Source organism: Rhodamnia argentea, chromosome 5 (genome assembly GCF_020921035.1).
Source record: "Rhodamnia argentea isolate NSW1041297 chromosome 5, ASM2092103v1, whole genome shotgun sequence".
Taxonomy (NCBI): Eukaryota; Viridiplantae; Streptophyta; class Magnoliopsida; order Myrtales; family Myrtaceae; genus Rhodamnia; species Rhodamnia argentea.
Genome location: NC_063154.1, coordinates 29,851,312 through 30,139,669, shown reverse-complemented (window position 1 = coordinate 30,139,669; position 288,358 = coordinate 29,851,312). Strand labels below are relative to the sequence as shown.

At 40.1% G+C, this 288,358-nt stretch overlaps 9 protein-coding genes, 3 long non-coding RNA genes and 2 pseudogenes across 14 annotated transcripts; 6 read left to right on the top strand and 8 right to left on the bottom strand.

Moving 5' to 3' along the window:
• Positions 1–9,666: 9,666 nt before the first annotated feature.
• On the bottom strand, positions 9,667–18,137 carry LOC115730331 (conserved oligomeric Golgi complex subunit 1). Of its 2 annotated transcripts, XR_007198327.1 has the most exons (7): positions 15,762–18,137; positions 14,695–14,889; positions 12,978–13,255; positions 12,072–12,251; positions 11,789–11,963; positions 10,197–10,423; positions 9,667–9,895 (listed from the first exon to the last, which is right to left on the bottom strand). XR_007198327.1 is itself a non-coding variant. In XM_048278605.1 (6 exons), the coding sequence occupies exons 1-6, from the start codon at positions 17,949–17,951 to the stop codon at positions 10,250–10,252; spliced, it is 3,192 nt and encodes a 1,063-aa protein (XP_048134562.1). In that variant the 5' UTR covers positions 17,952–18,137; the 3' UTR covers positions 9,667–10,249. The 2 variants fall into 2 exon arrangements, 1 of the variants encoding a protein (XP_048134562.1); XM_048278605.1 differs by having other exon boundaries at positions 9,667–10,423.
• Positions 18,138–21,945: 3,808 nt separating this feature from the next.
• On the top strand, positions 21,946–26,393 carry LOC115730087 (cyclin-dependent kinase C-2 C-like). 2 transcript variants are annotated; one of them, XM_030660671.2, is made up of 8 exons: positions 21,946–22,698; positions 22,997–23,281; positions 23,463–23,780; positions 24,153–24,380; positions 24,626–24,723; positions 25,123–25,231; positions 25,596–25,985; positions 26,023–26,393. In XM_030660671.2, exons 1-8 carry the CDS (start codon positions 22,351–22,353, stop codon positions 26,035–26,037), a joined length of 1,791 nt encoding a protein of 596 aa, XP_030516531.2. In that variant the 5' UTR covers positions 21,946–22,350; the 3' UTR covers positions 26,038–26,393. The 2 variants fall into 2 exon arrangements, with proteins under 2 accessions (XP_030516531.2, XP_030516530.2); XM_030660670.2 differs by having other exon boundaries at positions 25,596–26,393.
• Positions 26,394–26,905: 512 nt separating this feature from the next.
• LOC115730088 (dicarboxylate transporter 2.1, chloroplastic-like) lies at positions 26,906–36,500 on the bottom strand. Its single transcript, XM_030660672.2, is given in 8 exon segments — positions 26,906–27,119; positions 27,122–27,193; positions 27,322–27,565; positions 27,567–27,771; positions 28,694–29,007; positions 30,488–31,406; positions 34,779–35,171; positions 36,412–36,500. Coding segments are annotated over 8 exon segments (2,277 nt in total). The 3' UTR covers positions 26,906–27,078.
• Positions 36,501–38,825: 2,325 nt separating this feature from the next.
• Positions 38,826–43,752, top strand: LOC125315126 (bifunctional riboflavin biosynthesis protein RIBA 1, chloroplastic-like). Its single transcript, XM_048279303.1, has 7 exons — positions 38,826–39,052; positions 39,974–40,364; positions 40,452–40,673; positions 41,115–41,437; positions 42,128–42,257; positions 42,788–43,084; positions 43,421–43,752. Exons 1-7 carry the CDS (start codon positions 39,003–39,005, stop codon positions 43,691–43,693), a joined length of 1,686 nt encoding a protein of 561 aa, XP_048135260.1. The 5' UTR covers positions 38,826–39,002; the 3' UTR covers positions 43,694–43,752.
• Positions 43,753–44,435: 683 nt separating this feature from the next.
• Positions 44,436–49,865, bottom strand: LOC125315329 (B3 domain-containing transcription factor VRN1-like). Its single transcript, XM_048279781.1, has 4 exons — positions 49,797–49,865; positions 45,155–45,698; positions 44,913–45,085; positions 44,436–44,696 (listed from the first exon to the last, which is right to left on the bottom strand). Exons 1-4 carry the CDS (start codon positions 49,863–49,865, stop codon positions 44,436–44,438), a joined length of 1,047 nt encoding a protein of 348 aa, XP_048135738.1.
• A 9,845-nt stretch (positions 49,866–59,710) lies between these two features.
• On the bottom strand, positions 59,711–72,836 carry LOC125315328. Its single transcript, XM_048279779.1, has 6 exons — positions 72,374–72,836; positions 64,269–64,361; positions 63,614–64,165; positions 62,790–63,506; positions 61,161–61,583; positions 59,711–60,538 (listed from the first exon to the last, which is right to left on the bottom strand). The coding sequence occupies exons 1-6, from the start codon at positions 72,824–72,826 to the stop codon at positions 59,711–59,713; spliced, it is 3,066 nt and encodes a 1,021-aa protein (XP_048135736.1). The 5' UTR covers positions 72,827–72,836.
• A 26,589-nt stretch (positions 72,837–99,425) lies between these two features.
• Positions 99,426–100,211, top strand: LOC125315327. Its single transcript, XM_048279778.1, has one exon. The coding sequence runs from the start codon at positions 99,426–99,428 to the stop codon at positions 100,209–100,211; it is 786 nt and encodes a 261-aa protein (XP_048135735.1).
• Positions 100,212–115,634: 15,423 nt separating this feature from the next.
• On the top strand, positions 115,635–117,276 carry LOC115731504 (annotated as a pseudogene).
• Positions 117,277–136,665: 19,389 nt separating this feature from the next.
• LOC125315326 lies at positions 136,666–287,262 on the bottom strand. The gene is made up of 10 exons (XM_048279777.1): positions 285,647–287,262; positions 284,406–285,490; positions 282,196–282,784; positions 220,772–220,836; positions 141,113–141,814; positions 139,724–140,437; positions 138,898–139,614; positions 137,286–137,708; positions 136,800–136,819; positions 136,666–136,681 (listed from the first exon to the last, which is right to left on the bottom strand). The coding sequence occupies exons 1-10, from the start codon at positions 287,250–287,252 to the stop codon at positions 136,666–136,668; spliced, it is 5,937 nt and encodes a 1,978-aa protein (XP_048135734.1). The 5' UTR covers positions 287,253–287,262.
• Positions 147,953–165,412, top strand: LOC125315147. The gene is made up of 3 exons (XR_007198501.1): positions 147,953–148,118; positions 161,968–161,973; positions 165,401–165,412. It is a non-coding gene; the product is annotated as an uncharacterized LOC125315147 (long non-coding RNA).
• Positions 184,223–208,565, bottom strand: LOC125315145. The gene is made up of 4 exons (XR_007198498.1): positions 208,373–208,565; positions 199,380–199,383; positions 184,842–184,845; positions 184,223–184,389 (listed from the first exon to the last, which is right to left on the bottom strand). It is a non-coding gene; the product is annotated as an uncharacterized LOC125315145 (long non-coding RNA).
• On the bottom strand, positions 244,246–247,450 carry LOC125315132 (B3 domain-containing transcription factor VRN1-like). The gene is made up of 6 exons (XM_048279307.1): positions 247,303–247,450; positions 246,391–246,814; positions 245,901–246,067; positions 245,352–245,589; positions 245,049–245,209; positions 244,246–244,515 (listed from the first exon to the last, which is right to left on the bottom strand). Exons 1-6 carry the CDS (start codon positions 247,429–247,431, stop codon positions 244,246–244,248), a joined length of 1,389 nt encoding a protein of 462 aa, XP_048135264.1. The 5' UTR covers positions 247,432–247,450.
• On the bottom strand, positions 249,948–253,355 carry LOC115732289 (annotated as a pseudogene).
• LOC125315153 lies at positions 258,322–279,198 on the top strand. The gene is made up of 3 exons (XR_007198507.1): positions 258,322–258,334; positions 273,621–273,627; positions 279,067–279,198. It is a non-coding gene; the product is annotated as an uncharacterized LOC125315153 (long non-coding RNA).
• Positions 287,263–288,358: the final 1,096 nt, after the last annotated feature.

Genomic DNA, 288,358 nt, shown 5'->3' with positions numbered 1-288,358 from the left:
GGAGATTTCTTTAAATTCGACCATTAATAGCTCTTAACAACTACTTCCCCTCATGCTGGATCTCAACTACTCCATTCAACTCAATTCTCACCCAGCACTCGGTCTCTGTCTCTTAACATTTTTCTACAACTAGAGCATGTTGACAAACATTCGTGCTGAATGCTAAATAACATTACCTACTTAAATCAAACATCAACTAACACCATTCATCCAAACGAAATAAAAAAATAATACACAGAAAAATATCTTTATTGTGTTGATCGGCGATAGTGCATATGATTTCTGCTCGTCTTCCGAGGTTAACATTTATTCGCGATGGTTGGTTGTCTGCTGAGATTTTTATCGCCCATTCTCTGTGCTGATCCTATTTATACTCTTCCTTCATGTGGATTGATTCACTAGCTGCAACTTTCGGTTTTTATTGAGTTCCACCTCGGTCTCGGTCATCCAGAAAATAAATATGTTATCATCCGCCTTGTACATTGCCATATCAATCACGCACAAATTAGCAAATCAAAATAGAATATACGTAATTTAACAAATCTATTTCCACATAAATTCAATGATTGGGTTCAACAAATTTATTAGAGCAAAACTGAGAGAAAAGTAATTATCAGCTTCGATAAATTCGAATGGAAACATAATGAACCTGAAACTATGACGCATAGCCCGACAACACCATGGGTTGGGTTTAAGAAATTCTCTGAAACCAAGCCAAGGCTTCTTGCTCATGGGCGGGTGGCCGATCTGAATCCGACTACCACTTCGTCGTTTGGGCAGAAGTGAAAACCTAATACATCACCCCTTGCCTTCTCTTCCTCGCACTCTTTACAAGAACACTTGGCCCACCTCCGTAACATGATAGCAAACCGATGGCTTCACCTTTAAACCGCCGCGTTGACAATCGACAGCTTCAGCTTATCCGGCCGTGTTTCGAGATCTTCATGAGTCCTTCACATCCTTTGATCTCTTACCAACTGTTTCCACATCAACATCCTCGTCCTCGATGGCCAGTTCGAGATCGTCATGAATCCTTCGCATCAAACTTCCACATCAACGTCCTCATCCTCGATAGCTAGTTCGAGATCGTCATGAGTCCTTCGCGTCCTCTGAACTGTTTCCGACTGCTTCCTCACCATGGCGCAGTGCATATTCTTGCCGCGAGTTGAAACCTCTTGGATGGTGAGGCCAACTTCATGACTGTGAATTTGGATTGGACTGCACGTGTAGAATTCAGAGAGTTTTTTTTTTTTTTTTCTGTCAAAAAATTCAAAGAGTTGAGCGAGGGCATTATCACTGTACTTATATTTTCACTTATGGTGTTGTGCTTTTGAGTGCATGTGGGCTGTTGACGAAATTATTGTGGGGTGTACCTCTAAGTGAGGCTAATGTGGTCGACGCTGGAAATAGTTTGGTCTGAATCATGATAAAGTAGTTGTATAGGATTGCAAGGTAATAGATAAGTATAATGAAACGGGATAGGGTAACTATAGTTTCTAATTTGAACTGAAAATAGCAATAAATCAACGAAAACTCCTACATTCTCCCCCCATAGTATACTAAACTAATGGTAATGTAATAATTCCAGTTTTACTTTTTTATATATATTGTGAATTCTAATAGCTTCATTGATTGTGTAACTAAATAAAAGCATAATAATTCCACTGGTTTTTCCTATGATGTTTTTGTCATGTGATAATGTTATTGTCGGCGTTATGAATTCTGATAACTGTTGATTATTTAGCGAAACCAAAGCTTGTATTGGCTACAGCACTATCCATTTATGATAGCCCTAGTCATGATTACTCTGATTTCTATAGTCATTGTTGTTTATGGACTTGTAGTTATCTTTTACTAGTATAGTAGTATGATATTCATTTTTGTATATTAGGATTACATCAATTGTCGTGCAAGCATTATTAGGGATTACACAGAATTATAGCTATAATTTGAAATAAACAGAGGAATATGAATAAACTCCCAATGTTTGTGCATTGAAAGGGAAAAAAAACTATAAACTATGCCCAGTAACCTTAATATCCACAGTACTTGTACCAATGTGACAAAAATACTCTCTGTTTACCACAAAAATGTATCCTAAATTTTTTCATTATGACATCTTTACCCAAATTTTTATTTTCGGTAGAACCAATGCTTCCAAATTTGTTCAATGACCCAATAATATCTTTAGTTGGATTTCCATCCATAATAGCCCTTAAAAATCCGCCGTGGGTTTGTCCACATATTCTGCCAGATTGGGTATTTCAAGTACTGTTAAGTGCGAATATTGTCCAAATAATCCAAAATGTATTACACTTTTGTCAATTCAATTTTAGACCTTTTTAATTTTATCAATTAAGTAATGTACATTTTTATTAGCTAAATGCACAGGTTCAAAAAACGTTACCCCATGTTGCCTTATCACCTTATTAGAACCAAAAGGTACGTAAGACAAGGGGCAGACAAATTTAAAATATATACGTTATAATTTTGGAGTTTTTGTCAGGTCTAAATAGCAATGTTGACAAGATCGGGTGTTACCCATGTCTCAAAACGTAAACATCAAAAGATCGACATTTTAAACAACACGACATAATTTTGCTTTCCCTTTAGCGGTGATGCATGTAATTAAAGTCCAGTAATGTTTCCTACAACGAAAATCATGATATAGATGATATATGTATATATGCCCCCAAAAAAAAGGAGAAATCAATTGAGAAACTCAAATCCAACAACTAAAAACTAGCGACCAGAAGGGGCCGGATGTGTCCGACAAAAATCGGATGTCCAGCCTATACATCGATATATCTCGAACTATGAGCAATCCTGGACATCTTAAGAAATCTCATACCTTAGCCTATACAAAAATCAGTGACGTGGCTGCCGTCTTGTTGAATATTCAATGCATGGCTCACGCTTTCTTTTTTTTTTTTTTGGGTCAATTGTCACACTTGCTTCAACATCCAATAAAAGACCGTCACAGCATTTAGTGAGAGTTTTCAGTAAACTTTCTTCGTTTGCTCGAACTATTATAGCAATCACACGCTGGCATACCAAGACGAGCATAGGCACAAAGGCATGACCACCACCGGAATCGCACGGACAGCAATGAAAGACCGATGGTCCCTCGCCCGGCCCTTTCCCTCTCCTCTGCACACCCTTCGCCAACAATGCATCTGCTCTTCAACGGCAATGACCTTTCCGACGGTGCTGATGAATCCATCCCGACAGTCGCAACCCACGTAGTCAGATCCCCTTGCGGTTGCCACGGCACTACAGCCACCGTTTTCCGTCTCATCATGCATCGTTGTTGCAAAATCCATCTTGATGTAGGTGACTGTATCCACATGCTTAGGTATTCGATGTAGAGTCTCTTTAGGTGTTCGACTACGAGTCTAATTCTAGGTTTCGCAAGTAAAATAAAAAAATATTCTTTCTATTTATTTACTTAATTCTTTTGAATTTTAAACTGGCGCAATAAAATGTTTGTAATTTGTATATGATTGTTAAGTTTCATCAACAATAAAATCTCGAGAGTCAAGCAATGATCTTGAGCCTGAATATATTTGATGTCGAGTGTTGATTCATATTTAGGAAAGAGAATATGAATTCGATGTTCATCCAAGACGTGGACTCAAAATTCAATCAAGTAATGAAATTTATCCACCCAAAAACAATAAGCAAAATAGAACAATATCTAAATTATTTAGATTTTCACAAGCAACAACAGTTGAGAAAGGAAATATTCATCTTTCAGATTGCGGGTTAGTTCAGAAAAGAAAAATTCATCTTCCCGAGGTTACGGGTAAAGCAAAAAGCTAAATGTGTAGATTTTCATATCATTAACGCACAAATTTAATGACAATTAGATTTTTTCACGCGGAATTTGACGATTGACATATTTGATGTAACGATGCATTGGAGAATATGAACAATAGGAACAATTTGAAAAAGCAAACAAGATGGAAGAATGTGAACAACAGGAACAATTTGAAAAAGCAAACAATATCTCCGAAAAAGATTTGGGTTCAACAAATCTATCTCCACAATCGAATCTCATTGAGATTCGTTGAATCTTCGTGAGAGCCTTTGATAAACTCGAATTGAAACAGAATGTAACCAAAAACATGAACCCAAAAACATTGAAAGGATCGAGTTTTGAGTTTTGAGCTTTTCAAAAGATACGTTATATGAGCATGGATGCATCGCTGCCCCGCCAATACCACCGGATTTGACGAGTTCTTCCTGCCGCAACTGGATCCGGCCCAAAGCTTCTTGCTGATGAGCTGCCGATCGAACCCACCTTAGTCATGAATCCAATTATCACCTCGTCGTTTGGGCAAAAGTGAAACCCTAATCCATCACCTCTTGCCTTCTCTTTCTCACACTCTTTGCAAGGCACGTGATCCGCCTTAGTAACATACTGTTGCAAACCCGACGGCTCCGGCAGCATTGACGTGGACAGCAGCCTCGCCTTCTCCGCCTTCTCCTGACGCGTCTCCATGACGTCAACGTACTTGTCCTCGATAACTAGTTCGAGATCTTCATGAATTCTTCGCATCCTTTGATCTCTTTCCGACTGCTTCCGCACCATGGCGCGGTGCATCTTCTTGCCACGAGTTGAAACCCTTGAGGCCGACTTCATGACTGAGAACCTGGATTGAATTGCTTCAGAGAGTTGTGCGAGACATTATCACCGTACTTATATTTATGTATGATGCGGTACTTTTGAAGTTGTTGTTGATATAATCCTTTCGAAATTCAAATTTGGCGCTATTGAGAAAGTGTTGCCTACCATATAGATCATGTAGACCAACATTATCTCGACCATTAATTATGTGAATCTCACAATGAGACTTATGTAATCGACGGTGGAGATGAGTTTGGTCTGTATGAACTTGATATAAAGTAGTTGTATAAGATTGCAACATAATAAATAAGTATGATGGAATAGGATAACTACTGTAATCCTTGATTTTTTTTTTTTTTTTATTTTTTTGTCTTACCTTGATTTAATTTAGAGGTAACTATTTTATATTATTTTAACTGAAAATAGAGATAAATCATTCAAAATTCAGACATTGTCTCTCAAATAAGATCACGTATATAAGTTATATTATACTAATAGAACTGTAATAATTTTCTTTTTACTTATTTTATATTGCGAATTCTAAGAGCTGCATTCGCATAACTCAAGCAAAAAATAATAATATCAGCGTCTCGCAATTTCTCATTAGTTTACATTTCAAAGATTGAAAAATCAAGGAAGCCGAGAAAAAAGGAATTCTTGGTGGGCGAAGCGGCCAGAAAATATATGAAAAAAGGGAAGAGCCAGAGGAAACAAAAGGTGAAGATTTCAGTAAAATTGGCCGAGACATTCAATAAAATTGGCCGGCGAATGCGGTCTTTTCGTGGTTGAAGTAAGAACCTTTTTCCATTATCCGATTAATTTGATTGCAAGGGAAATTATTCACAAAGTTCTAAACCTATTAAATTTCCATCCATTTAGTCCTACACCTTTTGATTTTATCAATTGAGTTCTAAACTTTTCGATAATTTTCCAATTGAGTCCTATTAGCTGAAAATCGTTGTTGGTCGACCTACATGACACAATCGGTGCTAATGTGGATAAATTTTTGTAACTTTATTTCAAAATTTTTGAATTATTAGTTTTTTTTTTAAATTTGTTTTAATTTTCCCTTTTTCGATTTTTTTATTATGCCGGTGATGGTCACTAGAGACCCTCACCGCCTGCAAAGACCCTTGCCGGCCGTGAAGGCCTTGGGCGATGGCCCCCTCACCCATTGCCAGCGGGGCTGCAAAGGCCCTTGGTGAGGCCATCACGGCGAGGGTCACTGATGACCCACACCAGCACAATGGAAAAAAAAGGAAAAATAAAAATAAATAAATAAATTCAAAAAATTGTTCAAGTCATTGTCGTCTATGCCACGTAAGACAATTGACATTCACGTTAACGATTTCTAGCCAATGGACTCAATTGGAAAATTACCAAAAGGTTTAGAACTCAATTAATAAAATTGAAAGTTTTAAGATTGAATTGGCAAAAGTATAATAGATGTAAGACTTTTTGGACAATTTTCCATTTGATTGTGTGAGATTATTAATGCTATAATTTGGTTTTGTCCAAGAATTGATCCCAAAGCACGTTCACAATCCAAATCTAAAACACAGAGCGACTCGTCTTCAACATGGTTTAATCCGAACCGATTCCCTTTGCATTTAGTTTTGTTTTAGCATTTTCTGGTGAATATGTTACAATTGATAGTTTATTTTGAGGCCGACAGTTAGTTCATAAATTGTGATTTTAATTAAATTAGATTGATGCTTTTTGTTGATACTCGCATTCATAGTTTTCATAGAGAGATAATCTAGGATCGTTTGTTTATGGTTGTTTTTGGAACTCGGAGTTAAGGGCGAGCAAGATAGGCTGACTAAACCGGCCGGTTGGGTCCTGTTCTAGGAAGCGCTGATCCGGTTCCCGATTCCTTAAAATTGGAACCGGTGTTCGGGCGATCTGGTTCTCGGTTCCAAGAGGGAACCGCACCGGACAGAATTTTTTTTTTTTTTTTTTTTTTGGATTTCTTAAACCTAAACCTAAACCTTATATTTATTCATGCACGGCCTCTTCTTTCAGTTGTTTGCTGTTTTATTTGCTTAATGGGGTAAGTGCCGTACTTAGGAGTGTGAGGGTTTTGTGTACCCGAGCTTGGATCCTGTATTGAGTCTAAGCTTTGGCTCCTTTTTCCCTTGCTCGATCTGTCAAAGCTTGCTTTCAGTTAGTTTTTGCAATTAAATTCTTGATGTTTGCTGCGTTTTGTGGATGTGAGCAAGAGTATTCACATGCACGAGCTAATGAAATGCTAATTTGTGAGGGTATGTTGCCGCTTAGCAGAAGCATAACAACCTTATTAGACACCTGATACGTTGCTTCTTTTGTTGTTGTCCTCGTCTTGGTTTGGGTAGGATGTGCACCTCGACTGGCTCCACTAGACCGTCTGGGAATTAGATTGGATTGAAAACCGATCACTCCTTCTCGAAGTTAGTGCTCCCGAGTCCGCCATCATCGGTCTTTTCGTCCCGTAGCTGCTCCAAGATGGTCTACACCCACTCCGAGGCTCGGTATTTGGTCAGAGCTGGCATCTAGCCTACTGTCGAGTGTCGAGTAACCTTACTATCCAAAATTTGTTTTGTCACCAATACCCTGAAAGTTATACCAAAGTGACAAAAATACTCTTCATTTACAACAAAAGGAAAACTTGAATTTATTAATACCGAAAGTTCTTTCATTTGTGTCACCAATACCCTAAACACGGGTACAAGTTCGGGAATTTTTTTGTGACAAAAAAAAAATAATGTGGAGTATGTCCATCACCATATACATTGTTTAGTATTTCTAGTGACGTAATTAAAAATATGGGACATCGATGTCGCATTGGGCATAATTTGAAGTTTTTTTAATGCCATTAACCCTTATTAAAAGTACACTTAGGCTCTGTTTGTTTCACGAAAAATGAAACGTTTCTGAAAAAAATTTTTCAAGAAGTCGTTTTCTGAAAAAATGGTGATATTTTTCGGTATTTGGCAAAAACATGAAAACGAATTAAAAAATATTTTTCGCAGTTTGGTAAGAAAAATCAATTTCTATTGCACAGAATTTTTTATTTTTTAGTAATTTTTAATTATGTTTTACTTTTTTTGAATTTTTTTTGTTAAATTTGTTAATTTTTAATTTTCTTTTCTTTTTTCTCTTTTGTTCTTTCTTGCTTCCTCCTCCTTCCTTCATGCGCTGCTTGCACCTTCCTCTGCTGCTGCTCCTTCCTCCGCCGCTCTTTCCTCCTTCCTCAGCCCGGCCATCGACGCAGGCCGGCGAGCTCGAGGCTCGGCCGGTCCCAGCGAGTCCCGAGCTCGAGCGAGCGGCCACGGCTGGTGAGCGAGGAAGTTGAAAGCGAAGGCAGCCTGGTGTCGAGGAATGGCTCCCCCGGCAGACACTCGTGCAGGCGGGCGAGGCCGCGAGGGTCAGCCGAGCTCAAGAACGGCGAGGCGAGCCTCGCCATGGAGGCGAAGATCCCAGGATCGCAACTCTTCAAGTTATGTGATATATCACAGTCAATATAAAACCAACTGATAACATCACAGTTCTTTCTCTGCCTCTGTATCTTTTTAGTGGCAAACAAACACGGGGATTACGTCGAGAACGGGCATGCCACTCCCTTCTGCCATTCCAACGAGCTCGTCCCAGTAGCGAGGGAACTTGTTCCGGTTATTTTGGCAGAGAGATTCGAGGAGAGGCCATGATTCTAGAGCTCTTGCCCATGGCAGGAGCTGGTTTTGAAGGATGAGGTCTCTAGACAACCTGCTCTGTATTAGACGAGAGGGATGGAGCAGAGAGAACGAGGAGAGAGAACAGAGACGGAGGAGAGAGAACGTGGACTGAGGAGAGAGAATAGGGATGAGGAAAGAGAAAAGAAATTTTTTTAATTTCCAGAAACTTACTTGCTAAAGAGATGCCTGAGATAGAAGGGAAAAATGATTTTCATTTTTCTCAGTTTTAGAAGGTTTTTTCTGTTGATCGGAAAATATTTTCCCCTAACCACTCATTTTCCGTTCCCAAACATCGAAAATTGAGAAAACGTTTTTCGTGGAAAATATTTTCCATGAAACAAACAAAGCATTAGTATTGTAAAGACTTGTTTGATTCGGCTATTAAGCTTAAAAACAAAGAGCCCTATCTGTCTGTATATCTACATCAATATCAATGTGTTATTTCATTTAGAATTCTTAATTTCTTCTATTCCCTTCAAGTGGAGTTTCCTAATATTAAAAGAAAAATTAGAGTTTACGTCAAACAAAAAAAAATTGAGAATTTTGGCCGGTGGTTCGATCCGATCTAGGTGATCCGGTCAATCCGGTTCCTTATGTGGAATCGAGGACTAGATCGGTACACCTAGGAACCACCTAAAACTAGCCCGTTCGGTTCAATCTTGTTCCCGAGTTGGACAGAGAATGATGCATATCCATAAAAGCCACAACCCCACAAGCAGTAACTTTCATGTGTTCTCTCTCTCTTTTCGATTTAAGCCCTCTAAATCCATCCGTCGGGAGTGGGTAAGCGCATCCGACGGAGCACAGCACGTAATTCTCCCTCTTTTGAATCACAAATCGTCCGCATTCCTCTCTTAGGATAGTTTCATTTTCCTTCCCTCCATATCGATAGATGATGCACACCTTGTTTAACAACTCATTACCGTAGTAAGCTGAAATTGGAGAATCGAGCGGATATCAAAAGCGTTCTTTGAATGGGTCCAGGACTGAGATCCGGGAAAGAAGACTCATCAAACAGCAGTATCCAATTTGGAACATGGCCCCCTGAACCACCCCAAGGTTGGTCAACCACGCCCGTGTTGGTTCGAACGCTTTCCGACGATGGGGGATGATGCCATCAGTAGGTGTTGAAAGTCATTTGAAATGGGTCCACCCAGAGCTATTTTCACAACTAAAGCCCCAGCTAACAAAACAAGCGTGTGTGTGTATATATATATATATATATACAGAGAGAGAGAGGGAGAGAGGGAAGTCCAGTCTACTCAATTTACAGCAATGGATGGCTTAGGTTGAGTTCAAGAGGCGTTACATCCAAAGAGGTAGTAAGAAAAAAGATCCATCCATCCAGGGAGCCAAAAATTCACATTGTTGAAACTTAAATTTTGTCCATGGAATAGAAAAAATTGCACGAGAGAAACAAAATTTGAATGATAAAAACAAGTTATCTTGTTCTGCATATGATGGGGCATCTCATGCTTTCTGTCCAAGCATATGCCTCACATGGATGTCTTCTTTTTACAAAACGAACTTCCCTCGACACTCTCGACATCTCCTATCATAGTATAACCACCATTTTGTGCTTTACAAATGTCTGCGCCTAAAAAAGGTAGGTAATCAAAAATGCTGAACCAGCTCACTTATTCCTTCGGGCACGCCACAACAAATACGAAGCCTTTCTCATCTCACTTCACCAACACAAGCTCTTGCCCCTCTCACACCCAATCCAAAAGGTATTCCCTATTTCATTGCTGTTATCCTATAGATATAGCTTTTGGGCTGCACCACTCATCTGGAAGTACCCCAGAGTCTCAGGAAAGCCGGAAGCAAAAGCGTGAAAAAGCGTTATGTTCTACCTGTTGTGGCTTCCAGTGTAAATATCCATTGGCATATCGTAAGGCATTCTCATTCAAGCATCTGGTCGAGTTGCTGTGAAGGATGAAAGAAGACCCGCAGCCTGCACAGGTAAAACATCGCTGAATGTCGACAAGGCAGCGGCTGACCTGTCCTTGAATATGCCCACTTGACCATCAGTCAAGATGGATCCCAGTTTCAATGTGCTCTCTCCAAATCTGCTGCCAACCTGGCCAATTGTGAGAGGAAAAAATATCAGATCCATGTCATAGAACATGGAAAAAGACTCTTTCCGAAACACTTAGCCAAAAATATAACATCTCTGAAACTAAAATCATCTCACAATTACAATGTTCGGCAAAAAAGCCAACGTCTACTCCCAATGGACCAAAACAGCATGTATGGAATTATCTCGGTGCACAGCCACGCAAACAAGCTCAAAAAAGGAAGTCCAAAATTATCGACTTCTATTGCCACTTTCAGAAAGTTACACCACTAAGTTTTCGTGCACTGTGTCCCAGCCTTTTGGTAGTTATCACATTACATATCATAAATGACTTGATTAACTCAAACAGTAATGCATGCATTAAAACAGAAAAACCCCAATAAACACCCCCACAACCAAAGATTAATCAAGTTTAAAATTTCAAGATTCTCCAAGTAAGAAAATATGAAAGTTGAAAGGTTAATGGTGCATTTGGTTTGGCTTTGGAAAGGAGCCTTGGAGAAATGCAAAGGGGCTTTATGAAAATGCAAATTGTGTTTACTAAAACATCCATTGTAAAGCAACTATGGGCTAAAGTAGCATTTCGAAAAAAAAAAAAAATTGCAAACGGCTTTGGCTTTAATTTTCTTTTTTTAAAAATAAAAATAAAGACTCTCCGATGAAGGGCTCGAGCCACCGGATCTGGCACCAGCAGCCGTCAGCTAGCACGACCTTGGACGAACCCCGGCAAGGGTCGCCCGGGGTCGCACAACACGGGTCAACCCCCGGCGTAGCGCAACCCAAGCTATCTTCGCCCGGGCGATCGCACGAACTCAGGCAACGGTCGCCCGGGCGGTCGCATGACCTTAGGCAACGGTCGCCCGAGGTGGCAACCTCACAAAACGTCGCTTGGGCGGTTGCACAACATCAGGCGACGGTCACCTGGGCAATAATGCGACCGTCGCCCGGGCTTTCGCGCGACCTTAGGTGACCGTTGCCTAGGCTATTGCGAAACCTCAAGCAAGGTGGCCTTGGTCAAGCAATATCACCGGCCCTTTGCCAATCCTTCGCCAACCACCCTGAAGAAGAAGATGAATAGCAACAATCTAGGGTTTCACTTTTAAAAAGAGGTAAAAATAAATTTTTAGTAAGGTTTTGAGAGCAAAATAGGTAACTGACTAATTTTCATTAATGAGGCTTTCAGCCTTCGCAAGGTGGCATTTGGAGGCCAAAAGCCCTTTGGAAAAGCTAAACAAAACGCACCCTAAGTCCAAATAAAGCTTAGGAAGTTAGACATATAACAACGTGGTAGATGACTATCCAGGGACACGACAAAAAGTTATACAACAAGGTACAGAAAAAGAAGCAAAAGAAAGAAAGCACACTCACCTGCATAAAAGATTTCAACAATGGAGCTGCTACTCCAGAAGACGATCTGTCGTCCAAATCAATTGTTCGAGATATTTCTCCATTACTATAAGATCTCTGACTCTTCGATGAAAAACCATCCATAGGAACACCAGTAGTTGCTTGAGATGTCCTCCTTGAAGACAATGCGGGTACACTGCATACAAAATTCAGTAATAAGATATGCTTTTTTTTAGATAATCTGGTCACGCAAGCCCAAATTTTTATCCAGCAAACACAAACACATGAAAAAGGTATATCTAACCTGATTGGAAGATACTTAAACCGGGGAACTGTGGAGCATCTCATAATATTTGATTCAGAATTCGTGGGCAGTTTCTGCACCGTATCCACATACAACCGATTAAGTTGTACAAAGAACCCGAAGAGGACAGCATGCCGTAAATATGACTGTCTCTCATTCTCCCACAAATATGGCTCAAACCTTTAATGAATGAACAATAAAACACTATCAGGTAATTGCAACAAAATGAAGACTTATGATCACAAAAACCATGCACTAGGATGTAAACATAACTCAGCTAACACTAGATAGATGGTCCAAGGGTGTCAATTAGCTATGTCTTCTTACATGTTATCATAGCAAGTAGACCTCCAAAAGAAGGTAAAGATCTTTACTAATTTCGATCAATTCATTTGAATTCATCAATAATAAACCTAGGGAATTTTAATTTGTGTCCCACCTTCTTCCCTCGCCTCTCATTTTCCTTCATTTCCACCTTTTCCGAAAGAAGCATTAAGTACACAATCATCTCTGGACAGTATGTCTAGACATCAAACAAAGCTGTAACCAAATGCACAGAATTGAGCATCATTCACGTGCGAAAGAGCAGTTCAGGTATCAGAATTCTCTCACATGCCGATAGCTTCTACCCCGGTTTAACAATAGGACAACCACTTGATCGTTAAAGAAATTTTTTTCTTTACCCCCTATTGTCATTTACCCTCAAACATAAAAAAAGATCATTTTTTGTCTTTCGCTTAGCTTAAAACATGTTCTTGGAAAAAAATTCAAACAAAAAAACAGAATAAAAATACAGAACTCTCGCATGCGAATCTTCGTGAAGATCGAGATTGGATTTTGTATACACATCTTGGAGTACTGGCTGCTTGTAGAATATAAACAGAAAAAACAGATCCGCTAACTTACGTGAGCCAGTCTATGGGATCCAATCTCTGTGAAAGACGATGTACCAATCCATCTATGCGTGCTCTGATGGCAGACTTTTTCTGTCTTTGATCCTTTTGCCTAAACGAATACTTCGGCTTTGAACTTCTAGACAACTCCTCATCCATAGTGGAATCACCTCCGGAAAGAATATCATATACAAATTTCAAATCTAACATAACTTGCAAAGCTCCTTTATCTGACACTTTAGATCCATGAGCGTCTTCAATAGAAAGGTAGTTTCCATATATATCAGTCACCTATATAAGCAAAAACAGTCAGTAAACAAATACCAGATTGAAAAAGCTATCCACGTGCCAACACAAAAACCACATTGAGCTGACTAAATGACAAAAGCCAAAAGGCACAGCTTGTAGGACATTCACCATTATGGGAAAGTAAGTGGAATTTATGATATTGTAGGACGTAAACCACTATAAATCTGAAAAAGCTCTTTACAGATTCACAAAGAGATAGTAATCGTAATATTCTGACAAAAACACTGCAGTTAAAATGCAGCTGTCATTGGAGAAATAAAAAGAATTGCAATTTCATTATAAAAGCTAACATCAGACAACAAGTTTATGCACATGACTATAACAGAGTGTCTGGAAAAGAAGGAAAACACATATCAAACAAACCCTCAGCAGATGGTAAGATGGACTCCTCATATGTAAATTGTTTTTCCTTCACCCCATCTAAAAGATATGCAAGCATCCTTTTCTTTACACATTTTTAAGCAGTTAAAGGCATTATCTTCCTCGCTACCAATATGGAGTATTAGTAAACAAAGTTTCATTGACAGAGCATAAAGGGTGGTTATTACAAGAGAGGGATAAAAGCAGCTCTAGACATCATATGAGTCTAAGAACTACCAAAGAAAAAAAAGGGCAAGCGGCGAAAAATTTATAAGCTCCTTTACATCAGAGATTCTCCTAACTCACCCCCTCCAATTCATCCAAAAATTTGCAAGAGGGATAGTAAAAACAAATTTTCACATTCTTGGAAGATTACCAAAGGTCAAAATGCTCTCAAGAAGCTTCCAAAGAAAAAAAGTTGGTCAAACCCTATTGCAATGTGACAACACGTGATTCACTGTTGACTTCGGCAGACACATCCAATGAACAAGACTTCCCCTCCACTCAACAAGCAGTTGAGAGTCAAACAAACTTGCTTTAAGAGTGTCTCAAACAAGAAGGCGACTCCAGGGGGAACTCTTGATTTTCATATTAATATCGAATGATTTTAGAATAATAATTAGGTGACATTAAGTAGTCATTTGAACATTCTACCAAAGGATAAAATCATCAGAAGCAGAGACTGGAAGCATGCGTCTAACCAAGACACACATTCATATACCACTTTGTGTCAGGACAATTGTTAAGCACAATTTCATTGCTTGTTATTTGTCATGGCCAATTTATCCAAAGTAAGGGCAAATGAAAAAATTATCGAGCCACCCAAGCATTCAAAATGTGCTCATGCACATCGTTTGCTTGGTAGAATGCTCGAGATGGGGTTGGGTAAGGTAATAGCAAGGCATTTGAAAGGATAAAGATGAAGACAATAGTAGCAGAAGCAAAACAGTAATAGGATACTACTGATTTCATAATGAAAAAAGGGCCACCTTCATATGTAGTAGATTCGAAATTACTCTAAATTATGAAAATCCAAATGCTGTGGCAGTCTAAGTAAATACCTTTTCCAAAAGCTGCAGGGCAAACTTTTGCAGAATTAACTTGTCAAGCACATGACCTCCAATTCTATGAATTTCTTCACACGCTCGAAATGAAAAAGAGATAACATAGAGAGAAGGCATGAAGGGGAGGGACATCCTCAACTCAGACTGGCCATCATCAGACTGCTCTTGCTTGATTACTGTGTCCTCCCAACCCTACTTAATGGACAAAGAAGGACTGAGTACAAAAATATATTCATGATGCAAATTAAGAAGAGAAAAAGTAAGAAGTTAAAGATCAGTTGGCATATTAAAATTAACCAAGATAGAGCAAGTTTCCTAGTATAAACCAGGTTAAGATTTTAGTGCAGCTAGAACCATTGATTTTTCACAGGCTAATGGTGATGTCATGCCTCTCAGTAGAAAGCTCTTTATGCGTGATCATCCAAAATAAGTCAGGGAAGATGAGTCAGAGACTATCTAAACTGCCAACAAAAGTGATGTAGTGTGTCCTTCATCTGGCCATTGTAAGCATCATCATCACCATAACATGAAAAAATCCCTTAACTAAAATTCAATTACTTGCACTGCCTGCTAGTCCCTATTGAGTAGTGAGTTCCCGATTATGGTATGCCGCCTACCAGGAGAAGCTCTACCAGGTTTTGACCCAAATAAGATGTTTAGCGAAAATTACAAAAAGTGCACCAACCATGCATGAGAAGGATATACACCTCTTCCATTGGTACTAACCCAAAATCTAGTGTGGAACGTCAGCTTTTTAAGTCCTAACAACCCAGTATAAGGGAACTGTCAGTCTTCCCTAATAGTAATTGTATCCCGAGTCCTCAGAGGTTAGCCTTAGAGTTTCCGTTTCTTTTCCCATACTCATAGTTCTATGACGACTTAACGGTGGAAGTTGCAGCAGTTGTAACTTGCAGTGGCACTTATCTTTATTTCTCAGCACTCTAAGCTCATTACTACCAGTGGTTGCATCAACAGGAAGTTGAGACAATAAAGGGAAACAGAGACTTTCTTGTATGATGAAGGCTTTAAAAACAAGAATAGATTGCGATGAAAGCAACACTAACCCTCAAAGGAGTTATTGACGATAATCCATCATCCTGTTCAAGATCCCGAGATAAGATTGTTGACAACTCCATTGATAACCACGTTATCCACAAGCTATGAGCTCTTACACACAAATCTCGGGTAGTAATAGAAAAATCTTTGAATTTCGGACTTGGTATATCATCAGCACCAAGTATTGCAGCTGTGGCCAACGAGGTATGTCTTCTAGAGCCCAAGGATGATTGCCGAACTGAGCTGTCACTGACGGGAGAATCAGTTACTCCACGGGATTGCCCCAAAAGGCCTGGTAATCTGTCAAAAACTGCTGAAATTGATTCATTTACCCAGAACCTCGGTGATCCCAAAATTCTTGGGATGTGTCTACAGTGATTCTGGAGTGCAAACAACAGTCGCCCAATGAAGAGAGATCTTTCCACAATTATGGCAGCAGATGGGGTATGGCTCTCTCTCTTTTCATTCTCAAGTGCAGTGCAGAGGCTGTCAAGCTCACCCTTAAGTTGCATTAATATGCTAGACAAATACTCATAGCACCTATCTTGCAGATATTTTGCCAGATTCTTTAGTCGTATTGCTGCTTTGGGAGATTCTAAGAAGTGCAGAAGGTCCTCAAGAACTCTCTGGCAGTAATTGTCTACTGCATCTCTTATCCGATTAACTTCGGGACCAAAATAGGCACTAAGACAGGTCTGGAAGCTACTCTCTTCTGCCTGTGCTTTTGATGAAGTAAGGGCAAGAGTCTTCCGATCATTAGGCTCTATGAACCAAACTCCACCACCAGTAGAAGGTCTGCTCAGATATGCACGGAAATCTATCTGTTCACCTGGTGTTCCCTCAATGGTACGAATAGATTCGGCTATATTTACATCCCTGGTCAAATTTCCAAATCCTGAGGCAATGATTGATTTCATCCTCTGAACAAAAGCATCTTCAAATATCTCATCCCAGAGATCCAGATCAGCTTCCAAAACAAGTTCTCGAATTCTGCTCCAAGGTAATTCAATCTCCGACCCAAAAACGCTCTTTAGCCAATCCAAACTGCCTTCTAGAACCTCCTTGCTGTCCATGGTTTCTCTAATCAATTTTTCCGCCAAAGCTATCTCCTCACCACTACTTATGGCATCAGTCAGGTACCTGCCACTCATTTTATTAACAATTTCCCGTCCACAATCCTTAAGCCAATTCAAACAAGTACTGGCAATATACGGCTTTTCAAGCAGTGTCATCACCGACTCCAGTTTATCCCGAAATGACTTCCACAACCTGACTTCCTCATCGGGGTTTGGAATCCCACCAAACAACTGAGATGCAGGTGGAGAACTCAGCGTGACTTTGTAAAACAGGGGCATGTCGTTCAGCACTTGCAAGAACAACTCACCTACTTGGCCCATAGTAACCTGAATAGCCTTCAGCACTTCACAGAACATGGCAACCACATCCGAACAAGTAGGATTAGCAAAAGAAGTAGCCAATTTTTGCAGAATCCACGACTTCCTGCTATCAAGGAACAATCCCAGAATCTGCCTCGGCTCTAAATCATCAATAACCGCCACGGCGGCCAAGGCATCCGCATAAGCTCCAATCTTGAGCCCACCACCATCCAGCAACCTCTCGCGACTCCGCTGCGAGATCTGGGCCTTGAAGCTCTCGACAATCTGCCACTGATGCTGCAAAAGAGGGAAGTTGGCCAAGATCTTGGGATCGCCGCCCCCGTTATCCTGCACCAGCCCATGCTGCACGTGCTTCGCGCGCAAGTACCGCGCCGCGGCTTCGAGGAACATAGACTCGTCGAGGCACCCCCATATGTTCTCCGGCGTGTCAACGAGGTACTTAACGCGACAAGCAATGCCATACACGTTGAACCGCGCGGGATTATGGTGCCTAGGGCTCTGCAATTTTGGGGTCTCGGAGAGGGACAGGATGGAGGCCTGAATCGAGGACACGTTCTCGGAAATCGACTCGCAGGAGGACTTCATGAGCACAATCGAGTCGGCGGAATCGATGAGATCGCGGTACCTGTTGCCCACCAGCTGCCGGAGCTCCTCCTTCTTGTCCTCGATCTGCCTCCTCGTCGCGGCCTCCACATTGCGGATTTCCGCGATGGGCTTCGCCCGGAACAGGGACTCGGCGTCCTGGTGACCGCCCTTCACGCCGGCGGCGGGGGCGGGGGCGGACGGCGGCTGAGCCCGCATCGCCGCTGATCCTCCACCGGGGAGACACCGAATCGCGTCAAACGAAGCTCAGAGGATCAGCGGGCATTGGAGATCCGCGAAGGTGGGGGGAAAAACGATCCGGATCGTGAGCGACAGGGGTAGAGATAGAGAGAGAAAGATTGGGTTGCGCACAGTGAATTCGGGAGATGAAATTGAGTTGAAGAAGAAGAGTGGGATTCAAGTTAAATCGCACATGAGGAAGAAGGACAAGCCTTGACTCGCCGACGCTCACGAGGAATGGCAGAATTATTTCGGGGAAAAATATACACGGCGACCTGAGAAAATGTTGCTTTTTAGGTTTTTATTTTGGGTGAAAATATTAAAAACAAAAATTAATTAAAAACCACGATACAATCTTATTTTCATTTTATAATTGTGTCATGATTTTTCAATCGTTTCAAAAAAAAAAAAAGCATAATATTTAACGTGCGAGGCGGGATTAACATCCTTAAATATTCCCGCGAAATCGGCAATCGAGTATTCTAAATTTTTCCGCTTCTTTTTTTTTCCGGCTCTTCCTCTTCTTCGTCCATGGCGGCCACCACCATCCCGTCGCTTGCTATTCGGTCCAGCACCCCGCCCCCGAAGAGATGGCAATGGGGCGGGGTGGTAATCCGGACTTTGTATTTGCACTCGCAGCTTTCTTAAGTTATGGTGCTTGAGTATACTTATGATCATTATTTAAGCAATATCTAATTTTGATCGCTTGATTGATATTTTTTCTTTTTGGGTGAAATTTCAGAATTTGATTGCATCGATTCAAAAGTATTTTAACTTAATTGCATGGCGTACGAAAGGTTAAGATTTTTTGGGCGATTTGTTTTTTTGTTTTTTTCCTAGGAAAAGTCTTAAGAACCACTTCAAACACTAATCCCCGTCAAAGTCAACCACTTTGTTTCCTCCAATTTTGTAGCCAATGTTTTGTATTTGTCATTTTTTAATCTTTGTACTTGTATTTTATAATCTCCGTCTTGTAAGTTAAGATTATCAAGCTCAAATCTGACTTCCCGATTGTTGTCTAGGATTTTTAACTTTAGTATAAGCCTGAATTTATCAAATCAAATGACTGGTGATTGCTCCGGTGTGGATTTCACAGAAGTTTGATCATTTTGGTAGATCACGGTAACCTATGGAATGTGCTGTTTCTAATGATTCGAGTTGAGGAAAAAGTAATTGCCACAAGAGTTTTAGAAATTATGTTTGAAATGCAATTGAATCCTAAAAAAAAATTATAGTGTTTTTAGTTGGAAAATTCTTGAACTTATTCATAAAAATCAGATTGAGCTTTCAATGTTTCAAGCTTCATTGACATGATGAAATTGCAAAGTCCGTTAGAGCTGATCAATCTTCTTATGATCTGCATCTTCTTCTTTGACAACTGTGGAAATAATTGGCGACAATGCTATGTCATCTCCTTTCAGAGGGTCCTCGAATTTGGAAGTTTGTGACGGACAAGAGCTGGATCTGCACCACCCCGGATCGGGCGATGGATACAAAGCAAGGCATTGAGAAGTTAGTCGGAATCGCATCCGACAGTGCTGCTGAAGAAGGAAACATTGCTTGCCCGTGTACAGCTGCAAAAAAAAATGGCGCCATCCAAAAGCATCTGCTTGCTCAGGGATTCGACACTGATCGTGATCTTCGGGTCTGCCATGAGGCAAATGAGCCAATCTTCCAGCTAACCGGTTTGAAAAACACCTGGAACTGGAAGTTCTGTTGAACTTGGAGAGACTAGCATTCATGACAAATCTGGGGAGATCACTGGAGGTTTGCTAAGGAAGATGATGTTACACCAGTTGGGGACATCGAGGTTGGGAAAGTACGTGGATGAGCGAGACTTCCTTCGCGTGTATCAGCTAATACAACAGTAAGAAATACAATGGATGGTGTGATGACTCCTCTAATGATCTGGTGAAAGCTTTTCGAAAGATTTGATTCCGCCGGTACAGACACTTCCAGATACCTTCACTGAGGTCCGAGATGTAACAGGGCTGCTTAAATCTCGAAAATGACAAAACCGATGCAGCCTGCAGTAATTCCTAACTTGCAATGTTGTGAGCCTTAGGTTATGCAGTATTGTCTCTCCTCTTGTACGGTAGCATCGCCTGTAATTCAGTTACTTGCGAGCGCTTTGAGTTTGAGCTGATGTTTGATTTCCACCTTATTCTGCTTGGCGACCGTGTCGACTTGTTTGTACACCAGCATGTCGGGCCTGTGCAGGAGTCATGATAGAAACTAGTGTTCTGCTTTCCGGATATGGCGACAACATGGTGCCATCATTTTCAAGTGAACGATGCTTCATTCAAACGGTGGCATTTTCTGATGCGACATTAGACTCTCAATTCAAGAATCGCGACCTTCCGGTAGCTTCAGAGGTAGCCTCTCCCCGGCATGCTGAGCAAGAGGCTTACCAGCTGAAGAGCCATCTGAGCTTAAGATGGGGCAACTATGGCAGAAGGAAAGCACGATTTTCTAGTCATTTTAGCACCTCCTGTGAAGCTATCCATTTGCGATCCACAGCACCATATGGTTTCTGATGGATCACCGAGTCTTAAAAGGAAAACAAAGAATATTCCTCCTTTGCTTCTTCTTGCAAATTCCATAATTCATCGGTGGTGGTCCGATGTCAATCTCCGCTCTCGACGAGAAAACTCCGTAAGGAAAACGGAAACGACGGGGATCCGATCTACTGCCCGATACATGGCTAGGACTTTTGGCAGATTCATCTCATGATGCCTTTTCAATCATCTTGAATCTGAGTCATAGTTAAGAATTTAACGGCTATGCGTACTTTCACCGTACTGGTTTTCTGTTGGCTCTTTCTTTCGAGGAATTTTACCATGTTCGGTCGATGCAGGCGGCTTTCGCAATCAGATATGACCCGTTCCCCAACTCCCGTTCCGAGCATGCCGGAGAATCGATGGAATACCATAAAAACGCGAGTGGCATATTCTTTGTTGCCTATTGCCTTGGTGACTGGGTTTAACATTCAGTTCACACGCCAAAAGAACATGAGCTCTTTGAGCAGTCAACAAAGAGGGGTATTATCCGACAGATTTTCAAAAGATCAAAAGCAAAACTATCATAGCATAGGAATCGAGTCACCCCAAGTAAGGAAACTTTAGGAAAAGATGTAAAGTTGGAGCCCCAAAGCAAGAATGATGAGTAAATCATGTGTATTTCGATACCTTGGCGCGTTGATTTTACTAAGCATTTCATGATAAAGGAAAGTATTTTCGATGAAAATCTTCTCCCAAGAAAATTGTTAGTTTTCGTTTGTTTGGTAGTTTGGGGAGAGTGATTTCCTTCTTGCCAAGAAGGAAAGTCGATTTTCCTTGATCTAAATTTTTGTTGTTTTCAATCCGTAAAAAACATTTTTCGCAAATTAGCTGGTTTTCCGTCGTCCAAACATCGAAAAATCGGAAAACAATATTCAAAAAGCAGTTTTCCTTCGAACAAATGTAGATGTAGATTAAAATGCAACTATAGCATAAGGGTTTTTTTTTTTTTCATGGGCAGCAAAAGATAAACACAATTATTCTCCTATGATCCAAATAAGAGCAGCTCGTGTAGCCAACTCGGCTCTCGAACTTGATGGGCCTTCTTCTCCCCGTGAAAAGAGGATCCTTCCTTCCTAATCTAATCATGTTGAACTTGATTTAGCCTATACATATAGCACGACAATCGAGTCGAATGAACGAACGACGCTAGAAACACGAGATTTTTCGAAGAAATTAGTAGATGATTGAGTCCAGATTAAAGATCCCTTGTTTGAAACTTTTGAGTACAGGGTTACAATAATGGACATCCTTCAGCAAAGATTAGTTTGGTGTCCACAGCATTGAGCTAATCCCGAACTCCTCAGCTCATGGTGAAGTCGTTGGGCAGTTGGCCTTCGACAACCAACCGTACAAACTGTTCTGGACTCTCTCTCTCTCTCTTTGAAAGCAACCAACTTTGGGACAAGACAACAACAGGAAACTCCGAACGGCTACATTTCACCTTTCCCTCCCTTTTTGCAAGCGTAAGAAACGATGAAAGCGCCCACTTCTTCGGATTGGCCCCATCTCTCTGTCTGTCTCTATCTCTATCTCTTCTCTCCCTCTCTCCACGGTCCAATCCGTTCACATATTTCCACGATCCCGCAGATCTCGCTGCCCCAACAGATACGCAGAGACAGAGACTCGACGAAGAAGAAAAGCTTTCATTTTGGGTGGGTTTAAGCTGAATTTCTTGACTTTTCTCACTTCCTCCCGAACGGAATGCAAGTTTCTTCCTGCAAAAAGGTGGGGTTTTTCCCACCATACAACCGTTTCCAGATGCGGGTCGATCGCCGTTTCGCGTAATTCGATCCGATGCGGTCGGGGCATCGCGGCTGATGGGCTGCATATGCGCGAAACAGGGTGGCCGGAGGCCTGCATCGCCGGGTTCAGGGTTCTTGACTGGTGCGGGTACCAGTATCGGGTCGTCGAAGATCCCATCCGGTTTGTTCGAATTTGAGAAGAGCAATGCGAAGGAACCTGAGTGTCGTAGTGGGGAATTGAGAAAGTTTGAGGAAAAGGGTTCATTGAGCAAAAGATTGAGATTGGAGTCCGGATTTTCGCATAGGTATGAGGAAGCCGAACAGGCGGCTGCTGGATGGCCTTCTTGGCTCATTGCCGTTGCTGGTGAAGCAATTCAAGGATTGGTTCCTCTTAAAACAGATTCTTTCGAGAAATTGGAGAAGGTATGATATCGAACAACTTAGAGTTTAAAAAATGTTTCAGTTTTGTTGATTGGATTAGGCCTAGTTCCTTATATGTATGTGTTGGAAGCATTTGCTTGTGATAAGAATCTGTATAGATGTGTTGGAAATGGAAAGCCATGTCATTGAGCATCATTTCCAGCATGTATGTTCATGATTGTTAGATATTTAGTTTTGAACACGGTACAATTTTTCGCATCGGTCGCATGGTATATTAAACTGCTTGTCAAATACTATTTGGCAGAGAATAGAACTTCTAATACTTCTAAATTTGCATTAGATAGGACAAGGCACATACAGCTGTGTTTTCCGAGCGAGAGAGTTGGCAAATGGGAGGATGGTTGCTCTTAAAAAAGTCCGGTTAGACAATTTTCAACCCGAGAGCATTCAATTTATGGCACGAGAAATATCGATCCTCCGCAGGCTGGATCATCCGAATATTATGAAACTGGAGGGCATAATCACTTCTCGGTTGTCGAACAGCATTTATCTTGTGTTCGAATACATGGAGCATGACCTTTCTGGACTAATATCTGCTCCTCAGATCATGTTCAGCGACGCCCAGGTATGCAGGCTTTCTTCTTTGCCGACTTCTTTTCTATAGGACACATTAAACAGCAATCGGAAAGAAATAGAAAAGGAAAGGAGAGTGGCATTTTCCGAGATGGATACATGTACTGTAGCTTTATCCTTGCAGTAACTTCTCTTGTGTCTGTTAATTTGGAAGTTGAGCTCTTGTCCTGTAGGTCAAATGCTATATGAAGCAGCTTTTATCGGGAATAGAGCACTGCCACCTACATGGAGTGATTCATCGAGACATAAAAGCTTCAAACATTTTGGTGAACAACGAGGGGATTCTGCGAATAGGAGATTTCGGATTGGCTAATGTTCTCAATCCAAAGAACAGGCAGCACCTCACCAGTCACGTCGTTACTTTGTGGTACCGTCCTCCTGAGCTTCTCATGGGTTCCACAAGCTACGGGGTGTCTGTGGATCTGTGGAGCGTTGGCTGTGTATTTGCAGAACTTCTGTTACGAAGACCGATTCTCAAAGGTAGAACAGAGGTAATCACCCTTCTCTTTGCTAAAAGTTGATACCGATATAGGGTCTCGATGATTCTTTCTTTCCTTTATAATGACAAGGAAGCCAGACTTAGATAGATTCTCAATATTTGTCAATCGAAAGGAGAGAAATGACATGAGAAAACGTGTCTAGTCCCAGGACTCCTAAATTTATTGTTGATGGTATTCCTCAGTACTGACTTGAATCCTAAAGAGGAAAGTCAAGTTCTTACTTTGTACGAGTTTGAAGAAGAGAGAAGCTGCTATTTATTGGACAACCGAAACCGAGAACTGAACTTCTTGTCCTAGAAGCTGACTTTGTTATGTTTCTGTGTTTCTGTACACTTTCACTCTCACCTTTGATCAACATTGCAGGTCGAGCAATTGCACAAAATTTTTAAACTTTGTGGTTCCCCACCCGATGGCTACTGGAAAATGTCTAAGATACCCCATGCGACCACCTTTAGACCCCGCCATTCTTATGAATGCACTCTGCGAGAGAGATGCAAAGATATCACAGCCAGTGCATTGAACCTGATGGAGACTTTTCTTTCCATAGAACCGCACAAGCGTGGAACTGCTTCAAGTGCACTCATATCCGCGGTAATGTTATTGGAATTCAGTCATCTTGAAGTACTTGATTCTCTAAATCAAGACGATTTTACTACGACTGAAAAAACGGCTTTCCTTTCTTCCCTTCTTTCTGGCTCAGCAAGTGAAACGCTTTTCATACAGATACGGCCACATTACATTTTCAGTCTCCGAGTTTTGATTAACATGAGACGATAAATCACAACAGACATACAATTCACTTTGACTTGCTAATTTTCTTTCATTTTCTGGTCCAGTATTTCAAGACAGTACCATATGCATGTGATCCATCAAGCTTGCCAAAGTATCCTCCTAACAAAGAAATTGATGCTAAACATCGAGAGGAGGCATGGAGGTGAGTTTCTTTTCGCGCTCAAATTAACATGGGCTACCAAGATGGAAATTCCATCATCTATCAGCTTGTCTAGAGGAATCTTGAAATCCTTGTTTACTTGTAATGCCCGATCTCGGCTTTCAACTACTCCCTCTGAGCCTAGAAGGACCACTAGCATATTAACAAAGAAAGCAGACCTGGTGTTAAAGTCCATGTAAACCGTCTCTAGCTTTCTATCTGAAGTCTCTGTGTGAATTTTCCTATTCTTGTTGCTAAGTTACTGTTTTAGTTCTCTATGCTGGCAAATTTGAGTACACTGCAATGATGATTGAAGCTTGTCCTAAGTATGCTGAGAGTAAGATGGCTACTTGCAATCTGTTTCCGGCAAACTCATGCATGTACTGATGATTTGGCTTCCAGGAAAAGGGCTCGTTCTAGAGTACGAGAAACCGAAGTAGGGAAAAAGCCAACAAGAATCCATAGAGCTTCACAAGAGCAGGATGTCTCCAGTAAGATAGCTCCAAAAGAGGTCGGTCCTCTCAATTCACCGCTTTTACTTCCTGCTTGCATGTAACGGACATGTTACTGCTTTAGCTGGTTCGACCAGTGGGACCAAAACCTGAGCTGAGGCAGTCTGACTTGCTCATTTAGCCCCATGTTCAATCCCAAACTTAAAGAGTACTTGACTTGAGTCCAGTTCAATCAGTATAACCACAGACCCCCGCTGCTTAACCGAGTCTTTGTTCCTGTAAGAAGATAAGCTGAGGGCTTAGATTCAAAAACACTTCCATGATACAGATTCTCGCAGATACCTCCCTTCTTTGCCATTAGGATGTCTCAGTTTTTCAGTTGAATGCTCTTGTAATTCAACACTTTCAATGTTGATTGCGCAGGAGTTGCAAGGCCAGAGTCCAATTGTTCGGAGAAATCATATCAGAAGTAGCCTGAAGGGAGAAGCTGATGTCGCATGTAGAGAGCCTCTGAAGTCATCTCTCGATGCCTCGACAGTTTCAGAAGCAACGGACCCATCTCAAGGACGGAGTATCCTATCAGTTCCAATACAAATCAGTGCATCAAATGGATTCGCATGGGCGAGAAGGCGAAAAGATGATCCTGCTCTGATTAGGTCATATAGTAGGTCCGGCTCCAGAAGTCAAGTTAGCTCACTCGATTCATCAAGCATCGTGTTTGAACCCCACGCCGCGGGCACGAACGGGGCCGCTATGCATGAACTGCGGCAACTTGGGATCGAGCTTGATCAGCTTGATACTTTTGAAGTACGTGTATCGACGGCTAAAACATCCCAATCTGAAGTTGAAGCAACAAAATGAGTAAAGGAAAGTGATACATGAAGTTATGCATTGACAAAGTGGTTACGAACATTGACAAGGTAGTACTAGTCATCATTGGCTTCGAGGTGTTACAACCATCGATTAGATGCCGATGGATTGTCGTCAAAATGTTCAGCCAACCTGCGGTCGGACAGAAACCGATTTCCGGTTGGCTATGAGTTGTTGATATGGCGATATCGATGGGGCAGATTCAGTGAGAGAGCTAGATTTCTTCATATGTTTCTAAATCTGAGGAAAATTACCTTCAATATTCAAGAGGGGGTGTTTGTAACGCACTTAATTTTCAATTTCTTCAATTTCAATGCCTCTTAATATGAACGTAACCAATTTTCTTTTGTATTTCTCTGTGGATTGAGATGTAACCTAGCCTCCCCTGAATGAGAGCATCTATAGTTGCCCCTTTTTCAGTCTGCCAGCCTTTGGTTTTGGTTTTTTATTTTCTTGTGAGTCCACGTTAAAGGACACGTGTCACATTTTGAGTAGAGCTAACTAGGCTCACGTACGCCACATAGGCTGCTGACGTGATGGTTCGAAACCACCGAATATTTTCCCAAACGCTATATGCTTTACCTTTCTCTTTAGAACGGATTAGGATGTAAATCTTTCCCCAGTTGCCCAATGGACCATCAGAAACTCATTGAATTTTGGTTCTTTTCTTGGCCACCGCTTAAACCCAATATCCAGTTCACACATAAAAAGAACCAAAACTCGTTCAAACTGTGGCCACAGTCGATTTCAACAAAGTTCTTTGGGGGCAACTCCAATCTTGCTTTTCAAAACAAGACATGAACAGATCACACCATCAAAGCAAACATAAGTTTGTCACCGCATCGATGTCAAGAGACGATATAACTCAATTTCTGAACTTTAAGGCTTGCACCAAAAAATAGCAGTACATTATTCAAACAATCTCATGTAGAGCTCCTAAAAATTGGAACTTCCCAAGGACGGAAAGTAAGCTCAATGGTAAGGACATAATGGGATGATGTATAAAAATCGTGTACCAGCGTCTTGTTTAATTTGGTCAGTAGAGACCCAAGAATTTCCACCAAAAGGTTCCAACTACCCCCATATGAGGGCGTTGATAAGGGCCATCACAAATCCCATTTTGAACACGTCGGGAAGATCTATGTAACCAGCTGCAACAATGCGAACGGAAAATGTCAGAGAGCGCTCAATAAAAGTGAAAACCAGCTCTACCTTCCTAAGATAAGAAATCAAAACAGGATGAGTCCATGCATATGGCAGAGGACAGAGTCACACATACCTCCGTAGTAGACAGCAGCTTGTCCACTGCTATAGTGTGTCAAAGCGCCAAATAGGTTCGTATTATAGGCCAATGCTAGTGCTGCTAACACACCAGGCACTCCAGCTGCTAAATGCATGGCGAGAAATGCAGAATATAAAGCGCCCACATGACCCGTTTGGCTAGCAAACAGGTAGTGGCTGAAGAAATAAGATGCCTGCAAAACACCGAATGCAGCGGGCCAGCTCAAGGAGAAGGATTGCAAGGGACTTAGCCACACAACCAGACATCCATGTCACAATGCCAAGATTCGTCAATTGCCCCGCCATACCAACTAAAACAGCAAACCAGGCTAATGTGTCCCACGCTGATTTTTCACTCAAGCAGTCGTCCCAGTCAAGGACTCCCAAGAACAATAGTATTGATAAGCCAATCATAGCAGCTACAACACTAGGTATCCCCAGGGCGTCTCTGCAAAGCACAATCACTGTTCAAAATGCATACCCAATAAGATGCATTCATATGAAGGCAACAAAGCATGGATCCAGAATCAAAACTTTTGGCAAAGGCAAACAAGAATCACTCAAAAGGTACTTCGTCAAAGCATTAAGTTCCACCATTCCATTAAAGTAATCTGAGCAAACCAACATGATGTGGCCTACCACAACAGGCGTCATTTACAAGCCATAATGAACTTGTAAAGGGGGAAAATTATTGTCAATGGGTACGTGGGGGCATATCACTTTCAAAAAGTCTCTTCCCAGTCAGGTCTCTTTATGCCGAGATTGGAAGAGCACATTGTACTTAGAACTATCAGAATGCCTCTATGTCTTTCAGTGCATTACTCATTAATAAAACAAACTGGACAACTAAGAACCAGACAACAAGAGAAGCATTAATGAGCCATTAATTCCACTAAGCATTAACTGCATCAGCACCCAGCCAGCTAAATCTGTTTCAAACATTACCTGAATTATGTAAGTTCTAAGACTCAGCAGACATGTCCTATCCGCTGTCTAAGGCAGATAATCCATCCCTGGATATTTTACTGCAGAGTGATTTTTCAACAAAAAGATCTCACATTCAGTAGGAAAGCAAATTTGAGAGTCCTAAATCATGTAATTCCCCTAACGCTGGCATGCATTAATAATCTCGTCGCTTGTCATGACTCCATTCAGAAAATGATTCAAATATAATAAGGAGAACATGTCATGCAGTTGGAACCTTACACACATACACAAGACTTGTCATATTAGGGAACAGAGTAACATTTAAACATTCTCCTTTCACTCATAGAAAGTCTTTGAAGTTTGAAGGTAATCCATTCATGCCATTGCCTCCCAGTTTTTGAATGTCTCATAATACTTGATCAGAAGGAAGTTAAGTTACTCACCCAGTCACCCAAAGTGATACTGCAAGTAGCATTGTGCCAACCATGGCCCACTCATTCTTCGTGACAGGACCCATATTCTCCAGCTTTTTGGCAGCCATAGCAGGGGCATCTGGGGTGTCTTTGGTTTCAGGAGGATATAGCTTGTACAATATGAATGGCGTAGCTAGAAGAGAGACAATGGCCGGTAAACTAGCAGCCTTGAACCAAGAAACCCAAGGATTTTGTATGATAACTCCTAGTGCTTCCGCCAGTTTGAGGCAGAGGAGGTTTTGAGCTGCAGCAGTCAGGAAAAGAGCACTAGAGTTACCAGCAGACTGTCAGGCATCACACAAAAAACATTCATAAGTCATATAGGATTCATATCAAACCAAAATTGACAGAAAACGTAAGGCCACATTTATTATGCTGCTCCTGTGTCCAATGATTAATTAAGAGAAAATCATTCAATAAACACGTAAAACTCTAAAAGACTTCCTTTCTTTTCCATATTCAATCCTAAACTAATTCAACAAATAACAACCACCTACAGAAAAATAACCAAACCAAAGATCATCAGAAATCATTAAAAATGTAGAATTTCAATAGTGAAATTAATTCAACCGATTCAATTTAACTAAGTGACTAAATAATCCGGACCTATTGGAATTTTCTATAGACAATTTAATGTACTAGAATCTATCAAATTCGCAACCGACTCTTCCAAAATCATGCAAATTAAGCCATTACACTTTTTCATAACTTAATTATGTGGGATTAAATATAAAGTACTCTACTCTAGTTACGCTGAGTATGAAGAAATACATAGCTTTTTCTTGGCCATAGTGAAACCTTCTAGTATTCTGGACTCCATTGAAGCAACAATTGCGAAATACTGTCTGTCCAAATTTTCAAACAAGAATAACATTACTGGAAGAATAAAAGTATGCAAATGTGCGAAATGCAGCAGATACGCTTCCAGAAAATGAAATAAGAAACAATAGATAGCAGTAACAGGAAGGCTACACATCATGAGCTTCTTATTCCTCATTACTGAACTTTTAAGGATATACAAGTATGAGGCGACAAAGTGCAAGATATATATTCAAGGACATACAAGTACAGAAACATTTTGATAGTAAGTGTAAGCAAAAGAGAATTTCTTTTGCCATTTAAAGATAAAGATTAATTATCGCTCAATTCATGAAACAATTACTAGTGATCTATGCCCCTCTCACTAAAGTGCCCATCCATGGATATGTCAATACATTACTCACGCCACTGTTACCTGGCAACACGGCGATTCAAATCAAAAAAGAAACTTCCTTTATATCTAATCTTAGAGACAATTCCCCTTTCCATAAACCGCATCAACCTTTAGTCCCATTTCTTTTTGGTACACACAGATATTAACAACAGAAGTGCAACACACTAAGAGATGACATGATTAACAGAATAACCACCCGTTCCAAGTTTTGAAACTTTCGGTACAGTGGAAGCAGTACATGGATTTTGGGTTGTTATGCTAAACTACTGTCGATAATCTTAAATTCACATTCCACACAAGTTATTCAACTAATAAACTTCGCGACAAGCCATAGTTCTACTGATCAATTGGCATAAACAAGGTTTCAGAGTTCATGGGGCTGGAAAATGATTGCCCTGAAGTCAAGAAACCCTTCGTCCAAACAGCAAGCACCATACTCAAAACACAATGACTCACACTGTGAATCAATTCAAATATTTTAGTGCAATAAGCAACTTATAGGACAAGAATTCATTCTACTTAATAGTGTGCCATCAATTCAAGTAGCCAACCTGAAATTGAGATTGGATGAGATAAGACCCGAGCTTCCTGGCAGAGGGATCGCCGGGCCGGCTCCCTGCAGAGAGCGACAGCGAATTAATGATCGGCAAGAATACCCCGCCGGCCCTTGCGGTGGTGCTCGGCATGGCGGGCGCAATGAGCGCCTCACTCAGAGTCAGCCCGTACGACAGCCCCAGCGTGCTCTTTCCCAGCCACTTCACGAAGTAGGTCGCAATCCGATCCCCGAGTCCGGTCTTCACGAACCCGCGGGCGAAGAAGAAGGAGATCACGATCAGCCAGATCACCTCGTTGGTGAACGCGGAGAAGGCCGCGGAGAACGACAGCGTGCGGGTGACGATGGAGGCAGTGAGGCCAAGGAAGGCCCAGGCGCCGACGGGGAGGGGGCTGAGGACGAGGCCGGCGATGGTGGAGACGAAGATGGCCAGGAGCTGCCAGGCCTGCGGGGAGACGTCGAGGGGCTTCGGGACGAGGAAGCGGACGGCAAGGCCGACGGCGACGGAGACGATGAAGGGCAGGGGCTTGGCGCCTTGGGGAGGGGGGGACCGCAGCGGCGGAGGAGGAGAGGCGGAGGAGGCGCGGATTGGGAAGTGGGTCTTGGGGTTGGGGTCGAAGGCGAATTGGGAGTGAAGAGAAAGGAGTGACCTTTGAGGGGACGAAGAGGAAGGTTTTGATCGGAGGGTGGGGAGGGAAATGGGCGGTGGCGATTTCAGGAAGGGCCGCCGGCGGTGGAGGAGGGAGGAGGAGAAGGATGAGCGGGTGGCGGCGGCGGTGGCCGTGGCCGTGCAGCGGCGGTGGAGAGAGAGTGGAGCGCGAAGAGGCTCTCCATGTTCTAGAGAGAGAGATTGAATCTGTGAAGGAGTGTGTCTCTGTTTGTATCCGATCTTTGCGCTGGGGAGGAGGACCAACGGACTTTCCAAAGTTTAGAGAGAGAGAAATGGGCGTGTGTCTTGACGTGAGGAGGGAAAATGATGTGTCTTGTGCATGTGTTTTCCTTACCACATCATTAGTTTTAATATGTGTAAACGAGACAAATGGCCTTTCAACTCTAGTCTAGAGTGCAACGTGCCTTCGAACTTTCAATTTATTGAAACAAATTTCTAAATTTTTTTGGTACATGTTTGAATTTAGTTCGTGAACTGTATGAAAATTGAATTAATGAGAGGACAATATTGAACGTCTACTTATATACCATCGACTACATTGAATATGTACCAAAAGTTCATACATCACGTTAAATAAATTGAAAGTTCGGTAATAGACATTGCAAATCAGGCTAAAAGATCGGAGATAACATTAAACAAATTTAAAGTTTAGAAAGTACATTGCATATTTGATCAAAATTTATGAATTCTTATTTCATTATCCGATTTAATTATATAATATTTTTAATTTTCTGTAATTACATCGTTGCTAAGTTATTTTTATTATGAGTATTTATTTTTATTTTTTTTAAAGTGATGAACATAGGCTGAAGCGAATTTATCAAACAAAGAAACTCAATCGACGAAAGAGACTTGGGCCTAATACCCAAAAAACCCTCTAACGTTAGCATTTGTGACAATTATATCCAAAATTTCTTTTTATCTTGTAAAAAACCCCCAACATTCACTTTTGTCCCAATTATATCGGTTTAATATCCAAAAAAACCTCAACTTTAGCATTTGTCCCAATTATATCCAAAACTTTTTTTTGTCTCATAAAAAATCCTCTACTTTTACTTTTTTTCCCAATTCTACCATCGTCGCCCTTCCGTTCATAATCACCGTTAGTTAATCCTACGTGGCTCGAGTTTTTCTCGCTAAACTTACTAACGAATCTTCGAAATTTAGAAATAGTAGGTTTCAGGAACGATGAGATTTTAGATCGTTAGTCCAAATATCTCCATGTCTAGCCGTTTTTTGAGTCGCTGAGTACCGAAGAGAATACGAAACGTGCCGTCATGAATGACTTTGTATATCCCGATAATATGAAGAGGAAGCAAATAACATAAGTTCATGGATTTTTTCATGTCGGCTTTGTTGAGGTGTAATTCATTAACAACGTAAAAATGCCACATAGAATTAACTAATGGTGATTATAGACGGAAGGCTAACGGTGGTAGAATTGAGACAAAAGTAACAATTGAGAGGTTTTTTATAAGACAAAAAAAAAAAGAGTTTTGAATATAATTGAGACATATATTAAAGTTAAGATTTTTTTGGTACTAGGCTGGTAAAATTGGAACAAAAACAAAAGTTTTTAATAGAATTGAGATAAATGTAAAAGTTTGAGGTTTTTTATGAGGCAAAAAAAAAAGTTTTGGATATAATTATCATAAATGCTAAAGTTGTAGGATTTTTTCGGTATTAGGCCAAGAGACTTGTTAAGAGGAGTAATAGAGCTCAACTCCGTTAGATAAAAAGAAAAAAAATCGATTTATAAATCGCTCAGACATTCGAGACAGTGAAACTCGCTCTTCTAATTAGGTTCAGATAGTCCTCCATAAAATGCACAATTTTTTATAAGCTTAGCTACAGCGTGGATTTTGGGAGGATTTTACTATGTTTGCTCGTCTTGTAGTTGGTCTTCGGTTTGGTTTAGCTGTCCGTGCATGCTCAATTCGCATGCCCATTTTACAATCGACCACATAATTTTACTTCTTCCTCCTTTGACAAAATTAAATCCAGAGTGATGATACATGTAGAATTTATCTATAAAATTCATATTTTAAGCGGGAATTATAAATTCTTATGGGATATACCTTTTTTCGAGAAGGTATCCTAATCAGCGGGATGCCGAACGAATGTGGTAGCGAATGAAATTGACTTGAAGATTCGACTTTTCATAAAGTGATAGTCACAATGATCGAATTGTTGGGCTTTGGATGATATTTTCGGGTGTCACGATGGATCGGCCGGATCCAGCTTTTTGAATCAAAAAGCTAATTGGATAAAATGATTGTTATTAAAGTTCGAATCCGAATTAATAATGGAATCAGGGGAAATATAAAATCCCATTTCGTCTTAAAGTCGTTCCGGACATTCCCAATAAACATACCTCTTTCTTAAATATCATGGCTGTTGAGAGTGCATACAATAAAATAGATATTCACATCGAAAATCGTGTCGTTTCCATCTTTTCTATGCAAAAACACAAGACTTTTAGGTTGTGATAGGTGGATATAGCCTATTTTATGCGATTGCACTTTGCCCATGGGTGCAAAAATGAGGTAGCCGATCGTGGATCAGCCGTGTCCGGGCCGGCTTGTGAAATTTATTTGAGAATGAAAGAAGCGCCCGGCAAACTCATGATATTATGAACATGAATCAGGTACGCGCTTCCGTTACAAATCATAAGAGGCAAAAGTATTTTTATGTTATCATGTTGTGCTTGTCTAAAATTTCCGTCGCAGCCCTCGCAGTGATATGGTGCATCGGTCCAAGGACACACAAAATGCAATCTCAAGTCAAGTTGCAATGAGCAACTACCCAACATGGCCATCTTTCATCCTCGCAGTATCAAGTCACGGGTCCACGTCCTGATCGATTTCCTACTTATTCCTTCTTTGAACAACGGCAATCGAGAAGAAATTCCTTCCGAAACCGTCTCGAACCGCCGCTCTATCGCTTGGAATGACTTCATTCTATGCACGAAGCATCCATTGATCTATAAGTAATAACAAGATACGCTTCTTTTAGAGAAATTCTTGCACGGACAAGGTCCCACGGATTGGGCTTTTTCTAATCAGATCGGGCTTGGGACGATTTGGTTATTCAATTGAATTGGATCCTCCGGCCCTTCACTGGTAAAAGGAAGTGTCAAAGCCCAGGTTTCTTCCTGGGCCCAAAAGATAAAGTAATAGGTCAAGTGGACTTTTACTTATGGACGAGGCCCAACGTGTCCATTTCTGTTGACTAATCAGTGTATTTCGGTCTTCATCGCAAACAAAAAGAAGGGAACATCAATAAATTTTGTTCAAGTGGACATGTAAAAGGGGTCATGATACTCTAGCAATATAATGTACTAAAGTTCAACCAAAATCTATTAGACAATTGCAATTTGCAAACATAGTAAATATGGAAAGATCTTGATAGTCACCGATCCGTGGGTTAGTTCCTCTAGAGGCTCACTTGTGCGTGGTAGGGGTGATTCAGCATGTCGCTCGCGTGGTGAACATAAAAGTAGCTTCGACTGAGGTAGGTGCTGTTTTGGGGCTCACGCAATTACCAAACTCAACTTTCACGTCGCCCATAGGGAAATCAGCCGATTCGATCGTGATTTTGGTGAAATCCGGTGAATTACTTTGATGCTTTGATAATGTAGGAAAGATAATTGCATAAATTGGCTCTTCGAGCCCGACAAAACTCGATGGCCATGGCAACGAGCTCGAAGAAGCTATAGCTGCCATGGCCGAATGGCTGAGCTTGACCAAAGCTCAAGCAACCTTGGCCACGAGCTTCGGCCACCATGGCCGAGCTTGACGAAGCTCCAGCTATCATGACCGTGAGCTCCAAATCTCCCTTTGCTATGCCCAAGCCCAGGCCCAGGCCCAGGCCCAATTCTGTCTCCCGAACTGCAAATTCGTTTTGGACACTGTCCAGAAGCTCTTCATCCCCTGGATAGTCAACAGCGAGGATAGTCAGCTCAAGCTCAAGTTGCACCCTCCCGTTCGTCTCATCCACGCTCCTGCCAATGCTAAGACCAGGGAGATAGAAGGTGAAAAAGAAGAATAATTCAAACAAGGCTGTGGTTTAGTGGGAAAACAATGTCATTTTGGGCACTGTCACTCGATTTAGTCAATGTCGACTGCCACGTAGGAGATAGAGAATAATACGTAAATTTATGTCGGCTTTTTCGATTAGCTAAATTAGACGGAGTTAATAACATGACATGATTGCACAAATAATTTCAGTACTTTTATTGCAATTATCTTTAGACAATCTAGGAGTGCTGGTGAGGAGACCTAGCTACCTGAAAACCCATGAAACTCTCTGTAAACCTCGTGACCCGATCACAAACCTTCCATCAGAGTAGGTGGTTCTAACTCAAAGCAAACAAACGTGATTGGTGAGATATTTTTTTTATATATATTTTTTCTCACTTATTTATTGACTTTACCTACTCATTGAGTCTACTAATTTTGTAAATATCCAAAAATCATCTTTAAAGTAATCTCATAAGAAGAGTTAAATGAAAGTTTTTTTCATTGATAAATGATGGAAAGCTTTTTTTTTTTTGTTCGATTCTACCAATCCTATTCTACTATACATGTCACATTATATGTATTATTTGCCGTGTGCGGGTTGCGAAACTCTACTCTCTCCTCACACGTCCTCACCCACTCCCGGAAGGTGGAGATTCGAACCTCCCACCTCCCTCTTCCCAAATGAGAAGAGTGAGCACCATGGCAATCGCCCAATGGTTAATGATGGAGTTTTTTTTTTTTTTTTTTTTTAGAATGATGGAGAGTTTGCCAAGTGCAAGATAGTTGTTTTTTTTACAGTAAAATCACGTTTCTCGTGCAATCTAAACCTATCATAATCAGCTACAGGCAGTGATCAATTAACATCCTTCCTAGATATTGTTGCCATAATTAGCATCCTAGATATTGCTCCCATATACATGCCAATTGCCTTTTATTTGACCAGAAGCTTATCCTTCCCCTTTTCAAAAAATAGAAGGCAATTGACTCCAAATTGCCAACTGCAAGCAATTTGACAATATTAACTTTTTTGGGGGGTCATCATGTAAAAATGGCAATGTTGAAAAAGGACACCAGAGTGCCCAATATGAGATTTCCATATTTGCAAGGATGCCCTTGAAATCATATCATTGCCAAAACAAGACCATCTCTTTCTATGCATATAAGCCCTCTTGGAAGGCCTTTTTGCCTTACCAAACCCCAGAAACTTCCTTTTGCAAGTGAAGAGTTTACCCCATAGACCAGACCAAGTCAATTTTGCTTGCTGCATTTGCTGACATGGACTCCCAGCAAGATAACCAGTAAGCACTCCCATACTCCATGCTTTACATTATATGTGTGGCATAGTTTCTTTTTTTTTTCTCCAATTTCCATCATTTCGAGATGTTAAGTGAAATCGTTTAAGCGTTTTTCGGATCTCTCTCTCTTGTTATCGGTAGCTCTTATTTCGTCCGAAAACGCGAGCTTTCCCTCTCTCTTTTTCTCGGTTATTAATTGACTCGGTATGACCTCTCGAATCCGTGTTTCTCAAGAATTCGTGGACCAGCTAACTTCATCCCGATACAGATCCCGCCCCTGCTGCTTTGCCCCATACCTAGGGGCCGATAAGGAGACAGCAACCTTATCTCCGAACAGATAATGCTATTATGTATTGACGACAATTGTTGCTTGGCCTCGTATGGACCATACTTTTCGTGCACCTAGTGCTGCTATTAGACATTACGACGTAACATGGTATCGCAAAATCCTTAAAATTTACTTTTTCTTTTTGGGGGGCCAACCTTAAAAATTTTACTTTAGGACAAGACCATTGTGACCGATGTCGCTCCCGAGCAAAAAGGTTCAAAGTGGAGTCAAAGTCAGCGAAAGGGTGCGGCAAGGACAAACTGGGCTATTTTTCTTCGTTATGTCCTTCGGTGGAAGTTAGGATGGTGATGAGGTGGTCAAGCCGTGCCTATACTTCCATCTTCATTCGTCGAAATTTCCACGCGTACAACTACGAACAGAACATCTACTTTTTTTTTATTTACGACGAACCGCCGTAAAATCATTTTATTATGAGAATTATTGAGGTGCGATTTATATTCCTTTACGACAGAAAAGTACAAGGGTCCAGCTCTATCTCGAGCGAGGTCTGTGAGCCTTCCCTCCGAGGGTCTCAAGAGGGCAGCGCGATTTAATCCAATAATTTTTCATTAGGCTAATTATAGTAAAATTTTTTACTGGACGTAACCCTTGCCTAGTACTAAGCATGGAAATATTTTATTGAGGGGTCAAATACAAGAATATGTGGGACTACTATCAATTATTCTATAAGATTAAACTTTTAAATAAAGACGTGATTTAATATTTAATTACTTTAACATTTATGGTGTATTAAACATAATTTTTTTACTTATGATGACACATCGTAACGCTATACAATATGCTCGGCACGCCGTGAACAGACCCCTTCAGCCATTTCATCGCCCGTGAGGACGTTGTCTTCGTCACCTTCCTTCAGCCATTGGACATCACATGGTCATAAGATGCGATGGCATTGACTATTAATATTACGTCTAGAAATTGGACATTTCTTGCATATAGATAATAAAAAGCATCTCCTTTAACGATCTTAATCGCGCGTGTATGTGATGACCGCCTTTTTAATTAAAGGATTAATACTATGCAAAACCCCAAATTAATACATCCGTGACAAATTTACCTCCAAATTATTTTTTTTGGTGGTCAAAAAAATATTTTGGAGGTAAATTTGTCACAGGCGTACCAGCTTGAAATTTTTTGTGGCATTAACCCTTAATTAAAATAGTTACACACTCTTTTTCAAAACGGGGTGATGATTTAAGACGTTATGTCCAGATAACTTTTCTTCACCATAATTGAATTTTGCAAATAAGATATCGCTAACTCTTTATTTGGTCACCTCTTTCCATCTTCATTCCTTTGCTCTTCCTCCTCTTACGGATTAATTCATCTTATCCCGTGCTCGGTAATCGAACTAGGAATGCGCGGATTAAAGCGAGATTCGACGGGTCGATACCGAATTTGGACACACCGACTAAACTGCAATGTTTGGCAAGACAATCAAACGAATGCCGTTAGCGCACCAAAACCTTATTTTCCTCCTAGTTAGTTAGCTTCGCTAGCTTGCCATCTGCTTTTCTTTGCTCTAGATCGGCCGCTCGCTACTTGATACCATTTGGACTATTCTTAAGTAAGTCACACCGTTAATCCTACTTCTCTTGAGCTGAACAAAGATGGTTCATGCCGCTATGAAGATGAGGAATATCTTAGACAATTCAGTTTGGTCGACGTAACTTAACATTTTAAATATGAATATTTTCATTTTTATGATTGGATATTTTCTCATACATTTCTTAATTTTGGTACTCTTTTTGGGTAAATGCCAATTTAAGAATCAGCATATCCTCTTTTTATGTCCATTTTATTACACAGAAAGTTTTGGTATTACTAAAGCAATAATTTTTTTTGCAAAAAATTAACACTGTATAAGCTTTTCTTTTTTGCCGTCTGAAATTATTAAGCACGTTTTGCAAATGCACCGGCACCAGTCGACCCACGGAAATTTCACCCGCGGGTGATGTTCCTCTGGCCTGGTTCCTTCCACGCCTCTCTCTCTCTCTCTCTCTCTCTCTCTCGGTCCTTCCTCCGAGCTTCCCACTTGACAATTTTGCATCTTCTTCCTCCCCCAATTTGAATATTCCGGGTAATCTTGGCGGTGCATAAAAGCAGCGGCCACCCCCTCAGAGACCCATTCAAGAACCGCCTCGCGAATTGGTTTGTTCAGTTCGAATTCGACCGCAATGGCTTCCGTCAACATCGTCTCTCTCCCCACGGCTCTCGCTCGCTTGCAGTACGTTTGTTCAACTCCGGTTCCGGGACATCGTGATCTTAATAACGAGCGGCTTCGTTTGGTTTGATGTTTGTGTCGTTGTTCTGGGATCTTTACGTTCCGCCGATTCTTGTAGTTGTCGTGGCCAATTGTGGCCGAGTGTCTCTGGTGCTTTTGGTGTTTACTTTGGCTTCGAACTTGTGTTTGGTCTGTTGCTTTTGAAGGTTTTGTGAGTTGGGTGATGGGTTGGTGGCGTTCCTTGGTTCTATTTGTCTGTTTGCAGTAGATTCTCAAATTGGGCACATCCAATATTTTCTTATCAGTTTCTCAATTCATTAGAATTCGAAGTGAACTCGGAAATGGTGGATGAGATTTTCTGTTTGTCACTAGCTTTGTGGTTAGCCATCTTTGGGAGCTTAGAAGTGAGTGCACAATCGAAACCACTAAGCTGGCTTAATTTTGTCATCTTCCTCTGCTTGACTTGATAAAAAGGCTTTTTTTTTTCCTTGTCACACAAGGGATGAGTTGGTCTTTGTCTTTCAAAAGAACATTGTCTGGAAATTGGAGATTTGGCTTTGTCCATAAGTAAACAAAGCATGATGTGCTTTTTGAAGTGATTGGTGAAGTTGATGGCCTGTGTTCACTCTGCAAAATCTTCCTGCCTTTTTCCTTGTTAATTCCCACGACTGATTTGTACATCAGCACTCATATAAGAAGGTGGGAGATCTCTGGTAGGCATCTATATTGGGTACTTCTCCAGGCATCGAATGCTCCTAACTAGTTGTTTGAAATGATCGACCTTTGGTTCCTTCATTTAGAGTTCTGACTTTTAGAGAGTGGATGCTGCGCCGAGTTTAAGTAGCTTTGAGGATGTACCGAGATTGATGTTTTCGTCGAAGCTAATCCTCATGGTTAAAATCTAAGTGGCCATGTTTCATGCAGAGTTTCCAGGAACTCGAAATCATCCAATTTGCTGCTCCAGGCAAACCATTCTTCGCAAATTGGTTTTCCATCTGATATAACCGCGGTTTCATTGGGTGGTAAATTATCTTCCAGTGGGAGGGGTGTTGTTGCAGCAAAAGCTGCAGTGATACCTGGCGGAGGTGAAACTTTGTCTTATCCTGGTGATTTTGTGGTGAGCGAGACTCTGATTGGTGAGGAATCAGTTGGCATTCAATTGCAGCCTGATGCAGTAGTGTTTGGAGCGCTTGCAGCTGATACTGCGCCTATAAGCACTTCTTTCCCCATTGAAGATGATGAATTTGACTTGGACCAACCCACAACAGGCTTTGCATCTATTCCAGAAGCAATTGAGGACATCCGCCAAGGAAAGGTTGGTATGCTTTTTGTATCACATTGTCGAGTGCATTTTAATTGTTCATCCATAAATGTCTATGTCATGGTTGGAACTGAATTCCAGATTGTAGTGGCGGTAGACGACGAGGACAGGGAGAATGAGGGTGATCTTATAATGGCAGCAGAAATGGCAACACCAGAGGCTATGGCATTTATTGTGAAGCATGGCACTGGGATTGTTTGTGTGAGCATGAAAGAGGAAGATTTGGAGCGCTTGCAACTTCCTTTGATGGTGAATCAGAGGCAGAATGAAGAGAAGCTTCGGACTGCATTCACTGTGACTGTGGTATGTGCTTTTATTACACCATATCCTTTTTCAATACATGAGGTTTTTCTCAAAACTTAGTGTTGAGTTTTTGATTGGAAAATAACAGATGGGGATAATTTGAACTTTTTGTTTTTCATCAAAGTGTATTTATTGTTATTCTGTTTTGCTTTCTCAGAGGTTCATGTACTTAAGAAACGGCCCTCTGGAGAGCAAGACACTTCGAATTGTTTCTTGTCCGCAGTCCGTAGAGATCTTGATTTGTGAAGTATTCTTGGAAATGAATGTTAGAAAAAAAATAACAGATAACTTGCACTTTCTTTCTTAGTTTAGCAGAACGATATTAGTTTCTTAAATTCTCGATGTCCAAAAAGCCTTCAATCAGCTTCGTTTTGCGTCACTACATCTGATTGGCTCTTCTCTTACCTTGTAATGGATGGTAACTAAGAAATATTTTTATAGGATGCAAAGCATGGGACAACTACAGGCGTATCAGCGCATGACAGGGCAACGACAGTTTTGGCTCTTGCATCTGGAGATTCAAAACCTGAAGATTTCAACAGGCCGGGGCACATTTTCCCATTGAAGTACAGGGAGGGTGGTGTCCTGAAAAGAGCTGGGCATACAGAGGCTTCTGTTGACCTTGCTATGTTAGCTGGATTGGAACCGGTGGCAGTTCTTTGTGAGGTAGTGGATGATGATGGCTCCATGGCAAGATTGCCTAAGCTTCGTGAGTTTGCACTACGGGAGAACTTAAAAATTGTATCCATTGCTGATCTAATCAGGTAAGATTCTCTTCCGAGCAATCCAATGCAAATATTTCTTAGGACAGGTAGTTCCCAATCAAATCCAAATTTCGGCTGCAATTTTCACTTATTATTGTTATTTTTTTGGTCTGAACAACTTTCACTTCTTAAGTATTGGTTTTTTGGGCTAAGATGTTGTCCAAGAGGCATCTGCCCTTTTTGGGAGTGGATAAATTAAGAGTCGAAGCCTTCAAACCCTGGGTGGGGTGGGTTAAAGAGTCTCTTCTGGGAGGCTGTTGGGCTGTCGTTTTACATAGCAAAAAAAAAAAAAAAAAAAAAGAGAAGCATAAGCCAATTTGGTCTATTCATAAAGCTTGTGGTTGTTATCCTGCTCGTCGATACCATGCAGATCGATGGTTTTGGGTTCTGAAGAGTTGTTTCTCACAAATTTTAATGTGCATGGCATTGTTAGATTAGTATATGGGTTCCTCTCTTACTCGATGTCTTAGAATAGCATTTAATTATAACCAGCCAGGATTTGCCAGTTGACTGTTAACTGAGGCAGAGTTTGAGGTGCATTCTCGGCATTATCATCAGGAAATAAGGATAGGACATCTAGATTGACAAAAAAGTTCTTATTTGTTGTATCCTGACTTGTGTATTGAGAAGCTTCTTATACTGTGTGAGTGAGAAATGATTTCACTGCTCATTAGATGCATAAATCTACAGGTACCGCCGGAAAAGAGATAAACTAGTTGAACTTGCTGGTGCTGCAAGATTACCAACAATGTGGGGTCCATTCACGGCCCATTGCTATAGATCAATATTAGATGGAATTGAGCACATTGCAATGGTCAAGGTAAGATGAATTTTGAGTTAATTGCTAAAACTGTTTGAAGAATCCAGAAACTGCTAAATAGAGAGTTTCAAATGGATTAATTGTAAACTTTGAGAATCTTGTTTGTTGCAGTGCGTTTTCAACACAACTTCAATTTGTGCTTCATCTTATGTACTTACGGTGCATGATTTTGTGTGACAGTGTTTTTACTAGAACTGGCTGTACTGAGAAATTGATGGTATCTTTGAGGTTGAGTGCCATTAAATTAAAATTGAAGTTAGTAAAAATTTGTCTAATCATAGTTTGGGGTGCCATATTTATCTTGGATAACAACGTTGTCTGGACAGGAATGTTTGACATCAGGAGAAATGATTGTTAGGATATTAGTGAACTGATGGGAACGATAATTCTTTTTTGAAGTTTATGAAAAGGGGGCCTGTATGTGTCCGGCAATTGATATAGGAATGCCGTAATCATGTTTTTTGTCCTTCCTTCAGACAGCAATATTTCCCATCATGTGATTCACACTTTGTAGTTTATCGTCTGAACAGGGTGACATTGGAGATGGCCAAGATGTCCTTGTGAGGGTACACTCGGAATGCCTCACAGGAGACATATTTGGATCTGCTAGATGTGACTGCGGCAACCAGCTTGCACAGGCGATGCAGCAGATAGAAGCTGCTGGTAGGGGCGTGCTGGTATACCTCAGAGGGCATGAAGGAAGAGGTATAGGTTTGGGGCACAAACTACGTGCCTATAACCTGCAGGATGATGGGCGCGACACCGTGGAAGCAAATGTCGAACTCGGGTTGCCCGTTGACTCTAGAGAGTATGGAATTGGTGCTCAGGTATTTCTTACTTAAGTCAGAAACTATAACGATGCGAGAGGTCCTAAATAATTTAGCTTCTGAATGAGGTTGGTTCATGGTCCTTGTCATTATATGCTTTGTGGAATAGAGAAGATCAATAAACTAACATTGTCATCCTAAATTTAAAGGTAGATGAATTTCAGTGACCGTTTCAGAAATTGTACATGATGTGTAGGACTATTAGAGGAAGCTGGTGACTAAAGCAGAGCTTCAAATTCTCATCTTAAAAAGACGAGATTTGATTAGTAGAAAGAATCACTCCATCATCAAACTTTTCATAGCATATGGTGCTTAACATATTGACTAATACTGCAGATGTTGCGTGACCTTGGAGTCAGGACAATGAAGCTGATGACGAACAACCCGTCAAAGTATGTGGGGCTTAAAGGTTACGGCTTGGCTATTGCTGGGAGAGTCCCTTTAGTAACTCCAATAACAGAGGAGAACAAGAGATACTTGGAGACAAAACGCTCCAAGATGGGGCACATCTATGGTGCAGAAGTCAATGGCCGCTTCAGCAATCTCATAAGCAAAAACGGCAAGCCAAGTAGTACTGTTTCTTCTGATCTGGCCGTGTTAGACTCATAGGAGCCGCTGGATAGTTCGACTGCTGATGATTTCTTTGGGGGGATTCAAGCAAGTTAACTGACAGATGGTATTATTACTTTATTTTTTAAGCCCTAAGGTTAAGAACATAGGGATGCCTGCCGACCATGAGTTCTGAAAATTTTAGGGCGATTCAGGTTTATAATTATTATAATATTCATAATTGTTCTCTTGATGTCATTCATCCATTTTGTAAGGCGAAATGGGGAAAGACTAGCCTCTTATTGGAATTTCCTTTTGTGTTATTGATGGATGGCAGGATTCATGTTTATTCACCTTTCCTTGAATCTGGATGTATTGATCTCTAGAGACCATTGAATATTTCATGAAAACAGAGTTGGTGCAGGATTTATCCCTTATTCACCTTTCCTCAAATCTTTTGTATCGATCTCCAGAGACCATTGCAATTTTCATGAAAACAGAGTTGGTGCAAGACAATATTTCTTTCCTTTTCTGTGACCACCTCAATGGTGACAGATATTACTTGTAGGAATATACTAAAGTCTCTGTTAGATCAACTCTCCACACTACGAATGAGTTCGGTTTATACTTCGCGAATTAAGACACGTACTCGGAATTTTCGAAGATGCAATTTCCATGTAATGTTCACTAGTCTCCCAAAAACATTAGGAAATACATCACCATTCAATTTCTTGCTTTCTTTGATCAGATTAACTAAACAAAACTTGGCGAAGCAGAGATTTTTCTGCAGGGATACCAAAGTTCACACCGAAGTTTCGACATTCCTTCTCAAAATGGAGACTTTGAGTTCAGTATTATCAATCCTAACAAGCTCGAAGACGCAGGCATCTCCTTCCTTCAGGGAAGTTCCTTTCTGAAATGCGCGCCAATCGGAGGAGAGCTTTCCCGAGCCATGTTGTGCGTAGTACATGAGCTTCACTGGCCATGATCCGTCCATATATTTAAGAGTTGCAGTTTGCATTCTTCCATTGATGCGTCCCTTAAAAAAACTGCCTGGGACGGTCTGCGAGTTGATTTTTGATCAACAAATGTTCTATAAGTAAGAACATAAAAGGCATGATGACAAACTCAAGAAATGTTATCCAGACTACATTTTTATAATCTCATTGGCAAACCGGGACCATGTAGGAAAACGATGGTCCATTCGAGAAGATAATTGATTTCATTCCTGTCCAAATTTTGCACATATGAACGACATTATCTTGGGATGTTTTCTTACCACACCATTCTTCAATTGATGATGTGCCCGGATAACTACTGTGAAGGAAGGAAACTGCAGCTCGTACTTGCCGGCTGCTTTGAGAGCCGTAGTTACCCGCGAAGGTTCAGAAGCAGAGCTAAGAGAAGCCAGCATGGCGGGGCTCACCTTGCCTTTGGAATTTTCCATCCTACCTGAATTAGTCAGGCGGGCAGCATAAGAAAAAATGACACAAAACATATGCATTACTAAGATGCACACACCTTCCGAATCTTGTGGCAAAAGCGTCGCTCCTCGATCAGCTCGGAAGCCTTTTGTTTCGGAGCCCAATCCGAGCACAATTGCATGTGAAGTAGTAGCATCATCGACCAAATTAACGGAATCCGATTTCATCGCTTTGGAGGGCTTGTGATGATATGATTTTAGATGCAATTCATCCTTCTCTTTTCTCTTCAGTGAGAAACCATCTAGACTTCGAAGTATAACCGAGAGATTACAGTGATCATCAACGTTTTCTGTTTTAGGCGGGACAAATTCGGCAGTGTCGATTAGCGGATAATCTATTTCCGTTGCGCTTTTGTCAAATATGAGCACGTGAAAACCCAAGTCCCCTACGTATTTGAAGACTAAGAAGTGGCCCTCACAGATGGAGTAATGCTCCGCAAATTCCTTCCATCCCTTTGCCAACCAAACAATATCATCCCATTTTTCCAATTCCACTCTCCAACTTCCACCGTCCGGAACCCTCAAACGCACCGTTTCGGGAAGATTCTTATCATACTTTCTCACAAACCTCCTCGGAATGCCCTAGTTTTTAACATATTAAGTCATCATAAGTACGTAAACAAGCCATAAGAAAAGAATTCTTAAAGAAAAGAACTTACAAGCCTTCCAGTTTGAAGTGTGTGAGAGAGTACGATCTTGAAGAAATGAGGTGTCTCCTATGCAAAACTTCGCCCGCCCTGTTCACCGTCTCTCCGGAGACGGGAAGTCATCCCTCGAGCACAAGTTGTGCAATAGGTAGAAACGTCTGAATCTAACCTAGTTCTGTGGCTTTACATGAGCCAACTTAATTCAATGTAGCATTTAATTGGAGAAGACATTCGTTTCTGGGATGACAGCTACCTTTCGGGAAGCTGTTCGCCTTCTCTAATGACGTTAAGGATGGAGAAGAGCTAGCTTATCTCATCATTGCGATGAAGAAAAGTCAATAAACAACTGAACGCTTTTGGAAGCTCGTTAAGGAGAACACATTGGGAATCAAACGCATTAAAAGTGGGACGATTTGGTAGTTGGTAGAAATTATATTACGAATAATGCCAAAGAAGCTAAGATTTGTATGTCGCATTAGAAATACAAAAACCGATTTTACTTCGATATAGTACTAAAAAGAGCAAAAAAAAAATAAAAATAAAAAATTATGACAATCAAAGGAGTGTTGTATGAAAGTTACGACATTCAAAAAGGTAATTGTTTTTCTTGACGAATCTTGGCAAACTATCCCATGAGGCCAAAGAAAAGATAATCCACTCAAACTCTACTAGTATCCATCACGTTTAAGGTAGTCAACCTATCATATCCTCTGCGGACTAAATATTATTGCTGGGAGAGTCTTACTAGTAATTCCTATAACAAGAATTGGAAATTACAAATTGTATACCTGCTATCAACAGAAGAACTTTAGCCTTTGAAAATTCCTTAGCCGTGAATCCGCATTTTTACGGTGATCATACTTAATTTTTTTTCCCAGCTAATATTTAGGTAACATTCACAATTATTTTGTTCAATTTCATTCTTCGTTAGGTAAGTTGAAAAGGTGAAAGACTAGTCCTCTTATGGAACTTCCTCCTTCAATACCAATGCTGGCTTTGAAAATTCATTCTGATTATTTCAAATAGTGATTACTAGACTTCAATCTGAATCTACTTGTGTATTGATCACTAGAGAGCATCATTGTTTAACAAAGATTGATAAAACATCATTCGAGAATATAAATGAATCAATAGATGTTGTAAAGGGTCTTTTATTAATTTTAGACAGGAAAGTAAATGTCAAGAAATTTGAAGGTACACAGATTGGAAGTAATAGGGGCCACCCATGTAAATTTAGGTAAAGATAAATTGCAGAAAAGTAAAGATAAATATAGAAAAAAATTTGCACTTCCTGATTAATTGTGGAGATTTTACAATGAATACACTTTTTGTATTTATAAACTATTTAGAGACGGTTACATACGACGGTCACATACAATGGCTATTGAATTTGAAAGAACAAGTAGCTTCCTAATTCTATCTGTGGCTACAGGAAATTATTCTACAATCTCCCACTATTAAGTAACACTTATAATAAGAAGATGTGAAATAACCATCCAGTAGTTATGTTCCAATGTCAATTCATCATTATTGCCTTCGAGTTCCAACACTATGTAAAATCTGCAATGGCTATCGAGGACTTCGTCGACTGGTGAAGGTTCTCATAGATAAATGATGTTTGGTGTCAATGACTCCATAAGAACGTTGCCGATTTTTTTGACAAAATTATTTATCAACTCGATTTGTTACTTGTAGATAATAATCAAAAGTTGATCATTTTTTTACATTAACGTATGCCCCTTTTCAAAATTAACTAAATGATTCATCAATCATTCGATTCTTTTTAAATTAGATAATCAAGAGTCATTATATGCACCATTGTCATCACCAAATTTGTGTTTTCCTTATCAAATTATTCTTGACTTTATTTCTCAAAAAGAATACAATTAATTGTGCTATAACTTCATGAATGGTGTCATTTGCAATATTTTTTGGCTTAGTGAATCTTCTTTACTCATAATAACTTGGCTTTCTGTTTAATTATATTGGGCCATGTTTTAAGGGTAAGTAAAAAATTTCAATGACCTTATTAATGTCGAACGAGTAAATTTCAAGATCCCTAGCCCTATCTATTCTCGTTTTCTTTTATTTTGGTAGGCTTGAAGTATAAGCAAACATAAGGCTTGCCGAGCACAAAATTCGCAACATCTAGTTCAATATTTTCCTCTTGGTCAATTCATCATCTGACTTTCGACCAAAAAACAAAAAAAATAATCATCATCTAACTTATATTACTACAGTCACGTGTTATGTAAAGCCTTCATGTGACCTTTTATCTCTCTCTTTAATCATTTGCCCATGTTTAGATACTCTCATTGTCAATTGAAATAAATCAGCAAAGCATTGGCCCACAAACTTTTCTCTAAGAATGAATTTGAATCCATCAAAAGCCAAATTCATAAGTACTTTTGTTGAGAATGACATGAGACATCTATTTCTAACCTTTCTTAAATCGAGCAATAAACTAATTGATTGACTAACTATTATTTTATGAGATTGAGAATGCAATTGTTGCTTCATCTCTGCCCAATTACACACAAATTAGGTGGTAAATATATATACCAAGTGAAATTAGGTTTTGGAAAAGACAGAAAATAACCTAAGTCTTAAAAACTATTTGTCCATGCTTCCCACACCTTGGACCAAAGATCGAACAATGTGTTCGATGGTTGATTGCTCGTTTTTGCTTGTAAAAATGGCAAAGTCATGCATTTTGAAACCTTTTGAAAATATCTTGTTATCAACCTATTCAAGATGCAATTTCCTGCAAACATGTATGACAACACTCATGTCTAGTCCAAATTATTGTCGTACTATTTTGACAAACCATGCGGGGTTTAACTATGGATTTGGTTGGCCATTTTGCCCCGCTAAGTGGTGATGCTGGTTTTGTAGGATTTTTTCTTATGTCAATTGGCGTGTTAGGATGAATAGAAATTTTCACATTGGGTCATATATCAATGGCGCCCCTGCCGTTACATTTTCCAAAGCCACTCATTTTACATTTTTAGTATTCAATAATTGACCAATCTGTCGACTAGTTTGATTTACGAAATTGTTGTCACCAAGTTGGTTTCTTTGACCAACACTAGCCTGACTGTTTCAATTATTTTGACTTTGATTAGAAGATTCAGGCCTTTGCATAACTTTTATAGGGGTTGACTACTCAGACCAGCATTATAAATATCAATAAATGGAGAAGACTAGGAATGTGCCCGTTGATCTTGGCATCGAGAGGGCGACGTTGATGATGGTCGACTTGATTACACCAGTGATATGACTCACAATGTAGTTGGCCGTATCATTTTGTTGCTCTTCAAATATTCTTCTCATGGTTAATTCCATGTTGACATCAGGTGCAGCCTCCCTCAATTACTCATCATTGAGATGCAATTGGAAGATCAACTTCCTCACATTGATTACCTTCTGCCGCTCTCCTAGCGATTGAAGTGTCGGAACTCGCAATCGTCTCATTACGAGTTTGTGGTAATGGGTTGCTGTTGCCAGCAGCATTGTCGGACTCTTGTTGATTTATGATTCTTGCATTGTAGTCTCCTTGAATCAACAAAATGTGTCTCACCAAGCATGCCAAAAAGATGTTTCGCCAAGAATGATGAAATATTCTTCAAGAATGTGGAAGAATCCATATGAATCAACAAAGGTTGCGAAGGGTCCTTTGTTGATTTGGGAGAAACTATATAATCTAAAAGATCAAACCAGAGTTTGATTCAATGGAATTACTTAACAAGCACAACTCCTACCCAAAAATAGCGAACCAAACGCACCTAAAACTATGTTGGAGTTTGACTCGATGATAGAATTTGAATACTCCTCGATGATACATCAGAGTTTGACTCGATAGTGCAAAATCTAAGATAAAGATCAACGCCGGAGTTTGACTTGACGGCGAGAATCTGAAAGCTACAACTAAGGAAAGTAAAATGCACTGCGATAAGTAAAGATAAATTTTGTTGATTTGTTCGGAGGGCTTTCTATAAATTTTTTATGGTACTTATAATGATTGAGTAGTTACCTGCTCTTTGACTAATGCAGCTTTTGGCATGTTGATAACTTCCACGTTCAACATATCCCATGAATCCATTTAACCAAGTCCTTATGTAACTGCCGACTTTCTTTGTATCAGTTTGTTCCTTTTCTTTTACTAGTCGGATAAATCGTGCCCACGTTCTTCCTTTTGAGCCGAGTCTCTGGGGAATTGTTCCAATGCCCAAGTGACTGCCATGCCTTAGGATTGCTTGTATCTGTTCAATCCTCTTCTTCCTTTATTCATGTGGGCTATACTCACATTTTTCGTATCTTCGAAAAGCAGTTTTATCACTCAGATAACTGTCAATAACTGTTCTCCCACCATGTATTCCAAGGCAAATATCCACCTTTTCTAGTGCGCCCTTGGAAAACATTCAGATGCTTAGCGGAATCATTCCATGTTGGCACCAGTTTTATAGTTATTTCGTCCATCTTCAATAAGTCTTGGTACGTGTCATTATTCGTCCCTAGTATTAATAGTCCATTTGATGTTTACTCACGGACGATTCTTATAGGAATCCTCACGTGTGGGAACATGGTTACGAGATGTTATTCTACCATATCCTATTATTAAACAACACGTATCAATAAGAAGTTGTAAAATAACCACCCAAGAGTTATGTTTCATCGTCGATTCATCATTATTGCCTTCGAGTTCCAACATTTCATAGAATCTACAGTGGCTGTCGATGGTGAAGGTTCTCATTGGTAACTGACGTTTTGTGTCAATAACTTTATCGAAGAGTTGTCGATTGTTCTGACCAAACTGTTTATCGACTCGGCTTGTCGATTATCTCTAATAACCAAAAGCTGACCATTTTTTAGTGTCCACAATGACCTGTATGATGAACACAAGACCGCTATTTGATGTTTGCAATATGCAATGGAGAGATCCCAGTAATGAGTAGCGATTTGTATGGAATCCATACATGGAGCATGACTATGTGGTGTTCACATAGTCACATCAGTCCACCGAAGGAAAAGGCATCAAGAAAGACAAGATTGTCCCATCTATCACTGCAAAAACTATGCTTAGTCTCAGAAAAAACTAAAGCTGTGATGCCCTAGGATTGATGAACTAAAAGATAAGCGCATTGATGAAGGTGGGATCCAATCTATCCCTAAGACTCCAAGTCAAATATGTTGGCTCTCTCTCTCTCTCTCTCTCTCTCTCCTCTGCCGCCTCTTCTTTTTCTTCTTCTTTTTCTTCTTTTCTTCTGCTGCCTTCACTTCGTGCGAGCACAGCCACCGCCATCACCTCCAGCCATCAGCCACCATTCCATCCGCCGCTCAAGACCATCACCACCACCGCCGTCGTTGCCGCAACAGCCCAGAACAGCCGCGAGACAGCCCCACAGCCGGAGTCCCCTGTTTTGCGTCTGCTGCTGCTCTGCTCGGATTTCTGCTGCTGCAGTGGCTCCCGACCACAAACACCACCTCAGCCAGCACCTCAGCCATCCATCGACCTCCAGCTACCACCCTCGACCGCCGAAAGCCGCCGCGAAACCGCCGGAGAACTTGAATAGCTCAAACCCGAGACACTGCTCTGTCTGCCCTGTTTCACGCCGGTTCTGCCTCTGCCGCTGTTGCTTGCTGTCCGGCCCCTACCGGCCAGCTCAACCCAACTCCGAAGACCCTCGGGTCTCCACAAACCTCCACCAACAACCCCACGAAGCCCCGATACCAGTGGAGTCCCGAGCAGCAGCCCAAAACCTCGACTGGCCTCTGCTCTGTTTTCTGCTCTGCTTCCCTGCTCTGGCCGCGCCTATTTCACCCTTGCCGCGATAACTCCAGCCACCGTGAACCTCCGACCACCTCCCCCGGCATCCTTTAAGGTCCCCCAACCCTCCCACGACCCGCCACCAGCTCGTAGGCCGCTGGAAGAGCCAAGAACAGCCCATGTTTGCAGCCTCTGCCCTGTTCTCGGTTCAGCCCGTGCCCTGTTTCATGGGCCGCGTCCCGTTTTGGTCCAGGGCCGTGCCCAGTTGAGTTGGGCAATGTGCCGGGCAAATTGGCCGAGAGCCTGGGTTGTGTGCCAGGTCCGCGGGCCAATAAATTGTGCCCGTGTATCCAGGCAAGTGTGCTGATTGGCCGAGCCCGTGAGCCCAAATGTCCTAGTCCGTGGTTGAGGATTTGGGACGAGTGTCCGAGGATCCACGTGAGCCGTGCCCAAGCTCGAGAATTTCATGGACCGAGTCGTACTCGCCTCGTGTATTTAATTGTGAGTCGATCTCTAATCCCTGGTTAGGTTATTAATTACGTTCGGATTAGTTTATTTAGATTATTAAATGTTTAGGTAGCTCGATTATGGCTTATTTAGGTTAGAAACTTGATTTAAGTTCAATGGCCCTAATTGGTTAAGTTAGTCTAATTAGCTAAGATTCTATGGCTAATTGGATGGGTTTGATCGATTGCATGATTGTTATTGCTTAATCGAGAGCGAGTAATAGATTAGAGACGAACGTACGATCGATTGACTAATCAAATCGGCTAATATTAAATTGTCTCTTGAATTGAACTTAAGTGCACATAATTCGATCAAGTATTCGTTATTGAATTGATTGGCTTGCTTGAATCGATAGTCTAAATCGATTGTCCGAATGAATATTTTGATTGACCATTGGTGGATTGGACGTCTAGTTTGGGGGTAAATAGCACCGTTATGTGTGCAAAGCTTAATGGACAATTTCATACATTCGTATGACTATATTTGGCACCAATTACATGTATTGGCATGGAAACGGCCTTAGGCCGAGTGTTTGTACATGTATGTGCGTGTATCCGCCTATAAGGAATATGATAAATTGACTGGATTGGTTGACATCGATTGGCGTACTTGTGTGGTCATGTGATGGTTATCGTCGATCCGGGGGTTCCAGGGGACGATACTTAATATGCCTAATGTATCCGTCCCGGGGATACTAGGGGATCATTATCGTTGGCCAGGAGGTACCAAGGAACGATATCCAATATGCTTATTACATCGATCCCGGGGGTACTAGAGGGATTATGATCGTCGGCTTGAGAGTACTAGGGGACGATATCGCACATGTCCGTTCCGGGGATACCAGGAAGACTATCGGTTGTCATGACCGACAGAAATGGAACGATGCATCGTTTTACCAAAAAGAGCATCGATTGGCGAGAGCACCGGCACCCACCGACTAGTGTGCCCGATTGAATGGCATTAATCATGTCGATCGAACTGTGCGGGGTGTTCTATGGATTGATATCTATATGATATTCTACTAGTGAGTTAAATTGGGGTGACGTTGACTGTCGTATCAAGTTGTCCTTATGTTTTGTGTGGCTTCTTAGCGGGTAAGTTGCATGTGGTTAAGATATCTGTACTGTGAGATATGATTGATTGATAGGACATTACGGACGAATCAACGCCCTAGCCGGGCGTAGACGTTGACCCACTAGGATTTATTTCTCATCCCGTCGTTAAACCATTTCAGGTTCAAGATAAAGAAGCTAGCAATTCTTTAGAGTTGATGTTGAAAGGCGAGGGTGACGTAAACTCTTATTTGGAGTAGAGACGAGGTTGACCCTACCTTACTCCAAAGTATGGGGCTGATTAGTGTAGTATCTCTGTTAGGTTAAGCCATGTCAGTAATTAAAATGATGTTTTTTTTTTTTGTGATGTGTTTTTCCTGCTTTACTATCCTTATCTTATATTGTTGTCTGGTAGTATTATACGTTTTTGCATGCTTAATAAAGTATCGTGGGTTGGTAGCGTGCCCGGGACGCTATCCTCTATGACCTAAGGAATGAATTGATAGGGATGCCGCATGCTCAAGAATCGGGGTGTGACAAAAGCAGAGATTCACATTGGAAATTCTCAGCTTCTTCAGCACTAAAAATGTACTTGGGATGCTTTCTCTGCTGTTAGAAGAGTAAAATCATTCTGTGCAAGGGTTCTTGAAGATGAAGACATTAAACAAGACCGTGCTCAAACACACAGAGGTCTCCTGCCTTAGAGAAGCTTCCTCTACAAAACTACACTGGCAAAGGCGAGCATCTGGGGACAATTGCTTGGAAGAAGAGAAGTGGGTGAAAGCAATTCGATACATAGGTGGACTCAAACTTTTGTAGAGACCCCGCATTGTTCTCTTTCTTCGATTTATAGTTTGTCGAATAAATACACATGTAACCGGAATTTCACTGATCTCCAGAAAACGTCAGAATGCATCACCATTCAATTGCGTGCAGGTTTCGACCCAAAACAAAAAATAAAATTACATGCAGCAGAAAGGTTTGCTTTCTTTGATCTGATTATCTAAACAGAACATAGTTTAAGCAGACATTTTTCTGATGGCATACCAAAGTTTACACCTAAGTCTCGACATTCCTTCTGAAAATGGAGACTTTGAATTCAATATCATCATTTCTAACAAGCTCGAACACACAGACATCTCCTTCCTTTAGAGAAGTTCCTTTCTGAAACGCGCCCCAACCGGCAGAGAGCTTACCCGAGCCATGTTGTGGGTAGTACAGGAGCTTCACTGGCCATGATCCGTCCAAATGCTTAAGAGTTGCGGTTTGCATGCTTCCATTGATGCGTCCCTTAAAAAAAGCACCTCGGATATTCTGCTTAGTTCATTTTTTTATCAACAAATGAACTATGAATAAGAACATAAAAGGTATGATGACTAACACAAGAAATGTCAATATGATGACACCTTACGAGAACCATTATCTCAGGTTCTTCTCTTACCACATTATGCCCCAATAGATTATGTGATCGGATAACTACTTTGAAGGAAGGATACTGCGGCTTGTAATTGTTGGCTGCTTTGAGAGCCGACGATGCCTGAGATCGTTTAGAAGTAGAGGTACGAGAAGCCAGCATGGCGGGGCTCACCTTGCGTTTGGAATTTTCCATCCTACCTGAATGAGCCAGGCAGAGAGCATAAGAAAAAATGACACAAAGCCTATGCATTACTGATAGGCTAAGGTTCACACACTTCCTGAATCTTGTGGCAAAATCTTGGCTCCTTGATCAGTTCGGAAGCCTTTCAATTTGGAACCGGATCCAAGATTACAGTGACCATCAGCATCTTCCATCTTAGGCGGGACAAATTCGACAGTGCCGGGGTTCAATTTCTTGCTGTCAGCATACGTTAGCGAATAATCAATTTCCGTTGCGCTTTTGTCGAAAATGAGCACGTGAAAATCCAAGTCCCCCACATATTTGAAGACTAAAAAGTGGCCCTCACGGATAGAGTAATGCTCCGCAAATTCCTTCCATCCCTTTGACAACCAAACCATTTCATCCCATTTTTCCAACTCCACTCTCCAACTTCCACCGTTCGGAACCCTCAAACGCATCGTTTCGGGAAGATTCTGGCCATACTTTCTCACAAACATCTTCGGAATACGCTAGTTTCATAACGTATAAAGTCATCATAAGTGCGTAAACAAGCGGTGCCAGATTATATTTTGGCACGAGCTGACTCGAAAGAAAAGGCTAGTGCGTACAAGGCTTCGACCTTCCAAGCCTCGGTACGTCCAAAAGAATTCTTAAAGAAAAGGACTTACAAGCCTTCCAGTGTGAAGTGTGTGAGAGAGCATGATCTTGAAGAAATGAGGTGTCTCCGGTGCAAAACTTCGCCGGTGCTGTTCATCGTCTCTCCGGACACGGGAAGTCATCCCTCGAGCACAAGTTGTGTAATAGGTAGTAACGTCTGAATCTAACCTAGTTCTGTGGCTTTACATGAGCCAACTTAATTGAATGCAGGATTTAATTGGAGAAGACATTCATTTCTGGGATGACAGCAACCTTTTGGGAAGCTGTTCATCTTCTCTAAGGACGTTAAGGACGGAGAAGAGCTAGCTTGTCTCATCACTGCGATGAAGAAAAGTCAATAAGAAACTGAATGCTTTCGGAAGCACATTAAGAAGAACACATTGGGAATAGAACGCATTAAAAAAGGGACGATTTGGTAGTTGGCAGAAATTACATTAAGAATGATGCCAAAGAAGCCAAGATTTGTATGTCGCGTTAGAAATACAAAAACCGATTTTATTCCGATGTAAAACTAAAAAGAGTAAAAAAGAAAAATGTTATGACAGTCAAAACGAGTATTGCATGAAAGTTATGACACCCATACTGTTCGTAGGGCCTAAGGAGGTTTAGCGTTGGATGCCGAACTAAAGCAGGGAATTGTTTTTCTTGGTGGATCTCGGCAGGCTATCCTGTGAGGCCAAAGAAAAGATAATCCACTCAAACTCGACTGGTATTCATCACGTTTAAGGTAGTTAAACTATCATATCCTCTGCGGACTAAATATTACTTCTGGAAGAGTCTTATTGGTAATTCCTACAACCAAGAATTGGAAATTACAAATTGTATACCTGCTATCAACCGAAGAACTTTAGCCTTTGAAAATTCCTTAGCTGTGAGTCCGCAGCGATCATACTCAATTTTTTTTTTTCAGCTAATATTTAGGTAACATTCATGACTATTTTGTTCAATTTCACTCTTCGTTAGGTAAGTTGAAAAGGTGGAAGACTGTCCTCTTATGGAACTTCGTCATTCAACGTCAATGCTGGCTTTTAAAATTCGGTCTTATTATTTCAGTTAAGTGATTACTAGACTTCAATCTGAATCTACTTGTGTATTGATCACTAGAGAGCATCATTGTTTTAGGAAAAAAAAAAAAGTGACGGAAAATCCTACGAGAGCACAGATTAATTGGCAAAGGTTGTAAATGGTCATCAATTGATTTTGGACAAGAAAATAAATGGCGAGAAATTTAAAGGGAGGCAATCGGGACCAGCCATGTAAATCCAGGAAAAAGATAAAAAGCAGGAAAATAAAGACAACAATTAAAAAAAAAGAAAAAAAAATGGAGTTCTTTAATTAATTGAAGGGATTCTAGAATGAATATGCTTGTGATATTTATAGCTATCTACAAACAGTTCAAGCTTATATTGTTGTGTCTCTGCCTTCTTACGATGAGTTTGGCCCATCGAGAATATCAAGTTTAGCTCATGACAAATTAGTAAAACTAATTACTCGAGATCATGCTTTTAGTCATATTAGTACAGCAATGCTCTGAATCTTCCATCAGATTCTAATATTTAGTAGAGTAATTTAGATAGGGAATTGCACAAATTGTCTTATTTGTCAATGGTTTTTTCAAATCTAACTTGAAATCATTAGATTTTCTCTTTCCTTACCAAATGAAGGAAGTCGTAAGATTTTGAATCGTATTGGCCTTGCAAGCTGCCTAAAGCGGCACATCCAAGGTTCATCTCAATCAATGAACTCTGGTACTCAACTGCAGCTGAAAAATTGAGACTTTTAACACAAGATCGTCTCCATGCTCGCGACAGGCAGAGCAGAGCACCGCATGCTCGTTCGGATATCTCCTCGTCTTCACTTCACCGGTTGCAACTTGTTTGTTTTCCTGAATATGTATCTTGATGAATCCATATGGAGTACTCTGCCCAATGCATATTTTCAAACAGCCAGTACGAATTTCAGTGATTGCTTCGGAGACTGTATAGAGATTGTAGGACTACCAGAGGAAGCTGGTGACTAGAGCAGAGCATGAAATTATCATCTTAAAGAGATGAGATCTAATCAGTATAAAGAATCACTCCATCACCGAACTTTCCCAGATAACAGAGTTGGTGCAGGACATTCTTTCTTTCCTTTTCTAACCACCTCAAAGGGCGAGAGAAATTACTTGAAGTATTATACTAAAACCTCTGTTACTGACCAACTCAGCATATTGGCGTGAGATAAGGATTGCTTATGACCTTCTGTTTTATCGAACCCATGCTGCGGATGAGTTCGATTTATACATAGTCGAACAAAGACGCAAATATGCAAAGAGATTTGAAATTAGGCACACATGTACCCGAATTATGCAATGTGCCCTGTGTAATGTTCGCTGCTCGCCAGAGAGCATCAGGAAATGCATCACCATTCAATTAGTTGCAGCAGAAAGGTTTGCTTTCTTTGATCTGATTAACTAAACAAAACGTAGCAAACCATAACTTTTTTTTTGTATAGGCATGCCAAAGTTTACGCCTAATTCTTAACATTCCTTCTGAAAAGGGAGACTCTGAGGTCATGACCCGTCCGAACATTTAAGAGTTGCGGCTTGCATGCTTCCATTGATGCGCCCCTCAAGAAAACAGACTGGGATGGTCTGCGGAGTTGATTTTCGATCAGCAAATGATCTACGAGTAAGAACACCAAAGGTATGATAACTAAAGTAATGTTGACCAGACCAAATTTTGCACATGAGTACTATTATGTCATGATCTTTTCTTACCACATTTTGCTTCAATAGATTATGTGACCGATTGACTTCTGAGAAGAAAGGATTCTGCAGCTTGGACTTCTTGGCTGGTTCGAGAGCGTAGTTGCCCGCGAACATTGAGAAGTAGAAGTACCAGGAGCCACCATGCCGGGGCTGACCTCGCGTTTGGAATTTTCCATACTGCCTAAATTAGTCAGGCAGAGAGCATAAGAAAAAGCGATACGAAAGTGTATGCATTACTTATGGGATAAGATTCACAGACCTTCCCAATCTTGTCACTGAAGATTTGCTCCTTCATCAGTTTGGACAGTCTGTTAGTTGATCGAAATTGCATCAAGAATAACGTTGGAGGTACGGAGACTGAAATCGATAGAATTAATTCACAAAGTGATGTGCAAAGTAGCTAATGAACTTTTCTCAACAAAATGATGGGTTTTGGGCAGACGATGCCGTCAGGCCAAACACCCCCTCTAGTCGTTATAGACAGTTAGGGCAAAAGAAAAGATTATTCGCTCAAACTCAACAGGTCCAATCCATCATGTTTAAGCTAGTCAATCTTTATTTCCTTTGTCGAGTCCAGATTAGTATTTAACTTAAATTCCTGTAACTAAGAATTGAAAGTTAAACATTGGGTACCTGCTACAAACTAAACATCTTTAGCCTTTAAAAATTCCTTAGTCGTGATCCTTCATTTTTAAGGCGATTGAATATAAGTTTTTGCAGCTAATATTTAGGTAAAATGATAATTGCGTCCTTGATTATTTCCGTAAATGATCATTCTGTTTACGGACCTTCCACCGTCATTGTCGATGCTGGCTTTTAATTTTCACCCTTGATTATTTCCGTAAATGATCAATAGAGTTTAATAATCTAAATCTACTTGTCTATCGGTCACTAGAGACCAACACCTATTAGAAAATTGAAGCTTGCGGTGTCAGTATCTCTCGTTGAGTTGTCATCGAGCAGGACTTGGCTACATTTGATTCAAATCGTTCATGACTTAATCGCACTTTTTCAAATTTTAGAGCTTGATTGTACATTAAGCTATCGCTAAGAATTTTTTTACGCAATTTCCTAAAATAAAAAAGAAAAGAAAAGAAAAGAAAATAAGAGACTGGATATCGAACAATAAGAGAGTTCAAGGAAAAAGAAACCAAATGAGATGCTCAGGGTGGGCTCTAAGTAGTTATGCTGACGTGGCAAATGATAGAGGATTTGCTTATTTGGCACATTAATGGTCAATCAATTAGAAATCGGTTATCATTTTAAAAGTCGTTTATGCCTAATTTCATTAAATTATTAGCTAATGCGCACTACCATTTTCTGGGAAGGTCTATTGTCAATGAGAAAGAGGGAAATTGGAAATAGAATCACTTACCTCTGACCGTGCCTTAGTAACTTCTAGATCTCTGCGCCACTTGTAGTATCTCGCCCTTCCCTTCATCGTGACTGGACAAGTTTAAAAAGATTCAAAAAAGAAAAAAAAATAGAAATGGTGCTTCAGGCGTCGGGCAATTTGAAAGCAAAGGCAAGCGACCATAATAATAATAATAATAATAATAATAATAATATTGAGAATATCATTAATTGGATCTCACCAATTTTATGTGCATTTTTTTTATGCTGATAACTTTTGTATGGCTGTATTGAGATCACCATCCCGGTTCTCATCCAATTCGTATCCGAGCAGTCCCCTATACCGTAGTTGTGGCGTGCTCAGCGTACCATTGGAAAAGATCTTCATTTTTGGGCACTCTTCCACTACAATCCCTATCAAGGATGGAAACCTCAAGATGCAACTTGTGGTGGAGCAGAAGCATTCCAGGCTTTGCGGATCTTGGAGTGTCAACCACTTTAGCATCCCAAAAGAAATCACTTTTCCTTCTCCGTTTTCATCATTTGCCACTACTTCTCTCATTCTTTCACATTCTATTATAGTCATGTCTGTGAGATGCACCAAATTTGCGACCGCTGAAACTGTCAAGAGATGTACCAATCCGGAAGAACTCTTCACCACTAACTCCGTCAAATTCCGAAAGGATGTCACAACTGGAAATAATGTTGTCAAACCAGGACAATCGCAAACCTCAAATTTGTCGATGCTTTGAAGCACTTTTGTGATTAAATAGTCTTCTTTCCGGACTCGCTTAAGGTTGTGTAGCTTGTTCAACTTAAGTTCTTTTAAGTTTTCAAGCACCGGATGTTTTCCCTCATCCACAAGTCCTCCATCAGGGAATATATCTTCAAAGGAACTACGGAAGACCTCAAGGCTTTTTAAATTGGGAAATATCTGGAGGAGGATGTTAGAAGGGAAACCCGCCCTTTCATCATGAAAGCATGCCAATGTTAGTGCTTCTCGCTTGTCAATGTCATCAAAAAAAATTTCATTTTGTATCCTCTGAATATCTTTATCGACTAATAAATGCCTCTCTAAGGTGGGAATGTCCTGCAAGTTGTAAATATAATGAGAGCAAGTAAGTTCAACAATGTTTGACAAAATAAATCATTGCACTGTAAGGTATATTAAGTCGGTTTATTCCCATGGAACGTGGCCTTTTCCTTACAATTCATTAATTTCTAGAGCTTGCATAAAAGTATCAAGCTTCTAAAGTCGTCATACATATACAAACTACAACCAAATGCTCGTATAATTAAATAGAAAGGGAAACAACATCAAAATCCATTTCACCCAGAAAAGATCAAAAGAAAGATGGTCATCCTGTTGTGATTTGAAAAGAAATTGCTAAATGTGTGTGCCCGCTTCGCGATTTAGTCCGTTGGAAATTCACATCTATTCCATATAAAAACCTTTAAGGTCGGTACGGTTAGTTCAAGAACCATCCCGACCAAATTCATCCTTTATGAGGAATGTCTTATCTTGTCAACTGTCTTATCTTGTCAACAAGAATCTGCAGTTCCTTTGAATTTCAGGTGAGCGAGATGCGCTGCTCGTGCCACTAAAACATTTTGGGTGCCCACGAATGAAAAGTGTGTATGAGAGCACATAAGACATAGTGGGTGAATTAAAGAATAAAGAAGAAACAGAGGAAAAGCAGTTTTAATAATACCTTCTGAACCGGAAAGGACAACATATTCATTTTTTCACAATGGGTCACTCGCAATTCCTTCAAGAATGGCCGATGCAAAGTGAGCAAGTTAGGGCAGAAGCTCTTGAGTTGTGGCATATCATGTAATACCGGAGAAGTCAATACTGGGAAAAGAAATTGAGCAGCAATAGAGTGTGGACTGTCATCTCCACTCGCGCTCGAGACTATTTCCTCAGGTCCACAAGACTCCACTCGAAGTTCCTCAAGTTGGGTTAGACTTGTAGCCACCCAATGTGGAAACAAAATTTCAAGGTTCTTACAGTTCTGAGCCTCCACTTTCTGCAAGTATTTAAAAGTGAAAGTTCCTTGAGGGCCGCAGGTCCATATTTTGCTCAATTTGTCCATGTGGGAGAGAACTATCGATTTAAGCATGGGAAATTGTACCTGCCATATTGAGAAAAATGGCGCAGTGAATATGATTACACCGACTTATGATCTCAAAGACGAAATTTCCAAACTACCCTAGCTCTCACAAACCATGAGACTTCTACAGCTTGTTAGTTACACATAGAGGGAGGGTCGTAGATGCTTTCTATTTACAAATAACAGAAAAAACAATAATTAGGCAAAAGAATCTGTAAGAAAAAAGGCTCCAAAAAAGGGAAAAAGTGTAGTGACCTGATCAGCTGGTACGTGTTAATGGCCTTTTGAAGCAATGATGCGTATCATAACAAACTCCGTAAAGAAATTAGCATGTTCATTAATTCAATGAAAACAAATTTGAAAATTGCTTTCAGTTCTGCAAGACGGCAATCTCTCTTAAATTCTATCGAATGAATTTTGCAATTCTTTGAAATTTAGAAATGTATCTTGTTTCAATTTATAGTCAATAGTACATGGAACATTGACTTTTAATTGGCAATCCCGAAATTTATTACTGGCAATGCTTTCTCCATCCAAAATTTTGAAAGTTCCTATGACAACTTCTCGGACTCTCCAATTCGCCGATCACACATAAATGCACTGTTTTAGTTCAGTGAGCGCACATATACATATATATATATATATATATATATATATCCCCTATTTTTGATAACGCAACAAAGTATACGGTAAGAATTCTTGGATTTATTTGCTTCAAGTTGAAGATGCAATTCATTTTCAGTTGACCTTCTTGGAGAAAACTAATTCTTCATTTGTGATTCATTGATTTATAATTGGTAACCAATTACTGAAGTCGGTATACAATTATGAAGTTTTAGTTGGTGCTGACCCTTTCTTGTTTTTTTTTTTTTTGGTTTGTTTTGTGTGTGTGTGTGGGGGGGGAGAGGAGGAAGGGAAGCCAAGAGTTGGTGTTGACACTTAAACTACAATATTCTAAAGCCTACAATACGTAACCAACTTCTTATCCTTGACTGTGCCATGTGTCGAGGATTTTGGAGTTTTATTTGGGTGTGTGGAGGCAAAAATAAAACGAAAACAAAGTGGATGTTGCATTTGCACTGGAACTGAAATTGTTTGTTTCATGTGACGAGTGCAACGCGCGCCATTCCATTTCCAAATTCCAATTACTGGTTCCATCCATACTTCGATTTGACAAGATAATTAATCATAACACCAAAGCATTGGGTTAAGACAAAGAACGCTAACCTGTGGAGTGAAGAGGGAAGGGGTATCCTGATCAACCTGCATCCAAGAATGCCAAGTCAAACTTCTCATCTCGGGGCAGTGGGCAATGGTCAACACTGTTAAGCTAGGACAATCCAGCGTATGATTCTTTCCTGAGAGGAAACTAGTTAAATTGGGCAAGCATTCCAGCGTCATCATATAGAGCATCGGGAATGTGATCTTCTCCACCACGCTTACATGCCCTTCTTCCTCTGCGATCACTTCTTCCATTTCACCACACTCCTTTATTTCAATCTCGCGTAGATTTGCAAGGCATTGAGCCATCGATGGAGTGAAAGCATATATCAAGTTGCTGCAATTATAAAGGGTCAGAGAAAATAGAGAACTGAAGCGCATCGTTCCTTGAAGATCTTTGTTCCATAGTTGCCTCAACTTCGGTAGATTGACCAAGCCCAAATCTTGTAGCTGAGGCAGCACCCGACTGATTTCCACAAGCTCAAGCCCTTCAAGATCGAATATTTCTTCCAAAGACTCGCAATTGCACACTTGCAACGTTGTCATTTTCTCTAAAACAAGCATCAATTTGGATGGAATAGCGTTAACAAATGATGGACAATTATCCACCGCCAGTCTTTCTAATTGCCAAGATGACTTGATAGGATTGAGTTCACTATGCCACTTTCCAATCAGCTTAGGGAACTCAGACAGCCACATAAACTTTACTCTAGCAATCGTAGCCTGTTAGAAATGCATCATTAAAGGTAAACTTATAGTTAGCAAAAAATAATTACTCTATAGGTAATTAAGACTATCCAATTGCACAAAATTTGATAACTGATGCATACCATTTCTTCAAACATATTTTGGATAGTGGTGTTGAGGTTTTCCTTCCAAAACCACACTTCATGTTGAGGCTTTGGATCTGCTTGTGTTTCTACTTGTATTCTCTCCAGCTTTGGCGCAACTATTGGTCCTTTGGAGAAGGACTGCATGTTGGGACATCCACTCACCATGACATCTTCCAAGAGAGGGAACACCAAAGTGTATTCGCTTGAGCTAAAACAACTCAACCTTGTCAACCCATCAAGTTGTATGTGCTTCAACTGATTGAAAGTCACTGCATACCCCTCCTTGCCCCCATCGTCACTAATAACTTCTTTCAACATTTTACAATTTCGTATCCTCAACTCTATGAGTTCCGCCAGGTTTTTAGCCATGGTCGGTGTGAACATACTTGATAGACCATCACAATGTGACACATCTAGAGTCTTTAGATGTTGAAAGTATCTTGACGAGGGTAATAGCTCATGACTTGGGTCTTCTACGGCTTCCACATTTCTGCTCAGCTTCTCTAGATGAGATTCGCATAGAACGAGCTTTTCCAAGTTGGTTAAACTCTGAATAAAAAGACACATGGATATTGCATATTCCTCCGAGAGATGACGAAGCTCTAGAACCCTAAGCGTGCAGAAGAATTCTTCACCACGAAAATCCCCATGCCATATCTCCATCTGTCCGGATAAATCCAATCTTAGCTCTCGTAGATTTGGGAATGCACCCTGAGAAGATAGTCAAATCAGAGTCCGAAGTCGGCTTAGTTAAATGAGTACTCGTGTCATGGTATAAGTCCTGCACATCTCACATAATATCTACATTTTTTAATATGTTGAGTCGGTGATTCAACGAAAGAAAATGTGCCCTCATGCAATAGACACTATCATTGATCTTTTATATTTGACTTGTATCCGTATTTGAACTTAATTAGATCTGTACATTCCCGTTTCTATAAGAAACATCCGTTGTGAAAATAACGTCTCGATCAATTATAATCACAATTCCAATAAATTCATATATCAATGCAAACAAAAATGTCACGTCTTCCCTTTTTAGCATAACATCAGTCATCTTAATAGGGCTCAAATTAGAAAACACTCGTGCCTGGTAAGATCAAACCGCATGCCACGTGTTTTCAATCTTTATGGTACTTAAGAGACTAAACTATCGGAATTAGCCAAAACCATTTTTTCAAGGGGGATAATGGCTATGCATTCTGTCAATACTTGAAGAACATATGATGTTTCCATGTTATACTATTTCTGTGGATTCAAAGAGAGTCGTATAGTTTACATCTCCGTATGTGGAATTATTTGTATGATATGCTTGGCTGTGACCATAATCTTCACTTCAAATAATCACAATCGAAGCAAAACAAATAATCCTAAGTCGTACCTTTTCCAACAAGAAGAGAGGCTGTTTCTGTAGTGGCATCTCATTCTCAATTTGGGAAGCGAGTATCTCCACTTTGTTACAGCCATGCACCGCCAAAGTCTTCAATGCTGGCCAATCTAAAGCATGTGTTCCCGTGTAGATGCACTTTAACTCTGTCATATGCTCGAGCTTGAGGGAGGTTAACTTTGGGAAGACAACCCCAAGAACTGGTCCTTCCGTCCCGATGAGTTCTTTAATGCCACATGCACTGATCTCCAACTCCTCCAGTTGGATAAGATCTATCGCTACTGAGGTTGGAAATAGAGAGGTGAGACCCTTGCAATTGGAAACAGTAACAGAATGGAGACACTGGAATTTGACTTGATGGTGGAGCTCCTTATCCCATACACACTTCAACTGTGGCAATTCATGTAACACCAGCTTTTTTAATTGGGAACGAACACCAGGATTCCCATCTAGAGGATTCAGAGACTGAAGTTCAAAAACAGCTTCAAGCGAACCACAATAAGATACATCCAAACTTTCCAGGCTCCAAAGCCGTCCAACAATGCAAGAAGGAACAATGTTCACTAGCTTATTGCATTCCGACACCTCAAGTGATTTTACATTGTGGAAAGAATCCGCAGCAGTTTGATTGTCCCATATCATTTCGATATTATCCATGCCCCAGATCTCTAATGTCTCCAAGCGAGGAAACGCAACCTATGGTGTTCACTCACAAAATTGGTGATCCATTTAAATTACAAATTCATGTACTTCCAAGATGTTAATATAAATGAGTTGCCAGGGGGAGAGGGGGAATTATTAGGTTGCATAAAAGAAAAGAAAAAAAGAGAAAAAAAAATTAAGCACATGGAGAAGTCAAACTACATGTAATAAAACAAATGCTATTAATGTGAGCTAAGCATATATTTTTTACAGTGGGCAAGATGGTAATTTGGATATGCCCATATTTTGTATTGGACAGACACCACACGAAAACGAAAAGAGAGGCCTTTCTGTATGTGTTTTGACATATAAATGCAGTAAGAAATATTTGAAAACAAAAAGGACGATATTCCTCAACCTTGGCATATACTTGAATCAAATTATCGAAGATAGTCATAAATCTCTCATCATAGGTGGTTAAAAATATCTAAGAAAATCGACGTATTAATCCAATTTTACAGCCTATTTGGCTGAATAACAATGTTATTTGTGAACGTTAATTCAGAGTGAACCCACTTGTTCATGCTTGCAGTGCCAAGCCAGCCGTACATGCCAAATCGCTGAGACATTTACATTCTTTGTCAAAATCAGAAAGCCGTTCATCTAGCGTGATTTATCAGTTATTTAGATTAACAACAATACTTAATTTAAGATATTTTCTTTTGGATGTTGCTAACTGATAACGAACGCAGATCATTAATTAACTGATTATTCTTTCTCTCATTATTAGGTAATTAGCAGCATCCTCATGCATTGTGCGGGTGTGGATTTTTTGTTTTCTGAAATATAGGTATTTGTATTTTAGTATAAATGATTAGAATCGTATGAATCTCCCTCTTTTTTTAAAAAAAATTAAAAAGATGTTAAATTCTTAGTTACTATTACGTAAAACGTAGAGACTAGATAATGGTATAAAATCCTTATTGTCGTAGTTATATTTCAAAGGGACATCGTATCCATAACTGATAATATTATGCTAATGTTGAGTATGGGGCCCAAAAATAGTTTTCCTTGCAAGGAGGATGATCAACATCTTGTAATTGGAAGTTTACAGTGATATTAATTAAGGACTTTTTGGGGAGCGCTTCATAACAATATAATTATATAAGTTTTTCAATGACATTCTCATTCGATGACGACCTGACAACAGTATAACGTTCAGAAAATTGGCCATACTGTTTGTCACAACAATAGCTGGCCAGAAAATTTTGAATATTTGGTCAAAGTGCATAACTTATAAAGAAATGAAATTTATTACCTGGGTGATTAAAAATTGTAGTTTAAGTTACAAAATCCATTACTATTTAGTTACACTGACTGAATTCAACCCCGTAATTTGAGAATTAACAACTGAACTCCTTGAAGATTAGGTATCCGACTTTTATATCTGTAGTGATTTTCTTTAAATTCTCTCAATTCAACTTCGAAGGCAATTTGGATTGTAACTTTACTTTGACTTATCCAGAATGCAATCAATTTTAACCAAACTTGACTTCGTAAGTAATTTAGTAAGTTTTTGCTCTTGTTATGCTTTGCCTGCTGTATAACTATTTATTTGCTTAGCGTAATTAGTAATTACGTGGGCCTGACAATGATTTATACGCCTATATCTTTCTTCGTAATTTTTTTTCAATAGTTCGTGTGATTGATCCAACTCTTGCTTTCTTGGGATTGGCGTGAATTGAAACTTGCTAATTGTTTGTAGTGGCATATGGGAACTTGCAATGCTCAGCATGCAAACTTCCGCAATACAATTAGCACATACAAGTGATGCCAAGTATTTTACTCCGACAGTTCTTGTCATATTTAATATTTTGACCTAACTAGAATTACGTACCTCATGATTGAAGAGGGCAGTGGCGTGTGATTTAACATGATCCTGATTCCTAGCGTCTCGTGAACCTGCCATCAATTTTTTATACGATGGAAAGAATGTCATTATTTGTATTTCAAAAGATGCCAAGAAGATCTTCATTGATGAAAATAACAAATCAATCTTACACTTTTTTGCAGAGAAGCACGTCAAACTTTCCAACAAAATTAATTCCAAATCAGTCAACATTGGGAATACTAGAATTTCTGATGTTTCCGTTTCCAACCCTTCTTCCTCCAAAATGATCGCCTCCATCTTCTTGCAATTGAGCACGCATAGTTCTCTCAATTGTGCTAGAGATTTTACCATTGATGCCAAAAACAGAAACCTGAGGCTGTCACAGCCCACCACCTTTAGCTTTGTTAAACGATGGAATCCCACTATTCCACAAGGATTCTTGTTCCATAGGCACCTCAAGCTCGGCAAGTCCCATAACTCCAAGGTGGTTAGCTCGGAAGGAGTCTCAATATTTCCGCTCGCACTTGGTCCGTCAAGGTCAAAAACTTCTTGCACCGAAACGCAATTTTTGATAGTTAAAGTGTGCAGCTTATGTGAATTTACCAGCGACCTGAAGTTGAAAACCTTCGAGAGAGATTTGCACCCCAACAGCTCAAGAGATTGAAGATTGCTCAGTTCCACTGCAGATTCTTCGCTCCATATAGTTTCCAGATTGGGAAGTCCAGACATAGTCAAGGTCTGCAAGGATGGGATTGAAACCTGGCGGACAAACCCATCAACGGTAGCATTAGAAAAGACAAGCTGGATTTTATACGTACTATTAGCAGGTTGTTCATGACTTTCGCATTTACAAAAATATTTGATAAACAAAAGCTACTTTACGATCCTGAAAGACAACCCCTCGGTTTTACTTTTTATTTACAGTATAAGAAGGGATGTTGTTACAGTTAGATTTTGTTTGCGATTTACTAATGACAACGGGAATTAATGAACCATAAAGCAAAAAGTAGTTTCAAGATAAATTACTTCTTAAAAGTTGCACTAGTCCTGCTAGGAACTAATTTACTGTCTCACAGGGAAAGATTACTACCAAGAAGTAATTTAGCGGTTTCAAAGAGTAATTTAATGCTTCACAAGGAAAAATAACTATCATAATAGTCTAATTACTCAAGTAACTTCCTCCTGTCACCCCTGGACCCTCCAAACTAATTTATGCATGAAATATCATATTTTTATCCAACGATGTCCAATAAGGTATTGTATCTTATCCAATGACACGACGATGTTCTCATTACTTATTATATATGGTCATATCTTCTCACAATGGTAATAATCAGTATTTCTTTATGGCTATGTATTTCCTCCTGTCATCAGTATTAACTTTTTCGGGGCATGGATCGTCTCCCACGATCCTTACAACAACATGAAATGTTGCTCGAAATCCCCATCTGTGCAACACATTTAACTTCTCTGTGGTTCGTTCATTGGACTACTAGAAAATGCAAAACAAGATAACTAGTTCTAAGATTAAAGGAAACTAATTATAATCAACGAAAAGATGTAAAACAAAAGATATATGACTATCGTTATCATCGCCATCGTCCTTGTAATCTTTTCATTGCTATTTTTTTTTTCATCGTATTGTTCTTTTCCTAGCATCAAAAGGAGGTAATGATCTAACAAAAATTAATGCTGACATGTAATAGAAACGTTAAGAAGAACAACAACAACAGTTTTGTGAAAGACTGCTTATGAAACATTGTTTAGTACACTTTATTCAGAATATTTCATTTTTCAAGGTACATATTGCGTATGACATGAAGATAATCAATGTATTAGAAGCTATAGAGTTTCCTTAATTAGTTTCTCAACAACTGCTCCCGGGGGCCCTGAGGCACTCTTTAACAGAATTCTAATATTAATTGTATTAATAACAATAGTAACAATGCCTTTACTCAACTTTGCTATATTCATTTAGCAACTTTTACTAATTTAATCTGCCGGAAAAAGAGTAATTTGAATTTTTAAAAAAAATCTCAGGTTGGCGTGCTTATCTTTCATATAATAACAAAGTTTTAGCTAACTGAATCTAGTGGAATCCATTTAACAAATCTATGAAATTGCTTTATCATTGAATACTTTATTGCCAAAATTCCTTTCAGTTTTGCTTCATGAACCCTATTAACATAAGTATACTTGCAGGATGTAAGTAAAAAGTAACTCATGACCCATCCCAAACTAAGTTTATGTGGAATTCACACAATCAGTTGGATTTCTACAAAATGAAGAGAAACAGAAGATTGGTTTATCTAATGGACAACGAAGGCACCAATGGATAAGGTAAATTGGAACCGAATGAACTGAAAATAACAATATGAATATGCATTATGATCTATGTTACATCTAATTGGCAATTAATAAATACTATTTTCTTTTGATAGAAAGTTACCTGTTGCCCGTTGAAAAATACGGCTTGAGTGGCAGCTTGGTTTTCTGATGAACTACTCAAAGGAGCACTCCCGGTGGATAAAAAGTTTTTTATACCCGGCAAGTCACGAAACTCCAATGCACGCAAATTACGCAACTCAACTTTGCCACCTTCATCAGCTTCTCCAATCTCCCGCATCAAGTCGCACTCGATAACTCCGATCTTTTCAAGCTGTGGAAGTTCTCTCAGTAATGAACAAGGAAACAAAACTTCCATTTTGAAACAACGCTTGACTCGTACTTTTTTCAATGTACGGAAGGACGTGGACGAGAGATGGCTGTGGCATATCTTCTCCATGTTGATCAGATCTTCGAGAACTAATGACTCCAACCTCTTAAAAGCAGTGGAGGAAGGCCATTGGAGGATGTAATGGACGGAGGGACCATTCTCGACATGTAGATGCTTCAATTTTGGAAAACCTTCTAGGGATAACTCGCAAATACTTTTAGGTTTGTTCAATCCATCCAAATACAGATCATCAGTTTTGTCCAAGATAGTTCGTACACATCCTTTGTGGAGAATATCATTCGCTGGATTCAACTTGAGCTTCAATGCCGTTGATGTTTTGTATTCGCTTGACGAGTGCCATGTACTGCCTATCTGGATTCTGTATTTGGTTAATTTTTGTAGGTTTAAATCCTCGGGCAGGACATTCGGATCAGGAATTGATACGTGTAGAGAGTAGAGATTCTTCATGTTATTCAACTCAATAAGGCAGGCATTACTTGGTGGAGTTTGCTCCATGGCATTCCATTGATGAAAGCTATTCTCCACATATAACTCCTCCAATTTGATCAAGCTTCCTAGCACACCTGGTTCGATTACCTGAAGCCTCAAGCAATGGTTCAAGTCTAATAGCCTCAGCTCTACCAATTGCCCGATTTCTTTCGGCAATCGATGAATTTTGGAGTTCGCAAAGCTGAGAATTTGTAGCCCTTTTAGGTTGCCAAGACTGGCTACATCCTCTATCGAACAGCCATCCGGACATAAGGTGTGTAAGTTCTCCAAGAGTTGAAACGACAATGGCGAATGAATGAGATGTATCCCCGTGAGATTTAGGACCGCGAGTTTCCTCATAGAATTGAAATATGAATCCGGAACATCAAGAGGTTTATTGTTCGTGAACAACAAAAACATCTGCATTTCGGGGCAATCTATTTCTTCAGGAAGCTCCTCCATGTCAACGTAGGGAAAGCATGTTGCCCTACAACTTTTGAGCTTGTCCTTCGACCACTCTGTTATCAACCTATCTTTCTCTTTCAACACAAGAAAAGGGTTATCTCTGGAAGCAACCGAGGCGACAAACTCACGAACCAAGTCATGTATTTTGAAACCATGAACATCTCCATCCTCTAACAAGAGGGAGGAGTCTTGAAGAGTACGGATGGATGATGCCAAACTTTCTCTAGCTTCTTCCATGCTCTTGTCTTCTCGAAATAACCCCAAACCCACGCCATACCTCACCAAGTTTTCAAGAGATGGCTTAGAGACGCCACACACAACACAGAGCCGTAATAGTGACTTCACATCCTCGCCTTTTAAATGGTCATAACTCAATTGCAACATCTTATTTACTTTCTCACCAATTCCCTCGTTTTTAGACAGCTTGAGTTGTTTTAAAACATTCTTCCATCCGGATAAATTAGCGTGTTTAAGAAGTTTGGCCATTTGGACAATTAGGAAAGGCAAACCTGCACATTTATGGAGTGCTTTCTCCACCAAGGGTTTGAACTCTTCGTCGCAAACTTTGTCTCCAACATAACTCTGAAACAATCTTCTTGCCTCTTCCTCCTGCAGCTCCCCAAGAAGTAAGGGGTCGTCGCAGCCCATTTCCGCTTGCAAGACATCTCGATCTCTTGACGTCAACAGCAACTTGCATCCTATGACTCTGTTATCATGACCGCAAGGAATGCCGACTGATTTCAAGTCCAGCGGCTCCCACAAGTTGTCCAGTATTATGAGCACCTTCTTCTTCTTCTTCTTCCTCTCCTCATCATTTTCTTCTTTCGTCCTCTCCTCATCTTCCAACCTCTCGCGCAGAAGCTTCGCTCGCAAGCTGACATTCTCTTCCTTCTTTATGTCACTAAGGCCCAACCCGTGCGCGATCTCTCCTTGAATCCTCTTGATGTCTGGATTTTCCGACACGTCGGCCTTAGCGACCAGATGGAACGACCTCTCTTCCCTTATTTTTCTTTCAACCTCTTCCAAAAGGGTGGACTTGCCGATCCCGCCCATCCCATAAACCCCAACCACGCTGTTGCGGTTATCAGCAAGAGCGGCCATGATTTTACGTTTGATCGAAGCTCTGGATTCGAAGACGCCATCGTCCTTGGCAGAAGGAGCGGAGACTGCAGTGACATTCCCCGGAGCAGGATCAATGGAGGAGATGTCCCTGAATTCACTGCATTCTCGAGCGAGTCGCTGAAGGAGCTCGATCTTATCCTTGGCCTTTCTGCTGAACTGATAGCGACAATTGGGGTCGGGAAGAGTCCCGTAGCAGCAACTCTTACTCGCTTTTTCGAACTCTTCCAACAGCTCTCTCGCCTCCTTCAAGGCCTTCTCTGCACTCTCGTGCCAATCGGTGACTAGACTGTAGACCGTCCGAATATTGTTTCTGGCCACTTCGACGGCATTGTGGATCCTCTCAGCCTCGTACGTCAGCTTCCCGACTTCCTTCCAAAGATCCTGGGCGTAGCTCTTGGAGGAGATCACGTATCCGAATTGGCGCTTGACAGGAACAACTACCCACTTCAAGACATCCCATGCAAAAGATGCAACAGGAATGGCAGGATCGATCGACATTTTGCTTTGATTTTTTCTTATCGAGAAAGAAAGAGCGATAAAACGGGGAGACAGTGAAGAAGAATAAGAAGGATGGTTTGGCCGAGGAGAAGAAAGAGCGAAACAGAGCAAGAATGATTGAGAGAAGGAGAGGGGAATAAGATTTGAGCGTAGAAATGGATGACGAATCAACGGGTGAGCTTCAGTTCTGGAGATCCAACGATTTAAAATAAAAGAAAGACCGCAGTGGGTCCCATCTGTCAAGCCACCAACGTGGACTTGCAAACCATATGTTAAACGTTGCCGTGAGTGCTGTAATTTTCAAATCACAGCTGAAGGGCCAAACTGTTTTAGGAACATTCATTCAAGAATCTCGGAAATTCGACATGGCATGGCACTTGTTATTTCAAAATCTTATGGCGCTCAAATGGTCTTTGAAAAAGTTATATACTAATTATGATTCTCAAGTGAGTATCATACATAAATCATGACACTTAGTGATTCAAAAAAGATTATAATACTTAAGTAATCGCCGCATAAAAATTATGATATTTGTATCTCCCATTTGATTATTTCTCTGCTTGACCGATCACAAACACCAATATCTAAGTCTCTTCCCTTTGCTCCACTGTTAAATGGTCACGTACTAATATCTAATTAATCTTGACCGTTAGGTGACAATGTGTCTTGACTTTTCATTTATCATATTCCGAATTTTGAGAGGTTTATTGACAGAAAGCACCTCAAATCAATCCTTTAAGTGGAAAAAAAAAAAACTCAGTTCATAAGGAAATATTGAAGTTGTTTAATTATTTTGCCAACCATAAGTGTTAGATTAGAATATGTGAAATTACTCCTTAATCTGTATATCCATTATGACAATTCGAAAAGGTTACGCCTAATTTTTAAAAATAATGTTTTGACTAATTAAAGTCATCGGGGACGTTCACTTTGTAATTAAGGTGATAAGGACCTTTTGCATAGTAACTACCTAATATATGGAGAATAAGTGCACATACTAGGAAAAAAAATTACCATATGAAGTTAGCATTCTCCTAAAGTACGCAATTGTTTTCGCTACAATCCAGGGCCATAGGTGTGGAGGTTAAGCCAATGAAATATCCTGCAAAATCAGTTAAGCTTAGGCCCCTGCGTAGCCGACTCTAACTCAAATAGCATGCACGCAATTTGTGGGATTCAAACGAATGATTCCCCAGTTTCGAGCTGAAACTTTCGCTATGCCTCAACCAACTGCACCAATCCTGGAGTTAAGTAAGCATGACATTTTTTTAGTAACGAGCAATTTTACTTTACATTCCGTAACACTTCTTAAGAAAATGATTATGTCAACGTAAAAATTACGGTACTACATATATTCAATAATTGTATGAGAGAGATGCTCAGTAAGTATAATGTTAAAGTAATAGTAGCATATGATGGGTATTCATCATATTGGCCTCGGATATAGTTGAATGTTAGCTGGCCAAATTTCTATGCGCCTATTAGTCTCGCATGACAAACATGCCCATCAAAATTGTTATTTTTTTTTTTTGGTCCAAATAAAATTGTTAGGTTGGAAAGGTCAATTTACCCCCAATTGGGTAGATGCATTATCACCGTTCGAAAGTATTTTGACTAAGTCAAAACAATAAAAGTCATGAGGCACATATTTCTTTGTAATTAGCTTGATAAGCATAACCTAGTTAGTAGTGCATAAAATTCAATTTTCTCGTCGTATCGAGGAAAACCAAAAACCCCTTTGTGGTTGGTCAGTACATCCTCAAGTACTTTTTTATATTTTAAGAGGGGCTTCCATCATCAACTAATCTAACCATAAAATTAGATGTTTGACGTTGAAAAGCAATTCATACCGATCAATTTCTAATACGTTGATAAGATTGTGTATTACTCTAAATGTGTGCTACTTGTAATTGGTAAATGTATCTATTATAGGGGTAAATGACTTTCATATATGGTAAAACTTTCATATGTTGTAAAGACATTCGTTAATGGCAAAAACATGTTATTTTTAGTGCTATTTCTGTTTTATCATAGCAATATCAACAAAAACCAATCAATCCAACCAAATAAAGATTAACCAAAAGAAAAGCAAAAAAGATAATAAAATATATTAATTTGGATTGTTTTTATTTCACGAAAAATCAATGATTTGACAAATATTTTCCTAAAGATGAACACTTATATCGTTTATAAGAATGAATGAATAAAGAATACATTTTATCTTTCACGAAAATATCCATATATAAATTGTCATCCACAATAAGAATATTTTTATTTAACTAATTATTTCAAACCATACAAACAATTATATTTTAAAAAATATTTTTCGAAATTTTTATTTTCTGCGAAATAAAAGGAACCTCATGTTGAAAAACATATTTTGGGGCGCTTTAATGGTCAAACCAATGAAGGCAAGTAGGTCGGCTTAGATTCCTGCCCGGACTATTAAAATTCAAGAGAAGAATACGATCGATGTTCAAAAAGGTTTACTGAAGTGTGTCCAAGCTGGGGCGAGTCACTCATTCATGTACAGTGCAACAAGGCGAAACTTACATATGGTGACTCTCTTTGATAGACGTCATTTTTACAGGACAAAAAGTATATTTCATTTGAGAATTGATTATGTAGTAATTTTTGGATGATTGTAAAATTAATAGTCTGTTTTGGACCATAAAAAAATAATGATTAATTAAGTGTTATTATGAAGTTTACTCTTTTAAGAATTTGTATCTTACGTGTACGGTTATTCTCACAAATACTCAAAAATTATTATGCTAACGTAACCCATTTCGTTTATGTTGACAGCATTTCTCTCTATACCAGAAGCAAAGAGCGAGAAAACAGAGAGAGAGAGAGAATGGTGACCCAGTCACCCAGACTATGGAGAAGAAGAGGAGGAGGAAGAATAGTTGTGCCCAGGAAAGGATGAGAAATCAACGGCTAAGATTTAGTACCAGCGATCCAACGATCTAGAACCTTGAGAACGACTCAAATGCCACGCCGAGGTAGAAAGAGGAAGTTGAATGGTAGCATACTACTCCACGTCGCCACTGGACCTAAATAAAATTTAAAGAAATATGGTTGTCACTGTTAGTCGGTAGATGATTATAGTTTGACTATGAGGTGAAAATAAGTCTTTGATTTTTCTTGTATTATCGTTCCGAACTTTTTTTTTTATTTCAGAAAAAACCCTTAATTTTAGATTCAGTCTTAAATTTATTCCAAATCTTTTTTATCTTAAAAAATACATTAAACTTTAGTATCAATTCCGAATTTATCCCGAACTTTTTTATCTAAGAAAAAATCACCGATTTTTACTCTAGTCTCAATCTTGCCTCATTAGCCCTTTGTCCTAAAATCGCCATTAGTATGTAATTTTCTTATTATAGAACGGCTTAATTTTGGAGGACTTCTTTACTAGGGTAGAATTATTTTCCACATGAAAATGTCATGTTTGTTCGTACTTATCGTCCTATTACTTTGTCAATGCAAGTTTTTTTGTCGATGTAAAAATGTCACGTCAAGTTGGGACAGGATCACAAGATATACATTGTAAACTTGTGTTTTTTTAGGCAAAATAAAATTCAACATAAATTTGAGGCTGCACTTAAAGTTTAGGTTTTTTTTTCTTCCAGAAAAAGATTAAGTTCGAGGCAATGGTAAGTGAAGATGGACGTACGCGTAGTGATACAAAGTATAACATGGCCCTTGGTGTCGGATGCCGGTTGTATCAGCGGTGACTTCAAGTGTTTTTCACACTCTTCCTCTGCAGTGCATAGTAATGGTGGGACAGAATCATGACTTTTCTCTAAACCCCAAGCCTTCACTGTAAGGGTCTAACTCCTGATTTCTTGGGAAAAAGGGGCTCCAATAACGTGTGCTATTTTTAATAAAGGGTGATAGAAAGACATATATGACGAGCCTTTATACCTAAACATTATTTTTTTTCTTTTCCCAGTGAGTCAAATTTTGTTTATCAAAATATCGATTTTCAGATTTTTTGGTGATAGAAACACAACTTTTTTTTTTTTAATTGATGGCTAGTATCGGACATCCAACAATTTAGAGCCTTAGTAAAGAGCCAAACCACGATAAAGAAAAAAGGAAATTGGTGCAGACTATGGAGCTTAGTTTAAGGCCTAATTATACACTAGTCAATTTCTCGAGTATAGGAATGGATGATTTTTGGTATTATTGTCCCTTTAATGGACCGTCACCATCATCAATATCTATGTCTCCGTCCTTTCTCCCATTATTAATGGATAGGCATTGATGAGATATATATCCTTTCATCTTTTCCCATCGCTAATGTACTAATCCTAATCCATCCTTTCTTCTACGGTTAATAGAAAAATATTGATTAGGTACCAATTCTAGACCCGCTCATTGTGCAGGTCAATGAGATCATATTAAAAATATAGAAGCAACGTCATAATTAAGAAATTTGTTAGATTATAATGTCAATTGTAACTGTTACATTAGGTGTAACTTCAATTAGAATTGATAGATCATAATTTTATCAAAGATTGCTACTCCGTACTTGATAAAGTTAATAAAGAAATCGATTGTGAACCATGACATTGCTTCATGGTCCCTCATTCTAATTCTAGTTATCACAAATGCTTGGGTCCGTTTGGAGTCTTTACTTCTAACATTCATGTTCCAAATGTTGCAGTTTTTTATGCTTTCAAAACCATACAATTATTCACAAGTAGATTTATATGTTTTTTTTTTTTTTGGTAAAGGTAGATTTATATGTTTTTTCATAATCTATAAAACCTAATTATTGTAATTTTCAAGTTTTTTTGGGGAAAGCAAAACGCAGAAAAATGTACCTAAAAAGTCTAAACAATAGAACAAGTTAACTGTCGAAGTCCGAGAAAAATGATGATGGAATCTTTTCAGAATCAATCTTGCATATTCCGAGTTCATGACAATCATTCTAAACAACATTGTCAATATGAATATGAATATAAATCTTAAAGGAAAAAAAAATGAATCTCGTGGAAATGGATGATTTTTTGCAGTATTACTCCTTTGCTTGACCAATCACCATCGACAATGTCTAGTCTCCATCAATTTCTTCATCACTGATAGACAAACATTAATTGTCTTCTAGTATTTTCATCCTTTCTCCTCCGTTGAAGGATAAACATTGCTTAGATACCAGTCCAAAACCCGCTTATTGTGTGGATCAATGGAATCATGTTAACACAGTAAAAGTAGCATTATAATTAAGCTACTTGAACAGGAAAAAAATAAAGTTTAATTTTCAAAATGATATCAAGATGGAAATAGCTTTAAAATGTAACATAGTCATGTTATTTATTTATATCGAATAGCTTACTGACATATTAGATGCACACCACGAGGAAGAAAGGTGAGACCAGTACGGACTACGGAACTGGGTTGCCTAATCTTAGTTTAGGTAAACACCAATTGATTCATTATATAGAAATGGATGATTTTCTATATTATTGCTCCTTTATTGAACTAGTCACCATCACCTTTGTCCACGTCTTCATCCTTCTCCTCCTCTGGTGGATAGACATTGATAAAGTATTCATCCTTTCATCCTTTTCCACAGCTAATGTAATAGTCATAGTCCATCCTTTTAATGGATTTTTCCACCATCATACAAGCATTGAGGCACTAGTCCTACTTGCACAGGTCAACAAAACCATATTTGAAATATGGAAGTAACATTACAATTAAGCTAAGATATTATATTAGAATGTCAATTGTGATTGTCACATTAGACAAAATTTCAATTGGAATTGTTAGAGCATAACTTCTAATGAAATGAAACTTTTTCCGCTCTTTATTAACATTTTAAACTAGTTTGCTTTCTTAAATATTGATACTTTGTACACGACAAAATTAATATGGGAAATGATAACGAGCCACAACCGACATTGCTTCGTGACCCCTCATTTTGATTCTAGTTATCGCAAATGCTTCGGTTGGTTTGGGTCTTTTACTCATTTTCTCAATCTCAGCCATGATTTTTAGACTAGAATGTCAAATTACTCCAAAATTCCTATATTTGTTGTCTTTTTTAAAATGTTATGACTAATTTCTAATAAGGAAATGGTATGACTCATTAATGTTATGAGGGATGTTCTCTTTCTAATTAAGTTGAAGGATCTTTGGCATAATAACTACCTAGTTTATCAGGAACAAGTGCATATGAACAAACTACCATTTAAAATTATCATTATGTTAAAGTAAGTACATTTCGTCTGCATTCTGTATCATTTCTCAAGAAAATGATAACGTCAGCATAAAATCATCAAATTGACAAAAAAATAAAATAAAATAAAATCATCAGTCAATCCCTTGGTATAGAAATGGATAATTCAATAATTGCATAATAGAGATGCTAACCTAACCTTAGTTAATGCATTAACCGAACACCAGTCAATCCCTTGGCATAGAAATGGATAATTGTCGCATTTTTGGTCATTTACTGACCAATTACCATCACTACTGTCCATGTCTCCTACTCTTTCCTGCACCCTTGACGGACAAATGTTGATGAGTTGTCTGTCCTTTCATCTTTCCCCAGCGAAAACGGTCCTTTCATCCTTATGTACTATTCCCAATCCATCCTTTCCATTCTTTCCCGCATGTTAATGGACAAACATTGATTATGTACTAGTCCTAAACCTACCCATTTCGCGGTCAATTAAATCATATCAACAATACAGAAGTAACATTACAATTAAGATATAGGGAAAAAATGAAGCTTAATGTTACTATTTCATGTACTGAACAGCAAATTTTTTCATAATTTTCTATCTAATGATGTAGTAGACTTGGGTTAACTTCGATGCATATATCCAATCAACATTTTGGCCGGTAATTGAAAATAAGTATTATCTTTCAAATTCTCATAGATCCGTTGACAAAAATCCCCTCAAATCATTCTTTTTAAGTGAAGAACTCGGTTTGAATTTGTTTACATTTTTTTGCCAACTATAATTCTTAGATTAGAATGTCAAATTACTCCTAATTCCATGTGTCTATATAAACATTTTGACTAATTAAAAAGGCTATCATAAAATTCTAAAGAAAAGATGTTATGACTAATTAAATTCATGAGGTACTTTCTCTTTGTAATTAAGTTGATAAGGAATAATGCAGCCAAAGAGGAGCGAGAAAATGGAGAGAGAGAATGATGACACAGACACTGGAGAAGAAAGAAGAGAGGAGGAGGAGGAAGAATGGTTGTGCCCAGGAAAGGACGAGGGATCAACGGCGAAGATTTAGTACCAGCAATCCAACGATCTAGAACCTTAAGAACGACCCAAATGCCACGCCGAGGAAGAAAGAGGAAAGATGGGCATGGAATGTAATGCTGAGGAGGAGATAGACTAAAGAAGTTGAATGGTAGCAGACTACTCCACGTCGTCTCCGGGCCAAAATAAAATTTAAAGAAAGATGGCTGTCACTATCAGTCGCTCATGATTATAGCTCGACCATTAGTTGAAAATAAGTCTTTGTTTTTTAGTGTATTGTCTTCAAAGACTGCAATGAAGGGCGGCTGCAATAGTCGTGACTTTGACGTGCTGTGACTTTAGTCTAGACCCCACATGTCCCCATATCACATATGCTGATATGCATCTGCCCTGTACTATGGTTTAAATTAGCAATATTTATTCACTCTTTCAAGCCCCGCACGAGGTCTCTTCTTCGAAATTTGGATGTCGCGATTTTCTTTGACAACTGCCCTTTTTTGTGTGACAAAAAGTAGCCTCATTCTCTTAAAAAAACTCTTAATTTTAGATTAAATCTTAAATTTATTCCAAACTTTTTTTTATCTAAAAAAATCTCTAACTTTAGATTCAATCTCAAATCTATTCCGAACTTTTTTTTATCTCGAAAAATACCTTAAACTTTAGTATCGATCCCGAATCTCATTTATATTCCATTGACGCTTTGTCCAAAAATCGCCGTTAGTCATCTCTAATTTTCATATTCTAAAACGGCTTCATTTTCAAGGACTTCTTTATTGTGGTAGAATTGTTATCCACATGAAAATGCAATGTCGGTCTGTACCATCGTCTTATTATTTTGCTAATGCGAGTTCTTTTATTGATGTGAAAATATTGTTGGAGTTGGCGAATACTTCGGGGACTCTTGTTTCTCACACCGGGTACGCCCACGTGAGCTTAGGGAAACTGAAGTGTTACCCAACAACATGTGACCCCTACGCGCGGGATGCGGGGGTTCGAGGGCAGCGCCCCCGACACGGGTGTCCCGCTGCCCAATCAGCGGGCGGGGGTTCGGAGGCAGCGCCTCTCGACGGGGGTTCCGCTGCAAGGGGTCGCACCTATTTTTCCTGTTTGTGCCTTGTACCAAGGCAAAAAAGCACATGTGGACCCTTAAAATTTCCAGAGTACTTAAGAAAAATACATAATTTTGATAAGTATAGATAAACGATTGTGATAAATAACATCTTTAATTTCTTTCGTACTATTAGTACTTCCATCGATATTTGTATGTGGGCACTTGTCTAAATCAAAACCGGGCAACGATTAAAGCTCGAAATGCATATACAACCTTCAATGACTGATTGCAATACCTAGTTGATAAGACAATGCTAGCATTCAGCAAGAGCGTGGTGAATTAGGACTTCTCGCGCTACTGAATGTTGCATATCAAAACACTTGTATTTTATTCGATCTCACGTGGGACTCATGACATTCAAAATTTGCGATTAACCGAGACAAACTAAAATTTATCAGCTGAGCACGATCATTCATACTAGCAATCCAACGGTTCAGAACCTTAACAAAGAATATAAATCACAAGAAAGAAAGAGGAGATGAGTATGAATTATCCAGCTCGATCATCTCACCTTAGTTAATTCCTTGGGAAGCTGAAAACTTGGCAGCACACTGCTCCAAGTCATCACCAGCCAAGCGTGAAATTAAAAAAATGACCGCTCTCGGTCTTCTCAATTAGGACAACAATTGCGGACTTAAACTGAATTCTTTGCTTGATTTCTTCCCATAATAATATTTCAATTGAAATCCCATCAACCGGGTCAAAGAATATAATAAAAAATGACTACCAGCTGTTAAAGTAAGAAAATGATTTGACTTGGATTATCGCTTGTTTAATAAGTAATTTTTATTTTATTTTATTTTATTTTTTTTTGGTAAGGAATAAGTAATTTTTATTGTCTATCATTATTCATAAAACGAAATGTAATTAAGAGAACAAATGGAAAAGGACAGGCCACACCCACCCACGCACGTTATACAGTCTGTCATCATCGATACAACAAATGTAATCAATAAAGAGACCAAACGGGCAAGACCAGGCCACATTGACGTGACATGTATATCACTAGAATTCTAAAAACCATTCGAAGTGAATTTAAGACGTCAAAACTCAACTCTATGTGGGTCTTTATGGATTTGGGTCATATCCATATTCAACCCATTTTGAGTTTAATAAAACGAGCAAAAAAAAGTACATTGCCACTATAATGGCGAAGATTCCTTTTGGTGCCTCCCAATACTGTCGAATTTAAAGTTGAAGATGGTAATGGGAATATGATTCGCTAGGTTATGCAGTAATTGTCTTATTGTTCATTTAATTGACAGTCACCATTCCCATTGTCCGAGTCTCCGGATCCTTTCCTTCATCCCTAATGGACAAACATTGGTAGCTACTAGTTCGAAATCCCCTCATTGTGCAGGGAGATCATAATAAAACGATAAATCAAAACAGCTCTAAAAGATAAAATGGCCGTATTTGTTTCTATATATTGGATATCAACTTTTGTTAATATTCTCCTGAATGATACAAATAGTCCCCGAACTTTGACTCAATGTACAATGTAGTCTCTAAACTTTTAATTTGATCAATATGGTCTCTAAACTTTAATCTAATGTGCAACGCAGTCCCTAAACTTTTAATTTGAATAAGATGGTCCCCGAACTTTTGAAATATGTTCAACTTAGTCCTGAAATTAAAGGAAGATGTTTAATGCAGTCCTTCTATTTATTCAAGTCCAGGGACGATGTTGAAAATGTTTCAAAAGTTTAAAGACCATATTGGTCAAATTAAAAGTTCAAGGATCATATTGCATATTGGGTTAAAGTTCGGGGACCATATTGGGTTCAAAGTTCGGGGATTATTTGTGTCATTTTGCCTATTGACATGTTAAGACTTGGGCTAACTTACACCTAATATCCAATTAATGTTGTCCAATAGTCGAAAATAAGTCCTGACCTTTCATGTATTGTCTTTCAAACTTTCACAAGTTATTTTACGTACGGCTACTCGAATCATCCCTTTAAGTTTTTTTTTTTTAAAGATCGGTTTGCAAGAGAAAAATGTCAAATTATTCCTGTGACATCCTGTAATCCGGCTCGTTTTGAAGCCTTGAATAAATGAAAAGTATCATCGATGTACTTCAGTCGAATCTCACTCGGAACCGATCCCTCTCGAGTAGACTAACCAAATGGGAATGGCTAACTAGGAAAATCAAGTACGTGGACCTAAGAACTTGGTCATGGACTGACTCTTTGGCCATGAAAATTGTCGAGGGAATATTTTGGACCAATATAGGCCGATCCTAGAATAATTAAGGAACGATTTGGATAATACCCAACGCTTAGATCACGGGTGATTCCGTTCGACCTCGTGTGGGTTCCAAACGTCCCTGAATTATTTTCTAACGATTGTGTCTATCGGGACTAGTGATTGACCCTCGCAATTGATTGACAACCAAGGTCGCCATGGCTCGAGTAATTCTTAAACGTGATTTTAATCACGGGTCGATACGCGTAACTCCTAAAAGCCGCCCATTAGTTTGAGATACGCTGAAAATTCTATTGATAGAGATTGATCGCGAATCGAGCTTCAGAATTTGACGTCGGACCTTCAGGGGTTTCAATAGATAAAAATTTTGGACGTTTCCTCATCCTGTGTGAAATTCCTTCGCGGTTCGCCCTAAAGAGGTTCAGGAAAAGTAGATTTGGATTGGGTATGGGAAAGGACCCATTTACTCTCGAAAAATACCCCATTTTTCACTTGGAACGAAGGGTATTTTGGTCATTTCCCCTTTTGGCCGAGATTGACTAGTCAATGCGGGGAGAGTTTTTTTTTTCTCTTGACTTTGGGAGTATAATTAATTATTATTAACCTATATTAATTATTATATTGGCCTCTTCTTCTTCATTGTCCAAGAACCCACTCCCTCTCTAGCTCACTTTCTCTCTACCTCACTCTTTCTCCCTCACTTGGCCGAACACCCTCTCTCTCACCCTCCATTGCCGAAAATTCTTCGAGCTCTCACCGGAGTCGCTTTGGACCACTTGAAGTTGCTAGATCGTCGACGAGTCACCGGCCGTTCAAGGATCGCCGGAACCGCCGCTTGGTTCAATCTTTTCTCAACCGTTCAACGGACGTTTTGCGAGTTTTTGAGGTAGGGTTGTTTCTAAACCTAAATTAGGTGACTAGGTTGCTAAAAGACCATGGATTTGTGAAATTTTGATGAAGAAATTGGTGGATTTGGGGTTGAATATGTGCTGGCCGAAAATTTGCAGAAATGAAGGAGAGAGAAAGCTTGTTCTTGCATGAATAGTAAGTCAAGAAGATAATAGTGGTCAAAGTTTAACTATGGTTACTTTATGCCCTAGCTAGAGTTACTTTATGCTATAGTTTAATCATGGTTATGTTAGTATTTGACTCTAGTTAATTTTTGAACCATGGTTAGTTAATATATTAACTAGGGTTACTTTTATGTATTATAAAGTTGTTATGCCATGGTACCCATTTAAATGTGGCATGATTACTATAGTTTAGTACTATAGTAGAATTATTTTATATGTTAGAAAATTATTATTGTTCGGCCGTGATAAATTTCCACGTTAGTATAATTATAATGGCACGTGATTTATAAATTGCTACGTTAGTATAATATGATCGCATGGCGTGGATTGGATACTATGGTAGTATTAATTGTTCGGGTAGTCTGGATTAATCTTTGGATTAGTGTGAATTAATCAGGTGATCCCGAATTATTAATTCTCTAATGTGAGTGAATCACGTGGTCCCGAACTATTCCGAGAAAACGTGAGGGTCGTATTCAATCAAGTCGTGCGAGGCCAAAGTGAGCCGTATTCGTTTGATTGTCCGAGACCAAGAAAGTATGAAAGTCGTGTTCAATTAAGTCGTCCAAGACCAAAGTGAGTCGTGTTCGACTAGTTGTCCGAGACTTAATCCGGTCGTGTTCCTATGTGTCCGAGACCGAGATTTGTGGGTCGTATTCCTATGTGTCCGAGACCCTGTTATATATATAGAACCGTGTTCCACAAAGGTCCGAGGCTCAGTGTTATGAACTTATTTGATGGCGGTGGAGTGACGGGGAATATTTCTGGAGTAACGTGGAATATTCTGGAGTAGTGTGGAATATTTTTGGAGTAACGTGGAATATTCTGGAGTAACGTGGAATATTCTGTAGTGACGTGTAATATTTTTGGAGTAACGTGAAATATTTCTAGAGTAACGTGGAATATTCCGGAGTAGCGTGGAAATTTTTGGAGTAATGTGGATAGTTATATTATGGCCTAATGTGTTAAAAACGGGCCCTGGAGCACGTAGAATATTTTATTGTCAAACTGAGGCATGGAACGCCGAGACGGGAGTAACGTAAAATATTTGAGAAAGTGTGAGAATTTTCGGAGAAAGAATGGAATTTTCTAGAATTTAATGGTGGAATTTTTGGGGTAAGAAAGAGGGATTGTCGGAAATTTTTCAATGAAAATGTGTCCGGAGGCACTAACGACCTGATTTAGGGTTAGAGATTTTCCTACTGAGATTTTATCTCATGTCGTCGTGGGTTCGTTATTTTTCAGACCCTCCGCCTCGGCCATGAGCGTTCCGCCCTCGAAGTTCGGGATTCCCCGGGACATGGATACGCAAGTGACAGAGTATCCTGTCGGGGAAAATCAAGTTTATTATAGATATGCAACTACAGTTTGGGTAGATACCGGAGAGCTATATTGGAAGCCTTAAACCTACGTGGCATGGACTTATCGCCACGGGGACCCGACCACGGGACCATTGAGAGGTTTTGATGTTCCCTTTAATGGAGTGCGGGAGTACGATCCTGCGAATGCTGCACCCCCAGATGGAGAGGTGGTGAACCCCGATGCTGCACTTGAAGTTTTGGCGCCCGACCCCGTAGCTGTGGTACCGGCAGAAGCAGATGGTGAAGTTATGGAGCCTTCGGATGCCGATCGGTCTCTAGAGTTAGATGAGGCCGAGCTGGCAGCCCGATATGGGTTTGTGCTTGGTAGCGAGGACGAGGACGAGGATTAGATGGTTGGCCTCATAGTTTTTGTGGCGTGTTGTATTTTGGTTGTATAGCGGGCTTCGACCACGTGTCTTTTGTTATAGATGGTCACGGGCTTGTACAGTAGCCCATGAAGCCTTAGGTTTGACAGTTTGTAACAACTATATATATATATGTAAATATGTGTGTTTTTACCATCCCAAGTTATCGTAGTTTTGTTGGTTTTTTGTATGGAGGTTGTTGTTGCTTCCGCATGTGTTATTTAATTTTGTTGGCCTGAGGATCCTGGAGAACTATACGCAAGCGAGGTCGGGTGGGATGTCGACGGTTCGTAAGGTTCGGGTCGTGACATCCCCGTTTGGAGTGGTATCAGAGCAAGGTCAGCTCGATCCAAGTTTGGAAAAGTTATGGAGTGATAAGGAGCGATGACTTTGGGATGGTTAGGAAGAGAGACCTTAGGTGTTCAAGTGAGCTAATCGCATTATGCGGGGCATTTGAAAATGCGCCCGTGATTTGCCCGATTGATTGTTTTCGTGCTGAATTTTGGTATTGTTTGTTGAATCGTTTACCAGAAACGATTATTAGCTTTGAGCTAATTGTTGTGTTAAGCAGTGTGAGACCGCTAGACCGAGTAGATGGTTTAGGTCTCCAATTCCTTGGCGGAATTATTTTGGTTCAAGTGTTGCGAAGAGAGTTGATAGAAATGGAAAATCAAGGTAGAGGTTCCAGAGGAAGTTCTAGAGGAGCATCTAGAGGAGGTTCTAGGGGAGCCTCTAGTTCAAGAACAACCGTTAGGGAAGATCCGAGAGTGGACGGAGTTCTTAGAGCACTAGAGGAGATTGGAAATCTCATGGGTAGGCAGACTCAAGAACGAGCTGCCGCTATAGCCCAAGCCGTTGATGTTGCTGTTGTTGCTGCTACCCATGGGGGCAATGTTAATTAGGGGAATGATAATGGGAATAGACAGATGCATCGGTTGGTAGAGCAGTTCTTGAAGTTGAAACCGGCAAGGTTTACCGGGAAAGGTGACCCGGAAGCCGCACCTCGTTGGATAGAGGATCCGGAGAAAGCATTCGAGGTATTGGGTTGCACCGAAGAGGAGAAAGTAACCCCGGCAGTGTATCGCCTTCAAGACACGGCCGGTGATTGGTAGAAGGCCACCAAGGGAAGAGTTTTTCCAGAGGGTGTAGCGTTGAATTGGACCGTATTCACGGAAGTCTTTAATGGGAAATATTTTTCGGAGACTGCTCAGGAGCAAAAGATGTTAGAATTTCAGCAGCTTCGCGGGAACCGGATGACGATAGATCGGTATGAGGCTGAGTTCTCGAGACTGTCAAAGTATGCACCGAGGATGGTAGAGAATCCGCTGAATAGAGCGAGAAGGTTCCGGGATGGATTGAGGCCGGAACTTCGCAATCGGTTGATCCCGCTGAACCCGAGAGATTATGATGAGTTGTATGAGCGGGGTCGAGTGGTGGAGCGAGACATGAAAGAGAGGGCTGCCGCATCTGGATCGCGGTTTATGCTAGTCGGGGACAACTGCCGGTTTGGCAAGAGGCCAATGATGGGAAACCGACGCTTTGTCCCTCCAGTCAAGAGAAATAATGGGAAGCCGATGTATCAGTCCAACCAGAATCGCCGATTTTGTGGCAGAAGGCATGGGAACAGGCCTTGCCCGAGCAGGAAGGGGGCATGCTTCAAATGTGGAAAATTTGATCATCATATAAGGAATTGCCCGGAGCTAGCCCCGCAACAGCGATTTCAGCCCCAAAGACCTCAAGTGAGACCTCGGATTAGAGCCGCTCCACGGAATAACCCGGAAAGGACCGCCGCCGCAAGGGAGAATGTATGCGGTGGCGCGTAATGAGGCGAGAGAATACGCTGGCATGATCACAGTACGGTCTCCTTATGTGATCATGCTTGCATATGCTTTATTTGATTCCGGGAGCATCCCATTCATTTGTATCTCGCTCAATTTGTGGAGTTAGTCGGGATTGAGTTAAAACTGCTAGAAGCAATGTTGCACGTAATTACACCCTTAAAGGATAAAGTATTGGTTACACTAGGGTGTATTGGATGTAAGATAGTCATTGGCGGTAGAGAAGAATTAATAGATCTAGCAGTTTTGACTATGCATGATTATGATGTGATAATTGGGATGGATTGGCTGGGAAAGTAAAGAGCTGTTTTTGATCGTGGTAGCAAGGTGATCCAATTCAACTCGATTGGTCATCCTAGATTTGAGTTTGTGGGAAGTCGAGGAGGATTCTCGATTCCCCGATCTCATCCACTGGAAGTGATTAAGTTGTTAAATGAAGGATGCCAAGGATATTTGGCTGCGGTAGTGGATTCGTCGATTGAAGGACCGAGGCTAGAGGATATAGCTGTGGTGCGCGATTATCCCGATGTTTTTTCTCAAGAATTGCTGGGATTGCCACCTGAAAGAGAAGTAGAATTTGTGATCGAGTTAGCACCAGGGACAGAACCAATTTCCAAGGCGCCCTACAGAATGTCCCTCTCAGAGTTGAAGGAATTGAAGGTTCGGATGTAAGAATTGCTGGATAAAGAGTTTATCCGCCCCAGCGCATCGCCTTGGGGAGCGCCAATGTTGTTTGTAAGGAAAAAGGATGGGTCATTGCGATTATGCATTGACTACCGGCGATTGAATCAAGTGACCATTAAGAACAAGTATCCATTGCCAAGGATAGATGACTTGTTCGATCAACTGCAAGGCGCTTCAGTATTTTCTAAGATCGATTTGAGGACGGGCTACCACCAGTTGAGGATCAAGAAAGAGGACATACCGAAAACCGCTTTCCGTACCAAATATGGGCATTATGAATTCACGGTCATGCCTTTTGGATTGACCAATGCCCCGGCTGCTTTTATGGATATGATGCATCGGGTGTTCAGAGAATTCTTGGATCGGTTTGTCATCGTGTTTATCGATGATATTCCGGTGTACTCAAGGAGTTTGGAGGAACATGAACATCATCCGAGCATCATTCTGCGGACCTTAAGAGAACATGCTCTTTATGCCAAATTTAGCAAGTGTGAATTTTGACTCGACCAGGTAGCGTTCCTTGGACATATTGTCTCGGGTAATGGAATCTCGGTAGATCCGGCGAAAATTGAGATCGTGGTGAATTGGCCAAGACCGACGTCTGTCACGGAGGTTCGGAGTTTTCTAGGCTTGGCAGGGTATTACCGCCGATTTGTGGAAAAGTTTTCGTCGATAGCTATTCCGCTAATGCAGCTAACAAAGAAGGAAACTCGTTTCGAATGGACAGATAAGTGTGAGAGGAGTTTTCAAGAACTGAAGCATAGGTTGACGACGGCACCGGTTCTGACGATACCATCGGGTCCAGGAGGATTTGAAATTTATAGCGATGCTTCGCTAAAGGGACTCGGATGCGTATTAATGCAACATGGCGGGGTGGTCGCATATGTGTCGCGACAGTTGAGGCCTCATGAGCAGAATTATCCAACGCATGATCCGGAACTTGCGGCAATTGTTTTTGCGTTGAAGATTTGGAGGCATTATTTGTGGGGAGTAAAGTTTCAGATTTATACGGATCATCAGAGTTTAAAATATTTGTTCTCCCAGAAAGAGCTGAATATGAGGCAGCGCCATTGGATGGAGTTATTGAAGGACTATGATTGTGATATTTTATATCACCCCGGAAAAGCGAATAAAGTAGCGTATGCTCTGAGTCGGAAGTCGAGCATGGCGCATTTGATGGTGAAAGAATGGACTTTATTGGAAGAGTTGAGAGATTCGGAGTTTAAGTTGGAAGTTTGCAATCTCTCAAGTCTACCGGCAACTCTGAGGATTGAGCCAAAGATTCAGGCGAGGATTAAAGCGTTGCGATCGATGGATCCCGACATTCAAAAAATTTTGGAGATGGATGCCACCAAGAGGAAACCCGAGTTTCAAGTGGCCGAGGATGGAATCTTGAAATTCCGTGGACGTCTGTGTGTCCCTAACGATGAGGAACTCAAGGAAAAGATTTTGTCAGAAGCACATCGGAGTAGTTATAGTGTGCATCCAGGCAGCACTAAAATGTATCAGAATCTGCGCCAACATTACTGGTGGAATGGAATGAAGGTGGACGTGGCCAAGCATGTGGCTAAGTGTTTGACGTGCCAGCAAGTAAAGGCACAACATTGCAAGCCTGGAGGTTTGCTTCGACCACTGGAGATTCCCGAGTGGAAATGGGAACACGTTACCATGGACTTTGTCATGGGATTACCGAGGAGCCAGAGAGGGCACGATTCAATTTGGGTAGTTGTGGGCAGATTAACTAAGTCCGCACATTTTCCGGGAGTGCGAAAGGATTTCCCAATGGAAAAGTATGCTGAGTTGTATATGCACCAGATAGTTCGGTTGCATGGAGTGCCGGTGACAATTACGTCGGATAGAGATCCTAAGTTTACCGCGACTTTCCGGAAAAGTCTTCAGAATGCAATGGGAACACAAGTGCGGTTTAGCACCGCCTATCACCCCCAGACAGACGGACAATCAGAAAGAACAATTCAGACTCTTAAAGATATGTTGAGAGCATGCGTGATAGATTTTAAAGGGGGTTGGGAAGAACAGCTGCATTTAGTAGAGTTTGCCTACAACAATAGCTTCCAACAGAGTATTGGAATGGCACCATTTGAAGCGTTGTACGGCGGAGCTTGTAGAACTCCAGTATGTTGGGATGAAGTTGGCGAGAGAAGCATAACGGGACCAGAGCTGGTTCAGCAATCCGTTGAGGCAGTGAAAGTGATCAAAGACAGGCTAAAGACTGCCCAAAGTCGTCGGAAGAGTTATGCAGATAGACGACGTAGACCGTTGGAATTCCAGGTGGGAGATCATGTCTTCCTTAAGGTGTCGCCAATGCGTGGCTTATCTTGGTTTGGGAAGAAGGGAAAATTAAGTCCGAGGTACGTAGGTCCATTTGAAATCCTGGAACGGATTGGGACGTTGGCTTATCAACTTGCCTTGCCGCCGAACTTGTCCCAAGTCCATAACGTTTTCCACGTGTCTATGTTGAGGAAGTATGAGCCGGACCCAACCCATATACTGGATCATGAAGTCGTGGAAGTGGATGAAAGAGTATCCTACGTGGAGAGGCCGGTGCGAATAGAAGACAGAAAGGAACAAGTTCCGAGGAACAAGACAATTCCACTGGTGAAGGTCGTATGGGAACATCATGGAACGGAAGGGGCAACCTGGGAAAATGAAGAAACGATGAAGCAACCGCACCCCCATTTGTTTGAATAGATAAGTTTTGTTGTAAATTTCGAGGATGAAATTTTTGTAAGGGGGGAAGAATTGTGACATCCCGTAACCCAGCTCGTTTTAAAGCCTTGAATAAATGAAAAGTTTCATCGATGTACTTCAGTTGAATCTCACTCGGAATTGCTCCCTCTCGAGTAGACTAACCAAATGGGAATGGCTAGCTAGGAAAATCAAGTACGTGGACCTAAGAACTTGGTCATGGACTGACTCTTTGGCCATGAAAATTGTCGAGAGAATATTTTGGACCAATATAGGCCGATCCTAGAATAATTTAGGAACGATTTGGCTAATACCCTATGCTGGGATCACGGGTGATTCCATTTCACCTCATGTGGGTTCCAAACGTCCCTAAATTATTTTCTAACGATTGTGTCCATCGGGACTAGTGATTGACCCTCGCAATTGATTGACAACCAAGGTCGCCATGGCTCGAGTAATTCTTAAACGTGATTTTAATCACGGGTCGATACGCGTAACTCCTAAAAGCCGCCCGTTAGTTTGAGATACGCTGAAAATTCTATTGATTGAGATTGATCGCGAATCAAGCTTCCGAATTTGACGTCGGACCTTCAGGGGTTTCAATAGATAAAAATTTTGGACGTTTCCTCATCCTGTGTGAAATTCCTTCGCGGTTCGCCCCAAAGAGGTTCAGGAAAAGTAGATTTGGATTGGGTATGGGAAAGGACCCATTTACCCTCGAAAAATACCCCATTTTTCACTTGGAACGAAGGGTATTTTGGTCATTTCCCCTTTTGGCCGAAATTGACTAGTCAATGTGACGAGAAAGTTTTTTTTTTCTCTCTTGACTTTGGGAGCATAATTAATTATTATTAACCTATATTAATTATTATATTGGCCTCTTCTTCTTCATTGTCCAAGAACCCACTCCCTCTCTAGCTCACTTTCTCTCTACCTCACTCTCTCTCCCCTCACTTGGCCGAACACCCTCTCTCTCACCCTCCATTGCCGAAAATTCTTCGAGCTCTCACCGGAGTCGCTTTGGACCACTTGAAGTTGCTAGATCGTCGACGAGTCGCCGGCCGTGCAAGGATCGCCGGAACCGCCGCTTGGTTCGATCTTTTCCTCAACCGCTCAACGGACGTTTTTCGCGAGTTTTGAGGTAGGGTTGTTTCTAAACCTAAATTAGGTGACTAGGTTGCTAAAAGACCATGGATTTGTGAAATTTTGATGAAGAAATTGGTGGATTTGGGGTTGAATATGTGCTGGCCGAAAATTTGCAGAAATGAAGGAGAGAGAAAGCTTGTTCTTGCATGAATAGTAAGTCAAGAAGATAATAGTGGTCAAAGTTTAACTATGGTTACTTTATGCCCTAACTAGAGTTACTTTATGCTATAGTTTAATCATGGCTAGGTTAGTATTTGACTCTAGTTAATTTTTGAACCATGGTTAGTTAATATATTAACTAGGGTTACTTTTATGTATTATAAAGTTGTTATGCCATGGTACCCATTTAAATGTGGCATGATTACTATAGTTTAGTACTATAGTAGAATTATTTTATATGTTAGAAAATTATTATTGTTCGGCCGTGATAAATTTCCACGTTAGTATAATTATAATGGCACGTGATTTATAAATTGCTACGTTAGTATAATATGGTTGCATGGCGTGGATTGGATACTATGGTAGTATTAATTGTTCGGGTAGTCTGGATTAATCTTTGGATTAGTGTGAATTAATCGGGTGATCCCGAATTATTAATTCTCTAACGTGAGTGAATCACGTGGTCCCGAACTATTTTGAGAAAAAGTGAGGGTCGTATTTAATCAAGTCATCTGAGGCCAAAGTGAGCCGTATTCGTCTGATTGTTTGAGACCAAGAAAGTATGAAAGTCGTGTTCAATTAAGTCGTCCAAGACCAAAGTGAGTCGTGTTCGACTAATTGTCCGAGACTTAATCCGATCGTGTTCCTATGTGTCCGAGACCGAGATTTGTGGGTCGTATTCCTATGTGTCCGAGACCCTATTATATATATAGAGCTGTGTTCCACAAAGGTCCGAGGCTCAGTGTTATGAACTTATTTGATGGCGTTGGAGTGACGTGGAATATTTCCGGAGTAACGTGGAATATTCTAGAGTAGTGTGGAATATTTTTGGAGTAACGTGGAATATTCTGGAGTAACGTGGAATATTCTGTAGTGACGTGTAATATTTTTGGAGTAACGTGAAATATTTCTAGAGTAACGTGGAATATTCCGGAGTAGCGTGGAAATTTTTGGAGTAATCCGGATAGTTATATTATGGCACGATGTGTTAAAAACGGGCCCTGGAGCACGTAGAATATTTTATTGTCGGGCGGAGGCGTGGAACGCTGAGACGGGAGTAATGTAGAATATTTGAGAAGGTGTGAGAATTTTCGGAGAAAGAATGGAGTTTTCTAGAATTTAATGGTGGAATTTTTGGGGTAAGAAAGAGGGATTGTCGGAAATTTTTCAATGAAAATGTGTCCGGAGGCACTAGCGACCTGATTTAGGGTTAGAGATTTTCCTACTGAGATTTTATCTCACGCCGTCGTGGGTTCGTTATTTTTCAGACCCTTCGCCTCAGCCATGAGCGTTCCGCCCCCGAAGTTCGGGATTCCCCGGGACACGGATACGCAAGTGACAGAGTATCCTGTCGGGGAAAATCAACTTTATTATAGATATGCAACTACGGTTTGGGTCGATACCGGAGAGCTATATTGGAAGCCTCAAACCTACGTGGCATGGACTTATCGCCACGGGGACCCGACCACGGGACCATTGAGAGGTTTCGATGTTCCCTTTAATGGAGTGCGGGAGTACGATCCTGCGAATGCTGCACCCCCAGATGGAGAGGTGGTGAACCCCGATGCTGCACCTGAAGTTTTGGCGCCCGACCCCGTAGCCGTGGTACCTGCAGAAGCGGATGGTGAAGTTATGGAGCCTTCGGATGCCGATCGGTCTCTAGAGTTAGATGAGGCCGAGCTGGCAGCCCGATATGGGTTTGTGCTGGGTAGCGAGGACGAGGACGAGGATTAGATGGTTGGCCTCATAGTTTTTGTGGCGTGTTGTATTTTGGTTGTATAGCGGGCTTCGACCACGTGTCTTTTGTTATAGGTGATCACGGGTTTGTACAGTGGCCCCCGAAGCCTTACGTTTGACAGTTTGTAACAACTATGTATATATGTAAATATGTGTGTTTTTACCATCCCAAGTTATCGTAGTTTTGTTGGTTTTCTGTATGGGGGTTGTTGTTGCTTCCGCATGTGTTGTTTAATTTTGTTGGCTTGAGGATCGTGGAGAAGCGTACGCAAGAGACGCCAGGTGGGATGTCGACGGTTCGTAAGGTTTGGGTCGTGACAATTCCTAAACCTGTATGTTTATTATGACTATTTGAAAAAGTTTCTTTTGCATAATTACTACCTAGTTTATGAGGAATAAGCGCATAATATCTAAGTCCCATATATAGGTGTTGTAACCAATTTGCACGTAGTTTGTGTGATTCAAACAAGCAACCTCTAACTCTTGAGTTGGAAATTTTGCAATGTCCCAATCATGGGATTAAGTAAGCATAATTTTATTATCATGAAGAATAAGTTAATTTTGCATTGTATATCCTTTCTTCAGAAAATGACATCATTAACTTACGATTATCATATTGTCTTTTATAGTAATTTCTTCCAATTTTTGTCACAAGAATGTTAAAGTATGAGACCGTCAATATTTCTCTATTTCAACATGAATGCCTATATAGTTTGTGCGTAATAAAAAGAAGTGTTGACAAATAATCATGATATAACAAACTTAAGAACTTAAAAAGTTAAGAATAACTTGAAGAGGGAACAAAGGCAAAATATATTAGACTAACATTTAGAATAATACATGAAAATATAGTCTTCGTGAAAGAAACGGACATCTTGGTATCCATGTGAGCGAGTGTGTGGTATCCAATGACTTTGCTCTTCACTTGATTTTTTTTTGTTTAGTATCTCATCGCAATTTTTTCAGACCGTGGAATGCGGATCTTCTTACTAGGTAGGACATTTACTTTGCTTAAAATTTTTGTTGTTTGTCGAGTCAGCTTGGGTCTTTGTTTCTTTGTGCCTTTCAAGGCCCTTTTTTTTTTTCCTTAACTCGGATTTAAAGTTCATAATATTTATAATCAAATGAAAGATTCCCTTTTGCATCTTAGTTTCCCCGATTCCAAAGATTAGTTTTTGGTGGGAACACTACTGCCTAGTGCAAAATGCACGAATGCCAATACCTTTTCGTCTTGGGTGCATGCCTTGCACGAGATTTGATTCACTTATTGTGAGGTGACCATGTGCACCAAGCTGGATTATGATGTAAAAAAAAAAAGGGTTCTTCGTCCTTTGGTCCCTAATAAAATAAAGATAAATCAGGCATGAAGACAAGAGGACATACTTTTCCACAGAAATCTAAGTGGGCCAGAAACATCAATAAAAGCAAAAGAGGTTGCATAAAAATACCTTAAAGCTAAAGTTGGACCATTATCTCAGTTAAGTTTCCATGATAAGCCCAATTTATTTTAAGACCTCTGAAATGTTCGTCAGCCCAATTCATTTTAGATCATCACTAGCACCATAAGGCGTCCCTAATTTGTTGTTATGGTTGATAACCAAACAAATGAACCATGGATGACTAATCTTTAGAGGAATTCAGTTACAAAATTTAACTCCAAATACTCACGCCACTGCCACTTGTCCAAGCATAATGAAATTCCCTAACCACATGAAATTTACTAGAAAAATTTACTACCGATATTGAAAAATATCTAATGTTCAACTCAATCAATGGTGATCGGGTCCTTATCAGATTCTTCCATCACGGAGACTATGAGCTCGATATCATCCCAATCAAAGAGCTCAAAAACACAAATGTCTCTCGCATGCAGATGTGTTTCTCTCACAAATGCGGACTAATCGACAGAGAAGAAAACCGTTAGGGCATGTGGATTGCTACTGGACGACACTAGCCACAATTTGTCCGAATACATGAGAGTCATAATTCTCTTTGTGACGAAGTGGAAGTGATTACAGAAAAAGCTTTCCAAAGAAAAATACTAAAATTGATAGAATAATTCGTGTCGATTATATAGAATGGACGTCCTTTATATAGATAGGACTCATTTGAGAACTAGGATAACATAAAACGAGATAATATTAATCAAATCTAATAAAATCAAAACGGAATTCAAATCGAATATTGCGATTATCTATATCCCAAAGTTTCCTAAAATAGAAAAATTGCTCGAAAACATATCTAAACAATTCTGAAACACGAAAATACAATCTACATCACAGCATAGGATTGAGTATTGATCGGAAGGCCGTTTGCTTCAACCGACCAAATTTGAACGAAATCCGAGCTCGCCATAACCGATCAGTGAATTAGCTGCGGAATCGCCCTGATTTCTGCCGATCACACTTTTCCAAGAAATCACGCGTCAGATGTTCTACATCACTTTGTTAGAATATGTGTCAAGTTTGAGCCCGACAAAAAATATCTGAAATTTAGGTAACTTGCGGATAAGAGTTATCCGCAAGATCGAAGAGGAATTTGGAATTTTTGCGGACGATCGAAATCGACTCAAACAGACTATGGTTACTTCCTTCAAGAGTTCAAGTCCACGCAGAAAATAAACATAAAAGGACAGTGCAGTTGGATTCGGCGAAGGAATTTTATTGGATGCACTTTGATATACGGTTTTGATCTTGACTTTCAATTGGAAAGTCCAAGTGGACTTTGTTTTCTTTGGAGTTTGACTTGATCAATAAAAGATGAGAAGAAAAGCAAGATACGGATTAATCCTGCAGAAGTCGGTCTTGTTTTTCCTTTTGGGCAGAGTACATATATTCTATAATATGTACATGTGGGTTTAAGTTAGACACGAAAAAACCGTGAAGTCTTAAAGAAGCGCCGGTGACGAGTGCTTTGCATTGCGTTAACTTCGTCCCTGATTTTGTCTGTGGAATTACATCAATAATTCAAGTGTCAAAACCAATTAAAATCTTGTGAGTTTAAGATTTGTGTAATTCTTTTGTAAGATTGAGAGATTATTTCGCGATGAATTGTGATGCTAAACATCGCGTGAGTTCTTGAATGTAATTGCCAATTGGGGTTAGGAAACACCGAGAGTGTTTGAGTGACTCGAGTGTGGTTTGTAATCTCCGTGTATTGCTTATTCTGTAGTGGAATTCGTTGCTGCTCTACCCGTGGACGTAGGTCTCTACGATCGAACTACGTACATCCGGTATTCGATTTATTTTCTTATTCTGTATATGTATTGTTCGATCGCTTGTTCCACACTATGCTCTTGTTTTCCTGCATATGTTTCTTGATGAATCGGTCGTATTTAACCAAGTCGTCCGAGGCCAAAGTGAGCCGTATTAGTCCGATTGTCCGAGACCGAGAAAATGTGAGGGTCGTATTCAATCAAGTCGTCCGAGGCCAAAGTAAGCCGTATTCATCTGATTATCCGAGACCGAGAAAGTATGAAAGTCGTGTTCAATTAAGTCGTCCGAGACCAAAGTGAGTCGTGTTCAACTAATTGTCCGAGACTTAATCCGGTCGTGTTCCTATGTGTCCGAGACCGAGATTTATGGGTCGTATTCCTTTGTGTTTGAGACCCTGGTATATATATATATATATAGAGCCGTGTCCCATAAAGGTCCAAGGCTCAATGTTATGAACTTATATGATGGCGGTGGAGTAACGTGGAATATTTCTGGAGTAACGTGGAAATTTTCGGAGTAATGAGGATATTTATATTATGGTCCGGTGTGTTAAACGCGAGTCCCGGAGCACGTAGAATATGTTATTGTCAGAATGAGGCGTGGAACGCCGAAACGGGAGTAACGTAGAATATTTGAGAAGGTGTGAGAATTTTTAGAGGAAGAATGGAATTTTCTGGAATTTAATTGTGGAATTTTTGGTAAAAAGGAAAGAGTTGTTGGAAATTGTTGTTCGCCTAGGTTGTGTCCGGAGGCACTAGCGACCTGATCTAGGGTTAGAGATTTTCCTACTGAGATTTTATGTCACCCCGTTGTGGGTTCGTTGTTTTTTCAGACCCTCCGCCGCAATGATCCGCCCCAAAGATCGAGACGCCAGGAGAAGTTGTGGAGCCTTTGGATGATGAGTAGCCGCTTGAGATAGCGAGGTCGAGGCTTAGGATAGTTGGCCTCTCGACTTGTGTAGAGTACTTTATTTTGGTTGTGTAGAGAGCTTCGACCACGTGCCTTTTTGTTATAGGTGGTCACGGGCTTGTACAATGGCCCCTGAAGCCCTAGGTTTGACAGTTTGGAATAATTATGTATATATGTACATATGTGTTTTTACCATCCCAAGTTATCGTAGTTTTGTTGGTTTTCTGTACGGGGGTTGTTGCTTCCATATGTGTTGTTTAATTTTGTTGGCCTGAGGATCCTGGAGAACCAGATGCAAGCGTGGCCAGGTGGGATGTCGACGGATCGAAGGGTTCGGGTCGTGACATCCCCATTCGGAGTGGTATCAGAGCAAGGTCAGCTCGATCCAAATTTGGATGAGATATGGAGTGATAAGGAGCGATGACTTTGGGATGGTTAGGCAGAGAGACATTAGGTGTTTACGCGAGCTAATCGCATTATGCGGGGCATTTGAACATGTGCCTGTGATTTGCTTGATTGATTGTTGTCGTGCTGAGTTTTGGTGTTGTTTGTTGAATCGTTCTACTAGAAACGATTATTAGTTTTGAGCTAATTGCCGTGTTAAGCAATGTGAGACTACTAGACCGAGTAGATAGCTTAGGTCTCTAATTCCTTGGCGGAATTATTTTGGTTTAGGTGTTGTGAAGAAAGTTGATGGAAATGGAAAATCAAGGGAGAGGTTCCAGAGGAAGTTTTAGAGGAGCATCTAGAGGAGGTTCTAGGGGAGCCTCTAGTTCGAGAACTACAGTTAGAGAAGATCTGAGAGTGGATGGAGTCCTTAGGGCTCTTGAGGAGATAGGAAATCTCATGGGTAGGCAGACTCGGGAACGAGCTGTCGCTATTGCCCAAGCCGCTGAGGCTGCTATTGCTGCACAATGGGTAAATGTGAATCAGGGAAATGACAATGGGAATAGACAGATGCATCAGTTGGTAGAGCAGTTCTTAAAGTTGAAACCGGCAAAGTTCACTAGGAAAGGTGACCCGGAAGCCGCACCTCGTTGGATAGAAGATCCGGAAAAAGCGTTTGAGGTATTGGGTTGCACCGAGGAGGAGAAAGTGACCCCGGCAGTGTATCGACTTCAAGATACGGCCGATGATTGGTGGAAGGCCGCCAAGGGAAGAGTTTTCCCGGAGGGTACAACACCGAATTGGACTATCTTCACCAAAGTCTTTAATGGGAAATATTTTTCAGAGACTGCTCAGGGGCAGAAGATGTTAGAATTTCAGCAGCTCCGCCAGAACCATATGACGATAGATCAGTATGAGGCTGAATTCTCGAGATTGTCGAGGTATGCACCGAGGATGGTAGAGAATCCGTTGGATAGAGCAAGGAGGTTTCGGGACGGACCGAGGCCGGAGCTTCGTAGTCGCTTGATCTCGCTGAACCCGAGAGACTATGACAAGTTGTATGAGCGGGGTCAAATGGTGGAGCGAGACATGAAAGAGAGGCCTGCCACATCTGGATCACGGTTCATGCCAGCCCGGGACAACCGCCGGTTTGGCAAGAGGCCAATGATGGGAAATAGGCGCTTTGTCCCTCTAGTTAGAAGAAATAATGGGAAACCGGTGTATCAGTCCAATCAAAACTGCTGATTTTGTGGCGGGAGGCACGAGAATGGACCTTGCCCGAGTAGGATGGGGGCGTGCTTCAAATGTGGAAAATTTGATCTTCATATAAGGAGTTGCCCGGAGTTAGCCCTAGAACAGCAATTTCAGCCCCAAAGACCCCAAGCGAGACCTCAGATTAGAGTTGCTCCACTGAATAACCAGAATAGGCCGCCGGCGCAAGGGAAAGCATATGCGGTGGCGCGCAATGAGGCGGAGAATGCGCCTGGCATGATCACAGGTACAGTCTCCTTATGTGATCATGCTGCATATGCTTTATTTGATTCTGGAGCGTCCCATTCATTTGTATCTGCTCAATTTGTGGAATTAGCTGAGATTGAGTTAAAACTGTTAGAAGTAATGTTGCACGTAACTACACCCCTAAAGGATAAAGTATTGGTTACATTGGGATGTACTGGATGTAAGATAGTCATTGGCGGTAGAGAAGAATTAATAGACCTAGCAGTTTTGACTATACATGACTATGATGTGATAATTGGGATGGATTGGCTAGGAAAGCAAAAAGTTGTTTTTGATTGTGGTAGCAGGGTGATCCAATTCAATCCGATTGGACATCCTAGATTTGAGTTTGTGGGAAGTCGAGGAGGAATCTCGATTCCCATGATCTCGTCATTGGAAGTGACTAAGTTGTTAAATGAAGGATGCTAAGGATATTTGGTCATAATGGTGGATTCGTCGATTGAAGGACCGAGGCTAGAGGATATAGTCGTGGTGCGCGATTATTCCGATGTCTTTCCTCAAGAATTGCCAGGATTGCCACCTGAAAAAGAAGTGGAATTTGTGATTAAGTTACCACCAGGGACAGAACCGATTTCCAAGGCACCCTACAGAATGTCCCTCTCAGAGTTGAAGGAATTGAAGGTTCAGATGCAAGAATTGCTGGATAAAGGATTTATCTGCCCTTGCGCATCGCCTTGGGGAGCGCCAATGTTGTTTGTAAGGAAAAAGGACGGGTCATTGCGATTATACATTGACTACCGGCAATTGAATCAAATGACCATTAAGAACAAGTATCCATTGCTAAGAATAGTTGACTTGTTCGATCAACCGCAAGGCGCTTCAGTATTTTCTAAGATCGATTTGAGGACGGGCTACCACCAGTTGAAGATCAAGAAAAAGGACATAACGAAGACCGCTTTCCGTACCGTATATGGGCATTATGAATTCACGGTCATGCCTTTTGGATTGACCAATGCCCCGGCTGCCTTTATGGATATGATGCATCGGGTGTTCAGAGAATTCTTGGATCGGTTTGTCATCGTGTTTATCGATGATATTCTGGTGTACTCGAGGAGTTTGGAGGAACATGAACATCATCCGAACATCATTCTACGGACCTTAAAAGAACACGCTCTTTATGCCAAATTTAGCAAGTGTGAATTTTGGCTCGATTAGGTAGCATTCTTGGACATATCGTCTCGGGTAATGGAATCTCAGTAGACCCGGCGAAAATTGAAACCGTGGTGAATTGGCCAAGACCGACGTCGATCACGGAGGTTCGAAGTTTTCTAGGTCCGGCGAGATATTATAGACGGTTCGTAGAAAAGTTCTCTTCGATAGCTATACCGTTGACGCAGCTAATGAAGAAGGAAACTCGCTTTGAATGAACGGATAAGTGCGAGAGGAGTTTCTAAGAACTGAAACATAGGTTGACGACGGCACCGGTTTTGACGATACCATCGGGTCCGGGAGGATTTGAGATTTATAGCGATGCTTCGCTAAAGGGACTCGGATGTGTATTAATGCAACATAGCAGGGTGGTCGCGTATGCGTCGCGACAATTGAGGCCTTATGAGCAGTACTATCCAACACATGATTTGGAACTTGCGGCAATTGTTTTTGCGCTGAAGATTTTGGAGGCATTATCCGTGGGGAGAAAAGTTTCAGATTTATACGGATCATCAGAGTTTAAAGTATTTATTCTCCCAGAAAGAATTGAATATGAGGCAGCGCCGTTGGATGGAGTTATTGAAGGACTATGATTGTGATATTTTATATCACCCCGGAAAAGTGAATAAAGTAGCGGATGCTCTGAAGTGGAAGTCGAGCACAGCACATTTATTGGTTAAAGAGTGGACTTTATTGGAAGAGTTGAGAGATTCAGAGTTTAAGTTGGAAGTTTGCAATCTCTTAAGTCTACTGGCAACTCTGAGGATTGAGCCAGAGATTCAGGCGAGGATTAAGGCGTTGCGATCGGTGGATCCCGACATTCAAAAATTTTTGGAGATGGATGCCACCAAGAGGACACCCGAGTTTCAAGTGGCCGAGGACGAAATCTTGAAATTCCATGGACGTCTGCGTGTCCCTAACGATTTGGAGCTCAAGGAAAAGATTTTGTCAGAAGCTCATCGGAGTAGTTATAGTGTGCATCCAGGCGGTACTAAAATGTATCAGAATCTGCGCCAACATTACTGGTGGAACGGAATGAAAGTGGACGTGGCCAAGCATGTAGCTAAGTGTTTGACGTGCCAACAAGTGAAGGCACAACATTGTAAGCCTGGAGGGCTACTTCGACCGTTAGAGATTCCCGAGTGGAAATGGGAACATGTTACCATGGATTTCGTCATGGGACTACCGAGGAGCCAGAGAGGGCACGATTCAATTTGGGTAGTTGTGGACAGATTGACTAAGTCGACACATTTTCCGGCAGTGCGAAAGGATTTCGCAATGGAAAAGTATGCTGACTTGTATATGCGCCAGATAGTTCGGTTGCATGGAATGCCAGTAACAATTACATCGGATAGAGATCCTAAGTTTACTGCGACTTTTTGGAAAAGTCTTCAGAATGCGATGGGAACCCAAGTGCGGTTTAGCATTGCCTATCATCCCCGGACAGATGGACAATTGGAGAGAACAATTTAGACTCTTGAGGATATGTTGAGGGCGTGCGTGATAGATTTTAAAGGGGGTTGGGAAGAACAACTGCATCTAGTGGAGTTTGCCTACAACAATAGCTTCCAGCAGAGTATCGGAATGGCACCATTTGAGGGGTTGTACGGCGAGCTTGCGAGAACTCCGGTTTGTTGGGATGAAGTTGGCGAGAGAAGTATAACGGGACCCGAGCTAGTTTAGCAATCTGTTGAGGCAAGAAAGTGATCGAGAGAAAGGCTAAAGATTGCCCAAAGTCATCAAAAGAGTTATGCGGATAAACGACGTAGACCGTTGGAATTTCAGGTGGGAGATCACGTTTTCTTGAAAGTGTCACCGATGAGAGGCTTATCTCGGTTTGGGAAGAAAGGGAAATTGAGTCCGAGGTATGTAGGTCCATTTGAGATCCCGGAACGGATTGGGACGTTAGCTTATCGACTTGCCTTGCCGCCGAACTTGTCCCAAGTTCATAACGTTTTCCACGTGTCTATGTTGAGGAAGTATGAGCCGGACCCAACTCATATCTTGGATCATGAAGTTGTAGAAGTTGATGAAAGAGTATCCTATGTGAAGAGGCCAGTACGAATAAAAGACAGAAGGAACAAGTGCTGAGGAATAAGACAATTCCACCGGTGAAGGTCGTATGGGAACACCATGGAACAGAAGGGGCAACTTGGGAAAACGAAGAAACGATGAAGCAATTGCACCCCCGTTTGTTTGAATAGGCAAGTTTTGTTGTAAATTTCGAGAACGAAATTTTTGTAAGGGGGGAAGAATTGTGACATCCTGTAATCCGGCTCGTTTTGAAGCCTTGAATAAAAGAAAAGTCTCATCGATGTATTTCAGTCGAATCTCACTCGGAATTGATCCCTCTCGAGCAGACTAACCAAATGGGAATGACTAACTAGGAAAATCAAGTACGTTGACCTAAAAACTTGGTCATAGACCGACTCTTTGGCCATGAAAATTGTCGAGGTAATATTTTGGACCAATATAGGCCGATCCTAGAATAATTTAGGAACGATTTGGCTAATACCCTATGCTGAGATCACGGGTGATTCCGTTTGACCTCGTGTGGGTTTTAAACGTCCCTAAATTATTTTCTAACGATCGTGACCATCGGGACTAGTGATTGATCCTCGCAATTAAATGACAACCAAGGTCGCCATGGCTCGAGTAATTCTTAAACGTGATTTTAATCACGGGTCGATCTGCGTAACTCCTAAAAGTCGTCCGTTAGTTTGAGATACGCTGAAAATTCTATTGATCGAGATTGATCGCGAATCAAGCTTCGTAATTTGACATCGGACCTTGAGGGGTGTCAATAAATAAAAATTTTGGACATTTCCTCATCCTGTGTGCAATTCCTTCGCGGTTCGCCCCAAAAAGGTTCAAGAAAAGTAGATTTGGACTGGATATGGGAAAGGGCCCATTTGCCCTCGAAAAATACCCCATTTTTCACTTGGACCGAAGGGTATTTTGGTCATTTTTCCCTTTGGCGGAGTTTGACTAGTCATTGTGAGGAGAAAATTATTTTTTTTCCCCTCTTGACTTTGTGGACCCAATTAATTATTCTTAACTATTATTAATTATTATTTGGCCTTCTTCTTCTTCATTTTTCAAGAGCACATTCTCTCTCTTGCTCACTTTCTCTCTCTCTACCTCATACTCCCTCACTTGGCTGAATTCTCTCTCTCTCACCCTCCATTGTCGAAAATTCTTCAAGCTTTCACCGGCATCGCTTTGGATCGCTTGAAGTTGCTAGATCGTCGTCGAGTCGCCGGCCATGCAAGAACCGCCAGAATTGCCGCTTGATTCGAGCTTTTCGCAACCGTTCAACCGAGGTTTTTGCGAGTTTTTGAGGTAGGATAATTTCTAGACCTAAATTAGGTAGTTAGGATGCTAATAGACCTTGTATTTACAAAATTTTTGATGAAGAAATTGTTGGGATTGAGCTTGAATGGAGGTGGCCGAAAATTTCCATGGAGGAGAGAGAGAAAACCATGTTCTTGCCATGAATAGTGAAGTCAAGAAGATAATTGTTTGGTCAAAGTTTGACCATAGTTACTTTATGTCTAACTATGGTTACTTTATGCTATTATTTTAATCATGGTTAGGTTAGTATTTGACTCTAGTTAATTTTGAACCATGGTTAATTTATATTTTAACTAGGATTACTTTTATGTGTCAAAATGTTGTTATGCCATGGTGCTAATTAAATATGGCATTACTATTGTTTAGTACTATAGTCGTAAATTAATTATACGTTAGAAAATTATTCTTGTTCGGCCCTGATAATTCCCACGTTAGTATACTTTTAATTGCACGTTATTCATATATTGCTACGTTAGCATAATGTGGACGCTTGGCGTGGATTGGATACTATGGTAGCATTAATTGATCGGGTAGTCTGGATTAATCTTTGGATTAGTGTGAATTAATCGGATGATCCCGAATTATTAATTCTCTAACGTGAGTGAATCACGTGGTCCCGAACTATTCTAAAAAAATGTGAGGGTCGTATTTAATCAAGTCGTCCGAGGCCAAAGTGAGCCGTATTCGTTTGATTGTCTCAAACCGAGAAAATATGACAGTCGTATTCAATCAAGTCGTCTGAGGCCAAAGTAAGCCGTATTCATCCGATTGTCTGAGACCGAGAAAGTATGAAAGCCGTGTTCAATTAAGTCGTCCGAGACCAAAGTGAGTCGTGTTCGACTAATTGTCCGAGACTTAATCCGGTCGTGTTCCTATGTGTCCGAGACCGAGATTTATGGGTCGTACTCCTTTGTGTCCGAGACCCTGGTATATATATATATATATATAAAGAGCCGTGTCCCATAAAGGTCCGAGGCTCAATATTATGAACTTATATGATGACGGTGGAGTAACGTGGAATATTCTGGAGTGAAGTGGAATATTTCTGGAGTAACGTGGAAATTTTCGGAGTAATGAAGATATTTATATTATGGCCTAGTGTGTTAAATGCGAGTCCCGGAGCACGTAGAATATGTTATTGTCGGACCGAGGCATGGAACGCCGAAACGGGAGTAACGTAGAATATTTGAGAAGGTGTGAGAATTTTTGGAGGAAGAATGGAATTTTCTGGAATTTAATTGTGGAATTTTTGGTAAAAAGGAAAGAGTTGTTGGAAATTGTTGTTCGCCTAGGTTGTGTCTGGAGGCACTAGCGACCTGATCTAGGGTTAGAGATTTTCCTACTGAGATTTTATTTCACCCTGTCGTGGGTTCGTTGTTTTTTCAAACCCTCCGCCGCAATGATCCGCCCCAGAGATCGAGACGCCGGGAGAAGTTGTGGAGCCTTCGGATAATGAGTAGCCGCTTGAGATAGCGAGATTGAGGCTCAAGATAGTTGGCCTCTCGACTTGTGTAGAGTACTTTATTTTGGTTGTGTAGAGGGCTTCGACCACATGCATTTTTGTTATAGGTGGTCACGGGCTTGTACAGTGGCCCCTAAAGCCCTAGGTTTGACAGTTTGGAACAATTATGTATGTATGTACATATGTGTTTTTACCATCCCAAGTTATCGTAGTTTTGTTGGTTTTCTGTATGGGGGTTGTTTTTGCTTCCGCATGTGTTGTTTAATTTTGTTGGCCTGAGGATCCTGGAGAACCGTACGCAAGCGTGGCCAGGTGGGATGTCGACGGCTCGTAGGGTTCGGGTCGTGACAGGAATTCAAGCAAGTTAACCGACAGATGGTATTATTACTTTATTTTTTAAGCCCTAAGGTCAAGAACATTGGGATGCCTGCCGACCATGAGTTCTGAAAATTTTAGGGCGATTCAGGTTTATAATTGTTATAATATTCATAATTGTTCTCTTGATGTCATTCGTCCATTTTGTAAGGCGAAATGGGGAAAGACTAGCCTCTTATTGGAATTTCCTTTCGTGTTATTGATGGATGGCAGGATTCATGTTTATTCACCACCTGTCCTTGAATCTGGATGTACTGATCTCTAGAGACCATTGAATATTTCATGAAAACAGAGTTGGTGCAAGAAATTATTTCTTTCCTTTTCTGTGACCACCTCAATGGTGACAGATATTACTTGTAGGAATATACTGAAGTCTCTGTTAGATCAACTCTCCACGCTACGAACGAGTTCGGTTTATACTTTGCGAATTAAGACACGTACTCTGAATTTTCGAAGATGCAATTTCCCCATGTAATGTTCACTAGTCTCCCAAAAACATTAGGAAACACATCACCATTCAATTTCTTGCTTTCTTTGATCAGATTAACTAAACAAAACTTGGCGAAGCAGAGATTTTTCTGCAGGGATACCAAAGTTCACACCCAAGTCTCGACATTCCTTCTCAAAATGGAGACTTTGAGTTCAATATTATCAATCCTAACAAGCTCGAACACGCAGGCATCTCCTTCCTTCAGGGAAGTTCCTTTCTGAAATGCGCGCCAACCGGCGGAGAGCTTTCCCGAGCCATGTTGTGGGTAGTACATAAGCTTCACTGGCCATGATCCGTCCGTATATTTAAGAGTTGCAGTTTGTATTCTTCTATTGATGCGTCCCTTAAAAAAACTGCCTGGGACGGTCTGCAAGTTGATTTTTGATCAACAAATGTTCTATAAGTAAGAACATAAAAGGCATGATGACAAACTCAAGAAATGTTATCCAGACTACATTTTTATAATCTCACAGGCAAACCGGGGACCATGTAGGAAAATGATGGTCCATTACGAGAAGGTAATTGATTTCATTCCCGTCCAAATTTTGCACATAAGAACAACATTATCTTGGGATGTTTTCTTACCACACCATTCTTCAATTGATGATGTGCCCGGATAACTACTGTGAAGGAAGGATACTGCAGCTCGTACTTGCCGGCTGCTTCGAGAGCCGTAGTTACCCACGAAGGTTCAGAAGCAGAGCTAAGAGAAGCCAGCATGGCGGGGCTCACCTTGCATTTGGAATTTTCCGTCCTACCTGAATTAGTCAGGCGGGCAGCATAAGAAAAAATGACACAAAACATATGCATTACTAAGATGCACACACCTTCCGAATCTTGTGGCAAAAGCGTCGCTCCTCGATCAGCTCGGAAGCCTTTTGTTTCGGAGCCCAATCCGAGCACAATTGCATGTGTAGTAGTAGCATCATCGACCAAATTAACGGAATCCGATTTCATCGCTTTGGAGGGCTTGTGATGATATGATTTTAGATGCAATTCATCCTTCTCTTTTCTCTTCAGTGAGAACCCATCTAGACTTCGAAGTCTAACCGAGAGATTACAGTGATCATCAACGTTTTCCGTTTTAGGCGGGACAAATTCGACAGTGTCGATTAGCGGATAATCTATTTCCGTTACGCTTTTGTCAAATATGAGCACGTGAAAACCCGAGTCCCCTACGTATTTGAAGACTAAGAAGTGGCCCTCACAGATGGAGTAATGCTCCGCAAATTCCTTCCATCCCTTTGCCAACCAAACAATATCATCCCATTTTTCCAATTCCACTCTCCAACTTCCACCGTCCGGAACCCTCAAACGCACCGTTTCGGGAAGATTCTTACCATACTTTCTCACAAACCTCTTCGGAATACCCTAGTTTTGTAACATATTAAGTCATCATAAGTACGTAAACAAGCCATAAGAAAAGAATTCTTAAAGAAAAGAACTTACAAGCCTTCCAGTTTGAAGTGTGTGAGAGAGTACGATCTTGAAGAAATGAGGTGTCTCCTGTGCAAAACTTCGCCCGCCCTGTTCACCGTCTCTCCGGAGACGGGAAGTCATCCCTCGAGCACAAGTTGTGCAATAGGTAGTAACGTCTGAATCTAACCTAGTTCTGTGGCTTTAAATGAGCCAACTTAATTCAATGTAGCATTTAATTGGAGAAGACATTCGTTTCTGGGATGACAGCTACCTTTCCGGAAGCTGTTCGCCTTCTCTAATGACGTTAAGGATGGAGAAGAGCTAGCTTATCTCATCATTGCGATGAAGAAAAGTCAATAAACAACTGAACGCTTTTGGAAGCTCATTAAGGAGAACACATTGGGAATCAAACGCATTAAAAGTGGGACGATTTGGTCGTTGGTAGAAATTACATTACGAATAATGCCAAAGAAGCATTTGTACGTCGCAATAGAAATCCACAGACCGATTTTATTTTGATGTAGCATTAAAAAGAGCTAAAAAAAAATTTTGACAATCAAACGAGTATTGTATAAAAGTTATGGCACTCAAAAAAGTAATTGTTTTACCTGACGAATTTGGGCAGGCTATCCCATGAGGCCAAAGAAAGGATGACCCACTCAAACTCGACTAGTATCCGTCACGTTTAAGGTAGTCAACCTATCATATCCTCTGCGGACTAAATATTATTGCTGGAAGAGTCTTACTAGTAATTCCTATAACAAGAATTGGAAATTACAAATTGTATATCTACTATCAACGTAAGAACTTTAGCCTCTGAAAATTCCTTAGCCGTGAGTCCGCATTTTTACGGCGATCATACTTAATTTTTTTTCCAGCTAATATTTAGGTAACATTCACAATAGGTAAGTTGAAAAGGTGAAAGACTAGTCCTCTCATGGAACTTCCTCCTTCAATGCCAATGCTGGCTTTGAAAATTCATTCTGATTGTTTCAAGTAGTGATTACTAGACTTCAATTTGAATCTACTTGTGTATTGATCACTAGAGAGCATCATTGCTTCACAAAGATTGATAAAATATCATTCGAGAATATAAATGAATCAATAGATGTTGTAAAGGGTCTTTTATTAATTTTAGACAGGAAAGTAAATATCAAGAAATTTGAAGGTACGCAGATTGGAAGTAATCGGGGCCACCCATGTAAATGCAGGTAAAGATAAATTGTAGAAAAGTAAAGATAAATATAGAAAAAAAAATTTGAGCTTCCTGATTAATTGTGGAGATTTTACAATGAATACACTTTTTGTATTTATAAACTATTTAGAGACGGTTACATACGATGGTCACATACAATGGCTATTGAATTTGAAAGAACAAATAGCTTCCTAATCCTATATGTGGCTACAGGAAATTATTCTGCAATCTCCCACTATTAAGCAACACTTCTAATAAGAAGATGTGAAATAACCATCCAGCAGTTATGTTCCAGTGTCAATTCATCATTACTGCCTTCGAGTTCCAACACTAAGTAAAATCTGCAATGGCTATCGATTACTTCGTCGACCGGTGAAGGTTCTCATAGATAAATGATGTTTGGTGTTGATGACTCCATAAGAGCGTTGCCGATTTTTTTGACAAAATTATTTATCAACTCGATTTGTTACTTGTAGATAATAATCAAAAGTTGATCATTTTTTTTATGTTAACGTATGCCCCTTTTCAAAATTAACCGAATGATTAATCAATCATTCGATTCTTTTTAAATTAGATAATCAAGAGTCATTATATGCACCATTGTCATCACCAAATTTGTGTTTTCCTTATCAAATTATTCTTGAATTTATTTCTCGAAAAGAATACAATTAATTGTGCTATTACTCCATGAATGGTGTCATTTGCAATATTTTTTTGCTTATTGAATCTTGTTTACTCATAATAACTTGGCTTTTGTTTGATTATATTGGGCCATGTTTTAAGGGTAAGTAAAAAATTTCAATGAACTTATTAATGTCAAACGAGTAAATTTCAAGATCCGTAGCCCTATCTATTCTCGTTTTCTTTTATTTTGGAAGGCTTTAAGTTTAAGCAAACATAAGGCTTGCCGAGCACAAAATTTGCAACATATAGTTCAATATTTTCCTCTTGGTCAATTCAACATCTGACTTTCGACCAAAAAAAAAATATATCATCATCTGACTCATAATTTTTTACTAAAGTCACGTGCTATGTAAAGCCTTCGTGGGACCTTTTATCTTTGTCTTTAATCATTTGCCCATGTTTAGATACTCTCGTTGTCAATTGAAATAAATCAGCAAAGCATTGGCCCTCGAACTTTTCTCTAAGAATGAATTTGAATCCATCAAAAGCAAAATTCGTAAGTACTTTTGTTGAGAACGACATGAGACATCTATTTACAACCTTTCTTAAATCAATCAATAAACTGACTGATTGATTAACTATTATATTAATAAAGTCTAGCCACATCAACAATCGATATTTGGGGTATCATTTTATGAGATTGAGAATGCAATTGTTGTTTCATCTCTGCCCAATTACACACAAATTAGGTGGTAAATATATATACCAAGTGAAATTAGCTTTTGGAAAAGACAAAGAAAATAACCTAAGTATTAAAAACTATTTGTCCATGCTTCCCCACACTGGACTATAAATCGAACAATGTGTTCGATAATCGATTGTTCATTTTCGCTCATAAAAATGGCAAAGTCATGCATTTTGAAACCTTTTAAAAACAGCTTGTTATTGACCCATTCAAAATGCAATTTCCTCCATACATGTATGATAACACCCATGTCTAGTCCCAATTATTGTCGTACTATTTCGAAAAACCGTGCAGAGTTTAACTGTGGATTTGGAGGGCCATTTTGCCCGCTAAGGGATGATGCTGTTTTTGTAGGATTTTTTCTTACGTCAATTGGTGTGACGCCCTGGAAATTAGGCCCTCGGTACAGAGACCGAGTTCAATAAAAATGATTATTATTGAACTTTAGTTGGTATTAAATTTCGGATCGAAAGGACGTACGTGACGAATTTTGAACAATTTCCGAAATGTCGTTCGATTTCGATTGGGTCTCGAAATCGATCGTGGTCGCCGCGAATTAGGATTTTTATTCGTCGCGCCTAAACTTTTCCGGACCCAAATTAGCCCGTGAAAATCCCAATTTTATTCCCAACCGGTTGAGCCAAAAATCTGATCAGTCCCGATTTATCAAAAGACCGTTTCGCCCTTGGATATTATACGTATAAGACGAAAACATTTATTTTGAAGAGATGGCTGGGCCCCACCTTTGGTCAATTCAGCCCCCACCAGTCAAAGCCACGTGACTTCTCTCTCTCTCTCTCTCTCTTTCCTGCTGCTCCCTCATCCTCCTGTTGCTCGCGCAAGAACAGCCCCCCCTCACCGAACATCCATTCTCTTCTCCTCCGGCCATTTTCGTGCGACCAACACCCCAACCACCACCACAGACCCCCAGCCACCTCCGTCCACCGTTCCACCTCCCTCCGGAGCCGTCGCCAGTCGCCGGACGGCCGTGAAAACCGCCGCAGAAGCTCTGCTCTGTTTTGGCGCCCCTGAAACCGAGACTTCCAGCTCCTCCTCCGGTCGTTCACGACACCGTCGAAGCCAACCACCACCTCAGCAACGTCCACCAGCCTCCTCACCACCATCCCGACCCAACCCCGCTGCTTGTCGTCCACCGGAACCGCCGCAAACAGCCCTGGAAACCGACAACCCTCTGTTTTCGGGTTTTGCTGTTTTTGCTTCTGTTCCAGCTCAAACCGCCCCCTTCCGCCGCTCACCACCGCCACCGACGACCTCCTTAGAGTCCTATCTTGTCCCTCGGAACTTGTGGTGGTCGGCCGCCGCCTGTAGAGCCCGATTTGAGCCTCATCGGACCTCCCCTGCTCTGCCCGCTTTTCCTCTGTTTTCTGCGCGATCTGTACAGCTGCTGTTCCGCTGCTTCCGGCCACCGTCCGCCGCCCCCAGCTGGTCCCGAAGGTCGTCCTCGACCTGTAGGTGAGTCCCCCAGCCTTCCCCAGCCTCGCCTCAGCCCGTGAGATCGATTTTCCCCCCAAATTCAGCCCGGTTTCCCCTGTTTTACCTCTGTTAATTCTGTTTTTCAGCTTCCGTCGCTCGCCGGACCTCCAATCGCTGAGCTGCTGCCGTTTGCAGCGATTTCACCGCCGAACTCGTCACTGTTTTCGGCCGTGAATAGTGTCGCCGGTGAACAGTGTTTCCGGCGTGAACACATTTTTTCCGCGTGAATAGTGAATTTCGGCCCCGACCTCGAAATTCGTGCCCGACCCGACCTCGACCGACATTGTTGGTGAGTTGACCCTAATCCTTGGTTAGGGCGCTAATTGCGCCTAAAATTAGTTAGCTAGTCGGTAGAGAATTTAGTTAGATCCGATTATGGTCGGAATAGTTAGAAACCCGGTTTAGGGTAAATGACCATAATCAATTAAATTAGAATTGTCTGTGGCTAATTGTTGTTAAATGAATTTGACTGTATGTTGTGATTTGATCGCGAGCGAGCGATAGGTTAAGGACGAGCGATCGATTGGCGATTTTAAATCAAACTGGCTAATTAATGACTCTGGCACGAAATTGAGCCTTTATGTGGCCTAATCGAATTGGTTTATTCGTGTTGAATTGATGACTTTGTTTGGGCGGATCGCCACGTTGAAATGTTGATTTGAGTATCCCGGATGCTCGTTGAGTGAGTTGGCGTCCGCTTGGGAATTAATTGTTCTGTGTACCTTTGCGGTGTCTATTCGGTAGTCTGCATATGCATATGACCGTGTGCAAGATCAAAGACATATTTTAGCATGAAAATGGCCTTGGGGCCGAGTTTTTGAGCACGTTTGTGTGAGCATCCGGCCTAAATCAAAGAGAATAAATTGATTGATGTGTCGGGTGTGCTGTATGGTCATATGAAGGAACGATGATGGGTTTTCCTGGCAAGTTCGTACTGTACACATAGTACACACCGTACCATTTTTATGGAACCACACGACTTGCTAGAAGCACGATAATTCATGCCCCGTATGGTACGTACGATTTTAAGGGATTATCGGATGCCGGTCGCAGCTTGTGATGGACCGAAGCCCCGTATAGGGATGCCTACTTGCCGTGCCGTGCAGGGTGCACTGGATACACCGCTTGTAGTAGCCGTTGCCGAGAGGGAAAAGGAACGTAGCCCGGTCCTACCGGAAGAATGCGGGATCGCATTAATTGTGAGAGTCGATCACGCCGGTCGAGTGGATCCTCATCACTGTGGCGCCAAGAGCGCGATCATCGTTAATAAATGGACTCGTGTGGTGTCCAGTGCATACTTGTGAGTGTGATGCGTGTTCGCTTGGTCGTCTGAAGTGGCTGTTGAGTGGAGTCAAGCATTGCATTATGTGTGGCTCAAGGCTGGTAAGTATGCATGTGGGTGATTATTGTCATGTGATATGATGGCTGGATATATGTCTATATCGTGATTGTTTTTATAATCCTCGTGTTTAGGAGGTTACAGGTGAATCGGTGTCCTAACCGAGCTTAGGCTCGATTCACCGAGATTTATATCTCACCCCGTTGTGGGAACCACTTTCAGGTCCCAAGTGATGGAGCTTTGCGGATACCAAGGCTAGGTTATGAGGGTAGTCTTTTGGAGTAGATGAGAAGTTAACCTTATCCGACCTAGTAACCTTTTGAGGTCTTAGTGAGCCGCCCCGAAGTATGGGGTTGTATGTATTTTTGTAGCTCAAGAGGGTTAAGACTCATCCGCCGTCTTGTAACCGTACATGTTACCTTTTGATTATTTGCCTTGGTATGTATCTCCTACTATGCTATCCCTATTTGTTTATATGTTGTCCGGGAGTAAACCGTTTCCGCATGCGTATATAGTTGAAAGGTCGATAACGCGCCTGGGACGTTATCCTTCGTGACCTCGTGGCGATTTGGTAGGGATGTCGCGGGCTCGAGAGTCGGGGCGTGACATCCCCGCTCAAGGTGGTATCAGAGCAAGGTCGGCCTGATCCATTTGGTCATTGGCCCGGAGTAATAAGGAGCGATGGGATATGAGATAGTTAGTAGGACTTTTATCGCTATGCATGTGATTGTTATTGCGTGTTAAGTTTTGGGGTCGCCTTCTGACCGCGTTTTGCTTTGGGGGTAGCGGGACTCCGCATCATTTCTGCATAATGAGCGGACGCGGTAGAAGAGCACCTCGAGCACCTCGAAGGAGGCCTGTGAGGCCGATAGATGAGATCGCCGATGTTGGAGCGGCACCTCCCGTCACACCTCCCGTAGCTGGTCCCGCTCGGCATGAGCCGACTATGGCAGAAGTTATGCAAGCTTTAGGAGCTATGGGGGAGTTGATAGGGCAGCGTATAAGGACTCAAAACACTGCTGCCGCTGCTGCTGTTGGAGCCCCACCTGTAGTTCCACCTGCAGTTCCGCCAATGGATGTGCCACCTGTGGCGGTAGTTGAGGATCGTAAGGCTCAAAAGATGGTGGAACAGTTTCTCAAGTTGAAGCCACCGCAGTTCACTGGAAGCGGAGACCACGAAGCGGCCACCCAATGGATTGAAGGATTGGAGAAAGTGTTCAACTTGCTTAGATGCTCGAATGAGGATAAGGTGGTCCTGGCTGTTTATCAACTAGAGGGTGTTGACACCTAAATTTTGATTTTTAGCAAATCATTTATTTAAGCATAAAATGAGAATTAGTTATAGTTCTCACAAAAATTAATTTTTCATGCATTGCATATTTATTTTCTGTCAGTCATTGCATATTTATTTACGGTCACAAGGAATGATCTCTGTATTGTTACGTGTCCAAGAGGGATTACCATGAAAAGAAAATGTAGCGCAAAAGGCAAATCGTCTGTGCCAATGAAGACTGCTGTAGTGTTGCTTGGCGAAGAAGAAATACACTTGGTGGCAATGCCTAGTAAGCAGAAGAAGTCCCCGTGTTTTTGGTGCTTCTCGGTTCCTTTGGGTCTCTATGAATCCTCTCTGGGATTGCTCAATCTACGGTGTCTCGCGATTGTGTTTGATCTTGATGAGACGCTCATTGTTGCCAACACAAGGAAGTCGTTTAAGGACAGAATTGAGGCTCTTCGAGGCAGGATTGCGAGGGAGACTGATTCGGTGAGGATATCAGGAATGTCAGCTGAACTGAAGCGGTACGAAGATGATAGAGCTCTATTGAAGCAGTATGTAGACAGTGATTGTGTCATTGATAATGGAAAGACGTATAAGGTTCAGGATGAAGAAGTCCCTCAGCTCTCAGATAGCCACGAGAAAGTTGTTAGACCTGTTATTAGATTGCAGGAAAAGAATATCATACTCACCCGCGTCAATCCTGAGATCCGCGACACTAGTGTGTTAGTAAGATTACGACCTGCATGGGACCACTTGAGGAGTTACTTAACAGCTAAAGAACGTAAGAGGTTTGAAGTTTATGTGTACACGATGTCTGAAAGAGACTATGCTTTGGAGATATGGAGACTTCTTGACCCTAAAGCACACCTAATTCATAAAGAACAAGTCTTGAACCGTGTTTTTTGTGTCAAACCAGGTTCAAGGAAATCATTGCTAAGTGTGTTTCAGGATGGTAATTGCCATCCCAAGATGACAATGGTGATTGACGACCACTCGAAGGTTTGGGAAGATAGGGATCAACCACGTGTGCATGTAGTTCCTCCATTTGCTCCATATTATGCTCCTCAGGCGGAGACTGCAAAAGCTATTCCAGTCCTTTGTTTGGCAAGAAATGTAGCATGCAATGTCAGGGGTTACTTTTTCAAGGAGTTTGACAAAAACCTATTAAGCAAAACCTTTGAAGTACTTTACGAAGACGAGGTTGTTAGTTTACCCCATGCCCCCGAAGTGAGCAATTACTTGATGTCAGAGGACTCTGGTTTTGTACCAAATGGCTCTGCAAATGCTCCACTTGTCGACGTAATGCATGGTGCAGAAATTGATAAAAGACTTGATTTTTCGGGTGAGAAGCATGCTATTGATGTGGCTGATATCCCCGTAAAAGAAACACCTGATGTAAAATCTGGAACATCCCAGCCATCCGTTATAATAATTTCAGCAACTGTTGGTCCCAATGCTTCAAGAACACTCATGCCTTCTCAGAGAATGTGACATGAAAAGGAGGATTCTTACTATGGAGCATGGTCGTGACTTGAAGAATCAGGGCTCTAGTGAGCCCCTTCTCCTGTCTAGAACACCAGTGCAGTTACCTACTGCCAATATCCAACCACAAAGAAGATGTCCTATGGAAGAAGACTCAAACGAAGGACATATAAATTCTGGAAGTTCTGGCTTGGCTAAAGAATCTGATTCACCGAAGTTCGATATGCAAAGAGCTCACCAAAATCAGCTCGGTCAGAAACTTCCAAGTTTTAGTACCTCTTGTTCCCTAACTCATCTCAAGTGAAGGCGGAAGAGGTGTGGTTCGGACATGATCAAAAAGAAGAAAAATTTTCTCCTGGAAGCCAGCAATCTGGTACAAGGCGGAGTTCCGACATTGAAATCATCCTCGCTTCCAATAGCATACTCTTGAAATGGCGGAAGAGATTAGATCAGAGTGGTCGCAATTACATCGATTCAAAAGTTGGAAAACTTGTGTCTTTGCTTCACGTTGTGACCCACATAAATCTAGCCCATTTTTGGTCATTAAAGCCTTTAGTTTATTACTTGTTGAATTAATTAAGGCCCAAAAACCTTGAAATTATGTGAGGTAGCCCATAAAATGAGAAGAAATTTTGCCAACCCATGATGACATCACTTTGGCCGAAATTGATAGGTGTTTAGTTAGATTAGGACTCTTTTAAGGTCAAAATTCAAATTTATTAGAGTCTTATCTTAACTAAAATTTTATCTCTATTTGGCTGCAAATAACAGAAAGTTTTAGTGGATGCGGACTCTTAAAATCTAAGGCTTACATTCGATCCCGTTCTAACTAGAACTCTCTATCCAACGATCCAAATTGACTCCTACTCCTACTAGGATTGCCGAGACAAGTTTTATAAATATAAGGCTTCGCTCACGTTGAAAAGGGAGGCTCACATTCTGAGATTTGCGGTACTTCTAAGAGCTAAACAGAAGGTTCTCAAGAGCAATAACGAGGATTTGATTGTCCCTCTTGTCGTCAAGCCAAAGCCTCCTCGTCTATTGCCAAAAATCAATCGGCGCTCCACACCAGCTTTGTCATCCACCACACAACCTTGGTGTTCTTTGCTGTCCAGCTACAATTCAGCCACGTTCAGTCTTGGTTTTCTCTCAAGCGCACTCACCACAAGAAGCCAAGATACAACCATCACCTAGTCCAACTCGCAACACTGTCCAGCTTCGGATTAGGTTTTCTTGGTCCTTGTTTTGACATTATTTGAAGATTTAATCCCAGTGCTACGTGTGATAGTGCAACCAAAACAATATCCAGTAATTCGTGCTTCAGAAAGTGCAAATTTCGGGTGGATATCGTCAAGTGCGCGCCGCAGAAAATTTGTTTCGGAAAAGGTAAAAATTCTTGATTTTTGATTACTAATCTATCAGTTAATCTATACTTGTTAGTTTAGTAACAATATGCACGTGTGTTTGCGAGCATGCTTCGATTTGCAATTAAAGTCGGAAAACTATTTTTTACCAAAGAACGGATGAGTTTTTGCCGATTGTCAAAAAGTACTCTTGAAATCTGGTTTCGCGGAATAAAAATTCTGACCATGGGAGGGACCAAAAATCAGATTTTAGTAGAGTGAAAATTCTGATATCGTTCTCGATAAGCATGATGGAGAAGGTGAGGGAGGTATTCGGCACTTAGATTTTCATGGCTGAATTACTCTCTACGGTTGATCCTAAAGCATTATCTTTGAGTGGTTTTGTCTTGTGATGACTTGGTCCTATCTCTCCATGTCATGAATGATCTGAATTGTCTCTATAAAAAAAATCAGAACTTTATGGCATGAGCATGGAATTTTTAGCACTAGGCAATTCGTTTGATCGAACAGTTGAATGTGAGTGGAGGATTAATCTTTTTCGCTACGTTGGTTGACTAGAACTTATCCATTGGGTGTTCGATCATGTCCTTGTGTTATTGATAGGAATTTGTGATTGTTCGATATTATCTCCTGGTGTGAATAAAGATTCGACTAAATTGAAATTTTATCTGATTAGGCTAAGTTAGATAATTTTTTTACTCATGGATACATTTTTTTTTGAGCTAGTCGTTATCTTTAATACATACGGAACGATTTGGATGTTATCTTATCTTATCTTTGGTGAATTTTCTGAACACACTCGATTAGAGATAAGGTTTGGTTGGATTGAATCTCTATCTATTTTTTTATGAGGATTATCTAAAATTAAATTTTCAAATCTCAAAGATAATTTCTCAAATTAAAATGGATTGAATTTTTGGATGAGGAAAGGTGGATCCCCAATCTCATAATTTCGGCCACCCCTCTAATTTTTGAAATTTCAAAGCTCAATTGACTCATTTTTATTTTATTTTTGTCGTGCTTGTTTGTTTTTGATTTGTTTTAAAATTTGCACATCTTTAAACAAACATGCCCATAATATATGCTCCCCTTTGTGCCTAGACCCGTCGGAAAAATAAATCACACGCCTTAGCCACGATCTCGTGGAATGGGATGGTGATTTAGTATAGAAATTCGTGTTACGCCCTTCGGTAAAAGGGATGTTGTTTTTCTATACGCATATCCGCATACCGGCTCGAATCCTCGAGGATGTAGCGGATAAAATCTCGCTCTAGCCCAGATCTTTGGGAATGAGAGGATTTTCGGAAAAATCGGAAATTAAAGGTATATTATGGGCATTTTTGTTTAATTTTGTTCAGATTTTTGATTGCTTTTGAATGTTTTCTTTTATTGCCGAAAATACCAAAAAATCATCCTCCGGGCGCTTAATATATGGTCTTCATGTCACATTTTTCCAATTAATCAAATTCACATCGATCAATCGGAAAGGCTTTTTCATGAAATTGGTACCGAAAGGGCGTTAATTTTTTCAATTAGCGTAACCAAGTCCCCGGACTCATTATCTCCAGTTCGTAGAGATAAAATAGTTCTCCTGCTATTTTATATAGGTTTCTAATCAACCTACCGTAAATGATTAGTGGCGGCTCCGATTAAATATTTCCTCATGAATAAACCTAAGTTGCGATTCGGTAGGACTTGGGAGGGTCCGAATTAGGTTAGTTGATTTAATTAACCCGATAATCCGTTAACCCGATTTTTAGGTCGCGACAGAGGGTAACGCCAGCACTTGGTGGAGAGCTGTCAAGGATAGAATTTTTCCGGAAGGTACGATCCCGGTGTGGGATACCTTTGTGGAGGCCTTTAATAACAAGTATTTCTCGAGAACAACTAGAGAGCAGAAGATGGCCGAGTTCGTCCGCCTCCGCCGAAATCAGATGACCGTCGATCAATATGAAGCTAAGTTCTCGGAATTAGCTAAGTATGCCCCGAGATTGATTGAGGACCTTGAGGATAGGGCTAGAAGATTCGGGGACGGGCTGAAGCCCGAGATTAAGAGTGTACTAGCGCCGTTCAATCTTCAGGACTATGATGACCTTTATGAGAGGGCGCTGATAGTGGAGCAGGACTTGGCTGAGAGGACTGCCGCATCCGGGTCGCGGTTTACGTCCTCAAGTAGATTTGAGAAGAGGCAAGGGAAGAAGCCTATGTATGGGGGCAAACAACACATCCCACCCAATCGCAGAGGAGCGATTAATAAGCCTGTGTTCCACCAAAGTGAGGTGTGTAATTTATGTCACCAGAGACATGGACCTGGTCCGTGCCCGTATAGGAGTGGAGCTCGCTTTGGATGTGGCCGGTTGGGCCATCAGGTGAAGGACTGCCCGCAGAGGCAGCAAGGAAGACAGGCGCCACAACTAAGAGGACCACTAAGGGGAGCCGCGCCACAAAACTTCCGGAATCGTCCACAGGCTCAAGGAAGGGTGTTTGCTGTCACCCGTGAGGAGGCGAAGGATTCGCCGACCGTTGCTGGTACGGTCCTCTTGCATAATCAAGTCGCCTATGCTTTGTTTGATCCGGGTGCTACGCATTCCTTTGTTGCTGATGGATTTGTTAAACTGGTTGATTTGAGTGTAGTACCATTAGATGTTGTTTTTAAGGTTTCTACGCCTTTAAAGGATAGCGTAGTGGCTGCAAATGGATGTCCTAATCGTAGGCTGATTATAGATGGACATGAGGGTAGAATAGACTTGATTGTGCTGGAAATGTATGACTTTGATGTGATTGTGGGGATGGATTGGTTGATGAAACAAAAGGCTGTAGTGGATTGTTATCGTAAGGCCATCCAGTTTAACCCGTTGGATGGAGTAGGTTTTGAATTTGTTGGAAGTCGAGGTGGAACCTCAACCTTGTTGATTTCGTCGTTGGAAGCGACGCGTCTGTTGGAAAGTGGATGCCAAGGGTATTTGGCGACCGTATTGGATGTATCGGTGGAGGAACCGAAGATTGAGGACATCGCAGTAGTTTGCGAGTTTCCGGATGTCTTTCCTCGAGAACTGCCTGGTTTACCGCCAGAAAGGGCGATAGAATTTGTAATAGAGTTAGCTCCTGGGATGGAGCCGATCTCTAAAGCACCATATAGAATGGCGTTGTCGGAACTCAAGGAATTGAAGGTGCAGATGCAAGAACTGTTGGATAAAGGATTTATCCGCCCCGGTGCGTCGCCATGGGGAGCACCGGTATTGTTTGTCAAGAAGAAAGATGGATCGATGAGGTTGTGTATAGACTACCGACGGTTGAATCAAGTGACGATAAAGAATAAATACCCATCGCCTAGGATTGATGATCCGTTCGATCGGTTGCGGGGAGCATCGGTGTTTTCTAAGATTGATCTACGGACGGGCTACCATCGCTTGAGAATAAGGAAAGAAGATATACCGAAGACGGCATTCAGGACGCGCTATGGACACTATGAGTTCACAGTGATGCCGTTTGCTCTTACGAATGCTCCCGCTGCTTTTATGGATCTGATGAACAGGGTGTTCAAAGAGTTCTTGGATCTCTTTGTGATTGTATTTATAGACGACATTCTGGTGTACTTGAAGAGCCTAGAGGAGCATGAGCAACATCCGAGAGTTGTTTTGGAAACACCGAGGGTACATCGGCTTTATGCGAAGTTTAGCAAGTGCGAGTTTTGGTTAACTCGTGTGGCGTTCCTAGGCCACGTGGTTTTCGGAGAAGGAATTGAAGTAGATCCATCGAAGATCGAGGCGATTATGGATTGGCCAAGACCGAAGACGGTGACGGAGATCAGAAGCTTCTTGGGTTTGGCAGGCTATTATAGACGTTTCGTGGAAAGATTTTCAGCTATAGCCTCACCTTTAACTAAGCTATTGAAGAAGGATATGAAGTTTGAATGGACAGACAAGTGTGAGCGTAGTTTTCAAGAGCTTAAGCATAAGCTAACTACGGCTCCAGTGTTAACGATTCCGTCCGGCTCTGGAGGTTTCGAGATCTACAAAGACACGTCTCTCGGAGGTCTGGGTTGCGTGCTGATGCAACATGGAAGGGTAGTAGCGTATGCGTCTCGACAATTGAGACCCCATGAGTTGAACTATCCAACGCACGACTTAGAATTGGCTGCGGTCGTGTTCGCCTTGAAGATCTAGAGGCATTATTTGATCGGAGAAAGTTTTCAAGTGTATACCGATCATCGAAGCTTGAAGTACCTGTTCTCTCAGAAAGAGTTGAACATGAGGCAGCGTCGATGGATGGAGCTGCTCAAGGATTATGATTGCGAGATCTTGTATCATCCGGGTAAGGCGAATAAGGTTGCGGATGCCCTAAGTAGAAAATCAGTGATTGCTCAATTATGTGTGCATGAATGGCGTTTGCTTGAGCAAGTAAGAGACTCGGACTTCAAATTGGAAGTGAGTCGCCTGTCGAGTCCGGTAGCTACATTGAGAATTGAGCCGGAAGTGCGGACTAGAATAAAGACCCTGCAGTCGACGGACCCTACTATTCAGAAGATCCTTCAAGAAGATGCAGCTAAGCGAAGGGTCGATTTTCAAGTGGCCGAGGATGGGATACTCAAGTTTAGAGGACGTTTAGTTGTGCCGATCGATGAAAGTTTAAGGGAGGATATCTTATCGGAGGCACATCGTAGCGGTTATAGTATCCATCCTGGAAGTACGAAAATGTATCGAGAATCGAAGCAACACTACTGGTGGAATGGCATGAAAGCGGACATAGCCAAGCATGTGGCTAAGTGTTTGACCTGTCAGAAAGTTAAGGCGCAGACTTGTAAACTTGGAGGTTTGCTGCAGCCTTTGGAGATTCCAGAGTGGAAATGGGAGCATATCACGATGGACTTCGTGATGGGATTGCCAAGAAGTCAAAGAGGACATGATTCAATCCGGGTTGTGGTAGACAGATTGACGAAGTCGGTACACTTTATCCCGATAAGAAAAGACTTCGCTTTAGATAGATATGCAGAACTTTATGTGAGGCATATTGTGAGACCGCATGGAGTGCCGGTGACGATCATCTTGGATCGTGACCCTAAGTTTACTGCCACGTTTTGGAAGAGTCTGCAAACCGCTTTAGGAACGAAACTGCGATTCAAGACGGCCTACCATCCGCAGACGGATGGTCAGTCCTGAAAGAACGATCTGACTCTAGAGGATATGTTGAGAGCGTGTGTTTTGGATTTTAAAGGCAATTGGGAAGAGCAGTTGCATTTGGTTGAGTTCGCCTACAACAACAGTTTCCAGCAGAGTATCAAGATGGCACCATTTGAAGCGTTGTATGGTAGAGCGTGCCGAACGCCACTCTGTTGGGACGAAGTAGGTGAAAGGAAAATCACCGGTCCCGAGTTGGTGGAACAATCTATGGAAGCGGTCAAAGTTATCAGAGACAGATTGAGAACCGCTCAGAGCCGTCAGAAGAGTTATGCAGATAGGAGGCGTAGACCTCTAGAATTCCAAGTGGGCGATCATGTTTTTCCCAAGGTGTCGCCTATGAGAGGGACGTCTCGTTTTGGCAAAAAAGGAAAGTTGAGCCCCGGATATGTCGGGCCTTTTGAGATTTTGGAGCGGATAGGAAATCTAGCATATCGTCTTGCGTTGCCGCCAAGACTGGCTCAAGTGCATAATTTATTCCACGTGTCGATGCTAAGAAAGTACGAACCAGACCCCGCTCATGTCTTGAGTTATGAAGAAATTGAGCTAGATGAGCGAGCTGCGTACGTGGAACGTCCAGTCGGAATCGTGGACGGGAAGGAGCAAGTGCTCCGGAGCAAGACGATTAAGTTAGTCAAAGTGGTTTGGCAACACCATGGAACCGAAGGAGCTACATGGGAGAGCGAAGAAATTATGAAGAGTAGCTACCCATATCTTTTTGAAGAATCGTGATCGTACTGTAATTTCGTGGACGAAATTTCCTAAGGTGGGGAGAGTTGTGACGCCCTGGAAATTAGGCCCTCGGTACGGAGACCGAGTTCAATAAAAAGGATTATTATTGAACTTTAGTTGTTATTAAATTTCGGATCGAAAGGACGTACGTGACGAATTTTGAACAATTTCCGAAATGTCGTTCGATTTCGATTGGGTCTCGAAATCGATCGTGGTCGCCGCGAATTAGGATTTTTATTCGTCGCGCCTAAACTTTTCCGGACCGAAATTAGCCCGTGAAAATCCCAATTTTATTCCCAACCGGTTGAGCCAAAAATCTGATCAGTCCCGATTTATCAAAAGACCGTTTCGCCCTTGGATATTATACGTATAAGACGAAAACATTTATTTTGAAGAGATGGCTGGGCCCCACCTTTGGTCAATTCAGCCCCCACCAGTCAAAGCCACGTGACTTCTCTCTCTCTCTCTCTCTTTCCTGCTGCTCCCTCATCCTCCCGTTGCTCGCGCAAGAACAAGCACCCCTCACCGAACATCCATTCTCTTCTCCTCCGGCCATTTTCGTGCGACCAACACCCCAACCACCACCACAAACCCCCAGCCACCTCCGTCCACCGTTCCACCTCCCTCCGGAGCCGTCGCCAGTAGCCGGACGGCCGTGAAAACCGCCGCAGAAGCTCTGCTCTGTTTTGGCGCCCCTGAAACCGAGACTTCCAGCTCCTCCTCCGGTCGTTCACAACACCGTCGAAGCCAACCACCACCTCAGCAACGTCCACCAGCCTCCTCACCACCATCCCGACCCAACCCCGCTGCTCGTCGTCCACCGGAACCGCCGCAAACAGCCCTGGAAACCGACAACCCTCTGTTTTCGGGTTTTGCTGTTTTTGCTTCTGTTCCAGCTCAAACCGCCCCCTTCCGCCGCTCACCACCGCCACCGACGACCTCCTTAGAGTCCTATCTTGTCCCTCGGAAATTGTGGTGGTCGGCCGCCGCCCGTAGAGCCCGATTTGAGCCTCGATCGGACCTCCCCTGCTCTGCCCGCTTTTCCTCTGTTTTCTGCGCGATCTGTACAGCTGCTGTTCCGCTGCTTCCGGCCACCGTCCGCCGCCCCCAGCTGGTCCCGAATGTCGTCCTCGACCTGTAGGTGAGTCCCCCAGCCTTCCCCAGCCTCGCCTCAGCCCGTGAGATCGATTTTCCCCCCAAATTCAGCCCGGTTTCCCCTGTTTTACCTCTGTTAATTCTGTTTTTCAGCTTCCGTCGCTCGCCGGACCTCCAATCGCTGAGCTGCTGCCGTTTGCAGCGATTTCACCGCCGAACTCGTCACTGTTTTCGGCCGTGAACAGTGTCGCCGGAACAGTGTCGCCGGTGAACAGTGTTTCCGGCGTGAACACATTTTTTCTGCGTGAATAGTGAATTTCGGCCCCGACCTCGAAATTCGTGCCCGACCCGACCTCGACCGCCATTGTTGGTGAGTTGACCCTAATCCTTGGTTAGGGCGCTAATTGCGCCTAAAATTAGTTAGCTAGTCGGTAGAGAATTTAGTTAGATCCGATTATGGTCGGAATAGTTAGAAACCCGGTTTAGGATAAATGACCATAATCAATTAAATTAGAATTGTCTGTGGCTAATTGTTGTTAAATGAATTTGACTGTATGTTGTGATTTGATCGCGAGCGAGCGATAGGTTAAGGACGAGCGATCGATTGGCGATTTTAAATCAAACCGGCTAATTAATGACTCTGGCACGAAATTGAGCCTTTATGTGGCCTAATCGAATTGGTTTATTCGTGTTGAATTGATGACTTTGTTTGGGCGGATCGCCACGTTGAAATGTTGATTTGAGTATCCCGGATGCTCGTTGAGTGAGTTGGCGTCCGCTTGGGAATTAATTGTTCGTGTACCTTTGCGGTGTCTATTCGGTAGTCTGCATATGCATATGACCGTGTGCAAGATCAAAGACATATTTTAGCATGAAAATGGCCTTGGGGCCGAGTCTTTGAGCACGTTTGTGTGAGCATCCGGCCTAAATTAAAGAGAATAAATTGATTGATGTGTTGGGTGTGCTGTATGGTCATATGAAGGAACGATGATGGGTTTTCCTAGCAAGTTCGTGCTGTACACATAGTACACAGCGTACCATTTTTATGGAACCACACGACTTGCTAGAAGCACGACAATTCATGCCCCGTATGGTACGTACGATTTTAAGGGATTATCGGATGCCGGTCGCAGCTTGTGATGGACCGAAGCCCCATATAGGGATGCCTACTTGCTGTGCCGTGCGGGTGCACTTGGATACACTGCTTGTAGTAGCCGTTGCCGAGAGGGAAAACGAACGTAGCCCGGTCCCGCCGGAAGAATGCGGGATCGCATTAATTGTGAGAGTCGATCACGCCGGTCGCGTGGATCCTCATCACCGTGGCGCCAAGAGCGCGATTATCGTTAATAAATGGACTCGTGTGGTGTCCAGTGCATACTTGTGAGTGTGATGCGTGTTCGGTTGGTCGTCCGATGTGGCTGTTGAGTGGAGTCAAGCATTGCATTATGTGTGGCTGAAGGCTGGTAAGTATGCATGTGGGTGATTATTGTCATGTGATATGATGGCTAGATATATGTCTATATCGTGATTGTTTTTATAATCCTCGTGTTTAGGAGGTTACAAGTGAATCGGTGTCCTAACCGAGCTTAGGCTCGATTCACCGAGATTTATATCTCACCCGGTTGTGGGAACCACTTTCGGGTCCCAAGTGATGGAGCTTTGCGGATACCAAGGCTAGGTTATGAGGGTAGTCTTTTGGAGTAGATGAGAAGTTAACCTTATCCGACCTAGTAACCTTTTGAGGTCTTAGTGAGCCGCCCCGAAGTATGGGGTTGTATGTATTTCTGTAGCTCGGTAGGGTTAAGACTCATCTGCCGTCTTGTAACTGTACATGTTACCTTTTGATTATTTGCCTTGGTATGTATCTCCTATTGTGCTATCCCTATTTGTTTATATGTTGTCCGGGAGTAAACCGTTTCCGCATGCGTATATAGTTGAAAGGTCGATAACGCGCCTGGGACGTTATCCTTCGTGACCTCGTGGCGATTTGGTAGGGATGTCGCGGGCTCGAGAGTCGGGGCGTGACAATTGGCATGTTAGGCTGAATAGAAATATTCACATTGGGTGATATATCAATGGGGCCCCTGCCGTTACATTTTCCAGAGCCACTCACTTTACATTTTTACTATTCAATAATTGACCAACCTGTCGACTAGTTTGATTTACCAAATTGTTGTGACCAATTTGGTTTCTTTGACCAACACTAGCCTGACTATTTGAATTATTTTGACTTTGATTAGAAGATTCAAGCCCTTGCATAATTTTTATAGGGGTTGACTACTCAAACCAACATTATAAATATCAATAAATGGAGAAGACTAGGAATCTACCCGTTGATCTTGGCATCGAGAGGGCATCATTTATGACATTGATGATGGTCGACTTGATTACATCGGTTATATGACTCACAATGTAGTCGGCCATATCATTTGGTTGCTTTCCAAATATTCTTCTCATGGTTAATACCACGTTGACATCTGGTGCAGCCTCTCTCAATTACTCATCATTGAGATGCAATTGGAAGATCAACTTCCTCACATTGATTACCTTCTGCCGCTCTCTTAGTGATTGAAGTGTTGGAATGCGCGGTCGTCTCATTAGCAGTTGTGGTAATGGATTGTTGTTGCCAGCAGCATTGTCGGACTCTTGTTGATTTATGATTCTTGCATTGTAGCCTCCTCGAATCAACAAAATGTGTCTCACCAAGCGTGCCAAAAAGATATTTCACCATAAATGATGAAATATTCTTCAAGAATGTGGAAGAATCCATATGAACCAACAAAGGTTGCGAAGGGTCCTTTGTTGATTTTGGACAGAAAAGTTAATGACAAAAAATTTAAAGGTATGGAGATTTGATGCAATCATGGCCAGCCATGTAAATGTAGGAAAGTAAAAACATATTTAGAACATTGAAATCCGTGATTGATTGTGGGGATTTTATGATATATGGGGTATCTATAACTCTCTATGACAGTTATGTATGATGTTGCATACAAGAGTTACTGAATTTGAAAGAACAAATAACTTTATAATCCTATTTCTGGTTTGTTTCATCGGAATTTCTCCGCGACAAAATATCTTTCATCCAAATTTGTTTTTCGACTTTTAAATGTGATAAAGGGTCTTGTGGCGATCTTAAACATGAGAGATCTAGATAATTAGAAAATCAACACACAAAATATGCAAAGATTCCAATAAAATTATACAAACGTGGTCCCAACTAGAGTTTGACTCAACGGAGAGATTCGATAAGCACAATTCAAAGGAAGTCGATACACATGAATTTGGGAGAAACTATACAATCTATAAGATCAATCCGGAGTTTGATTCAATGGATTACTTAACAAGCACAACTCCTACCCAAAAATAGCGAACCAAATGCATCCAAAACTATGCCAAAGTTTGACTCAACGATAGAGTTTGAATACGCCTCGATGATACATCAGAGTTTGACTCAATGGTGCAAAATCTAAGATAAAGATCAATGTCGGATTTTGACTCGACGGTGAGAATCTGAAAGTTACAACTAAGGAAAGTAAAGTGCATTGTGATAAGTAAAAATAAATTTTGTTGATTTGTTTGGGGGGGCTTTCTATAAACGCTTGATGGTACTTATATTGGTTGAGCAATTACCTGCTCTTCGACTAATGTAGCTTTTGGCATGTCGATAACTTCCACGTTCACCATATCCCATGAATCTATTTGACCAAGCCCTTATGTAACTACTGACTTCCTTTGTATCGGTTTGTTCCTTTTCTTTTACTGGTCCGATAAATCGTGCCCACGTTCTTCCTTTTGAGCCGAGTCTCTGGGGAATTGTTCCAACGCCCAAGTAACTGCCATGCCTTAGGATTGCTTGTATAGGTTCAATCCTCTTCTTCCTTTGTTCATGTGGGCTATACTCACGTTCTTCGTATCTTCAGAAAGTTGTTTTATCACTCAGATAATTATCAATAACTGTTCTTCCACCATGTATTCCAAGGCAAATATCCACCTTTTCTAGCGCGCTCTTGGAAAATATTCAGATGCTTGGCGTGATCATTCCTTGTTGGCACCAATTTTATAGTTGTTTCGTCCATCTTTAATAAATCTTGGTACGTGTCATTATCCTTCCCTGGTATTAATAGTCCATTTGATGTTTACTCACTGACAATACTTATAGGAATCCTCACGTGTCCTACACATGACTTCTTCATGTCTTGATGCTGTCAGGACACTTGCTCTTCATGTGTCTAGCACATGTATCAATCCCTCATGCGCGTAGCATGTGTATCAATGGACAGATTATTTTGAGTGTGAGTACTTTTACGTGATTTTATTCTACAATCTCCTATTATTAAGCAGCACGTATCAATAAGAAGTTGTAAAATAACCACTTAGTTGCTATGTTTCGTCGTCGATTCATCATTATTGCCTTCGAGTTCCACCTTTTGGTCATTGTTAATTGACGTTTTGTGTCAATAACTTTGTTGGAGAGTTGTCGATTGTTCAGACCAAACTGTTTATCGACTTGGCTTGTCACTTATCTCTAATAACCAAAAGTTGACCATTTTTTAGTGTCCACTATGACCTGTATGATGAACACAAGACTGCTATTTGATGTTTGCAATATGCAATGGAGAGATCCCAGTAATGAGCAGCGACTTGCATGGAATCCATATATGGAGCGTCCTAATGTGGTGCTCACAGTCACATTAGTCTCACCGAAGGAAAAAGCATCGAGAAACACAAGATTGTCCCGTCTATCACTGCAAAAACTGTGCTTAGTCTCAGAAAAAACTAAAGCAGAGATTCACAATGGAAATTCTGAACTTCTTCAGCACTAAAAATGTACTTGTGATGCTTTCTCTGCTGTTAGAAGAGTAAAATCATTTTGTGCAAGGGTTCTTGAAGATGATGAAATTAAACACGATAATGCTCAAACACACAGAGGTCTCCTTCCTTAGAGAAGCTTCCTTCACAAAGCTACTCCAGCAACGGCGAGCATCTGGGGACAATTGGTTGGAAGAAGAGAAGTGGGTGAAAGCAATTAGATACATAGGTGGACTCAAACTTTTGTAGAGACCCTGCATTGTTCTCTTTCTTCGATTTATAGTTTGTCGAATAAATACATATGTAACCGGAATTTCACTGGTCTCCAGAAAACGTCAGAATGCATCACCATTCAATTGCTTGCAGCTTTCGACCCCCAAAAAAAAAAAAAAATTACATGCAGTAGAAAGGTTTGCTTTCTTTGATCTGATTATCTAAACAGAACATAGTTTAAGCAGACATTTTTCTGATGGCATACCAAAGTTTACGCCTAAGTCTCGACATTCCTTCTGAAAATGGAGACTTTGAATTCAATATCATCATTTCTAACAAGCTTGAACACACAGACATCTCCTTCCTTTAGAGAAGTTCCTTTCTGAAACGCGCCCCAACCGGCAGAGAGCTTACCTGAGCCATGTTGTGGGTAGTACAGGAGCTTCACTGGCCATGATCCTTCCAAATGCTTAAGAGTTGCGGTTTGCATGCTTCCATTGATGCGTCCCTTAAAAAAAGCACCTCGGATAATCTGCTTAGTTCATTTTTTATCAACAAATGAACTATGAATAAGAACATAAAAGGTATGATGACTAACACAAGAAATGTCAATAGGATGACACCTTACGAGAACCATTATCTCAGGTTCTTCTCTTACCACATTAAATAGATTGTGTGACCGGATAACTACTTTGAAGGAAGGATACTGCGGCTTGTACTTGTTGGCTGCTTTGAGAGCTGACGATGCCTGAGATCGTTTAGAAGTAGAGGTACGAGACGCCAGCATGGCGGGGCTCACATTGCGTTTGGAATTTTCCATCCTACCTGAATGAGCCAGGCAGAGAGCATAAGAAAAAATGACACAAAGCCTATGCATTACTGATAGGCTAAGGTTCACACACTTCCTGAATCTTGTGGCAAAATCTTGGCTCCTTGATCAGTTCGGCAGCCTTTCAATTTGGAACCGGATCCAAGATTACAGTGACCATCAGCATCTTCCATCTTAGGCGGGACAAATTCGACAGTGCCGGGGTTCAATTTCTTGCTGTCAGCATACGTTAGCGAATAATCTATTTCCGTTGCGCTTTTGTCGAAAATGAGCACGTGAAAATCCAAGTCCCCCCCATATTTGAAGACTAAAAAGTGGCCCTCACGGATAGAGTAATGCTCCGCAAATTCCTTCCATCCCTTTGATAACCAAACCATTTCATCCCATTTTTCCAACTCCACTCTCCAACTTTCACCGTTCGGAACCCTCAAACGCACCGTTTCGGGAAGATTCTCGCCATACTTTCTCACAAACATCTTCGGAATACCCTAGTTTCATAACGTATTAAGTCATCATAAGTACGTAAACAAGCGGTGCCAGATTATATTTTATCACGAACTGACTCGAAAGAAAAGGCTAGTGCGTACAAGGCTTCGACCTTCCAAGCCTCGGTACGTCCAAAAGAATTCTTAAAGAAAAGAACTTACAACCCTTCTAGTGTGAAGTGTGTGAGAGAGTATGATCTTGAAGAAATGAGGTGTCTCCGGTGCAAAACTTCGCCGGCGCTGTTCATCGTCTCTCCGGAGACGGGAAGTCATCCCTCGAGCACAAGTTGTGCAATAGGCAGTAACGTCTGAATCTCACCTAGTTCTGTGGCTTTACATGAGCCAACTTAATTGAATGTAGGATTTAATTGGAGAAGACATTCATTTCTGGTATGACAGCTACGTTTTGGGAAGCTGTTCGTCTTCTCTAATGACGTTAACGAGGGAGAAGAGCTAGCTTGTCTCATCACTGCGATGAAGAAAAGTCAATAAAAAACTGAATGCTTTCGGAAGCACATTAAGAAGAACACATTGGGAATCGAACGCATTAAAAAAGAGACGATTTGGTAGTTGGCCGAAATTACATTAAGAATGATGCCAAAGAAGCTAAGATTTGTATGTCGAGTTAGAAATACAAAAACCGATTTTATTCCGATGTAAAACTAAAAAGAGCAAAAAAGAAAAACATTATGACAGTCAAAACGAGTATTTGCATGAAAGTTATGACATCCATACTATTCTTAGGGCCTAAAGAGGTTTAGCTTTGGATGCCGAACTAAAGGAGGGAATTGTTTTTCTTGGTGGATCTCGACAGATTAACCTGTGAGGCCAAAGAAAAGATAATCCACTCAAACTCGACTGGTATTCGTCACGTTTAAGGTAGTCAACTTATCATATCCTCTGCGGACTAAATATTATTGCTGGGAGAGTCTTACTAGTAATTCCTACAACCAAGAATTGGAAATTACAAATTGCATACCTGCTATCAACAGAAGAACTTTAGCCTTTCAAAATTCCTTAGCTGTGAGTCCACAGCGATCATGCTTAATTTTTTTTCCCAGCTAATATTTAGGTAACAATCATGATTATTTTGTTCAATTTCACTCTTCGTTAGGTAAGTTGAAAAGGTGGAAGACTGTCCTCTTATGGAGCTTCGTCATTCAACGTCGATGCTGGCTTTTAAAATTCGGTCTTATTATTTCAGTTAAGTGATTACTAGGCTTCAATCTGAATCTACTTGCGTATTGATCACTAGAGATCATCATTGTTTTAGGAAAAAAAAAGTGACGGAAAATCCTACGAGAGCACAGATTAATTGACAAAGGTTGTAAATGGTCGTCAATTGATTTTGGACAACAAAGTAAATGACGAGAAATTTAAAGGGAGGCAATCGGGACCAGCCATGTAAATGCAGAAAATGAAAAAAAGCGGGAAAATAAAGACAACCATTAAAAAAAAAGAAAAAAACATTGAGTTCTGTAATTAATTGAAGGGATTCTACAATGAATATGCTTGTGATATTTATAGCTATCTATAAATAGTTCAAGCTTATATTTTTGTGTCTCTGCCTTCTTACGATGGGTTTGGCCCATCGAGAACATCGAGTCTAGCTCATGATGAATTAGTAAAACTAGTTACTCAAGATCATGGTTTTAGTCATATTAGTACAACAATGCTCTTAATCTTCCATCATATTCTAATATTTAGTAGAGTAATTTAGCTAGGGAATTACACGAGTTGCCTTATTTGTCAATGATTTTTTTCAAATCTAACTTGAAATCATTAGGTTTTCTTTTTCCTTACCAAATAAAGGAAGTCGTAAGATTTTGAATAGTATTGGCCTTGCAAGCTGCCTAAAGCGGCACATCCAAGGTTCATCTCAATCGATGAACTCTGGTACTCAACTCCAGCTGAAAAATTGAGACTTTTAACACAAGATCGTCTCCATGCTCACGACAGGCAGAGCAGAGCACCACATGCTCGTTCAGATATCTCCTCGTGTTCGCTTCACCGGCCGCAACTTGTTTGTTTTCCTGAATATGTATCTTGACGAATCCATAAGGAGTACTCTGCCCAATGCATATTTTCAAACAGCCAGTACGAATTTCAGTGATTGCTTCGGAGACTGTATAGAGGTTGTAGGACTACCAGAGGAAGCTGGCGACCAGAGCAGAGCATGAAATTATCATCTTAAAGAGATGAGATCTAATCAGTATAAAGAATCACTCCATCACCGAACTTTCCCAGATAACAGAGTTGGTGCAGGACATTCTTTCTTTCCTTTTCTAACCACCTCAAGGGCGAAAGAAATTACTTGAAGTATCATACTAAAATCTCTGTTACTGACCAACTCTGCATATTGGCGTGAGACAAGGATTGCTTATGACCTTTTGTTTTATCGAACCCATGCTGCGGATGAGTTCGATTTATACATTGTCGAACAAAGACGCAAATATGCAAAGAGATTTGAAATTAGGCACACATGTACCCGAAATATGCAATGTGTCCTGTGTAATGTTCGCTGCTCGCCAGAGAGCATCAGGAAATGCATCACCATTCAATTAGTTGCAGCAGAAAGGTTTGCTTTCTTTGATCTGATTAACTAAACAAAACGTAGCAAACCATAAAATTTTTTTTTGTTTAGGCATACCAAAGTTTACGCCTAATTCTTAACTTTCCTTCTGAAAAGGGAGACTCTGAGGTCATGACCCGTCCGAACATTTAAGAGTTGCGGCTTGCATGCTTCCATTGATGCGCCCCTCAAGAAAACAGCCTGGGATAGTCTGCGGAGTTGATTTTCGATCAGCAAATGATCTACAAGTAAGAACACAAAAGGTATGATAACTAAAGTAATGTTGACCAGACCAAATTTTGCACATGAGTACTATTATGTCATGATCTTTTCTTACCACATTGATGCACATGAGTGTATGCATTACTTATAGGATAAGATTCACAGACCTTCCGAATCTTGTCACTGAAGATTTGCTCCTTCATCAGTTTGGACAGTCTGTTAGTTGATCGAAATTGCATCAAGAATAACGTCAGAGGTACTGAGACTGAAATCGATAGAATTAATTCACAAAGTGATGTGCAAAGTAGCTAATGAACTTTTCTCAACAAAATGGTGGGTTCTGGGCAGACTATGCCGTCAGGCCAAACACCACCTCTAGTCGTTATAGACAGTTACGGCAAAAGAAAAGATTATTCACTCAAACTCAACAGGTCCAATCCATCATGTTTAAGCTAGTCAATCTTTATTTCCTTTGGCGAGTCCAGATTAGTATTTAACTTAAATTCCTGTAACTAAGAATTGAAAGTTAAACATTGGGTACCTACTGCAAACTAAACATCTTTAGCCTTTAAAAATTCCTTAGTCGTGAGCCCTGCATTTTTAAGGCGATTGAATATAAGTTTTTACAGCTAATATTTAGGTAAAATGATTATTTCGTCCTTGATTATTTCCGTAAATGATCATTCTGTTTATGGATCTTCCACCGTCATTGTCAATGCTGGCCTTTAATTTTCATCCTTGATTATTTCCGTAAATGATCAATAGAGTTTGATCATCTAAATCTACTTGTGTATCGGTCACTAGAGACCAACACCTATTAGAAAATTGAAGCTTGCGGTGTCAGCATATCTCGTTGAGTTGTAATCGCACTTTTTCAAATTTTAGAGCTTGATTGTACTGTAAGCTATCGCTAAGAATTTTTTTATGCAATTTCCTAAAATAAAAAAGAAAATGAAAGAAGAGAGTGGATATCGAACGATAAGAGAGTTCAAGGAAAAAGAAACCAAATGAGATGCTTAGGGTGGGTTCTAAGTAGTTATGCTGACATGGCAAATGATAGAGGATTTGCTTAGTTGGCACATTAATGGTCAATCAATTAGAAATCGGTTGTCATTTTAAAAGTCATTTATGTCTAATTTCATTAAATTATTAGCTAATATGCAAACTACCATTTTCCTTGGAAGGTCTATTGTCAATGAGACAGAGAGAAATTGGAAATAGAATCACTTACCTCTGACTATGCCTCAAGAACTTCCGGATCTCCGCACCACTTGTAGCATCTGCCCTTCCCTTCATCGGTGACTAGACAAGTTTAAAAAGATTCAAAAAAGAAAAAAAAAATAAGAAATCGTGCTTCAGAAGTCGGGCAATTCGAAGCGAGAGGCAAACGACCAAAATAATAATAATAATAATAGTATTGAGAATATCATTAATTGGATCTCACCAATTTTATGTGCATTTTTTTTATGCTGATAACTTTTGTATGGCTGTATTGAGATCACCACCGCAGTTCTCATCCAATATGGATCCGAACAGTCTCGCAAATTGTGGTTGTGGCGTGCTCAGCGTACCATTGGAAAAGATCTTCATTTTCGGGCACCCTTCCACTACAATTCTCAACAGGGATGGAAACCTCAAGATGCAACTTGTGGTGGAGGAGAAGCATTCTAGGCTTTGCGGATCTTGGAGTGTCAACCAAGTTAGCATCCCAAAAGAAATCACTTTTCCTTCTCCTTTTTCATCGTTTGCCACTACTTCTCTCATTCTTTCACATCCTGTTATAGTCATGTACGTGAGATGCACCAAATTTGCGACCGCTGAAACCATCACTAGGTGTACCAATCCGCAGGAATTTTTCACCACCAACTCCGTCAAATTATGGAAGGTTGTCACGGCTGGAAATAATGTTGTCAAACCAGGACAATCGCAAACCTCAAATTTGTCGATGCTTTGAAGCACTTTTGTGATTAAATAGTCTTCTTTCCGGACTCGCTTTAGGTTGTGTAGCTTGCTCAACTTAAGTTCTTTTAAGTTTTCAAGCACTGGATGATTTCCCTCATCCACAAGTCCTTCATCGGGGAATATATCTTCAAAAGAACTACGAAAAACCTCAAGGCTTTTTAAATTGGGAAATATCTGGAGGAGGAAGTTGGAGGGAAAACCCGCCCTTTCATCATGAAAGCATGCCAATGTTAGTGCTTCTCGCTTGCCAATGTCATAAAAAAGATTTTCATTTTGTATCCTCTGAATATCTTTATCGACTAATAAATGTCTCTCTAAGGTGGGAATGTCCTGCAAATTGTAAATATAATGAGAGCAAGTAAGTTCAACAATGTTCGACAAAATAAATCATTGCAATGTAAGGCATATTAAGTCGGTTTATTCCCATGGCAGGTGGCCTTTTCCTTACAATTCATTAATCTCTAGAGCCTGCATAAAAGTATCAAGCTCCTAAAGTCGTCATACATATACAAACTGCAACCAAATGCTCATATAATTAGATAGAAAGGGAAACAACATCAAAATCCATTTCACCCGGAAAACATCAATAGAAAGATGGTCATCCTGCCGTGATTTGAAAAGAAATTGCTAAATGTGTGTGCCCGCTTCACGATTTAGTCCGTAGGAAATTCACATCTAATCCATATGAAACCTTTGAGGTCGATACGGTTAGTTCAAGAACCATCCCGACCAAATTCATCCTTTACGAGGAATGTCTTATCTTGTCAACAAGGATCTGCAGTTCCTTTGAATTTCAAGTGACCGAGATGCGCCGATAGCGCCACTAAAACATTTTGGGTGCCCACGAATGAAAAGTGTGTATGAGAGCACATAAGACATAGGGGGTGAATTAAAGAATAAAGAAAAAACAGAGGAAGAGCAGTTTTAATAATACCTTCCGAGCCGGAAAGGACAACATATTCATTTTTTCACAATGGGTCACTCGCAATTCCTTCAAGAATGGCCGGTTCAAAGTGAGCAAGTTAGGGCGTAAGCTCTTTAGTTGTGGCATATCATGTAATACCAGAGAAGTCAATACTGGGAAAAGAAATTGAGCAGCAATAGAGTGTGGACTGTCGTCTCCACTCGCGGTCGAGACTATTTCCTCGAGCCCACAAGACTCCACTCGAAGTTCCTCAAGTTGGGTTAGACTTGTAGCCACCCAATGTGGAAACAAAATTTCAAGGTTCTTACAGTTCCGAGCCTCCACTTTATGCAAGTATTTAAAAGTGAAAGTTCCTTGAGGGCCGCATGTCCATATTTTGCTTAATTTGTCCATGTGGGAGAGAACTATCGATTTAAGCTTAGGAAATTGTACCTGCCATATTGAGAAAAATGGCGCAGTGAATATGATTACACCGACTAATGATCTCAAAGACGAAATTTCCAAACTATCCGAGCTCTCACAAATCATGAGAATTCTACAGCTTGTTACTTACACAAAGAGGGAGGGTCGTAGATGCTTTCTATTTACAAATAACAGAAAAAACAATAATTAGGCAAAAGAATCAGTAAGAAAAAAGGCCCCAAAAAAGGGAAAAAGTGTAGTGACTCGATCGGCTGGTACGTGTTAATTGCCTTTTGAAGGAATGATGCATATCACAACAAACTCCGTAAAGAAATTAGCTTGTTAATTAATTCAATGAAAACAAATTTGAAAATTGCTTCAGTTCTGCATGACGGCAACCTCTCTTAAATTCTATCGAATGAATTTTGCAATTCTTTGAAATTTAGAAACGTATCTTGTTTCAATTTATAGTCAATAGTACATGGAACATTGACTTTTAATTGGCTTACCCGAAATTTATTATTGGCAACGCTTTCTCTGTCCAAATTTTTGAAAGTTCCTATGACAACTTCTCGGACTCTCCAATTCGCCGATTACACATAAATGCACTGTTTTACTTCAGTGTGCGTGCATATACAAATGTATATATATATCCCCTATTTTTGATAATGCAACAAAGTATATGGTAAGAATTCTTGGATTTATTGCTTCAAGTTGAAGATGCAATTCATTTTCAGTTGACCTTCTTGGAGAAAACTAATTCTTCATTTGTGATTCATTGATTTATAATTGGTAACCAATTACTGAAGTCGGTATACAATTATGAAGTTTTAGTTGGTGCTGACACACTTTCTTGTTTTTTTCTTTTCTTTTCTTTTTTTTTTTTGGTTTGTTAAGGAGGGGGGTTGGGGTTGGAAGTTGGTGTTGACACTTAACTACAATATCTTAAAGCCTGCAATACGTAACCAACTTCTTATCCTTGACTGTGCCATGTGTCGAGGATTTTGGAGTTTTATTTGGGTGTGTGGAGGCAAAACTAAAACGAAAACAAAGTGGATGTTGCATTTGCACTGGAAGTGAAATTGTTTGTTTCATGTGACGAGTGCAACGCGCGCCATTCTATTTCCAAATTCCACTTAACAGTTCCATCCACACTTCGATTTGACAAGATAATTAATCAAAACACCAAAAGCATTGGGTTAAGAAAAAGAAGGCTAACCTGTGGAGTGAAGAGGGAAGGGGTATTCTGATCAATCTGCATCCAAGAATGCCAAGTCAAACTTCTCATCTTGGGGCAGTGGGCAATGTTCAACCATGTTAAGCTAGGACAATCCAGCGTATGATTCTTTCCCGAGAGGAAACTAGTTAAATTGGGCAAGCATTCCAGCGTCATCATATGGAGCATCGAGAATGTGATCTTCTCCACCACGCTTACCTGCCCTTCTTCCTCTGCGATCACTTCTTCCATTTCACCACACTGCTTTATTTCAATCTTGCGTAGATTTGCAAGGCATCGAGCCATCGATGGAGTGAAAGCATATCTCAAGTTGCTGCAATTATAAAGGGTCAGAGAAAATAGAGAATTGAAGCGCATCGTTCCTTGAAGATCTTTGTTCCATAGTTGCCTCAACTTCGGCAGATTGACCAGGCCCAAATCTCGTAGCTCGGGCAGCACCCGAGTGATTTCCACAGGCTCAAGCCCTTCAAGATTGAATATTTCTTCCAAAGACTCGCAATTGCACACTTGCAACCTTGTCATTTTCTCTAAAACAAGCATCAATTTGGATGGAATAGCGTTAACAAATGATGGACAATTATCCACCGCCAGTCTTTCTAATTGCCAAGATGACTTGATGGGATTGAGTTCACTATGCCACTTTCCAATCAGCTCAGGGAACTCAGACAGCCACATAAACTTTACTCTAGCAATCGTAGCCTGTGTAGAAATGCATCATTTAAAGGTAAACTTATAGTTAGCAAAAAGTAATTACTCTATAGGTTATTAAGACTATCCAATTGCACAAAATTTGATAATTGATGCATACCATATCTTCAAACATATTTTGGATAGTGGTGTTGAGGTTTTCCTTCCAAAACCACACTTCATGTTGAGGCTTTGGATCTGCTTGTGTTTCTACTTGTATTCTCTCTAGCTTTGGCGCAACTATTGGTCCCTTAGAGAAGGACTGCATGTTGGGACATCCACTCACTATGACATCTTCCAAGAGAGGGAACACCAAAGTGTATTCACTTGAGCTAAAACAACTCAACCTCGTCAACCCATCAAGTTGTATGTGCTTCAACTGATTGAAAGTCACTGCATACCCCTCCTTACCCCCATCGTCACTAATAACTTCTTTCAACATTTTACAATTTCGTATCCTCAACTCTGTGAGTTCCGCCAAGTTTTTAGCCATGGTCGGTGTGAACATACTTGATAGACCATCACAATGTGACACATCTAGAGTCTTCAGATGTTGAAAGTAACTTGACGAGGGTAATAGCTCATGACTTGGGTCTTCTATGGCTTCCACATTTCTGCTCAGCTTCTCTAGATGAGATTCACATAGAACGAGCTTTTCCAAGTTGGTTAAACTCTGAATAAAAAGACACATGGATATTGCATGTTCCTCCGAGAGATGACGAAGCTCAAGAACCCTAAGCGTGCAAAAGAATTCTTCACCATGAAAATCCCCATGCCATATCTCCATCTGTCCAGATAAATCCAATCTTAGCTCTCGTAGATTTGGGAATGCACCCTGAGAAGATAGTCAAATCAGAGTCTGAAGTCAGCTTAGTTAAATGAGTACTCATGTGTCATGGTACAAGTCCTGCACATCTCGCATAATATCTACAGTTTTTAATATGTTAAGTCGGCGATTCAACGAAAGAAAATGTGCCCTCATGCAATAAACACTATCGTTGATTTTTCATATTTGACTTGTATCCATATTTGAACTTAATTATATCTGTACATTCCCGTTTCTATAAGAAACATCCGTTGTGAAAATAACGTCTCGATCAATTATAATCACAATTCCAATAAATTCATATATCAATGCAAACAAAAATGTCACGTCTTCCCTTTTTAGCATAACATCAGTCATCTTAATAAGGCTCAAATTAGAAAACACTCTTGTGCCTGGTAAGATCAAACCGCATGCCACGTGTTTTCGATCTTTATGGTACTTAAGAGACTAAACTATCGGAATTAGCCAAAACCATTTTTTTTAAGGGGGATAATGGCTATGCATTCTGTCACTACTAGAAGAACATATGATGTTTCCGTGTTATACTATTTCTGCAGATTCAAAGAGAGTTGTATAGTTTACATCTCCGTATGTGGAATTATTTGTATGATATGCTTGGCTGTGACCATAATCTTCACTTCAAATATTCACAATCGAAGCAAAACAAATAATCCTAAGTCATACCTTTTCGAACAAGAAGAGAGGCTGTTTCTGTAGTGGCATCTCATTCTCAATTTGGGAAGCGAGTATCTCCACTTTGTTACAGCCATGCACCTCCAAAGTCTTCAATGCTGGCCAACCTAAAGCATTTGTTCCTGTGTAGATGCACTTCAACTCTGTCAGATGCTCGAGCTTGAGGGAGGTTAACTTTGGGAAGACAACCCCAAGAACTGGTCCTTCCATCTTGATGAGTTCTATAATGCCACATGCACTGATCTTCAACTCTTCAAGTTGGATAAGATCTGTCGCTACTGAGGCTGGAAATAGAGAGGTGAGGCTCTTGCAATTGGAAACAGTAACAGAATGGAGACACTGGAATTTGACTTGATGGTGGAGTTCCTTATCCCATACACTCTTCAACTGTGGCAATTCATGTAACATCAGCTTTTTTAATTGGGAACGAACACCAGGATTCCCATCTAGAGGATTCAGTGACTGAAGTTCAAAAACGACTTCAAGCGAACCACAATAATATATACCCAAACTTTCCAGGCTCCAAAGCCGTCCAACAATGCAAGAAGGAACAATGTTCACTAGCTTATTGCATCCCAACACCACAAGTGATTTTACATTGTGGAAAGAATCCGCAGCAGCTTGATTGTCCCATATCGTTTTGATATTATCCATGCCATAGATCTCTAATGTCTCCAAGCGAGGAAACGCAACCTATGGTATTCACTCACAAAATTGGTGATCCATTTAAATTACAAATTCATGAACTTCCAAGATGTTAATATAAATGAGTTGCCAAGGGGAGAGGGGGAATTATTAAGTTGCATAAAAGGAAAAAAAAAAGTGAAAAAAAATTAAGCACATGGAGAAGTCAAACCACATGTAATAAAGCAAACACTATTAATGTGAGCTAAGCATATTCTTTTTACAGTGGGCAAGATGGTCATTTGGTTATGCCCATATTTTGTACTGGACATACACCACACGAAAACGAAAAAGAGAGGCTTTACCGTACATGTTTTGACATATAAATGCAGTAAGAAATATTTGAAAACAAAAAGGAGGATATTCCTCAACCTTGGCATATACTTGAATCAAATTATCGAAGATAGTCATAAATACCTCATCATAGGTGGTTAAAAATATCTAAGAAAATTGACGTATCAATCCAATTTTACAGCCTGTTGGGCTGCATAACAATGTTATTTGTGGATGTTAATTCAGAGTGAAACCACTTGTTCACGCTTGCAGTGCCAAGCCAGCCGTACATTCAAAATCGCTGAGACATTTACATTCTTTGTCAAAATCAGAAAGCCGTTCATCTAGCGTGATTTATCAGTTATTTAGATTAACAACAATACTTAATTTAGGATATTTTCTTTTGGATGTTGCTAACTGATAACAGACGCAGATCATTAATTAACTGATTATTCTTTCTCTCATTACTAGGTAATTAGCAGCATCCTCATGCATTGTGCGGGTGTGGATTTTTTGTTTTCTGAAATATAGGTATTTGTACTTTAGTATAAATGATTAGAATCGTATGAATCTCCCTCTCTTTTTTTTAAAAAAAATTAAAAAGAGGTTAAATTCTTAGTTACTGTTATGTAAAACGTAGAGACTCGATAATAGTATAAAATCCTTATTGTCGTAGTTAAGGGACATTGTATACATAACTGATAATATTATGCTAATGTTGAGTATGGGGCCCAAAAATAGTTTTCCTTGCAAGGAGGATGATCAACATCTTGTAATTGAAAGTCTACAGTGATATTCATTAAGGACTTTTCGGGGAGCACTTCATAACAATATAATTAATTAAGCTTTTCAATGACATTCTCATTCGATGACGACCGACAACAGTATAACGTTCAGAAAATTGGCCATACTGTTTGTCACAACAATAGTTGGCCAGAAAATTTTGAATGTTTGGTCAAAGTTCATAACTTATAAAAAATGAAATTTATTACCTGGGTGATTAAAAATTGTAGTTTAAGTTACAAAATCCATTACTATTTAGTTACAATGACTGAATTCAACCCCGTAATTTGAGAATTAACAACTGAACTCCTTGAAGATTGGGTATCCGACTTTTATATCTGTAGTGATTTTCTTTAAATTCTCTCAATTCAACTTACAAGGCAATTTGGATTGTAACTTTACTTTGACTTATCCAGAATGCAATCAATTTTAACCAAACTTGACTTCGTAAGTAATTTAGTAAGTTTTTGCTTTTGTTATGCTTTGCCTGCTGTATAAGTATTTATTTGCTTAGCGTAATTAGTAATTACGTGGGCCTGACAATGATTTATACGCCTATATCTTTCTTTGTAATTTTTTTCAATAGTTCGTGTGATTGATCCAACTCTTGCTTTCTTGGGATTGGCGTGAATTGAAACTTGCTAATTGTTTGTAGTGGCATATGGGAACTTGCAATGCTCAGCATGCAAACTTCCGCAATACAATTAGCACATACAAGTGATGCCAAGTATTTTACTCCGACAGTTCTTGTCATATTTAATATTTTGACCTAACTAGAATTACGTACCTCATGATTGAAGAGGGCAGTGGCGCGTGATTTAACATAATCCTGATTCCTAGCTTCTCGTGAACCTGCCATCAATTTTTTATACGATGGAAAGAATGTCATTATTTGTATTTCAAAAGATGCCAAGAAGATCTTCATTGATGAAAATAACAAATCAATCTTACATTTTTTGTGAGAGAAGCACGTCAAACTTTTCAACGAAATTAATTGCAAATAAGTCAACATCGGGAATGCTAGAATTCCTGATGTTTCCGTTTCCAACCCTTCTTCCTCCATAATGATCGCCTCCATCTTCTCACAACACACCACTTCTAGTTCTCTCAATTGTGCTAGAGGTGTTACCATTGATGCCAAAAACAGAAACCTGAGGCTGTGACAGCGAATCACCTTTAGCTTTGTTAAACAATGGAATCTCACTATCCCACAAGGATTCTTGTTCCATAGGCACATCAAGCTCGGCAAGTCCCGTAAATCCAAGGTGGTTAGCTCGGAGGGAGTCTCAACATTTCCGCTGGCGCTTGGTCCATCGAGGTCAAAAACTTCTTGCACCGAAACGCAATCTGCGATAGTCAAAGTGTGTAGCTTTTGTGAATTTACCAGCGACCTGAAGTTGAAAACCTTCGAGAGAGATTTGCACCCCAACAGCTCAAGAGATTGAAGATTACTCAGTTCCACTGCAGATTCTTCGCTCCATATAGTTTCCAGATTGGGAAGTCCAGACATAGTTAAGGTCTGCAAGGATGGGATTGAAACCTGGCGGACAAACCCATCAACGATAGCATTAGGAAAGACAAGCTGGATTTTATACATGCTATTAGCAGGTTGTTCATGACTTTCGCATTTACAAAAATATTTGATAAACAAAAGCTACTTTACGATCCTGAAAGACAACCACTCGGTTTTACTTTTTATTTACAGCATAAGAAGGGATGTTGTTACAGTTAGATTTTGTTTGCGATTTACTAATGACAATGGAAATTAATGAACCATAAAGCAAAAAGTAGTTTCAAGGTAAATTACTTCTTACAAGTTGCACTAGTCCTGCTAGGAAATAATTTACTGTCTCACAGGGGAAGATTACTACCAAGAAGTAATTTAGCGGTTTCAAAGAGTAATTTAATGCTTCACAAGGAAAAATAACTATCATAATAGTCTAATTACTCAAGTGACTTCCTCCTGTCATCCCTGGACCCTCCCAACTAATTTATGCACGAAATATCATATTTTTATCCAACGATGTCCACTAAGATATTGTATCTTATCCAATGACACGACGATGTTCTCATTACTTATTATATATGGTCATATCTTCTCACGATGGGAATAATCAGTATTTCTTTATGACTATGTATTTCCTCCTGTCATCAATATTAACTTTTTCGGGGCATGGATCGTCTCCCACGATCCTTACAGCAACATGTAATGTTGCTCGAAATCCCCATCTGTGCAACACATTTTACTTCTCTGTGGTTCGTTCATTGGACAACTAGAAAATGCAAAACAAGATAACTAGTTCTAAGATTAAAGGAAACTAATTATAATCAACGAAAAGATGTAAAACAAAAGATATATGACTATCGTTATCATCGCCATCGTCCTTGTAATCTTTTCATTGCTATTTTTTTTTTTCATTGTATTGTTCTTTTCCTAGCATCAAAAGGAGGTAATGATCTAACAAAAATTAATGCTGACATGTAATAGAAACGTTAAGAAGAACAACAATAACAGTTTTGTGAAAGACTGCTTATGAAACATTGTTTAGTACACTTTATTCAGAATATTTCAATTTTCAAGGTACATATTGCGTATGACATGAAGATAATCAATGTATTAGAAGCTATAGAGTTTCCTTAATTAGTTTCTCAACAACTGCTCCCGGGGCCCTGAGGCACTCTTTAACAGAATTCTAATATTAATTGTATTAATAACAATAGTAACAATGCCTTTACTCAACTTTGCTATATTCATTTAGCAACTTTTACTAATTTTAATCTGCGGGCAAAAGAGTAATTTGAATTTAAAGAAAATCTCATGTTGGCGTGCTTATCTTTTAGACAATAACAAAGTTTTAGCTAACTGAATCTAGTGGAATCCATTTCACAAGTCTATGAAATTACTTTATCATTGAATAATCTATTGCCAAAAGTCCTTTCAGTTTTGCTTCATGAACCCTATTTACATAAGTGCACTTGCAGAAGGTAAGTAAAAAGTAACTCATTACCTATCCCAAACTAAGTTTATGTGGATTTCATACAATCAGTTGGATTTCTACAAAATGAAGAGAAACAGAAGATCGGTTTATCTAATGGACAACGAAGGCACGAATGGATAAGGTAAATTGGAACCGAATGAACTGAAAATAACAATATGAATATATATTATGATCTATGTTACATCTAATTAGCAATTAATAAACACTACATTCTTTTGATAGAAAGTTACCTGTTGCCCGTTGAAAAATACAGCTTGAGTGGCAACTTGGTTTTCTGACGAACTACTCAAAGGAGCACTCCCGGCGGAAAAAAAGTTTTTTATACCTGGCAAGTCACGCAACTCCAATGCACGCAAATTACGCAACTCAACTTTGCCACCTTCATCAGCTTCTCCAATCTCCCGCATCAAGTCGCACTCGATAACTCCGATCTCTTCAAGCTGTGGAAGTTCTCTCAGTAATGAACAAGGAAACAAAACTTCCATTTTGAAACAACGCTTGACTCGTACTTTTTTCAATGTACGGAAGGACGTGGACGAGATATGGCTGTGGCATATCTTCTCCATGTTGATCAGATCTTCGAGAACTAATGACTCCAACATCTTAAAAGCAGTGGAGGAAGGCCATTGGAGGATGTAATGGACGGAGGGACCATTCTCGACATGTAGATGCTTCAATTTTGGAAAACCTTCTAGGGATAACTCGCAAATACTTTTAGGTTTGTTCAATCCATCCAAATACAGATCATCAGTTTTGTCCAAGATAGTTCGTACACATCCTTTGTGGAGAATATCATTCGCTGGATTCAACTTGAGCTTCAATGCCGTTGATGTTTTGTATTCGCTTGACGAGTGCCATGTACTGCCTATCTGGATTCCGTATTTGGTTAATTTTTGTAGGTTTAAATCCTCGGGCAGGACATTCGGATGAGGAATTGATACGTGTAGAGAGTAGAGATTCTTCATGTTATTCAACTCAATAAGGCAGGCATTACTTGGTGGAGTTTGCTCCATGGCATTCCATTGATCAAAGCTATTCTCCACATATAACTCCTCCAATTTGATCAAGCTTCCTAGCACACCTGGTTCGATTACCTGAAGCCTTGAGCAATGGTTCAAGTCTAATAGCCTCAGCTCTACCAATTGCCCGATTTCTTTCGGCAATCGATGAATTTTGGAGTTCGCAAAACTGAGAATTTGTAGCCCTTTTAAGTTGCCAAGACTGGCTACATCCTCTACCGAACAGCCATCCAAACATAAGGTGTGTAAGTTCTCCAAAAGTTGAAACGACAATGGCGAATGAATGAGATGTATCCCCGTGAGATTTAGGACCGCGAGTTTCCTCATAGAATTGAAATATGAATCCGGAACATCAAGAGGTTTATTGTTCGTGAACAACAAAAACATCTGCATTTCGGGGCACTCTATTTCTTCAGGAAGCTCCTCCATGTCAACGTAGGGAAAGCATGTTGCCCTACAACTTTTGAGCTTGTCCTTCGACCACTCTGGTATCAACCTATCTTTCTCTTTCAACACAAGAAAAGGGTTATCTCTGGAAGCAACCGAGGCAACAAACTCACGAACCAAGTCATGTATTTTGAAACCATGAACATCTCTATCCTCTAACAAGAGGGAGGAGTCTTGAAGAGTGCGGATGGATGATGCCAAACTTTCTCTAGCTTCTTCCATGCTCTTGTCTTCTCGAAATAACCCCAAACCCACGCCATATCTCACCAAGTTTTCAAGAGATGGCTTAGAGACGCCACACACAACACAGAGCCGTAACAGTGACTTCACATCCTCGCCTTTTAAATGGTCGTAACTCAATTGCAACATCTTATTTACTTTCTCACCAATTCCCTCGTTTTTAGACAGCTTGAGTTGTTTTAAAACATTCTTCCATCCGGATAAATTAGCGTGTTTAAGAAGTTTGGCCATTTGGACAATTAGGAAAGGCAAACCTGCACATTTATGGAGTGCTTCCTCCACCAAGGGTTTGAACTCTTCATCGCGAACTTTGTCTCCGACATAACTCTCAAACAATCTTCTTGCCTCTTCCTCCTGCAGCACCCCAAGAAGTAAGGGGTCGTCGCAGCCCATTTCCGCTTGCAAGACATCTCGATCTCTCGACGTCAACAGCAGCTTGCATCCTATGACTTTGTTATCATGACCGCAAGGAATGCCGACTGATTTCAAGTCCAGCGGCTCCCACAAGTTGTCCAGTATTATGAGCACCTTCTTCTTCTTCTTCTTCCTCTCGTCATCATTTTCTTGTTTCGTCCTCTCCTCATCTTCCAACCTCTCGCGCAGAAGCTTCGCTCGCAAGCTGACATTCTCTTCCTTCTTTATGTCACTAAGGCCCAACCCGTGCGCGATCTCTCCTTGAATCCTCTTGATGTCTGGATTTTCCGACACATCGGCCTTAGCGACCAGATCGAACGACCTCTCTTCCCTTATTCTTCTTTCAACCTCTTCCAAAAGGGTGGACTTGCCGGTCCCGCCCATCCCATGAACCCCAACCACGCTGTTGCGGTTATCAGCAAGAGCGGCCATGATTTTACGTTGGATCGAAGCTCTGGATTCGAAGACGCCATCGTCCTTGGCAGAAGGAGCGGAGGCCGCAGTGACATTCCCTGGAGCAGGATCAATGAAGGAGATGTCCCTGAATTCACTGCATTCTCGAGCGAGTCGCTGAAGGAGCTCGATCTTATCCTTGGCCTTCCTGCTGAACTGATAGCGACAATTGGGGTCGGGAAGAGTCCCGTAGCAGCAACTCTTACTTGCTTTTTCGAACTCTCCCAACAGCTCTCCCGCCTCCTTCAAGGCCTTCTCTGCAGTCTCGTGCCAATCGGTGACTAGACTGTAGACCATCCGAATATTGTTTCTGGCCACTTCGACGGCATTGTGGATCCTCTCAGCCTCGTACGCCAGCTTCCCGACTTCCTTCTGAAGATCCTGGGCGTAGCTCTTGGAGGAGATCACGTATCCGAATTGGCGCTTGACGGGAACAACTACCCGCTTCAAGATATCCCATGCAAAAGATGCAACAGGAAGGGCAGGATCGATCGACATTTTGCTTTGATTTTTTCTTTTCGAGAAAGAAAGAGCGATAAAACGGGGAGACAGTGAAGAAGAATAAGAAGGATGGTTTGGCCGAGGAGAAGAAAGAGCGAAACAGAACAAGAACGATTGAGTGAAGAAGAGGGGAATAAGATTTGAGCGCAGAGAAGGATGACGAATCAACGGGTGAGCTTCAGTTCTGGAGATCCAACGATTTAAAATAAAAGAAAGACCGCAGTGGGTCCCATCTGTCAAGCCACCAACGTGGACTTGCAAACCATATGTTAAACGTTGCCGTGAGTGCTGTAATTTTCAAATCACAGCTGAAGGGCCAAACTGTTTTAGGAACATTCATTCAAGAATCTCGGAAATTCGACGTGGCATGGCACTTGTTATTTCAAAATCTTATGGCGCTCAAATGGTCTTTGAAAAAGTTATATATTAATTATGATTCTCAAGTAAGTATCATTTATAAATCATGACACTTAGTGATCCAAAAAAGATTATAATGCTTAAGTGATCGCCGTATAAAAATTATGATGTTTGTATCTCTCATTTGATTATTTCTATGCTTGACCGATCACGAGCACCCATATCTAAGTCTCTTTCCTTTGCTCCACTGTTAAGTGGTCACGTACTAATATCTAATTAATGTTTTCCTTTGCTCCACTGTTAAGTGGTCACGTACTAATATCTAATTAATGTTGACTGTTAGGTGACAATATGTCTTGACTTTTCATTTATCATATTCCGAATTTTGAGAGGTTTATTGATAGAAAGCACCTCAAATCAATCCTTTAAGTGGAAAAAGAAAACTCAGTTCATGAGGAAATATTGAAGTTGTTTAATTATTTTGCCAACCATAAGTGTTAGATTAGAATATGTGAAATTACTCCTTAATTTGTATATCCATTATGACAATTCGAAAAGGTTACGCCTAATTTTTAAAAATAATGTTTTGACTAATTAAAGTCATCCGGGACGTTCACTTTGTAATTAAGGTGATAAGGACCTTTTGCATAGTAACTACCTAATATATGGAGAATAAGTGCACATACTAGGAAAAAAAATTACCATATGAAGTTAGCATTCTCCTAAAGTACGCAATTGTTTTCGCTACAATCTAGGGCCACAAGTGTGGAGGTTAAGCCAATGAAATATCCTGCAAAATCAGTTGAGCTTAGGCCCCTGCGTAGCTGACTCTAACTCAAATAGCATGCACGCAATTTGTGGGATTCAAAGGAACGATTCCCCGGTTTCGAGCTGAAACTTTCGCTATGCCTCAACCAACTGCACCAATCCCGGAGTTAAGTAAACATGACATTTTTTTAGTAACGAGCAATTTTACTTTACATTCCGTAACACTTTTTAAGAAAATGGTTATGTCAACCTAAAAATTACCGTACTACAGATATTCAATAATTGTACGAGAGAGATGCTCAGTAAGTATAATGTTAAAGTAATAGTAGCATATGATAGGTATTCATCGTATTGGCCTCGGATATAGTTGAATGTTAGGCGGCCAAATTTCTATGCGCCTATTAGTCTCACATGACAAACATGCCCATCAAAATTGTTATTTTTTTTTCTTTTTGGTCCAAACAAAATTGTTAGGTTGGAAATGTCAATTTAACCCCAATTGGGTAGATGCATTATCACCGTTCGAAAGCATTTTGACTAAGTCAAAACAATAAAAGTCATGAGGCACACATTTCTTTGTAATTAGCTTGATAAGTATAACCTAGTTTGTAGTGCATAAAATTCAATTTTCTCGTCGTATCGAGGAAAACCAAAAACCCCTTTGTGGTTGGTCAGTACATCCTCAAGTACTTTTTTTATATTTTAAGAGGGGCTTCCATCATCAACTAATTTAACCATAAAATTAGATGTTTGACGTTGAAAAGCAATGTGTACCGATCAATTTCTAATACGTTGATAAGATTGCGTATTACTCTAAATGTGTGCTACTTGTAATTGGTAAATGTATCTATTATAGGGGTAAATGACTTTCATATATGGTAAAACTTTCATATGTTGTAAAGACATTCGTTAATGGCAAAAACATGTTATTTTTAGTGCTATTTCTGTTTTATCATAGCAATATCAACAAAAACCAATCAATCCAACCAAACAAAGATTAACCAAAAGAAAAGCAAAAAAGATAATAAAATATATTAATTTGGATTGTTTTTATTTCACGAAAAATCAATGATTTGACAAATATTTTCCTAAATACGAACACTTATATCGTTTATAAGAATGAATGAATAAAGAATACATTTTATCTTTCATGAAAATACCCATATATAAATTGTCATCCACAATAAGAATATTTTTATTTAACTAATTATTTCAAACCATACAAACAATTATATTTTAAAAAATATTTTTCGAAATTTTTATTTTCTGCGAAATAAAAGGAACCTCATGTGGAAAAACATATTTTGGGACGGTTTTAATGGTCAAACCAATGAAGGCAGTAGGTTAGGCTTAGATTCCTGCCCGGACTATTAAAATTCAAGAGAAGAATACAGTCCATGTTCAAAAAGGTTTACTGAAGTGTGTCCAAGCTGGGGCGAGTCACTCATTCATGTACGGTGCAACGAGGCGAAACTTACATGTGGTGATTCTGTTTGATAGACATCATTTTTACAGGACAAAAAGTATATTTCATTTGAGAATTGATTATGTAGTAATTTTTGAATGATTATAAAATTAATAGTCTGTTTTGGATCATAAAAAAAATAATGAATAATTAAGTGTTATTATGAGGTTTACTCTTTTAAGAATTTGTATCTCATGTGTACGGTTATTCTCACGAATACTCAAAAATTATTATGCTAACGTAATCCATTTCGTTTCTGTTGTGAGCATTTCTCTCTATACCAGAAGCAAAGAGCGAGAAAACGGAGAGAGAGAGAGAGAGAGAGAGAATGATGACCCGGTCACCCAAATTCTCGAGAAGAAGAGGAGGAGGAAGAAGAATGGCTGTGCCCGAGAAACGATGAGAAATCAACGGCTAAGATTTAGTACTAGCGATCCAACGATCTAGAACCTTGAGAACGACTCAAATGCCACGCCGAGAGAAAGAGGAAGTTGAATGGTAGCAGACTACTCCACGTCGTCACTGGGCCTAAATGAAATTTAAAAAAAGATAGCTGTCACTGGGCCTAAATGAAATTTAATGAAATAAGTCTTTGATTTTTCTTGTGTTTGTTTTCAAAGGCTGCAATGAAGTCACTTCATTCAAGTGTATGCCAAGTGGGGGCGAGTGCAGTATTCATGACTTTGATGTGATGTGACCTTAGTCCAGACCCCACATGTCCCCATATCTTTATCTGCCCTGTACTATGGTTTAAATTAGCAATATTTATTCACTCTTTCGAGCTTTGCCCGAGGTGTCTTTTTTGAAATTTGGATGTTTTTTTTTTTTTGGTCATAAAATTTGGATGTTGACAACTGCCTTTTTTTTGTGTGATAAAAAGTAGCCTCATTCTCTTAAAAAAAACTCTCAATTTTAGATTAAAAGTAGCCTCATTCTCTTAAAAAAAACTCTCAATTTTAGATTAAGTCCTAAAATCGTTCCGAACTTTTTTTTTATTTCAGAAAAAATCCTTAATTTTAGATTCAATCTCAAATTTATACCAAATCTTTTTTATCTTAAAAAATACCTTGAACTTTAGTATCAATTCCGAATTTATCCCGAACTTTTTTATCTAAGAAAAAATCACTGATTTTTACTCTAGTCTCAATCTTGCCTCATTGGCCCTTTGTCCTAAAGTCGCCATTAGTATGTAATTTTCTTATTATAGAACGGCTTAATTTTGGAGGACTTCTTTATTGGGGTAGAATTATTTTCCACATGAAAATGTCATGTTTGTCCGTACTTATCGTCCTATTACTTTGCCAATGCAAGTTTTTTTGTTGATATAAAAATGTCACGTCAAATTGAGACAGGATCACAAGATATACATTGTAAACTTGTGATTTTTTAGACAAAATAAAATTCAACATAAATTTGAGGCTGCACTTAAAGTTTCGGTTTTTTTTTCTTCCAGAAAAAAATTAAGTTCGAGGCAATGGTAAGTGAAGATGGACGTACGCGTAGTGATACAAAGTATAACATGGCCCTTGGTGTCGGATGCCGGTTGTATCGGCGGTGACTTCAAGTGTTTTTCACACTCTTCCTCTGCGGTGCATAGTAATGGTGGTACGTAATCATGACTTTTCTCTAAACCCCAAGCCTTCACTGTAAGGGTCTAACTCCTCATTTCTAGGGATAAAGGGGCTCCAATAACGTGTGCTATTTTTAATAAAGGGTGATAGAAAGACATATATGACGAGTCTTTAACTCTTTATACCTAAACATTATTTTTTTCTTTTCTCAAGTGAGTCAAATTTTGTTTATTAAAATATCGATTTTCAGATTTTTTGGTGATAGAAGCACAACATTTTTTTTTTTATGGCTAGTATCGGACATCCAACAATTTAGAGCCTTAGCAAAGAGCCGGACCACGATAAAGAAAAAAGGAGATTGGTGCAGACTATGAAGCTTAGTTTAAGGCTTAATTATACACCAGTCAATTTCTCGAGTATTGGAATGGAAGATTTTCGGTATTATTGTCCCTTTAATGGACCGGTCACCATCATCAATGTCCATATCTCCGTCCTTTCTCCCATTACTAATGGACATGCATTGATGATATATCCATCCTTTCATCATTTCCCACCGCTAATGTACAAATCCTAATCCATCCTTTCTTCTATGGTTAATAGAAAAATATTGATTAGGTACTAATCCTAGACCTGCTCATTGCGCAGGTCAATGAGATCATATTCAAAATATAGAAGCAACGTCATAATTAAAACAATTGTTAGATTAGAATGTCAATTGTAACTATTGCGTTAGACATAACTTCAATTAGAATTGATAGATCAGAATTTTTATTGAATATTGCTACTCCATACTTGATAAAGTTAATAAGGAAATCGATTGTGAACCATGACATTGCTTCGTAATCCCTCATTCTAATTCTAGTTATCACAAATGCTTGGGTCTGTTTAGAGTTTTTACTTCTAAGATTCATGTTCCAAATGTTGCAGTTTTTTATGCTTTCAAAACCATACAATTATTCACAAGTAGGTTTATATGTTTTTTCATAATCTATAAAACCTAAAAAGTCTAAACATATAGAACAAGTTAACTATAGAAGTCCGACAAAAATGATGATGGAATCTTTTCAGAATCACTCTTGCATATTCCGAGTTCATGACAATCATTCCGAACAACATTGTCAATATGAATATGAATATAAATCTTTTCAGAAGTGTGTTCATGAAAAGATACTTTCAAAAGTGCCTGAGTTGTTTAGATTCACCTACTTACTTAGAGAATTCTCAAGTTTTGTATGAGGTGTTGTAAGAGCGACCGAGAGGATCATCTCTCGTAACCTCTATTGATTCATTCTAGTAGAATCCGGCCTGTTGCGGAAAACGCCAAGAGATGCACAAATTCAAGAACAAAATAGCTAAGGATGAAAGTAAAATAAGAACGCACGAGACACGATTTACGTGGAAAACCCAAAACGGGAAAAACCACGGGGAGAGAGAGGGGTTTCACTATCTTCAACAATGTGTACAAGCGTACAATCAAAGATCCAAAGATCTGACAAGAAGAAGTGAAAAACAAAGGGTTTCGGGCCAGAAGTAAAGGCAAAACATTACAATATGCTATTCAAGATATCCTTTTTATAACCCCATCTAAGAAACCCTAAAACAAAGTGAATGGTCCAAAATAACCTTATCACTAATTTGAAAGTAAAAAATATAACAAATCTCCACCTTGACTTCAAATCTTCGGAAGTGCGTTTTACTAAACGTCACAAGACCTCTCTCCCTCACCATCAAGAGTGACCACACAAGGCCACCAGCCAAACGATGGAATCAACAACGCACACCCCTAAGCCTACGTGAGCGTACTCGATGTAGGAAACAAGGGATGAAACGCCACCAACTCCGCCTAAGTAACTCAAACGGTGAGAACACCAACCAAGTCCAAACAATGCTTGAACTTAGTCAAAGGAATTGGTTTGGTCAACATATCTGCTGGATTATTTGCTGTAGGTACTTTCTTCATTGTAACTGTACCCTTAGCAACCTCATCACGCACAAAGTGATAACGAATGTCGATGTGTTTCGTTCTCTCATGATACATCGCGTTCTTGGTCAACTGGATTGCACTTTGGTTATCGCAAAAGATAACGGAGGCTTCCTCCCGCTTTACCCCAAGTTATGTAACTAAACGCTTCAACCAAAGAGCTTCCTTTGCTGCTTCCGTTGCTGCCATGTACTCTGCTTCGGTAGTAGATAAAGCAACCGTGTCTTGCAAAGTTGCTCTCCAACTAACCGCGGAGCCACCAAGCGTAAAAACATAACCTGTCAAAGATCTCCTTTTATCGAGATCACCCGCATAGTCGAAATCAACGAAGCCAACAACTGAATGCCCCGTATCACAATCTCTATCAAAGACCAAACCAACATCTGAGGTGCCTCGGATATACCGAAGAATCCACTTCACTGCTTGCCAGTGAGCTTTACCCGGGACGTGCCATATACCTGCTCACAACACTAATCGCTTGGGAAATATCCGGACGAGTGCAAACCATAGCGTACATAAGACTACCCACAAGACTAGAATATGGAACTCGAAACATCTCATCTTCATCTTCTTTGGTTTTAGGTGACAAAGAAGCAGAAAGTCTAAAGTGAGACGCCAAAGGAGTACTTACCGGTTTAGCATTCTTCATGCCGAAACGTTCAAGCACTTTTTCAATATACCCCTTCTGCGAAAGGTATAATTTCCCAACCTGTCTATCTCTGCAAATCTCCATACCTAGAATTTTCTTGGCTGCTCCAAGATCCTTCATCTCAAATTCCCTGCTAAGTTGCTTTTTTAACAACCGTATCTCCGACATGTCCTTCGCTGCAATGAGCATGTCATCCACATACAATAGCAAATAAACAAAAGAACCATCATGCAATCTCTTATAGTACACACAACTGTCATGCGCACTTCGCGAATAGCCATGACTTAACATAAAACTATCAAACCTCTTGTACCATTGTCGTGGAGATTGCTTGAGACCATACAAAGAACGTTTCAATTTGCAAACGTGATCTTCTTTGCCCTCAACAACGAATCCCTCGGGTTGAGCCATATAGATTGTCTCCTCAAGCTCGCCATGCAGAAAAGCGGTCTTGACGTCAAGTTGCTCAAGTTCTAGATCATAAAGGGTCACTAATGCGAGCAACACACGAATGGAACTATGTTTCACAACCGGAGAGAACACTTCATTAAAATCGATCCCTTCCTTCTGACTAAAGCCCTTCGCTACCAAACGTTGTCGCGACCTAGAAAAAATAGACAAGTTAATTTTCGGGCTAATGGATTATCAGGTTAATTAATTAACTAACCTAACTCGGACTCTCCCAAGTCCATACCAAATCGCAACTTAAGATTCAAATAATTAACATGCAACGTGTTTTGAATTGGAGTCGCCACTAATCATTTTCGGTAGGTTGATTAGAAACCTAAATAAAATAGCGGGAGAAAACTATCTTATTTCCGCGAACCAGAGATTTTGAATTCGGGGATTTGGTTACGTCAGATTTCTCTAACGCCCTTTCGGTACCATTTTCATGAAAAATATTTGATTTGGCAATTTTGATGGATTTTACTTGAAATTCAAAGATGCAATTTTTTTGGTTTTTTCTTCTTTTTTATGGGGATGTAAAACATTGAACTTTGTACGATATACACCATGGGTGATTTAGAAAGAAAGAAAACGCAGCCAATCACGAGTATTTACAGAAATAAATTAACATGTAATAATGCTAAAATTTGGAACACGTGGCATGTCTAAAATAAACAAACGAATGTTCACACCAAACGATTACATTTTTGTAGATCGAGATGGAAAGGATTACCTTCTATTACACAAAATCTTACTCACATACACGTTATAGTTCCCTTCAAGATCTCGGAGCTGGAAGAACGTGGCTATCGTCGAAAATGGCAAGCAATGGCGTTGTTGGGTTGCGAGGGCGAAATATGTGTCGGGACTCGTCGAAGATGATGCTCGACTAAAACACTTTTCTTCACTCTCAAATTTTCTCTTACGATTTTTCTCAAGAACTCTCTTTTTCCTCTCTAAAAATTCCTCTCAAAAACTCTCTCAAAACTCTCTCAATTCTCTTCCACTCTTCCTAAAAAACCTCTCAATTCTCTTCTACTCTCTCTCTCAATTCTCTTCCACTTCCCCCTTCTAAAACTCTTCTCAAGAGCTCTCTCTTTTATAGGCAAAGTTCTTCATCCTTCATTCTTCACCTTCATTTCTTCACCTTCCATCTTCATCTTCTCTTCTTCATCTTCATTTCTTCACCTTCCATTTTCATCTTCCCTTCTTCATCTTCATTTCTTCACCTTCCATTTTCATCTTCCCTTCATTATCTTCCCTTCATCATCTTCCCTTCTTCATCTTCTTTTCATTATCTTCCCTTCATCATCTTCCCTTCTTCATCTTCTTTTGGTATTTGCAATACAGTCCTCGAAGTTCCAAGTATTTGCAATACGGTCCCTGAAATTTTAAGTATTTGCAATACAGTCCTTGAAGTTTCAAATCTTCTCGGTGTATTTTTCCATCCCGTGCCTAGTCTAGACGCATGCTAAATTAAGTGTTCTACTTGCCCGATTATATGCCAATGCAATGTATGCTAAAAATAAATATGTGAGATGATTTTTTTATAATTTTTATGCAAAAAATAGATTAATCAAAATTTAGGCGTCAACAGCTGCCCCTCTTTGAGTGGAGGCTCGTAGAGGTTCCGCTCAAAGACAAAATTGAATCCTAAATTTTGATAGTGCAAATTATGGATGAACTTTTTTGGCGGGAGTTTTAATCCCATTTTTAATGTAATGAAGTGATGCATGATATGCAAGACTGTAAATAACATGTGTCATAATTTCCCTTTTTCATGTTAGAGAAACCTGCACATGGATCGCATACAAGAATACCTGTTTTACCAAATTTCTCGTAAGCTAATGGTTCTCTTAATTTCCAAGCTTCTTTTGCGGATGCAAGGATTTTAAGGTATTTGGCCTATCTCGTTATCGAGACTTCTCCCTAATGCAAGACAGCGCAAGATATGTGTGTCGTTTGAGATCACAAGAGCTACGTCGTTGTGAGTCGAAAGAAGTGGGATCAAGTTCACAAGAGCTACGTCGTTGTGAGTTGATTAAATGTCGAAATCGCCGGTGCATATGTCTTCACGATTCGATAAAGGGGAACCAAAATCATAAGAGCTACGTCGTTATGATTTGGTTTGGATCAAAAATATGGGTGCTTATGTCTTCATGATTTGATAAAGGAGCCGAAAATCATAAGAGCTATGTCATTATGAGCCGACTAAAGGTCAAGATCACCGGTGCATACGTCTTCGTGATCTGATACTGAAATCATAAGAGCTACGTCGTTATGATTTGAAGAGATGTCAAGATCGCCGGTGCATATGTCTTTACGTCCCGAGATTGAAACCATAAGAGCTACGTCGTTATGATTTGATAAGATGTCAAGATCGCCGGTGCATATGTCTTCACGTCCCGAGATTGAAACCATAAGAGCTACGTCGTTATGATTTGATAAGATGTCAAGATCGCCAGTGCATATGTCTACACGACTTGACGGAAGAGGCATATTGCCTGAATTGAACAATATTTGATAGGAGCACCATCGAATGGAATCGATAAGTACAAAAGGGGCATATTGCTTGAATTGAATCATAACAACTATCATGAGAAGAGTTGTTAATTTGAAAAGGGGTTCGGAAAACTTACCTGGGTTCTCCAAACGATTAATCAAGGAACGAAACAGATTGGTCGTATCGTACCTGGTAGGCATTTGCCAGCAAAACTTGCTCATTCAATAATCCTTGGATGAATTTCGAGACCTTGGGAGGGAACTCGAACATCGGGAATGTATTACCTATCATAGAATGTCAGAGGTAACACACACAAACATATTCAACAATGAGTATAATACAATCACTCATACTATGGTTCATGCATAACCATTCTGTCAAGTTTGCATTACCAATTTTGTCCAGGGAGGTTCTCACATTACGAATACCTCGAATGTGAGCTGAATGGGGGGACTTCAGTCCGAAAGGGCTTTCTCTCACTCTCGAGAAAAGCTATTTATCCCGTCTGCAGGATTCAAGAGAAATCACTCAATCTTTCCATCATCGCATTCGATAAGGATCCAAGTAATCTCGCAATTGATACGACCGAGCCGATCTGGAGGTCTTGATTAGGACCGTAATGAGGGCTAGGTCAAAGGTTTACAAAGGGGACTCTAATTGAGTCAAGGCTGCTTGAAATGAATTTCTTCATCATCTGCTCCGGATTTACAAGTCAAGAATCCTGCAAAAATGAGAGAGAAATAATCTTGCTCGAACTTCTTCGAGTGATGCTTAAAATCATTTAACTCTACGTTAACTCAAGTGCCCTAATCAAAAGAGACTTTGGAGGGTTATAACGTAGGCTAGGATTGGGGACCGAGGAACGAAAAGGCTCGTTTTGGCTTAGAAATTAAATGAGAAGGGGCTTAACGTTGGTGATTATCGCCGACTAGTCACCGATCTTGGTCTTCCGGAAATGTCTTCGAAAAGAATACCATCATTGAATGAGGGATGATAGTTTTCTACTGAAAATTGCACTTTGCAAACTGATTTCTTGGGGAGTCTTCTTCACAATAAGTGTCTGTCAAGGATTTGCAAGAGACACAATGCAAACATGTACATGGAATTTACAACTTAACATGCAAAAATGTACATTCAAAATTCAGAAGTACTTTACAAATGAATGTGCATTGGCCTTACTTTTGGTAGGCACTTTGCTTTTCCTATGCTTGAAATTTTCATATGAGATCGGCCTTTGTTTTTCTTACTCCCGACTCTCATTTTTCTTTTTTTTTTTTTTGAAGAGATTTCTTTTCCCTTTTTTTTTGAGAGCTCTTCGACATCTTTTTTTTTTTTTTTCAAGAGTGGGCCATTCTCCTTTAAGCTGAGTTTGCCTCTCCTTTTTTTTTACAATCCCATGATTTTCAACCAGGAATTACAACAAACATAAACATTTACAAAGAAAAATTATGTAAACATAAAAAATCTAGCATACAAGAAATGAGTCCATTCGGGAATTCTCTGTTGACCCGACCATCTCCAATTCTAATCCTTGGGAAAATGCTATCTTCATCTTTGGAATGAGCAAATGATCACCAACGGGGGTTTAAGAAATGAATTTGCAGGCTCAAGTGGGCTATGCAAAGAATGAAGTGTATAGGATAGAGAAGTGAATGCTCTTCATCATCCTAAGGCACTTGAATTAAAATTCGAGTATAAATGCAAAGAAACACCCAAAGATTAATGTTAGTCCGAGCAAGAAAATTTCTAACCATTTACCTCGTGTTGCTGCTGGGAATTAACTCGTCCTGGACTCCGGTGTGGGGTGGTTCTTGACAGGGGTGAAGAAATGAAACCACCGCTCAAAAGGGGTAATCAATGGATCACCTGTAGTGTTTAGGATAGAGAAATGAATGCCTCCGTCATTTTGGCTATCGTACCTTTTGCGAGAAAACTCTTTACCTTGTGGAAATGCGAAATTTTGCCACCGTTCAACTCTCCTGAAAAAAATGGGACGTGTTTGGGAAATGATTGCCTTTCATCATCCTGTCATGCCCCATTCCATACATTCGATGTATCTTATGTAGTTCATGTTCCTTATTCAGAGTTGGTAAATTAAATATGAGGAATAGTCATGCACAAACTATGCAATGTATGAGTGTTTTTGAGCATATAAAATGCAGCAACTTTTTATCTTGGTGCCAAGCACGTAAGAAAATTCTTAAGGGCGTGGATTGTGAGTTGCCCCTGCTCATGCAAATGAGTTGCAAAACTTCATTATCTAGTTTGAGACATGAGATTGTCAAAGGCTCCAGGAATTTCTTATTTCATTAATTTTTCGGGGAGAAGGGATACTTCCCTATCTGGAAAGGCGGTGACCCCTGTAAAAATCAAAAGGGAAAGCGTCAATGTACGTTCTCACGTTCTAAATGAGTTGAAACGATACCGCTTTACCCTTGTACGTATTCCTTGCAAACTTTGAATTGAAAAGATCAATTCATCTGGATCGGACCGTATGTCGGGGATGTTATCTCTCCGGGTTACGTAACCATCTTGGCTGAGTTTCAATCGGCACCGAATCGCGAAGCAAAAAAGTTTTTATTAATCTTTGTACATTGATGCCAAATCCCAGGATCGAACCCGGGATGCCTCGGACCACTGTCATTCCCCCAACCACTAGGCTGTGGTGATGTTAGCGTCCATGGTTGGTTCGCTTTTTGCTATATTGTTCTCAAAACAGTTGGCAATCCCCCGTCGAGAATAAAATAAGCATAATTTAGAGTTTGAAATGACTAAGAGCCAATTGGGACGATACGGAGTTACCCATCTTTAAGCCCGCTTGGCCTTTTACTCGTATTCTCCCAAGTAAGGCTATTCGGAATTTCTCTTTACGGGCGTTCGGAGGCGTCGTCCACAAATTGATTTGCTATAGGCCTAGCTTAGTAAGGAACTTACGCATTTGACAAGAGAGGAGAAAATTCGTCCTTTAACTCTAGGCAAATTCTAGACAGTTAGAAAGTAAAAAATATCCCACGTAGGGGAACTATACATGGAATTAAAGGAGTATTCATGCGAGATTAGTTCCACCTCTCTTGCTTGGCCACTTCAACGATCAACCGATTCTGTCTTGGACTAAACACCAACAATCGTTGTTTGAAGACCCATAATAACTTGCTTCGGATCACAGCTCTGGAGGTCCTTCATTTCCAAACAGACTCATCAAGGTAGCAAGCTCATCATCAAAGTAATCTTCTGATTTTTCGAGCAATTGATACTCGAATTGGGCATTGTTACTTGCTAACACCGGCGACAGATTCTTGTGAGCGGTCGACTCCTTAAGCTTGAGCCTCCGTCGTTGCTCGGGAACTTGTAGGGATGATCAACTGGTCCGCTACTAGAACCACCAGCGGAAGGTTGGTATGACATGTATTCTTGATTGGGAAGTGGCCGGGTACCTTTTGCTCAGTAGATTTTCCCGGAATTGATCTTCCAGTCAACTCTGGTCCGGTCGCCTTGGTCCCAAGCTGCATCGTGCTTCCTCGGCTTATCTCTAACCCTTTGAAGGTGATTTGTGACACTTTGCATGGTGAGTCCGTCTATATTCATCATTTTGTGTACGGCCAGTGGTCGTCTTGAATTGATTCCTAGGCGTCGAACCGCCTCAATGAATATAGAATGAAGCTTGGCGGACCAAAGGGGCCTTTTCTTTTGGACAAAATCGTCGTCGTCGGCTTGGTCGTGGTTTTTTTGTACAAGTAATTGCTTCCTTACAGCATGCTGCCAAATGTTTTGGAGCACTCGAACGCAGACCGGCTTCTGAGGGACGTCTCGAGCACCATGCGATATGGCCCTCGTTATGAACTGCTGATCATTACTTGCTGATACTACGATGACCTGTATGTCCAACTCGGAATCAATGATCTTTAAGAGACTGAAACCGTCCATGTCGATCCCTACCACGGTTGTGACGACGATGTCAAAATCATATTTGTACTGCCTCGGTACTTGTAAGGCATCCGTTGCTTTCGCATAAGCAAAAACCCCGTACATGCAACTTCTCAGCATAGCAACGAGGATTGAGAGGGAAACGGGGTTGCCATCAATGACCATGACTCGCAGATCTTCGGGATAGGAAGGTTCCCATACTTCCGCCTGGAATGAACGTGTTTTTCTTTTAAAACCTTCCATATGTAGATCGAAAATGGCTGTTTCGACCAGAGACCGAGCTTTAGATGTTCTCGGACTTGCAAAACAATCTGCCCGAAAATCACAAAAGTGATGGTGGTCTTTCGTGACGAGTTCCGGTGGTCATTTATAAACTTTTTCTGATCCGTTAGTCTCGCATATAGGTTCTCGCTTTTTCTACGAAAGAGGACAACTTTTTCTCTCATTTCCGGTCTTAGTGCCTTGGATCCATTTCGTAATAACTCTTGCCTCTCACTCAATCTGTCATCTTTTTCCTTTTCTGATATGTAGGAGCCCTCAAATCTTTTCGCTTTCTCTATGAACGAGGCGGTTATTTCCTTCCTCGGATCTTTTCGGTTCGCCCCTACGAACGAGGCGAGTTATTTCCCTCCTCAAATCTTTTCACTTCCTCCCGAGGCGCTTATTTCCTCGAATCTTTTTGCTTTCTCTAATAACGAGGCAGCTATTTTTTCTCAAATCTTTTTGCATCTATCTATGTGAAGGCTTTTAATGCTTTTCCTTTCGGCGTTCAGTCAAATCTGACAAAGAATTCACGCATTTAAGCATGATGATATTTGCGGATAGTACTGTTCTTTGCCCCTTGATTAACTCTAGGCGTAAAAGGAAGAATGTCTCACATGGGGACTTTGTAACAAACAGTACATTCATTCACGCATGTCTCTACTTCTCTTGAGAATTCATAAGGGCTAGCTAGTAATGCTCAAAAGAGTGATATTTTGAAAGCCCATAATAAAAACTCAAGCTTCATGTAGGCTACGGATTCGGAGTTTCATCGGTGTTGAATTGGCCGATCGTGACATCGGGGAAACTCCAATTGTAGTGATGCATGTCACTTCCCTCGAAGGGCATCGGTTACGCCTCCGCAAGGCCGACTTTCTGGGATGTATCCCCAACGAAATCCGATTGTGCGAGAACTTGCTCGGGAGGATGAATCGATAAATGAGCATTTTCAATGCTCAGATGTGGCTCATCAAGGAACATGCCACCAAAGGTGATGGGGTTGCTTTGCGAGACATGGCAAATAGCGATGTTAAGAGCATCCCTATACCTCTTGATCTCTGCTCGAAGCTCTTCATTTTCTTCCTTTAGAGACGCAAGTTCATGACTTTCACTTCGAACCTTCACTCGGGCCCGCTTGTTTTGAAACCAAAACCTGACCTTCAAGGGCTCCATTCCTAGCTTCCGGCTCAACTCATTTTTTCGTTTCCCGTTCACGTAAGGGCACTCCTTAAAGGCAGCTTCGAGCTCTTTGATTTGATGTTTTCTTTTACGGGGTTGACTACGGCTGCTGCTTTGCTATTGTTGTTGCTGTTATCGAGATCTTGAACTTCACCGCCAAGGGAGTTGGGTTTTACGGCTTTTGCGCTGGATCCGGCCTCGAAATTCAGCGGTTCATTCTCGGGGATGTCTAGGTTGGTTGCCTCCGGTAAGTGCTTGGTAGCCTCCAAACATGTTGGATTGAAATACTTCTTCTTGCCTTTTGTTCACTCTACTCTCCGCTGTATGCTTACTCTCTCCAAATTCTTCTGAGTAAACATGCATGTTCCGGAGCCTCCCTTTTAACGTGGATGAAAACCACTAAGCCAGTGTTTCTCCCAAGATTTCGTGTTTCCCGCTCTGTCTTTTTCATTTCCTTCTAACATGGTGGGACCCTCAAATCTTTTCTGCGGTATGCTTGTCCCTCTTTTAATATGGCGGAACCTTTAAGTCGTTTCGCAACTTTTTCGAATTCGTGAGCCTCGAGATGGTAGATCCGTGATTCACGGACGAAACGTCTGTAGTTTCACCCGGATAATTAACTCGGCCCCCACAATAATTATTGCTATGACTTTTCCTGCCCTTTAAATTAGGATTTAACGCCGAGACGATCATCGCTTTCATATCTTCATCTCCAACCTTCTAAGCACTCTTTCGCATCCATTCTTTTTCGGTTGCTTCAACAACAATGGCCTCCCTCCCCGCACACGTCTTCTCGGCTGAGGTTTTGGCCAAATGGGAGAAACTTTATAATCTCCTAGGCCAGGGCTACTCTTATATAGCCAACCATCCGGAGGTCGAAACTGAAATTCGTCTTATGTTTAGGGATATGGACACTACTTCTATTCAAGGTACCAAGTTAGAAGAGGAATATAGGATCTTCCCTACCCTCTTCACTAACTTCCTGGAGGCTTACAATCATGCTCATCAAGATGTTACTTTGGCCCATCTTGTGAGGGCACGCTATCAGGATCGGACAGATAACTTGGTGTTGGCCGGTCTTGTAGGCGACAATTATAAGAAGGCCCTTGACTACGGTAATGATCAAGTCTCCTTGCTGATTCGTGAGAGGGGAAACTTGGTGGAACGTTTGGCCATGTCTCGAGACCATCTTTGAGCGTGATCCGCTCAATATTGTTTTGAAATTCCAATGCACATGGCTGGAAGAAAGGATGGACGATCTGACCCTGGATATAGCCCGCGGGAGAATGCTGATCCATGACTTGGAATTTGCTGTCGAGTATCACGAGGACAAGGTAGCCGAGCTTAAAGAGAAATGTGAGCTCCTCCTCTTTAAGCTGGCGGATCTTGATTCTCGGAGCGATCGGTGTAGGCGGGGCATCAATTGTATGGAGGACCGGTTAAACTCCTTTGTGATGCTCATTAGGGCTCGGTTTGGCTTTACGTTCCCACCCCGATGATCTATTTGTAAGGTTTTCCGATGGATGAAATGGATGCAAGTTTTTGCTCATTCGCATGTGTTTCGCATTTTCCATATGCTTGCATTTATCATATTTTTTTTGCAAGATAACCCCTTTTACTTTGTAGATATGTAAATCTCACGCTCCGATGGTCAATTCAATTGGGCTAGAGAGACCCCCCATTTGAAACAATCTCTCGGCAAAGATTAGTAGCGAGGAAACAAACGAATGCCCAAATGTGAACAACTTGTGAATCTGTATAAATATTATAACTTGATTATGAAAACATGAGAGTAAATCAAGTATAATATTTCTTTACGTAGATCGAATTCACTTGGATTGGTAAAGACACGACCATCCATCTCGGCTAGAATCAAAGCACCACCAGGGAGCACCTTCTTTACTATATATGGACCACCATAGTTTGGAGCAAACTTCCCTTCGAGAGTGGGACTATTGGCAACAATTTTCGCAAGACCAGGTCATTGATCTCGAAAATATCGAGGCCGAACTTTTTTGTTGAATGATTTAGCAACCCTCTGCTGATAACACCGGCCATGACATATAACCTTAAGTCTCTTTTCATCGATTAGATTCAATTGGGCCGCCCTCTGCTTGGGATCCATTCGGCTTCAATCAACTTAGCTTGAGACAATATACGTAAGGAAGGAATTTCCACTTCAATTGGTAGAACAGACCTCCATTCCATATACTAGAGAATACGGGGTTGCTCCGGTAGATGTCCGGATCGAGGTCCGATACGCCATAAGTGCAAATGGCAACCTCTCATGCCAATCGCGATAATTTTCAGCCGTCTTTGCTAAGATTTTCTTAATATTCTTATTGGCGGCTTCTCTTGCTCCATTCATCCGAGGACGATATGGGGAAGAGTTCGGATGCTTGATCTTGAATTCCATTGAACAATTAGCCTTGCTTGTTTGTTCAAGTTTGAGCCATTGTCGGTGATTATGGCTTCAGGTGAACCATATCGAGCGATGATATCTCGACGGATAAATTTCACGATATTTCGTGCTGTGACCGCTAAATAAGATGCGGCTTCGATCCATTTAGAGAAATAGTCAATTGCTACCAAGATAAATCGATGCCCATTGGATGCTTTAGGATTGATAGGGCCGATAACATCAATGCCCCACATAGAAAACGGCCATGGTTCGGATAAGCGATGCAACTCGTTCGGAGGGACATTAATCTTGTCACCATGAATCTGACATTTGTGACAACTCCGGACATGCTGAACCGGGTTGGAAGTCCCATCATACTTCTCGAAGTCGGGCATCTTGAACTTCTCTAGCACTGTGACCTTTGAAAAGATAGATAGGTCAATCCGGGGTATGTTGTGAGTCCCCTCAACCTCTCGGATCCTCTGTTCCATTTGGGCCAACAGCTTGGCCGCATCACCATTCAATCCTGGGGTCACAAGGCTGGCTTGAGGGATTGGGACCACGGGTGGCGTGCTCGAGTTCATGCCTGTGATGATCACATCTTCTAGCGGCATTATCTGATAGGGAGCAGCTTCCGGGGCTTTACCGGAGTTATCCGCGGGAGGAATTCGAGCAGGAATGATTAGCGGCGGGCTGGAGGTGGATGATTGCAGTTTGGTGGTGAAGGCGGCCATCATTTCCTCCATCTTTCGGGACATCATCCCTTCAAAGCGCTCGGTCAATGAGTTAAGTTTCTCGTCCGGGGCAGCACTAATAGTGGCGTTAAGGTCTGCTATCCTCTTTGCGGCCGATCGAGTAATATGTGGAGGATCCGTGATAAATTAACTGTACACAGTAACAAACCCAAAATTAGTACAGGGAGCAAGAATAGCGAGCCGGCCCATGGCATCCCTCTAGACTCAAATGAACAAAGTGATTATGACCAAAGGATTGAAACATGTAATTTTCAGTTTGTCCGCTTTTACGAAAAAATTCGTATTAATTCGTACGTTGATCAAAACATGTCCAAATTTTACGAGCTTGTAGTTGAGAAGATGATGAACAACTTTTATGTTGGCCAATCGGACTAGAAATGAGCGGATCAAATCAGTTTAATGTGTCTTTCCGAAAAATCGCATTCAGAAAACTGTTATAACCGCAGGTAGTTGAAAAAACGAAAGGCCATCTTAAATTATGAATTTAATTATGAAATTTTGTAGGATATTAGTTGAAACATAGGTCTACAACTTTCGTGTTTGGCACTTACTCAAAGCTCGATCGTAAAATTTAGTAAAAATCGTACAACAGGAATAAGCCAAATCAGAATGGAGGACAACCGATGAAATTGTAAAAGCTACGGAAGCAAAGTGCGAAATTGGAAATAAGACAATGAAACTTCTAAACAATCAACCTAAACCATGGATCGGCCCAAAATAAAAATGAGATAACAGGGTACAAGAGACAAGAAATTACCTCTCATACGAAGAAAATGCCAATCACAAAGACATGCGCATGAATCGTGAGTTTAAATCTTATTCTATCTATCCAAAAGGCTTTTGCAAAGTGAAATGATGAACGAAACGACATGTCGCAGCCTCGCGCACAGTCATCATGACTAGTCGCAGCCTCGCGTACAATAGTCATGACTAGTCGGGTTCAATCACTTCGGCTTGGTTCGGTCAACAAGGGCAACTCTCATGCATCGTAGCCTCACGTGCATAAGAACGACCCTTGAGCCATTTTTTGGAAAAAATTTTCGGGATCCGGATGGGATAACCTTTAGCGAAACCTTACCGCCAAGGTTAAAGGACCATCTAAATACCATCTTAAAACTATTAGTGTGACCCGGGTCCGGTCACGGGTTGTGTGCAGTGTAGTGCAAATACGATAAATCATGCACAACAATTAGAGGCAAACACCGCTTCAATGATTCAAAAATTAAATCACAATTCCAATTCACCAAGCCTGCAAAACAAAGGGTTAGCCGATCACTTCTCCCCTTATAACTCCCAATCTGCAAAAACATTTAACACCTAAGAATGAGAATTCAACCAAAGTTTACCAAATCAAGTGATTTCTTTTTCATGAAATTATCTGGCCTAAGTCCTCTTTTGGTCCCCGGTGGAGTCGCCAAGCTGTCGCGACCTAAAAAAAATAGACAAGTTAATTTTCGGGCTAATGGATTATCGGGTTAATTAATTAACTAACCTAACTCGGACTCTCCCAAGTCCATACCAAATCGCAACTTAAGATTCAAATAATTAACATGCAACGTGTTTTGAATTGGAGTCGCCACTAATCATTTTCGGTAGGTTGATTAGAAACCTAAATAAAATAGCGGGAGAAAACTATCTTATTTCCGCGAACCGGAGATTTTGAATTCGGGGATTTGGTTACGTCAGATTTCTCTAACGCCCTTTCGGTACCATTTTCATGAAAAATATTTGATTTGGCAATTTTGATGGATTTTACTTGAAATTCAAAGATGCAATTTTTTGGTTTTTTCTTCTTTTTTATGGGGATGTAAAACATTGAACTTTGTACGATATACACCATGGGTGATTTAGAAAGAAAGAAAACGCAGCCAATCACGAGTATTTACATAAATAAATTAACATGTAATAATGCTAAAATTTGGAACACGTGGCATGTCTAAAATAAACAAACGAATGTTCACACCAAACGATTACATTTTTGTAGATCGAGATGGAAAGGATTACCTTCTATTACACAAAATTTTACTCACATACACGTTATAGTTCCCTTCAAGATCTCGGAGCTGGAAGAACGCGGCTGTCGTCGAAAATGGCAAGCAATGGCGTTGTTGGGTTGCGAGGGGCGAAATATGTGTCGGGACTCGTCGAAGATGATGCTCGACTAAAACACTTTTCTTCACTCTCGAATTTTCTCTTCTGATTTTTCTCAAGAACTCTCTTTTTCCTCTCTAAAAATTCCTCTCAAAAACTCTCTCAAAACTCTCTCAATTCTCTTCCACTCTTCCTAAAAAAACTCTCTCAATTCTCTTCTACTCTCTCTCTCAATTCTCTTCCACTTCCCCCTTCTAAAACTCTTCTCAAGAGCTCTCTCTTTTATAGGCAAAGTTCTTCATCCTTCATTCTTCACCTTCATTTCTTCACCTTCCATCTTCATCTTCTCTTCTTCATCTTCATTTCTTCACCTTCCATTTTCATCTTCCCTTCTTCATCTTCATTTCTTCACCTTCCATTTTCATCTTCCCTTCATTATCTTCCCTTCATCATCTTCCCTTCTTCATCTTCTTTTCATTATCTTCCCTTCATCATCTTCCCTTCTTCATCTTCTTTTGGTATTTGCAATACGAGTCCACGAAGTTCCAAGTATTTGCAATACGAGTCCCCGAAATTTTAAGTATTTGCAATACAGTCCTTGAAGTTTCAAATCTTCTCGGTGTATTTTTCCATCCCGTGCCTAGTCTAGACGCATGCTAAATTAAGTGTTCTACTTGCCCGATTATATGCCAATGCAATGTATGCTAAAAATAAATATGTGAGATGATTTTTTTATAATTTTTATGCAAAAAATAGATTAATCAAAATTTAGGCGTCAACAAACGTGCTTTGAATCTTTCATCTTGAACCCCTGAAATTCCCTCCTTTTGTTTAAAGATCCACTTGCATCCAACAGCTCTTTTGCCCTTAGGCAATTTCACAAGATCCCAAGTTTGGTTCTTATGAAGAGACTCCATCTCTTCATTCATCGCAACAAGCCACTTTTCAGATTTAGAACAAATAGTAGCTTCACGAAATGTAGAAGGTTCTTCAATACCAAGTTCTTCAGCAAGTGTAAGAGCATATGCTACTAAATCAGCAAAACCATACCTCCGGGGAGGCTTAATTTGCCTTTTAGACCTCCCCGCAGCCAAAGTCCGAGGTTGTTCCACTTCTTCTACTTCTTCTTTAATCAAATCTGAATCTTGTTGCTCACCGTCACTTTCTGATTGAATAAAAACATCTTCAGAAGTTCTCCTTGGATGCTCTACATTAAACTCCACCTCTTTCGCTATATCCTCCTTTTGAATATCTGCGGACTCAACAACTTTTCTTCGATCAAGCATAGAGTTTTCATCAAAAGTAACATCCCTACTGATTATAAACTTTGGTGACCGAGGATCAAAACACCACAAACTATATCCCTTAACTCCATCTGCATAACCAACGAAAATACCTTTCTTGGCTCTAGGTTCAAGCTTACCATCTTTTACATGATAATAAGCGGGACATCCAAATATTTTCAAAACAGAATAATCAGAAGGTTTACCGGACCATACCTCGTTTGGAGTCTTACATTCAATTGCGGTAGAAGGAGAACGATTCACCAAATAACATGATGTGTTCACGGCTTCAGCCCAGAAATCTTTATCAAGTCCAGCGTTAGAAAGCATACATCTAGCTCTCTCTAAAAGTGTTCGGTTCATGCGCTCCGCCACCCCATTTTGTTGAGGTGTATACCTGACTGTTCGATGTCGAACAATCCCCGAATCTTCACAGTACTTGTTAAAATCACCTCCGCAAAACTCAAGACCATTGTCCGTTACGAGACGCTTTATCTTCTTGCCGCTTTGATTTTCAATCAACGTCTTCCACTTCTTGAACGTATCAAAAACGTCACTTTTATGCTTCAAGAAATAAACCCGGACTTTCCTAGAAAAGTCATCAATAAATGTCAGAAGATAAACCGCACCACCTTTAGATGTAACCTGTGCGGGTCCCCACAAATCGGAGTGAATGTAGTCAATTGTGCCTTTTGTCGAGTGCACCCCAAGATCGAAACTAACTCTGCGCTGTTTCCCGTAAACACAATGCTCACAAAAGTCAAGTGAGACCGTATGCTCCCCACAGAGTAAACCACGCTTACTCAAGATTGTCATTCCTCTTTCGCTCATGTGACCCAACCGCATATGCCACAACCTTGATTTATCGGAATCTGAAGAGGATGATATATTCAAAGAACCAACAACGGTACTTCCCTACAGAACGTAAAGACCATTCTTCTTGTTACCTCTCATCACAATCAAAGAGCCTTTTGAAATTTTCAAAACGCCACCTCCACCAGTATACATGCAACCAATGGAATCCAAACCGCTCAAAGAAATAAGGTTCTTCTTCAAATCTAGGATGTGCCTAACATCCGTCAAAGTTCTTACTACATTGTCATGACATTTGATCCGCACCGTACCAATACCCACAATCCAGCAAACTGCATTGTTACCCATCAAAATCGAACCACCGGTTACTTTCTCATATGTGTGGAACCAATCACTATTTGGGCACATATGGTATGAACAAGCCGAATCCAAAATCCATTCATCGTCTACACGACAATCCGAAGACAAAACAGTAAGAACATTATCTGCATTAACGGACTCATTATCTTTAACTAGACTAACCGAATCAGAACTTTCCATTGACTTTTTTCCCTTGGCTTTGAGCAAAGGACACTCGTTTTTATAGTGTCCGAACTTGTGACAATAGTAACACTCAACCTTTCTCTTATCCTGGCTTGACCTAGATTTCGAACGGGCTTTATTATTATTGCGTCTATCCCGATGATTGGACCTTCCCCTAACAACTAAACCATCTGCTTTATCTGCACTGCTACTCGCATTCAACTTTGTACGCATCTCTGCGGAATTCAGCAAAGCCTTCACATCTTCAAGAGTTATGGATTCTCTTCCATACAACATAGAATTCACAAAATTCTCATACGAGGTCGGTAGTGAGCATAACACAATTAGGGCTTGATCCTCATCATCTAACTTCACATCTAGATTTTTCATATCCATAACAATTTTATTAAATTCATCTAGATGTTCTTGAATAGGAGTACCTTCTTGCATCTTTAGCGTGTAAAGACGCTGCTTCAAGAATAATCTCGTCGTAAGAGATTTCTTCATATAGAGACTCTCTAACTTTTGCCATAATCCCGAAGCCGTTTCTTCATCAGCAACTTCACGAAGCACCTTGTCGGATAACGACAATTGGATGGTGCTATGCGCCTTCTCTTCCATCTCCTCGATCTCTGCCGCAGTCATGTCGTCGGGATAATTCCCATCCAAGGCTCTAACCGAACCTTCTCGACGCAACAAAGCCTTCATCTTGATCCTCCATAGCCCAAAATTGTTTTGGCCATCGAAAGGTGCCACTTCGAACTTGATAGATGCCATCTCGAACAAAAGATCGAAATTCCTTCGCTCCGATACCAATTTGTTGCGGAAAACGCCAAGAGATGCACAAATTCAAGAACAAAATAGCTAAGGATGAAAGTAAAATAAGAACGCACGAGACACGATTTACGTGGAAAACCCAAAACGGGAAAAACCAAGGGGAGAGAGAGGGGTTTCACTATCTTCAACAATGTGTACAAGCGTACAATCAAAGATCTAAAGATCTGACAAGAAGAAGTGAAAAACAAAGGGTTTCGGGGCAGAAGTAAAGGCAAAACATTACAATATGCTATTCAAGATATCCTTTTTATAACCCCATCTAAGAAACCCTAAAACAAAGTGAATGGTCCAAAATAACCTTATCACTAATTTGAAAGTCAAAAATATAACACAGCCAATCGATCGTCATCGTGGGAGAGTGGACGTAGGCTTAACAACGGAACCACTATAAATTTAGCGTGCAATCTCTCTTTCTCTAAGCTCTTAATATTTTGTTAGACCGCATGCACGTTGTTTCACTATTCTCATTCTAATTGGACTTGAAACTGTTTAATTCGGCATTAAGTTTCATTTTTGTTCAGAAGCACCCATTCATCCCCCTCTAGGTGTTATTGCTAAATGGTTTTATCGGAACCGAATTAGACGATCACACAGAGAATCAAGAAAAATTAGAATGACACACGAGATTACTCGGGTTTACCCCAAGATTAGGGCTATGTCCTGCAAAGAGATTTCATTATATTTTTCGATTTACAGCCAATTTGACTAATACAATGATAAAATCGAGCAAAATATATATGCTCCAAAAACGGGCTAAAAAACCTAAAACCTCTTAATTCCAGCCATACGGGCCAGCGGAACCCCCGTCGGGAGGCGCTGCCCCCGAACCCCCGCATCTCGCGCACGGGGGTCACATGTTGTTGGGTAACACTTCGGTTTCCCTAAGCTCACGTTGGTGTATCCGATGTGAGAAACAAGGGTCCCCGAAGCATTCACCAACTCCAACAATTGCTAGATACAACAAACACAAGGTGAGCATTCGCATTCCAAATGTATTTAACAACTTCAATAGAAAACGTAAATAATTAACTTCAAGTATGAACAAAGGCACCGTAGGCTAAAACTAACATTTGGAATAATATACGATAAATATATTCTTAGACCCGCGCAACGAACATGCCAGAGTAGTGAGTGACGGTGGGTCTCTCAAATAGTTTACAAATTGTAGTTTGATTATTGAAAACGAGACGATATCCCTTTGACAAGTCCATCGTCTGCAATCATCTCAACAACTTGAGTCACCGACCGCTTTCACCTACATGAAAAAAAAAAAAAGTTACGAAAATTAATTAACTTAATGTATGAACAATGGGAAAATCCATTAAAACTAACATTCAGAATAATCCATAAAAAATATATTCTTAGACCCGTGCAATTTATGAATATCTTGCTACTTCTATATTAACTTCATCTACAAATTATCACTAACTGTATTTTCTAATCAATAGGGAGAAAAGATGGCCACGTCCCCGACATACAAGTTTGATAGTTCCACATGAACTTCATCTGGTCCTACTACTCATGAGTGAGTGCGTGGTACCGAATGATATTGTTCCTCACGTGATTCCATTTGTCATAACAGTGAATTATGAATCTTCTTACTTAGTAGCACATTCGCTATGCTTAAACTTTTCGTTGTTTGTCGAACCCTACTTCGGTTTCTATTCCTTTGTGCCTTTTTAGGTCTTTTTTTTTCCCTATTATGCTTTGAGATTCATTATAATAATAGTAAAAAAGAAACACGAAAGATTACCTTGTCCATCTCCCGATTCCAAGAATTAGCTTTTGGAAGAAACACTTCTGCCAAGTGCCTGGAGGTGCTTTTCCATATACCAAAGAGTATGATTTGCCTTTTCATTGTACCAAAGAGCACAAATATACACTATGAATCATTTACATTAAGGGCTTGTCTGAAAATCAAATGCCGCCATATATAAATTAACAGAACCAATTATAGTTTTCATTACAGATGTAATGAGATTGCAAATGCACAGATGCCAATACTTTTGTCTTGGCCGCATGCCGCCACAAGATTTAATTCACGTATTGCTAGGTGACCCTGTGCGCCAATTCGGGTTATGACGTAACAAAAGGGCCTTCCTCCTTTGATACCCACGGAAATAAAGGTAAATCAAGCATCCTGTTTACCATTTTATAGAAGGAAACTCTTTGTCAAAAAGTAAAGAGTCGCACCTATTTTTCCTGTTTGTGCCTTGTACCAAGGCAAAAAAGCACATGTGGACCCTTGGAATTTCCATAGTACTTAAGAAAAATACATAATTTTGATAAGTATAGATAAACGATTGTGATAAATAACATATGTAATTTCTTTCGTACTATTAGTACTTCCATTGATATTTGTATGTGGGTGCTTGCCTAAACCAAAACGGGGCGACGATTAAAGCTCGAAATGCATATAAAACCTTCAATGACTGATTGCAATATCTAGTCGATAAGACAATGCTAGCATTCAGCAAGAGCGTGGTGAATTAGGACTTCTCACGCTACTAAATGTTGCAAATCAAAACACTTGTATTTTATTTGATCTCACGTGGGATTCATAACATTCAAAATTTGCGATTAACCGAGATAAACTAAAATTTATCAGCTGAGCATGATCATTCATACTAGCAATCCAACGGTTCAGAACCTTAACAAAGACCATAAATCACAAGAAAGAAAAAGGAGATGAGTATGAATTATGCAGCTCGATCATCTCACCTTAGTTAATTCCTTGGGAAGCTGAAAACTTGGCAGCACACTGCTCCAAGTCGTCACCAGCCAAGCGTGAAATTAAAAAATGACCGTTCTCGGTCTTCTCAATTAGGACAACAATTGCCGACTTAAACTGAATTCTTTGCTTGATTTCTTCCCATAATATTATTTCAATTGAAATCCCATCAACCGGGTCAAAGAATATAATAAAAAATGACTACCCGCTGTTAAAGTAAGAAAATGATTCGACTTGGATTATCGCTTGTTTAATAAGTCATTTTTATTGTCTATCATTATTCATAAAACAAAGTGTAATTAAGAGAACAAGTGGAAAAGGACAGGCCACACCTACCCACGCACGTTGTACAGTCTGTCGTCATCGATACAACAAATGTAATCAATAAAGAGACCAAACGGGCAAGACCAGGCCACATTGACGTGACATGTATATCACTAGAATTCTAAAAACCATTCGAAATGAATTTAAGACGTCAAAACTCAACTCTATGTGGGTCTTTATGGATTTGTGTCATATCCATATTCAACCCATTTTGAGTTTAATAAAACGAGCAAAACAATACATTGCCACTATAATGGCGAAGATTCCTTTTGGTGCCTCCCAATACTGTCGAATTTAAAGTTGAAGATGGTAATGAGAATATGATTCGCTAGGTTATGCAGTAATTGTCTTATTGTTCATTTAATTGACAGTCACCATTCCCATTATCCGAGTCTCCGGATCCTTTCGTTCATCTCTAATGAACAAACATTGGCAGGTGCTAGTTTCAAACTCCCTCCTTGTGCAGGTCAATGAGATCATAATAAAACGTAAGAAGTAACATTATATTTAAGCTTATTGAACAGGAAAAAAAATTGATGTTTAAGTTTCAAAATGGTATACAGATCGAAACAGTTCTCAAAAATAAAATGGCTGCATTTTTTTTCTATATTTTGGATAGCAATTTCTGTTAATATTCTACTTAATAATACAAATAGTTCATGAACTTTGATTTAATGTGCAATGTAGTTCCTAAACTTTAACCCATTGTATAAAGTGGTTTATAAACTTTTAATTTGATCAAGATGGTCCTTGAACTTTTGGAACATGTTCAATTTAGTCCTTGAATTAAAAAAAGATGTTCAATATAGTCCTTTCATTGATTCAAGTTTAGGGACAAAGTTGAACATGTTTTAAAAGATCAGAGACCATATTGCTCAAGTTAAACTTTCAAGGACTACATTGTATATTGAGTTAAAGTTCAGGAATTATATTGGTCAAATTAAAATTTCAAGGACTATATTACATATTTCATTTAAAATAAATTTAAAAATAAGCTTAAAAGTTTAACAAAAAAAAAAAAAACTCCATATACAATTACCGCCAACTAATATTTTTAATCAATAAATTGACAAGACCATTAAGTCACCAACATACAAGTTTGCCAGCTCTTTCAAGAGGAGTAAGTGACCTTGGGACACTCAAATAGTTGGCAAATTGGGGTTCGACTACTCCTGCTATGTATTTTCAATATTTTTAATATTACTATTTACGTGATTCCACCTGTCATTGACCGTGAAATGTGAATCTACTTATTTAGTAGCACATTTAATTTTCATCTTGGGAACATGCCTTGCACGAGATTTGATTCACTTATTGTTAGGTGACCATGCTGGATTATGATGTTAAAAAAAAAAGGTGTCATCCTCCTTTCATACTAAAAAAAATAAAGGTAAATAAGGCATGAAGACGAAAGATGCCAGTTGTATTAGCTGTCACTTGAGGTCTTTTTCAAACTCTTCCTCTGCAGGGAATCCTTGGGAAGCACAAAACAATGTGGACTTACAAACAATGGAGTAATACAAAACTTTATTAGGTACTAGCCCTAATGTTGTCTGAGTCACCATCTTTACTATTTAGAGATGGATGATTATTTGCATTTTTGTTTATATTCATTGACTAGGTATCCATCCTTCCTCCACTATTCATAGCCAAACAATTAATAAACAAACATTGATTAGGTAAGCCATCACTTCCTCCGTGTTTAATGGACAAACACTGATTAGGTACCCGTCCTGAATCCGCTGGTTGTGTTGGTCAATAAAATAACCTATAAAATATATGATAAGTTATAACTAAGCTACTCGCTACGTTAGAATGTTAATTACAATTGTTAGACTAGAACTGCTAAGGAAATTAAACTTTTTCCTAACATTGCTCCATGGTCTCTCATTTTGATTGTAGTTATCCTTTTTCTTTTTCATTACTAATCAACCTAAACTATATCTTCGCTCTTAGTTATTGTGGGGGAGAGCAAAACGCAGAAAAATGTATTTAGTGTAAGTGCAACCGAATAGAACTAGAAGTTGAAAAATGTGATGATGGAACGCGGCATGGAATCTTTTCGGAACCCTCTTGCATGTGCCTATTTTATGACAATAATTTTTTAAAAAAAGGTTATTAAAATCCATGTTAATTATTGCCGAGAGCTGCTGTGCCACATGAATCTTGTTAAAAGTAAATATTTTCACAAAGGAAGCTGCTAGCCTAACGGTCCGATAGTACTGTTAGTTATTTCTAACCACACGATCTCCCAATCAATGAGTATTTTATGCAAAACACGTGGTGATGGTGTGTGAATCTACGGTTTAGATTGTACCATCTCTGACGGTATTATCGGGAAAGCATTTCTCTTTCACAAATTACAAAGGCATTTTTTATGTAGGTCCCACATCGTTGGCTAAAAGTCATACATGGATGGCTTAGTATTTACTAACTAATAGGAAGCTTGTCGAGTTTAGCTGCTTTCAAGTTCCATTAATTTGCTATCATCTTTAGGAAAATATTTTTTTAAATCACTCATTTTTTGCAAAACGGACGAAGCCTTACTCGTGTCTTAATCCTACTACATAACATTATATGGTTTGATAGAATGATCAGATTAAATTACAGCTGTGGCATAGTATAGTTAGAGCCCGTTATACACTTCTCCTTCTAACTCCTGCAAGAGAATGACAAAAAGTAGATGAACATGAGATCTGATCCGAATAGTGATTCTGAACACCCTTCTCAAACAAACATACAGGCCATACACACGGCTCCTCTAATTTGTGCATTCCCACTTTGTTTTTCTTTAACTTCTCGCATTACTAACATATAACAAAAGGCCATAAACTCACAAAGTTACCAACACTTGCATCTCATGCCCGAGTTTCTCCTCCTCCACCATCTCCTCTGCTATTTACAAACATTGATTAGGTACTAGACCTAGACCTGCTTCTTGTGCGGTTCAATAAAATCACATATGAGATATAGAAGTAAATTATTATTAAGCTAGTTGTCAGATTAGACTGTCGACTGCAATTGTTACATTGGATGTAACTAATTACAATTGGAATTGTTAGATAAGTACTCCCAGGGAAATTAAACTTTTTCCTGTTCTTTATTCGCATTTTACACCAGTTTGCTTTCTTGAATACTGCTATTCTATACATGACAAAAATTAGTAAGGAAAACGATTGTGAGCCACAACTGACATTGCTTTGTTGTCGCTCTTTCTGATTCTAGTTGGCACAAATGCTTGGGACCGTTTGGACTCTTTTACTTCTAACACTTATTTTCCAAATATTGCAGTAGCTTTCAAAACTATATGATTTTGATAACTAGAGTTATATGCTTTTTCATAATTTATAAAACCTAATTATTTTCATTTTGCAATCTTTTTTAGGAAGGCAAAATGCAGAAAAAAGGTAATTAAAAAGTGTGACAAATAGAACAAGTTAACTATATAAGGCGTAAGGCCAAAAATAAAACAAAAACTATGTAAGGCGACTTTGACAAAAAAAAAAAAAAAAGCTATAGAAGGCGACAAAAACAATAATGGAGCGTCGTATGGGATCTTTTTATAATCCCTCTCGCATATTCCTAGTTCATGACAATAATTTCGAAGAACTTTATTAAAATGAATATAGATCTACGGGAAAAAAATGACTAAGAAGAGACTTGGACAATAAAGAAATCTTGTTGAAAGTGGTATTTCACAAGTTACAGAAGTTGTTTCCATCTGGGCCGCAACGTGCTACTGTTGACAATTTCATTGACCAAAACTCGTGAATCGTTGGCTCAATAATTATAAAAAAGAACACCATAAATGTCAAAAGTTGTGTACGTCGCTCATTTTAGTATTAAAAGTTTTTGTCGGATCACTTAAGTGCCAAATAAAAAAAACTATTTTTTAAGTGCCTCCGACGAGATATGTCAGCCAAAATTAATACGTGGCATTTATAATCAAATTTCTAATATGAAGTGATGTTTTTTAAAATTAAGTCCATGTGAACTTCTAAATTTAAAAAATACAAAATAAATTTTAAAAAATTAGATTTAAAATTAAGGTATTTTTTTTTACAAATACAATTTTCATTTAAAATAAATTTAAAACTAAGCTTAAAATTTTAAAAGTAAACTCCATATATAGCTACCGCCAACTAATGTTTTTAAGCAATAAATTGATAAGACTGTTACGTCATCAACATAAAATTTTTTTTTTTTTTTGTTCGAAAGGCCAACATACAAGTTTGCCAGCTCTTTCAAGAGGCGTAAGTAGAGATGGCTGGTTCGACGGAACCAGCGGTTCCGGTTCCTAAAAAAGGTGGAACCGCCGATTCCGGCCGAGTTCCGGTTTCGGTTTGGAACCGCCGGTTCCAAGCCCCAATTGCTCTTTTTACTCGGCCTCCTTCCTTTTTTTTTTTTTTTTAAAACGAAGTCGGGACCGGCGGTTCGGGGTTGGAACCGTGGGCCCGGTCAACGGGCCGGTTCCGGGCCCACGGGTTCATTTGGCCACCTCTAGGCGTAAGTGACCTTTGGACTCTCAAATAGTTGGCAAAGTGGGGTTTGACTACTCTAGCGATGTATTTTCAATATTGCTATTCATATGATTCCATCTGTCATTGATCGTGAAATGTGGATCTACTTATTTGGTGGCACATTTAATTTTCGTCTTGGGTACATGCCTTGCACGAGATTTGATTCGCTTATTGTTAGGTGACCATGTGCACCTAGCTGGATTATGATGTTAAAAAAAGGGGGTCAATCCTCCTTTGATGCCCAAACAAATAAAGGTAAATGACGCATGAAGACGAAAGAGAAGGACATATTTGTCTAAGAGATCCAAGTGGGCCAGAAACCTAAATGAAGATACCTTGAAATTAAAGCTGGACCATCATCTCAATTAGGTTTTAATCATAAGCCCAATTCATTTCAGCCCAATTTATTTTAGGTCATCACTAGCACCATAAGAGGTCTCTAATTGATTGTTGTGGTTGATAACCAAACAATTGAACCCTATCACAATACATTTCGGATAAATATAGAACTTATCTTAAAATTGAGATAGAAATTTTTATTAACTATATATGGAAACTACTAATATCTTATGAATATTAATATTAATTGTTTCCACGTTAATTTTAATATCTTTCTAGATTTCCATTAGGTCCATAGTTCATGTAAGATATAATTTACACATTCACCGTGGATGACTAATCTGTAGAGTAATTCAGTTACAAAAATTAACTCCAAAGAATCATGTCACTTATCCAAGCATAATGAAATTCACTGACCACATCAAATTTACTAGAAAAATTTACCAAGGATATTGAAAAAATTTCGTTGTTCCACTCAAGCAATGGGGATCGGGTCTTTATCAGACTCTTTGGACACGGAGACTCTAGCGATGTCATCCCTATCAATGAGCTCAAACACACAAATGTCTCTCGCATGCAGACGTGTTTCTCTCACAAATTTGGACCAATTTACTGCAGAGCCATTGAAAACCAACTCAGGATGGGATCCTTAGCTTTCACCGTCCACAGGCTAAGAAGGATGATGGTGAAAAGCCAAGTCAAAAGAAAACTATGAAATTGGTTGCAGTTTAAGGTGCATTAGTTGCTAAGGGGTGGACCTAAGAAAGTTGATCAATCAGCCGAAGTTTGTTGCAGGATCATCTGCCGTACATCTTCATTTCGTTCTATTCTGCTGAAGTTGCTGGTAAAATGAGTAGCTTACTGTTCAGATTGATACTTGCTTCGTATAGGCAAGGGATGAAGTGAATGGGTAGTGAGGGTGGTACTGGGAGAACATGATCATCTTCCTAGAAGACATCATGTATAAATTAGGGGCTCTGCATCTGGTCTTTGCTGGAAGCAACACCCAATCAAGCATCTATAGCAATGACTAAATCCCTCAGCAGGATTTCATATATGCTTTCGAGACAGAGCAGGAACCACTGTGCATGGAAACAGAGCACGAACATCAGCAAAATGTCAGATTTTTCTAATGAATGATATGAGTGTACAAGCAATCGTTCGATCGAAGCTTCCCCCAAAATCCATACTTTCAGTCTATGCCATCAGAAGAGAAGATTGACAAAATTCTCTGTTCTAAGAAATAGGTGCCCGAACATTTTGAATTTAGGGCTTGTGTCTTGATTTTGCTCTTGCTCTCGCACTCCGGTACTCCCTCCATTTCAAAGTCATCTTCTTTTCTAGTTAGGTTTCTCTGTTGTATTCTCATTTGTATATTGAGAATCTTCTTTACTGTGGGATCGAGAAATGATCTCACTACTCGTTGAATACATAAATTCATAGCAACCGCCTGAAAAGAAATGAATCAGTTGAGCGCGCTGCTGCTGCTGCTGCAAAATTACAATGCGTGGGCCGTTCATGGCCTCTTGCTAGAGATCGATATCAGATGGAATTGAGCACATTGCAAATGGTCAAGGTGAGATAAATTATGAGTTAACTGCTAAAAACTAATAGAATGAATTCAGAAAACTAATATACAGAGAGTTTCGCATGGATTAGTTGTGAACTCTGAGAATTTTGTTAGTAAAAATTTGTCTAATCATTTATCGATCATAGTTTGGAATACCAAATTTATCTTGGATAACAACGTTGTCTGGACAGGAATGTTTGACAGCAGGAGAAATGATTGTTAGGATATTAGTGAACTGATGGGAACAACAATTCTTGTTTGAAGCTTATGAAAAGGGGGCCTGCACGTGTCTGGCAATTGATATAGGTATGCCAAAATTATGTTTTATGCCCTTCCTTCAGACAGCAATATTTCCCATCATGTGATTCACACTTTGTAGTTTATCGTCTGAACAGGGTGACATTGGAGATGGTCAAGATGTCCTTGTGAGGGTACACTCGGAATGCCTCACAGGAGACATATTTGGATCTGCTAGATGCGACTGCGGCAACCAGCTTGCACAGGCGATGCAGCAGATAGAAGCGGCTGGTAGGGGCGTGCTGGTATACCTCAGAGGGCACGAAGGAAGAGGCATAGGTTCGGGGCACAAACTATGTGCCTATAACCTGCAGGACGATGGGCGTGACACCGTGGAAGCAAATGTGGAACCCGGGTTGCCCATTGACTTTAGAGAGTATGGAATTGGCGTTCAGGTATTTCTAAGTCAGAAAATATGACGATGTGAGAGGTCCTAAAAAATTTGGCTTCTGAATGAGGTTGGCTCCTGGTCATTGTCATTATATGCTTTGTGGAATAGAGAAGATCAATAAACTAACATCGTCATTCTAAATTTAAAGGTAGATGAATTTCAGTGACTGTTTCAGAAATTGTACATGATGTGTAGGACTATTAGAGGAAGCTGGTGACTAAAGCAGAGCTTCAAATTCTCGTCTTAAAAAGACGAGATTTGATCAGAAGAAAGAATCACTCCATCATCAAACTTTTCATAGCAGATGGTGCTTAACATATTGACTAATACTGCAGATGTTGCACGACCTCGGAGTCAGGACGATGAAGCTGATGACAAACAACCCGTCAAAGTATGTGGGGCTTAAAGGTTACGGCTTGGCAATTGCTTGGAGAGTCCCCCTAGTAACTCCAACAACAGAGGAGAACAAGAGATACTTGGAGACCAAACGCTCCAAGATGGGGCACATCTATGGTGCAGAAGTCAATGGCCGCTTCAGCAATCTCATAAACAAAAACGGCAAGCCAAGTAGTACTGTTTCTTCTGATCTGGCTGTGTTCGACTCATCAGAGCCGCTGGATAGTTCGACTGCTGATGATTTCTTTGGGGGGATACAAGCAAGTTCACTGACGGATGGTATTATTACTTTATTTTTTAAGCCTTAAGGTCAAGAACATTGGGATACCTGCCGACCATGAGTTCAGGAAAATTTACGGCGATTCAGGTTTATAATATTCATAATTGTTCTCTTGATGTCATTCATCCATTTTGTAAGGCAGAATTGATGGATGGCTGGATTTATTCTTTTGAACCTGGATGTATCGATCTCCAGAGACCATTGCAGTTTTCATGAAAACAGAGTTGGTGCAGGACATTCTTTCATTCCTTTTCTGTGACCACCTCAATGGTGACAGATATTACTTGGAGGAATATACTAAAGTCTCTGTTAGATCAACTCTCCAAGCTACGTATGAGTTCGATTTATACTTTTATACTTCGTGTATATGAACACATGTACCCGGAATTTCGGAAGATGCAGTTTCCACTAGTCTCCAGAAAACATCAGAATAAAACTACTTGCAGCAGAAAGGTTTGCTTTCTTTGATCTGATTAACTAAACAAAACATAGTGAAGCAGAGATTTTTCTGCGGGCCTACAAAAGTTCACGCCTGAGTCTCGACATTCTTTCTGAAAATGGAGACTTTGAGTTCAATGTTATCAGTTCTAACAAGCTCGAACACGCAGACATAACACGCAGACATCTCCTTCCTTTAGAGATGTTCCTCTCTGAAACGCGCCAAAACCGGCAGAGAGCTTTCCCGCGCCATGCTGTGGGTAGTACAGAAGCTTCACTAGCCATGATCTGTCTGAATATTTAAGAGTTGCGGTTTGCATGCTTTCATTGACGCGTCCCTTTAGAAAACCGCCTGGGACAGTCTACAGAGTTGATCAACAAAAGATCTATGAGTAACCACATAAAACGTATGATGACTCAAGAAATGTTAGACCAGACCACAATTTTATAACCTAATAGGCAAGCCCGAATCATATAGGCATACGATGGTCCCTTACAAGATGGTAATAGATGTCATTCCTGTCCAAATTTTGCACATAAGAACAATTATCTCGGGATCTTTTCTTACCACATCATGCTTCAATAGATTACGTGACCGGATAACTACTGTGAAGGAAGGATACTGCGGCTCGTATTTGTTGGTTGCTTTGAGAGCCATAGACACCCGAGAACGTTCAGAAGTCGAGCTATGAGAAGCCAGCATGGCGGGGCGCACCTTACGTTTGGAACTTTCCATCCTACCTGAATTAGTCATGCAGAGAACATAAGAAAAAATGACACGAAGCATATGCATTACTAATAGGCTAAGATTCACGTGCCTTCTGAATCATGCGGCAGAAGCTTCACTCCTTGATCAGTTCGGAAGCCTACTGATTTGGAACCCAATCCGAGTACAATTGCATGCGAAGTAGTAGCATCATCGACGAAACTAATAGGATCAGATTTCAGGACTTTGGAGGGCTTGTGATGAAATGGTTTTGGATGCAATTCATCCTTCTCTTTTCTCTTCGGCAAGAAACCGTCTAGACTTTTATGTCCAACTGAGAGATTACAGTGATCATCAGCATCTTCCATTTTAGGCGGGACAAATTCGACAGTGTCGAGGTTTGATTTCTTGCTGTCATTAGCATTCATTAGCGTTCATTAGCGGATAATCTATCTCCGTTGCGCTTTTGTCAAATATGAGCACGTGAAAATCCAAGTCCCCGACGTACTTGAAGACTAAGAAGTGGCCCTCACAGATTGAGTAATGCTCCGTAATTTCCTTCCATCCCTTTGATAACCAAACCATATCATCCCATTTCTCCAATTCCACTCTCCAACTTCCACCGTTCGGAACCCTTAAACGCACGGTGTCCGGAAGATCCTTGCCATACTTTCTCACAAACATCTTTGGAATACCCTGTTAGAGTTATCTTAATGTAGGCTTATATTAATTGTGATTGTAATAATTGACTTGGTCTAATAAATATTGGATATAAAGATTCTTAATGGGCCTAATATGGGCCTGGCTAGTGTGGGCCGAGTTCGGCCCGGCCCGTGATGAGAGGGCCCGCCGAAAACTCTATAAATAGTGCTCAGTCCCTCCTCTAGCCCTTAAGGATTCAGAAATCACTTCACATAAAGTTCGGAGAGAAAGTGAAGGGCGTCTCATCGAGCCAGTCATTCGGAGAGTAATAGAGGAGAAGATCTAGAGCTTCGGATTATTGCGATTCCGCCCGAAGTACAATGGATTCGAAATCAGGTGCACAAACTCTTTATTTTCTTCCTACAGTGTTCTATTTCTAGCTATGGTGATCTCGGGTTAGCCGCATTAAGGTTTATAGCGGCCAACAACAGTATCGGAGCGGTTCCATAGTCCGGATCCGGAACGTTCGGTTTTTGCTTGTTTACGAAAATTTGGACGGATGATAGTTGAATTTTATTACATTTTTGGATTCTACTCGTCGTTCCGAGCATTTCGAGGGGTGGCCGGCCTCCGGCGGAGGCCGCACGCGCGCCACGCGCCACCGCGGCGCCGGATCGGCGAGCTTCACGTGGCGTGCCCACGTGGCCGCCGACGTCGGCGGGCCACCGCCTTTGCGCCCGCGGGTCGAATCGGGTCGACTCGACCCGGATCCGTTGACCGTTGACCGGGTCAACCCGACCCGTTGACCGGTTCGATCGGTCAATGGTCGGACCGGGTTTTGGTCGGACCGGTCGTTAGACCGGCCGAGAAGGGCCAGCACGTGCATGGCACGTGAAGCCCACGCGCCGAGGGTTTAAGCGGCGCGTGCGGGTGCGTCCGGGCTCTGTTTGGGGTGATTTTGGTACCGGCGTGCTCGTATAAAGATTCTCTACATTGTGGTATATTTATTTAAAATATTTAGAGCTTTTAAGGATTGAAAAATGCATAAAAACCCTATATAAGTGTACTTCTGGGGGTATTTTTGGCATTTTTCTTATATTTCCATATAGTTTTGGAAATATTAAGGCTAGCTCATATGAGTATGACCACATATAGGATGTGTATAGTATTCTTAAGTATTGGCATGTATAAAGGTTAACATGCATCAATAAATGAAGCAATGTCATTGGCACCATATGTGATTTTAATGACAACCGCCCATGTCTTCAAGTTTAAAATTACATGTATATGATAAAGGTGAGACATAAAGATTATATCCTTGGTATGAGAGAGTTTCAAAAATTCAATTGAGTCGTGACCGCCAAAGTGGCACAATTGATTGAGTTTGAGAAATATCGATCTCGTATTGTGGGGGATGTCTCCTATTCTAATGCATGGTTATACTCCCAAAGGAGGTGATTATGTATTAATTTTGAAGGGATACATGTACAGCATATGGTTAAGGATTGACTAATCCTAGTGGTTCATACACCCAAAGGTGGTGATTCACGAAGATTGGAATATATTCTGATGACCGTCGACATGTGGAGAGTTTACAACCGCACGTTATACAATTTGCCCAAAGGTGATTGTATGATGGTACATGTAACTCTCTAGTTGTGTACTTATACGGTTTTTTAAGTTACACAAGACTCACTTGATGCTGATTATATGCACTGCTTGTTTTTCCAATTACCTTCTCTGTGAATGACAACTCCATTACGATTGGGGTTCTTCATGGTTCAAATTTTAAGAAATGGAGAGAGGATTTTATGTTTGCTATGGAGCTGGCGGATGTTCATGTGGCTCTTTATGAAGATAAGCCAGCCAATCTCGTTGAGACCAAGACAACAATTGAGATGACGTATTTTGCCGCTTGGGAAAAGAGCAACAGGATCCGCTTGTTATCAATGAAGCGATCCATATATGAACATTTAAAGAGTAGTCCGCGAGTTGATCGCACCGCAAAAGAAATGATGGAAGTTTTGATGGCCAAAAACCGAGTATCATCTAATGCCGAGGTTGGGACACTCGTCCAGTGACTTTTTAACATGAAGTATAATATGGGTACAGGAGGAGTTAGGGATTATATCCCGAGAATGCTGGATTTGCAAACAAAACTTAAGATTACGGGTATTATAATTCCCGATGCCATTATGGTACATCAAGCCTTAAACACCCTTCCCCCTGAGTTTGGTATGATCAAGACCGGTTTCAACACACAGGATGAGACTTGGTCTATTAATGATTTGATAGCCAAGGTAGTGGCAGAAGAAGAAAAGTTGAAAAAGGAAGGGGGGCATTACGCCATGGTAGCCTCCGGTTCTGGTACTAAGAAAGGTAAGGGGTTCAAACTTCGTACTCGTAAAGGAACTCATCTTGCCACCGGTTCATCTAACAGTATGGGTCATAAGAAAGCGTCCTTTAAGAAGGATAATGACCGCTGCTTCTTCTATAAGAAGAGATGTCACAAGAAAAAGGATTGCTTCAAGTATAAGAATTGGTTGTCTAAACGTGAGGATGCATGTATTGATTCTTTAGCATCTGTTTGTGAATCCAACCTATCTCAAGCCCCATCCAGTTCATGGTGGTTAGATAGTGGTTCAACTAATCATGTTGCGTTTACCATGCGAGGATTCATAAACCGGAGGAAGCCAAATCGGGATGAATCAAACCTCAAAGTGGGAGATAACAATAAAGTCGACGTTGAGTTCGTGGGAGATATAATTTTGGTTTTAGAATCCGGTTTCAACTTGATGTTAAGGAACACTTTTTATGTACCTTCCTTCAGACGGAACTTAGTGTCCGTATCATGTTTGGACATGTGTGGTTACTCTTTCGAAATAAAGAACAATGTGGTTTTCATGTTTTTTAATTCAGATAAAGTTGGGTACTGCAATATGTCCAATGGATTGTACAGATTGTGTTTAACTCCCAATGATATATACGTTGCTTATACGGTTGAAAATATTATCTCCAAAAGAACTCTACCTAAGGAACAGTCTTACGCATTGTGGCATAAACGTCTTGGTCACATTTCTAGGGAAAGAGTGGAAAGGCCGATAAAAGCCGACATCCTACCTACTCTTCAAAGTGACTTGGAAACTTGCGTAGACTACTGTAGAGGTAAGATGACTAAGATAAAGAAGAAGACAACAATCCGCAGCTTCGATCTATTGGAGGTCATTCATACTAATATCAATAGACCTTATATTGCGACCTTATATAGAAATTTTTATTTCATCACTTTTATTGATGACTACTCCCGATATGGTTATCCGCACTTGATTAAGGAAAAGTCCGAGTCTCTTGACAAGTTCGGGATATTTCGGACTCAAGTCGAGAAACAGTTGGGAAAAGTCATAAAGGTTGTCGATCTCGACCGAGGTGGCGAATATTATGGCCAACATGGCGATGCTGGACAACTTAAAGGGCCATTTGCCGTATATTTAGAGGATTCCGGGATAATAGCTCGGTTTACTATGCCCGAGAGTCCCGAACGTAATGGTGTAGCCGAAAGGCGTAACCGCACCCTTATGGATATAATGAGGAGTATGATTACCAGAACCAACTTGCCACTTTTCCTTTGGGGTGAGGCTTTGAAAATAGCCCTTTATGTTTTAAATCGGGTTCCCACTAAAGTCGTACCATTGACTCCTTTTGAATTATGGACTGGATGTAAACCCAACTTAAATCATCTAAAAGTTTGGGGTTGTCCTACAGAAGTGAAATTATATGATCCAACATTAAGTAAGTTGGACTCCCGAACTACTCGATGTTACTTCGTGTCTTATCCAGATCATTCAAAGGGGTATTGGTTTTATAACCCTAATGGAGGTACAAGAATTGTGGAGTCATAGACAGAGAAGTTTCTAGAATTTGATGTAGCCGAAAAGGGTAGCTGTTCAAAGACTATAGAAGAAAACGATGCGATGGAGACTACCGTATCGTTTCCTCTACCAATACTGACAATTATGGAGCCTCTTATACCTTAGACGGAGCCTGTTGGGCTTCGGGATCCAATTATTCCCGATGAAGTTATTCAGACCCCACCGTTGCGGGATCAAGCCGAGGTAGCTCCACTTAGGAGGTCTATCGGGCAGAGAAGATCAGCGATTCCACCGGACTATATAGTCTATCCGGGAGAGCAAGACTACGATATCGGTTGTGTGGTTGATCCAGTTACTTATACAAATGCTGTTTCTTGTCCTCAATGAGATCCGTGGATAGATGCGATGAAAGATGAGATGCAGCCTATGAGACATAATGGTGTCCGGGAACTTGTTGAATTGCCTGACGGTCATAAAGCAATTGGCTGCAAATGGGTGTATAAGACAAAAAGAGACTCCAAAGGAAAGATAGAAAAGCTTAAAGCTAGACCGGTAGCCAAAGGTTTCACTCGGAGAGAAGGAGTGGACTATGAAGCAACTTTTTCTCCAGTCTCTTCTAAAGATTCTTTCAGAGTGATCATGGCATTAGTAGCTCATTTAGATATGGAGTTACGCCAGATGGATGTAAAGACTGCTTTTACGAATGGGGATCTTGATGAGGAAGTCTATATGGAACAACCCGAAGGTTTCGCAGCTGATGTTTCGGATAAGCATGTGTGTAGACCGAGAAAGTCTATTTATGATCTCAAACAAGCTTCCAGACAATGGTATTTAAAGTTTCATAGCGTTGTGACTTCTTTCGATTTTGTGGAGAATAGAGTGGATCAGTGTATATACTGCAAGGTCAGTGGGAGGAAATTCATTTTTCTCATCCTTTATGTGGATGACATTCTACTTGCGAGCAGTGATATTGGTTTACTGCGTGAAACAAAACGGATGTTGTCAGAGAACTTTGATATGAAGGACCTTGGTGATGCGTCTTTTGTTCTTAGCATTGAGATCCATAGGGATCGTTCTCGCCGGGTATTGGGTTTATCTCAAAGGGCATATATTGATCATATTCTGGAAAGATTCAATATGCAGCATTGCAAACCAGGAATTGTTCCTGTCTGTAAAGGTGATAAATTGAGTCTTTCACGGTGTCCTCATTCAGATATTGAGAAAGCCCGGATGAAGGATGTACCTTATGCAAGAGCAGTTGGTAGTATCATGTATGCACACGTTTGCACAAGACCAGATATTGCTTTTGCAACAGGACTTTTAGGCGGATATCGGTCAAATCCAGGACACGATCACCGGGTTGTTGCCAAAAAAGTTTTGAGGTACTTAAAGAAGACGAAAGACTATATGCTGATTTACAGACATGTTCAAGACTTGCAGCTAGTAGGATATTCGGATTCGGATTATCTTGTTAGTCAAGATGACAAAAAGTCGACATCGGGATACATTTTCATGTTAGCAGACGGTGCAGTACCATGGAAAAGCGAGAAACAGAAAACAATATCATCCTCTACCATGCAAGTGGAGTTTATAGTATGCTATACAGCTGCTACTCGAGCTATTTGGCTCCGGAACCTCATTAGGGAGTTGACCGTATTTGATTTTGTTGATAGGCCCATACAACAATCTTGTGATAGTAACTCTGCAGTGTTGTTTATTAACAACAACAGAGGTCCGAAGGGGTTTGAGCACATGGAGGTTAAGTTTTTGACCATAAAGGAATCAGTGCAAAATGGTGACGTTGCGGTAGAGTATATTTCCACGGATGATATGGTTGCAGACCCATCGACTAAAGGTCTTCGCCCTTGTGTATTTGAACGACATGTCATTAGCATGGGCTTAGTGGCATCGTTGGATGTTGTTGTCTAGTGGGAGCCATTTTGTTTTGCTCTAATAAAGATTACATCTGTGATTGTTATATAGTGTAACATTTTCATATGTATTAAAGTTTGTATACAATAATTGTGATGAGTACATACATATGACGAAAATCTTGAGGTGTGTGTAAACCTTGAGTATTGGCTATGGGCATTTGGTTACTAGCCGTATTAATATGTCTTGTTACACATAAAATAAAGTTAACTATAAAGATAAGACATATGAGGGTTCATCGGAACCATATGGATATTCTCTAGTGACACATTAAGGTTCGTGACACATAAAGTGAGAGAATGGTGACTAACAAAGGGAATGACACAAAAGATATCCCTATTTTATGAGGTGTCATCCAATTGCCACACTACCATATTGAATCCATATCGGTAGAGTTAAGGGCACTCGTGACCATGGATGGCTCTGTGTACAATTTTATGCGATTCTTGCCATGATTCGGTGTTTGAGACTCTATGGGATCAGATTGGCCATTAAGAATAATCTCTAGACCAGCACAAAGGTGCGCACTACAATACACTTTCAATTAATATAGCCCAAGTGGGAGAATGTTAGAGTTATCCTAATGTGGGCTTATATTAATTGGGATTGTAATAATTGACTTGGTCTAATAAAGATTGGATATAAAGATTCTTAATGGGCCTAATATGGGCCTGGCTAGTGTGGGCCGAGTTCGGCCTAGCCCGTGATGAGAGGGCCCTCCAGAAACTTTATAAATAGCGCTCAGTCCCTCCTCTAGCCCTTAAGGATTCAGAAATCACTTCACATAGAGTTTAGAGAGAAAGTGAAGGGCGTCTCATCGAGCCGATCATTCGGAGGGTAATAGAGGAGAAGATCTAGAGCTTCGGATCATTGCGATTCCGCCCGAAGTACAATGGATTCGAAATCAGGTGCACAAACTTTTTATTTTCTTCCTACGATGTTCTATTTCTAGCTATGGTGATCCCGGGTTAGCCGCATTAAGGTTTATAGCGGCCAACATACCCTAGTTTTACGACATATAAAGTCATCATAAGTACGTAAACAAGCGGTGCCGGATTATGTTTTAACACGAACCGACTCGAATGAAAAGGCATGTCGTCGAAAAGAATTCTTAAGAAAAGAACTTACAAGCCTTCCAGCTTGAAGTGTCGGAAGAGAGTATGATCTTGAAGAAATGAGGTGTCTCCGGTGCAAAACTTCGCCGGCGCTCTTCATCGTCTCTCCGGAGACGAGAAGTCATCCCTTGAGCACGAGACTCCGTAACATCTGAATCGAACCCCAGTTCTGTTGTGGCTTTATATGAGCCAACTTAATTGAATGTAGCATTTAATTGGAGAAGACATTCGTCCCTGTGATTACAGGTGCCTCTGGGAAGCTGCTCATCTTCTGTGATGATGTTAACGAGGGACAACAGCTAGCGTATCTCATCATCACGATGAAGAAAAGTCCATAAACAAGTGAATGCTTTCTGAAGCTGGTTAAGAAGAACACGTTGGGAATCGAACGCATTAAAAATGGGACGATTTGGTAGTTGCTCGTAATTATAAAGTGACACATTTATATATCGAGTTCTTGTGGTATCTCTAATATTCCATGAGAAATCAGTATGACCATCGCCACTTAAAAGACTTTTTTGCATGCCGAGCTAAAGAAGGGAATTGTTTTCTAAGCGTTAGAGATGATTAGGGTAAAATGGAGAGATAATACACTCAAATTCAACTGGTATCAATCACGTTTAAGGTAGTCAACCTATTATATCCTCTGTGGAGTCCATATTAACCTAGGCATCTAGGAAAATTATTGCTGGAACAATCTTACTAGTAGTTCCTACAACTAAAGGTGTCAAATGAGTGGGTTGGGGTCCGGCTTGGGTCGGGTCATAAATGGTCCAACCCAACTTGACTCATTAACCCATTTATGACCCATATATGCATAACACGGATTTTTTGACCCAAATCTGACCCAACTCATATCTGATCTATACCCAACCCGACCCATATTTGTAAAACATTTCAATATTAAATCCCTCAATCGACAGACAGGTCGGCGAGCCGCCCAGCCACCGAATTTATTTCATTTTTTTCCTATAAGACCAGGGTGCAGATGGATGGACTAGATTTATTTCATTTTTTCCTGCCCAATGTGAAAATGCTAATTGTCGTCTTTCGGACCAAAATGTGTTCAATAGAACAGAAAGTAGTAAAGGAAAAAGAATGCTCTCGCGGAAAGGAAGAAGAATGCTGAATCGGGGATGAAAAGAATCGATGAAGTGGACTGCCCTTGAGCTGTTGAATGGCATGAATATGCCCAAGCCCTTCTTCATGATTGCGCGAGATTGTCTCCATGTCTTTCATCGAAAGTGCCTCAGAACAGCACTATACGAGGAGCGTGTAGACATTTCTTCTTCGAGTCAAGTCTTGCCGCGACTGGCGGCTGCAGTGGGTGGACGGCGGCGCGAAAGGCGGCGACAACCAAGCGGTGGCAGCAGATTTCATAATAAAAGAAAAAAGCCAAAAATAGAAAAATGAAAAAACAAAAGAAAAATCAGAAAATCTTATTAGGACTCACTTAAGATAGTAAGGTAACCGTCCATTTAGGACCCATTTAAAACCCAATTTATGATCCATTGAGTTGTTAAGTGATCCATTTATGACGCACTTAAGTTTATTAAACAACCCATTTATAATCCACTCACTTAAAAGTGGGTTACTATATGGTTCTTGATCCATTTTGCCACCTCTGCCTACAACCAAGAATTGGAAATTTAAAATTGGATACTGCTACAAACTGAAGAACTTTAGCTTTCATAAATTCCTTAGCTGTGAGTCCGCCATTTTTACGTGGATTATATTTAATTTTTCTCAGCTAATATTTGGGTAACATTCAATATTTTGTTCAATTTCATTCATTGTGATGTAAGTTGAAAATGTGAAAGGCTAGTCCTCTTATGGACCTTCCTCCTTCAATGCCAATGCTGGCTTTAAAAATCCATTCTTATTATTTCAGATAAGTGATTACAAGACTTCAGTCCGAATCTACTTGTGCATTGATCACTAGAGAGAATCATTGTTTCACAAAAATTGATAAAATATGCTCGGACAATATAGATGAATCGACATAGGTTGTAAAGGGTCTTTTATTGATTTTGGGTAGGCAAGTGATGTAAAAAAATTTAAAGGTACGGAGATTGGAGGCAATCATGGCCACCCATGTAAATGCAGGTAAAGATAAATGGTAGAAAAGTCAAGACAAAGATTAAAAAAACGTTGAGTTGAGGGATTAATTGAGAAAATTTTACAATGAATAAATTTTTGGTATTTATAACTATCTACATACGGTTACAAATGGTGGTAACATACAATGGTTATTGAATTTGAAAGAACAAATAACTTCCTAATCCTATTTGTGACTACAAGAAATTATTCCGCAATCTCCCACTATTAAGCAACACTTGTAATAATAAATTATAAAATAACCATCCAACAATTATGTTTCAATCAATTCATCATTACTGCCTTCGACTTCCAACACTAAGTAAAATATGCAATTGCTGTTGACGATTTTATTGACTGATGAAGGTTCGCAAAGATAATTGATGTTTGATGACTACATCAAAGAGTTGTCGATTGTTTTGACAAAATTATTTATCAAGTTGATTTGCTTCTTGTATATAATAATAAAAAGTTGATCATATTTTGATGTCAACATATGTCCCTTTTAAAATTAATTGAATGAATCATCAATCATTCGTTTTTTTTTTTAAATATGATAATCAAGAGTCATTATATGCACCGTTGTCATCGCCAAATTTGTTTTTTTCTTATCGAATTGTTCTTGAATATATTTCTTGAAAAGAATACAATTAATTGTGCTATAATTCCATGAGTGGTGCCATTTGCAATATCTTTTATTTATTGAATCTTCTTTACTGAGAATAACTTGGCTTTCTGATTAATTTTATTGGGCCATGTTTTAAGGGTAGATAAAAAATTTCAATGAACTTATGAATGCCAAACGAGTAAATTTGACAACCCTTAGCCCTATCTTTTCTTGTTTTCTTTTATTTTGGCAGGCTTTAAGGATAAGCAAACTTGAGGCTTGTCGAGCACAAAATTCGCAACATCTAGTTAATAATTTCATCTTGGTCAGATTCTCATCTGACTCATAACTTTCTATTAAAGTTACGTGTTATGTAAAGCCTTCATGTGACCTCTTATCCATGTCTTTTAATTATTTGCCTGTGTTTAGATATTCTCGTTATCAATTGAAATAAATTGGCAAAGCATTGGCCCTCAAACTTTTTTCTAAGATTGAATTTGAATCCATTGAAGGCCAAATTCATGTGTACTTTTGTTGAAAGCGAAGTGAGACATCTATTTATAACCTTTCTTAAATTGAACAACAAATTGATCGATGGACTAACTATTATATCAACAAAGTCTAGCCACATCAGCGATCGATATTTTGGGGTATCGTTTTATGAGATTGAGAATGAAATTGTCATTTGATCTTTGCCCAATTATACACCGACTTAGGTGATAAATAAGTATACCAAGTGAAATTAGCTTTTGAAAAACATAAAGAATATAACCTAAGCCTTAAAAACTCATTTGTCCATGCTTTCCCACGTTAGGCTATACACCGAACAATGTGTTCAATAGTCGATTTTTTATTTTCGCTGGTAAAAATGGCAAAGTCGGGCATTTTGAAACCTTTTGGAAAGAGCTTGTTACTGACCTATTAGAGATGCAATATCCTACAACCATTTATGATAACACTCGTGTCTAATCCCAATTGTTGTCGAACTAGAAAACTGTGTAGAGTTTATGTGACATCCCTTGTCCCACATCGCTTAGGAAGGGAGTCTTGAGCTGGTTTGTATGGCTAGGCCTCTTAGACTTGCAAGACGCGTTTTTTTGAGGGTTGTATGGGCGGCCCTCGGAAGAACAAAACCGTGAGGACTGTGTGTCCAAAGCGGATAATATCTTGCAAGTGGCGCAGTGGAAGCGTGGTGGGCCTAGGCCGTTACGGTTAGTATCAAAGCCGACTTCCGACAGTAAGTATGGATCGTTGAGGGCACAGCGGGGACGCTGTGCCGCTAAGGGGGGAGTATGTGACATCCCTTGTCCCACATCGCTTAGGAAGGAAGTCTTGGGCTGGTTTATATGGCTAGGCTCTCCTTAGACTTGCAAGACACGTTTTTCTGAGTGTTGTATGGGCGGCCATCGGAAGAACAAAACCGTGAGGACCGTGAGTCCAAAGCGGACAATATCTTGCAAGTGGCGCAGTGGAAGTGTGGTGAGCCTTGGTCATTACGGTTTAACTGTGGATTTGGTTGGCCATTTTGCCCACTAAGTGGTGATGTAGATTTTGTAGGATTTTTTCTTACGTTAATTGGCATGTTAGAGGAAAAATTATCAAAAAAGTCCTAAATCTATTGCATTGGTGCCAATTTATCATAAATCTTTTAATTATGCCAATTTAGTACTAAACCTTTTGCATTTATGCCAATTGAGTCCATATGGCCAATTTTGATTGAAAATAAATTATATGAACACCGGTCGTCCTATGCGGCATGGAAGGCGTTGACGTTGACAATTTTTTTTCCTTTTCTTAGCTCTATTTTTTTTTTCTTGATTGAGTGCCGGTGAGGGCCGCGACACCTTCGCTCAATGCCGCTCAAGGCCGCCGGTTCTCGCCTAGGGCCGGCAGGGGTTGGTCGGCGACCATCGCCGGTCTTCTATGAAAAAAAGAGAGAGTAAAGAACAGAAAAAGAAAAAAAGAAGAAAAAAACTATTATAAAATAAAATTTATAAAAAATGTCCACATTAGTGCCATCCATGTCACGTTGGACAATCGATGTCAACGTCAGCGATTTTCAACCAAAATTGACTCGATGGACTCAATTGTCACAAATGCAAAATGTTTATGACAGAATTTGCACAATTAAAAGGTTTAGGACTAAAATGGCATCAATGCAATAGGTTTATGAATTTTTTAACACTTATCGCACATGTTAGGCTCAACATACATTGGGAGATATACCAATGGCGCCCTTGCCATTACATTTTCCGAAACTACTCGCCTTACATTTCAATATTCAGCAATTGACTAACCTGTCAACTAGTTTGATTTACCAAATTGTTGTTACCAGTTTGGTTTCTTTGATCAACATTAGCCTGACTATTTCAATTATTCTAATCTTGATTAGAAGATTCGGGCCTCCTCTTTGGGCTGGAGTGGAAGAAGGGAGGAGATTCTCGAAAAAGGAAAAGGACCCAATGACTTCGAAAGAATTGAACGATGAACCGTATGAGGTGAAAATCTCATGTACGGTTCTCTAGAGTGGCAATAAGGGTGATTTATCTATCAACTTTTTCACTATCACTCCCAAAAAATCAAACTCTGCCTTACGTAAAGTTGCCAGAGTACGATTAACCTCTGGATTTGAAATCACTACATAATTTTTATGGGGAGTTGACTACTTTGACCAACATTATAAACATCAATAAATGGAGAAGACTAGGCATGTACTCGTTGAATGATCTTGGCATCGAGAGGGCGTCACTCAAGGCATTGATGACAGTTGACTTGATTATGTCGGTTACATGACTCACAGATGTAGTTAACCCTATCATTTTGCTGCTCTTCGAATATTCTTCTCATGATTGATACCATGTTGACATCTGGTGCAGCCTCTCTCAATTACTCATCAGTAAGATGCAATTGGAAGATCAACTTCCTCACGTTGATTACCTTCTGCCACTCTCCAAGATTCAAGTATCGGAATGCGCCGTCATCTAATTACCTGGACGATACTTTCGCATGAACGGTTCAATCATGGGATTCGGGTAAGAATGCGTGGCTGCTTTCTTGGAAGGAATAACTTTAATAAGGATGTAGTAGAAAACGAAAGTATAGAATAACTTTGTGCTTTGAGTTGCGTGAGGAACAAGTTTTATCAAGTCCAAATCTTTCTGATCACTTGTGTGCTTTTTTCCAGGCCTTGCCCTTTGATTCAACTGCTTAGCCTGTAAGTGTTCCTATTTATCATATAGAGATTTCATTCATGTCATAAATTACATAATCTTTGATTTTCTTCTTCTAATGCCACAATCAATGGGAAACTTCTCTCTTAATTGACTTTACATTTACATTTCAGACTAACATAAAATTCCATATTAGAAGTTAAGAAGGCGCTCAATACAACGGTCTTGTAATACACAAACATGTGTGAATAGCAATCTGTGATAATCTTCTACTTATTGACATATTATAATTGGGCTAACTTAGACCCTTATATCCAGTTATTGTTGAACATGAGGTGAGTTTAAGGCTTGACTTCTCATGTTTTATCGTTGAAATTTTCACAGATTTGTTAATCAAAAGTGTCACGCCCCGACTCTTGAGCTCGCGACATCCCTACTTTACTCGCCTCAGGTCATGAATGATAGCGTCACAGGTAGCTATCTACCTACGAAATTACGGCGCATGCGGAACGTGCAATTCTCCTAGACAATCAATAACAAGGGGATAACATAGTAGGAAACTCAACACCGTCAATTCACAAAAACAATTTCATTAAACATCAAAAGTAGACGAATCTTAACCCACCGAGCTACAGTAAATTTACAACCCCATACTTCGGGGTGGCTCACTAGGACCTCAAAAAGACACAAGGTCGGGTAAGGTTAATCCTTCATCTACTTCCAAAAATCCTACCACAATCCTCTAGGTTCAACGCCCACGGCTTCCGTCACCGCCTGAAAAATTGTTAACCACGACGGGGTGAGAAATTAATCTCGGTGAGCTAACGCCTAAGCCCGGTTAGGACGTCGATTCGCTCAGATTCCCTAAAAAGGCAATCACATCATCATAGAACAAATATTTCAACCACATGCAAGCTTACCCTCCAGGCCACACGTAATGTAATGCGGACTCGACTCAACAATCAACCAATCAAATCAATTCAGCTCACAGCAAAGCATCACAACACTTGCATGCACAGGACACCACACATAATCCATTTATTAATAGATCCAACCCGTATGTCTAGCACACTAATCGGTTGGTGCTCAAGACACTAGTCGGTTGGTGCTCTCCCGGCAGGACTAGGTATCGTCCCTTACTTTCGGCGATGGCGTCTGATAGTCCATGTGACTCAGCTCGACCAACCGGAAGACAATGATTGTCGACACGGCACGGAGCTAACAGGAATCCTAAAAAGGCTTCGGCCCATCACAAGCAGCGACCGGCAAACGTACAACCGGAAGACAATGATCGACGCGCATCCAGCAACCGTAAGACAATGATTGCCGGGACCGAACGACCGGAAGACAATGATCGTCGGAATTATCCCATTATGTGACCACTCGGGCACTTCGACAACCAGCCGACTCTTTTCTTGGATTTAGGTCGAATGCTCACACTCGCATGTTCAAATACTTGGCCCAAGGCCGTTTTCGTGCAAAAACATGTAATTTTATCTCATACGTGGCCACATGAATGCGCAATTTAAATTGACCGACACACCAAGCAATTTGGGGCGATTAACCTCTAATCGGACCCCCACGACAATCAATAGCCAAACTGGCACTCATGGCCAATAATTCAATAATTCAATTAATCAATTGCAGCCAATCAATTATTAATCCCAATTTCAATTCCAATTACGCACTCGTCTTTGACCTATCGCTCGCTCGCGATCAAACAATGCAAACAATCAGATCAATCAATCAATCAATCTAATCTAATTAGGCATAAAATCCTAACTAATTAGACTAACTTAACCAATTAGGGCCATTGAACCTAAACCAAGTTTCTAACCTATACCGGTCCTAATCGAGCTACCTAAATACCTAATAATCTAATTAATCTAATCTGAATGCAATTAGCGTCCTAACCAAGAGTTAGGGGCTAACTCACAAATTTAATAAGCTCGGGCAGTCTCAAATCGGGCGGCGGCGACGCAAACTCAGCCCGGCCCAACGACGACGATGACTCGCGGCCCGATCCACCTAACTCCGGGCTTCCAATTTGGTCAAAGGCGGGCCAATGACTCGGCGACACCTCGGGACAGCGGCACGGGGCTCGGGGGTGGTGGCTGGTGGCCGGAGCTGGCCGGAACAATGGCCGGCCGGCGTGAACAGTGGCGGCCAGAGGGAAAACAGGGGAAAACAGTGGCTTTGCGGGCTGTTTTGGGGTGGTTCGGGTGGTTCAATGCCGGGGGGAAAGGTTGGGCTTTAGTCGGGGGTCCCCGGGGAAGCTGTGGGTGGTGTAGGAAGCGGCGGCAGATGGCCGAAGGTGGTGGATCCGGGGCTGCACAGAACCGGCGCAGGGGCGACGCCAAAACAGGGGAGGTGGTTTCCGGGCTGTTCGGGGCTCTACAGGCTGCGACTGGTCTCCGGCGACCTTGGGGGACGGTGAAGAGTCGAAGATAGTCGCTTGGGGTGGTCTGGGGTGGCCGGAGTTGGCCGGAGGGCGGCGGCACAGGGCGGAGCAGCAAACCGGCGCAAAAGAGGGGACGCGGGCTTCGGGTCTGACCTGGGCTGTTCGCGGCGGTCTTCGGCGGCGCTCGACGGACCGGATGGTGGCGGAGGGTTGGAGGGAGCTTGAGGTGGTGACCGGTGGTGGCGAGACGCGGCGGCAAGGGCGGCCGGAGCTCGAACAGCTCACGGACGCAGAAACAGAGCAGGCGGTTTGTGGGAGCTCCAGGCAGCGGTCCGGCGGGTCTGGCGGCGACGAATGGCGGCCGGACGGAGGCTGAGTGGCGGGCGAAGGTGGCTGAAGGCAGTGGTCGCACAAAAACAACCGAGGAAGAGGATGGGTGTTCGGTGAGGGGGGGTGTTCTCGCGTGAGTAACAGGAGGAAGAAGGGGGAGCTGCGGGAGAGAGAGAGAGAGAGAGAGAGAGAGAGAGCAGATGGGGGGCTGACCAAGATGTGATTGGTGGGTGGGGGATTGACTTGTGGGCCCCACCCATCAAGTCACATTTAAATTTTGTCTCTAGCAAATAATTTAGGGGCGAAAAGGGTGATTGACATTTTAGGACTGAACGAATTTGGCTCAACCGATTGGGATAGAAATTTGAATTTTCACGGGCTAGATTCGGTCCGGAATAGTTTAGGTGCGAGGATTAAAAATCCTAAGTCGCGGCGACCACGGTTTCGAGACCCAATCGAAACCGAACAAAATTTCGGGACTCGTCCAAATTCGTCACTTTCGTCCTTTCGATCCAAAATTTGCATCGGCTAAAATTCAATTTTCTTCCTTTTTATTGAATTCGGGCAAATTTACAAAATTCGAATTTCCCGGGCGTCACAAAAAGCCCCTCCAGTCATCCCTTTAAATCAAAAAGGAAAAAAAAAAAACAACCTCAGTTTGTAACAAGCATGTGAAATTGTTTATTTTTTTTTACCAACCACAATGGTTAGATTAAACAAAAACATCCAAACTTAATATTCCCACGTTCTCGTTCTTTAACAGCATTCTTCCAAATTGAAGAAATATGTATACTTTTTTAAGATAAAATCATGGAATTTTGTTAACCGGATCGATATGCCACTCGACTAAAAAATTTGTCCAAGTATTTCAAGTCCTCGTGGCATGGATTAATGTGGTTTTTCAAGAAGACCTTCCCGCTACGAAGCCTTGGACCATTTTGAATTTGAATGTCAGGTCCAAAAGCTCTTTTGAGACTTTGAATCTCCATCTCAATTTTAAACAGACAGGTAAAAAAAAAAAAGTATGCAATTTACAGTGGGTATGGCATCAAATGGCCCAAGACTGCAGAGACTATGGAGGCTAAGTGTCAAAGGGATGCTCCTAGACAGTTTATGGTGGCTAGCTCCACAAGGAGAGGATGTCTATCGTTACCGTGTTGAGCCACGACGAAATGGATTGCCAAAGATTAGCGACCGATGTTTATATTGCATCCTAAATTTTCTGCAAAGACGTTAAGAGGAACATTTGAAGTTGAAGTTCCTTACCAAAAAAAAAAAAAAATTTGAAGTTGAAGTATGGGTCGGCTGTGCCAAAGGATCAAATGCTATCAAGCAAGGCGCATTGCCCCTCGATATGATCAGAGGTACGCTCGAGGGTCGTCACAAAAAGCCGAGGTTACTGCAGGACCATCTAATGGGTGTTTCAATTTCTTTTCACATTGCCTAAAAGCTTCCGGTAAAGGAGCAGCTTACTATTCTCACGGATGCTTGTCATAGGCGAAATAGGGACCGAGCGAATGGCAATGAAGCCTGGTATTGTGAGAGGTGCTGCAAGTGTTGAGAACAATTTGAGGACAGAAGCTATTATAAATTTATAACGACGGGTAATTTAAGATTCAAAGAGAGCTTAATTTTTCAGGAAACTAGTTAGATCTAAATCATTTCAACATGACTATGTCAAGCGAAGCAGATTACTATCTTGTTAATAGTCTTTTCAATGATCCGTTCTCTCAAGATTGGGCATTGTAATTGAAAGATTTGGTGGGCTCAAAGGGCCTCTCTGAGCCCAGCGGGTCCATTCCCATTATCTTTTATTACTTCGTATTTTCTAATGACCCATAATTTACATGGGTGACTTTCTTTTGATACCTTTTTCGGACTTCAATTCAAGAAATTGAACTAACGTTTGGACCCACAAAAAAAAAACTAACTTTTTAATGCTATATGTACCAAGCCCGTCCTTTGAGCGATCAACCAATAAAAAGCTTAGTAATTTGAATTCTAATATGTTCTTCAATCTCTTTTAGGTTGTGGGTGGATTTAGGGTTGAGCAAGATAGAGTTTTGTCAAGATAAACTGATGGAGCATTACTTATTGAATGCTTTAATGGTCTATGAACCGCAATGTGGAGCTTTCGGAGAGATGAGCACCATGAATGATGGACGAAGTTGATGACGTTTTCGGCTAATGGGAAGAACTTTAGCTATTGATGATATTCATAGAGAGGTTAGTGCGCGATATTATCCTAATGTCCTCGAGATTTCTCGCTTACACTTACATAAAATCAACACTAATGTCATGCTTGTTGTGGAATGTTGCAGATGGGGGTGTCTCCGAAATAGACGAGCTTCCTCCAACAAGAAGGACTTGTTTCCTCGCCATGTACAACACCAGCAATGAAATTCCTACATCATTCCCTACTTGCACAAATTTGTACATATCACCCCTCACTAAGTTAGTCCATCGCTCTTGAATTTGCAATTCCAATCTTCTCCTTCAAATTCTCCTTCTGGGTCATCAACCTCTATATAGCTATAGCTTGGTTGCGAGAACATATCATGGCTATAATTTTCAGTGTTTACCGGCATTTCACATGTCTTTGTCTCTGCGGGGGAGTGCTATCCAAAGCGCAGCAAGAAATGTGACCCCGAGTACCGCCGCTCATTTGATGGGTCAGCACCATTGTCAAACAAGAATCTAATGTATGAAACACTTTGCCTATTTTGCAAGGCAACGTGTCGCACACATGGTGAAACTAGAGTTAACAGCTAATGAAAGTTCCATTCTATCCATAATTCCCGGAAGTACACTCTGTATGCTTTCGTCTGCGATGTTTGAGGAATGATGGACGAAGCAGGACAGTAATAACAACCGATAGCTCAATAGCCAGGAAGCCTCATCTCATGGGAATTTCCCCATATATTAAGGAAGCAGTGCCCGAAAGCTTCGGATTTCAGGGGCTTTGTCCACGGATGAAGCCCCAAAGTGAAACTGTATCGGTCTACCAATCTTCAATTTGGACTCTAGTCCGCTCAAAAGCGGAGCCCTATCTCCTGATTTTGCACGTATCTTTACTTCATATTAGTAGCGAATTGCTCTTTATCGTCCATCAAATTCTAATATATGCTGGAGAAAGATTGTCCAAAAGCGATCTTGATCCACATTCGCATTTGAGTATACCGTCCCTTCTTTCACTAGAATAGCGATCGCAGCCGCTTGAAGAGAATATTTTCTAGATGAGCGTTGCTTATTATGATCCCTATGAAAATAACATTCCTTTGCAGGAGTCAATTATGTCCCGGAAAAGTACCAAGTAGTCATTTTTGGAAGGCTATTTATACTTTAACTAGAAAACATTGGGGACCTAATTTATACTTAATCTAGAGTCTTTTGCATATTTCATGGAAACAGAGTTGGCTTGGTGCAGGACATTCTCTCTTTCCTTTTCTGTGACCACCTCAATGGTGACAGATACTACTTGAAGGAATATACTAAAATCTCTGTTAGATCAACTCTCCACGCTAGGTATGAGCTCGATTCACACTTTGTCGGATCAAGACACGTGTACCAGGAATTTCGGAAGACGCAACTTCACTAGTCTCCGAAAAAACATCAGGAAATACATCACCATTCCATTACTTGCAGCAGAAAGATTTGCTTTCTTTGATCTGATTAACTAGACAAAACATAGTGAAGCAGAGATTTTACTGCAGGCATACCAAAGTTTACGCTTGAGTCTCGACATTCTTTCTGAAAATGGAGACTTTGAGTTCAATATCATCATTTCTAACAAGCTTGAACACACAGATATCTCCTTTCTTTACGGAAGTTCCTCTCTGAAATGTGGCCCAACCAGCAGAGAGCTTTCCCGAGCCATGCTGTGGGTAGTACAGGAGCTTCACCGGCCATGATCTGTCTAAATGCTTAAAAGTTGCCATTTGCATGCTCCCATTGATGCGTCCCTTAAAAAAACCGCCTGGAACAGTCCGCAGAGTTGGTTTTTTATCAACAAATGTTCTTTAAGTAAGAGCATAAAACGTATGACGATTGATGACTAACCCAAGAAATGTTAACCAGACCATATTTTTGTAATCTCATAGGAAAACCCGAACCACATAGGAATACGATGGTCCTTTACAAGGAGGTAATAAAGTTCGTTCCCGTCCAAATTGTGCAAGTAAGAACTATTATCTCGGGATCTTTTCTTAGCGCATCATGCTTTAGATTATTTGACCGGACAATTACTGTGAAGGAAGGATACTTCAGCTCGTATTTGTTGGCTTCTTTGAGAGCCGTAGTTACCCGCGAACGTTTAGAAGTGAAGGTAAAAGAAGCCAGCATGGAAGGGCACACCTTATGTTTAGAAGTTTCCATCCGATCTGAATCACTCAGGCAGAGAACGTAAGAAAAAAACGAGGCAAAGCACATGCATTACTAATGGGCTAAGATTCACACACCTTTTTAATCGTGTGCTAAAAGCTTCGGTTATTGATCAGTTTGGAAGCCTTTCGATTTGGAACCTAGTCCGAGATTACAGTGATCATTAACATCTCCCATTTTAGGCGGGACAAATTCGACGGTGTCGAGGTTCGATTTCTTGCCGTCATTAGCATTCATTAGCGAATAATCTATCTCCGTTGCGCTTTTGTCAAATATGAGCATGTGAAAATCCAAGTCCCCACCCACCCACGCATGGCATGGTTGGTTGAGAGAGTTCCCTTCTTCGTTCACGTCGAGGGTTCGAAACTCCCGACCTCGTTTCGTGATTTAAGTGGGGGGCTCGCGTGGTGGGTTACTAAACTAGTCTCCTCCGAGGTATAGTCTTGGGCGTAAGCCGTACGGATCCTCGGATACCAAAAAAAAAAAAAAATCCGAGTCCCCGACGTACTTGAAGACTAAGAAGTGGATCTCACAAATTGAGTAATGCTCCGCAAATTCCTTCCATCCCTTCGATAACCAATCCATATCATCCCATTTTTCCAATTCCACACTCCAACTTCCACCGTTCGGAACCCTCAAACGCACCGTTTCGGGAAGATACTTGCCATACTTTCTCATAAACATCTTCGGAATACCCTAGTTTCTCATAAACAAGCGGTGCTGGATATGTTTTAACACGAACCGACTCAAAGAAAAGGCTAGCGCATAGAACGCGTCGGCCTTCCAAGCCTTGGTAAATGCAAAAGAATGTTTAAACAAAAGAACTTACAAGCCTTCCAGCGTGAAGTGCGTGAGAGGGTATGATCTTGAAGAAATGAGGTGTCTCCGGTGCAAAACTTCGCCGGTGGTGTTCACCTTCTCTTTGGAGGCGAGAAGTCATCCCTCAAGCACAAGTTGTGTAACAATCTAAATATAGCATTGTTCCGTGGGGGCTTTATATGAGCCAACTTAATTAGATGAAGCATTTATTTGGAGAAGACATTCGTTCCTGGGATTGCAGGACAACTACCACTGGGAAGCGGTTCATGTTCTGTAATACGAGTGGCAACAACCAGATTAGCTCATCATTACGACGAAGAAAAGTCAATGATACATAGAAAGCTCGTTAAGAAGAACGCATGGGGAATCGAAGGCATCAAAAGTGGGACATCGTGGGAGTTGATCGAAATTAGACCAAGAATAACTAGTTGACTTCGATGGGGACTAAGTGGGCTAGCTTACTCATCATTGAGATTTCGACAACTTGTTCAATTCCTTCTATTAGATCCTTCGAGAATATGGATGAATCGGTATGAATCGACAGAGGTCGTAAAGGGGGCAGGAATGTAAATGACAAAAAACTTAAAGGTACGGAGATTAGACGCAATCGTGGCTAGCCATGTAAACGCAAGGAAAGATAAATTATAGCAAAGTAAAGATAAATCTAATTATAAAAAGACGTTGCGTTCTATAGTTGATTGAGAGAGGTTTACAAGAAATATATAGGTTTTTGTAACTGTTTACAAATAGTTACATATAATGGTTAAAGACAATGGTTACTGAATTTGAAGGACTAAGTAACTCTCTAATCCTATTTGGGGTTACAAGAAATCATTCCATAATCTCCTACTATTAAGCAAAAAAATGCGTATAAACTTTTTTGTCATTGGAGTATTAAATGCTCATATGGAACCTCGATCTACCTATATTGACGGGCCTAAAAGCATTGTTGTGTCCCTACCTTCTTAAGGTGGGTTTGGCCCATCGAGAATATCGGGTCTAGCTCATGACGAATTAATAGGCTGATTATTCGAGATCATTCTTTTTGTCATATTATTAGAGCCATGCTCTGAATTGTCCATCGGATTCTAATATTTAGCAGAGTAATGTAGATAGGGAATTAGAAAAATTGCCTTATTTGTAAATGACTGTAGATCTAGATTTAAGTCATGTAGTCATTTTTTAAAGAAGAATTTATATTCAAACTTGAGCGCCGGAAATTGAGACTTTGAACACTACTACATTGTCTCCATCAACGACGGCAAATGCTCGCCGACCGGCAGAGGAGAGCGCCACATGCTCATTTGGATAGCTCCTTATCTTCACCGGCCATGATCTTTCTAAATCTCTAAGAGGTCGCAACTTGTTTGTTTTCCTGAATATGTATCTTGACGAGCCCGCGAAGAGTACTCTGCCCCATGCATATTCTCGGGCAGCCGGAATGAATTTGAGTGATTGTTTCGGAGATTGTATAGAGTTTGTAGGACAACCAGAGGCAGCTGAGGACTAGAGCAGAGCATAAAATTATCATCTTAAGGAGATGAGATCCAATTAGTATAGAGAATCATTCCATCATCGAACTTTTCTAGACAATAGAGTTGGTGCAGGACCATTCTTTCTTTCCTTTTCTAAGACCATCTCAAGGGTAAAAGAAATTACTTCAAGAAATATTCTCAAATCTCTGTTCATTCTTCGATCAACTCTGCATATTGGCGTGAGATAAGGATTGCTTATGACCTTTTATTTTATCGATCCCCTGCTGCAGACGAGTACGATCTATGCTCTGTCGAATAAAGACAGCAAACATGCAGAGATTGGAATTTTGGAAAATGCAATTTCCCTGCGTAATTTTTACTAGTCTCTAAAAAACCTCAGGAAATTTTATCACCATTCGATCCCTTGAAGCAGAAAGGTTTGCTTTCTTTGATCCGATTCACTAAACAGAACATAGTAGACCACAAATTTTTTTGTAGGCATACCAAAGTTTACACCTAATTCTTAACATTCCTTCTGAAAAGGGAGACATTGAGTTCAATAGCATCAATTCTGAAAGCTTGAACATGCGGACATCTCCTTTCTTTAGAGAAGTTCCCAAGCCATGTTGTGTGTAGTACAGCCGCTTGCATGCTTGCATTGATGCGCCCCTTAAGAAACTGCGGGGTTCGATTTTTGATCAGCAAATGATCTATGAGTAAGAACGCAAAAGGTATGATAATTAACTCAAGTTAACCAAACCAAATTCTGCACGAGTACTAGTATCTCAGGATCTCTTCTTACCACATTTTGCTTCAATAGGTTATGTGATCAGTTGACTACTGTGAATAAAGGATTCTGCAACTTGGACTTGTTGGCTGCTTCGGGAGATGTAGTTGACTGCGAACACTGACAAGTAGAACTACGAGGAGAGAGCATGCCAGGGCTCACCTCGTGTTTGGAATTTTCCATCCTACTTGAATTAGTCAGGCAGAGAGCATAATCACTTATAGGATAAGATTGACAGACATTTCGAATCTTGTCGCTGAAGCTTTGCTCCTTCATAAGTTTGGGCAGTCTGTTAGTCGATCGAAAATGTATCAAGAATAGTGTTAGAGGTACTGAGATTGAAATCCATAGAATTAGTTCACGAAGTGATGGGGGCTGGGCAAACTATGGCGGGAGGCCAAACTCCACCTCTAGTCTTAAGCTGAAAAGGTAAGGGACCATTCTTTTTATGAAACTTCCTCCTTCAATGTCAATGCTGGCTTTTGAGATTCATCCTTGATTATTTCAGTAAGTGATCAATAGACTTAAATCTGAATCTACTTGCGTATTGATCATTAAATACCTATTAGAAAATTGAAACATGTGATGTTAGCAAATCTCGTTGAGTGGTCATCAAGAAGGATTTGACACACCCGATTCAAACTATTTATGACTTAATCGCACTTTTTCAAATTTTAGAGCTTGATTGTACATTAAGCTAAATGTCAACATTTTTTTTATGCAATTTCTCACAATAAAAAGAAAAGAAAAGAAAAGAAAAGAAAAGAAAAGAAAAGAAAAGAAAACAATGGATATCAAATGTTAAGAGAGTTGAAGGAAAGGAAAAAGAAACTAAATGGGATGCTTCGATCGAGGATTTGCTTATTCGCCACACTAATGGTCAATCAATTAGAAATCGGGTATCATTTTAAGAGTCATTTATGCCTAATTTTATTTGTTTATTAGCTAATGCAAATTACCTTTCTACCATATACGGCAATACTTTATGGGAGGGTTATGTAACTTGTTTTAGGTGAAGAGACTATTCTACCCCTGATCTTCAGGTTCTCATCGGCAGCTCCCTCTTCTTTTTCAAAACTGTCAGTCAATGAGAAAGAGGGAAATTGAAAATAGAATCACTTACCTGGATAAAAATCTTCGTCGTCACAATCTCCGATTTTGCATCAGTAGCTTCCATTTGTCGGTGATTAGACAAGGTTAAAAAGATAAAAGAGTTTAGAACTTATCGTGATTCACGCGTCGGGATACGAATGACATTAATTGGAGCTCACCAATTTTATGCTGATAACCTTTGTATGGTTGCATTGAGATCACCCTCCCATTTCCCGCAGTCCCACTTGTATTTATACTCATTCATGTTTTTTATAAAATTTAGCCAATGCTAATGCCCAAGTGGACGTTTTCATTGGACAAATTTTATTCACATCACAAAATCGTTTCGACCTATTGCCCCACTGGTTGAATTTGGTGTTGAACGAATTTGATTAAAGAACTTGTAAAAGTACGAGGATTTTTTTTAAAGCAATTTCCATACATTAGCCAGCATTTCAGGCACCTTGGAGGCATTTCCATTTTGCTTTCATCTTAACCTTCGATGTAGACTTTTCATAAGCTCATTTTCCTCATAGCGTCCCAACCCTCGCCCTCTCGTTTTAATAAGAACGTAATTATGCTGTCGAAATGACAAAAAGATGCTATTCAAGATGCTATTCATTGGTTTCTCACGCAAGATTTGAGGAGGCACGACGATTGAGCTATAAATTTTGATTGAACTATCGCGTCGTTGGATTTCATGGAAACACGTTGATTGAACATGAACGACGATCAGATAATGTCAACCCTGAGTGTACAGTGTTGTAAATCAAGAACTTAAGAGGACTTCTTATGCAGCCAGGGATCAGATACCGAGCGAGCATATCCGCATAGAGCTCGTACTCAGCAATCATCCCGAGCCCCCACTTGTCTTTCAGCTGCCTACAGAGGTTCAAATCCATGTCTTAGACCACCGATCCATCTCTGTAGGGGCGTGTGCACAAAGATTGGAGCTGAAAAGTGACGGGATCCATTAAAGTGCCCGAAATCAGCTTGCCATGGCTTCTCGTCGCCTGATGTGAACAGATTGGAAAATGATTCTGTTCCTACCCGATCAATGAACTGTTGGCAACGGCAGCAATCCCTCTCAAGGATAGGATTGACAATGAACACGTTCTCACGCTGCCTCTTCTCTCCTGTGCAAAAGCCAAATGGCATCATCCACGCTTCCTAGATTGCAGATTAGTTCAGTAGTTGAATTTCAGTCTTTCAAGTCCAAAAGGAGAAACCAAAAAATGTACAGCTCAAGCTTCATGACGTGCCTAACATGCAAGCATAAGATGTTCACTCCTGAAGCACCGGCAGCATCTTTCATTCTCTTGTGATCCAGAAAGGAAGCAGTTGTGGGAAGAACTATAGAGTTTTGAATAAGCCCAACTCTGACAACTCGTGGTTCTCTTAATTACTCCTTGTCTGCCGTAAAGCGAAATGCCTGAAAGAAAATCAGAATAAATTGATCAATTCCACAAAATTGGTCAGAATGAATAAAAATCAAAGGATCCTGCCAAGAACTGCAGTAATGTTTTTCAATAAGAGCAAACAGCTACCAAATAGCAACTGCCACAGAGAATATGTAAGAGTACTTCTTAGCTTCAACGATAGCAAGTTTAATCAACTAGAATGGTTCGACGACATCAAACTTTGCACGTTACTCTATCAGTTGGCTCACCAACTCTAGGGAATCCCAACATGGCACAAGACTACATAATTCAGATTTTCTCACACCTTCCATCTCATGGAAAAACTCAGAACCAAGAATCTATGCTAAAACAGATTTCAGAATAGCTCATTTCCAGGACTATGCTCTTCAAGACCTCCCTAGGGATAAGTTCTCAATATTGCCAGAAGACATCTGGACCAGACATTTGCAATTCATTGCTTTTAAACAAACATTTCCCCAGGTAGGACCATATGTATGAATCTCAGTGACATAATATTAGTCGGTCCGTGCTCTTTTATCTATCACAGGCATGAAAGATTACCGAGTTATAAATAGAAGCTCCCTATGCCACTTTGCAGAGAGAACAGGGAGTACACATCGGAAGATATTTGCTCATGTCCCTCAGAGAACTTCCAAACAATTGTTGGCCTGAACTTTTATTTGCAGGCCTGAGCAATGCTGGAGGGACTTGCTTCAGAGGCTACTGAGGTGACATTAGATTAAGGCAATCATAAATTGAGTGTTTGTTGGGTGGAGTTAAGCAACTTTGTCTGCCATGGTTGCCAAAATGAACATGAGGCATTGAAACTGATTGCCCTAGAGATAAGTACGCCAAAAAGCTTTTTCAGTCCTTTCAGGATGTTCAGTCATCTCACCGATGGCAAGCAAGTATTTCTTATGCACACGCTCAGATTCACCATATGTTCCAAGCAGGAATGTGCTGAGAAGACAAGTATCATACTATCAAGAAAACTATTTTACATGAGGAACCTATTTGATTTATGGTGAGTCTTTATCAAACTCCAACCAAATGGTGTTGAAGCACGTGAAACAGTGCAGACTAGTGTGACCAGGACTCTTAGCAACAACCTTTAAATCTCCACATCCAATAATCACCACAAAAACAGAAACGGTAGGATCACCTGTATGTCAAAGTTACAGGAGAGCTTTTGCAGAATCCGCCAGAGGATCAACTTGAAGAGTCCTTACACAATTCAATCCAATATGTAAACGACTGACTTCCTGAAATCGATATCATAAAGATTTAACAAAAAAGTAAGATTGTATCACAATGGAATGACATGCTTTGAGTTCTTGACATTTTAGGAAGAAGGCACCGATTGCTCAGTCATTTCAGTTGTCTCAACAAATATTTTCATGGGCAGTTGATCCGTGTCAATTCAAAATTCATTCAGAATAGAAATTACTCGATCAACTCCAACTTTCTATACTAAGACTTTTAAGCTGTCTATCCTTACTTCTTGTAATTCTTTTTGTGTTCAGTTGTACGATTCAGGAGGCCACAACCATTCCAATCGTGAAAACCAACAGAATAATACCACTAGAATTCCTAAGATCCACCTTTCTGACGGAAGTCCAGCTCCTGTTTAACTCGACTAGTAACATATGCAGACCCGAAAGATGCAGAGCAGATATAAACATTCTCCTAGATTGACTAATGACATCAATATTCATCTAAACAGCAAAGCCAAAGTTTAATTGGAAAAAGCAAGCAGAGAGACGAGACAAATCGAGCAGAACAGAATCGTACAATCTGACCACATCATTTGCGTATTTCATCCCAAGATTTTACTACAGCAATCCTTCTCCATGAAGCCTTTCCTTTCCTGATCAGCACCAATTCGAAATCTGTAGATGCTAGCACCATCAAGCTTACAGAAAAGCACCAGTGCCAGAACATCTTCCCCAAAACGAAACTATGTCGTTTCTAATCCCGTGGATTTCACGGAATCAACTTCATTTCCTTAATAAGCTCAGGTCAAAATCCAATCGAAGAATAACACTTGAGAAATACACGCCAAGTGAATCGGATCAACAGCGACAAGGATTCAAATCGACCGGATACTGCTCCGCGAGCCAGTATCGATCGAGCGACACTGAGGAGAGAGATGCAATGGAGAAGGGAAAACCTGAAAGACTTGGGGGTTGAGATCGTGGCGGAGGAGGCGATGGAGCGACTCGTATCCGCAAACAGAGCCGTCCCGAGCTGCCGCGGCCTCCTCTGTAGCTTGTCCGTTCTGCATCGTCTCCATGGGCCAGCTGGAGAGGCGTGCGTTGGTTGAATTTGAAGAGAGAGAGAGAGAGAGAGCGAGTTCTTATTCCGTGCTCGTTTGGTTGTTTATGCAGATAACCTTTGTATGGTTGCATTGAGATCGCCCTCCCAGTCGCATTGCCAGTTGTATCTGAATAGTGACGCATAACTTAGTCTTGGTGTGCTTAGCTTACCCTTAGAAAAGATGTTCATTTTGGGGCACTCTTCCACTTCAATACTCCACAAGGATGGAAACCTCAAGACGCAACTTGTGGTGGAGGAGAAGCATTCTAGGCTTGGCAGATTTTTGAGTGTCAAAGTTATGAGTTTCCCAAACGAAATCACTTTTCCTTCTCCATTTTCATCGTTTGCCACTACTTCTTTCATTCTTTCACATCCTATTACCGTCATCTCGCTTAAATGCACCAAACTTGCGATAGCTAAAGTTGTCCCTAGATGTACCAATCCGGAGGAATTCATCACCACTAGCTTCATCAAATTCCGAAAGGATATCTCGGCTGGAAATAATGTTGTCAAACTAGGACATTCCCGAACCTCAAGTTTGTAAATACTCCGAAGAATTTTGGACACTAAACAGTCTTTCCTCCATACATGCTTTATGTTGTGTAGCTTGCTCAACTTGAGTTCTCTTAAATGTTCAAGCACCAAACATTTTCCCTCGTCAACAAGCCCTTCATAAGGGAATAATTCTTCAAAAGCACTACAAAAGAACTCAAGGCTTTGTAGGTTCCGAAATCTCCGTAAGAGGGATATGGTAGGAAAGACGGCATTTTCATCATGAAAACATGCCAATGTTAGTGCTTTCGGGTTGCCAAAGATGTCCTCGGAAAATTCTCCATTCCGTATCATCTGAATATCCTTATCGACCAATGAAAGTCTCTTTAAGGTGAAAATACCCTGCGAAATTGCCGATACAATGAGAGAAGTAAATTCAACAAGATTCAGTAGTAAATCATATGCCGTAAAAGGCAAACCTGTCACGGGATGCACTCATAGTGTTACTAAAACATATGGGGTTCGTTATGTTGTCTAAAAACTATACATAAGGGGGCTGCGAGTTTTCGTTAGTATGCGATGGACGTGGAACATAACGGGGCGAATTAAAGAATAAAGAAGAATACGGTGAATTAGGGTTCCAATGCTTTTATTTTTGAAATGAAATTAGAGTATGTTTCTTAAAGATTGTACAAAATAAAAAAGAGAAGAAAAGTTCAATGGTGAGAAACGTGAGAACAATGGAGAGGACCATGTGTCAAGTTCTCATTGACCTTCCCAAGTACATTATATTTAATTAGAATAGTTAAGGAATATCTTATGTTTTAAAAAAATCGGCAATTATTTTGTAATTTTAGATAATGGAATATCTCATAAGTGTCCCCAAACGAAAAGTATACTTATGATATTAGAAATATATTGTATTATTGGCAAATTGATAGGCAAGCATATTAGTATCATGATAAGATTAATATACAGTGAACATAAGATTAGTAAGTGCTTTAAAGAACAAAGTAGAAATCGAGGGAGAAGAGTTGTAGTCATACCTTCTCAAATGAAGAGTGTGTTTCTTGGTTTGAAATGTCCCGATGATCATCTCTCTGAGGCCACTTGTTCATGGTTTCCACCAAAGGAAACATGTTCGGTTTGTCACAATGTGTCACTCGCAATTCCGTCGAGAATGGCCGGTTCAAAGTAGGCAAATCATGGTAGAAACTCTTGAGTTGTGGCATATCATGGAATACCGGAGAGGTTAATTGCGGGAAAAGTACTTGAGCAGTAGTGGAGTGTGGATTGTTATCCCCACTTGCGACTATTTCCTTGATTGCACAAAACTCCACTCGAAGTTTCTCCAATTGGTTTAGACTTGTAGCCACCCAACGCGGAAATAGATTTTCAAGGCTCTTACAATTCTCAATCTTCACTTCACGTAAATGTTCAAAAGTGAGAGTATCTCGAGGACTATCCATCCATATTTTGCTTAAATTTTCCATGTGAGAGAGAAATATCGATCGAAGCTTAGGAAATTGTACACGCCATATTTGGAAAAATGACACCATAAATTTGATGACATTGAATTATGAACTTACTTTCCTCCCACAAATCACAACATTCTAGAACTTGTTAGTGACACAATCAAGGAGGGGTTGCTTGATGCTTTCACTTTAATGGACTGATGACTAAGGCCATGTGCGGTGCGACAAAATAAGCTACCTTACGGCCTGTACCACCTGTTAATACTCATGCACAAAAAATATAGGAGAACATTTCACTGAATTACGATCCAAAGAACGAAATGACGACCTCAAATAACACATGAATACTTTTGCAATTTTCTTAAAAATTTCGCATGACAAGAAATTTGAAGGCGGGTTTCTCACGGTAACGAGGATCCCCGGGAAAATGCAACTAGTCTTCGTGAATGAATAAAACATGTTATGCAAAAATAGATTCTAATACAAAAAAAAATAAATAAAACGATTGTATGAGCGGCTATGAAGTGTTCACCTAAGAGCCCGTATGGAATTTTCATTAGGTCGTGAATTACGCTATTGCCACTTGTCCCTACCAAAAAATCGGGTGACTAGTTTCATGCTTCTTTATCTTTGATTTCAGTGATTGGGAAGATTTCAGTTTATCCAATTTGTGAATGGGTTTAAAATTATGAAGTTTTAGTTGGTGGTGACACCTATCTACAATTTAAGTTTAATCAATTTGCAATGGGTAACCAATTTCTTATCCTTGATCGATGACATTGTGTGGCGTGTTGAGGATTTCGGAGGCAAAAACAAATGAAAGAAAAAAAGCGGATGTCGCATTGCAACTTCCATCGGTGCTTCCATTTGACAAGATGTTTAATTTTAAACATCAAAAGCATTGGATAAAGGAAAACAAGACCGACTCGCGGAGAAAAAAGTGAAGGAGCACCGTGGTCGATCTCCATCAAAGGTTGCCAAGTTAAGCTTCTCATCTTGGGACAGTAGGCAATGGTCAACTCTTCTAATCTAGGGCATTCCAAAGGACGGTTCTTCCCCGAAAGAAAATTAGTCATATTGGGCAAGCATTCCAGCTTCATCCATTTAAGATTCGGGAATGTAATCTTCTCCATTGCGCTTCCCCGCCCTTCTTCCTCTGCAATCACTCCTTCCATTTGACCACACTCCTTTATTTCCATCAGCCATAGATTGGCAACACACCGAGCCATCGATGGAGTGAAAGCATGTCTCAAGTTGCTGCATTTATAAAGGGTGAGACTAAATATCCCATCGAAGCGCAGCGTCCCTTGAAGATGGTTGTTCCATAGTCGCCACAACTTTGGTAGATTGACCAAGTGTAGACATTGTAAGAAAGGCAGCAACCGAGTGCTTCGCACACCCTCCAGCCCTTCAAGATTGAATACTTCTTCTAGCGACTCGCAATCGCGCACTTGCAATCTTCGCATTTTGTTTAAAACAGGTATCAATCTGGATGGAATAGCGTTAGTAAATGATGGACATTTATCCACCACCAGTGATTCTAATTGCCAAGAGGACTTGATGGGAATAAGTTCGCCGTGCCATTTTCCAATTAGCTCGGGGAACTCAGACAGCCGCATCGACTTTACTCCAGCAACGGTAGCCTGTTAGAAAAAGCATCATTAAATGTAAACTTCTAGCTAGCAAAACGCAACAAGTCCATATAATTGCACAGAATTTGCTAACCGATGCATACCATTTCTTTAAACATATTTTGGATGGTGATGTTGAGGTTTTCCTCCCAAAACCACGCTTCTGGTGATGTTTGTACTCTCTCCAACTTTGGCGTATTTATTGGTCCCTCGGAGAAGAACTTCATGCTGGGACATCCACTCACAATGACATCTTCCAAGAGTGGGAACATCAAAGTGCCTTTACTTGAGCTGAAACATCTCAGCCCCGTCAACCCATCGAACTCCATATACTTCAATTGATTGAAAAACACCACAAGCCCCTCCTCACCTCCATCGTCACAAATGACTTCTGTCAACATTTTGCATTTACTTATCCTCAATTTCGTGAGTTCCACCAAATTTCCAGCTATTATCGGTGTGAACATCTTTGATAACCCATCACAAAATGACACATCTAGAGTCTTGAGATGTTGAAAAAATCTGGAAAATGGTGGTATTACTTTTAGCTCGTGCCTTGGGCCTCCTTTGGCTTCCACAATGTTGCTCAGCTCTTCTATGTCAGAATTGCGTACAACCAGCTCTTGCAAGTTGGTTAAACTCTGAACAAGATCACATGTGGATATTGCAGATTCCTTCGAGAAATGATGAAGCTTGAGAACTCTAACCTTGCCGAAGAATTCTCCGTCATGAGAATGCCCATGCCATATCTCCATCCCTCCATATAAATCCAATTTTAACTCTTGCAGATTTGAGAATGCGCCCTGAGAAATTAGTCAAATCAGAATCTAAAACCAGCTTAGTTAAAAGAGTGTTCGTGTATTGTGGTATAAGTCCTGCATTTTAAGATGTTGAGTCTCATGCAATTCGACGGAAGGAAATGCACCCCATGCAATAGACATTATCTCGGTTCTTTTACATTTGACTTCTTGTACCCACATTCCCGTTTGCACTCAATTGTAATCACAATCGCAATTTGCCGGCGAAGCAGCAAGAAATTAATTAATAAAAAAATATTGGGTCGTACCTTTTCTATCAAGAAGAGAGGTTGTTTATGAGGTGGCATCTCATTCTCAAGTTGCGAAGCAAGTATCTCCACTTTGCTACAGCCATCCACCTTCAAGATCTTCAATGCCGGCCAACGTAAAGCATGTGTTCCTGTGTAGATGCACTTCAACTCTGGTAGACGCTTAAGCTCGAGAGAGGCTAACTTAGGGAACCCATCCCTGGGATCTAGTCCGTCCTTCTCGATGAGTTCCACAATGCCACCACATTCATCGATCTTCAACTCCTCAAGTTGCATTAGATCCCTAGCTACTGAGTCTGGAAACAGAGAGGTGAGGCTCTTGCATCTGGAAACGGTAACGGAATGAAGACACTGAAATTTGACTTGACTGTGAAGTTCCTTATCCCATACAAGCTTTAGCTTTGATAATCTCTCTAAATTCAATGTTTTTAATGGGAAACGAGCAATGGGATATCCATCTAGAGGACTCAATGGCTGCAGTTTGAAAACAACTTCAAGCGAATCACATGATTCTACCACCAAACTTTCCAAGCTCTTGAGCCGTCCAAGAATGTAAGAAGGAACAATGTTCGCTAGCTTGTTGCATCCATAAACACTGAGCGATTTTAGTTTGCGGAAAGACTCTGCAGCAACTTGATTGTCCCATATTATATCAATACTATCCATAAACCAGATGCTTAATGTCTCCAAGCTAGGAAACGCAACCTGCAGGATTCGCTCACGAAATTAGTGATTCTGTTAGTTTGAAAAGTTCATGAATACATATGGAAGAAGCGGTGGTCCTAACAATCTTGGTCTGTCCATTGTGGCCGTATCCTCATCTTGCAAAGGACATACCAAAGCTTTTCTGTTTATGTTTTGGCATATTATTAGTCTCTCCATATTTTTTAAGGACAGTTCAAAAGACAACATGAAATATTTGAAACGAAAAGGACGGTATTCCTCAAATTTGCTTGATTTGTCCATATTAGCAAATTTCCTTTTTCGTTTTACAAGAAGTAGTTTCAATGTTTCATTTTGGACAAGTTTAACTTCAAAATTAGTGTATTATTCCCCATACTATGTTAGTTAGCCTGTTAGGTTTCTATTAATTTACTCAAATTAAACATGTGCGATATAAATAATATTACAATTTATTAAGTAATTATCTTTAATTTCTCCAAAATATACGTGAAATATGTCGGGGACATCATAACTTCCGGTTAAAGTCGGTATCAATCATTTTATTCAATATTATATCACTCTAAAAAAATTGAAAAAGTCAAAAAACAAAACAATGAAGAAGGGGTCAAAACGAACAAAACTTATTTATATCATTTTACACTTGAAAGAACTCAATATACTTAATTGATTGAATTTTCCTTTTAAGATTCATTGCTTTGTTACCGTGTTGGATGATCCAATTGTTAGATAAAAATTGTAGGCGCGTGCAAGCCATGCGCCAAAGATTATGTGCAGGGTCAGCAGTGTGGGCGCGTGCGAGCGGCTGTAGCGAATTTTTTTTTTCCCACATTGCATATTTTTTGGTTCTGTCCTCCCTCACGCGAGAATATTCCTCTTTTGCGACTGGCAGACAATTTCGCGATTTTTTTTAGCACGTAAATTTCCTGTTTTGCCTTAAATTAAATATGCGTATGAGGTCCGATCGGCCCGTTCTTGGTGCCGACATGTTCATATTGAAATGCTCTATGTTGTGGTACATTTTTGTACATGTTTGAAGCATTTAAAGGTATAAAAATACGTGTGAAAAATACACGTATAATTTGGGATATTATTGTATTTTAAGCTATATTTCCCTATGTTTTTTGAAAACACAGAATATTGATTTCTTGTAAATGACCACTCATGGTTCATAGATAGCATGTATGAGATGCTTGCAATAACAATGGAAGGAGATCCATTGCACGTGGGAAACCTTAGTTATCAAGAGAGTAGCATGTTCTGTTTTGTCACTCGTTGCTGCCCATGAAAAGGAAAAAAAGAAGAAGAGGAATGCTAGCCAAAGAAATCGAGTTGGAAAAAGCTTACAACACAAAGCATGGATTGGACAACGATACCGACCTGGACTAAAGGGTTACTGAATTGTATAAGGTATACCGTTGATTGAGTGCAGTGAGGGAAAGAAGAGAAGTAAACAAAGCATGAAGTAAGCACTCTGTGAACGTCCCACGTCCCTTTACGGAAAGAAAGTCTCAACCAAAACCACATTCCTTTTGCGTGAGGATGTCGCTAAAAACATAAGAATTGAAAGGCTGGCAATTTACAATATGGATTAACTTGTTTGCAAATGATTATCCGAGAAATCCATAAATGACACGATTTGATACAAACTTAATATACATAAATTTTATAGCAAAATTAACAAAAATAAACTGTTCTCCAATGAACATTGCTATATCACAAAATCTTTTACTATATAGTTTCCAGGAGTGAATTTAACCACATAATTTGAGAGTTGACAATTGAGCTCATTGAAGATTAATTATCAACTTTTGTATGTATAGTGACTCTACTATATATTCTTCATTTCAATTCAAAATCACAATTTGAATAGTAACTTTACTTTGGCTTATCCAGCTTTTATGGTACGGTGATTATGTGGAGCGCAATCAATTTTAACCAAAGTGGGCTTTGGCGATCATGCTTCGTCTCCAATATAACTCTATGTTAGTTTTACTTATTTAGCTGGCCGGCATGACAATTATCTATATGAATATATCATCTTTTACAATCTCTTAATAATTTGATGTGATTGATCCAACTCTTATTGATGTGAATTTAAACTTCCCAATTATTTGTAACGCTATGTGGCAACTTGAAATGCACAGCATGTAAACTCGTGAAGTGCTATGCACATAAAATTGATGCAATCATTGGATTTTTGTTATATTTAAGATTTTGACATAGCATTTGTTACGTACCTCTTGATTGAAGAGGGTAGTGTAGCGTGATTTGAGGCGATCCTCACTCCAAGCTTCTCGTGAACCTGTCATCGATTTTTAATTAGATGAAAGGAATGCCATCTATTGCATTGTAGGGATGAATTAATCTAAGAAGACCTTTAATGATTAAACGAGAAAAAAATCAATCTTACACTTTCTGCGAGAGAAGCAAGTCAAACTTTCCAAACCTGCAACCCCTAAATTGGTTAACATTGAGAATACTAGAGTTTCTGATGTTTCTATTCTCGACCCTTCATCCTCTATAATGATCGCCTCCATCTTCTTGCAATTGTATACCTCTAGTTCTCTCAATTGTACGAGAGATTGAACCATGGATGAGAAAAATAGAAACCCGAGGTTGTTACAGTTAGACACCTCTAAGTGCTGTAAATTATGGAATCTTACAATTCCACAAGGATTCTTGTTCCATATGCACCTCAAGCTTGGTAATCCGTTTATATAGATGGTGTCTAGCTCAGAAAGAGTCTCGATATTTGCACTGGTGCCTAGTCCGTCGAGGTCAAAAATTTCTTGCACCGCAACGCAAGTTTCTACCTTTAAAGTGTGTAGCTTGCGTAGTTTTATCAGTGAACTGGAATTGATGACCTTTGAGAGAGATTTGCATGAAGAGACCTCAAGAGATTGGAGACTGCTCAGGCCCAATGGAGATTCATCGGTCCATATATCTTCCAGATTGGGAAGTCCAACCATTGTCAAGGACTCCAAGGATGGGATTGAAACCTGACGGATAGACCCATCAGCATACGTGCTATAGCAGGTTATTACAAACGGTTGCGGAAGAAAATTTACGGACTTTAGGATGATTTTTACATTTACAAAAATCTATGATAAACAAAGGCTAATTTAAAAATCAGAAAAGGTACTCTACGACCCCAAGAACCACTAATGAACTTCATTTTTTTTTATTTACAAAAAATTGGTGGATCGTTTAGATTTTGTTCGCAATTTATTAACAATAAGGGAAACTATAGTCATCAAGAAATAGCATTCATTCAGTTTGCTAATGACTACGAAGATTAGTGATCCTTAAAGCAAAAGGAAGCACATTCAAGAAAAATTCCTTCCTATAAGGTAAACCACTCCCTCTTAGGCTATGTTACTACTTTGAGGAGTAAATTATTATGCTATAATTCCTTAATTACAGAAAGGTATGTCTAGTTACTACCTATCTAAGGAAACTTAGCAATCTTGAAAAGTAATTTAGTATATCTTAAGGGAAATTACCATCATAAAAGTTTAGTTACTGCAAGTAACTTCCTTCTTACGCCTTCGCCATCCACCTAAGTCCACTTGGGCTTTGCCGGACCCAATCAATTTATGCGTGAAATATTGTAATTTATATAATAAGAATAAACCTACGACGGGGCTAATTTCCTTTCATACTTGATAAATTTATAATGGCAATTTAAATTTCTCTCCATGTAAGCTCATGTTTAATAACTTGCGAAACTAATTTATTGCACGAGCCTTGAACTCCACCATCAACTTCAATGATAATTGTCACTGTTTATCCTTAGTTTACTTACTTCTATTACTAACAATAACCAATTTAACAGCTTACCTACTACACTAAAAAATTGTTAAACAATTAACTAATTTCCACCTATTTGTTACATGTGATTTTTTACAATGAGTTGAAAATTTCCAATATAAATAAAGAAAAATGAGGAAAAGAACGCAGTACATTATGTTTGTTAAATGCATGTAATTGTGTACATTTATACTTGTAGGACTTATGCAATGACTAAGTGCTTATTGAAACACACGATAGGGAAAAGACGTGCATCAATTAGATTGGCATCGTTGCTACTATTTGAAAACCAATCCCCTTGCCATTCTTCGCATTGATTTTTACCTAAGTCATCTAAATATCAGATTTTTTTTTTTACTTGCCGCATGTAAGCTGAAAATAACTCAAGTCCTATCACAATCTAAATGTACATGGATTTCATTCTATTAGCTGCACTTCTACGCAATGAAGAGTAACAGAACATTGCTTGATGCAACTACAGAGAAGGCATGACTGGGATAAGGTAATTAGGCAGAAAATGAACGGAAAAAACAAAGAGTAAGGATAATAATCTATGTCACATCTAATTAGCAAATGAACAAAAGATCAACAAATACCAGATTGTTTTGATAGAAAGTTACCTGCTGCCCGTTGAAGAATGCAATTTGAGGGCCAACTTGGTCATTTGATGTACTACTTGAAGGAGCCGTCCCGTCGGAGACAAAATTTTTTATATTTGGCAAGTCACGCAATTCCAATACCCGCAAATTTGGCAACTCAACTTTTCCACAATCATCAACTTCTACAATCTCCCGCATTAAGTGGCACTCAACAACTCGCATCTCTTCAAGCTGTGGAAGTTCTCTCAACAATGAAAGAGGAAACAAAACTTCCATCTTGTTGCAGTTATCAACTCGTACTACCTTTAATGCACTGAAGGAATTGGAGGAGATATGGTTGTTGCATATCTTCTCCAAGTTGATGAGGTTATCGAGAAGTAACGACTCCAACATCTTAAACTCCGTATGTGATGGAGATTGGAGGATGTAATGGACGGAGGAACTATTCTTGACTTGTAGGTGCTTTAATTTCGAAAAGCCTTTTTGGGATAACACGCAAATAGTCTGCTCAATTCCATTTAATCCGCCTAAAAAGAGATCATCGGTTTTGCCTAATAAAGTTTGTATGCATCCTTTCTGAAGAATATCGCTTATTGGATCCAACGTAAGCTCCAATATGCTCGATCCATTGCGAATTCGCTGGCATGGCACATCACCTATCCGGATTTGGTACTTGGTTAGTTTCTCAACGTTTAGATCCTCTGGGAGCACACTCGGATCGAAAATGGACACATGCAAAGTATAGAGATTCTTCAATTTGTTCAACTCAATGAGCCCGGCATTAGTTGGCGGAGTTTGCTCCACGGCATTCCAACGATCAAAACTATTCTCCATATACAACTCCTCCAATTTCATCAAGCTCCCAAGCACACCCGGTTCAATTATCTCAAGTTTTGAGCAATGGTTTAAGTCTAACAACCGCAGCTCCACCAATTGTCCAATTTCTTTTGGCAATCGTTGAATTTTGGAGTTCGCAAAGCTGAGAACACATAGCCGTTTTAGCTCGCTGATCATAGCTACATCCTCTAATGAGCAATCATTTAGGCACAGAGTGTGTAAGTTCTCCAAGAACTGGAACGACGAAGGTGAACGAGTGAGCCGCACCCGAGAAAGATGTAAGACCATGAGTTTTCTCATAGAGTTGAAACATGAGACTGGGACCTTAAGAGATTCATTGTTTGTGAACAACAAAAAGATCCGCATTTCGGGGCAATCTAACTCTTCAGGAAGCTCCTCCATGTCGACATAGGGAAAGCATACCGATGTGCAAGTTTTGAGCTTGTCCTTCTGCAACTCTATCACCAACTTATCATGATTTTTCAACACCAAAAGAGGGTCATCTCTTGAAGCTTCCGAGGCAACGAATCCACGAACCAAGTCGTGTATCTTGAAAACATCAGCATCTGTCTCGTCTGCTAACAGAAAGGAGGAGGCTTTCAGGGTTTGGATCAGTGAGCTCAACCTGTCTCTCACTTCTTCCATGCTGCTATCTTCTCGAAATAACCTCGAACCCACGCCATACCTCACCAAGTTTTCAAGAGAGGGCTTAGAGACACCATAAACGACACATAGCCGTAACAATGACGTCACCTCCTTGCCATCTTCCCCTTTGAAACGATTATAGCTCAAGCGCAGCATCTCGTTTATTTTTTCATCGATTCCTTTGTTGGTAGACATCTCAATTTGTCTCAAAACATCCTTCCATTCGCGAAAATCGGCGTCTCTAAAAACATTCGCCATTGCAATAATTAGGAAAGGCAAACCTGCACATTTGTTGAGGGCTTCATCCACCAGGGATTTGAACGGATCGTGATGAACTTTGTCGCCCACCGTCCTCTCAAACAATCGTTTTGCCTCTTCCTCCTTCAGCGCATCGAGGAGGAAGTCCCTGTCGCAGCCCATTTCCCTTCGCAAAACATCTTGAAATCTTGACGTCAACAGCAACTTGCATCCTATGACTTTGTTGTCGTGTCCGCAAGGAATGCCTACTGACTTCAAGTCAAGCCCTTTCCACAGGTTGTCCAGTATTATGAGCACCTTCTTCTTCTTCTTCTTCTTCCCCTCATCATTTTCTTGTTTAGTCCCCTCCTCATCTTCTAGCCTCTCGCGCAGAAGCTTCGCTCGCAAGCTGACATTCTCTTCCTTCTTTATGTCACTAAGGCCCAACCCGTACGCGATCTCTTCTTGAATCCTCTTGATGTCTGGATTTTCCGACACGTCGGCCTTAGCGACCAGATCGAACGACCTCTCTTCCCTTATTCTTCTTTCAACCTCTTCCAAAAGGGTGGACTTGCCGGTCCCGCCCATCCCATGAACCCCAACCACGCTGTTGCGGTTATCAGCAAGAGCGGCCATGATTTTGCGTTGGATCGAAGCTCTGGATTCGAAGACGCCATCGTCCTTGGCAGAAGGAGCGGAGGCCGCAGTGACATTCCCTGGAGCAGGATCAATGAAGGAGATGTCCCTGAATTCACTGCATTCTCGAGCGAGTCGCTGAAGGAGCTCGATCTTATCCTTGGCCTTCCTGCTGAACTGATAGCGACAATTGGGGTCGGGAAGAGTCCCGTAGCAGCAACTCTTACTCGCTTTTTCGAACTCTTCCAACAGCTCTCCCGCCTCCTTCAAGGCCTTCTCTGCAGTCTCGTGCCAATCGGTGACTAGACTGTAGACCATCCGAATATTGTTTCTGGCCACTTCGACGGCATTGTGGATCCTCTCAGCCTCGTACGCCAGCTTCCCGACTTCCTTCTGAAGATCCTGGGCGTAGCTCTTGGAGGAGATCACGTATCCGAATTGGCGCTTGACGGGAACAACTACCCGCTTCAAGATATCCCATGCAAAAGATGCAACAGGAAGGGCAGGATCGATCGACATTTTGCTTTGATTTTTTCTTTTCGAGAAAGAAAGAGCGATAAAACGGGGAGACAGTGAAGAAGAATAAGAAGGATGGTTTGGCCGAGGAGAAGAAAGAGCGAAACAGAGCCAGAATGATTGAGAGAAGAACAGGGGAATAAGATTTGAGCGCAGAAAAGGATGACGAATCAACGGGTGAGCTTCAGTTCTGGAGATCCAACGATTTAAAATCAAAGAAAGACCGCAGTGGGCCCCATCTGTCAAGCCACCAACGTGGACTTGCAAACCATATGTCAAACGTCGCCATGAGTGCGATAATTTTCAAATCACAGCTGAAGGGCCAAACTGTTTTAGGAACACTCGTTCAAGAATCTCAGAAATTCACCATGGCATGGCACTTGTTATTTCAAAATCTTATGGCGCTCAAATGATCTTTAAAAAAGTTATATAATAGTCATGATTCTCAAGTGAGCATCGTACATAAATCATGATACTTAATGATCCAAAAAAGAATATAGTACTTAAGTGATTGCCGTATAAAAATTATGATATTTGTATCTCCCATTTGATTATTTCTCTCCTTGGCCGATCACGAGCACCAATATCTAAGTCTCTTTCCTTTCCTCCACTGTTAAGTGGTCATGTACTAATATCTAATTAATGTTGACTGTTAGGTGACAATATGTCTTGGCTTTTCATTTATCATATTCCGAACTTTTAGAGGTTTATTAACAGAAAGCACCTCAAATCAATCCTTTAAGTGGAAAAAAAAAATCAGTTCATAAGGAAATATTGAAGTTGTTTAATTATTTTGCCAACCATAAGTGTTAGATTAGAATATGTGAAATTACTCCTTAACCCGTATATCCACTATGACCATTCGAAAAGGTTATGCCTAATTTTTAAAAACAATGTTATGACTAATTAAAGTCATCAGGGACGTTCACTTTGTAATTAAGTTGATAAGGACTTTTTGCATAGTAACTACCTAATATATGGAGAATAAGTGCACATACTAGAAAAAAAAATTACCACATGAAGTTAGCATTCTCCTAAAGTACGCAATTGTTTTCGCTACAATCTAGGGCCATGGGTGTGGAGGTTAAGCCAATGAAATATCCTGCAAAATCAGTTAAGCTTAGGCCCCCGGGTAGGTGACTCTAACCCAAAACAGCTTGCACGCAATTTCTGGGATTCAAATGAACGATTCCCCAATTTCGAGCTAAAACTTTCGCAATGGCTCAACTAACTGCACCAATCCTGTAGTTAGGTAAGCATGACATTTTTTTAGTAACAAGCAATTTTACTTTACATTCTTTAACACTTCTTAAGAAAATGATTATGTCAACGTAAAAATTACCGTACTATAGATATTTAATAATTGTACAAGAGAGATGGTCAGTAAGTATAATGTTAAAGTAATAGTAGCATATGATGGGTATTCATTATAGTGGCCTCGGATATAGTTGAATGTTAGTCTGCTAAATTTCTATGCGTCTATTAGTCTCACATGACAAACAAGCCCATCAAAATTGTTTTTTTTTTTTTGGTCCAAACAAGATTGTTAGGTTGGAAAGGTCAATTTAACCCCAATTGGGTAGATGCATTATCACCGTTCGAAAGTATTTTGACTAAGTCAAAACAATAAAAGTCGTGAGGCACATGTTTCTTTGTAATTAGCTCGATAAGTTTAACCTAGTTAGTAGTGCATAAAATTCAATTTTCTCGTCATATCGAGGAAAACCAAAAACCCCTTTGTGGTTGGTCAGTACATCCTCAAGTACTTTTTTTATATTTGAAGAGGGGCTTCCACCATCAACTATTCTAACCATAAAATTAGATGTTTGCCGTTGAAAAGCAATCCGTACCGATCAATTTCTAATATGTTGATAAGATTGCGTGTTACTATAAATGTGTGCTACTTGTACTTGGTAAATGTATCTATTATAGGGGTAAATGACTTTCATATATGGTAAAACTTTCATATGTTGTAGAGACATTCGTTAATGGCAAAAACATGTTATTTTTAGTGCTATTTTTGTTTTATCATAGCAATATCAACAAAAACCAATGAATGATTTGAAAAATATTTTCTTAAAAATGAACACTTATATCGCTTATAAAAATGAATGAAGAAAGAATACATTTTATCTTTCACGAAAATATCCATATATAAATTATCGTCCACGATAAGAATATTTTTAATTAGCTAAGTATTTCAAGCCATACAAACAATTATATTTAAAAAAAAATATTTTTTGAATCTTTTATTTTCTATGAAATAAAAGGAGCCTTATGTCGAAAATCATATTTTGGGGCAGTTTTAATGGTCAAACGACTCAAACCAATGAAGGCAGTAGGTTGGGCTTAGATTCCCGCCTGAACAATTAAAATTCAAGAGAAGAATACAGTTGAAGTTCAAAAAGGTTTACTAAAGTGTGTCCAAGCTGGGGCGAGTCACTCATTCATGTACAGTGCAAATGAGGCGGAACTTACATACGGTGATTTTCTTTGATAGCTGTCATTTTTATAGGACAAAAAAGTAGATTTCATTTGAGAATTGATTATGTAATAATTTTTGAATGATTGTAAAATTAATAGTCTATTTTAGACCACAAAAAAAATAACGATTAATTAAGTGTTATTATGAGATCGCTCTTTTAAGAATTTGCATCCCGCGTGTATGGTTATTCTCACAAATACTCAAAAACTATTATGCTAACACAACCCATTTCGTTTCATGGTGACAAGATATCTCCCAATACCAGAAGCAAAGAGCGAGAAAACGGAGAGATGGAGAATGATGACCCCGGAGAAGAAGAGGAGAAGGAGGAAGAATGGTTGTGCCCAAGAAAGCACGAGGTATCAACGGCGAAGATTTAGTACCAGCAATCCAACGATCTAGAACCTTGAGAACGACCCAAACGCCACGCCGAGGAAGAAAGAGGAGAGATGGGCATGGAATGTAATGTTGAGGGAGGAGATAGACTAAAGAAGTTGAACGGTAGCAGACCACTCCACGTCGTTCTTGGGCCAAAATAAAATTTAAAGAAAGATGGCTGTCACTATCGGCCGCTGCATGATTAGAGCTCGACCATTAGTTGAAAATAAGTCTTTGTTTTTTAGTGTATTGTCTTCAAAGACTGCAATGAAGGGCGAGTGCAATGGCCATGACCTTGATGCGATGTGACTTTAGTGTAGGCCCCACATGTCCCCATATCTATATCTCGTATCCGCCCGTACTATGGTTTAAATTAGCAATATTTATTCACTCTTTCGAGCCCCGCATGACGTCTCTTCTTCGAAATTTAGATGTCGCGATTTTCTTTGACAATTGCCCTTTTTTGTGTGATAAAAATTTAGATGTGGAAATGGCATAGCGTAGAAACACGATGCTCACAAGAGGTATGCTATCCCTCACTAGATGGCTACCTCAAATCATAACTAGGGACTGCCTCAAGCATCATGAAACTATGCTATAAAACTCGTAAGGCTTTAGAATTTCTATTCCACGTAATCCATCGAGTGGCAGGTGGAGAGCATACTTATAACCAGAACATCATTTCAAGCTAAAAATACCATTCTAACGAGATGACAACACCATTCTAGGGAGAAGAAGAGAAAGATTTTAGAAAGCCATGGGAGTATTGAAACACACTTTTTATTTCGGGGAGGGCTCGTTTGCCCCAAACCATTACAACACATTGGCCATTATAGGCAAAGAGCAAGGGAGTTCTCAGAACTCGTGAATTAGACAATATACACGACAGTAAATAGTAAAAGTATACAGTGAAAATACTATGCACGAAAGAACTTGATTGTATCAATTTGACAAGTTTTATTACTCAATTACCTTTTTTTTTTGTAAATTTTGGAGCTCAATTGCACTTTCGCGACAAGTTTTATAATTCTAATACAATTTTCCCTTAAAAATAGACAAACGTGATTGATAAGGAAAAGTTGAAGCTGTTCAATTTTTTTGGCAACCATAATTTACTCATAAATCCCCAGATTTGTTATGACTCTTTGAAAAGATTATGACTAATTTCTAACCACAAATAGTTGTGACTAATTAAACTCGAGAGGGATGTTCTCTTTGGACATGACAAATACGCAGATTTAGTTCAAAATAAAATGCATGTCCGTATTTTTGTATTTGCAACCCACCATGGAAGAAAACATGGCTTTATTAAGTCCATTTCATTTTCTTTTTTTATTCTTTTTCTCTTTTTATGATCCAAGTGGAAAAATTCTAAGGCCCGAGTCGCCCGGCTACCTAGAATCATGTGAAACATGACCTACAAGCTCCATGAACGTGTTAAGTTGTGGTAATTTTATTTACATTTTAAATTGTTCTCTAATTAGTATTAGAAATAGAGCATATGCCTTGCGTGTGAAGAGATATGGTGAGAAAAATCAAAATGTTATAGACTAAAAGAGTATGTAACCCACCACGGGCATGGCGTGTTTGGTGAGAATCAAACCTTTTAGCGTCTGCGTAAGCCACGATCGGGGTTCGAAACTCTCCCAACGCGTTTCTCGGACTTAAGTGGGGGGCCCTTGCCGATGGGCTGCGGAGCCAGCCTCCCTCCAGGTATAGTCGCCGTCGGAAAGCGCGAAACTCGATTACGACCGGCGGATCCTGGATCATAAAAAAATAAAAAAAAGTATGTAAAGATTTTTGACCCATTTTTTAAAAGTAATTCCCATAGTTGGGAAAGGAAAAGTGAGAGATTATGGAATATTGGAAATTTTTTGAATCCAAATTTAGAAGGGAGGAGATTCACTAATTACTGGCGATCTTCTTAAATACATGCACAAGTCTTTCATGGATTTTGTCATGGATTATGCTTTGTAAAAATGAGGTTGAAGACGTCATTGATTTTCTTACTTGATTGAGTAATTTAATATTCTCAAGCGTATATTTACAGCAACATCAAGTTCAAAGTATAGGCAGCATTAATCTTCAAGTTATATTTTACCGGAACTTTATTTTAACTTCTGAAAAATACCTTATATAGTATTTTTAATTTCATGACAATGGAGATGTTAAAGTATGAGGCCAACAATATTTCTCTATCTCGAGAAGAATGTCCATATGATGTGTTGTATATAATAATTTCAGTAAAAAAAATTAACAAATAATCATGATAAGGACCCAATTAAAATTCAGAAGGTTAAGAAAAATAGTTAAATTGAAGTATGAATAAAAGCAAAATAGATTAAAACTAACACTTAGAAATGGAGGAATGATATATCGTTGGAGCACTTTCACCAAATATTATTGTGTGAAAAATGGAAGCCTCTAATATTAAGGGTAAGCGATTCTAGGCTCCTTTCAAATTCCACTTGGAACCTAGAATCTAACCGTCGAAACCGATTCCCCTTTTTCTGAAGCCCGGAACCTACCCGATCACGGGTTCCAGGGTTGGTTGTAGAGGCTACCTAAGTTCTACTTGTATTTTCAATTAATGATTGTAGTGAATTACTACCTCTAATAATCGCAATTTGCCGTTACAATCCACTGATCATACCTCATATTTAAACACAATAACAATATGAAACATCAATAAAGTAAAACTCTTAGTCGTAGATATCGCTTGAAATGGAAGCTCAAACAAATGATTCTTGATTACGCACTCATCATCGGATGCTGTAGAATACCGTAGTATCGCTCGCAAACATAGAACATAAAAAGCACAATGACTTGTTCTAGGTTCCAGGTTCCGCTTTATAGAACGTGAAACCTACCCGTCAAAGCCAATATCCCAATTCTTGAAACCCGAAACCTACCATTTTTCACTAGTTTGGTTATCTGATTCTCGATTCTACCATGAAACCATATTCATGCATATTATGATATGTTTTAAAACTATGCCATTGCCACAACCAATGGAAGCTTGAGAAACACCAAACTTAGGTCCTTCCCAAGAAAAAAGGTGAGATAACCACATCATGACACCAACACGGTGGGCTTGGATGTATTTTAGGCTAGAAAATACTTGAACGTGAGCAACTAGAACTCTGTAATTCTCCGGTTAATAAGTATATGCTTTTCAATTGACTCTCCCATAGAATATAAACTAATATTTCAATCGAACTATATAAATCTCTCGTATTATTTATTATTCCTGATTAATTTCTCTAGTGATCTCGTTCTCTCGCTTAGGATTTAAATTGCAAGATCCTTTGGTTCCCACGTAATTTTACAATAATAGCCATGGCTAAACATTAATCTATTGGTTTATTTCCACATTGTAGCAAACATATCTTGTGTGCGATGCTCCACATACTAATCCATTTCCGAGTAATCGACGCTTTGGACTCTCTAGCTTTTTCATAAAGCATCCTTTCTAAAGGTTGACCCGGGATGTAGATGGGACGCCCCACTATCTTCTGTCTGTTCCAATTATTGCATCTTCTGGTCCTGAGCAGCGTGCGTAGCTCTTTTTTTTTTTTTTTAATTGACAGAGCTTTATCAGACAAAAGAGTGCATGTGGACCATATTTTTGCATGAATGGTTCAATTTTTGGACTTTTGTAATAATGCATGGCTGCTATTTTGGAAATAATGACTTTGATAAGGATGTCATAGAAAATGAAAGTATAGACTAAGGGCTCTGAATGTTAAGGTTCTTTGCATTTGTGCTTTGAGTTGCTTAAGGGACATGTATTTACCAAATCGAAATATTTTTGTTCACTTGCGTGCTTTTTTCCGGCCCCTGCCCTTTCATTCAACCGCTTAGCCTTGTGAGTGTTCCTACTTATCATACAGAGATTTCATTCATGTCATATATTAGACATTGTTTGATTATCTTCTTCTAATGCCATAATCAATTGGAAACTTCTCTCTTTATCGGCTTTACATATCAGAATAACATAAACTTCTAGATTATAAATTAAGAAAACACTCATTATAACCGAAAATGGTCGTTTAATATATATAGCAATTTCTGATAATCTTCTTCTTATTGACGTATTAGCCCGGGGCTAACTTAGACCCTTATATCTAACTAACGGTGACCATTAGTCATGTATTATCTTTGAATTTTTCGCAGATATGTTGGCTAAAAGCCCTCGAATCATCCCTTTAAATGAGGAAAACAAACTCAGTGCATAACAAAAAAAGAAATGTTATGACTAAATAAAAACATCCAAACTTAATATTTTCACATTCTCATTCTTTAACTGGTTTAATATACATATTCATTAGAAAGATTTGAATTCGGGACCTCCCCTTTCCGATACCATGAAAGATTTTATGGGACTACGACCAACCGCTCTAAACCTTAAACTGTTAGAAGAATGCGTGGTTTAATATTTATTTATTCCAACAAATATGGATATTTTTTAAGATAAAACCCAAGATTTTGCTAACCATGTCAATATGCGACCGAACTCAAAATTTCATGTCTTCGCAGCACGGATTAATGTGGTTTTTCAATAAGACCCTCGTAACATGCGCGCGAAGCCTTAGCCCATTTCAAATTTGAACTTTAGGTCTGAAAGCCCCTTTGAAGCCCGGCCCCTCTCTCCTTCCAACCGCAATGCCATGGAATGGGCATGATTCCTCGCCACCTGTGGACTGGGTCACCTCAAGCAAAGGTCGAATGAAAGGCATTTGTGGAAGGTGGGGACGCCCAAAATTGACAGAGGAAAGGGATAAGGTTCATGCAATTGTAAAAGGTAAAGAATGAATCAAGCCACAACAAGACAGAGCTCGATTAATGACCGGGACGGCCTGCTGCATGATCGAGACGTGCCCTGGTTCGTTGTCGTCATGCAGGCAACCTCGTTTGCAATCGGGCCTAACTTGATCCATGACCGAAACTTTCTTTACTCACCATTCGTTTTAATTGATTGGGACCACGATTTTCTATTCCTCATATATCGATTACCTTTTTTGGCATACTATGCGACTGGTTCATATCGCTTTTATATATAAATAACACCTTGCTAGGGAGCATAATTGAATGACGGGGTACCTTAATTTTGCAACTACATGTCAGTATAGGCTACTCTCATGTAGTAAAACGCAGGCGCCATGCAGATGTTCAATTGAACTCATGCATATATTGAGTGGCCTTCAGAATCTACACAATTTTACTGAATTGCATGCTTAGATTTGATTTGGGGCTTTTCCTGTTGACAAAAGCCCTAAATTCTAAGCGTACGGGCACCGCATTGTCAATTCCGACGACCTTAGGCCTCAGCATGATACCGGTCTTCTCTTCTGATGGCAACGATTGAAAATGTCGATTTTGGGGGAAGCTTCAACTGATAGTTCAGCTTCGCAAGCAACCGACAAGTTCTGTCGATTTGAAAAATTTCACTTCCTTTAGTTTACGGGCTCATAAGATTACCAATTAGAGGTGATCGTCTTTTTGATTCTTTTAAAAAGGTGTGTCGAAAGAAGACATATATGATTTATAAACCGAGAGGATGTGATAGAGACGATCAGTGTTAGCAATCCTTTAAGCGTTACTATAGGAGTTCGAAACATTAATGGCATTTTGGCTTCAAATTGCCAGGTTGGGATTGAGGACTTAAAATTTTTATGCTAGAAAAGGCTAGCAAAAATGGGCATTTTTTTTGCCTTCTTTCTTTAGTGTTTGCTTGAATTTATTCTGGTGGTTGGCCCACATTCGAGAGAGAATCTTGTCTAAATCAGATGTATGTGACACGGGCGGGGAGTTTCGTGTCCCTCATACGATGCGAGGGATCAAATGACTGGTGTCGCCGGGTCCTTCCACACTCGTAAACCTTGAAGTGATGTTTGTTGTTGTCACACATAGTGAGTGAGCGATGTAGAGAGTACGAGTCAACTGGGTATGTGAGAGTGGTGTCATGACGATTTGTACTAGGAGTTCTAGGATTAGATAGAATATATCCCTTAGGATCTCCGAAAGCGGGGTTGGCCTCCGGTGTACAATCTGATCGGGAGCCGATCCCGCTCTCCTAATGAGGCCATGGCGAGCCGAAACCCGGTTGCGATATATAATGCGGTCTATTATCGCTTGATACAAAGGGTGCCCGAGCTAAACTAAGTGTGGTATGACTCAATACGAGAAAGACATTCGTCCGAGTGTTCCATGAATAACTGAGGAAAAAGGGCTAGCCTGGTCTTGCACGACTCGCCAGGTGCCCCACGGGCTATTCCGCGGCCAAAGAATCTCTAAGCCCATAACATATGCATGTTTGAGCTCATTGGTAGAGACAATCTTGTAATCAGATTATCCATCTTCAGCAATGCCAGTAGCTATAAGAAACTCATTTAGGTCGACTGAGATGAACAATGGAAGATTTAGTTGAGGCTACATAATAGTGTACCAATATATGTCTGTTGTATACTCGGTTGTGATGAGCCAATTGAAAGTTGACCTAAAAAATGCTCAACTATAGGTCTAGTCTCAATTTTACCCCAATTTTTTTTTATCTAAGAAAAAACCCTCAAACTTTAGGTCCAGTATCAAATTTGTCTTGAATTTTTCTCTGTCTCAGAAAAAATCCTAAACTTTAGTTCTGATCTCAAAATTGCCCCGAATTTTGTTTTGTTAAAAAAAATCACAAACATTCAATCTATTCTCAAATATACCCTGTGCTCCATTCCTAACTTGACGTGACATTTTCACATTAATAGAAAATTTAACATTAGCAAAGTAATGGGGCGATAGGTACGGACCAACCTGATATTTCCACATGGATAACAAATGGACCACAATAAAAATCATTTAAATTATCCAAAATGAAATTGTTCCGGGATATGAAATTAGGGACGTCTAACAGTGATTTTTGGACAAAGGGCTAATGGAGGCAAATTTGAGATTGGAGTAAAAATTGGTGATTTTTCTCCAAGACGAAATAAAAAGTTTTGGGTTAATTTGGGAATGGATCTAAAGTTTGGGGTATTTTCTGAGAAAAAAAATTGAGGATAGATTTGGGATTGGACCCAAAGTTTTAGACTTTTTCAAACAAAAAAAGTTTGGGATAAAATTGTGACTAGACCTAAAGTTTGATGTTTTTAGGAATTCGACCATCATTTACTTTTGGCTTTTATTTTCTTTTTGAACTAGTTACAATCTCATCAGTATTCTCCTTTTTTCCCTTTGTACAGTTGGACCAAATGGTCTAGGGTGCATTCGGTTTAGTTTTGGGAAGGGGCCATGGGCCTCCAAAGACCCTTGAGGAAAATTTGAATTACTTGACAAATGATTTTGAAACTTATTCAGCCAAATACTAGACTTGACAAAGTTGAAAACTCAAGGTAGATTCCCATCTGTCTCAAGCTTTTAGTATTTTTGGAATGCTACTGCTTTCGACTACTGAATTATGGCGAGTTGCCTTTTTTGCCCCTAAAATAATATTGAAAGTCCAATTTTTCCCTATTAGAATCAGAACCCTATTTTCTAGGAACGTTTAACTCGATTTTTCGCCTTTCTCGCTCTCAACTGCTCATTCGCTGCGCTTAGCTTCGCACCGCTCGCTCGACTGCAAGTTCCTCTCTCCCCCCCACCCCACCAAAACCCCCCGATGGATCTGCTTTCAATTGCTTAGATTTGTGTATTTCATGGTCTTTAATATGCAGCATGTGTGTTTGGTTCTGATAACGTACTTTGTTGGGGACATATGTGAACATATTTATTGTAATGAAGTGACTCTCTTGTATAAATTTGTTGCTATGTCTCTGTACATTACTTCAACACTAAATATAAAAGTTTACAGTCATTTTTTTCAATTTTAAACAAATTAAAATTAATAAACTAAAATTTGTCACGTCAAAGGGCTTTCCAATTGTAATGTTTACCAAACAACATTTAGTCTAAAGTTGCTTTTCAATGCACTTTGCAATTACAGCTTATCAAATAGTCATGCATTCCTTTAGATTAAAAGCATTTACATTTTTCCAAAGGCTTTTCTTAAATGTTGAATCAAGAGCTAAATGTCCAGTGAGCTCTCGAGCATCTTTTCCATGGTTCTAAATGCCCAAGCCTCTCACTGTCCTTGAGAAAAGCTAGAGAAATCAAATCAGAGTATCCCTTTATTGGAATGGGGATGTGACCATCTTTTCCTGAGAAGTTAATGGTGCTAAGGCCCCAATCTCCCTTCATAATTGGCATGTGTCCTTTATGAATGTCACCCATTCTACATTTGCGCCCCACTATCCAAACATTTTTCTCAAGTTAATTTGCTTCTATAGAAACCACAGGACATGTTATCTTCGTTCAAGGAAAAAATTATCCAAAAAATCCTAAACTTATTGTACTTTAATCAATACAATTATAAACCTTTTAATTTTGCTAATTGACTCCTAAACATTTTTTGCGTTTTACCAATGGAGTCCGTCCAGCCAATTTTGGCCAGAAATTGATGACTTGATTGTCGGTGGTCCTACATGGCACAACAAGAGATGGTCGGTGCTGATGTGGACATTTTAGAATATATATATTTTTAATTATTTTAAATATTTTTTTGAATTTTTGATAATTTTTTTGGCTATTTCTTTTCTTTTCTTTTCTTTTGACACTGAGGGCGGCACGTCCACCCTCGCACACACTAGGCGAGGGTGTCACAGCCCTCGTGGCCTCTAGGTGAGGGCCACGACATCCTCGTCGGATTTGGGTGTCGCCATCCTCACCCAGAGTAGGTGAGGCACAAGACAAAAAGTAAAATAAAAAATATTAAAATTTCAAAAAAAAAATTCAAATGTCAACATCGGCGCTGCCCATGCTACGTAAGACCGATCGGTGACCACGCAATCAATTTCCAACCAAAAAAGGTCGGATGTACTCAATTAGCAAAACATAAAAAGGTTTAGGATTCAATTAGCAAAATTAAAAGATTTATACTAAATTAGCCACAATATAATAGGTTTAGGACTTTTTGGTTAATTTTTCCTTTCTTGAAGTGTTCATGGCTTTATGCATAAATTAGGACACAAGGTCAGAGGGTTGAAGAAAGGCAATAACCCCCTTGAATCACGAATCTACTAATTTCTAGTTTAAGAATAAACGCCTATAAAAAATGCTTGATTGGTAGTTTCTCTAGACATAATGTTCTACATATTGACATATTACACTCGAGTTAGCTTAGACTCTTATAGAGCTGAGCATAATGGATTGCCCAAATCGGGAACTGCTCGAACCGAACCAACCGGGCTGGTCTAGTTCCTAAATGCTTCAATCTGATTTTCAGTTCCATAAATTGAAACTGGTTACGATCGGTCCGATTCCAAGAAGGAACCGGACCACCCGAAGCATATAAATTTTATTTATTTTTTTATTCTTAAATTTAAACATAAACTTAATTTAGCCTCCTTTGTTTGTGCTTCCGTACATCACATCTATGTGGATGAGAAGACGGATCACCATGGCTCAACTTGACAAAAAGAATGGGTGGGCCAAATACCTATAGCAAGTCATTCGCTCATTGTGCTAGTCATTCTCTCTTTAGTGTCCTACATCAATTAGGCGATACAATAAAAGAGAATGACTTGCTATAAAGATAGAATGCATAACTCACTTATTTTAGTTTTCGATTGGTTCTATTGGACTGCTCCAACTGAATTAGTATCGAATCAACGGTGTAGTCCTCGGTTTCCTAAAATTGGGAATCGGGACCACCGGTCATGTCCCTGTTTCCTTAGGGAGACGGACCGACCTAAACCATGCTCATCCCTAGACCCTTATATCTAATTAACATTAACCATCAGTTGAGCCTTGACTGTTCAAGTATTAGGGGTGAGTATGGTTCTAAGATAGAATGTGAGCCTTGGCTTTTTATGTATTAGGGGCGACTATGGTTCTAAGGTAAAACTTGGAACCCGACCCTAGATCCGGTTCCATGTTCCAACTTCCAGGTTTCAAAGTATGCATGATAAGTTTCAAGTTCTAAAAATTGGGAAACATGTTCCGACGGGTAAATTCCAAGTTCTAGAAAGATGGAACCTTAACATGTTTTTGTGTTATTATTAGTATATGTTTTTGCACAATCCTACGGTATTCCATGTCGTCCGATGATAAATGTGTATATGGAACTACTAGTTTGAGCTTTCATTTTTAGCGATATTGATTAATGAGATTAACGTTTCATATTTATTCGTGTGATTAAATATGAGTTGTGGTCAGTGGATTGTAATAGCAAATTATGGTCATTAATCATGATGATTCACTGCAATCATTCAATTAAAAGTACTAGAGGAACCTGAGTATATCATGAAACATGTGATAGAGTAGGTTTCGGGTTCCAGGGTATGCAAGGTAGGTTTCAAATTTCAAGATATGCAAAGTAGATTCCAGAGCATGCGGGGTAGGTTTCGGGTTTCCAAAAATGAGAAACCTGTTACGATGGGTAAGTTTCAAATTTCAAGTGAAACCTATATGGAACCTAAAATCACTTATCCCTAATACATGAAAAGTCAAGGCTCATTCTCAACTGAATATTCTCACGTTCTCATTATATAAAAGCATTCTTTCAAATTTAGAAATTATGGATATTCTTTTGGCTAAAACAACTGAAGTTTGTTAACAACTTCATCGAAAAAACAAAAGGGATCGATATGCGACTCGTCTCAAAATTTCAAGCAAGTATTTCAAGACCTCACAGTACCGATTAATGTGGTTTTTCAAGAAGACCCTCTGACATGCACACAAAGCGCTAATCCATTTCGATTTTGAAGGTCAGGTCTGTAAGCCGTTTTGGATTGCCCGGCCCCCTCCCTCCTTCCAAACGTAATGGCGTGGAGTCATACAATACTTGGGAATGACTCCTTGCCACCTTTGGATCACCTCAAGCAAAAGTTCGAATCAAGGCAGTGGTAACGCTAAAATTGACAAAGGAAAGGGATAATTTTCATGTAATTGAAAAAGGGAAAGAATGAATCAAGCCACAACTAGACAAAGCTGGATTCGTGACCAGATGGGGCCTCCTACGTGATCAAGATGTGCGGTGGTCCGCTGCTAGCATGCATGCGACCTTGTTCATGACCGGGCCTAACTTGATCCATGACCGGAACTTTCTTTACTCGCAACTCCTCCCTATGGATTGTTACCACACTTTTATTTTCGTAATATTTTGGTTACTTTTTTTTTCATATTGCTATTCCATATTGCTATTCATTGATATACTAAAATGTCCTTGCAGGAGACTGAAATTAAATGATGGGGTGCCGTAATTTTGCAGCTACATGTCAATTAAGGCGGATCTAAGAAAACGCTAGCGCCATGTCGATGTACAATTGAATTCATGCACATATTGAGTGGCCTTTGGAATGTACACCATTTAACTGAATTGCATGCTTAGTTTGAATTAGTGATTGCGTTTTTGGACAATGATAATTGATACCCCGTCATAATATCTTCGAAGAATTCTGGTTGAATAATATTGGGCGAAAAGGGAATCCTCTGTATATTCAAAAACTATGAGGTGAATATAAACAATGGAGCAAGGTTCCGTGAACTCCTGCCACCGTTTCAACGATGAAATGATATTATTATTGTTAGGAAAAATCCCTTATAATATTTTGAAGATGATAAAATAATCAAAGGCTACTGATGAATTTATTGATTGAGTAGAACTAGGTAAAAGATGCACAAGCTGTTATGCATATGTTGTCTTAGCAGAACGTCCGAAGGTTGTGAGTTCTCTATCAATGGTGAACAAGGCATTGGGTGTAGAGGTGTCTCCAAGCTGGAGGTACCTAAGTATAATGTGAATAAGCCTAGAAAAGGAAGTTCAGTAAAGTTTGGAAGGACATTGGATAGGTGAACAGTAAGGCAGAACCATGATTGCCAATACGCTAGGAGGGACTAGAAGATGGAAACTTAAGTGAAGCACTTGCATATTGCGTTTGAAGTTTGTACGAGCTCAAACGTCGATGCAAGACAAGCTCAAACGTTGTCGCAAAGGTCAAGCTACGAGGGAGTATTTCATATGCAACGATCAGGCTATTATGAGATACATTCGAGAAGATATAATTAAGATGTTATATTATCACAATAGCTATCAAATCAAGCTGGATTCGTTCTTGAAGATTATCAATCATGAAGATCATTCAAGGGGTTGGATTACGGAAGACGAGGATGGCTTACCATTCGAATAACTCCATCTTGGGAAACCCTAATCATGATTATATGGGCGATCTAATCAAATGGGATATTCATTCTTTTGGTATTCTCCACGGTTACGAAATCCTTTGTATACAATCTCATCTAAACGGAAAGTTTGGATAATTATCCTTTGGAGACTTTGCAATGGTTAGTTTGAAGGTGAAAGAGTATAAAGGGATATCTCAAGGCTGAAGAGAGCACAAGAGTCCAAAACCTTAAATTCCAAAGTTCAAGAGAGCTTCACATCATTCATATATTCTTGATCCAAACACTATAATACTTACAGGATTTCATTCAAGTGCGTGAGTGATAGACGGAAAGTCTATTGACTTGAGAATCATTGCCGAGTTGTAACCTCTAAGCTATTCACTAGTGGAATCCAGCCGATTAGCTGTCAACATGACGAAGTGGATGTAGGCTTGAATAAAGCCGAATCCTATAAACTCTATGCGTACATTCTCTATCGCTTGAACTACTTGTCATTTTCATTTGATAGTTGAATTGTGCACGCTACTGCTTCTGAGGACATCTCAGATCTTGCTCTTGCACAAACTCTAAACTAAACTACGAGCTTATTTATTTAAAATTCCGCATTAATTTTTAAAGCTCTTTGAAATCACTTATTCACCTCTCTCTGGGTGATACCGCTAGCCCAATAATTATTACATATTGCTAGTTCTATAGTTCAGGTTGAACTACCTCAAACTTTTGTTTTTTTTTTTTGGGGGGGGGGGGGGTGGAGGGTGGGGTTGGTGTTTCCAAAATTGCCTCGAACGAGAAGCATCAAGTTTGAGAGATATTTTCCACGTTTTCTCAATAGACTTTTTGAAATTAATTTCTATCATAAAGAAATTAAAGCTAAAGCTACAAGTCCGAGACAATAACTCGTCTCAAACCGAACTGCTGAATAATGTTGTTCAAAGGACGTTGTGGTTCTGACGTGACGTCGTCTGTCTACATGGCGTGACCGGCATTGATATGGGTATTTTTTAATAAGTTTTTTAACAACGTAATTTGTTTAATTATTTTCTATGGGCATAGCGGCCTCATTAACAGCCAGCGAGGGCTTGTTGGTCCTCACCCGATGGTCGATGAGGGCATCCGGGCCCTCAACCGAAAAAAAAAAAAGTTTCAAAAACATTACCAAAAGGTATCCACGTCGGCCCAGTCATTCCATGTAGGATGGAAAACGTCCATATCTCCAACCAAAATTAGTTGAATAGACTAAATATGCACAAATGTAAAAGATTTATGATTAAATTGACACAATTAAAATGTTTCGGGCAATTGACATACAATGCAAAAGGTTTAAGACCTTTTGTACACTTTTTTTCAAATTAACTCGTGTGTGAGGATGAACTAAATTATATTGTGATCAAAATTTAATGGGGTCTTTCCAATTTTATTTGACAACCGTGGAGACTTTTCTTTTTTGTCGAAAGAAAGATTCCATTCATTAATCGGGATAATACTCGAGAGGTATATAAAATTCTTTCAAGCTCCCAAATAACTACGAGAAAAGGCAAATACCAGAAAGAAAATAACAAAACATATTCTGCAATTAGAAGCACACTCTCATCCTTCTAGAACAGATATGCCATCATAAAATTTCGACGGCCGATCACCGGATTCGGTAATAATCACACACCGAGAACTCCCATACCAATCATTAATTACGGTTGAGATTGATAAAGCACCAAGTAAGTGTATATATGTGGCACCCATAATAAGTCATAGTTTGGAATCCGGTGGTGGTGGTGGTCCCATTGCCACCCTTATTTCGTTACTGTGCACAAACAATGTTAAGTGGTTTTTGCTGCATCTACGTTATCAAATTCTTTTAGCATTAGGTCGATTATTTTCGATTTGCGTGTGTAGTATCTCCAAATTTATGTAGAGTTAGCGCATGTTTCGTGGATGAGTTCCGGCGATTAGGTCTATTTGTTCCGGCTAGATCATATCCAGACTTCGAAATGGGCTAAACTAAAGGACATAACCGATAAAGTAGGGATGACAGACGGGCCGGTTCGGTTTGGGCACAAGACGGCCCGGACCAGTGCCTAAACAGCACATAATCAACATAAAAAAACATTCCTTAAGAAACCACATTACCTTGATAGTGATTCGAACAATAAAAAAAAAAAATCAAGAACACGTCATATGCAAACTTTTGACTTGTCAACACGCTTGATAGCCCCTGGGGTTGGAAATTAAAAATTTACGGGTTGATGATATTAAGCTCGTTAGATAACTTTAATTAGAGTTAGGACCGAGCATAATGGACTGATCGAATCGAGAACCGCCGGGACCAGATTGGATTAGTTTGCTTGGTTTGGTTCCTGGAGATCTCGATCCGATTCCCGATTTCATAAAATTGGGTCCGGTTCCCGATTTCGAGGGGCGATCGGACCAATCCGAATAATATTTTTTCTTTAAAAAATTTTCCTAAATATAAATCCAAACCTAATCTAAGATGGTTAGTATAACTTTCAAGCTTAGCGACAATGCAATATAATTAACGAAAGGTTGTTCGGTGAATATGAAGTTAGCGAGAAAAATTTAACAACGAATTACCAAAAAAAAAAAAAAAGGCGACCGGTCCAATGATTAGATCATCCGGAATCGGATCAGGTCGGACTTGATTGGGAACCAGTCACCTCTAATTAGAGTTGTCTTGAAACAATCAATTAACATACAAAAGGGTCGCCTAATTCATTCAGTAGACGAAATAATTGATAGCAATTAGAGATCTTGCCAACTATATGGTTAGGACTCACCCATTATGGTCGCGATCCTATGTTTGTATAGAGATAAAGAGTGTTAACACCTAAAAATCAGTTCTTAAGTTCACAGCATTGATTTCTCAATCGGTTCATTCATGTATAACCTGAATTGGAACACTGTACAATCTAGCCTTACCCATGCAAATTTCTATAAATGCTCTTTCAATTTTGTTTTCATTTGGCCATAAAACAATATAAACAAAACATAATGTTGATAGGCCAAAAGCCGAGGAATGCAAAAACCAAACGAATGGACTGCCTTCTGTGTGCTGTTTTATTCTTACAAAAGGCTTTGGCACTTAAGACATAACAATGAGATGTTGGGAGAATCCGTACGAACACTTCAGGTGAGTCGAGCAACCAGAACCCTTAAAGACGCGCCAAATCTGCGAAACTCTTGCCAAAATGGAAGTATAGAATCGAAGCTAGCACGAAATCATGAACAGAAAAGAGTAATCTTTTTATTGATTCGCCACTGCTGAAGAAAGGAGGCATTATTAGGAATCCTGGATTCACATCGATGCTGCAAACACCGCCTAGAGTAACACAGACCCACGATTGCCTCAATCGAGGTGAATCTCGCGCTCGTCACCATTATTTAAGATGGAGACTTTGAACATAACATCATCCCTGTCAATAAGCTCAAAAACGCAGGCATTTCCTACACGCAAATGAGCTTCTCTTGCAAACACAGGCCACCCAGCAGAGAACAACAAGCGGGCGTCCCGCTTATATCTTGAGAGATTCACTGCCCATGATCTGTCTGAATACGTAAGAGTTGCTGTTTTCTTGTTTTCTTCAATATGTTGCCGGACGAATTTGCCGGGAACACGCTGCACATGAGTAAACGTTTGAATAACCAGTGTATGCTATGTATGCTGAACGAAGGAAAATAATTTAAGCATGCACTCTTGGAAAAAAAAAGCACACAAGGCCATATTAGCGAGTTTCAGGAGCTTTAGCCAACAGTCTTAAGAGGCTCATGAAAGCCATCGATCTTAACCCGCAATGTAAAGCATTTTCAAACAAATTACAGAACATTAATTGCCATTTTAGGTTAGTACTCAATTCAAGTGACTGTCCATCCTTTCATGCGGAAAGTGATGGAGCAGCTTGTCGAGGATATCCAAGTGAATGGATAGTCCCGACATTATTACAGCCTTTGCTTCTGTTTTTTCTTCCTTTTTTCCTGATTCCGCATTACTCCACCACTGGAATGCCCCACGCTTACTCCAAGGAAACTAACTACTGTCATATGATTCCCAATACAAACCAAATCAACCAAGGAAAACACTGAGGAAAGATTAGATAGAGATAGTAATCAAACTTGAGATATGGCAGTGATGGATTAGGCTCGAGATTATACCAATGTCCTAAAATGAGACCGTCGTATCACCATTTTGAAGAAGGGATGCTCCAAATCAAATTCGCTGGCTAACTCAGTAGTCCTAAGAGGCCTCGGAAGAGTAGGACCACGAAATACCGGCTCAGAATGGTTCATTCTGCATCTAGACCATTTGTTCCTGTCTGGCGTTAAAATGAGAACTTTAAGAGACATTATTGCCGTGAATATTTCTTTAACTGACTATGAAGATCTTTAGCATAGAATTCGTGTCATGCCATAACCAGCCTAAAGTTCCACTTCGCACAATGTAAATCAAGTTTCTACCTGCACTGCTGATAACGTAGACTCTGAATACAATGTCATCTCTATCAATTAGCTCAAACACGCAGACATTTCCTACACGCAAGCGAGTTCCTCTCACAAATGCCATCCAACCAGAAGAGAATGCCGCTGCATTTGGATAGCTCCTAAGCTTCACCGGCCATGTTCTGTCTGAATGCGTAAGAGTTGCGAGTTCCTTCATTTTCCGGATGTGCTGTCTGATGAAACCACGAGGAACATTCTGCCCACACACGTTTGAATAACCCGTGCTTTATAAGAAGGACTGGGGAAGCATTCCCTTATTCAAGAAAGCAAGCAAAATGTAGGCCGATATGGTAGTTTTAGCGACCCCATGAACAGTCTTTAGCAGGAAAATAGTCAAAATGTCGAAGTCTCTGATCTTAGCATTAGCATGAGCGGTAGAGGATCTTTGCCTTTTTTAAACAAATGGGACATAACAGACCCAAGGAAAACACTAAGTAGTTTCCTACAGAAATCCAATCAGCTTAGGAAAAAAGCCAAAATAGTAGTGAATTAAGCTCTCGATCTTACCAGCGTACCATGTCCAATATAAGATGGCCGGATCACCACCTTGAAAAAAGGATACTCTGAGTCAAATTTGCTGGCAAATTCAAAACTAGGAAGAGGACGCGAACTTGTCAGGCCACCATAATTCCGCTCAGGATGGCTCACTCTGCATCTAGAATGTCCCATCCCTTCTGTTCTTTGAAAAAAAGAAATATTTCTATGACGCCAGTTTGAACTTTTCATTGATTGATTTACTACCATGAACATATTTAACGCAGAATGGAAAAAATATCGTCATGGAAATCAAGATCTAGATAAGTTGACCAAACGAAAAATTTGCTTCTCTTCACCTTAGAAGTTGTAACTACTTAACCACAATAAGCATGATGGAAATCATAAAGTTATCAGTCAACATAAACAAGCTTATCAAAAAGTTCTCAAGTACTTGAAAAAGAACTAACAAAGGAGAGAGCTCTGTAAGAAGAAACAAGACTCATAAAATGACAAGACACACCTTCGAGAACTTGTGATGAGCAGCTTGGACTCAACTGAGAACATGGTGAATGAGGTTCGACCCTCATTTTTTGACGAGGAGTGCAATCCTCCGAATCTTCAAGTTCTACCACATCCTCCCTCTTTGGCGAGATAAATCCACTCCTGAGGTTTGATATGCAGCTCGACGAATAATCAATCTCCGAAGCACTCTTATCAAATATCATCACGTGAAAACTGGAGTTTCCTTCATATTTGAAAACTATGAGGTGACCATGACCAACGGAGTAATGCTGCATAAATTCTCGCCACCCTTTCCACAACCAAACCGTGCTGTCGTTAGGTTTTTCTACTCCAATTCTCCAAGTCGAGCTGCCCGGAACCCTGAGTAGCACCAAGCTTGAGAGATCCTTTCCATATCTTCCCAAGAATTTTTTCGGAATTCCCTATTAAGGAAAACTCAAAAGTTATAGGTCCGGGACTTGAATTCATCAAAATTAGATAAAAAAATGCAAGGGAGAAAAGGTAGAGCACTGAGCAAATTTTAAGTTCTGCAACACGGTGATTAAAGATCGGTTTCACCGGGCAACTAAGGATTGAATTCCAGTTATAGTTGCTTCATTAACGAGTGTAAAGCTAGAGAGACCCAACACCTTTGTCCACACTATCCTTAGTCAACCAATCCTCAATTCCAAGTTAAAGAACTCATTTTTCATCTAGAATAATTCAAAATTGAACACTTTTTTCTTCAGGGTTTTTTGTTCTTTCTTTCTTTTCGCAAGAATCAAGATGTTGATACAAAGCCAAATGCATAGCAAGATCTCCAGATTGTATGTACACAGCACGAGGGCGAAGGTTCAAAACCAAGACAGAAACTCTCGAGACATTGGAGCTGAATCATAAGAAACAGACTGTTTGGAAACGTGGGACTTACGAGCTTCCCAGATTGAAGGGTGTCGGAGAGAATGATCTTGAAGAAGTGAGGACTATCAAGACGAGGTCCAGTCGCGACATCTGGCTTGGCACCCCCATTTTCCCTCGGCCGACGGCTACCGCAAGCCATGTACGGTAGTGTCACGGGGGTCACTGAAGGAGGAGGAGGAGGAGGCGGAGGTGGTTGGTGGTTGTTTGTGCGATTTGCCTTTGTTCCTTACCGAGATTGATAATGTTATTCTCGCCAAATGATAAAACCATATATTATTTATTTCCTGAAAAGGCACAAATTGGTTACTCCCAATAGAAAATTCCAAACATCAATCCAGTCCGCGGTAAGGAGGCATATGAAGTTATTGTTTAATCAAATATAGCCTCCATTACTCTATTTCCATAAATCAGGAATTCTCTAGAGAAAATCATTACATGCCCAATGTCATGTAGAGTCATCTTATCAGATTACATGCCACACCCTCGATCGGGCTTCATTCCTAAAAAATTTCAAAACTTCAGTTCTAATCTCAAATCTATCTCTATTTTTTTTTTTTTTTGTCGCGAAATATATCCTCAACTTTCACTTGATTCTCAAATCTATCGCGGTCGTCCAAGTCGCCATTAGTTATTCAAGGTGATGGTATTGCCACATCAGACAACATAAATTGTAAGGGAAACAAAAACTAAGAGAGAAAAAGAGAAAAAGAATTTTTTTGGGTCAAACAAAGAGAAAAAGAATTGAAAAAACACAAAACTAGGTCCATTTATATATACAAAAAATAACTTTTAGGAAAATATTTTTTGAACTTTCCGCGTTGAATTCACAAAAATAAAGTAGTCAAGAAAAACATTTTCAATCAATGAAAAAACACATTCAAAGAGGAAAATATTCCCACTCCCCTTCTCTTCCCCATGTTACTCTCCCCCGGCCCCTACCGCCGCATCCGATTGCTGCCTCTTCGAAGAAGACTTCGCAGCCCCGCCTTGTCCCATCAATCTCCAGCTCAAATTTTATAATTCGACTGCAAAAGCCAAAATCACGTTCTCGTACTCAAATCTGCCTCGATGACCCGCCGATTCCGCTCAAATTAGGACGAATTCATAAGCTTTTAGCTCCAAGTTTGTAAAGCGGAAGGAAAAAACCTCCAAGAATTCAAATTTGGAAGCCGTGAGCTCATGACGAAGCTCGAGATTCGCAACCGAGTTGTGATGAGAGAGAGCGACACCAAAAATAGTATGATCGAACACGAAGAACAACTGCAGCTTACGAGCCAACAGATGAGGGATGAGGTTGCCGGCCTTGGGCATGCTTGTTCCTCTCTTTTGGCAAGCTACCGCCGTGGCCAGCGACCAACCGAGGAAAAGGGAAAAAGGAAAATAGAGAAAAAAATAATAAATAATTCAAAATTTTTGATAAATTTCCCCTAGAAAATAAAATTAGATTTTCAATACCAAAGGGTGAAAAATATTTTACTAATTCATTTTTAAGTTTTAGTCAAACAATGAAAAATTTGTCATTTTCCATTCTCTCGAAAATATTGTCAGACAATGTCTCACTTTCAACGAAACAAACAAGCATGAGAGAGAGAGAGAGAGAGAGTGGCCATGCCCGCTCAAGCTCTAAGGTTCTAGCGGGCCACACATGCTCCAAGCTCCCGATCGTAGTGAGCACGAAACAGAGCTGTGTCCGCTTGCTCGCGATTGCCATGGTCACCCCGATCACATGATGACGGAGCAGAGCACGCGAGCAAACAGAGATGGGGACAAGCAAGGGAGGAGAGAGAGGGACGACGACGGCCGGGCCATATGGCACTACTCACCTAAAAGCTCACAAGCTTGATTGACGCTCCGGCCATCCCACTAGAGGATAGTAAACAAAAACGAGGTCTGCATGCTTGCTTGCTCTGCTCGGTCATCATGCTGAGTGGCCATTGCCTCGGCGAGCTTCGTGGCTCGGAAGTCCATCGACCATAGCGGCCGTGAGCTTCGTAGCTCGAAATTCCAGCCGTCATGGCGGCTGCGAGCCCGCAGATAGTCCCTGTCACAAAAATAAAAAATTAGAGCACCAAATTGTTATCGATAATGAAAATATTTCTTATCGACTAATTAGTTTAAGTGATACATGCGATCATTTTCAGAAAAATATTTTCTTCAAATGACGCATTTTTCGCGAAATAAATAGAGTCTAAAATCCAATGTGACCATTTCAAATTTATTTTATGACGGACAGACTGATAAAGCACCATGTAAGTGCTCACATGGCGCCCGTAATCAGAAAATTCTTGCTTTTTTAGCATTTAAGAGTGTTAATACTCAAAAATCAGTTCTTAATTTCTCGGCACTGATTTCTCAATTCTTGAATCGGTACATTCATGTAGATTTGAATATGGCTCAACAAACATAGTAAAATGATTACTTATATCGCTTATAAAAATGAATAAACAAAAAGCATTTTCATTATCCGTTAAAATATTTAGACAAAAACTGTTGTCGTTAAATGAAATCATTTTTTATTGACTAATTATGCCAGGTGATCAATTTTAAGAAAATAATTTACAAATCATCCATTTTTCACGAAACAAATGGAACGCGGATGTCGGGGAAAGAGTCTTCGGTACAGAATCGAAACTAGCACCACAAAACAACAAAACATGAACAGACAAGAGTCTTCCTTCGATTGATTCGCCACTGCTGAATAAAGAAGACATGGTTAAGAATCCTGAACTCATATCAATGCTGGGAACTTCCTAGAGTAACACATTTCATGATCACCTCAATCAATGTGAATCTGGTCCTCACCACCATTTTCGAAGATGGAAACTCTGAACACAACAACATCCCTATCAATGAGCTCAAACACGCAGGCATTTCCTACACGCAAAGAGTTTCTCTGGCAAATGCAGCCCAACCAGCAGAAAAGCACACTCGGGTTTGGTGCGTTAATCTTAAGAGCTTCACCGGCCACGATCTATCTGAATACCTAAGAGTTACCATTCCCTCGAATTCTTCAAAATGTTGCTCGGCGAATCGACGAGGAACATGCTGCACATGAGTCAACATTTGAACGATCAATGTATGCTGAAAGAAGGACAATAACGTATGCATGCACTCTTGGTTAAAAAAAAACACACACACATAAGGCCATTTTGGTGAGTTTCGGGAGCTTTAGCCATTTAGGATTAAGAATAGGCATAATCAGACCCGCTTTTAGTCTTAAGAGGCTCATGAAAGCCATCGGTCTTAACCCGCGATGCAAAGCATTTTGAACGAATTACTGCCATATATTGCCACTTCAGGTTAGAACTCGATTCAAGTGACCATCCATCCTTTCACACGAAAGCGATGGAGCAGCTTGTCTAGGATATCCAAGTGAATGGATAGTCCCCGACCTCCTAATTACAGCCTTTACTTCTGTTTTTCCTGAATCCGCGTCACTCCACCACTGGGATGCCCCACGATCACTCCAAAGAAAATAGCATGTTATATGGTTCCCAATACAAACCAAATCAGCACAAAACCGAGGCAAGATTAGATAGAGATCATAATCAAACTTCAGATATGACAGTAATGGATTAGGCTCCAGATTGTACCACTCTCTTAAAATGACCCCGGTGTATCACCAGTTTGAAGAAGGGATGCTCCGAATCAAATTCACTGGCTAATTCAGGAGTAGTGAGAGGCCTCGGAGGAGTAGGATCAGAAAAATACCGGCTCAGAATGGTTCACTCTGCATTTAGACCGTTTGTTCCTGCCTGGAGTTAAAACGAGAACTTTAAGAGACATTATTGGTGTGAATAGTTCTTTAATTGACGATGAAGACCTTTAGCATAGAACAAGTTTCACTTCAAACAATGTAAATCAAGTTTCTACCTGCGCCGCTGAAAATGTAGATTCTGAACACAATATCATCTCTATCAGTTAGCTCGAACACGCAGACATTTCCTACATGCAAGCGAGTTCCTCTCACAAATGCCATCCAACCAGAAGAGAACATCGCCCCACTAGGATAGTTACTAAGCTTCACCGGCCATGTTCTGTCTGGATGCCTGAGAGTCGCGATTTTCTTGATTTTTCAAATGTGCTGCATGATGAAACTACGAGGAACATTCTGCCCAGACACATGTTTGAACAACCCATGCTTTAAAAAGAAAGACTGAGGAAGCATTCCCTTATTCAAGCGAGCAAGCAAAATGTAGATAGATATGGTAATTTTAGTAACTCTCATCAATAGTCTTAACAGGACAAAAGACAGAACGTCAAAGTCTGTGCTCTTAGAATTAGCATGAGGGGTAGAGGATCTATGCCTTTTTAAACAAATGGGAACGAATAGATCCAAGGAAAACGCTATGTAGTTTCCTGCAGAAATCCAATCAGCTTAAGAAAAAAGCCAAAATAGTAATGAATTAAACTCTCGATCTTACCACTATATCATGTTTAATGTGAGATGGCCGGATCACCACCTTGAAAAAAGGATACTCCAAGTCAAATTTGCTAGCCAATTCAAAACTAGAGAGAGGCCACGAACTTGTAGAACCACCAAAAACTGGCTTAGAATGGCTAGCTCTGCTTCTAGACTCTCCGACCCTGTCTATTCTTAAAAAACAATGAAATACTTAGATTACGCCAATTTGAAATTTTCATTAGTTGATTTACTTACCATGAACATATTTAACGCAGAATGGAAGAAACTACCGTCATAGAAATCAGATTTAGATAAGTTGACCAAATGAAAAATTCGCTTCTCTTCACCAAAGAAGTTGTAACTACTTAACCACGATAAGCATGACGGAAATCATAATGTTATCAGTCAACATAAACAAGCTTATCAAAAAGTTCTCAAGTACTAAAAAAAGAACTAGCAAAGGAGAGAGCTCTGTAAGAAGAAACAAGACTCACAAAATGACAAGACACACCTTCGAGATCTTGTGATGAGTAGCATGGACTCGACTGAGAACATGGTGAATGAGGTTCGACCCTCATTTTTTGACGAGGAGCGCAATCCTCCGAAACTTCAACTTCTACCACATACTCACTCTCTCTTTGGCGAGATAAATCCACTCCCGAGGTTCGATATGCCACTCGACGAATAATCGATCTCCGAAGCACTCTTATCGAATATCATCACGTGAAAAGTGGAGTTCCCTTCATATTTGAAAACTACGAGGTGACCATGACCAATGGAGTAATGCTGCATAAATTCTCGCCACCCTTTCCATAACCAAACAATGCCATTGTTTCGCTTTTCTACTCCTATAGTCCAGGTCAAACTGCCCGGAACCTGGAGTAGCACCAAGCTTGAGAGATCCTTTCCATATCTTCCTAAGAATTTTTTCGGAATCCCCTATTAAGGAAAACTCAAGTTATAGCTTATAGGTCCAGGACTCAAATTCATCAAAATCGAAAGTGCAGGGAAAAAAGGAAGAGCACTGGGCAAATTTTAGATTCTGCAACAGGGCGATGAAAGATCGGTTTGAACACAAGCAGGGTGTCACCGGGCAAGTAAGGGTGACTTCCAGTTATAGTTGCTTCATTTGACGAGAGACAAGCTGGAGACCCAACACCTTTCTCCACTCCACAGTATCCTTAGCCAACCAATCCTCAATTCCAAGTTAAAGCGCTGATTTTTATCTAGAATAATTCAAAATTGAACACTTTTTTCTTCGGGGTTGTGGTTCTTTCTTTCTTTTCGCAAGAATCAAAATGTTGATACAAAGCCAAAGGCATAGAAAGATCTCCAGATTGTTTTGTACACAGCACGAGGGCGACAGTTCTAAACCAAGACAGAAACTGTCGAGACACTGGAGCTGAATCATAAGAAACAGACTGCGAAAATGTTGAACTTACGAGCTTCCCAGATTGAAGGGTGTCAGAGAGAATGATCTTGAAGAAGTGAGGACTCTCAAGACGTGGTCCAGTCGCGATATCTAGCCCCGCACTTCCATCTTCTGTCCGCCGACGCCGACCGCAAGCCATGTACGGTAGTGTCACGGGGGGTCACTGAAGGAGGAGGAGGAGGAGGTGGTGGTGGTGGTTTGTGCGATTTGCCCTTGCGTTCTTGAGCAACCTTGTCATAAAAGAACGGAAAATTTCCCCCTGGGGGTCTGCCTGAACCTTAAGTGCCGAGCAACATTTTTTTAAATTTTTTTTATTATTTTATTTTAATCATTTTTTAATTTCTTTTTTTTTTCTTTAATATTTTGTTATTATTCAATTTGTTTTCATTTAATCATTTTTTAATTTCTTTTTCTCGTCGCTTCGTTCGTGCGTTCGCTCGCTCGTGCACCATGATGATGCGCCTCAACTCCACGGCCCCGTCGCCTCGCTCGCTTGTTTGTTCGTTCGCTTGCTCGTTCTTCTTTTTCTTGTTTTCTCTTAATCATTTTTTTTATTATTCAATTTGTTTTCTTTTAATCATTTTTTTAATTTCTTTTTCTCTTCGCCTTGCTCGTGCACCATGATGACGCGCCTCGACTCCGCGACCCCGTCGTCTCGCTCACTTGTTTGTTCGTTCGCTCGCTCGTTCTTCTTTTTCTTGTTTTCTCTTAATCATTTTTTTATTATTCAATTTGTTTTCTTTTAATCATTTTTTAAATTTCTTCTTCTCATCGCTTTGCGGCCCTATCGCCTTGCTCGTTTGTTCACTCGATGACATGCCTCGACTCCACAGTCCCGTCGCCTCGCTCATTCGTTAGTTCGTTCATTCGCTCGCTCGTTTTTCTTTTTTCTTGTTCTCTTTTAATCAATTTTTATCATCCAATTTGTTTTCTTTTAATCATTTTTTAATTTCTTTTTCTCATTGCTCCTGAGCCCCGTCGCCTCGCTTGTTCGTTTGCTCGTTTGTTCATTCATTCGCTCGTTCATTTGTATTTTTATTGTTTTCTTTTAATCATTTTTTTATTATTCAATTTTTTTCTTTTAATCATTTTTAAAAGAAATTAAAAATGAGCTAGGTGACGGGGTCGCGGAGTCGAGGTGCGTCATCATGGTGCACGAGCGAACGAGGCGACGGGGCCACAGAGCGACGAGAAAAGGAAATTAAGAAAATGATTAAATCAAAACAAATTGAATAACAAAAAATGATTAAAAGAAAACAAGAAAAAGAAATTAAAAAATGAGTAAAATAAAATAATAAAAAAATTACAAAAAAAAAAGGTTTGTTGCTCGGCACTTTTTGAGTGCCGAGCAACTAGAACAACAACAAAAAGATGTGTGGTTGCGCGGCACAGTGTCGGGCTCCCATTGCTCGGCACTTTGAATGCCGAGCGACACCCAAAATAATTTTTTTTCGGATATGACATTCTTTGGAGCCTACGTAGTTCCCTTTTTTTGGTTTGTTTTTTTTTTTTTTTTTTGGGTTCACTTGTCTTCTTGTCCGGGGATTGCTAACGGTGATGTTCGCCATGTTTTGGTTTGAACGCTGGGAAGGGGCAACGACTATGACCCCCTATAGAAGCCAAAGCCAACACGTACAGCTCGCAGTCGAAGCGTTGAGGCTGCTCTTATCGGGAACCTCTACCTCTAGTTCTCTCCCGCTTCGTCTGGAGTATCTACACTTATTTTGTTTGTGCAATTGGATCCTTTATTTCTTTATGGAATCAACTCCTGTAACTCTACCCTATTCTCAACCAAGAGTGGGAGACCGAGAAAGATGCGAGGAGAGGTGAAGGACTTGGTGGTGCCCGCCACCACCGGCGGTCGGTCATGGTCGGAAAATGTAAGTTACCGGTTCTTATGGGAGTCTACCTACTCACATTACTGAGCTAATTATTCAATTAACCTAGTTTGGACTCAATCAAGTCCATAACAAATCGCAACTTATGATTTATGCTTTAACAAGTAAAAAATTTTACTTTGGAGTCGTCATTAATCTCTTTACGATATGTCGATTAGACACCTCAATAAATTTTACTTTGGAGTCGCCACTAATCTACAAAAAAATTTACTTTGAATGGTGCAACGCAGTGTCCTCTTCGGTGCAAAAACTTCAGGTGCCGAGCATGTCTATTCATAATTTGTCATTCATTCAACTCAATGGCAACAACCTGTCAACCACAGTTCCTGAGTTCTTCGCTAGATTCCCCAATCTAACTACTCTTCGTCTGATTTATTATGGGTTGCATGGAGAGTTTCCTTTTAAAATCTTTCAAATGCGGACACTTCGGACCCTTGACCTTTGCTGCAACCAACTTCTTCAGGGTCCTTTGCCCAATTTTCCGGAGGATAGTTCTCTTGATACTGTGGTCCTCAGTAAAATCTCAGAAGTTCGTCTAGTTTAGAATTGTTAATTGCAGTTTGAGTGGATTGATCCCGACCTCCATTTCGACATGTCTTTGAGCAATCTTATGGGTTCGATTTCTTCATTTAGTATGTCCAAACATCCGACACAGATTATGCTATCCTGCAATGCTCTAACTGGAGAGCTTCTGAGCCTTGTAAAAGTAGATTTGCGGTACAACTCAGTAGACGGAACCATTCCCTTGTCTCTCTTTACACTTGCTTCAATTAAGGCGATAGAAATTTCCAACAATCAGTTTTCTGGTGAGCTGAGTGATTCTCTAAATGTCACTTGCTGTCAACTAAACGCGCTCGATTTGAGCAGCAACAATTTAAAGGAACCCATACCAGTGTTTATTTTTGAACTTCAAGGACTTTAACTAACTCTCACTTTCTCCTAACAATTTCATTGGCTCATTGCACATTGATGTGTTTCAGCCGTTCAAGAACCTCACTTATCTCGATATTTCCCACAATTGTCTGTCAATTGATGCTACTGCATCCACTTCTGCTTTGTTCGGTTCCACTACTCTTTACACTATAAACCCGTCTTCCTGTCAGCTGAGTTCGGTCCCTGAATTCTTGCAAAACATACCGAAATTGGCCCATCTAGACCTCTCTGACAATCAAATTCAAGGAGAGATACCAAAATGGATATGGGAGATCGAATATCTTTCTTATGTCAATCTTTCCTTCAATTTCTTCAATAAACGGGGAGAACCTTTTCCTAATCTCCCTTTAAGTCTCTCTGTTATTAACCTCCACAGAAACGAGCTCCAGGGGAAAATGTCACCTCTGCCACAGAGAAGTGTCTACCTGGATTTCTCGAGTAACAATTTCAGTTCAGTTCTTGAAAATGATATTGGCAGGATCAGTTTGCCAAGCGCAGTCTGTACTTGACCTTTCCAACAACAATTTCATGGGAACCATCCCTCAGTGCTTAATGTTGCGGAGACTCAAGATGTTGAGTTTTGATCGGTAGTTTTAAGATTATTGCATGAATATTTACAAACGATTCTAGCGCGATAAATTATCATATTGATCGTCGATTTTTTTAGAAATTTTGTTCATAAAAATTATTTTTTTATCGCACAGTGAGATAAATCTCGTTGAGACGAGAAAAACGATTGGTGATAGTCCTATGGGAACGACGTACGCGCTGGATGCGTATAGAAAGAAAATTGTCGCGCCGGATGAACAGTTAAAAAAAAAAAAGGAAAGGGAATAGTTGCGTCAGTAGGCGCAAAAGAAGAATGGAGCAGTGCGTGCATAAGGAGCGTGCGTTGCACGCACCACTCCAACTGCAGGCGCGTGCAAGCCATGCGCCAAAGATTATGTGTAGGGTCAGCAGTGTGGGCGCGTGCGAGCGGCTGTAGCGGAATGTTTTGTTTTCCTAGATTGCATATTTTTTTGGTTCTGCCCTCCCTCACGCAAGAATATTCCTGTTTTGCAACTGGGTGACAATTTTGCGATATTTTTTTTTTAGCACGTAAATTTCCTGTTTTGCCTTAAATTAAAAATACATATGAAAAATACGGGTATAAATTGGGATATTATTGCATTTTTTTAGCTATATTTCCCTACATATATATTTTTTGAAAATACAAAATATTGCTTTCATGTAAATGACCACTCATGATTCACAGATGGCATGTATAAAAATGCTTGTAATTTCAGTTCGAAGAAAACTTGAACAATGGTAGGAGATTATGTTATCTTACATTCTGCGTTTGATTATGATCGATGCCCGAATTGCGTGTATCTTGCTGTGCCTATATGATTAAGAGATAAATGATCAATGGATCATGTTGCTTGATTATTTTTTCTAGTGGAAGTTCGTAGGTTGATAGAATTCAATGGAATTCTCACCTAGAACTTGAATTTTGTGCGAATTGAACTAAATGCATGATAGTGAGACAATTATAACACAGAAGTTGATTGGGAACGTGGTAAACTTTCGTTTCGGTGTCTTTTGTCCAATTATCATTTATTTAAGTTGCTCTTTGCTTCAAAATTAATTATATTTGTTAATGTGAAAGATGTGCTAGTATTAATTCAGTGCTTATTCTGTCAATATAGAATTGTCATTGACTATGGCTTCTGCATCTAAAACCCGGCTGACATCAATAAGGGTGAAAAACTGAACGGTGACGATTATGATATTTGGCACCGAAAGGTTCAATACATCCTTGAAGAACAAGAGGTTTTGGAAACCCTCAACCACACCATGGTTCAACCCAAGCAAGGAAATTCTGCTCAACACAGAAGAGATCTAGAAGCTTATCAAGCTTGGAAAAAGAAAAATAGCATTGCTCGCATCACATTCTTGAGCTGTATGCGGGATGATCTCATGTGTGAGTTTGAAGGACTTGAGAATGCTCAAGATATTTGGACTGCTCCGAAAGAAAAGTTTGGGGGCACGTCTACTACTAAATTAAGGAGGCTCACTATCAAGTTTGACACCTTTCGAAAGCGTCAAAATCAAAATATGAGGCAACACCTTCAGGAGATGTCAAACATGATACGAGAGCTCAAAACAACGAGTCATATCCTAACCGATGAGCAACAAGTTCAAGTCGTTATTAGGTCTCTTCCTGAAAGTTGGGAGCATATGAAAATCAACATGATGCATAATGAGAATATCACAACTTTTGATGATATAGCGCGTCATTTGGAGTTAGAAGATGAGCGCCTAGAGGCTGCTAAATCTTCTACACATGCTTATGTTCTTGAAACCGGTTCGCGTAAAGCTTCAAGCTTTAAGCGTAAAAGGAACTATAAGTTCAACAACAAAGGGAAGGAGACGATCGAGACATCCAAAAGAGCTAAAACCCTTGAGGCAAGAAGCGTCGTGGAAAGAAGGACAAGGCCAAAATGATCTGTTACAATTGTGGCAAAATGGGTCATTTCACTCATGAATGCACTGAGCCAAAGAAGGTAACAGATTACTCCATTACTTTAAGTAATGCTTTTCTTTATAGCACTGTAATGCATGTTGAATCACATCCTATGTGGACTATAGACTCGGGAGCCACGGACCATGTAGCTAGAGACCGAGGAGCATTTGTGAAGTATTGTCGGATCTCGCCAGGAAAAAGATGGATATATGTTGGAAATAACTCCAAAATTAAAGCGAAGGGTGTTGGCCCATGTAAATTAAATTTACATGGTGGTTGAACTCTGTTCTTGCATGATGTCCTCTATGCTCTTGATATTCGACGAAATTTGGTCTTTGTAGTTGTTCTTCTAGGCTTAGGCTATGTTTTAAATTTTCATGGTGATTGTGTTGACATTAAGTTTGGAACAACTTATTATGGTTCCGGTTATGTACTGAATGGTTTTATGATTTTAGACATTGACAATAATATGTACAATGTTAATGTAAATGATTGTTTTTCTTTAATTGCATCTTCTCAAAATGTAAATATCGATGCAAATGTTTGGCATGCTAGACTAGGTCACATTGGGTTAGATAGAATGAAAAGATTAGTTAGAGAAGGCCTTTTAGGGTCACTCGCTAAGATCGATTTACCCACATGTGAACGCTGTCTAGCAAGAAAAACAACTAGAAAATTATTTGGTAAAGGAACTAGGGCTGAATTTCCATTGTAATTAGTATATTCCGATATTTGTGGTCCATTAAATGTGAGGGCGAGGCATGGAGCCTCATATTTCATCACATTTATAGATGACTTCACATGCCTCGATTACGTTTTTCTGATCTCCCATCGGTCAGAAGCATTAGATTGCTTTAGACGATATACGAGTTTAGTAGAGAACCGGTTAGACAAAACAATAAAAACATTAAGAACCGATCACGGGCGTAAGTATCTATCCGAGCAATTCAAGGCTCTTTGTAATGAAAAGGGTATCAAAAGGCAATTGACTATTCCTTATACCCTACAACAAAATGGAGTAGCTGAGAGAAGGAATAGAATCCTATTAGAAATGGTTAGGTCTATGATAGCACAAACAAATTTACTGATCTCATTCTAGGGAGATGCATTATTAACTGCTGCATATATACTCAACAGTGTACCTTCTAACTTGGTCTCTTTATGAATTATGGACTAGTAGAAAATTAGATTTAACCGGGCTGCAACCTTGGGGGTGCGGAGGATATGTTCATGACTCTTCCCATAAATATGAAAAATTAAGTCATAGAAGGAAGAAATGTATCTTTATTAGATACTCTGAGCACTCCAAAGGGTATGTGTTCATAGGTGAACAAGCTAATGGAAGTGTGACTGAAATGGAATCACGAGATGTCACGTTCTTAGAGAACGATTTTCCTAGTAGAGGTGAAATCGATAAGAATTTAAGATTATATGAGATGGAAAATTCTAATAACGCACCCACTAATGTTGATAAAGAAAATAATGATTTACCTCAACATACTAGACCTAGTAGGAGTGTTGCATCATCTAGTGAACTGAACTCGCAAGGACTTCGATTACGTAAAAGTAATCGTACAAGCATTCCTTGTCGTCGTTTTGAGATGGAAGGGGAAGCATTTATGGTTGCTTCACAATACGATGCAGACCCTAATACAATTGAAGAGGCTTTGTCATCTCCCGACAAGGAAGAATGGAAAAATGCTTTGGAAGATGAAATGGAGTCTGTGAGAGCAAACCATGTTTGGGACTTAGTTGATCTACCACCCAGACGCAAAGCAATTGGAAATAAATGGATTTTCAAGATCAAACGTAGGGTGGATGGATCCGTTGAAAAGTATAAGGCTCACCTTGTGGCGAAAGACTATACTCAATAAGAAGGTATAGATTATGAGAAAACTTTTTCACCGGTTGTAAGGTTTGCCTCCATACGCCTTATCCTAGCTATAGTCACAAATTTAGACTTAGAATTACATCAAATGGATCCGAAGACAACATTTCTCAATGGAGAACTAGATGAAGAAATCTATATGAAGCAACTGATAGGTTTTATAGCCAAAGGCCAAGAGCGAAAAGTTTGCAAGCTTCATCGTTCGATATGTGGCCTTAAGCAATCATCTAGATAGTGGTACCTTCGTTTTCATCAAGCCATAACTTCTTTTGGGTTTATGATGATTGAAGAAGATCACAGTGTGTATGTCAAACGATCTGAAAATAAAATTGTGATTTTATCACTCTATGTGGATGATATTCCGTTAGCTAGAAATGATAAGGGTCTAGTTATCATCATAAAAGAATGGTCGTCCTCCACTTTTGAAATGAAGGACATGGGAGAAACTACTCATATTTTGGGAGTTAAGATAGAAAGAGATCATTCATGACACCTTCTTGCTCTATCTCAAGAGTTTTATATCAAAAAGATTCTTGAATGATTCAATATGTAGCATTGTAATCCCATTGATACCCCTATCATGCAAAGCGAACGCCCGAGTTCTGATATGTATCCTAAGACTCTAAAAGAAAAGAAAAAAACGGAAATTATTCGTTACTCTAGTGCTATCGAGAGTTTAATGTATGTTATGATGTGTACTCGACCCGACATATATCATGCCGTGGGGATAGTGAGTCGCTACCGGTCAAATCCTGGCCAAGAACACTGGAAAGCAATCAAGAGGATCCTAAGATACTTGAAAGGCACAACGGACTATCGACTTTGTTATCAAGGAGTTGATTTACACTTAATTGGTTACTCCTATGCTGATTGGGGAGGAGACTTTGATGAGCGCAAATCGACATCTGGATATGCGTTCTTGCTTAATAAATGTGCGATTTCTTGGAGTAGCAAGAAACGGACATGCACAACTCTATCTACAATGGTGGCTGAATTTATTGCATGCTGTCACAACTCCTCCCTAGTCCTACATTGCCTAGGAGGAGGTCTTGGGAAGGTTTTATAAGCCTTGGGGTGTCCTTAGACTTGCAAGACGCGTTTTACGGGCGTTGTATGGGCGACGCTCGGATGAACAAAATTGTGAGGACTGCGTGTCCAAAGCGGACAATATATTGCAAAGTGGCGCAGCAGAAGCGCGGTGGGCCCAAGCCATTACGGTTGGTATCCGAGCCGACCTTCGACAGCGTGTGGGGCCACATCGGGCTCTTGCTGGTGCTAGAGGGCACAACGGGGACACTTGTGCCTTTGAGGGGGAGTTTGTCACAACTCCTCCCTAGTCCCACATTGCCTAGGAGGAGGTCCTAGGAAGGCTTTATAAGCCTTGAGGTGTCCTTACACTTGCAAGACGCGTTTTCCGGGCGTTGTATGGGCGACGCTCGGAGGAATAAAACCGTGAGGACTGTGTGTCCAAAGCAGACAATATCTTGCAAAGTGACGTAGCGGAAGCACGGTGGGCTCAAGCCGTTACACATGCTCTGCTACAGTACAAGAAGCAGTATGGCTAAAACGTTTCTTTGAAAATTTAGTCATAATCACCGATGTTCAAAAATTAGTGACAGTTTATTGTGATAGTCAAGCGGCCATTGCCTATGTGAAAGATACCAAGTATCATGGTAGGACAAAGCATATTAACATAAAGAATAACTTCATCGGAGATGTAATAGCGCAGAATGAAGTAATCCTACAATATATTTCTATGAACAAGATGGTTGTTGATCCATTCACTAAGGTTGTTCCTAAAGACGTGTTCTTGACACATAGGATGTCTTTAGGGTTGCATAGAATATAATATGTAATATTGTCGAGGATTGTTATATTATGTATATGTACTATATATGTACTGTACTTATTATTAAATGAATTGATGTTTTATTCTCAAGTACAACTCATTATAAGACTAGCATAAGCACACATATATCGTTGAAAAGTATGTCACTATGCAATGATTGGCTCACTCACACGAGCAATCACCTCAAGCGCTGTAATAAGCGAGTTGAGACGAGATAGTATCTACGAAAGATGCTGGAAGAGCAAATTCAGTACATAATATATTTATGTCGCCTTTATTGAAATCAAGATGAGGTCTATGATTTATATATGATGAGACCGAACATGATACTCCCACAATCATGAATGCCTCATGGAAGCTGGATGCGAGTGCTTAATTGAGCGCTGTAGAGAGCGAGCCGATATAGCACTCGGGCTAAACATACGTACATGAAAAGCATGTGACTATGTTTAGGCTAAGATCCGTGTAGTGGATATATTTGATAAATGACATATGCTCTTGTGAAAAGAGAAATCCACTATAGCATGTAATTGATACTACATGTGCTTTATTCGACCAATAAAGAAGATGAGTATAATTATCCCCACTTACTCATCGTGTGAGTCCTTGAGGTAATTCATGAATTGATTACCTCAATTTGTACCCTATGTTACTTCTGACTATGTGCTCAAAGTAACGGATTAATGTTGCTACTTTAGCATGTTACCGGCGGTTATGAAAATTAATATGGTTTTATGGGACGTGTCTAGGAAAGCGATTGTTACGAAATGGAGAGAGACATGAGTGTGAAGGAAGAGTATTGTTGTTTTTCAACTATCACATGTAATTACTGGTCGACTAATTATATCGCTTATTGTGTGTGCAGATATAATTGCAAATACATGGTGGATTAAAGAATGTCAAGTATAGCCTTTAAGGGTTAGGTATACTTAGACCGATGTAACAAAAATATGCATGGGCTCTTGTGAGACGTCATTTTTTTTTTTTTTTGAGGTTGTAGCTGTTATGTATTCCTAACAGGTGCGTAACCGAGTTCCCAAGTGCAGTGTACTCATTGGTCGCATGACGTATTTGCAAGTATGAATTGATTCCAAAGTAGACGATGTTAATTGCCTTCATGTCCGAGTGGGAGATGTAATAATACGTCCATGAAGAGATATATTTGATACGTCCATTAAAGGGTGCATTTGAGAGGACCCCACGAAAATGTGCTTTTTCAAAATGTTGCCTTCTTATCTTCCTATAGGTAAGATGTGAAGGAGCACGAAGATAGAAGATGAGAAAACTAACGTTAGATTAGAAAACCAAAAGAGACGAACGTACGTTTTTCTCTCCTTCCCTCTCTTCCTCTCTCAAGAACCATAAAACAAACGAAAGGCAATTCATTGTTACTTTGAGAATCGACTTGCATTGATATTGTGAAACAAGAATACTTTCCGCACGTGATTGTATTCGGACTGTCGTGAGTTTAAAGATTCGTGGAGGACGCTTCGGAGATTCAACGAAGTTTTTGGGTAAATTCCGTAATGGAACATCGATAGAGGTTAGTAGAATTTCTCGATATTAAAATTTCAACACCTCTATATAATTTCAATCTCAATTTCAATCTTAATATCCATCTCTTCACTCCACTGCTCGCGCCTTTGACGAGTCCCCGCATCTCAAGATGATGCCGTTGAGATCGGAGAGCGGAATTACCTACATGAACGACACTCCCCTTTCTTTGTTATCATCGTCGTCCAGAATTGTGGAATGGAAAAAGAAGAATAAGAAGAAGAAGAAGAAGTTAACTCTGATTAGTTTTGACTTAAAGAGATTGCTGGAAATTGACTTATCTAATACATAAAGAAAAGCCTGAAAAAAAAAATACATAAATAAAAGGGCTACTTAATTCATTCTCTAGAAAAAAAAAACAATTGATGGTAGTCGGAATCTTTTTAACTATACAGTTAGTACTTATCAATTATGGAGGCGATTCTATGTTTGGAAAGAAACTACAGATAGGCTCAGTCTATTTCACGAAGAATGCAAAAATTTTGAAAAATATTTTTCAGGAAATCATTTTGTAGAAAAATAACCATATTTTCTTGTGTTTGGTTGAAACCTAAAAATCAAACATAAGGTACTGTCCAATGTTTGGAAAGGAAATAATTTTCCCTAATTTAAAAACACATTTTCTATCGGCCGAAATTTTTTTTCTTTGATCGTTTCATTTCTCATGCCCCAAACGCAGGGCAATGAGGAAAATATTTTTCTGAAAGATGTTTTCTGCGAGACAAACGAAGCGTTAGTGATCGCCAAACCTATCAATGTATCACATTGAAGTTCATACATGCCACCATGCTTGATTCCTTTCATTATCACCAGAGCACTTCGAACAACCTTCAGAACTCCACCTTGTGAAGAATACCCGCATCCAAATGAATCTAGGGCACCCAAGGAAATTAAGTTCTTTTTCAATTCTGGAACGTGTCTTACTCCGGTCAATATCCTCACAATACCATCATACATTCTAATTTTAACATCACCAACTCCCACAACATCGTATTCAACGTTGTTCCCCAATTGCACTTTATTACTATCCGTGCACCGATAAGTAGCAAACCAGTTCCTGTTTGGTGTAGCATAAAAAGAATAACCAAAATCCATAATCCATCCGTCAAATGATGAATTCTCGGTGACAGACAAGATCCTATCGACACCATCGGAATTATCAGCTATAGCTGCAATATCATCTGTAGATTCAACTCTAATTCCCTCGCCTGTTTCATTTTTCAACTTAAAACAATTCCTTCTAAGATGCCATCTCTTGCCATAATTCCAACAAACAGCATAACTAGTCCTAGGTCGACTACGTCTATTCGAGTTCATACTACTTACTTTACCACGAATATCGGTTCTTCTTCTATTTTCACATACTAAAGCGGTAGATACATATTCATCAGATTTTCTTCTACAGTTGTCCTCACTTAAAATCAAATCTCAAATACCATCAAACGTCAAACTTGTTGACCCGGAGGAATTACTAACAGCGATAACGGTAGTATTCCAACTATCATGCAACGAGGATAATAGAATCAAAGCACATACCTCATCTTCAAAGTCAATATCAACTGAACTCAATTGACTAACAATCACATTTAATTCATTGATGTGGTTAGCAACAGACACACCTTCGCTCATCTTCAAATTAAATAAACGTCGCATCAAATAGACTTTGTTGATCATAGAGGGCTTCTCGTACATATCCGACATGGCTTTCATCAAACCCGTAGTGGTCTTCTCTTTGACGATATTAAACGCAACGTTACGAGCCAACGTCAGCCGAATAGCACCAGGCGCTCGTTTATCCAGCAATTCCCAATCGGCTTGCTTCCTCGTCTCTGGTTTCTCCCCAAACAGGGACAAGTGCGACTTCATCCGGTATAAATAGTCTTCAATCTGCATCTTCCAGAAACTAAAGTTCTTCCCCTCAAATTTGTCGATTTTCACTTTTACTTATTCTATCGCCATCGATTTGCTTCAACTCGATAAGCCTAGCTCTAATACCAATTATTGCGCAGAACAGGTGATCGAATGATAAAATAGACAGAATAAGAAAATAAATCGGACACCGGATGTATATGGTTCAATCGTAGAGACCTACATCCATGGGAAGAGCAGCAACGAATTCCACTATAGATCAAGTGATATACGGAGATTACAGACCAAACTCGAGTAACTCAAACACTCTCGGTGTTTCCCAGCTCAATTACATCCAATAACGTACACAGTGTTTACCCTCCAATTCCTAGTAAAATAATCTCTCAATCTCGCAAATGAATTAAAATACAAATTCTTACCGCAAGAATTTCTCGACTAGGACACAAAGTTATTCAAGTAATTCCACGGACAGAATCCACGATGAAGTTAACCCACTTTCAGCACTCGTCGCCAGCGCTTCTTGAAGACTTCACGTTTTTTTTCTCGTGTCTCCCTTCAAATCACAAGTACATATTATAATATATATGTACCAAGATTGACTTCTGCAAGGATCCGTATCTTCCTTTTCTTCTTATCTTTTATTGACCAAGTCAAACTTCAAAGAAAACAAAGTCCGCTTGGACTTTCCAATTGAAAGCCAAGATCAAAACCGTATATCAAAGTGCATCCAATAAAAAATTCCTTAGCTGAATCCAATTGCACTTTCCTTTTATGTTTATTTTCTGCGTGGACTCCAATTTCAAATAGGAAGTATCCAATTCAAAATATTCAGATTTTGACTCCGGGTTCAAATTCGAGATATATTATAACAAGATAACTACTGTGAAGGAAGGATACTGCAGCTCGTATTTGTTGGCTTCTTCAAGAGCCGTAGTTATCCGCGAACGTTTAGAAGTGAAGGTACAAGAAGCCAGCATGGCAGGGCACACCTTATGTTTGGAACTTTCCATCCGCTCTGAATCAATCAGGCAGAGAACGTAAGAAAAAAACGAGCCAAAGCACATGCATTACTAATAGGTTGAGATTCACACACCATTTTCATCATGTGCTAAAAGCTTCGGTTCTTGATCGGTTTGGAAGCCTTTCGATTTGGAACCCAGTCCGAGATTACAGTCATCATTAACATCTCCCATTTTAGGCGGGACAAATTTGACAGTGTCGAGGTTCGATTTCTTGCCATCATTAGCATTCATTAGCGAATAATCTATCTCCGTTGCGCTTTTGTCAAATATGAGCACATGAAAATCCAAGTCCCCGACGTACTTGAAGACTAAGAAGTGGCCCTCACAAATTGAGTAATGCTCTGCAAATTCCTTCCATCCCTTTGATAACCAATCCATATCACCCCATTTTTCCAATTCCACACTCCAACTTCCATCGTTCGGAACCCTCAAACGCACCGTTTCGGGAAGATACTGGCCATACTTTCTCATAAACATCGTCGGAATACCCTAGTTTCTCATAAACAAGCGGTGCTGGATCTGTTTTAACACGAACCGACTCGAAAGAAAAGGCTAGCGCATAGAACGCATCAGCCTTCCAAGCCTTGGTACATCCAAAAGAACGCTTAAAGAAAAGAACTTACAAGTCGAAGTGTGTGAGAGAGTATGATCTTGAAGAAATGAGGTGTCTCCAGGGCAAAACTTCGCCGGTCTTGTTCATCGTCTCTTGGGAGACAAGAAGTCATCCCTCGAGCACAAGTTGTGTAACAATCTAAATATAGCACGATTCTGTGAGGGCTTTATGTGAGCCAATTTAATAAGATGAAGCATTTATTTGAAGAAGACATTCGTTCCAGGGATTGCAGGACAACTACCTGCGGGAAGCTGTTCATGCTCAGTAATCTGAGTGGCAACAACCAGATTAGCTCATCATTACGACGAAGAAAAGTCATTGATATATAGAAAGCTCGTTAAGAAGAACGCATGGGTAATCGAAGGCATCAAAAGTGGGACGACGTGGGAGTTGATCGAAATTAGACCAAGAATAACTAGTTGACTTCGATGGGGACTAAGTGGGCTAGCTTACTCAACACTGAGATTCCGATAACTTGTTCAATTCCTTCTATTAGATCCTTCGAGAATATGGATGAATCGGTATGAATCGACAGAGGTCGTAAAGGGGGCAGGAACGTAAATGACAAGAAACTTAAAGATACGGAGATTAGACGCAATCGTGGCTAGCCATGTAAATGCAAGGAAAGATAAACTATAGCAAAGTAAAGATAAATCTAATTAAAAAAGACGTTGAGTTCTATAATTGATTGAGAGAGGTTTACAAGAAATGTATAGGTTTTTGTAACTGTTTACAAATAGTTACATATAATGGTTAAAGACAGCGGTTAATGAATTTGAAGGACTAAATAACTCTCTAATCCTATTTGGGGTTACAAGAAATCATTCCACAATCTCCTACTATTAAGCAAAAAAACGCGTATAAACTTTTTTGTCATTGGAGTATTAAATGCTCATATGGAACCTCGATCTACCTATATTGACGGGTCTAAAAGCATTGTTGTGTCCCTACCTTTTTTAAAATGGGTTTGGCCAATCGAGAATATCAGGTCTAGCTCATGACGAATTAATAGGCTAATTATTCGAGATCACTCTTTTCGTCATATTAGTAGAGCCATACGCTGAATTGTCCATCAGATTCTAATATTTAGCAGAGTAATGTAGATAGGGAATTAGAAAAATTGCCTTATTTGTAAATGACTGTAGATCTAGATTTAAGTCAAGTAGTCATTTTTTTAGAAGAATTTATATTCAAACTTGAGCGCCGGAAATTGAGACTTTGAACACTACTACATTATCTCCATCAATGGCGGCAAATGCTCGCCAACCGGCAGAGGAGAGCGCCACATGCTCGTTTGGATAGCTCCTTATCTTCACCGGCTATGATCTTTCTAAATCTCTAAGAGGTCGCAACTTGTTTGTTTTCCTGAATATGTATCTTGATGAACCTGCGAAGAGTACTCTGCCCCCTGCATATTCTCGGACAGTCGAAATGAACTTGAGTGATTTTTTCGGAGATTGTATAGAGTTTGTAGGACAACCAGAGGCAGGCGAGGACTAGAGCGGAGCGTGAAATTATCATCTTAAGGAGATGAGGTCCAATTAGTATAAAGAATCACTCCATCATCGAACTTTTCTAGACAACAGAGTTGGTGCAGGACCGTCCTTTCTTTCCTTTTACGAGACCACCCCAAGGGTAAAAGAAATTACTTCAAGAAATATTCTGAAATCTACGTTACATTCTTGATCAACTCTGCATATTGGCGTGAGATGAGGATTGCTCATGACCTTTTATTTTATCGATCCCATGCTGCGGACGAGTTCGATTTATACTTTGTTGAATAAAGACAGCAAACATGCAGAGAGATTGGAATTTTGGAAAATGCAATTTCCCTGCGTAATTTTTACTAGTCTCTAAAAAACCTCAGGAAATTTTATCACCATTCGATCCCTTGAAGCAGAAAGGTTTGCTTTCTTTGATCCGATTCTCTAAACAGAACATAGCAGACCACAAATTTTTTGTAGGCATACCAAAGTTTACGCCTAATTCTTAACATTCCTTCCGAAAAGGGAGACATTGAGTTCAATAGCATCAATTCTAAAAGCTTGAACATGCGGACATCTCCTTTCTTTAGAGAAGTTCCCGAGCCATGTTGTGTGTAGTACAGGAGCTTCGGTGGTCATGACCCATCCGAACATTTAAGAGTTGCGGCTTGTATGCTTCCATTGATGCACCCCTTAAGAAACTGCGGGGGTTCGATTTTTTATCAGCAAATGATCTATGAGTAAGAACGCAAAAGGTATGATAATTAACTCAAGTTAACCAAACCAAATTCTGCACGAGTACTAGTATCTCAGGATCTCTTCTTACCACATTTTGCTTCAATAGGTTATGTGATCAGTTGACTACTGTGAATAAAGGATTCTGCAACTTGGACTGGTTGGCTGCTTTGGGAGATGTAGTTGACTGCGAACACTGACAAGTAGAACTACGAGGAGACAGCATGCCAGGGCTCACCTGGTGTTTGAAATTTTCCATCCTACTTGAATTAGTCAGGCAGAGAGCATAATCACTTATAGGATAAGATTTGAAAGACATTCCGAATCTTGTCGCTGAAGGTTTGCTCCTTCATCAGTTCGGGCAGTCCGTTAGTCGATCGAAAATGTGTCAAGAATAGTGTTAGAGGTACTGAGATTGAAATCCATAGAATTAGTTCACGAAGTGATGGGGGCTGGGCAAACTATGGCGTGAGGCCAAACTCCACCTCTAGTAGGAAGCTGAAAAGGTGAGAGACCGTTCTTTTTATGAAACTTCCTCCTTCAATGTCAATGCTGGCTATTGAGATTCATCCTTGATTATTTCAGTAAGTGATCAATAGACTTTAATCTGAATCTACTTGCGTATTGATCATTAAATACCTATTAGAAAATTGAAGCATGTGACGTTAGCAAATCTCATTGAGTGGTCATCAGGAAGGATTTGACACATCCGATTCAAATTGTTTATGACTTAATCGCACTTTTTCAAATTTTAGAGCTTGATTGTACATTAAGCTCAATGTCAATATTTTTTTTTATGCAATTTCTCACAATACAAAAAGAAAAGAAACGAAAAGAAAACAATGGATATCAAACGTTAAGAGAGTTGAAGGAAAGGAAAAAGAAACCAAACGGGATGCTTCGATAGAGGATTTGCTTATTCGGCACACTAATGGTCAATCAATTAGAAATCGGTTATCATTTTAAGAGTCATTTATGCCTAATTTTATTTGTTTATTAGCTAATGCGAATTAGCATTTTACCATATACGGCAATACTTTATGGGAGGGTTATGTAACTTGCTTTAGGTGAAGAGACTATTCTACTCCTGATCTTCAGTTCTCATCGGCAGCTCCCTCTTCTTTTCAAAACTGTCAGTCAATGAGAAAGAGGGAAATTGGAAATAGAATCACTTACTTGGATAAAAATCTTCCTCGTCTCAACCTCCGGCTCTGCATCAGTAGCTTCCATTTGTCGGTGATTAGACAAGGTTAAAAAGATAAAAGAGTTTAGAACTTATCGTGATTCACGCGTCGGGATACGAATGGCATTAATTGGAGCTCACCAATTTTATGCTGATAACCTTTGTATGGTTGCATTGAGATCACCCTCCCATTCCCCCCGGCCCCACTAGTATTTATACTCATTCATGTTTCTTTCTAAAATTTAGCCAATGCTAATGCCCAAGTGGACGTTCTCATTGGACAAATTTTATACACGTCACAAAATCGTTTCGACCTATTGCCCCACTGGTTGAATTTGGTGTTGAACGAATTTGATTAAAGAACTTGTAAAAGTACGAGGATTTTTTTTTAAAGCAATTTCCATGCATTAGCCAGCATTTCAGGCACCTTGGGAGGCATTTCCATTTTGCTTTCATCTTAACCTTCAATATAGACTTTTCATAAGCTCATTTTCCTCATAGCGTCCCAACCCTCGCTCTCTTGTTTTAATAAGAACGTAACTATGCTATTCATTGGTTTCTCACGCAAGATTTGAGTAGGCATGATGATTGAGCTATAAATTTTGATTGAACTATCGTGTCCTTGGATTTCATGGAAACACGTTGATTGAACATGAACGACGATCAGATAATGTCAACCCTGAATGTACAGTGTTGTAAATCAAGAACTTAAGAGGACTTCTTATGCAGCAAGGGATCAGATACCGAGTGAGCATATCCGCATAGAGCTCGTACTGAGCAATCATCCCGAGCCCCCACTTGTCTTTCAGCTGCCTACAGAGGTTCAAATCCATGTCTTAGACCTCCGATCCATCTCTGCAGGGGCGTGTGCATGGAGGATCTGGAGCTGAAAAGTGACTGGATCCATAAAAGTGCCCGAAATCAGCTTGCCATGGCTTCCCGTCGCCTGATGTGAACAGACTGGAAAATGATTCTGTTCCTACCAGATCAATGAACTGTTGGCATTGGCAGCGATCCCTCTCAAGGATAGGATTGACAATGAACATGTTCTCATGCCGCCTCTTCTCTCCTGTGCAAAAGGCAAATGGCATCATCCACGCTTCCTAGATTGCAGATTAGTTCAGTAGTTGAATTTCAGTCTTTCAAGTGCAAAAGGAGAAACCGAAAAATGTACAGTTCAAGCTTCATGACATGACTAACATGCAAGCATAGGATGTTCACTCCTGAAGCACCGGCAGCATCTTTCATTCTCTTGTGATCCAGAAAGGAAGCAATTGTGGGAAGAACTATAGAGTTTTGAACAAGCCCAACTCTAACAACTCGTGGTTCTCTTAATTACTCCTTGTCTGCTGTAAAGCGAAATGCCTGAAAGAAAATCAGAATAAATTGATCAATTCCACAAAACTAGTCAGAATGAATAAAAATCAAAGGATCCTGCCAAGAACTGCAGTAATGTTTTTCAATAAGAGCAAACAACTACCAAATAGCGACTGCCACAAAGAATATGTAAGAGTACTTCTTAGCTTCAACGATAGCAAGTTTAATCAACTAGAATGGTTCGACGACATCAAACTTTGGACGTTACTCTATCCGTTGGCTCGCCAACTCCACAAAATCCCAACATGGCACAAGACTATGCTAGTCAAACTTTCTCACACCTTCCATCTCATAGAAAAACTCAGAACCAAGAATCTATGCTTAAACAGATTTCAGAATAGCTCATTTCCAGGACTATGCTCTTCAAGACCTCCCTAGTGATAAGTTCTCACTATTGCCAAAGGACATCTGGACCAGATCTTTGCAATTCATTGCTTTTAAACAAATATTTCCCCAGTTAGGACCATATGTATGAATCTCAGTGACATAATAATAGTCGGTCCAGACTCTTCTATCTATCACAGGCATGAAAGATTACCGAGTTATAAATAGAAGCTCCCTATGCCCCTTTGCAGAAAGAACAAGGAGCACACATCGGAAGATCTTTGCTCATGTCCCTCAGAGAACTTCCAAACAATTGTTGGCCCGAACTTTCATTTGCAGGCCTGAGCAATGCTGGAGGAACTTGCTTCAGAGGCTATTGAGGTGACATTAGATTAAGGCAATCATAAATTGAGTGTTTGTTGGGTGGAGTTAAGCAACTTTGTCTGCCATGGTTGCCAAAACGAACACGAGGCATTGAAACTGATTGCCCTAGAGAGAAGTACGCCAAAAAGCTTTTTCAGTCCTTTCAGGATGTTCAGTCATCTCACCGATGACAAGCAAGTATTTCTTACGTCCACGCTCAGATTCACCATATGCTCCAAGTAGGAATGTGCTGAGAAGACAAGTTTCATACTATCAAGAAAACTATTTTACATGAGGAACCTATTTGATTTACAGTGAGTCTTTATCAAACTCCAACCAAATGGTATTGAAGCACATGAAACAGTGCAGACTAGTGTGACCAGGACTCTTAGCAACAACCTTTAAATCGCCACATCCAATAAGCACCACAAAAACAGAAACAGTAGGACGACCTGTATGTCAAAGTTACATTCAGAAGAGAGAGCTTTTGCAGAATCCGCCAGAGGATCAACTTGAAGAGTCCTTACACAATTCAATCCAATATGTAAACGACTGACTTCCTGAAATCAATATCATAAAGATTTAATAACAAAGTAAGATTGTATCACAACGGAATGACATGCTTTGAGTTTTTGACATTTTAGGAAGAAGGCACCGATTGCTCAGTCATTTCAGTTGTCTCAACAAATATTTTCATGGACAGTTGATCCGTGTCAATTCAAAATTCATTCGGAATAGAAATTACTCGATCAGCTCCAACTTTCTATACTAAGACTTTTAAGCTGTCTATCCTTACTTCTTGTAATTCTTTTTGTGTTCAGTCGTACAATTCGGGAGGCCACAACCATTCCAATCGTGAAACCTAACGGAATAATAGCACTAGAATTCCTAAGATCCACCGTTCTGATGGAAGTCCAGCTCCTATTTAACTCAGGTAGTAAATGGTATGTCTACATATGCAGACCCGCAAGATGCAGAGCAGATACAAACATTCTCCTAGATTGACTAATGACATCAATATTCATGTAAACAGCAAAGCGTAAGTTTAATTGGAAAATGCGAGTGGAGAGACGAGACAAATCGAGCAGAACAGAATCATACAATCTGACCACATCATTTGCGTATTTCATCCCGAGATTTTACTACAGCAATCCTTCTCCATGAATCCTTTCCTTTTCTGATCAGCAACAATTCGAAATCTGTAGATGCTAGCACCATCAAGCTTACAGAAGAGCACCAGTGCCAAAACATCTTCCCCAAAACGAAACTATGCCGTCTCTAATCCCGTGGATTTCACGGAATCAACTTCATTTCCTTAATAAGCTCAGGTCAAAATCCAATCGAAGAACAACACTCGAGAAATACACGCCAAATCAATCGGATCAACAGCGACAATGATTCAAATCGACTGGATACTGCTCCGCTATCCAGTATCCATCGAGCGTCACTGAGGAGAGATATGCAATGGAGAAGGGAAAACCTGAAAGACTTGGGGGTTGAGATCGTGGCGGAGGAGGCGATGGAGCGACTCGTATCCACAAACAGAAGCGTCCCGAGCTGCCGCGGCCTCCTCTGTAGCTTGTCCGTTCTGCATCGTCTCCATGGGCGAGTTGGAGAGGCGTGCGTTGGTTGAATTTGAAGAGAGAGAGAGAGAGAGCGAGTTCTTATTCCGTGCTCGTTTGGTTGTTTATGCAGATAACCTTTGTATGGTTGCATTGAGATCGCCCTCCCAGTCCCATTGCCACTTGTATCTGAATAGTGACGCATAACTTAGTTTTGGTGTGCTTAGCTTACCCTTAGAAAAGATGTTCATTTTGGGGCACTCTTCCACTTTAATACTCCACAAGGATGGAAACCTCAAGACGCAACTTGTGGTGGAGGAAAAGCATTCTAGGCTTGGCATATTTTGAAGTGTCAACCATCTTAGCTTCTCACAAGAAATCACTTGTGCTTCTTCATTTTCATCGTTTGCCACTACTTCTTTCATTCTTTCACATCCTATTACCGTCATCTCAGTTAGATGCACCAAACTTGCGATCGCCGAAGCTGTCCCTAAGTGTACCAATCCAGAGGAATTCATCACCACCAGCTCCGTCAAATTCTGAAAGGATATCTCGGCTGGAAATAATGTTGTCAAACTAGGACATTCCCGAACCTCAAGTTTGTCAATACTCCGAAGAATTTTGGACACTAAACAGTCTTTCCTCCATACATGCTTTATGTTGTGTAGCTTGCTTAACTTGAGTTCTCTTAAATGTTCAAGCACCAAACATTTTCCCTCATCAACAAGCCCTTCATCGGGGAATAATTCTTCAAAAGCACTACAAAAGAACTCAAGGCTTTGTAGGTTCCGAAATCTCCGTAAGAGGGATATGGGAGGAAAGACGGCATTTTCATCATGAAAACATGCCAATGTTAGTGCTTTTGGCTTGCCAAAGATGTCTTCAGAAAATTTTCCATTCCGTATCATCCGAATATCCTTATCGACCAATGAAAATCTCTCCAAAGTGAAAATGCCCTGCGAAATTGCCGATACAATGAGAGAAGTAAATTCAACAAGATTCAGCTGTAAATCATGTGCCGTAAAAGGCAAACCTGTCACGGGATGCCCTCTTAGTGTTACTAAAACATACGAGGTTCGTTACGTTGTCTAAAAACTATAAGTAAGGGGGCTGCGAGTTTTCGTTAGTATGCAGTGGACGTGGAACATAACGGGGCGAATTAAAGAATAAAGAAGAATACGGTGAATTAGGGTTCCAATGTTTTTATTTCTGAAATGAAATTAGAGTATGTGTTTTTAGAGACTGTACAAAATAAAAAAGAGAAGAAAAGTTCAATGGTGAGAAACGTGAGAACAATGGAGAGGACCATGTGTCAAGTTCTCATTGACCTTCCCAAGTACATTATATTTAATTAGATTAGTTAAGGAATATCTCATGTTCTAAAAAAATCTGCAATTATTTTGTAATTTTAGATAATGAAATATCTCATAAGTGTCCCCAAATGAAAAGCATACTTATGATATTAGAAATATCTTGCATTAATCGACAAACTGATAGGCAATGGATACCACGTTAGTATCATGATATGATTAATACACAGTGAACATAAGATTAGTAAGTGCTTTAAAGAACAAAGTAAAAACTAAGGGAGAATAGTGGTAGTCATACCCTCTCAAATGAAGAGTGTGTTTCTTGGTTTGAAATGTCCTGATGATCATCTCTCTGAGGCCACTTGTCCATGGTTGCCACCAAAGGAAACATGTTCATTTTGTCACAATGTGTCACTCGCAATTCCTTCAGGAATGGCCAGTTCAAAGTAGGCAAATCAAGGCAGAAACTCTTGAGTTGTGGCATATCATGGAACACCATAGAGGTTAATTGCGGGAAAAGTATTTGAGCAATAGTGGACTGTGGAGTGCCATCCCCACTCGCGACTATTTCCTTGATTGCGCAAAACTCCACTTGAAGTTTCTCAAATTGGTTTAGACTTGTAGCCACCCAACGCGGAAACAGATTTTCAAGGCTCTTACAATTCTCAATCTTCACTTCCCGTAAATGTTCAAAAGTGAGAGTATCTCGAGGACTATCCATCCATATTTTGCTTAAATTTTCCATGTGAGAGAGAAATATCGACTTAAGCTTAGGAAATTTTACCTGCCATATTTGGAAAAATGACACCATAAATTTGATGACATTGAATTATGAACTTACTTTCCTCCCACAAATCACTACATTCTAGAACTTGTTAGTGACACAATCAAGGAGAGGTTGCTTGATGCTTTCGCTTTAATGGACTAATTACTATGGCCGTGTGCGGTGCGACAAAATAAGCTACCTTACGGCCTGTACCACCCGTTAATACTCATGCACAAAAAAGAAAGGAGAACATTTCACCGAATTACGATCCAAAGAACGAAATGACGACCTAAATAACACATGAATACCTTTGCAATTTTCCTAAAAATTTCACGTGAAAAGAAATTTTAAGGCAAGTTTCTTACACTAACAAGGATCCCTGGGAAAATGCAAATAGTCTTGGTGAACAAATAAAACATGTCACGCAAAAATAGATTCTAATACAAAAAAATAAAAATAAAAATGAAACGATTGCGTGAGCTGCTATGAATTGTTCACTTAAGAGCCCGTATGGAATTTTCATTTGGTCGTGAATTACGCTATTGCCACTTGTCCCTACCAAAAAATCGGGTGACTAGTTTCATGCTTCTTTATCTTTGATTTCAGTGATTGGGAAGATTTCAGTTTATCCAATTTGTGAACGGGTTTTAAATTATGAAGTTTTAGTTAGTGGTGGCACCTATCTACAATTCAAGTTTAATCAATTTGCAATGGGTAACCAATTTCTTATCCTTGACTGATGACATTGTGTGGCGTGTGGAGTATTTCGGAGGCAAAAACAAGTGAAAGAAAAAAAGCGGATGTCGCATTGCAACTTCCATTGGTGCTTCCATTTGACAAGATGTTTAATCTAAACATCAAAAGCATTCGATAAAGAAAGTGAAGACCGACCTGCGAAGTAAAAAGTGAAGGAGTGGGGTGGTCTATCTCCATCAAAGGTTGCCAAGTTAAACTTCTCATCTTGGGACAGTAGGCGATGCTCAGCTCTTTTAATTCGGGGCATTCCAGCCGATGATTCTTCCCCGAGAGAAAACTAGTCATATTGGGCAAACATTCCAGCTTCATCCGATAAAGATTCGGGAATGTAATCTTCTCCACTGCGCTTCCTTGCCCTTCTTCCTCTGCGATCACTCCTTCCATTTGACAACACTCCTTTATTTCCATCACATGTAGATTGGCAACACACCGAGCCATCGATGGAGTGAAAGCATGTCTCAAGTTGCTGCATTTATAAAGGATGAGGCTATTTATCATATCGAAGCGCAGCGTCCCTTGGAGGTGGTTGTTCCATAGTCGCCGCAACTTTGGTAGGTTGACCAAGTCTAGAAATGCTAAACTAGGTAGCACCCGAGTGCTTCGCTCGCCCTCCAGCCCTTCAAGATTGAATACTTCTTCTAGCGACTTGCAATCGCGCACATGCAATCCTCGCACTTTGTTTAAAACAGGTATCAATCTGGATGGCATAGCGTTAGTAAATGATGGACATTTATCCACCACCAGTGATTCTAATTGCCAAGAGGGCTTGATGGGAATAAGTTCGCTGTGCCATTTTTCAATTAGCTCGGGGAACTCAGACAGCCGCATCAACTTTACTCTCGCAACCGTAGCCTGTTTGAAAAAGCATCGTTAAATGTAGACTCTAGTTAGCAAAATGCAACAAGGACATCTAATTTCACAGAATTTGCTAACCGATGCATACCCTTTCTTTAAACATATTTTGGATGGTGATGTTGAGGTTTTCCTTCAAAAACCACGCTTCTGTCGATGCTTGTACTCTCTCCAACTTTGGCGTATTTATTGGTCCCTCGTAGAAGAACTTCATGCTGGGACATCCACTCACAATGACATCTTCCAAGAGTGGGAAATTCAAAGTGCATTTACTTGAGCTGAAACATCTCAGCCCCGTCAATCCATCAAGCTCCATATACTTCAATTGATTGAAAAACACCACAAGCCCCTCCTCACCTCCATCGTCACAAATGACTTCTGTCAACATTTTGCATTTACTTATCCTCAATTTCGTGAGTTCCACCAAATTTTCAGCTATTGCCAGTGTGAACATCTTTGATAACCCATCACAAAATGACACATCTAGAGTCTTGAGATGTTGAAAAAATCTGGAAAATGGTGGTATTGCTTTTTGCTCGTGCCTTGGGCCTTCTTTGGCTTCCACAATGTCGCTCAGCTCTTCAATATCAGAATTGCGTACAACCAGCTCTTGTAAGTTGGTTAAACTCCGAACAAGACGACATGTGGATATTGCAGATTCCTTCGAGAAACGATGAAGCTTGAGAACTCTAACCTTGCCAAAGAATTCTCTGTCATGAGAATGCCCATGCCATATCTCCATCCCTCCATATAAATCCAATTTTAACTCTTGCAGATTTGAGAATGTGCCCTGAGAAATTAGTCAAATCAGAATCTAAAACCAGCTCAGTTAAAAGAGTGTTCGTGTATTGTGGTATAAGTCCTGCATTTTAAGATGTTGAGTCTCATGCAATTCAACGGAAGGAAATGCACCCCATGCAATAGACATTATCACTGATCTGTTATATTTGACTTGTTGTACCCACGTTTGCACTCAAGTAAATCCCTACATTCCCGTTTGCACTCAATTATAATCACAATCGCAATTTGCCGGCGAAGCAGCAAGAAATTAATTAATAAAAAAATCTTGGGTCGTACCTTTTCTATCAAGAAGAGAGGTTGTTTATGAAGTGGCATCCCATCCTCAGGTTGCGAAGCAAGTATCTCCACTTTGTTACAGCCATCCACCTCCAAGGTCTTCAATGCCGGCCAACGTAACGCATGTGTTCCTGTGTAGATGCACTTCAACTCTAGTAGCTGGTAAAGCTTGAGGGAGGTTAACTTTGGGAACACATCCCTGGGAACTAGTCCTTCCTTCTCGATGAGTTCCACAATGCCACCACATCCATCGATCTTCAACTCCTCAAGTTGCATTAGATCCCTAGCTACTGAGGCTGGAAACAGAGAGGTGAGGCTCTTGCATCTGGAAACGGTAACGGAACGGAGACATTGGAATTTGACTTGATTGTGAAGTTCCTTATCCCATACACGCCTTAGCTTTAATAATCCCTCTATCTTCAACTTTTTTAACGGAAAACGAGCAATGGGATGTCCATCTAGAGGACTCAATGGCTGCAGTTTGAAAACAACTTCAAGCGAATCACATGATGTTACGTTCAAACTTTCCAAGCTCTTGAGCCGTCCAAGAATGTAAGAAGGAACAATGTTCACTAGCTTGTTGCATCCATAAACACTGAGTGACTTTAGTTTGCGGAAAGACTCCGCAGCTACTTGATTGTCCCATATTATATCAATACTATCCATAAACCAGATGCGTAATGTCTCCAAGCTAGGAAACGCAACCTGCGGTATTCGCTCATGAAATTAGTGATTCTATCAATTCAAAAAGTTCATGAATACAAATGGAAGAAGCGGTGGTCCTAACAATCTTGGTCTATCGATTGTGGCCGCATCCTCATCTTGCAAAGGTTATTCCAAAGATTGCACGGACCACACAAAACAACACGACAACCAGAGCTTTTCTGTTTATGTTTTGACATATTATTAGTCCGTCCATGTTTTTTAAGGGCAGTTCAAAAGGCACATGAAATATTTGAAAACAAAAAGGACGATATTCCTCAAATTTGTTTGATTTGTCCATATTAGCAAATTTCCTTTTTCATTTTACTAGAAGTAGTTTCAATGTTTCATTTTGGACAAGTTTAACTTCAAAATTAGTGTATTATTCCCCATACTCTGTTAGTTAGCCTGTTAGGTTTCTATTAATTTACTCAAATTAAACATGTGCGTTATAAATAATATTACAATTTATTAAGTAATAATCTTTAAAGCCAAAATATACGTGAAATATGTCAGGGACATCATAACTTCCGGTTAAAGTCAATATCAATCATTTTTATTCAATATTATATCACTCTAAAAAAATTGAAAAAGTCAAAAAATAAAACAATGAAGAAGGGATTGCTTGGGTCAAAACGAACAAAACTTATTTATATCATTTTACACTTGAAAGAACTCAATATACTTAATTGATTGAATTTTCCTTTTAAGATTCATTGCTTTGTTACCGTGTTGGATGAACCAATTGTTAGATAAAAATTGTAGGCGCGTGCAAGCCATGCGCCAAAGATTATGTGCAGGGTCAGCAGTGTGGGCGCGTGCGAGCGGTTGTAGCGAATTTTTTTCCCCCCGCATTGCATATTTTTTGGTTCTGCCCTCCCTCACGCGAGAATATTCCTCTTTTGCAGCTGGCTGACAATTTCGCGATTTTTTTTTAGCACGTAAATTTCCTGGTTTGCCTTAAATTAAATATGCGTATGAGGTCCGATCGGCGCGTTCTTGGTGCCGACGTGTTCATATTGAAATGCTCTATGTTGTGGTACATTTTTGTACATGTTTGAAGCATTTAAAGGTATAAAAATACGTGTGAAAAATACACGTATAATTTGGGATATTATTGTATTTTTAAGCTATGTTTCCCTATGTTTTTTGAAAATACAGAATATTGATTTCTTGTAAATGACCACTCATGGTTCATAGATAGCATGTATGAGATGCTTGCAATAACAATGGTAGGAGATTCATTGCATGTGAGAAACCTCGGATATCAAGAGAGTAGCATGTTCTGTTTTTGCCACTAGCTACTGCCCATGAAAAGGAAAAAAAGAAGAAAAGGAATGCTAGCCAAAGAAATCGAGTTGGAAAAAGCTTTCAACACAAAGCATGGATTGGACAACGATACCGACCTGGACTAAAGGGTTACTAGATTGTATAAGGTATACCGTTGATCGAGTGCAATGAGGGAAAGAAGAGAAGTAAACAAAGCATGAAGTAAGCACTCTGTGAACGTCCCACGTCCCTTTACGGAAAGAAAGTCTCAACCAAAACCACATTCCTTTTGCGTGAGGATATCGCTAAAAACATAAGAATTGAAAGGCTGGCAATTTACAATATGAATTAACTTATTTGCAAATGATTATCCGAGAAATCCATAAATGACACGATTTGATACGAACTTAATATACATAAATTTTATAGCAAAATTAACAAAACTAAAGTGTTCTCCAATGAACATTGCTATATCACAAAATCTTTTACTATATAGTTACCAGGAGTGAATTTAACCACATAATTTGAGAGTTGACAATTGAGCTCATTGAAGATTAATTATCCAACTTTTGTATGTATAGTGACTCCACTATATATTCTTCGTTTCAATTCAAAATCACAATTTGAAGAGTAACTCTACTTTGGCTTATCCAGCTTTTATGGTGCTGTGATTATGTGGAACGCAATCAATTTTAACCAAAGTGGGCTTTGGCGATCATGCTTCGTCTCCAATATAACTATTTGTTAGTTTTACTTATTTAGCTGGCCGGTATAACAATTATCTATATGAATATATCATCTTTTACAATGTCTTAATACTTTGATGTGATTGATCCAACTCTTATTGATGTGAATTTAAACTTCCCAATTATTTGTAACGCTATGTGGCAACTTGAAATGCACAGCATGTAAACTCGTGAAGTGCTATGCACATAAAATTGATGCAATCAGTGGATTTTTGTTATATATAAGATTTTGACGTAGCGTTTGTTACGTACCTCTTGATTGAAGAGAGTAATGTAGCGTGATTTGAGACGATCCTCACTCCAAGCTTCACGTGAACCTGTCATCAATTTTTAATTAGATGAAAGGAATGCCATCTTTTGCATTGTAGGGATGAATTAATCTAAGAAAATTTTTAATGATTAAACCAGAAAAATAAAATCAATCTTACACTTTCTGCGAGAGAAGCACGTCAAACTTTCCAAACCTACAACCAATAAATTGGTTAACATCGAGAATACTAGAATTTCTGATGTTTCTATTCTCGACCCTTCATCCTCTATAATGATCGCCTCCATCTTCTTGCAATCTAGTACCTCTAGTTCTCTCAATTGTGGGAGAGATTGAACCATGGATGGGAAAAACAGAAACCCGAGGTTGTTACAGCCAAACACCTCTAATTGCTTTAATTTATGGAATCTCACAAGTCCACAAGGATCCTTGTTCCATATGCACCGCAAGCTTGGTAATCTCTTTATATAGATGGTGTTTAGCTCAGAGAGAGTCTCAATATTTGCATCGGCGCCTAGTCCGTCGAGGTCAAAAATTTCTTGCACCGAAACGCAATCTTCTACCTTTAAAGTGTGTAGCTCGTGTAGTTTTACCAGCGACCTGGAGTTGATAACCTTTGAGAGAGATTTGCATGAAGAGACCTCAAGAGATTGGAGACTGCTCAGGCCCAATGGAGATTCATCGGACCATATGTTTTCCAGATTGGGAAGTCCAACCATTGTCAAGGACTCCAAGGATGGGATTGAAACCTGACGTATAGACCCATCAGCATACGTGCTATAGCAATTTATTACAAATGGTTGCGGAAGAAAATTTACAGACTTTAGGATAATTTTTTTTTATCCTAAGACCCCAAGAACCACTAATGAACTTCATTTTTTTTATTTACAAAAAATTCGCGGATCGTTAGATTTTGTTTGCAATTTATTAACAATAAGGGAAACTACAGTCATCAAGAAATAGCATTCATTCAGTTTGCTAATGACTACGAAGATTAGTGACCGTTAAAGCAAAAGGAAGTACATTCAAGATAAATTCCTTCCTATAAGGTATACCACTCCCTCTTGGGTTATGTTACTACTTTGATGTTACGTTGCTCATTTTGTCGGATGATTGCCAAAAAGTACTGCACTATCTCACAATGCACATTACTACCATCAAAAAATTATATAGAAACTGTAGAATCACCGTGATTATGAAAGACATAGGCAACTTACAAACAAAGGACAACATCTCATGGAGTGATCAACAAGGCAAGTTTCAATCACGAGAAGTAAATTATAATGCTATAATACCTTAATTACAGAAAGGTATGTCTAATTTACTACCTACCTAAGGAAAATTAGCAATCTTGAAAAGTAATTTAGTATATCATCAGGGAAATTACAATCATAAAAGTTTAGTTACTGCAAGTAACTTCCTTTTTACGCCTTCACCATCCACCTAAGCCCGCTTGGGCTTTTCCAGACCCAATCAATTTATGCGTGAAATATTGTAATTTATATAATAAGAATAAATCTATGACGGAGCTAATTTCCTTTCATACTCGAAAAATCTATAATGGCAACTTAAATTTCTCTCCATGTAAGCTCATGTTTAATAACTTGCGAAACTAATATATTGCACGAGTCTTGAACTCCACCATCAACTTCAATGATAATTGTCACTGTTTATCCTTAGTTTACTTACTTCTCTTACTAACAATAACCAATTTAACAGCTTACCTACTACACTAAAAAATTGTTAAACAATTAATTAATTTCCACCTATTTGTTACATGTGATTTTTTTACAATGAGTTGAAAATTTCCAATATAATAAAGAAAAAAGAGGAAAAAAACGCAATGAAGATTTATGTTTGTTATGCCGAAAATGCTTACATATATCTATATCTGTTATATGCTTTGCATGTATGAACATGCATGTAATTGTGTACATTTATACTTGTAGGACTTATGCAATGACTAAGTGCTTATTGAAACACACGATAGGGAAAAGACGTGCATCAATTAGATTAGCATCGTTACTACTATTTGAAAACCCAATCCCCTTGCCATTCTTCGCATTGATTTTTACCTAAGTCATCTAAATATCAGATTTTTTTTTTACTTGCCGCATGTAAGCTGAAAATTACTCAAGTCCTATCACAATCTAAATTTACATGGATTTCATTCCATTAGTTGGACTTCTACGCAATGAAGAGTAACAGAAGATTGCTTCATGCAACTACAGAGAAGGCATGACTGGGATAAGGTAACTAGGCAGAAAACGAACCGAAAAAAAAAAGAGTAAGGATAATAATCTATGTCACACCTAATTAGCAAATGAACAAAAGATCAACACATACCAGATTGTTTTGATAGAAAGTTACCTGTTGCCCGTTGAAGAATGCAATTTGAGGGCCAACTTGGTCATTTGATGTACTACTTGAAGGAGCCGTCCCGTCGGTGACAAAATTTTTTATATTTGGCAAGTCACGCAATTCCAATACCCGCAAATTTGGCAACTCAATTTTTCCACTATCATCAATTTCTACAATCTCCCGCATTAAGTGGCACTTGACAACTCGCATCTCTTCAAGCTGTGGAAGTTCTCTCAACAATGAAAGAGGAAACAAAACTTCCATCTTGTTGCAATTTTCAACTCGTACTACCTTTAATGCATCGAAGGAATTGGAGGAGATATGGTTGTTGCATATCTTCTCCAAGTTGATGAGGTTATCGAGAAGTAACGACTCCAACATCTTAAACTCCGTATGTGATGGAGATTGGAGGACGTAATGGACGGAGGGACTATTCTTGACTTGTAGGTGCTTTAATTTCGAAAAACCTTTTTGGGATAACACGCAAATAGTCTGCTCAATTCCGTTTAATCCATCTAAGAAGAGATCGTCAGCTTTGCCTAATAAAGTTTGTATGCATCCTTTCTGAAGAATATCGCTTATTGGATCCAACTTAAGCTCCAATATGCTCGATCCATTGCGAATTCGCTGGCGTGGCACATCACCTATCCGGATTTGGTACTTAGTTAGTTTCTCGACGTTTAGATCCTCCGGGAGCACACTCGGATCAAGAATGGACACATGCAAAGTATAGAGATTCTTCAATTTGTTCAACTCAATGAGCCTGGCATTAGTTGGCGGAGTTTGCTCTATGGCATTCCAATGATCAAAGCTATTCTTCATATACAACTCCTCCAATTTCGTCAACCTTTCAAGCACACCCGGTTCAATTATCTCAAGTCGTGAGCAATTGTCTAAGTCTAGCAACTTCAGCTGTACCAATTGTCCGATTTCTTTTGGCAATCGTTGAATATTGGAGTTGACAAAGCTGAGAATATGCAGCCCCTTTAGCTCGCCAATCATGGCTACATCCTGTAATGAACAACCATCTAGACAGAGAGTGTGTAAGTCCTCCAAGGACTGAAACGGCGAAGGTGAACGACTGAGATGAACCCGAGAAAGATGTAAGACCATGAGTTTTCTCATGGAGTTGAAATAAGAATCCGAAACCTTAAGAGGTTCATTGTTTGTGAACAACAAAAAGATCCGCATTTCAGGGCAATCTAACTCTTCAGGAAGCTCCTTCATGTTGACGTAGGGAAAGCATATTGCCCTACAACTTTTGAGCTTGTCCTCTGACCATTCTGCTAACAACTTATCTTTCTCTTTCAAAACGACAAGAGGATGATCTCTTGAAGCAACCGAGGCAACAAACTCACGAACCAAGTCGTGAATCTTGAAACCATAAGCGTTTTCATCCTCTAACAGAAGGGAGGAGTCTTGAAGAGCACGAATCCCTGATCTCAAACTCTCTCTAGCTTCTTCCATGTTGTCATCTTCTCGAAAGAGCCCCCAACCCACGGCGTACCTCACCAAGTTTTCGAAAGAGGGCTTAGAGGTGCCATAAGCAACACAGAGCGCTAACAATGACTTCTCCGAGTCTTTTAAGTTTTTATAACTCAATTGCAACCTCTCATTTATCACCTCACCGATTCCTTCGTTTTTAGACAACTTAATTTGCTTCAAAGCAATCTTACAGGCAGATAACTCAGCACGTTTAAAAACTTTCGCCATATGGACAATTAGGAAAGGCAAACCTGCACATTTGTGGAGGGCTTCATCCACCAAGGATTTGAACCCGCCATCATGAACTTTGTCTCCCACCAGCCTCTCAAACAAACTTTTTGCCTCTTCCTCCTTCAGCTCACCAAGGGGGAAGTCCTTGTCGCAGCCCATTTCAGTTCGCAAAACATCACGTTCTCTTGACGTCAACAACAACTTGCACCCTATGACCTTGTTGTCATGTCCGCAAGGAATACCGACTGATTTCAAGTCCAACCCCTTCCACAGGTTATCCAGTATTATGAGCACCTTCTTGTTCTTCCGCTCCTCGTCTTTCAACCTCTCGTGCAGAAGTTTCGCTCGCCCGCTGGTAGTCTCTTTGTTCTTAATGTCAGTAAGGCCCAAGGCGTCCGCAATCTCTCCTTGAATGGTCTTGATGTCTGGATTTTGCGACACGTCGGCCTTAGCGACCCAATCAAACGACTTCTCTTCGCTTATTTGCCTTTCAGCATCCACTAAAAGGGTGGACTTGCCCACCCCGCCCATTCCATAAACTCCAACCGCACTGTTGTTGTTATCAGCAAGAGCGTCCATGATGTTCCTTATGATCTGAGCTCTGGATTCGAAGACACCATCGTCCCTAATAAACGTAGAGGCAGAAGAAGCAGAGGCCGTCGCAGTGGTGGACTGGACGACCTCTTTCCCCTCTCTCCTGGCCGGAGCAGGATCAATGAAGGAGATGTCCCTGAATTCACTGCATTCTCGAGCGAGTCGCTGAAGGAGCTCGATCTTATCCTTGGCCTTTCTGCTGAACTGATAGCGACAATTGGGGTCGGGAAGAGTCCCATAGCAGCAACTCTTACTCGCTTTTTCGAACTCTCCCAACAGCTCTCCCGCCTCCTTCAAGGCCTTCTCTGCACTCTCATGCCAATCGGTGACTAGACTGTAGACCGTCCAAAGATTGTTTCTGGCCACTTCGACGGCATTGTGGATCCTCTCAGCCTCGTACGCCAGCTTCCCGACTTCCTTCCGAAGATCCTGGGCGTACCTCTTGGAGGAGATCACGTATCCGAATTGGCGCTTGACAGGAACAACTACCCACTTCAAGACATCCCATGCAAAAGATGCAACAGGAATGGCAGGATCGATCGACATTTTGCTTTGATTTTTTCTTTTCGAGAAAGAAAGACCGATAAAACGGGGAGACAGTGAAGAAGAATAAGAAGGATGGTTTGGCCGAGGAGAAGAAAGAGCGAAACAGAGCAAGAATGATTGAGAGAAGAAGAGGGGATGGTTAGACCGAGAGAGAGAGAGAGAGAGAGAGAGAGAGAGGGAGATGAAAAAGAGCAGCAGGTAGTGGAGAAGAAGAAGGATGGTTAGGCCGAGGAGAAGAAAGAGCGAAACGGAGCAGAATGATGAGAGACGAAGAAGGCAACGAGATTTGAGTGCAAAGAAGGATGACGAATCAATGGGTGAGCTTCAACGATTTAAAGTTAGAAAAAAGAAGTTAGCTGTCAGTCTTCTCAATCAAGGCAACAATGTGGACTTACAAACAGTTGAGTAACGGAAATGGATGACTCATTTCCTTAGTCGTACGTACCTATATAACTTTAATATCGTTGAGTCCTTCTTTTTTAAATCATTTGCTTGAGTGTCATAATTTCCAATCGATAAATAAAGTCTTAATTTTTTTTTACAAATATTTACTAAAGTGCAGGAATTTTGACGTGACATAGCACTTGTAGTTTTAAAATGTTATGATCCAACCAAAAAACAAATGTTATCAAACTCAATTGAGCTTTGAAAAAGGTTTGTCACTCAAGCAATCAAAGAAAAAGTTACAACCTTCAACTGAGCACCATACATAAATTATGGCACTTAGTTATCGAAAAAAATTATTGCACTCATATCCAAATATAAATTGTTGCAGATAATAAAAATATTTGTAATTAGATAATTATTTCGAGGGATATAAGTAATCATTTTTTGAAAAATATTTTCAAATCATTCATTTTTGTCGAAACAAACGGAGTGTTAGAACGAAAAAATATTTTGCTTTGAAGGTAGTACTGTAGTTGGTTGGGCTTAGATTCGTGCTCGGAAAAAAAATAAAAAAAAATTAAAATTCATGAGAACAATACCATTGAAATTCAAAAAGCTTTGGTGAAGGGTATGCCAGCGGGGGCGAGTCCAACAGTTATGACCTTTAACGTTAGAAATTCTGACTTTAACCATACATCCCAAGATCTATCTCTATCAAT

Excerpts from the sequence above, each read along its gene's own strand:
- LOC115730331 (XM_048278605.1), bottom strand. The coding sequence starts at position 17,951 with ATGCGGGCTCAGCCGCCGTCCGCCCCCGCCCCCGCCGCCGGCGTGAAG. Across the intron at positions 11,964-12,071 it reads TTTAAGTATCTTCCAATCAG|TGTACCCGCATTGTCTTCAA; the intron begins GTTAGATATACC and ends TTTTGTATGCAG. Across the intron at positions 10,424-11,788 it reads TGTTGAAATCTTTTATGCAG|GTTGGCAGCAGATTTGGAGA; the intron begins GTGAGTGTGCTT and ends ACAATTGGCCAG.
- LOC115730087 (XM_030660670.2), top strand. The coding sequence starts at position 22,351 with ATGGGCTGCATATGCGCGAAACAGGGTGGCCGGAGGCCTGCATCGCCG. Across the intron at positions 23,282-23,462 it reads TCATGTTCAGCGACGCCCAG|GTCAAATGCTATATGAAGCA; the intron begins GTATGCAGGCTT and ends CTTGTCCTGTAG. Across the intron at positions 24,381-24,625 it reads CAAGTGCACTCATATCCGCG|TATTTCAAGACAGTACCATA; the intron begins GTAATGTTATTG and ends TTTCTGGTCCAG.
- LOC125315126 (XM_048279303.1), top strand. The coding sequence starts at position 39,003 with ATGGCTTCCGTCAACATCGTCTCTCTCCCCACGGCTCTCGCTCGCTTG. Across the intron at positions 39,053-39,973 it reads ACGGCTCTCGCTCGCTTGCA|AGTTTCCAGGAACTCGAAAT; the intron begins GTACGTTTGTTC and ends TGTTTCATGCAG. Across the intron at positions 40,365-40,451 it reads AGGACATCCGCCAAGGAAAG|ATTGTAGTGGCGGTAGACGA; the intron begins GTTGGTATGCTT and ends ACTGAATTCCAG.
- LOC125315329 (XM_048279781.1), bottom strand. The coding sequence starts at position 49,865 with ATGGATTCATGGGATATGTTGAACGTGGAAGTTATCAACATGCCAAAA. Across the intron at positions 45,086-45,154 it reads TTTGCCACAAGATTCGGAAG|GTAGGATGGAAAATTCCAAA; the intron begins GTGTGTGCATCT and ends TGACTAATTCAG. Across the intron at positions 44,697-44,912 it reads ATCAATTGAAGAATGGTGTG|ACCGTCCCAGGCAGTTTTTT; the intron begins GTAAGAAAACAT and ends ATCAACTCGCAG.
- LOC125315328 (XM_048279779.1), bottom strand. The coding sequence starts at position 72,826 with ATGTCGATCGATCCTGCCATTCCTGTTGCATCTTTTGCATGGGATGTC. Across the intron at positions 64,166-64,268 it reads TCCGGACAGATGGAGATATG|AGTTTAACCAACTTGGAAAA; the intron begins GCATGGGGATTT and ends CTTTTTATTCAG. Across the intron at positions 63,507-63,613 it reads AAAATATGTTTGAAGAAATG|GCTACGATTGCTAGAGTAAA; the intron begins GTATGCATCAGT and ends CATTTCTAACAG.
- LOC125315327 (XM_048279778.1), top strand. The coding sequence starts at position 99,426 with ATGGGTAGGCAGACTCGGGAACGAGCTGTCGCTATTGCCCAAGCCGCT.
- LOC125315132 (XM_048279307.1), bottom strand. The coding sequence starts at position 247,431 with ATGGCTTGCGGTAGCCGTCGGCCGAGGGAAAATGGGGGTGCCAAGCCA. Across the intron at positions 246,815-247,302 it reads CCCTTCAATCTGGGAAGCTC|GGAATTCCGAAAAAATTCTT; the intron begins GTAAGTCCCACG and ends TTTCCTTAATAG. Across the intron at positions 245,590-245,900 it reads ATATTGGACATGGTACGCTG|AATGTTCCTCGTGGTTTCAT; the intron begins GTAAGATCGAGA and ends GTGTGTGGGCAG.
- LOC125315326 (XM_048279777.1), bottom strand. The coding sequence starts at position 287,252 with ATGTCGATCGATCCTGCCATTCCTGTTGCATCTTTTGCATGGGATGTC. Across the intron at positions 139,615-139,723 it reads AAAATATGTTTGAAGATATG|GCTACGATTGCTAGAGTAAA; the intron begins GTATGCATCAAT and ends ATTTCTACACAG. Across the intron at positions 136,820-137,285 it reads TGTCCTTTCCGGCTCGGAAG|GCTCTAGAGATTAATGAATT; the intron begins GTATTATTAAAA and ends ACTTTTATGCAG.